The sequence below is a fragment of the Parasteatoda tepidariorum genome, chromosome 1 (assembly GCF_982258835.1).
Source record: "Parasteatoda tepidariorum strain Cologne lab strain chromosome 1, Ptep-v5.0, whole genome shotgun sequence".
Lineage (NCBI taxonomy): Eukaryota > Metazoa > Arthropoda > Arachnida > Araneae > Theridiidae > Parasteatoda > Parasteatoda tepidariorum.
Window position 1 is genome coordinate 125,796,704 of NC_141755.1, and position 237,495 is coordinate 126,034,198.

Consider the following 237,495-nt stretch of genomic DNA (forward strand, 5'->3'; position numbering starts at 1 on the left):
TTGCATTGGTGAATCAACTGTCGAGCCCACGCTCTTTTTATCGGAACCCCAGTATTTTTTAACGGTGCCCATACCGGCTATACTTTGCTCAGTATCATTTGAATTTATATAAATTATCTATGTTAAAAATGTAAGCCTAATTTCCATTCAATCTTACAAACTGGCACATTTATACTGTAATAAATTTTAAAAATCAGGTTGTATGCATATAATTTTGAAATACTTGTCAAAAATAGCTATTTATATAAGTTGAGGGATATAGAAAGATTTTGATGGCTTGAGATTGAGTTCATTGCGTTTCAACAATGAATAATTATCTATCATCTTTTTCCATGTCAAATAGGATTGCGTCCGCCGATCTTTCAGACACTTTTGGAACAGTGTTGCCAGAACTTAAGATTAAAAAGTAGCGGATTCGAACATTTTGTAGCCCAAAAATAAATCATATATATATATATATATTAACAAAATTAATATCACAGCATAAATAAAGAGTAAAGTTTGCCATGTTTTGAGTGCTCTAATTTATTTGGCTATATTTCTGTAAAACAGCGCCGTTTGCCAGAAAACACTAAAATTATAATAACATTGGATAGCTCGTTTTTTTCAAGCAGTGGATGGTTTCGAATGTGTACAAGCAGTATGTGTAAAAATCAGTCGGAACTGTCTTCGATATTTTAATGTTGGTGCGGTCTTTGAGCTGCATAAGAATACTAAGAGGTTTCGACCTCAGCTCGCTTCGTTCCCCAACCTCAAGAACCTTAATTATTCGCACGTAAAAATGTTCTCACTAGCTAATTTTTTTAAATAAAAATTATCTCGCGTTTCGAGGAAATTAAAAATAAGACCTAACTAGGACCCAAACTCCAACAAGAAATTCAGAAAAGTTCAACTTCATGGGCCTACATCTGTGTATTTTTTTAAAAAAAAGGGCAAAAAATCTTTTTTTGATAAGCAAAATAATTTATTTAATCGTTTCTGCTCTGAAGTTCGAAACAATACAAAGTACAAACATTCAGCTCGCAGATGAGAAATATGACTTTGCTTTTCTTTGTAACAGCATCAATAATTGTTTCAAACTCGATTGAGAATAGTTTTGATAGTAATTTAGTGAACAAATGAATATTTTGATTTGGGCCACGTATGAAACAATATTTTAAAGCGTCTACGAAGCAACAAATATTTTTTTCAAAACTGAGTGGATCATAAAACTTGATCAAATGAGAGTGGGTTTGAGTAACGTTGTAGAGATAGCGGTTTCAAACACAGATTAAAGGAGAGTGGTACCAATTCAAAATTAGTGGGTTTTAAACAAAAGAGAGTGGTTTATTAATGACAGTGTTATCCATCTCTCTCATTCAATTTAGAGAATAAACGTTTCTCCCTTGATTTTGAATTAAATTAATTCCGCATTCTATTTTGAAATCACCATTTAAATTGGAATCTTTATGGAAATAGAGTTTTTTATTCTTTATTTTATTTATTTAGTAAAATATGTGATGAAATTGAACAAAAGAAATTAATGTGTGTCTTTAAAGTATTAATATTAGTGCAGATTTTTTTAAATGTGTTTTCTCGCTATTATAGCACTATTGTTAAATTTTTGTTTCGTTATATGAAAATAATATTCCAGTTAATTCAAATATATTTAGGAGGTGGCATCATTAAGATGCCCAAAATTTCTACCTGTTTTCTAGTCTTTACTAAGCTTCTGGGGAATATTTTGAAGGTCAAAAACCTAAATTCGATGAAAAGTGAATGACATGTTAAATAAGTGCGTTTTTATATTCTTTCTCAAATTATAGTATGCACTAATTTTTTAGCATATTTCTATGGGTTTATAGAAAAATAAAGTAACTTACAATTTCTTCGAACTATTTTGTATAAAATATTTAACGTTTCCCTGTCGAACCATTAAAATTGTTAACGTACGTGATTATCTGATAATTAGAATTCTAATTTACTTGATGGTTTCCAACAAGCTTCGGACTTGTATGCATAAAATGACCAAGCAAAGGTTAAGCATTTTTAATTGTAATTAACTTTTAATTAAATACTTAATTTTTATAAAGTCTGCAATACAATTTCAAATAAAAGTTTTATTATCCTAAAAAAGAAGAAAAAATACGAAACTAAAACACGCACACATATATATGTATAATTCTAATAATTTGTGTGTAAAACAATAGAGAATAAAAATGTTTCAATCAGGGGCCGTATTTAAGGTTGGTGGGTCTATAAGCTACTGAAAATGATGGGGCCCTTATAACTTCAATTCTAATTCTATATACCTAAAGTAAATTGTCATTGTTTTTTATTGTAGAGTATTAACATTATATTATTAAAAAATTTGATAATATTACTTGATTGTTAAATATATTGATTGCGATGAGATTTTTATTGCCTTTATTAACCTTTCCTTTACTGCCCACATTTTTTTGAAAGAGGAAAAAAAGTTACACATTTTAATATCATCATAAGCACAGAGTACAAAATTGGTATGATGGAAGATCGATTATATATTTAACAAAATTTGATGTTCGGATTACATATTATTTGCAATTTTAAATGATTTTTTGCAATTTCTTTTTCTCAATCTTTTTTTTTTTTTTTTTACGTTTCATGTAACATTTTGCATTGCAGCTCAAAATCTATAAGACTTAGAAACATGAAATTGTTTCTAAGTCTAATACCAATTTCTAATACCAATGCTTAAATCCGTAGCCCTGTTATTTTGAGCTCAATCCACGAGACAAGGGATCAGTACCCAGAGATTGATTTGTCATGATAACTTAGAGGACTTTGTGACCACGACAGATTTAACACCAGTCACCATATTCTTCGGCCGGCAGGATTGGAAGTCCCATTCTCACGAACAGGAGTCCAACGCCCTACCAACCAGGCTATCCAGACCAAATTATTAGTTTATTTTATAACATTCATTGAACAGCAGACCCAATTTCGAGTTTACGACCACTAATGTTTAACTCCGTAGCCTTGTCATTTTGAACCCAATCCAGCAGACAAGGGAACTCCTGGATTAAGTATTGGAAGAAATTTTTACCTTCGTGGAGGACGTTTTAAGGGAAGTAACCCCCATTTGAGTTACATGGAGAGGAAAACCATGAACCCCCACGGTTAGTCTGACAGCAAGGGGACTCTAACCCGTGATCCGTCTACCACCGAAGATATTTTACTTCAGCACTGTGGTCGGTGCGAGCCGGGTGTGGAATCCGTATCGACCAGCCATCACTGGGATTCAAACCCGGTTCGCCTCATTCGGAGGCGACTGCTCTATCCCTTGAGCCCATCTTCACTGAGTTATGACTCTGAGGAAGACCAATTTTATTGATTGATACCAATTTTATTGATTTGCCTAAATTTTGTCATGTTCAAAATGTAATTGGCAATTCAATCGTAATTTTTGTAAAAAAAGAAAAATGGAAATAAATCGTTTTTCCTCTGCAATGATTAGTGAGAACGAGGGTTGGTGTGGACAAGGAGCCTTCAAATTTCTTAAATAATTGTTAAACTATTAGTTTTTTAACATTCATACTAATAAGAAAAACATTTTTCAGTATTAAGAAATAAAAATTAAAAACAGTCATCAGCTGGAATAGAACCCACGATGTCTCAGTTTTGCGTTAGATTTCATTTTCATCAGCCCAAATATACAAGCCTGCCCTGGAGTGTTTTTTTTTTTATATATATATATACTTATTTTTAATTTAATAAATTAAGAGTCATTTGGATATTTGACTTTCTTGATTTTGGTGAAAATTTCAGTATATGTTCTTTATGTAAAACAATAAATCGTGTTTTGCCCCCCCCCCTTTAATTTCGCGCTTTTTCTTAATTTGAGGGGTCAAAATAGAATCTGAAATTTTGAGAAAATCACAATACAGTATCTTCTATGAAATGAAAACCATGGTACTAACAGCACTGGGAAGCTATTCGAATATTGTAAAATTCACTGTATTTATGGGAGCGCCAAAAAACAGGGTAATTTTATCCGTAACGATTTGGTTATGACTTTTCATGAAATAAACATAGTAAAAATATAGTTTTTTACTAAGCTTTTCGGTAGTAAATGTGGTAAATTTTGGTAATTTTATCATGATACTTTAGAGAAGCAGTTCCAAACTGTGTTTTATGGAATGTTCCGGGGAGAGTTAAAGAGGTATTGCGAATTAGTACTTTTTATAACCAGGGAGTAATATTTTATAACATCTAGTTAAAACTTTTTATAATCTCTGATTATATTTAGGTCCAACCTATAAATCTTATTATTTAATCTTTCGGTTTCCTTTATTAAATTATTTGAAGTAAAATACCAATTAAATAGAAATGGCATTTTTTAAATGAAAATATATTTCTAAACACTATATGTTGAACAAATTAGGAAAAGAATAAGCATTTATTAAATATTACATTAGTATTTCATACCGCATTTTTCAAATCAAAATAAAATAAATCTACTAAAGTCTTTTATAAAGAAAATGCTTTCGAAATTACCATTTTTAACGCTTATGACAAGTTTCTTCACTTCATTTAAAAATAAACCATCATTCTCAAAAGTGAACCATAATTCGGCTTTTTTTATTCATTTTCAGCTTATGTATGTGGTGGACCGTAACTTTAATAAATGCCAACAGATGGCGTCACTAGTTCTAAGAGAAAAACATTATTTTATTTACTCATTCTATTTTTTTCACACATTCTGTTCATTCATATTCCAGCTTTATATTATTTTTTTAATACATTTTTCAAAATTTTAACGTGACAATTGTAATTTTCATTATTTTAAATTGAATAAAGTGTTCTACATATAAAAATAATTATTTTTCTTTGCTGAAGAGCGAATAATGGCTGAAAAAGGCAAAAAAGTTGTATCAAGAGGCACGCACACATCACACCTCGTAGCTCCTTATATTATAAACCTATAAATTTCAATCTTGGCCGGAAATTAGAGTTTAATATAACTAACAATTGTGCCAATGGAATTTTTTATAAACCAGTTATTGGGCTCACAATGACCCAAAATATGTTTTGTTGACTAACCGGGAGGAGGTGTTTTAAGCTAAATATTCGTGGGGCCTGCATTTGAAGCGTGGCGAAGTTGGTAGCGCTTAGGGCAACTTTGATTTGTTGTCCCGGAGACCCTGGTTCGAAACCCTGCAAGGGTCGACTTTTAATTTATTTTATATTATTTTTTTAATATATTTTTCGATATTTTAACGTGAATAAAGTGTTCGGTATATAAAAATAACTATTTTTTCTTCGAGAAATAGCAAATAATAGGTAATAAACGGATAAATTTCGGATAATATTTATTTATTTTATTTTATGTTATTTTTTTAACTTCTTTTTCAATATTTTAACTTGAATAAAGTGTTCTACATATAAAAATAATTATTTTTCTTAACTACAGAGCGAATAATGGCTGAAAAAGGCAAAAAAGTTGTATCAGGAGGCACGCACACATCACACCTCGTAGCTCCTTATATTATGAACCTATAAATTTCAATCTTGGCCGGAAATTCGAGTTTAATATAACTAACAATTGTGCCAATGGAATTTTTTATAAACCAGTTATTGGGCTCACAATGACCCAAAATATGTTTTGTTGACTAACCGGGAGGAGGTGTTTTAAGCTAAATATTCGTGGGGCCTGCATGTGAAGCGTGGCGAAGTTGGTAGCGCTTAGGGCAACTTTGATTTGTTGTCCCGGAGACCCTGGTTCGAAACCCTGCAAGGGTCGACTTTTAATTTATTTTATATTATTTTTTTAATATATTTTTCGATATTTTAACGTGAATAAAGTGTTCGGTATATAAAAATAACTATTTTTTCTTCGAGAAATAGCAAATAATAGGTAATAAACGGATAAATTACGGATAATATTTATTTATTTTATTTTATGTTATTTTTTTAACTTCTTTTTCAATATTTTAACTTGAATAAAGTGTTCTACATATAAAAATAATTATTTTTCTTAACTACAGAGCGAATAATGGCTGAAAAAGGCAAAAAAGTTGTATCAGGAGGCACGCACACATCACACCTCGTAGCTCCTTATATTATGAACCTATAAATTTCAATCTTGGCCGGAAATTCGAGTTTAATATAACTAACAATTGTGCCAATGGAATTTTTTATAAACCAGTTATTGGGCTCACAATGACCCAAAATATGTTTTGTTGACTAACCGGGAGGAGGTGTTTTAAGCTAAATATTCGTGGGGCCTGCATGTGAAGCGTGGCGAAGTTGGTAGCGCTTAGGGCAACTTTGATTTGTTGTCCCGGAGACCCTGGTTCAAAACCCTGCAAGGGTCGTCTTTCAATTTATTTTATATTATTTTTTTAATATATTTTTCGATATTTTAACGTGAATAAAGTGTTCGGTATATAAAAATAACTATTTTTTCTTCGAGAAATAGCAAATAATAGGTAATAAACGGATAAATTTCGGATAATATTTATTTACTTATTTATTTTATTTTATGTTATTTTTTTAACTTCTTTTTCAATATTTTAAATTGAATAAAGCGTTTTACATGTAGGAATTATTATTTTTCTTTGCTAACGAGCGAATAATAAATGAAAAAGGCACAAAAGTCGTCTCAGGAGGCACGCACACATCACACCCCGTAACTCCCTATAATATGAACCTATAAATTTCAGTCTCGGCCGGAAATTAGAGTTTAATATAACTAACAATTGTGAAAATGGAATTTTTTATAAACCAGTTATTGGGCTCACAATGACCCAAAATATGTTTTGTTGACTAACCGGGAGGAGGTGTTTTAAGCTAAATATTCGTGGGGCCTGCATGTGAAGCGTGGCGAAGTTGGTAGCGCTTAGGGCAACTTTGATTTGTTGTCCCGGAGACCCTGGTTCGAAACCCTGCAAGGGTCGACTTTTAATTTATTTTATATTATTTTTTTAATATATTTTTCGATATTTTAACGTGAATAAAGTGTTCGGTATATAAAAATAACTATTTTTTCTTCGAGAAATAGCAAATAATAGGTAATAAACGGATAAATTTCGGATAATATTTATTTATTTTATGTTATTTTTTTAACTTCTTTTTCAATATTTTAACTTGAATAAAGTGTTCTACATGTAAGAATAATTATTTTTCTTTGCTAACGAGCGAATAATAAATGAAAAAGGCACAAAAGTCGTCTCAGGAGGCACGCACACATCACAACCCGTAACTCCCTATAATATGAACCTATAAATTTCAATCTCGGCCGGAAATTAGAGTTTAATATAACTAACAATTGTACCGAAGGAAACTTTTATAAACCAGTTATTGGGCCCACTATGACCCAAAATATGTTTTGTTGACTAACCGGGAGGAGGTGTTTAAAGCTAAATATTCGTGGGACCAGCATGTGAAACGTGGCGAAGTTGGTAATGCTTTGGGCAACTTTGATTTGTTGTCCCGGAGACCCTGGTTCGAAACCCTGCAAGGGTCGACTTTTAATTTATTTTATATTATTTTTTTAATATATTTTTCGATATTTTAACGTGAATAAAGTGTTCGGTATATAAAAATAACTATTTTTTCTTCGAGAAATAGCAAATAATAGGTAATAAACGGATAAATTTCGGATAATATTTATTTATTTTATTTTATGTTATTTTTTTTAACTTCTTTTTCAATATTTTAACTTGAATAAAGTGTTCTACATATAAAAATAATTATTTTTCTTAACTACAGAGCGAATAATGGCTGAAAAAGGCAAAAAAGTTGTATCAGGAGGCACGCACACATCACACCTCGTAGCTCCTTATATTATGAACCTATAAATTTCAATCTTGGCCGGAAATTCGAGTTTAATATAACTAACAATTGTGCCAATGGAATTTTTTATAAACCAGTTATTGGGCTCACAATGACCCAAAATATGTTTTGTTGACTAACCGGGAGGAGGTGTTTTAAGCTAAATATTCGTGGGGCCTGCATGTGAAGCGTGGCGAAGTTGGTAGCGCTTAGGGCAACTTTGATTTGTTGTCCCGGAGACCCTGGTTCGAAACCCTGCAAGGGTCGACTTTTAATTTATTTTATATTATTTTTTTAATATATTTTTCGATATTTTAACGTGAATAAAGTGTTCGGTATATAAAAATAACTATTTTTTCTTCGAGAAATAGCAAATAATAGGTAATAAACGGATAAATTTCGGATAATATTTATTTATTTTATGTTATTTTTTTAACTTCTTTTTCAATATTTTAACTTGAATAAAGTGTTCTACATGTAAGAATAATTATTTTTCTTTGCTAACGAGCGAATAATAAATGAAAAAGGCACAAAAGTCGTCTCAGGAGGCACGCACACATCACAACCCGTAACTCCCTATAATATGAACCTATAAATTTCAATCTCGGCCGGAAATTAGAGTTTAATATAACTAACAATTGTACCGAAGGAAACTTTTATAAACCAGTTATTGGGCCCACTATGACCCAAAATATGTTTTGTTGACTAACCGGGAGGAGGTGTTTAAAGCTAAATATTCGTGGGACCAGCATGTGAAACGTGGCGAAGTTGGTAATGCTTTGGGCAACTTTGATTTGTTGTCCCGGAGACCCTGGTTCGAAACCCTGCAAGGGTCGACTTTTAATTTATTTTATATTATTTTTTTAATATATTTTTCGATATTTTAACGTGAATAAAGTGTTCGGTATATAAAAATAACTATTATTTCTTCGAGAAATAGCGAATCATAGCTAATAAGCGGATAAATTTTGGATTATGTTTATCCCCAAGCTACAGCTTATTTAGCTTGTACGTAAATCCGGCCTTGGTTTTAAATAGAGCGCCGAAAGGGGGATTGCCATAGTCCCCATTTCCTCCAGATACGTTTCTGAAAAGAACCAACTCGAAGTTTCCTCAAACTAAACTCACCATGTTTTTCCTTTTCTTTCATATTTGCAAAACTGGCACCTTCGCGATTCTTATTGGCTCGACTGATCAAGATACGGAAATATCATATGTTACAGTCCCTAAATAGCATTATTTGTTATTTAACTGGTTCTGTGTCCATCAAGCGCTTCAGAAGGACTATCGATTTAAGAATATGTTGAGGCACGTGGGGTACATCATGCCCCAAAAGAAGAAAATAGATTTCTTTAAATAAAATAATGCGAAATCACCAGCTAGCCATAATATTTAAAGATAGTTACATAATTATTAGTCAATTAGTAATAAACATCAAAATGATAGAGTACGTTACATCCACAGCGACATTCACTAAGCCACATGTATCGCAGATTGCGAGGGAAGAAGAGTTTTTCTCCCTGCATTCCAGGGTTGCCACACTCAAGTCCTCCGCCAATTGGCGGTCTCATCATAAGAGTTACTGCCCATTTCGCGGTGTCGCCACACACTCCCCCTGCAGTGTCAACGAAAGGTGACGTAACGTCGGGGGGTTTGCACTACCCAACCACAACGGGTTGTTTGTTTGTCCGTTTTAACACTGGAACTTGTCAAAACTTTAGGTGTTTCGGCCAAAAATGCTGGTTTGAGCCTATCAATCGTGATTGTCTGTCTAATGAGGCATGTGGGGTACACCGTGCCCAAAAAGAAGAAAACAGATTTTTTAAAAATGAAATAATGTGAAATCACCAGCTAGCCATAATATTTAAGTTTAATTTAATATTTAAAGATAGTTACATAATAATTAGTTAATTAGTAATAAACATCAAAATGATAGAGCACGGTACATCCACAGCGACATTCACTATCGCAGACTGCGAGGGAAGAAGAGTTTTTCTCCCTGCATTCCAGGGTTGCCATAGTCAAGTCCTCTGCCAATTGGCGATCTTATCATAAGAGTTACTGCCCATTTGGCGGTGCCACCGCAATGCATACGTTTAAGCAAGAAAAAAAAAAAAAAAAAAAAAAACGAGAACTATAATAAATATAAGTATGGGCTTCGACACAAAGATAAAATTTTGTCACTAACGTGGAAAAGTCTAATCACAAACCTGAAAATATTGCTTGGATTATTGTTTGATTTATCCAAATTTTATTGTAACACATAACGGTTTGCTAATTGTACCAAATCAATAGCCTAAATTTTTCGATGCGAATCAAACAAGCTATTTACCTTACATATCAACATTTAAATTAAATGTCTTAAAACTCAACCTTAAACTAATATCTAAAAAAAATTCACGTTTATTTATATGCACTGCAATATACAGGGACCGCAATAAGAAATTTCCGATATTATTTATAAGATTTAGATTTAAAACAAGAAAATCGATCTTTGATGCTTTAAAATTTATAAAAAATCTTTTAAAAAATACTGTAAAATCCGATTGTCCCGATTATCCTAATTTTGACTGAAATGGATGATGTTTTCAGTAGAAATGTAAACAATAACAATCTCGAGCTGTATGCCTGCTCTAGTTCCGGTTAGGAAGTTTGCAGCTGCTTACTACATATTACTCTGCGAGGCGATATTTTCAAACGGATAATTTTGTTTTCAATAAAAGAAATAAATTAGATAATTTCTGAGCTCAAAACTGCCGTATTTCATAAGATATCATAGCCCATTGTGCAGCTCTAGTGCGACGTAAATTAACAACAGCAACAACAACAATCATTGTTGTTGTTGTTAATTTACGTCGCACTAGAGCTGCACAATGGGCTATTGGCGACGGTCTGGGAAACATCCCGGAGAATGATCCGAAGACATGCCATCACAATTTTGATCCTCTGCGGAGGGGATGGCACCCCCGCTTCGGTAGCCCGACGACCTGCGAGCGAAGTTGAGCACTTTACGGTAGCACAGTTTAACGAGTCCCAATACCGCACACCCTCGGTCCCTACGCAGACTGATCAAAGTGGTCACCCACCCGCACACTGACCGTAGCCAGTGATGCTTGACTTCGGTGATCTACTGGGAACCGTGTCTTAACGATCAGTCCACTGCGGGACACAACAATCATAAGATATTAATGTTATTATGTAATTCTGGTGAGTTTGAAGTGAAAATTTGTTTTAGATATTTAGAGATATATTGTTAAAAAAGGTGACATGGTTGCTAGATTCTGAATAACTCGCTTTTTTGGCAGTCTTGATTTGGCCTCTTTCCATTTGTTCATTACTGTTTGATCGCGTTGCAAGCTGTGCACCATCTTATGTTAGTGTTAGTATATTGTCCGTTGAGCAAGATTAATTTATACATTATAATTCAGGTTTAAATTTGAACGTTGGCATATATTATTGACACGTTGTGAACCAAATGACTTTGAAATACACCGGGAACAGTAACCCGGAAGTATAAGCGGTATACACTTTTCAGCGCTCCCTAGTGGAGAAAACACCATCCTGAAAATCAGTGTACATTTTAAAACGTGCCTTTTGACATCATCAGATGGAAACTGTAATTTTCACTGTTGCATTATTATGTTTACATCTAGCTTGCTGGTTACAGTATTGTTAGCTATTTCTTGCAAGTCTTTAATTTAAACTCTTTTTTTATCCACTCAAGCATAGTAGCTGACTGAGATAAATTTAAAAGTAGCATCTTAGAAATATTTCTGTTTTCAACCATTCTATTTAAGATGGCCAATCCTAAATATGCTGATTTACCTGGCATTGTAAGCTGTTTGTCAATTTTTTTCAAATTTCACTAAATTAATTAATTTTTGGGAAGAAAGTAATCTCTAATTTTAAAAAATACATTTATTATGATTTTAAAGTTTTGCAGAATGTGGGTTGAACGGAATGAAGAATATTTGCTTTTCAGCCTATATTTTTGCAGTGAAATATCAAAGTTTTTTATTATATTAATTACATAAAACTAAAATTCTAATATTGAACTATATCCGATTAAGTAGGTTAAAAGGTAGAAGTTATTTCAATTACCAAAAGTGAGTTGTAATATATTTTAGGACATCATATAGTAATTGTATTACTGTACGAAATTATAAAAACACATTTTTGACAAAAATGTTTTATTAACTTCTTTTAAGTATTACATAACTATATTGCATGAGTTGAATGAGGTAAATATGTTTCAATAACTACTATTTTAGACCAAAAATCTCTCCAAACCTATTTGAATCCTGTTCCTATGCATTTTAAATTGCTCAAAAATAAATATTTTTTGAAGATTTATTTTCTGTAAATTTCCAGTGAAACAGTTCTGTTCTAAATAGTATATTTTGATGCGGAATAATTTCATTCATATACTGAATTTACAGATTTTATTTCTCATTATAGTTTATTTTTAAGAACATTAATTATAATCCTGTAATGTTCAAAAAGATTATTATTGTTTTGACTATTTAAAATTTTTATACTTATTTGATATCTCTTTAACACACTTCAATAAAAAGGATAATATTGTCCCATAAAAATCATTTGACAAATACTACCCTACTAATCAGGGTTGGCAAAGACAGAATGGATTAATCCATGGTTTAAACCATAGATTCTCAACCCTTTTAACGTTGCCGCCCCCTTAAGGAGCAAAAATCATTTCACAGCCCCCCCTCCTTTATGAAAATCCAGTTAAAGAAATAAGGTGTACGTTGACTTGATGCTTTTTATCCCGACAGGTAATCGCAGTCTATTTTTCATAATCAAATAAATACGGTAACGGCAATAAAAAAATACATTAAAAAATTATGCTTAAAAATAGCCCTTTATTCTTAATTAGATAATTTAAAAAACACTCAAAAGTAATTTTTTACATTAAAAAGTAGCATCAACAAAACAATCAAGTAGTATTTATTCTAACAGACCTTTACTTTTTATGAAAAATTTTTTTCTCTGTGAAACTTTTTTCTGTTTGACCTAGTCAAAAATGTTCTCATAATAAAAATAACTTTCAGTGCTTAGCACCAATGTTACCAGCAGCTAGTACTGTTAAATGAATGTTTTTATTAAAATCAAGTTGAAATTTGACTATGGGCAATGACTTTTAAGGATTTTTGAATTTGGATACAATTTTTTAGCCCAAAATTAGGAATAGCAAAATTATTTTTGAATATATGAGGAAAAATATATGGAAATTTACGAGTCATAATATGATTAATAAGTATATGTTTTTTATTTGTAGTGACAATTTTTAAAAATATTTTTTTACTTTACCATATTATTGTGTTGATTTTTAATATAATTGTTAATTTTCACAAATGATGTCTAAATTTCACAAAATAGGTACCTAAAAAAAAAAAAAAAAAACAGGAGACAGTCCCCTGAAATTGCCATGAATCAAAAAGTGTTAACTCATATATCCCCATAGCTATAAAGATCTACCTCATAGCTGAATGATTATTTATCCTATAATAGGGTAGGTAATTTAGGAATATTTTCCCATAGTGAAAAGAAATTTGCTAACCATGTTAAGAGATACTTTAATTTTGTCTTGTGGTAAAATGATTTTTAAGGTGTTTTTTATCTTTAAAAGACCCACAAATTATAATTTTTAAAAAAAATAGTTTCTTAACAAACACTGCACGTACCGTAACTGATGAAAAGACCTGTTATTTTATTGTATTGTTAAGTGTTAAAAAATGAGTAGGTAGTTTGAGAATATGTTCAAAATTTCCATTCGTATATGGCAGTGTTTTCACTTCAGCGCGAGAATGCGAGAATCTCGCATATATTTTTCTTTTCTCGCATTAAAAAATTATTACCACGAGAAATTCGCGCATTCTATAAATCAATTTCAAAATTCGCGAATTTCTCAGATTTTGGCAAAAGTTTCAAATTATGTCATTTAGAATGAAATCCGTTTCACTTTTTTTCCTGGATCTTTCATTATTTTCAACATCTCCCCCATTATCTAGCTTCCTTATTTACCAGTATTGTTCTGAACCTTTTCGAACAACAGAACAAAACCACGGAACCCCTTTCAGAACACATTTCTCTGCAACCTCTTGTTTACCGTAGGTAAGGTTTCTTCATGTAAGACGTTCAAATGTTTTATGCACTTATGTAAGATGGACAAATACCTTGTAAAGGCAAAATCTTCTATGATGATGCACCAAAAGTATTCAATGCTTTAAAAAATAGAAGACGTTAAAAATGTATTATAATTAAAGAACTGGTTTTTTTTCATGAGTTTTTGTGTTTTTTTAGAAATCTTGCTTAACTTTTTGAAATTTCACCCTGTTTTTGAGAAAGGGTGAGAAATTCTCACACATTTTTTTTCTGTGATGAAAACACTGTATGGGGATGTTTGAACCTTTTAAACTCCTCTCTTACTTATCTCCCTGCTATTAAAGCTAGGTGACAATTTTTAACTAATTAAAAAGGTTTCTTTTTTTGAAAAGCAGTTTCTTTTTACTTGGGTTGAAAGAGACCCATTTCTTCTGGAAAACTCAATGTGGAAAAATTCCTGCTCTGCTAGTTAACTATGTAAATTGTTCTAACATTTCTCACAATGTCATTTTTTTGAACCGAATTTCATCCTCCAAAACTTCACTATTACTGCGCGTCTTGCTCTATTTAAATATCCAGCATCTCTATAAAAATATTATTTTCTTTTAATCTGTACTGCATTTCTTTACCTGCATTTTTTTAGTTCTATATTCAACAAAAATTATTTCATAAAATTGCATCGACTGTTTAAATAAATAATACATTTGAAATCATTGGTGATCTTCTGGTCCAAAAAGACCAGGTTTGCCACTTCACAGGGAATTTCACCTAAAATAACAGAGAATTTTGAGTTTTTCTGGGAAAATACAGGGAATTTTGTTTCTTATTTTAGTCTTTTAAAAAATGGTGACCACTCAAAGTGCAATCTATGGGATGATATTTCAACTATATTAAACTAGTTCATTTACTATAGCATTATTTGTTTCAAGTGTGTTCCTTTTCAGCAATTATAATAGCCCAATGCAGCTCATGCACAAGCTCAGTGTTTCTTTTTGATTGATTGTTTGGTGCTTCTCCTTTGGATCCATTCAATCAATCATTCTTAGTGTATTGTGTTTAATATGTAGAGGGAAAAGAAATAATTCTAGATTGAAAGCACTCTTGAAACAGCCATTAATCAACCTCATTAGCAAAAATATGCTTTTTGTGAACTAATTTGAAATTGTTTACAAAAATATTTAATATCGAATTTCAAGTGTCTTTGGTGAACCAGTTCATAACTGTAACTATTTTAAAAATATAATTTTGAACGCTCTTTCAGATATAAAGTATTTCTTTATAATTTTTATAAACTTCACTTAGATGTAACTTAAGATCCATGATCTGTGTCTTGTTACTATCCTTTAAGGGGTGATTGTATTCCGGTTTTTTCGTATAATCCCTCCAGATCTAAAAATTAGGTGCAAGGCATGTGATTTTTTCCCAGAATCTCGAGACCATCGATTTGCGGATTTCCACGCATCAGAACTCATAACCCGACAAAATTTTCACCCCAATTTAAAATTTAGAGTAAGAATTAAGTTAAAATGATGTAAATTTCGAAACCTTCTTCGAATAGCTTTAACGAGACGTGACTCTTCTGCAATTATAATATTTGGTTTGTCTGATTTTCGTGGTTTTTAATGTTCGAAACGATGCCGGAATCCGCAATTCGTATTCGTGGCACAGATTTTCGTATTTACCTAATTTAAAAATCGTTCGTCGCTATTCATATTCGAGCAAGTTTAAAATCCAACATCACTATTCCTATTCTCTGGATCTAAAGAATCATGCACATCGCGATTCTTATTTATGCAATTCAAAAATCCAGTTATGCAATTTGTATTTTTGCATTCCAGTTAAAATCCAATATCGTGATTTATATTCGTGCGATTTTTTAATCCAATATCGCGATTCTTGTAGGAATTAAGTTTTTTCTTTAATGAGTTACTATGAAAGTGTGATATTCTTTATTGATAAGTCGTTTAATTATAGAAAAAAGTTACATTAACTATGAATGGCATATAAATTGATATCTTATCAAGTTTTGATTCATAAAATTCTCAGGGATTTTCAGTTTGTGTCTCAATCACCCCTGCCTTTTGAAAAGTGTTGACTTAAATTTTATCACTTAAAAATACAAAATTTTATCTTTATTTTTTTTTTCTAATCTTGAAAGTTGTTATTCAAACCATGTTTGTTTTTTAACAGAATGTACAAAAATGTTTTTTCTGACTTTTTATTAGGCTCATGATCAACCAGATGTTTACGAAACAACAGATTTACCGGAAGCAGAACAAGGAACGTTCTCCATTTCGGATGTCATTGTGGTAAATGATCCTTCTTTTATTCATTAAAAGATCTCATTTTACAGCTCATTTGTTGTGCACCTTACGTTCTATCAATTATTTTTTTCTCTTCAACCAATTTAAGCAATTTTTTTTTGGTCCTGCTTTTGTCATATGCTGAAAATGGAATAAAATATTGCAACCCCGTAAAATTTAAAGTTCACTTGTATTCCATTCATTTTATAACGCAAAACATGCGTTTTATAAGTAATTGCAGATCTATAACAAATGTTACAACTGTTTTTTTTTTATGCATCTGGACTCAATGCCAAACACAGAATCAAATATTGCAACCCCATGAAGTTCACTTGTATTGCAGTCAATTTGAAACAGCAAAGTTGTAGGGCAGGGATGGCGAACCAATGGCACGCGTGCCATTTATGGCACCCGACACAATATTTCGGGCACGCCACCGATCACATTTGTTATTACACAAATGGTATTACACTATGAAGCATTTGTAACAAATTAAAATTCACAAAACACACACAAAATAATTAACAATTATTAATAAAAAAAAGTAACAATTAATGCTTAAAAAAACAATTAATAACCATCAAAAACAAGCTAACAATAAATAACTTGCAAAAAAAAATTAACAGTCCTTCTTAAACTAACATCTTACTACTTAATATAAGTTATTTGTCATCTAATCTGCAACAACAGAAGTCACACTGATGTTACTTTAAGTTGAATTACGCGGATAACTGAGACAGTGCAATTTTTTTCTTCTCAATATAAATAAAGAGTTTAGAGTTGATAATATTTAGTATTAATATTTTCCCAATAATCACGAAGTCAAAATTATTTGACGGCACGTCTATGACCTCATCAAACAATTTTTTAGAAAAAATAGCACGTTGGTGCTTAAAGGTTCGCCACCCCTGTTGTAGGGTATAACAGGCAGATATAGAACCAGGCTGTGGCACTAAAAGCAAAACTCAACTATTAAAAAAAAAGAATTGTCTATTGCACAGGCAGATTGCATATTGATATAATACCAAGCTATTATTTTACAATACTAAACATGTTTTAGTATATATCTTATGGTGCGTAGCGTTTTTTAAAAAGTGCTTTAAGGTACCTATTTTCGTTTTTTGAAAGTTTTTTCATTTGGTGTTTTAAAAAAGTGGTGCTTAGTTTCCCCTTTTCGATAATGACATTACTGTGCCGATTTTTTTGCTGCGTATTATGCAGAAATGACGTTTTCACATTGTTCTATTCAACATTTTCACAATTCATTCAACCACAATCTATTTCGGCTTACCTTTGTTTCGTAACGTGCGATAGCGAAAATCGTGTTACATGTTTGACGAGATACTAGCGAGTCCGCATATGCTTTTGTGAGATTATTGCACTCTCATGTGCAACTCTGCTGCATTTTGCAAGATATTCTCAATTTCAAGCTTCGTTCTCCACCTTGTGAAATCGAAACGAAAAATCTCTCTATTGTTTTTTAATGACTAATAAAATGAAGAAAAGAGTACTATGTAAAAAATCTAGTTATTTTATCATGATCATGTGAAGTCTTTCAAAGTTATTTTGCATTTTGTTAATGTATGTAGCGCTTAAAAAGTACTTAAAAGGTGCTTATTTTTTTGTTGAAAGATTTGGCTATGCACTCTGTTAATTTGTGCTAAAATAGCTCATTTAAGTAATATTTCAATTATTACATTTTTGAGCACTAAGTTTTATGCTATTATTTTTTCTGTGTATGTAAAAGTTTCAGGACAAGATGACAAAGTTTGTGGTAATCCAGGCACTAATTTTTGTCTTTTACAATCGAAAGACATTTCAGAAAGGAAGTTTTTCATATGATTAATACGAAATGGCTTGAAGTCTTCCATGTTGAAGGCCATGTATTAATCCCAGAGAAACAGCCTGTGATTTACCCACGTATCAAAAATTCTGTTATTTGTCACAACATAATTTGTTGACTGGTAAGGAAATCCACAAAATTTACCAAACCATTTTTATGTAATATTATTGAAAAATTTTAAATTTGTCACTCAATTTGTTAAAAGAAAATTGAATTTATTTATTATTTTATAATTTTCAGAGATGAAAAAATTACTTGTATAAGGGTGTGATTTTTTGAAAATATTGTTATGCTATGCTGTGATTACAAAAACTCTGAGGCTTTTTTTATTTTCTGACTATTTTGAAGTAGATTTCAACTGTAAAAGTATTTGTTGAGGAAAAATAAATATTTTTGTGTATTTTCTGAATGATTAGGATCAGTGTGACAGTGTACAAATACTGAACATCTCTCCAAGTGATGCTCATTCAAAATTTAAAGGAAAGACACTTGATGCGGGAAATGTTGGTAAGTTTTCATTTTAATAAGTTTTTTTTTTTTAAATTTATGAGGAAGATTTCATTGAAATCTTTTTTTAAAGTTTTTAACACAAAATATTTTACTACTATAATCGTCGTCGGACAGCCGTCCCAATTTTGGGATTTTTTACTAATGACGTTTGACTTGGTGTCCATGTCATTTTGAACCCAATCCAGAAGACAGGGGAACTCCTGGATCGAGTATCAGGAGAAATGTGCCTTCGTGGAGGGCTTTTTGGTGGAACTAACTCACATTTTCTTTACATGGTGAGGAAAACCACGAGCTCCTCTCACGGTTAGCCTGATGGCAAAGGGATTCTAACTCGTGATCTGCCTACCACGGAGGCTATTTTACGTCAGCAGTGTGGTCGGTGCAAGCCGGGTGGGGAATTCGCATCAACCAGTCATCGCTGGGATTCGAACACCGTTTGCCAACATTGGAAGATGAACGCTCTATCCCCTGAGGTTCAACATAAGATATTAAAATTTCTTTTAAAAATACATGTTCTTCAACAATACTTTATGAATGTTAAAAGAGAGTTTATCAGAAGTCTCTAAGTGCAATTTTTCACATGTTTTCTATCATAATACTTGAATCTTCCACAAATTGTACAAAAGTATCTTATCCATTCTAACTGATGTGTTGTTTTGGAATTTTGAGGAATCATAATAATAATAATAAAAAAAGAAACATCCTCTAATGAAATTTTATGAGGTAGAAGAGGAAGATTACAAGAGTTGATCTCTTTGTACAGTTTATTTAAAATGATTTGGAATTTAACAGTCACAGTAAACTTGGAGTCATATGCAGGTGAGCGACCCCTTGGCCTAGGGAAGGAACTATTTTAAAAAGAGGACTTCGATGTGATAAATGAAGGTTTAATAAATAATCTTAATTAAGTTTTTATATAAGTTTTAAATAGTTTTGGTTTGTGTATAATCAAATGGAAATACATTGCATTTTCTCATTAAAATTGAAAATTGTGTAATAGTAAACTGATGGGAGCAAAATGTTCTAAAAATTCTTAATATAAAATAATGCATCACCAAATCCATTTTCTAATTACCTTTGAAATTAGTTAAATAATGTAATTATTGAACAAGTTAAAGAGTTTTTATTTTTAAATCTTGTTTAAGCCATTGTGCTTGTTCCAATCAAAAGCATAAATGGAAATGAAGCACTTGTCTACATTTTGTACTTTACTTTTCGATTTACACTACCGGTCAAAAGTTTGCGAAAATTTTTAAATCTACGAAAAAATGGTCTAAATTCAAATGTTCATAGAAATGCTAAAAATCAGTCAAATTGCATGAAAATTTGATATGTTCTAAAGTGAATCCTCTACATTTAGTTACATATGATCAAATTGCAATACTTTGTTTTTTGCGATCTGAATCCAGCTTTTCATCATGGGTTGTTTCCATGGTGAAAAAGGTTGCTAAGTTCGAACACTTGCCAAACTTACAAAAAAAATTTTTTTGTACTTTCTGTTAATGGAAAATAGTTATTTGAACCGTTTTGTGTAAGCCCTCAAAATTTCAAATCGTTTCGATTTGTTTTGACGAAGCTATAGAATTTTGAAAAACATGTGTACTTTTCTCGATTTTTGAGCATTCCACATATGCAGACTTTTGGTCTATATCTCTTCTACCAAAGAGCTTTTTAATTTTAATGTTTTCTATATTTTCAAATAATTAATATTTATTATAAAACAAATACTCTTATTCATTATTGTAACTATTATTGTTTATATTTATTGTTTATATTTATTGCTTATATGTATTAGTTTTGTTGTGATATTTTTACTTTACATTAAATTAAAATAAAAAGTTATAACAATAATTACATAAATAATTCTAAAAAAATATCAATAGTATAAAAAATTTGCATTTTTACTAAACTATTTTATTTACACCAGGTCAAATATTTAACATATTCTTATTCGTATTTTGTAATTAAATAAATTAACATTTAAATCTTAGATTCCTCGAACCATCCACCTTTTGCTTTTATTATAGCCTTACATATGCGTGGCATTCGATCTAACAAACCATTAATCACTTCAAGTGATATAGAGTTCCATTCCTGTTGTAAAATGTGCCATAACTGATTTCGATTCGAAATATCAGAGCATCGTTTGCAAGAACAAACAAATTTTCGATGAAATGTGACATTTATGAGATATTGTTTTAATTATATTCATAATAAATTCTTTGTAATTACAATAATGAATAAGAATATTTGTTTTATAATCAATATTAATTAGTTGAAAATATAGAAAACATTAAAATTAAAAGGTTCTTTGGTAGAAGATGTATAGACCAAAAGACCTCATATGTGGAATGCTCAAAAATCGAGAAAAGTACACATGCTTTTCAAAAATCTATAACTTCGTCAAAAAAAATTCAAATCGATCTGAAATTTTTAGGGCTTACATAGAACGGATGAAAAAACTATTTTCTATTAACAGAAAGTATAAAAATTTTTTTTTGCAAGTTTGGCAAGTGTTCAAACTTAACAACTTTTTTCACCATAGAAACAACCCATGATGAAAAGCTGGATTCAGTTCGCAAAAAATAAAGTATTGCAATTTGATTATATGTAACTAAATGTAGAGGGTTCACTTTAGAGCATATCAAATTTTCACGCAGTTTGAATGATTTTTCGCAGTTCTATGAAAATTTAAATTCAGACCATTTTTTCGTAGATTTCAAAATTTTTGCAAACTTTTGACCGTTAGTGTATGTTTAGAATAGTGTATGTTTAGAATGTTTTCCTTTTGTCAATTGTAGAAAAATCTGTATTGTACATATTATTTTTTCATTGTTGTATTATTTCCGAAATGCAATTTTCGTATTAAAAAACAATTCTAACGGGAAATATTTTCAGAATTGATTTACAATATTTTCATTTTATTTAATACTGCATTATGTTAATAAGCAAGTTTCAGACCTCAATGTGGGTTTAAAAAAAAAAATTATACTGCATAAATATAGCACACCATATTTACAAAGGACAAAGAGCAAATTATAAGAAGTATAATTTGGTCTTCTTTAGTGCATATTTTATTGCAAAATAATAATAAAATATACCATTTTTAATTCTAGGGTTACCTTATACTGAAAAAAAAAAGTTTCAACAGTTTATCCAATAGAATTCTATTAATGGTGTAATTAGCAACTTACTGTTGTTTTAAATAAATAATCTGTATCAATTAGTTAATATTCCTTCATACCAATATTTATTTAAAATATCCAATCTGGGTTGGAATAAAGTGGCTATCAAAAGAACATGCCTCTTTTGGTCAGTTGATTCTCAACGCCTTAGTTCCTGGAAATGCTCATAAAAACGTTTTTTAACATCTGTTTATTTTTTAAATAAATGTTTGACAAGTTGTATGAATTTCCTATATAGAATTTTTAAAAATGGGCTAAATTTTTAAACTCAATATATCAATCTGTTTAAATGAAAGGTTCTTCATTATCACCTGATCTAATAGTCTTTAATGATTTTTTACTGACAGTTTGTTTCAACATCTTTGACGAAATTTCCCAAAGAGTTTGATTTTGTTTGAAGTATGAAATGGTGATTTCATCTTAATTGCACTTTTCCCTCAATGACAATGAAGTGAAAAAGGATAGTAAATAAACCCCTAGAAATAATTAAATAAATAATCGCAAGGAAGATATTGCTTGATTAAAACCTTCAAAAATATGTTAATTGAAGTTTCAAGCTCTCAAAGACCCATTTTCAAGGCTCACATTAAAGGGCATGTGTGTAGTATATATTTAAGGGATTTAAAAAAAAAAAAAAAAATGGAAAGTCAATAGATTAAAATTCAATGATTTTTTTTAAAACTCTGGAAAGACTGAAACTTAGTAGTATATACACCTATATTGCCCGAAAGCTGACAAAATGACTGGATTGCGAAAGAATAACTAAGAAATTTGTTTAAAATTTGTTTTTTAATATTTTTTATATTATTTACAGTTATATAACAAGTTATTAGTAAATATTAACAATAAGAACAATTTATATTTTGTTCAAAATGTCACAAAATTCTAAGAAATTGTGTCATTATATTCGTCATTGTTTTTCTAATTGAAATTAAAAAGCAGTCAAAATGACTTCCTTGGGCAATCTAGTGTTAAAAATGATAATTATATTTTATAAAACTTAAATAAATTGTATTGAGTTAAATAATGATAATGAATACTGAAGTATATAATTTTTATTAGGGACAAGCAAAGGGGTGAAGAATCTCTTTAAATGTTGAATCCTTATTTTGCATGTTAAGTGGAGTAATACAAAAGCATATTCAAAGTATTCATTCCTTTTTTTCATTATTATTTTAGCATATTTAAGGAACAAAAGTGCATATTTTTGAATTTTTTATCGAACACATTAGCATTTCAAAGAAATAGTTAAATACTTTGGAATGGTTTAATTAATTTCAGTGAAGGGCTTCAAATATTATTTGACATTTTGTTTTAAAAAACACACACAAAAAAAAAATAATAATAAAATGGTTTATTGAATATCGAGTAGAATATATATAATAATGAAATACAATTGAATTAATGCATTTTTGACAACAAAAAAAAGTATAGAAATTATTAAAGTGTTATACAACAAGACATTAATATGAAAAGGGGAGAATCAACTAAAATTTGAACATTGTATTAGTCATATTATTTTTGATTCATGACATTTAAATAAATGCTTTGAGAAGAGGCTAATTATTTCCTAAATGAATTTGGTAACTGATTTAAATTTTCCTTTAATAGATTTCACTGATGGAATTGGTCACAGAAAAAAAACTGGCTATGATGTTAGATCTGGAGATTGGGAAATGGTACAAACCCCTTTTAATTTATTATTTGTTAGTCTAAATTATTTATGATATAACTATTAATTATTTGTCACTAAAATGAATACATTAAATAGTTGTTAAAATTCAAATGAATTGCTCCAAAATAGACATTTCTTCTCCGCCCTTTCAGAGTGAAATTCTTTCCTCTGTTCTGAATGAAGCCGATATTACGAACCTCTTTATAGAAGATCTGAATGCTCTAAACTCTTTTTAAAATTCTTATAAAAGACGTTTTGATATAAAATTAAAACTATCTTGCAAAAACCCTTTGTGGGTCATCAAGTAGGATAGGATTGTTGTTAAAATTGGAATGTTCTGCGAAAATAATGTAAAATTTTTCATGTTTAAGCTTCATTGTTTTCAAGATACAATTAAAAATAAATATTTAAAGGGTTTTGATGTTAATTTTCATTTTTTGTAAATCATATATCTAGAATTTAAAATTTTATTTGGTGATTACTTATATAATAAAAATTCTATTATAATTTTTACTCATTAAGTTTGAATTTATTTCAACTTTTTGAATAATACTATATAAGGTCATAAAAAATGATCCAAAACAGGCATATATATATATGGGTGATTCTCACGAAATATGACAATTCACTGTCCCTTGCTCCAAGATCAAATACTATAATACTAAAAGAACTTTTTTTTTAAAAAAAAAAAATTAATAAATTGCATTGCTGTTAGCAGTTTAAAATGACTTTGCACTAGCATTGACTGTTTTGTATAGTTAAAAAATTTAATTGAACTTCAAAATGTCATTTTCCTGGCATGTCCCAAGCAGTGTTTCTAATAATAACTAGCTTCAAACTTCCCGTAAATTTTTCAATGTCTAATTTTTTTTATTTCAACCGTTGTAAGCATTTCTAGAATATACGCAAAGGGTATTATTTCCCAAAACTTCTTTTAAAATAATTTTTTCTGTCAATAATTTGTTTGTCGCAAGAATATCTGTCATTTTCCTGGCTACTTTTATTTAGTGGTTTATAATCAAAATAGATAGTCAGCAATCAATATCTAATGTTAATAGATTAATTAGATACCCTCCTATATGTTGCATGAATAAAGAACCAATTTTCTGGATCAAAATCTATTTCAAAAAATATTTCAAGATGAGTAGGTTTTTGTGTTGTCATTTTCCTGGCTTCTTGAAATCATTAATAACATAAACTATATAGATTTATCTTAGTTATTTTAAGAAATCCTGATGTTTTCTGCAGAATGTAAACGTTTTAGGCCAAAATATTAAATTAAAGTTATATGCTATAAAATGGCGAATTTGTCATTATCCTGGCTGTCATTTTCCTGGCTTATGAATTCCAGGACATTGAAGTGTTACCAAAATTTTTTTTAAACTGCTAATACTGTAATTAGGAAAAGCAAATATTGACCTAATACCAAGTTTATGTATGATTGTAATATGGTTGGATGTAATCAAAGTTATTTATTTATTTAATGAATGATTATTATACACAATTTTATTCTGTACATATCAGCTACAACAAAAAAAAATTTGATTCCTTCTACAGTGGATAAAAAGAATTAATTTAGGCAATTTATGGTCCATCTAACATAAAGACTTAAGTTGAGTTACTTACTATTAACTTAAAATGACTGTTTTTTAATCTTCTAAGCTAATATGTCATTTTCCAGGCATTCGAGATTTGGTGAATTTCTATTTTATTTTTTCTCTCGAGTAAAAGTCAATAAACTACACTAGTGTCTGTAAGATATTAATAAATGTTACTAAAGAAGTATACAAAAAAAATTTTAGATTATTTTGAATATTTTGAAGACTTTAAATTTGAAGAAATTTTTTGGTCCAAATTGTCATGTAAAAAGAATCACCCATATATATATATCAGGGTTTGAAAAAACCCGTGGAAATTTTTTTTTTTTTTTTTTTTTTTGAAAAATCCTGGCGGAAATTGGGTTTTTTAATTTAGTGCTCATAAACTTTAAGTTTTACTGTGTAAATATTTTTATTTATTAAAAAATGTTGTATAAGCTTAAAAATAGAAATAAATCCAAAAAGTTATTTTAATTTTGTTATATGTATTTTAAATTAAGTTTAAATAACGCATTATCACTAATCCATACTTGAATCTTCTTTATTGCTAAGTATATAATGTTTCACAATTTTTAGCTCAAGCGTTATGAAATATAAATGCAGTAATATAAACGAAACTTTTTGTTTTCACATACATTTATTTACTATATTTATTAAACATATATATTTACTTATGATAAAATTATAATCAGTAAATATTTATAATCAGTAAAAACTGAAATTCATCTGACTTTTGACTTCAATAAAAAACTGAAATAAATATTTAATGGTCTTTTATGTTTTTATAATAAGATTAATAGAAAGTGAAATTAAAATTATGTATAATTATAAAGAGTATCAGTTACTTGTACCATTTTTTTTCAAATAATTAACCCTAGGAAAATGATTTTATTTTTAGATAAATAATTTTTAAAAGCTTTCTTGTAAAAGTTTTAGCTCATTTTTTTTAAAGCCGGAAAATAAAACTGTTTAAATTTGTTAATGTATCACTTAGTAAAAAAAAAATGTTTCTTTTCAATTTTTTTAGGCATATGAATTAATAATAATAACCTGTTTATTAATGTATAAAGCATGCAACTATATTTGAAAATTGATCTTTTCAGTTCAATTTCTATTTGATTTAATTTCATTAAAATATTACTTTTTGAAAAAACCCACTTAAGTTTTCAATAGTACTTAAAAACTACAGATTTGTGTTTCTTTTACTTTACAAATACTTAAAACTTAATTATTTAAATCATGCAACTCTATTTGACAAATTTATGTTGCCCAGTAAATTATATAAAAATTAAATGTGCATCAATAAGTTTTAATAAAAAAAAATTTATTTTCGCCCACCCAATTAAATCCGGGCGGGTTCTTCATCATGTTTGAAATTAATCATTTTCAATGCTTTTTTTTTCTATAAAAATTTTTTTAAAGTTTCGTTTAGTTACCTACATCCATAATTTTTTTTTATTGTAAGAGCGATTTCGTTGCTTTTAAAGGCTACATTATGCTTCGATATTTTTAAGCCGACACTGTTTCCAGACTTTGATCTAAATTTCTATCCTCTTCACTCACAAATCCATAAAATGATTTTCTTTTTCTTTCTGAAATATAGGTTTAAATTTTTAAAATTAAAATTTTTGAAGAAAAACCATTATCTTACAAATACAGATCTGCGGTTATTCATTTAAAAATAATCTCAAAGAAACACAGAAAACAAGCCTAAAACAGCCCTTGGTTTTCATAAGACTTTTTATTATGTTTTCTTTGAAATGACACGTGTGTAAAAACTTTTTTTTCCAGGTGGGTGATAATTTGAAAGAGAAAGAAACCCCCCTTCAAACTTATAACAGACTTCAGTTTGAAATTAAGAAGCTTTTTGAAGATGTTAATGCTATGAAAGTAAGTAAAGTTTGGACGCTGCCAAAACTATTTTAAAATCTTCCATTAAATTAAAAAAAATTTTTACATTCACTTAGTTTTTTTTTTCTTAACTCATCTTAGTATGTAGTTTTTCTTTTTGTGTAAAAGTATTCTTGTAGTGTAATATAAGGTTGCACACAATCTGCAAACCTTGAATGTAATGTTTTTTTTTTGTCTTCCTTCTTGCATAAATTTCATAAGTTTAACTAATGCCAGTCCAGTTGTTCCCATGCATTTCAGATAATCAAGTAATCCGCTTACCCTGTGGCAACATTTTTTTGAGCTACCTGCGACAAAACTCTGTAGCTCTAATATATTTCTGCGAGATACTTTAAATAATAACAAACATATTTGTTACTAATTTAAAATAACAAAAACACTGTGTTTACAAAAAAAAAAAATCTTAATCAAACATGTAATAATTTTTTATTCTAATATTATGAGTGATATTCTCACATTTTGTAGAGGGGGAAGCATTAGTTATTTCCTTGTTTGCATTTTGTAAATAAGCATCACAATGAAAAAAGTATTTAAAAATCATGGATTCCGTAGTAGTAATTGCGAAAAAATTATTGACGACGAATTCACTTTGATCGGATTCCTCGAAAAAGGATTACTCAAATTCTTTTCGAGCTTGAGTTGCTGTAATAAATAATATCGTATAAAAAATATCAAATTTAAAAACTATGGAGAAATCAGTAGCAATAACAGTGAAAAAATCGATAGAATCATTGCATTAAAAGTAAATACACAAATGCGTGGTGCGAATTTCCCATATTGTTTGAAATGTATCGTGATATTTTAAAACAGCGGGAAAATCAATATCAATAACTGTCAAAACTACAATCGATACATTACATCGATTTACGATACTAACGCCATAAATCATGCACGCCAATTTTACGTGCAAATTTCTTGAGAAAAGAAAATTAAAATTTTTTACTTTTCAAAAGAAAATTCTTTCTGCAAGAACTCTGTAACATTCTGCAACAATGTCACCATGTTGCTGTGATTCTGCTACGGGGCTCGCTTATACAAATAAAATTCAAATTTCTTCATTTAAATGGTTAGTTGTTTCCATTTCCAATTGCATAAATAAAAGGTACTGAAATGTAAGAATAGGTATATATATATATATTTTTAAGAAATGTTTCATCAGCTAGCATGGATTTTCCATCTCTTAATTTCAAAGATAAGAAGGCAACAGATGGTCAATTAGGACTTCCTGCTCATTTGTAGTTCTAACTAGAGGTTTAAAAATTAGTAAATAGTTTAGAAATTAATGTAATAATAGTTTAATATATTGAAGTAATCAAAGGGATTTTATCTTGACTCACTTCTGTCACATATAGTTTAGAATGTAGAAAGGTGATTTCTTTCACTCTGTATTATATCAGGGGTCTGTCCAGACATTTTGTGAAAGGTCCTGTTTTTGTAAAATTGTGAAAAAATTACTCGTAATTTGTGAATATAAAATAAATGTTAAGTCACATTCTTTCAACCAGGGTCCTGCTTTTGTGAATTTGTGCAAATAAGGTCCTATTATTGCAAAAAAACTTTTTCAAGGAGTTTTTAAATTGTAAATAGATAAAAGATTATGCTCAACACTTTAAAATTGTAATTTAAAAAAATTACATTTTCAAAAATAAACAGCAATTGCTGCTACTAAATTAGAGATGCAATATACAAATATTTGGTATTTAGCCTATACTGCTGAACGCAGAATGTTCATTTTGGACGAATAAAGGAAGAAGCGTCTGCCGAAAACAAAACTTAGTTTGTTTACATCTGAATTTCTTTTTTCTTCCCCCTGGGAAGGATTTATTCAAGTAACAAAACAATAATGAAGATAAACAAATTTGTGAAGGGTTTCCGTATAAAAGATAAATTATTTTGTGAAGGATCTGTTTTTAAGTTAAAATATTCTGTGAAGGGTCAGTTTTTATGAGAAGATATTTTGTGAAGGGTCCGTTAATTGACCCAAATTTCTTCTAAACAGACCCCTGTATATATTTACTTTATTTAATCGAAACATTTTGCTTTGCATTAAATACCATTAAAAAGTCATTAAAATTTTGTGCTTAATATTGAATAATGCACTCCCATGTTTGTTCAATAACCCGTCTAATTGAATAGAGTTGTCTGGAACCAATAGTATTCCTTTAAATGAGTTTAACTGTATTTGACAAAACTAAAATAAAAAATAAATGAACTACTCTTACTAGTTAAATTATTTTGAACGATAAATAATTTAATTTTGTAAACCAAAACTGCTAGCTGGAAAGTATTTAATTACCTACACAATTAAACAAAATGGCTGTAAAATTTTCAGGAAGCTTTTTTTGATTGTATAGAAATGTTGAGTAATGGAAAAATCCAGATGTTGAAAATACTGTCAGCTGTAAACTAAATGAGTTTTAATTTTAGGAATCATCTGATAAAGGAAGTGAATTACCTCCAATAGTCCTTTTTCAACAGATTGAGGATCTTCAGAAAGAATTGCAAGAATTTCACATGGAGAAAGTTCTGGGTTCCGAAGCTATTGCTGAAATGTCTGATCCCCTAGGATCTTTGCACAAGTATATTCTCTCACTTATTCATAAGTTGTTTGTAATGTTAGTGACTTTTAATCTATCAAGAAATGCCAAGATTCAGTCTTTGTTTATGGAAGAAATATGCTAAAGTGTTGAGGCATTGATTTAGAATTACACATTCTTTTTCAGGCGAAAGCCACAAAGAAAAACAAAACAATTTGAGAACTGAGGAATTTAGTTTAATTTAATAATAACTTACAAATTTATTCAAGGTGTAAAAAAGGCTTGACTGCTTCAAAATTTCAAATATATTTTGAGAATCATTTTTTAAAAAAAATCTAAAGCATGTGTGGAGCTATCAACAATGTCAGCCTTCATCTATGAAAAGGTGCTCTAACGTAGAATAGAGTGAACATGTCTCGGAATTGTATTTTTGTAATGGTAGTTACACTATAGTACTCCCCCACCAGAATTTTACCTGTGATTTAATGAGATACGACTAGTTAAAAGGCCGGGAGAACTGTATTAAGATCACCCGTACTTTTTGCTGATCGTGAGAGCTGTATTAAGTTCACGGTCATGGTTGCTCTTGTGTTGCCGTTAGCAGTCGAGTGTATGCAGGTCAGCGTTGTGTGTGATCAAGACTGAGTAGCAACAGCGTGAGGAGGTGGATAATGTTGCAGTCACAAGTAGCTGGTCAACTGTTCAATGTGGACCATCCATCGCAGTAGGCGTGTTTAAATCAAAGTGGGAGTTTCTGTCAAGTTAGGCATATTCAAATCTAAGTAAGAGTTTCTGTCAAGGTAGGCGTGTTTACACCACGTCCGGGTCACCAATGTGTAGAAGGTAGTTAACGACAATGTCAACCTTCATCTATGAAAAGGTACCCCCAAGTAGAGTCTAGTTAACATGTCTTATATACCAGGGAATTGGAATTGTATTTTTGTAGTGATAGACGCACTACTACGTGTTTAAAAAAAAAGTATAGTAGAAGGATTTATTTCTAAATGGAAAGTGTACATGAATACAACTTGTGTACAGTGAGGAAGGTAATAAAACAAATGCTTCTATAGAGAAGTTTGAAATCTTGCTTCTATTAATAAAGATTAAATGCATAATCGTTATTTAATTCTAAAATATTATACAATTTTTAGGATGAATTGATTATTGCACAAAGGAATAACGAAGTTATTGATCAATTAACATAAAAACTGAATTTATTTAAATTAGCCCTTTCTTCCAACATGTAAAAATCTAGTTGACTTTATAATAACTACTTATTCAGTTTTATTTTCATCTTTGTCAGCCTATTCAAATGTTACTAATGTTAAATGTTCAAAAATTATCGCACAAATATTTTAATAATTAAAAAAATGATTTCATTCTAGTTTCACTCTTAATATTTTATCCGAATAAACTAAACGTTCGGCTGCCTCCTTACTTAGCCCAAGCCAACTATCTCCACAATTGCTGTATTTTTTGTTTCTTTACAGTTTTCTCACTTTTTGTTTCTTAATTATTAAATCAAAACAGGAATTTTTGCCACAGTGGAAAAAACTGTCCCCATTTTAGAATTAAATTTCTTCCAACCCAAATCAAAGAAACACTTTTTCAAGTATTAAAACTATTTTTTAAGTAATTTAATGATTGCAATATGCTTTAAATAATATTTTCCCAAACTGTTTAATATATCAATATTAAAAATGGAAGATTAAACGGTAAATATCCGTGAACCGCATTTTTTTTTCTGAGAGAATTCTGTAACTAATTGAGAACATTATTTTCTTAGATTTTAAAAGTTAAGCAAAAGTTAATTGATATTTTTTTTTTCTATTTGTTGTAATGCTCAAGAAAATTTCACCTTTTACCTGTAAATAAGTGTTTAAAAGTATATTTGTATTTAAAGTAATTTAAGATTGATCTACAAATATTGCCTTGTTTAGTAGGTAAGTTTAGAGACACGTGAAATTATAACATAAATTTTATTGAAAGTGCTTTAATTGTTTTTAGTAGAAAAATATTGGCATTTCCTTAAAATTATACCACATACATCTATTTGCATGAATTGTTTTGAACACACATTTAACAATGTTCCGCATGTTGCCAGGCAGTTGTCCACTTGTAAAGATTTTCAAAATTAATGTTAACATTAAATCCAAATTTTATTGCATTCCATTCTGGCAAATCTGGCACTGCATTTTCAACGTTAACAGTTTATTCTTCTTTACTAATGCCTTCAACCTCTTGTTCATCATCTTCACAACTATTCTTAAAACCATTTTGGATAGTTTTTAGACACATTTCTTCAAGCAAAACAGTCATTCTGATAGCATCTAACATCTTTACATTTGGAATAGAACTTATTTCATCCATGGCATCTACAAATTTGCGTGCCAACTGTTTTCTATAATTCACTTTAAAACTCCTAATTATCCTTTGATCCATGGGTTGCAATTTTGAAGTAAAAATGAATTTCTATTCTTAGCCTTCTTATCTATGTTGAAAAGCTAACCTCTGGTGGTCACTATTCATTAACCCCTCACTTACTGCCAGAATCATTGTATTCCTTTCTAGTTAATGAAGTGCAAGGATAGTGATTGAAATTCCAAGAAACACCCCCAACCTGTTAATCCCTACTTCCTGTAGATTCACGAAATTCATCTCTTCCTGCAAGTTCTACTGATAAAGAAAGTTTTGACATATATGCTCTATTATTAGAAATTCCAGAAACGGAGGTTTTGAAGGGGGGGGGAAATTGACATGAACATGGAAAATACATAGATTTTAGGCAGGAAATGTGGGGATTTTTAGAAATTTTGAGATATAGAGGTTTTTGAGGTAAATAGGTTCGAGATAAACAGGTTCAACTGTATTCACTAAAATTTGCTTACTTGTAAAATGACCAGAGGGCGACTTAAACAAATTTAAAATTACATAAGCAAATTGAAATATAACAAATTGAAAATTGTATGTCTGTGACTGCTCGATTGCCACTTCACTTGTTGCATGTTTTATTATTATTACGTTTTTTAAAGAAATATGAAATTATAATGAATGTTCTTAAGATTCATTTCACGCATGTTTCTGAAATTTTTCCTTGTTTTAGAAATGAATATTGTAATTATTGAATTGAGTGATGCTATGTAAAAAGGCCAGATGCAAAATTTCCTTAACTTTCTTGCAGTATAGTACTTGTAGCATATAAGTGTTTTGAATTCAATTAATTACTTTAAAGTAATTTTTCTATTTTGATTTAATTTTATATTTAAAAGGCTAACAAAATAGTTAAATGGTTACAAAATTGAAAATTGAATCGCAGAACATGGCCAGAACGGTCATTGCACACCACTTTCCTGTTATGAACTTTCTTCTTGTGCGCCTGTGAACTTTTATTTATCTAAATTTTATCTTTTCTAATAATTGTCGAGAATTGCATAAAATAGCTATTTCAACTTATATGAATGCAATTCCAATAATTTTCGAAAAATCGCTTGATTAACATGAAATTAATGTAGGATACCAGCAATGGGTTGCAATTCTCATGCTTATAATTCGTATGCCTATATTCTTATGCTTATGTTCTTATAATTCTTATTCAAATTTTTAAATGCTGTACTAAATCATTTGGTTGAAATAAAATACAAAAATAACATTGCATACCTGCAATGTATAATGTAAACAATTTTATTGGAACAGAGATGATTTTTCTCCGAAAAAAATCTGGATTTTTTGCTAAACGTGATTCGGAAGCTTTCGGAAATCTGTGGTCAAGAAGTTACGAGAAAACATTGATCACATATATGTATAAAAATTCTTGTATATTTTATTAAAAAATATTAGATCTAGAATTTGTACTTGGCATCTCTTTTATTTGTAAATATTTTTTCTGGTAGAATAATAAATGTGATGAGAGATAAAAGTAAACCTTATAATTATAGTTATGTATAACTAACTATTCATTTAAATTTACGAAGACATAAATTTTTTTGAAATGCATCATCAAAGAATTTAATCAAGAAAATTTCAGGATTTTTGAGTTGGGCTCACAATTACCCCTGTTGGAATGTCAAAATTAATGTGTAACAATAAAATTTTGCTTGCAACTGGCATAGTGTAGGGATTTTCTTTTTTATTGTTATTCTATATTTTATCCTTAAAAAGTTGTATATTTTTGCAGGAAACTTGTATCACAGCTGGAGGTTTTTAAAAGTTCTCCCGCACCACCTGAGAAGTCTCCTCCCCTCAGTACGGAAGACGCTATAAAATACGAACTCTTTGTGAGACCCGATCAAGACAAATTGGAACAGTCTTCTAAGGTAATGCTTTACAAAGTTCCACTAATAAATGTCTTTTTATTGCATTTTTAATAACAATATTTAAAGGGATATATATATATATATATATATATATATATATATATATATATATATATATATATATATATATATATATATATATATATATATATATATATATATATATATATATATAAAAACTAGATATTAAAATATTTTTTCCGAAATTAAAATACTATTACCATAGCTGCCAACTCTACTGAATTTTTCCAATTTCTCCTGGTCTACTGGTTTAATTAAAATTCTACTGTTTAATGTACGGTTTTGAAAATTCGCTAAAACTGAGTAAGTTTCCTAACAAAATCTCTATTGAAATGGAATTTTTGTACAGATTATTGCTTGCTTGCTCAAATATTTATTTCTAATAGATAATGAAGTGAACCTCATTTATAGAAATCAGATCAAAACTTCTTTTTTTTAATAAAATGTTCGGTTTATTTTTATTCAGAACTCTCTTTTAAAATGAATTTAAAAAAATCTTTTAACTAACTTTGAGGAATTAAATGCCTTTTAATATTTAAAATTATGATTATACATAATACATAACATTTCAAGCATGTTTAATGTCAATCATAAATGGGAAATATTGCAATTTTTCTACTTTTCTACTATAAAAATCCCTGAAATTCTCTATGTGTAAAAAATTTAGTACATTAACATTATACAACACTATATATAATAAATTGACATTATTTTGTAAAATCTACTGGATTTTTTTCTACCCATGTTGGTAGCTATGTATTACACTCTTTTAATGTATTTTTTTGTAATTTAATGTAACTTTTTCTAAAATGAATGTAAGAAATTTATATACAATTTCTCTTTATTGTCTATGGTTAATATAGGAGGTACACAACCTTTTTGGAGTAAAGGGCACAACAGGTGAACTAACGAAATGACACGCCCCTATTTAGTCATATTGGCCGCAATAATTTAGTTCAAAAATGAAAAAACTGATGCTGTTTTTAAAAAAATTTCTCATTTTATCAGTAAAATTATCTATAGCATAATAAATAAATAAAAAAAACACGAAGAAAATTAAGAAAAACAATAAGTTTTATTTATTGCACATAAGCTGCAAGTAAATAGAATTCATAAAATAAGTTCAAAATATAGAGAAAATAAGGGAAAAATTACAGAACAATGAAAGAAGGGGAAAAAATAAAAGAAAAATAATAATAAAAATAATAAGAAACTGGAGGAAAAAAATAGATCAATCAATCCGAAAAAAAGGACAGAAATTTTAAAAAAAATCCGGAAAATAAAAGATATAATCTTTTAATCAGCTCACATGATTATATTCACAAAAAAGAGTGCTTTCTAATATTGTATCAATATAGCCAAAGCAAAATATATCAATACAATAGTGTAAGAAGCACTCAAAAAATTTTGCAAAAAAATTGCAACAAATAAAATATCACGCAAAAACAGAAAATAAAATATCACGCAAAAACAGAATAAAACATGAAACAAAAAAGCGAGCAGCGAATTCAAATGAACTTCTTACATGAACGGGAAATTTTTCAAAAATGATCTAAAATATTTTCGTAACAAGATTGCCAGATTGCAAAAATTGAAAATAAAAGCGCAAATTGAGGTAAAAGAGTAACGAGAGGATTTTTGTATTAAAGTCCGCTCTTACTGCATTACTGAAGTGCATTTGATTTGTTTACCAAGGATGGGCCCGAAATGAATGTGCGCAAGGTAATATTATACTGGATAATTTAAAGAGTTGACAATTAATAATTATAGAAAATAAATATTTATTTAAGAAAAAAAGTAGGAAAGAAAAAGAAACATGAATTGCCTGTTTTGCATATATTAGCCACAGATTTGCACATGGTAAAAATTATATAAATTAACAAAGAATTTTTTTAGTAAATAATTTAGGTCACGGATTTGCCCGAAACAGATTTGCACATGAAAAAATTATTTAAATTAACAAAGAAAATTTTCAGTAAATATATCTACAATAATATACAATTAACTTAATGACTTTATATAGAATTTTATTACTTTTGTTGGGTAGCCATTGTTTTTTTATCAAATTTTGAAAGAGTTTATCTATTTGTTTTTTGGATAAATAAGTACTACTACATATTCTTTTAATTCTATTCATTTCATTAAAAGTGATATTTAAATATATTTTCATAGAAACATTAGAATTCCAAGTAATTAGTTTATTTATATTGAAATTAAAATAATTTCTTTTATCGTATAAATCAACAAAGCAAATATTTTCTTTTTTTTATAATACCCAAATCCAAAAATTTGAAATTAATATTATCATGATTACGAAGCAAGATTAATTCCTCGAGGTAAATATTATTTAATAAAATAGAATAATCTTGGAAATTAAAGATAATTAAGTCATCAATATATCTAAAAACAAATTTAATACTAAGAGTATAATTTTTTTCATAATAATGCAAAAATAAGTTAGCTAAGAGAGATGAATAATTAGATCCCTGTGGTATTCCATTAATTTGAAGAAAAATATCCTTTCCATTGTAAAGATTATTACTAAAAAGACAAAAATTAATCAGAATTTCCCAATAATCAAAATCGCAACAGAGGATATTTTTAAAATCATAGTAATAATTCAAAAGTACATCTTTAGTTTAGAAAGGGGAATGCTATTGAAAATATCCTGGAAATCAAAAGTCGTAATAGAATTAATTTTATTATGTTTAATGAAATCTAAAATCGGTTGATTATTAGTGATAATCCAAGAGAAACCATCTTTAGTAATATTGTTAATAATCTTATTTAAGTAGTCAGAGAAAATGGTGCCAGGTTTAGTTAAATAAGTATTAGACCCACATGTGATAGTTCTAAATTTTACTGGAATTTTATGAAATTTAGGACTGATAATTAAGTAAGGAAATTGCATATTGCTAATTTTAATTTTTAATCTCTTATATAAAGCAAAAATTTTTTAATGATAATATTATTATTTAAATTACTAAGTTTAAAATTTTTACTATTTTTTAATTCTGTATTTAAAAGTTCAACATACAATTTTTTACAGAAGATTGCATGATTATTGTTAGCTTTGTCTATGGAAGTAATTACAAATTTTTTTTTGAAGTTGCTTAATTGATTGAACAATTTTAGAAAAATTTGTTGAATTGTTACTGTTATTCAAATTATCCTTATTATTGAAAACAAATAATTTAAAGTAATAATAAACACCCCACTTCCTTTCTGTTAGCATACCAAAGGGTAAAGAGAATCTATTCGATATCTTTAAACAAAAACTATTGAGATCATTAAGAAGGTATTGTTTTTTGAGTGCTCCTCACACTATTGTATTGATAGATTTTGCTTTGGCTATATTGATACAATATTAGAAAGCGCTCTTTTTTGTGGATATAATCGTGTGAGCTGATAAAAAGATTATATCTTATTTTCCGGATTTTCTTAAAATTTTTGTCCTTTTTTTCGGATTGATTTTTCTTCCTCCAGTTTCTTGTTATTTTTATTTTATTTTTCCCCTTCTTACATTGTTCTGTAATTTTTCCCTTGTTTTCTCTACATTTTGAGCTTCTGAATATTGCAAAAATCTGTAATGCGAAAATCTGAAATATTCCATTTCTAACTACTTTGTTATAATGTTTTGTTTTTTTAATATTTTTCATTGTTATTTTACAAGTAGAGGTACAAATTGATAAAAGACTGCTTTTAAACTCCGAAATTTAGAATTTGAATTATATGTAATTCCTTTATAGCTTAGTAGATGTTTTATTTTCTCCCATCCCATGGTTGGAATTTATGAATAATCTCATTCATTTTGGAATTTTTTTGTACAGATTTATGCTCTGTGTTGTTAAAAAAGATAATAAAAAAACTTTTATTTTATAGGTTGCTAGCTTAGAACAGCGATTAAAAAATTTGGAAAGTGTGATTGGTCAAGATAAGATAAAATGGGTAATATGTCATTCTATATTTATTCGACTATATAATAAGCCTGTTTCATATAAAAAAATTTGCAATTCTTTGAGCAATTTTAAACTTAAAAAATGTCTATTATTAAATGACTGTATTTTCTTGATAAGATGATCACTTAATAGTTTCATTGAGATTTCTCATACATAACACATTATAATTCATTGTTTGAATAAAAATTCATAGTGCAAAATAAAATAAGTGTGTTGCTTATACCCTCACACGTACGTTATTACTTACACTGACTAAAGTTATGAGTTTAATTATCACTAGAGAAGGTGATTACTTTTTTAGTCAGTATAATATCTTTCAAAAAGACAAAATTAAAAAGAGGAAAAATGAGTCATCAAAAATGATTAACATAAAGTCAAAGAGCCTCGTAAATTGAATTATAGTAATAATTGAGTTATCTGGAATCAATAGCAAATCGTCTGCATTCATTTCTATTATATTGATTTGTTAATTCCTGTATCTAACTCTATTTTTGTTTTCCATTTATAAACTTTTGTATTATAGTAATCATTTATTTTGAATAGTTATGTAGGAAATTGTTTGTATTTGTTTCTACAATATTGATTTGTTATTTCATGAATGTTGCAAAATTTTGTTTTTCATTTGCAAAAACTCATATAAATTTGAAAACATTTGTATTATTATCTTGACTAGATATAGATAATCCTCTGTATTTATTTCTACTCTATTGATTTGTTAATATATAAATAATAAAATTCTTTGTGTTTCATTTGTGAAACTAATCATTCAGGGCTGCCAACTTTTGTACGCTTTTTGAGAAAATGTCTTTAAAATTCTATTTTATCTAAGTTTGATTTAAAATTATTCTCCACACCCCACTACGCATAATTGTTTCGAAAATTTATATGAAATAACGTTCCAACTCTCTCTCTCTCTCTCTTTTAACCACTTCTCTAACCAATTTTTTTGAGAAAAAAAATCCACACATTTTTTTATTTCATTAATAATTACAAGGAACTAAAAAAAAACATAATACACAAGTTTGAAGTTGAAATTTGAATTATTTCTATGTGTAAAAAATATATAATTTAACCATCTGTTTACTATCCAAATGATCTCCGGCAAATAAAAAAAGTTAAATATGAGTATTTGTATGGGTTCACATCTTCATCATCTGAATAATCTGCATTACTTTCGCTCGTGAACGCCATTTTTTTTATTCTTTCTTTTATGTAAGTTGATCTACCGTCGTATATACCAGGGGTTTCCAACTGGCGGCCCGCGAAGCCTTTTTTTGTGGCCCGCGAGCTAAAATATATTAGTTGTCAATTTTTTGCGGACAATTTTCGTAAAAAATCTATGTGGGTTTAAAATATTTTTCTCGTTAATAAAAACCTAATTTCTTCGTTTCTGTGAAATTTACCATACCAAACGGTGCAAAGAAATTTATTTTTCAGGTTTTGCATCCAAGAAAATATTAATTCAAATACAAAAATAATCGTGTATGTTGCTCTTTTTTATTTCATTTTTTTTGTATTTTGTGAACATAATTTAGCATGCTCCAATCAGAAATTTTCTCAGAGATATTCTCCGATTTAACTTTTTGAAACTACTCATTTTGGATGAAAATATTTACACACACATTTGTAAATTTAAAATGTAAATACTTATTCTCTTCTGGTTGCATCAAACAAACCTCAATTTTCTCACTGAATATTTTGTGTGCTACTAAATAAGTTTTAATACCTTAATAATTAGACATCTGTTGCACCCACAGTAATTGTTTAATACATAGGTGCACATTAAAGTTATTGTAGCCCGAATTTTTATTATTTATTTAATATTTTTAAAAATATTATTAATAACAATTGAATATTTTTAAAAATCTGCTTCTTATTTTAATTTGTAATTCAATACTTTTGTTTTGAACAACTTGTTGAAACTCTGACAGTAATATTTAATGTTCCTTCAAACATAAAAGAGTCCTACAAAAAATTTTGATAAAGTTGCGGCCCGCCATTTGATTTATGTTTTTAATTGTGGCCCCCGGCCTCATGTAAGTTGGAAACCCCTGGTATATACAATTGTACTAAACACGTCTGCAGTCCCTCAAGTAGCGACAAACAAATTATTGGCAAATTTCCAATCACAGCAGATTATTTTTTGTTTTGCTTCTGGCCGAATAAGAACGTGATGAAACAAGACGCATTCTGCTATACCAGAGTTCTCTCTGGATAATAAATATTTGTAATATATAAATACCAGATTTAACTCTGGATATTTAGGGAAGCGGTTAAAATGTCATCGAATTTTATTCTATAAATAAAGAGAGAGAAAATTTGGAAAATATTAAAGATTAATGAAAAGAGAAAAAAATTAAAATAAAATGATTTTAAAAAAGTATATTTTTAAAAAAAATTTTATATATAATTTTATTTAATAATTTTTCTTCACTTTTCATTAATATTTTCCATGTTTTCTCTATATTTTTTATCTTATATTATGAGTTCTATATACTTGCAGCTTATGCGCAGTAAATAAAACGTAATTAATTTGTGTTTATTGGGTTTTATGTTTCTATCTACATGTATTTATTTTTTTTCCCCTCTAGTCTTCCCTTACTTCAAATACTGATGGTAAAAGTATTACTGTAAGTGTTTTTAAAATTTATGAAAATTTTATTCATTACTTACTTAATTTAAAATACTTAAATAGTTTTGTTTTAAAAACAAATTTTGATTTTTGTATTTGCTAATTACTTAAAGTCAATTAGTTTCATAGCAAGATTGCCACGGTTGACTAAAATGCAACTATTTTCAACCTGAGGCAACTTTTTTTTACCTGAAAAGGTTAATACTTTTTTCGGTGCTCCTAATGATGTTAAGGGGAATTAAATATCGACTATGTCAAACTTCATCTATCAAAAAGTACCTCGTGATGGATTCAAGTTAACATGTCTTATATACTAGTGATTTGGTGTTTAATATTTGTAGTGGTAGTTACGTTACAATGTTTTTTTTTTGTTTTGTTTTTTTAAGCATAAATTGGGTTGATAACCCTAAACACAATGACTTTTTTTCTTAAAAAAAAAATGTTGCAAATTTGAGGTATCACTTTTCAATGCGTTCAATTTGAACAGATTCCATTGTAAGTCTATTTTTTATCTCGATTGCCTTTTTGATGGTTATTGCTACGAAATTCGGCAGATTTTAAAAAACCCAAATTTTAATACGATTGTAGGATGTGTGATTTTCGAGTTTGAATAATCACTTTTCACATGTGTATATATATTTGCTAAATCAATTATTGATAAAAGGGAAAATTTTTTAGGAAAAGTATGTTTTTTTTTTCATGAAGTATTTTTGATGAAATTCTTGTAATTAAAATATTTAATTTTCCTTAAATATGCAAATTTTTTTATATAAAAATTTATTGCTAGAACACTAACGCTTATAGAAGAATTATCATATTTGGAACCAACTTGACTAAATGGATCATGTTATATGACAAGAAAGTCATTTAATAAAATTTTACTAATACTATTGAAAATATTTTGTTCTTATTAAGCAACTATTTGCATGCTTTAGGTTCCTAAAAGCAACTACATACAGTGAATTCGCGATAACTCGAATCTGATAGGACTGACGAAAAACTTCGACCTATCGGAAGTTCGACTTACCGTTAGTTTCGGTTTTGGGCTTTCAAAATATTGTCGGTTAGTTTAATTAATGCTTATTAATCACAAATCTTCTAAATGCTTACAATATTTAAGATCATTTTTCTGACAAGCCATTTACGATAAGGTCTGTTTGAAGCACTTTATGATACCCTGGTCAATCGACTGCAACTTTGCTGTTGTGTTTGGTGGGAGAAACTGCAAGTTTACTGTTTCAAATTAGGTAGATCACAATGCGCTGTGCATTTATCCATAAAGAGTATCACTTTTATTTTTTTAGCGAAGATTATCCGATCCAATTTTCTTACATAGTCTTCAAATAAAACTGATGTCATGCAAAACTCTTTGTTGGAATTGTAATCCAAAGGATACGTTTTTATATTCTTGAAACATCGGGGATTTCGGTATTTTCCGATATCAAGTAAGGGCAATTTCTCTGTCCCAGGCGCATTTCCTCCAACTAGGACAATCAAACGTTCCTTGCTCATTTTACCCCCTGAGCAGTTTTCATCCTCAAACATCCTAGTCTTATTTGGAAGACATATTAAAAAATAAACCCATTTCATCAATATTGAAAACATCATTTTAACTGTATCCTTGAAGTAAATTTTTGATCGTTTCATTTAACCACTGTTCACATACTTCAAGAGGGACAGCTTTAGCTTCTCCATGAAGAGAGCGAAAGACGTGTGTGTGTTGCGAAGGAAGGGGCAAGATATCAGCTCCTAGGTTTTTTTTCTTGCTTTAAAAGATCAAAAAAAAATCGAGTTAAAGGGAGTAAAATTCGAGTAATCGAGAATAATTAACATGAAATTGAAGATAAAAGGGTCGAGACCTCATAAAAAAATCGAGTTATAGCAATATTCGAGTTATCGTACTTCGAGTTATAGCGAGTTGACTGTATTTTGTTCATTTTTTTTTCTGTGGCAACCCTGAATATGAATTAAATTCTAACTTAAGTTCATAATAGTCATTTGAATTTTAAGGATATCAATCAATATTTTGTACTGATAAAAATTTAAGCAGAAGTTTGCTTCATTATTGTGCAATTCTTTATTTACTGTTTAACCCCTTCCTTCTCACTCCCGAGAAAATGACGGTTTCGCCCTCTATTTCTAGCTGATATTTCCGGGCTGGAGTTGTGAGTAGTAAAGCGCCAATAAGAATAGAACTAATTCATTTCTTTTAACCGGAAAGCATTTTATTTCTCATTTTTCGCACCAGATGGCAGTACCAGTATATTTTTAAGGTAATTGTAGATAATTAGTTTATTTTAAACTAAATATTAAAAAAAATAGGCGCTTTTATGACAGCTTTCTTGAAAATTAACCGATCATTAAGGGATTAAGGCTGTTTTTTTTCCTCCTAACAATTTTACATTAATATGCCAAATTAGTTGTCAAATATAGTACATCTCAACAATGTTTTAAAATATTTTTTTAACTATAAAAAGTGTCTCATATACATTAATGTTTTGAAATAAAGAAATGGAATTTTTTGAGCATCATTATTTGTGATTTCTATAGGTAGTTTTCAAACTTATATATTCTTCCTCCTTACATATGATATATTTAAAAATTATTTTATATCATCCAATGATTGAATAAAGATGGTAAACTTCAGGGTTAGATTTTTGAGGTAAAAACTGGTTTTCGACATGACGTGTGCCAAACTTGTCGGAAAATGTCATAAACTGTCGAAATCTGTCAAAAACTTAAGGCAAGTTTAGTTTTTGACATCAGAAACATTTTATTAGATAGCAAATCGTGCGCAATACTTGCATTATATACTACAATAATTATGAATTATTTTATTGATCGTATATAAAAAATTGGCCAAAATTATGGAAACTATTTATTGGTTTTTCTAATGGTACTCTTAATACTTTAAGACCAATATTATAACTATTCAGTTTATATTACTGGGAATAAGTTGTTATCAATCTTAATTCTTTTATGTTATAATTTAGCAGATTTTTTTTAGAGGGCCGAAATGATTACTTAAAGTCCAGTCCAATTTTCTCTTAATTTTTTTGGTATTGGAATTGACCTATTGCTACTGATATTGAATTTTAAAAAAATGAAATTTCACTTTTTGTTTTGAAAATGTGTCATTCCAAACTTTTTATTTAAAGTCTGCAATCAAGTTGCTGTCGTCGAAGTTGAATCTTCTGGAACCGATGTATTTGGATCAAGTCGAAAATCGATTGGTCGTGCTTCACCAGTGTATGCAACAGGTTGCTGAAAAAAAGCACCAAATAGAGGATGCAGATAAGAGGAATAAGGTTGCGGAACTCTACGATTTAGTGAAGAGAGTTCACGAGTTAGACGAGTGCCTTCCTCAAGTGGTAAAAAGACTTGTCGCCTTAAAAGAACTTCATGAACAGTGTAAGTATTCAAATAAAAAGAAGATTAAATGGGCAAAATGTGTACCTCAAAAACTCCAACTACTGTACGTAGTTTCAGAATTTTTTTTTTTGTTAGTAGCGAGGGTAATATATTAATAAATTAGAGTTATAAGAGTTGTGTACACCTATTAAACACAAGCAATTTAAACAGATACATATGAAATCTTATAGATGAGTGCTTAAGTTCTATTCATTTTTTTTAGATGTCTGTTTATTTCAAAAAATTTTGCTTTAGTTTGCAACCACTGAAAGAAAATAATTTGAAACTACAGAGAGAATCTCTTTCACCTATTTCGTTTTTTATTCTCTGATTTTAATCATTTTCAAATGAGCCTAATTATCAATTACAAGCAATAATAATCTATGACTACAAGTTATTAAGATTAAAACTCTGTAGCAGGCACAATCATAGCCAGGTGCAGTAGGCTCTTTTTTCTTTCTTTTTTAAAAATGGCTTTAGTAAAAAGAAGCATATAATTTTTATCACGGTTTTATGATGGAATCACTATCTGAATTGGGCACTATGACCTTAATTTTGATATTGTATTGTTACACAAATAATGCTTGGAGAGAAATGTAACTCATAGGAATGCAGCTTTGATGTCCAAATTGCTGGTTTTTTTCCCAATAATATTACTGGGAAATCAGTTGGAAAATTACTTTAAAAATCTTTCGACTTGAATTTTTATTATTTAAAAAAAAGTTTAAAAAAATTTGTAAATGGGTTGCAATTGCGCAAGAATAAGTAAGAGATGACTCTTAAGAAATATCTTCATGTTTCAGTTTTTTTTTTTTTTTTTTTTTTTTTTTTTTTTCAGATTTTATTAACGGTTTTACAAGGATTACAAAATTATACAGTTGTAAAAACGTTACAAACCATGTAACTCCTATCTTTATTTTAGTAACAGATATTCAATAAATTTAAAGTACAGTACGACCTCAAGAATCCGGAAACCTCTAAAAAGACCCATTATGAGAAAAAAGGTTTTCTAAATTAATATTGATTTTAAAAAAAATGGTTTGAAACATTTGCATAATTTTTGGATTAGCCATTTGCACATATTCTTTACAAGCCCTGATGTTATTACAGCACGCAAATTTTGAGTCATCCTTTTTGACCCACTCGTTTCGCAATGATTTTATCATAAATTCGTGTCTTTACAAACCATTTATTATCTGGTTATTCATCACTCTTTTCATCTATTTTCTAATATAGATATTTTCAATAGGATGTCAAGATGAGTTATCTCTATTATTGACAATTATTACAGCATTTAATAATGAGTATATAAATTATATTTTGCAGCTCTTCAATTCAGTAAAGCTTTAACGCAGCTGGATTCTTCGCAGCAACATATAACCAACTCATTGAAATTGAATGAAACAATGATGAAAGAGGTAAGGTTTGATTTGAAATTTAAGTTTGAATATATATGTAATTTAATTTGATAACCAAAGTACTTGATGCAAGCTTATCTTTTGTCATAAATTGTTCAAAAACATTCTCCTTCACTCTTAATTTATTGCTAGTCCCTCAAACCTTTACATTTTATTGATATGTATTAGAAATTGCATAACCTTTTAAAGTTTTGAAATAATTCTCTAAATATTTCTTGAGAGACATGAAAAAAATGAGCTTCTGTAAAAGAATTTCCATAATTTTATCTATCTATATATATGGATGGTGTTTTCAATATAAATGTAAGCAACAGCAATCTGGAGCTCTTGACCTGCTCTACTCCCAATAAGAAAGTATACAACTGCTTATTACATCTTATTCTACGAGGCAATATTTTCAAACAGATAATTTTGTTTTTAATTAAAAAATTATATAATTTCTGAACTCAAATATGCTGTATTTCATAAGATATTATATAAGTTATTTGGGTAAGTTTGAACTTAAAATTTGTTTTAGTTATTTAGAGATGTACTGTTAAAAAGTTGTTATGGTTGCTAGATTTAGGAAAAATTCGTTTTTTTTGGCAGCTCAGATTTGCCCTCTTTTTGCCTGTTTATTACTGTTTGTTCTTGGAGCAAGCCTTTCACCATCATATTACTGTTAGCAAACTCATTTTACAAGTTATTGATTAGGTTTAAATTTTGAGTTGTTATTTAGTCAACAAGCTGAGAAGTGTTTTATAAAGATTTTTCTTTTCAAATGACAGTTCTAACCTCTTGAAATAACAGGTCTTCAAATGATGATTCATCTTTTAAACACAAATAATAAATCAGGTAATGATTACACTCGTCGAAGAAATACTACTCAAGGAAGTCTCAAAACACCAATGATCACACTGTGAGCCAAATGGCTTCAAAACACACAAAAAACAGTGACCTGGAAATGTAGGCAGTCAAAAGCTTGCAGCACTCCCTAGTGTAGAAAACACCACAAAAGTGTGGGTAGAATTTCTGATTGATAGACGAGTATTATTAACATAAGAATAGTGTGTTTGTGACAGGATTGTTAAAAGGAGACACATTAGAAACGTATGTATTGAGTTTCGACTGTAGAAAAAGACACTAAACACATTAATTATAATGTTGAAAAATCTGTGCTGTTCAGTGACTTATAAATTCTTAATTCTGACAGAAGAATTCTTTTTTAAAAATGAATTTAGTATTTGTTTATTTTGAGGAAAGGTCATTTCCAAACCCTACATAAAGTGTGTTATCCATTCGTTTTTAATGTAATTTCCTAGTTTAATGTAATGTATTTTATTCTTTGTCTGACATTTATCTTTTTACATTGTTTTTAGATTATTCTAATTGTAAAAACCAGACACTGTGGAATTTATATTGTGTGATTGAGAAACATTAGTTACCTCAATTAACTTTCAGTTATTTTTTGGTGATCAAGTCTTATATTCATAAATTATAAAGTTTTTAAAACTGTATATAATTTTCTCTTAGAAATGCTTCTCATTATCGAAAAACAAAATGAACAGAAAGTGTTGGCCTTTAGAATTTTTGCAATTAGAAAAAAAAAATCAAGCCTAATCCTAATTAATAATGCTACAGAGATGCCAATTGCTCCAGATTCGACAAAATGTTTTTTTAAAAAAAATGATAGAGATGCAAACTAAAAAATTTTTGGTTCATTTTACCAACTTTTTAAAAGGCTCAACCTGGGTTAACCATTAAAAAGTGGCGTATCACACTAGGAATTATTTAGAAGTAGTAGTAAGTAAAGACCCTATAAACCGAATTTACTAAACTAAGAATCATAAGTCTCCCACTCAAAATATTTATCTGCTGTCCAGAGCAAGTTGGCATCTCTGGTGCTATTTCATATATATATATATATATATATATAATTTCAAAGCTTTTCTTCATAAGATAAGACCTGCATAGAATTTGTGTAACATTACCTGTACGTACCTTTTAATTAATATCTCTAAACAGCCATGTAGACGCATCTCATGCTTTATTAAACAAATATAGATTATGCTGCAAGCAGTGAACTTTTTGAAGGACATGTTTTTTTTAAAAAACTAATTATAAATAGCGTTTTGAAAAATCTTGCGTAAAAATGTTTTGTGAAAACATTTATCTTTCCATGAAAAAGCATTTGAGAAAGGAAATTTCTTCATAATTACCACCATTGTTTAAGAGTTTGTCATAGCGAGAAACCAAATTGCCTCGTTTATATTTAAAAAAAACAAAAAAACAAGACTGCTTTTTGTCTTATTATGACACTCTCCAATATCATCAGTTGAAGAATGCGGGAGATTTGCTTCCTACTGAATTATTGAATAAGGTTTTAAGTGATTGCCTTGATTCAGCATTATTTTGAACCGATTTCAATATACAATTGGCAATTAAACATTTTGAATGCTCACATGTCAACACAATCTCTACCTCTCACAGTATTTACTTATATTGAATCACACAACAAAACATTTTGTCTATATTTGAAAAGAATGAATCTCTAGTGATGAATGACTAAGGCCTAAGGAATGACTGCCTAAGTGCTCAAAACATTTTTAAAAAATTAGGACTCAGTTTGATTTTTAAAAAAATGTACTTTACAATTTCATTTTTTTAAAAAAAGTGGCTGACAAATCAATCACTGCTGTGGTTGAGAAACAGAAATTAAAATAAATGGTAATTGTGTTCAAATTATAGAGTAAGGATTTTAAATCATTCCCAAAACATTTTGTATTACTAATACAGGGGTCTGTCCGAGGTAAATTGATGCGTTGCAATCTATGGAAAACAGCTTTTCTGGCAACTGTCTTTTACCAAAAGGTAGCACGTGTTTTTTCGAATGGTGCAATGTGGTGAGCCTGACGGGTCGCTTGTGTTGTATCGCAGCGAGCTTTTATTTTGCTCGAGTTTTTTTTTTTAAATGAAACGATCAGCCCCCTTTAAACTTTACATGAAGTCAAAATTCAACACACAATTCTAAACATTCGAACATTATCTTACACTATTGTAAATTCATTTTAATAGACCTTTATTTTTTATGAAAAAATTTTTTCTCTGTGAAAGTTTTTTTTTTTTTTGTATGACCTAGTCGAAACTGTTCTCGAAATGAAAATAACTTTTAGTGCTAGTACTGTTAAATGCATGTTTTTATTAAATTCAAGTTGAAATTAAACTATGAACAATGATGGGGGAAAATATAGAGAAATTTTACAATCATAAGTAATTTTTATGTGTAGTGACAATTTTTGAAAATATTTTCTTACTTAAACATATTCTTGTGTTGATTTTTGTAATATAATTTTTTCAAATTAATGTCTACATTTTCACAAAATAGGTATCTCTCAAAAAAATTAGGCAGACCCCTGTAATCATTTTGACCAAGCAATACAGTATTGTCCGAAAAAATCTCATTAGGTTTTAATGTTAACAATAATATAAAAGTTTCTTTCTAGCACACTAAGCCAGACTTTATTTAACAGCCATTTATAATAGATTTAACCTGACGAAAAAGCTTTCTTGCATTTTGTCTGTCGAAGATTAAAAGTATTTTCGGTGCATTTATGGAAAACCTGAATTCTGTGGATAATTGGTTTAATTATTACAATTTAGATTTCTTTTTTTTTAGGTTCAATCAACTTTCCTGAAAAACAGTGATATGATTGAAAGAAACATTGAAAGTTTGAATGCAAGAATAACCGCCCTGAAGTAGCTTCTGCGCTGAATAATTATTATTATTGAAATATGACTTTATAAATTGTGTGTGTTTGTGGCCTCCTTTATTGACTTATTCCAATGAATTAGAATGAAAAGGTTATACTGTCTGCAAACAAATATCGCTGGTAATAAAAAATGGAATTAAACAAAAATGAAGACCGAAATTTAAAATGGAAAAGCCCTAAAAGCAGCATGTAACCAAAATTGTCTTTAGTACACAGTTTAATTAAATGGGATAGAACTTAAATATATAGAGCAAAACGAACTTTCAAAATAGAAGCACATCAGCAAAGACAGTACTGCACTGTCCTGCTAACATGCCTTACTGTAGTCAGTGGTTCAACCAAAACCTACTCTGCCACATAATTAAAGATAAAATAAGAATACTTTAGAAATTCAAGGATTAAAATCAAAAGGAAAATCCAGAAAAACATGCAGTCGAACCTCATTAATGTAAAACCGCTTAACAGGGAAATATTGCTTTACACATGATTTCTCCTGTGAATTATTGTTGTTTTACATGTTTAACATGAAATTTTCGAGCTGATTATTGCTTAAATGCACAGATAATAAGCATGTGAATAAATCCTTCATGTTGAGGAATGCTATTTTTTTCCTTCAGGGGTGATTGTATTCCCAGTTTTTCATATCATCTGTCCAGCTCTAAGAGCAGGGCATGTGAGTTTTTGAGAAATTCCGCTTATCTCAAGACTTGACTCACGGACTTCCACGAATCAAAACTTATAATCCAACGAAATTTAAATTTTGAAACCATCACTAAATTGCGTTGGCAAAACAAGTGATATTTGAGACTACTCCGGAATCCGCTAATATCGCGATTCATATTTACATGATTTTAATATCAAACATCGATTTTCGTATTTACCTGATTTAAATCATTAATTGTGAATCAACGTATTCACGGGATTTAAAAATCCAACATCGCATCTTTAACGTTTTTGACATCAATATCGCGATTCCTATTTATTCGAATTTAAAATCCAATGTCGCTGGCCCACCTAGTCGTATTCACAGTATCTGAAATTCATGGCAAATAAATAAAATAGTTAAAATTTTTAGCTTATTTTAATTTTTTTGCTTCATAATAGTATTGTTTGCATGCATTAATGTAGTACATAACAGTATCGGATAAAACAAAATTAGGTTAGCGCGGAATAATTACGATAGTCCCGTCGATTTTGCATTAACGAAGTTAGATTGTATCTAAAACCACATAAGCCAAAAGTTCTCTGGGGAAAAGAAGTCAACATATAATATCTACAAATAGAAAGTGACAGTTAAAGTAGCCCTCCCCCCCCAAAAAAAAATAATAATAATAATTGCCAAATCTTTAAAGCATCAAAGTGGAATTAAATCATCTCAGTACTGTCCTCTGTTGAATAAAAAAGAAAGTATAAGTGAATCATCACCTCGTACTTATGCGGACTTCAAGATCCACTGAATTAAGTAAACTCCTTTAAAATATTTTGAATTAATAGATTATAGTTACAAAAGTTGAAAAGAACATTATTATTATATCAATAATGTGGTCAATAATAATAAATTAATTCTTTATACCAAGTTGATAATGTGTCTGTAAACATATTAATCCATAGAGTAACTCAAAATAATTCATTCATTTGTTTTAAAAAAAAAAACTAAAACTACTAAGTTAAATAATAATTAAATATTTTTACGTTAGTACATTAAAAATTATTATGAAAAGCACTTTATTTCTTAATTAATAAAGCACTTTAATTATAGAAATATTTTTTTGTCTGATATTTCTCAGTATTTTTTTTTTTTTTTTTAATCTCATAATTTCTTAATACATACCTACATAGTCACTCGAACTTGAATCTTTTTATGGCTAGAATTTAATGTTATTTTGCCTAATTGTTTTCCTAACTCTTGACTTTTAGTTTAACTGACCTTTGCAAAGTTGTCTGTTGCCTTGAGGGTTCTAATCAAAACTCCTTGGGGTAACTGTTTTGTGGCTCCTTTACCAAATTGTCTTCATTGTATTATCTGGGGGAAATAGCCAGAGATCTTTAACATTAGAGAAAATTTCAGTTGTAGAAGATGTTCTTTCCGTCATTTATCCATTACCAGATTTAGAAGGCAGGCAGTATGTTTTTTTTATTCTTATCTTAAACAACTTTTAATGGAATTGTGTTTACAAAAACCTTTTTAGCAATTTTCTTCATTCTGCTTTATTTCTGGTGTAGGAGGTTTTGTAACATTTTATAATTCTGATGTATAACTGTAATTATGAAAATTCTGTATATATAATTTATTAAGAATTAAATTTGCTAATTTTTGTTTCAGCTTTTTGTATTTCTTCTATTGAAACAGTGTTGAATAATGTAAAGCAAAATTAAAGGGTTGAACGACTAAATATAAAAAATGGCGATTCAAAACTTATTTGCTAATCGGCCCTTCGCGCCGTCTGTGCATAGCTTTAATAATCCATACAGTAAGTATGAGAGTATTTACAGGGTATCTGCCCATGATTTTTAACCATGTTTTAAAAAAAATAATGGAAAGCCATGGATTTAGGTCTCCGAAAAATCTAATTTTTAAGATGGAGCTTCCCCCCCCCCAATTTCATGGTGTTCCAAATATTTGAATTTGTAACAAAATCCCCACTCACAGTCATATTTTATTAAAATATAAAATATTTTTATCATGTTCTTTAAAAATTATGGTGTTCTTTCAGAAAATGAAGGAAAAAACATCATTTCTAAAGTGAATCATATTTTAATCTTCTGTCATTTCAGAATTTTTATTATTATTTATTCTTTCTATTTTATCAGTTTAAAATTCTAGCTGAAGCAACCCAGTTATTTTTTTTTTAATTAAGAAATGAGAACAGAAAAATCCGAAGTATTTCTTTCCTTTCCAATGAACAAGAAAAGTATCTTTAGAATGTAATTCTGCAGAAAGAAAATTATTTGCTTTTTTATTTTTATCAGCTATTTTATTGTTTTGACTATTTTCTCGACTCTGTTTTTTAAATTTAAAATCTATAAATATGAAGATGCATTTTTGGTTATACCCATCATTTCAATTAATGTTATCATAATGCTTTTTTAAATTTATTGTTATGTTTTTGTGGGAGAAAACAGTAACTTTGTTAAGTCATGAAAAGTGCTTGGAATAAGTCATGGAAATCTAAAATGTAGTGTATGAGATCACTTATCCATGTAAATAAATATATAAAATTTTGCAACTAACTTTAAAATGCAGATCCATAAGATGCTTCATATCATTGTCAGCAGTGCCTCATATGTTTTCAGAGTCTTCATTTACTTATTAATTGTTCCAAAATTATCCTCTACAACCACCATTAAAAACTATATTACAACCAAACAAGTTCAACTATTTATATTGAAAGTACCATTCATTTTTGTTCTTGCATAATCTAAACAAATCATTTCAATGAAATAGTATTTTGATAGGAATCATTCATCAACTGAGTTCAGACATATTACATCCCAGTGCTTATTTTTACTAAAATTAATTCAATATTTTGGTTCACCAGAATCTTAAAAGGAATGAAATGTACTAATGAAAAATACATTCCCACCCCCTTAATAATATAATTTAAAATGAAAGATCACACAAAAAAAAGACGCAATTTGTTTTAAATAGTCATATCATTTTGAGTTCAAAGATGTGCAGTTCTCAAAAAAAAAAAAAAAAAGTTATCATCTTGAATAACTTTCGTTCTAATGATCGCATTTTCACGAACTAAGTGTCAATCTTAATGGTTCTTGGGGGTGACCTCAAATATGCTAATTAATTAGTGCTAACTATTAAGTTACGAAATCAGACACAAAAACGTACTTGCTCAGAATAAACATATTTTTTTTTACATATTTGGAATCCTGACCCTTAAAATAGGGTCGCAATAAAGATTTATATATTTGGCGATAGTCCAGAAAACAGCCAAGAAAAATCGCCGACGCAAATGAATATTTTAAGATAACCCATAGACCAGTGATTTTCAACCACTGTGCCGCGGTACTCTTGTGTGCCGCCAAATTGTTAAAATGTGCCACCAAATATTGGAAATGATGCAATAAAAATTATAATGCTTTTTATAATTTTTCCATACTTTCACCGCGTGAGCATCTTTGTCGGTGAGTGTCTTGTCCCAGACAATCTTAAAATAAGTTAGAATAAGAAGGAAGTGTTTAAATTGTCTTTGACAATTGTATAAAATTTTGAAATTATCGGTAGAAAATGTAATGACTATTAAAATTATTAATTAACAAAGGAAAGCAAGCTAAAAATTAACTTTCAAACGGAAATAAAAACTAATCATTAAAGTTAGCTATGCAATAAATAGTTATAAAAATAAATTAACAATAGATTACTGACAAAAAATAAGCAAACAATTAATAATTAGCAAAAATACTAGTTTACAAGAAATCACAAAAAAAGAATTAATGTATTAAAAATTAACATATAATAACTATAGAAAACAAGCTAACAATTAATAACTAGCAAAAAAATAAATAACTGTTACTAACTAACAAAAAATTAGTCGGAAGAAATAATTAATCTCTTAATAAACGTGTTTTCGTAGTACATATTATTTTATTTCTCATTCAAAATTATTATCACAAATTATTTAACACAGGTAAGTAAACAACTTTTAAACAAATTTTTTTCATTTTGTGCCGTCAAATTTCGAAATCGTTAAAAGTGTGCTAATTCAAAAGAGGAACACTTAGTTTTACTCTGTTGCTAAGCAACCAAGTGAAATAATGTTCTGTGATTGTTCGGAGAGGTTTATTTATATTATTAATAGTTAATAGAAAATACCTCGAGGTTTCTAAGCAATACACAATTTACCAACTGATTTCTAACCAAAAAGCAAAGATATTTTTCTTTTTTTAAAATTTCTTTGAAAAAGAACTATTATAAACTGTTTACCATTTTCTAAGCTTTTAGAATTTGAATACATGAATCTGACATTATTTGGGTTGTTTTTACTATATTTAAACGAGGATTTCATACTAAAATCAAAATTACAGTTATTACAAAAATTAAATTCTAGTAGGTGAGTGTTAATGACAATCTGTTTACGCAGACAACATTTCAATCAAGAAAATAACTTCTCTAAAAAAATTCTTTTTATAATTTTGATATTACTATATACATAATTTTATTGATAATCATTCTTACAGCTTTAATCGAGTCTTCTAGGCAAGAAAGTTTGAAGAAACAAAAGAAGTGCCTGAAAAATAAAATGTAGATCGTATAGTAATTCTAATGCACATTCACAAGGTTTTCTATAATTTACGATATTTCTTTTTTTTATATAACTGAAGGAATATTAAGTGACATTTTAAAAACATTGAAACATGTTATGTTTAAGAATAAGATATTGAAATAATATGCTGCATATTGTTTGATTCATTGTTTAAAAAATCGCTTCATTCTGCTAGATATTTAGCTTACATGGTTTTCTTTGGATAAAGATGATTTGCAAATAGTATACATTCTGAAACCTACGTTCGCAAATTCACCATAAAATGTCGCATAGCATGTTCTTCAATTGCGATAAGCTACATTTACCACCAAATACCATTACTATGATTTTTTTTGTTTTGTTTTCTTATATATATTTGATACGATGCTCTCTTTTTAAACAGAATTCGTAAGGTCCTTAAGAAACGGAAATATTCAAATTCATTAACTCAAAATTTTAAAGATAACTTTAATAGTTACAATATTGATGCTACGGTTCTAAGACGTTTTTAAAGACCACATGAATCCTGTTAGTCCCGCAGTGGACTGATCGTTAAGACACGGTTCCCAGCAGATCACCGAAGTTAAGCATCACTGGCTGCGGTCATTGTGCGGGTGGGTGACCACTTGGATCAGGCTGCGTAGGGACCGAGGGTGAGCGGTATTGGTCCTCGTTAAACTGTGCTACCGTAAAGTGCTCGACTTCGCGCGCAGGTCGTCGGGCTACCGAAGCGGGGGTGCCATCCCCTCCGCAGAGGATCAAAATTGTGATGGCATGTCTTCGGTTCATCCTCCGGGATGTATCCCAGACCGTCGCCAATAGCCCATTGTGCAGCTCTAGTGCGACGTAAATGAACAAATCAATCAATCATGAATCCTGTTAAAATATTAAAATGCATATGTTTACTTTTACGAGCGTAACATCGTTATCAAAATAAGGATCAAGACCCAAATGTAAAACAGTATAATTGATGATAAAAACTTCAGCTTCTAAAAATATGAAGAGGGAAATAAAAGTCGACATGTTTCGAGCGTTCAAATATAAGCGCTCATTCTCAAGACTTGTCAGGCTTGAATGACTTGAGACTTTAATTATTGCACGCTCAAAACAGGTCTATTTTTATTATCTATTATTTTTTAAATCGATGAAGTTTTTATATTTTTGATTCAGTTTCTTGGGATTATCCATTTAGTAACACGGCATATTAAATTATTTTACTCGATATTAAAGTAAGTTTTACGTAAGATATAGGCATAGATTCTTAGACTGAAAAATAATTCACTTCCTAAAATAAAAAATCAATGCAGTACAATTTTTTTTTTTTTTTGCTGCACGCCTTAGCATTTTGTAAGGACATAGAAAAGTTGTGTTTACAACTGAAATTTCATAAGTCGAATGTGAAAATGGAATTATGTCTCCTAGCACCAGGAATTGAAATTAAATAGTTACAAGGACAGCTATTTCAAACAAGCTAGCTTCTCTGTTTTATTCGAATTTGTTTGAAAAGGTATTGTTTATCTATCGATTCCAAAGTTTATTCTACATGTATTTTAGGGTATACTTTAAGAGTATTTCGATCCAGTTTATTTTTACACCCTTATTTGCTTAAAATTATTAAATAATTTGCTTAAAATAAATTATTCAACTGTATGATTTAATGCATTTATAGTATAATAGTAAACGGGGCTTCCATCGCATATCTTTAACCTTAATACCGCTATCATTAAATAAATGGAATAAGTTTAGATAAATAATAAAATTAATTTTTTTCTCGTTTTAGTTTTCAAGGAATACCATGTTTCAACCTAACAGATTTCATTCTGGAAACAGCGAAATTATTGAGTAGGTTCCTTGGAGCAATATCATTCTTATGACGAAATATAGGAAAAATTGGTTTTCACATTTTCTGTAAAAAGTATGTTAACCTTTTCGCCACGATGTTTTTTTAAAAAAATTTTTAAGCAAAATCACTTCGAAAATTGCGTATTTTTTATTGCATTTTTTTTTAAATAAGATGATTTTAAAATTGGTACGGCTTCGGAATCTTTTTACAAATTTCTATTTTTAGTATTTGCTCTTTAACAAAATAAGGCATTTTCCTAATAACGAATTATACTTTAATTATATCTTGGGAATCGTGCTAAAGTTGAAAAAAAAATTTAACAAAATTAAATTTTCTTAAAATTAACTGTGTAATACCTGTATATAAGTGTATATAAGTTTAAACGACAAAATAAAATTCCGTTTCCAATTTGTTCATTTAAAAAAACAAAGTGATTGATTGATTTGTTCATATACGTCGCACTAAAGCTGCAAAATGGGCTATTGGCGACGGTCTGGGAAACATCCCTGAGGATGATCCGAAGACATGCCATCACAATTTTGATCCTCCGCAGAGGGGATGGCACCCCCGCTTCAGTAGCCCGACGACCTGCACGCGAAGTCGAGCACTTTACGGTCGAACAGTTTAACGAGGACCAATACCGCACACCCTCGGTCCCTACGCAGACTGACCGCAGCCAGTGATGCTTGACTTCGGTGATCTGCAGGGAACCGTGTCTTAATGATCAGTCCACTGCGGGACAAAAACAAAGTAAAGAATTGTGGTTTTTTTGAATTGCTGTATTTACTTTTCACAAACCAAACAAATAAGAAACAATATCGTAAATAAATAAATAATTCTATCTTAGAGAAAAGGGTGAACACTTATGATCAGTCAGACGTTTTACACTGAGTAATTAGAAAATGTTTTTAAAATCTTATTAGCTATATTTCTGATACTTAAAAAAAAAACTTAGCAATTACTTGTAACGAGTGTTAATTTAAAGAAAACCTCTAAGTACCAATAAACAATAGTTTAGTATATTATCCGGAAAAAAATCTACATGGTATCAAAAAGAAAGAGTATGAGATATAATGAAATAATTAGTTCGATAGTTCTGTCAATCACACGTGGTCGAGATAATTAAAAATTTAATTTCACAACTAAGATGTTAGGACGACATTTAAGGTACTGAGATATTTTAAGACGCTTAAAAATTGTGGTTACGTATTCGACAGCTTTTTATGTTCGGTATCTTTTTACTTCCTCTCATTGAAGTGACTTATAAAACACTATTTTAGATATTTGAATTCTCAAGAAACAAACAAAAAAAAAATTTATATTAAAAATCGTTTGATTAGTAATTAGTCAGCTGTTTTGCATCAAATAATTCTAACAGCAGATGTTTTTTAATTTCTTGACAAGGTTTTATTTTTAGCTAGCAGACAATAATTCTAAGTTTTCTTTTTTAAAAAAAACTTGACAATAATTTAAAAAGGAACTTTACTTTAAAGAAAACCTAAATTGAAGTAGCTGAAATATTGATTAGTATATTAATAAGGTGATAAAATATAAAATTGACTAGCGAAACAAGCCCGGACATGTGATTAAAAAATTTATTTTAAGATTCAGACGATATATAAGATATTGAGAAATTTTAAGATACTTTTGAAATGTTGGCTGCGTATTCGTATTAATAATTATTAAATATATAATATTGAAAAAATTGATAAATGTATTATTCAAATCTATGCATACAAATGTATATTATTGAAAAAACAAATTAAAAAATAAATTATAATCACATTAAATAAGCACAATCTGGCTTATAACCATATTCTTTCAGAAGCAGGCTAATATAAAATTCGACATTCGTTGAATAAAATGTTTTTCATTCAATAAAATGTTTTATTCAAATTTCTTTACTAAATTACGAATAAATTTTTAGACGACTAAAAAAGAACCATTGTATTTTATAGTTAAAATATAAGAAGATTAGCAATCAGTTAATAGCAAAAAAAAAAAAAAAAATATGAATGAAATTTTAGGCTACGCGCGTAAAGTCAAGTTCTTCATAAGTTAACCACATTTTAATATTAATCGCCCCATTTAAATATTTCTCCATTGTCGCCAAATTATTTTTTTTAAAATAATTAATTTTAATTTTTCTCGGCTTCTACTAAATAAAAACGATTGAAACTTTAAGATTTTTCAATTGAAAAATATGTTGATTAATGTGATATAAAAAGATTCATACCTTATTATTCAACATTTTTTCATCCTCAATTTAATTAAATAATTATTAAAAATTATTTTTTGCATGAAATTATTTTTGGGTATATGAGTTTCATGAGTGGGTGAATTTTTTTTGTATTGCTTAATTAATTCTAAAAATATGACTAAGAACGCAAAAAGTGCAAGTAACATTAAGGGGTCCAAACTTTGAACCACTCTCCTGACCTAACTATGGGGACCACATCACATTTCCAAGATTGCGACTACCCCCTACATTTTAAAGTTTAAGAATCCAAATATCTATCTATATATATATTTATATATAATATAGAATTTCTCATGCGAGTCTTTCTATATTAACTGATAAGCTTGAAACATATGTTTCTTATCAAGTTTAAGATGTAGAAGTCGGCCTCTCACAAAGAGCCATAAAAAGTCAAGATGAACTAGATAAGGCCAGATAAAATATTATTTTCTGAAGTTAATGGGCAATAATTCGTAGCTAAGGTATGCTAAGATAGTCCCAAAAACTTCCCACCGTCAGAGTGGCGATATCCTTTTAGTGAATTAAAATCTCTAAATTTTATCAATTGAATGACGTTTCATTGAGCTGAGAAAATGCTTGTAACGCCCTCCCTTTCAGAACTTCCCTATAAAATATCGGGACCGCCAAAAATGCGTGTCTTTTTCATATTTCCATGGCTAAATAAATCTGGGCCAACTCCAAACAATCCCTGCATTGGGGAAACCATTATTGTACAGAGCTAAAGAACACTGTTTTCAATACTCAGTATAACGTAATAAAATGCCCTTTTATCAGAAACCGCCTAAGTCTCGTAAATTATCTAGCCTTTAAAGGCATAACATTATACATATATATATGTTTATTCAGAAAAAGTACGTTTTTGTGTCAGATTTCGTAACTTAATTAATAGTTAGCACTTATTATTTAGCATATTTGAGGTCACCCCCATGAACCATTAAGATTGGCACTTAGTTCGTGAAAATCCGATCATTAGAACGAAAGTTATTCAGGGTGATAATTTTTTTTTTCGGACTGTACTGCTGATCACGTAGATTAAGAATTTCAAAATGACCCCTGATTGGAGCTTCCCTGGTGTAGAGGATTCAAAAGCTCCAAGTTCGCCTAAAGAGAGCTTTTTCATCATTACGACCACAATCTAACAAATCGGACATGACGGAACAATTATATCGTTGACGGATTGTTCGCAGACGCTTTTTCATTAGTCCGATATCATTTGCTTACATCGAGAAAAACTGCTGACCGTAGTGAACTACAATTTTTTTTTTATACAAATTATTATTAAAATCTTATGCGAAGAATCTGAGGAAGAAAATAAAAAGATTTTCCTTATGAGTTTTCAAAGCATTTTATTTATATTATAACTTGGAGTAGTGCCATCTACGTTTACTGGAAAACATTTAAATACGCTCTTATCTTTTGCAACTGCTCGTTTTTATAACAATTTTGAAAAATTCAAATCACACATCTTGGATAATAAAAAAATTATATTATTAGCAATTAATTATTTTTAAAAAAAAAGACTGGATTATGAGTTTAAAAAAATACCGAGTTCATTTTTAATTGGCACTCATTTCTTAGTAAAATTTAAGACAAAAGAGTAAAAGCGAATGCAAAAGAAAAGGGTGATGGGATAAATGGGTGCTTATCCGACATTCCGTAAACGGTACGTCGGTGCCGACATAAATGCTATGGTATAGAGTGTGGAAGCTTCTGTTGAATTCCATACCAACTGAAACCATCAGTAGTGAATTTTTTAAGTTTAAGCAATATCCTTGTATTTGGTATCATTTTAAAGGAAATTTGTTGTAATTTGTGAATTTAGAAGTTATGCATGATTATAGTAAAATTTATCATAAATATAGAGCAATCATGACTTTGATTTATTCTATAAAAAAAACGGTCTATTTTAAAGAAGAATAAGTTATTAAAAATATTACGATTTTACATATAGTTTGATTAAAATAAATTGTTCTTGAGTCTAATTATGCAGTGATTTCTGTCAAAAAAAAAATTTCTCTTGTTTTTTAAGTCAATCTCAAATATTTATTTGTCTGTTACAATTTTTCTGCAAAAAACCTTCTAACTTAATAACTGATTTTTACCATAAAGTCTATTAGTAAAATCATGATATGTTATATTTTAGAGAAAAAAAAATTAAAAATGTTAAAGTTTCTCATATAATAACAGAGAGGACAAATGTCCCCCCCAGTTACACAAAATTGAGAGGTTGACCATTTAAAATTAACTCTAGGAATGTATAGACAAGTGCATCATGATTCAACTAGTTTAAACCAGTTCTTCCACTATTAGGGCACACTTTTTATACAAAGCTGTGGCATTTATAGTGTGTTTCGCTTATAGTTAAAAGTTTTTTAAGAATCAATGTGGGAAAACAGCCACAGAAAGAATGAGAGAATATAGAACTAGAATGTTCCAAAAAAAAAAAAGATCTTTGTAAGAAGATGGATAAAGAATATAAAACGAAAATTTTATGATGACAGAAGTATTTTTTTAAAAAAAAACACCTTAGCAGTGAAATAAATTGAAAAAAAAAACACACAAGGGAAAAATAAAAAGGATCTGATACAAGCAGCAGAAATTCAGGAAGGATATTCTCTTTATAATATTCTTTAGAGATTGGGGAAAGCTATAAAAAAAGCCAACCGTGCATTATTTCCAAGAAAACGTTATACTGTTCTACTGTACTCAGTAGCCTTACTACCAAAACAAAAGAAACAGCCTAGTAACAAAGTTCTTGATGAAACAAAAAAGCTTTTAATAAATTTCTACTCATCTGATAAACTTTCTTAACAGACTTCTGGTAGAGCTGAATGCATGATTGTCAAAGAAAATGGACAGAAAGTCCACACATCCAAATGTGCACCTTGAAGTTTCAAAGCAGATACATCCAAACGTAAAAATTGACAAAAAGTTTGCTGTACTAGAACCTGTCTATATTTTATTCGTAGGTAAAACACCATATAATGTGTGTATGTGCTATTCACGAAAAATGTGAATTTACTATTAAAAACATAGTTGTTTTCCTAATAATTACATAGGATTACTAAAATATACCGACTTGCGACAGTCGCTCGATTGACTTTGTTATTTTATAACTATCGTAGAACAGCTGACCCAAATTTGAGTTCATGGTTACCAATGCTCAACTCTGTAGCCTTGTAATTTTGAACCCAATCCAAAAGACAAGGGAACTCCAGGATCAGCACCCCCAGAGGTATTGATTTGTTTTGAGACCTTTGTGATCCGACATAATTAACTTGCACCAGTCACCATTTAAAACCCAGAGATTATTTTGATGTTGCAATAGATAGTTTTTCAAGTGTAAAAAGTTTAAGGAAAAAATAGGGTAGTTAATTTTGTTGCCCAAATAACTGAAATTGAGAAAGAAACAAACAATGCACATGTTTTTTTTTTTTTAACACGGTCAGGTAAAATAAAAACTTTTAAATATAACAACAAAGGTGTAGCACAGGGTCACTTGTCAGATATTATAGCAATGCTTCCAACTTTAAATAACCGAAGAGTCACTTTTGACAGTGATGTTTCCCTTTAACTTTTTGCCAAATTTGTAAGACATCCCCTCTGTTACGATGCACTATGTGGATTTAAAATAAGAAAAAAATGTGTTTGCAATTTTTAAAGTCTTATAATAATTTATTTTACTTTGAAACGTGATAATTTTAAAAAAAAATTACAGATAATGTTTAGGATGGTTCAAATGATAGAATTTAGCATAAATAACAGTGTATGTCAAAAACAGGGATTTTATTTGTCCTCTCTGTTACAAGTACTTTTAATGAACTTGCAGTTTAATTATGAGGCTCTTGTTTTATTTTATGCCAATTAATTAAACATTGCACTCTATCGTAGCATATTCTAGTAGAATTTTTGTTTTCAAAAATATTTAATACAATTTTTTAGAATAAATTACTTCCGTGATTTCCCCCGTTACGCTTGGACCCCAACGACTAACGGGCTCGTTTTGGTGCAATAAAAAAGCTTCCTAAGAGAGTGTAAGAAAGGCAAACGTATTACACAAAATGAATGCGTTTTCAGGTATTCTTAAGCTTTCCTTAAAAGTTCACAACAGTTATTTTGGATCAAGGCTGGCTTTACTCTTCCCAATATGACATTTATTGCACAAGATACCTCGTTTATTTTGTAGAATTCTGGAATTTTAAAAAAAATCATAACAGGATATCTGCGCACCTGGAAAGACATGGATTTCGATATTGAACAAAATTTGTCAGGAATTTAACTATTTTTTTTGAAAAAAAATCGTGGAAAGTCATGGATATAGGTTGTCGAAAAATCTAATATCACAGTGTTCCGAATATTTGAATTTGTAACAAAATCCCTACTCATAGTCATATTTTACTAAAATGCTTTAATCATGTTCTCTTTAAAAGTTACGGTGTTCTTTCAAAAATTGAAAGAAAGAACATCATTTCTAGAGCGAATTATCTTTTAAACTTCCTTGATTTTAGAATTTTTTTTTAATCTATTTTTTATTATTTGAACAATTTAAAATTCTAGTTTAAGCTTTTTATATTTCACTTACTTTAAAGAAGAAATAAAACAGCTTTAAATAACTACATATATCTGACTGTATCAAATTATTTGCTTTTGTAATTTTTTTTTTAAGGTATTTTATAGCTTCACCTCTCGTTACTCTGTTTTTAAGTTTAATAAATATGAAGATGCAGAGTATAACAGTTTTGGTTCTACCTATCATTTCAATGAATGTAACTTCGATAAGTCATGAAAAATTCTAAGAAATATTCATGGAAAGTCATAGATTTGAAAACCTAAAATGTAGCAGATACCCTGTAAAAATTTTTATCTAGATAAAAATGCAAAATTTTATCTTATCTTTTAATTTTTTTTTATTTATTTCCATTTGTAAGGAATTTTATCCAAGCCCTCAGCAGTCCTTGCTCAAAGTCATAAATAAAATAAAACAAGAATTCCAAAGTCATTTTGAATTTTTTTTATTCATGAGGTGATGTTTTTTCAATGTAATCTCAAAATAAATGCATTCATGATATAATCGTAGAACATTTTACAAATGAGGTGGACAGTTTTTTTTCTTCTTCACATGAGCTTTTATATACAATGGAGGTAGGTTAAGAAATGATTAGGACAAATGCAAGCTTTAGTGTTAAAAAGTTGTTTCTAGTGCAATTATGTTCAGGCACAAAACGATACATTGAATCTTAAGAATTTGAAGTATAATATGAAATAAAAAAAAATTATAATCATCAACAAACATACCGTCATCAGATTCAAGACATTTTCATTATTTATAAGTTGATATGATTTTTCAAAAGTTTTCATCTAGTGTAGTGGAACACAGAGTACGATGAATGTTCCTTTAAAGCATTTTCATAGAAGTATTTTCTAACTCCTGTTCATTTGGAGATCTCAGGAATCTTATTACCATTTTGTTTTTTAAAGGCAATTGTAATCCGAGAAACATATACATTTTAATGCTATGATGTGGACGATACCTCATAAACATTTTTTACAGTGTTGGTGAACTAAAGCAAGATGTTCAAAAAAACTTTTACCAGAACATGACCATCTGACCTTTTAATGTGTTTAAATTACTTTAATGCAGTGGTCGGATAAAATTCTAACATTATACATGACCATTGCCACCACTAGGAGAGATATTTTCTGAAACTATAGAAATCTCAAAGTAGTTAGAGGGAACAATACTATTATCTCATAAAAATAAAAAAAATTGTTTGGCGCATCTTTTCAGACTTAATGTCATTAAACCTTACATCCAATTCACACCTAAAAACAAAATTGGATAAATAATTTCAGAAATTTCGAATAAACAGAGTTGGAAAACTTGGTTTCTTGGAAAAGGCTTTTGAAAGTTTGTATTGGCTTCGGTAATTCCTCTAAAAGCTTGAATTTTGGAAACATATAAGGAAAATATAAAAAGTGAAGATCAATTATTATTGGCTAAGTTCCAAGTCCTTTTAAAATTTTCTCAAATTTCATTAGACATTTGATCAGATTTAAAAATAACTTTTAACATAGTATTTCATTTATACACAACAATTATTAAAATACAAATTTTTTTCCTACCTCCATAATATTACATTTATTTACATACTTTTTTTTAATCATCAATACAAAAAGAACTGAAGCTCAAAGAAATTAAAAACCTCTCAGTTCTAATGAAGAAATGTTGATGAAAAAAAAAAAAAAAAGAAAAACAACAAAACAAAAACAGAAATGACTTTTTCAGCAAAATGAAAATTAATTTGCTGATCAACATAATTTCTTGCTTCACAATTTAAAAAATGTAATCACATTATTTCTCAATAAAAAAAAATATTTTACCCATAATAATAGCACAGTACAAATATCTTTTACTTGAGGTACTGACAAAACAATTTATACAGGTCACTGCCTGAGAATTCATATTTTTTTTGGCCCATTCATTTATGGGTGTGTTCTAAGTTGAGTAAACACAGCAAATTTCAATTATTCTTACATTTCAGAGTTGATTAAGAAGTCAGGGCAGTTTTATAGAATAATATTGACCCCCTATTTTTGATTACAAGACATTGCAAATTTCTAAAATTAAAAAAAAGAAAGATGTTTTTTAAAGAATTCTCCACATTTTATATGGAGAATTGGTAGAAATTTGGATATGTTGTAATTGATCTGTTCAAAAATTCTGATGAGGGGCCAAAAAATTAACATTGTTAAATTCCAGGTCACATAGCTTTAAAAAGCCATTTCTAATAATTAGCCTTTCAAAGCAATTTGGTCAGTTTCTGAAACTCTGCACCTCGAAACATGTTTCTTCTCTTAAAACCTGGACAACGAGAACTTTTGATCAGAAAGATTTCAGATACTACATATCAAAATTTTAGTCAAATCGACTAGGATTCAATTCCCATGTAAAATGTGTGAGATTCATTGTAGATTTATGATATGTTTTAAAAAGTTTTCATTGTTATATTTATGAAATATTCTTTAATAAATTACTCTTAAGTTTTCTAAATAATCATAGAATGCTTAATCATTATAATAATCATTCGCCATACGATCACCAAATAGCAACCTTATTCAGGATTGTTCACATCCTTCTCCCAAAAATAGCAAAATCGTTGCATACCACGTGATGAAGGCGGAGCCAAGTGCCAACTCCTGGTGAACGAGTTATAAATTTTATATATTCACATCATTCTCATTCTTTATAATGCATAAACAAATGTCAAGTTTTATTACAGGTGTTGAGCTGCTGATTTTTGTAAAGTTTTTGGGGTTGAAAAGTCTAATTATACACTGGGATATATGGTTGCTACCATTAAGAACATAGCTTTTAAATATTTTTGGCACATAAGCTGTTATAATTAATGAATGTATAGGGTGCAAAAAAATGGACCACCCTAAATAACTTTTGATCTAATGATCATATATTTACAGTCTAAGACTCATTCTCAATGGTTCAAGGGGGTGACTTCAAATATGCTAATTAATTAGTGCAGACAATATTTTAGGTTACGAAATCAGACACAAAAATTGCACTTTCTCTGAATAAACATACCTTTTTTCGACGGTTTCGGGTATTGGGGGTGGTCACAATCTGGGAACTATGGTCCCAATAGTTTGGTGAGGAGAGCGCTCCAAAGTTTGGAGCCCTTAATGTTAATTTTACTTTTAGCCTATTTCGCCATATCTCGAGAGCTGTTTAAGCAAATTCAAACATTTTTGCACCCACTTATAAAATTTGTTCATTCAAAGATAATTCTATGCAAATAATAAATTTTAGTATATTTATTATTTTATTTAGTATATTTATATTCGAAATAATTTTGAATTGTAAGGTATAAAATTTTTTACATAATTTTGGAGTGCAAAATAGAAAATTTGGGCAAAATTGGTTGAATAGTTCTTGAGAAATTGAATTTTAAAATATAAGGCTTTTTTAAAGTACTATATCTCGGGAACTCTTCAACTTATTCCACTAAAGTTTTGTATTCAGCCATGTAAAATGACATACTTTAAAATGATGTAAAAAATTATATAGCTTACTTACAATTAAAATTTTTTCTGACTATTATTAAATAAAACAATAAATAAAAATAAATTTTTTCTAAAATTTATTTTTTGCATATCTTTGAATAAATAAATTTTGTAAGTGTGTGCAAAAATTTTTCAATTCGCTTCATAAATAACCCTTACGATCGAGTTCTAGGACGTGAAGATCATTAGATCAAAAGTTATTCAAGATAGTTCATTTTTTATTTTGCGCAGCGTACAAGCTGTTTCGTAAGTATCAGGCTTAATACATAAATTTAGATTCCATATTGAAAATGAAAGCCAACAAAGAAGGGGGGTTTAAAATGGCAAAAACGCTACTAAAATATGTAGAAACGCTAGTGAATGTTTCAAATAATCATCTTTCAACCTTTCAGAAACATTTCACGTTTAAATATTTTATTAAAGTCTTCAATCATTATGGAACACTTCTGGTCGGTCTTTCCCGTGAACACATAAAATTTCATAAGACAGAATTCATTCAACACAATTTTTGATGCGATTTTGTCCAGCAAACTGCACCATTGGATCTCTTCTTTATACAAGATTGTCCCCCATTTTATGGCACAAACAACTACCGGAGCCGGTCCTTGTCAATTTTTTGATCTTCTAAATAAATAGGCGTCACTCTTGGGGGCTTGAATGACCTTCAAAATTGAAATATAATTAATTATTGAATATATTGTGATTCAAAGTTTCTTCTAGGATACTAGAAGAAACTAAATACAAGTATTAAAAGAATAGCTTAAATTTCATATAAGAATTTCACAAATTTCATACTATATAAGAATCAGTTTAAGGATTTTTTTCTTCCAAATGTTGCTTTTCATTTATTTAAAATAATATAAAATTTAAAATTTTTATTTTGCAATTACAAACTGTTTCAATATCTTTTGAAAGAGAGTTTCTTCCTCTTGGGTTGGAAGAAACTTTCTATCCCTGTTTAAAAGAGATTAAAATATATACAGGAATAAAAGAGGCCATTTCTTTTATTAAGCCATTTAACTAGAGACTCACACATAACGATTCTTACACAAAAGTGAGAGACTCAATAAGTCAGAGAGAGGAAAACTCTGACAGTTAATCAAGTGTTCATTTACAGACTTTCTTAGGTATGTTTATTCAATGATTTTTGTTTAATTTTTATTCCTTATGTATTGCATACATTGGTTAGCAAAAGGGGCAGCGTTGAAAAATAAATAAAAAAGAATTAAAAACTTCTATTATCACTCCGGATTTTAATTAAAAAAAATAATAAGAAGACAAAAAGCATTTTTAGAGCAAACATTACAAAATAGGTTCGTAATTTTGGAAAATTTTCTGTAAATATCTGCTTTTGAATAAATTCACTGTGATCGCAAAATTATTCACATAACACAGAAAAATGAATCCTTTGTATAGGCCGCACAGTGCGACAATGAAACACAGAGAGGCCGCAGCTTATCTATCAGAAACTACTCTAATAGAAAGATTAAGGGTCGAGATAGTCTGGCTGGTAGAGCACTGGGCCCATGTACAAGAGTTTGTGGGTTCGATCCCCGCCGGCCGAAGACTCCCCGTGTAGTAAGTGGTGACTGATGCACGTTAAATCTGTCGAGTCGCAAAGTCCTCCAAGTTCCAAATAACAAAACAATACTTCTAGGGGTACTGATCCACGAGTTTCCTTGTCTTCTGGATCGGTTCAAAATGACAAGATTAAGGAGTTGAACGTTAGCAGTCGTGAACCCGAGATTGGGTCGGCTGTTCGACGACGGATATAAAAAATAAATAGAAAGATTAATTTAGCTAAATCAAAACCTTTTAAAAGGTCTCACAATGAAATTTTATCGCTCACTTGTGCGCAAGTTTTACTTTTGGAATTGAAAATTTTAGGGCACTTTTCAACTCGGATAAGAAGCTTAAACATCAGTTATGATTATCTATTGATTAATTGATGAAACAAAAACTATTTTAAATTAAAATGTTTCATGGAAAAACTATAGTTATATGTTCTACTAAAAGTATTTAAAAAAGTGAGAGGACAGAAAATCCTATGCATTAAATATGAATCATTTACATTTTGGTATCTATAACAGGAATTCTGCTGAAAGTTTTTAACATGATTATTATAAAAAGTGCAAGTTGGGGGAAATATCAGCATTGGTGCATAGAAGAGCAACGGATGAAAGTATTTAACAATTGAACTGAGTTTTAGCAAGTCTTGTTTTCCCAAATTTTGCATTTAGATGAGTGGATTTCTGTGAGATATCACAGGAATATTTACAACACAATGATTCACAGAAATATATTTTAATTCCAAAATGCACTGTAGTCAATAAGGTTAAGTCTTGAGGTTCTATACTCTATTCTATAACCGTCGTCGAACAGTCGGCCCAATTTTTGGGGTTTACGACTACTCGTGTTCAACTCCGCACCCTTGTCATTTTGAACCCAATCCAGAAGATAAGGGAACTCTTGGATCAAGTATTGAGAGAAATTTTGCCTTCATAAAAGACATTTTGTTGGAACTAACTCGCATTTGAATTACATGGAGAGGAAAACCTCCCAGAGCTAGCCTGATAGTAAGGGGACTCTAACCTATGATTCGTCTACCACTGAAGATAATTCACATCAACACTGTGGTCACTGCAAGCCAGATGCAGAATTCGTATCATTGGAATTCGAATGCTCCCTTGAGCCATCACGCCTCAAATCTTGAGGTTGGGGAATTCTATATAGCAGGGTTATAAATAAATAAAATAAAAAAAACTCTTTATTTTGCAAATAGGTAATAACTTTTAAAAGAATGCTATACCACTTAAAACTCTTTACAGCAATTTCCATTTTACTTCCATGAGTTTTAAAACTTAAAAGTTTAGAGAAAATAAAGTTCAGGTAATCCTAGAGTAAATCATGACACTTCAAATATTGAAATATTTGTTTTAAAATACAAGCAGCATAATTTCCTAAGTTTTCTTTTCATAACTCGTTCGCATTTTGACATTTTGAAAAAATTTTTCAGCATTTGGTTTACTCTAGGTTGACCTGAACTCATTTTTTCGATACCTTAAATTATGTATGTAGGTGACAGAGAATATGCCATTAAGAATTTTTCTCGCTGTATAACATCCTCTAAAGACTTCTTTTTATTTATGGTTAAGAGTTTTAAGAAATCAACTTACGAGTATGATGAATTTGGCACACCAACAACCAGCAGATGATTTCCTTTCATGAATAAACGCCACATACTCTGAAAATGATAAGATTATACTATATAGACCAAAAGAAAAAAATGTTAATAAAATACAGAAATGAATATAGTTTTGAGAATAAGTGTTTGTCCCATCCCAAATAGAATGTCCATTTCTGTATTCATTCTTTAGACAAAAAACAAGAGTGGACTACATAAAATACATATTACAATGTGAGTAAATTTTTAAAGGAAATTAAAGAATATTAATAAACCATAAAACAAATACATGATCATTTCAAAGTATAATTGTAATGAAAATAGATTCCCGAAAAGAGAAAAAAAAGAACTTTTCCAGGCCCGTTCCTTTCGAGAGCGTGTGATAGTGCAATTTACCCAAATAAGTTAAATTTCATGTAAAATCATTACTAAAATTGCAAACACTTACAGTTTATTATCATTTATTTTACCTGAATGTACTGTAATGAAATGCTTGCGATATTTAAAAATCACAAAACTAACCATAACTATAAATGACAAATCTACACTTACATAAACCAATAAAAATTTTATCCTTTTCCCACTTTGTCAAAATATAAACAAAAATCCAAAGTATAGTAGTTCACATATGAAATTTATGGAATTTTAAGAGAAGAACAAGCAGGTTTCCGCAGTGGAAATGGAACAATGCAGCAAATCTTCACACTTAGAAATATCATTGAGCAAAGCTTAGAATTTAACACCTCTTTATATTTAAACTTTATAGATTTCAGTAAAGCCTTTGACTCAGTTAAGAGAGAGAAATTATGGGAAATTTTATCACTTTATAATATACCAGATAAATATATTAACATAATCATATGCATGATAACAGCAAAGCATGTATAGAAGTAAATGGAGAATTAACTGAATTCTTTTTAGTAAAAACTGGCGTGAGACAGGGATGTGTTTTATCAGGATTTTTATTTATACTGGTGATAGACTGGATTATGCGAAACTGCTTGAAAGATGAAAAAAGAGGAATAAGGTGGAATTTCACAACTACTTTAAAAGACCTTGATTTTGCTGATGACATCGTACCTATTTCATCCAAATGTACAGACCTTCAGCTTAAAACAGACAAATTCAACAAATATTCAAATAGTGCAGGTTTATTCATGAACAAGAAGAAAACTAAAGTAATGAGAATAAATCAAAAGAAAAATGACAAAATTAAAATAGAAAATCACGAAATAGATGACAGAGTCATTTAGCTATTTAGGTTCTATTGTAGATAAAAAAGGTGGAAGTAGTGAAGATATTAGACAGAGAATAATCAAAGCAAGAACATGTTTTAAGGGATTACATAAATTTTGGAGAGAGTCGAATATTGAAATAAAGACAAAAATAGTTGTTTACAAAGCTATTGTTAGAGCAGTACTATTATATGGCGCAGAAACCTGGAAACAGACTAAGATCGAAATACAAAAATTAGAAACCTTTCAAAACAAATGTTTAAGATTTATTTTTAAAATTTTCTGGCCTTACAAAGTATCAAATCAAAATCTATTAAAGAAAGCTCAAATAAAAACAATCAAAGATGAAATTAAAAAACGAAGATGGAGCTGGCTTGGACATATCCTTAGAATGCCCAAAGAAAAAATTTCTTCTGTTGAGCTTATATGGGCCCCTGATGGTAAAAGAACAAGAGGAGGACCCAGACTTACCATCCAGCGCATGTTTTTGGGCGAATTAAAAGAATGTGGAATATCTGGCTGGGAGGAAGCAAGATCTATTGCTAAAGACAGGAGGCGTTGGAGGATATGCTAGAGGCCTTAAGTGCCCAAGGCACGTAGAGGATAAGTAAGTAAGTAATAGTAGTTCACATGCTCAATCCTCTCAAATGAGATAAACTTGTGAAAATGTTTAAATGTTCTGGATCAAATGTTTTTATTTTTTAAAAAAAGAGCACATACAAGATTAATGGCTTTGAGACATTATTTGAAAATATCATGAACATCATTTATTGTCTAAAAGAGTTGACACTCTAATTTGAAAAGAACGTTATAAAGAGGAAAGAATTACTGTCCTCCTGTATTGAGCTAGTTTTAATTGCTGAAAAAAAAGCTGAACATACTTAAAACAAGCAATGCTGTCACAAATTAAATAGCTTATAACTATTTTAATAAAATAGTAACTGAAATATCTAAAAAAAAAAAACTAAACTCAGTGGCGCGACAGCCCATAGAGGATCTACTGTGCCCATCTCAGTTTTCTTGACCTTGGGCTCTGGGGTGCAGGAGCAGATGTTCAGGTCAGGTGGTCAGCCAAACGCAGAACACCCCAGTGTTTAGTTCCCAAGCATGCTCGGTATTCATTTATCAACCCACTAAAGGGATGAAAGGTTGAGTCAACCTTGCCCGACTCCGAGGATTAAACCCCTGTGGCAGGGGAGACTCTGACTAACTGAAATATCATCCTTAAATATTCCATAGATTGCACTTTGAGAGGTCACCATTTTTAAAAAAGACGAAAATAAGAAATAAAATTCATTGTATTTTCCCAGTTTGCAAGAAAAAATTCCCTGTTATTTTAGATGATTTTTAAATTCCCTGTCATTTCCTGTGGAGTGTATAATAATTAAAATAAAGCTGAAATGTGATGATGGGCTTCTCTTTCATAGAATTCCGTGAAATGACATTATCAAGTATAAGTGATCCTGAATGATACTGTACTCGTATAGCAAATTCCTTCACAGAAATTTCCCAAGATAAATTGCATGAAGAAAAGGCTGTTGTAAATTCTAATTCTACATGCAATAGATTAATAAAAAATAAAAAAACTGAAATAGGTTAAAATATTGTAGAGAAAGAAAAAATAACAAAAACTATTTTAAGACAAATACTAACTTTATGATATCCTCTTGCATCTAAATCCCAGATCTTGAAACACTGCAAATAAATATATTAAATCTCCTGATTATTTGAATCACAACAAACATAACGCGGATACGTTTATTAAAATAGCTAAAATGATAGTAAATTATACTATAATTTTAACAGCAAAAATTATAGTATAGTTTGTCTAAAGTAAGAACTCCCCTAGCTATTTATCTGGTCCCATGGCAGTGACTATGGTAACGAGGTATAACTTTTTCAAATAGGGTGTGGGGTCACTGCTTAGGACTTGTTTCGGCTAATGTCGGCGTCAGAAAGAGAGCCTTTTTTCCCGGTCTATTGCGTTAGACTTAGAGTGAAGAGAAGCTACCTTCCCTGAAATGCACTGTTTTTAGTTTCCATAGCAGCAGACGGCTTCAGAATTTGTGGCGGGGAGAGTTCTTACTATAGACCAACTATACTGTAATAAAGGAAAATAATTATGAATTGTATACTTTATGAAGGATCAAGGACACAAAAATCAGAATATAGTTTTGTTTAATGCAACTTACCTTTGCTATTTGGAGCCAAGTGGTGAAATCTCTGGGTCCATTCATTTTTATGAACATGACATAAACTTCACCCTAATTATAACAACAAAAAAGATTTTTTTTTAATATACACATTAGTTTTTCAATTTTATTAAACAATCGTATGATATGGAATAAATTATTTACTTTAGTTTCTGGAATAAAATTTTCTTCACAAGGAGATTTACTGTGATCTAGAACTACTGCTTTTCTGTAAAATAAAATACATAGTTCATATGATGAATAACGTGTAAAAAAAAGCGGATATGAATACTTTTTTAAACATAAAATGGGACCATAGGTAACTAAAATGGGAGTTCATTTAACCCTTTAACAGAGAATGGAAAAAAGTTGTATTGACGATGACATAAGTAGGATCAAACAGGTATTGTTTTTTTTAGATCTAAACCAATGATTCTTTATTTTTAAGGTTAAATAAAAAACTACGAATTTTAGCTTAAATGCATTTTTCTACAAGTTGTTATGAATGTCTAATCTTTTTTAAATTTTCTGTTTTTCTACGATTGATAACTATTTTATTTTAAAAACACCACATATTTCAGAATAAAAGCGAAGAGCGCTTTATTTTTAAAAAAAAAATTTAAGCAAAATTTAAAATCTATCTATGAGTTGATATTAAAAAAAAGGAATGCTACTTTTGTGGGTAGCTTTCATTCCTTTTGGACTACCCAACCATCTCAGTTTATTTGTTTACTTTCGGTCACAAACAATCCCACCGATTCTTTCCTTCCTTCTTTTGTTATCCCACTCTTTTCTTATTAAACCTTTTCAATTTACTAACCTGTATACGTCATTAGCAGTTCAACTTGACAAGAATTCAAAATAAATCACTTCTGTCTGAATTCTGGAGCTAGAACATTCAATTTCCCCCCCCCCCTTTATCTGCTGTTTTCTGCAGAAAAAATGAGTGGCAAAAGCAAATTTTGCAAATTTTTTATTTACCTTCCAACTGTTATTATCTGTACTTATTCATTACGTACTACAATTGATAGTCATACAAAAAATTTTGTTTTTATACACAATCAATCAAGAATGCTCGAGCCGAGATGGCACAGGGGATAGAGCGTTCACCTTGCAATCGAAGCGGGTTTAAATCCCTACAATGAAAAGATTCCAAAGCTCTACTATTTTTAGAATCATCATCTCAAAAATTTCTAACTTTTTTTAATTTTTTTTTTTTACTAAAATAGGATATATTAAGAGATTTTTGGATTACAAGTTATTTTATAGTTGTAATAGATATCTTAAGTTAATAGTGTTTAACCCTTGCATCGCATATCTTTCAATTTCCACACGCAAGGTAAAAGTAGAAAAATTTGTGCAACCTGCAATTTCGATCTTGAGATTACTAAGATTCACACTCAGTACCAGAAAATCAAATCATTAGAATGAAAGTTTAAGTTATTTAGGTTGATATCATTTTAATTTTGCACACTTTTCATAATACTCTGTGTCCACTAAAATAAAATATTGTAATAAACTATAAATAATATCTGATAAATAAAATGTAAATACCTTAGTAGATCATGAATAACTTCTTCATAATTATCTTTTTTCACGCTATAGGAGAAATATATGAAATCAATATTAAAAACATTAAAAAAAAATTATGTAAGTAATAATTTTAATTTTTTCTTGATTCCGCGCTCTGCATGGTGCATCAATAATTTTTGCTAAGAAAATTGCTCATAATAAAGTTGATACAAACTATGATGAAATTTTATTAAAATATTTAGTAGCAAAGATTTTACCTTAACTACATTGAAGTAAGATAACTAATGTATGAAGTTCTCGACTTTTAATAGCATATGTAACTATAATATAGAGGTGTTAATTGTGATTATGAAGCAACTGATAATAAATAAAATTAGTTGAAAACATAGAAAAAAAATGGAAAATATTAAAGATTAATGAAAAGAGAAGAAGAAAAATTATTAAAATAAAATAATTAAAAAAATATATAAATTAAAAAGAAAGAAAACAAAAAAATGTGTGTGAAAAGATATCATCTCTTTATCAGCTCACACGATTAAAAAAATTTTTACACAATGTTTTCAACTTAGTTTCATTTTTTTAGTGCTCCTCACTATTGTATTGATATATTTTATTTTGGCAATATTGACACTATATTAGAAAGCACTACTTTTTGCGGACATAATCGTGTGAGCTGATGAAGAGATTATATCTTTTCAATTTTTTCTTTGTTTTCCAGCTTTTTAATTTATACGTATATATTTTTCAATTATTTCATTTGGTTTTAATAATTTTTCTTCTTTTCTTTTCATTATTCTTTAATATTTACCATATTTTCTCTGTTTTTTAAACTGATTTCATGAGTTCTATATACTTGAAGCTTATGCAGAGTAAATAACTTATTAAATGTTCTCTTTTTATCCTTATTGCTTTTATTGCACTATATATAAATATATATATATATTATAAAGAAACAATAATTTCCCTTAATGCTATCATACAATAAATGCAAAGCATCTTGAATCCATTTTAATTTAAGGAAAAGTGACCTCCTAAATTATCATAAGAATTAGGTGATCATAATTGAGGGTCATTTATAATCTGGGTAACTTTCTTTTCAAAGGATAGAATAAATTTATCAATCATTATTTTACTTTAATATTTTTGCTTAAAGAAAAGAATTTTTAAAATTGGTCAAGAATTGTTCAATAATGAGTTAATATTTATGGTATTTTTTTAACACCTACGACAATATAACCAACAGCATAAAGAAGAATTTATGATGCAAGGAAAAGAGAATCGATCTTTGAAAGGTGAGCAAAAAGGATTTGATTTGAGGAAAGGCATGTACATAATTTTTTATTTTATTGATATGTGCGGCATTTGAATGATAAAGATATTAATGTTGGAATATATGAAGAAATTAAATAATTTTGAAAAAAAAAAAAAAAAAAAAAAAATATATATATATATATATACATACATACATACATACATACACACAATTAAAAATTATCTTTAACGCCACTTTTGGTATTTTAATCTTCAGAACGACAGGAAAGTAGAACAAAAATTATTAAAAAAACAAAGTAATAGTAACATTCTATTAACAATATTACATTTATTTTAAATTTAGTACTCCTAAATCACACATTTAAATAAAGATTCATAAAAGGATTAACCTGTCTAAGTCCTTGAGTTCAATATTTGGCTGAGTATTGAAGGCATGTTTCTTGAAGTAAATGTCTTGAAAAAAGGAGTTCATATTCAGTCCAGATGAACCGAAATGATATGTTCTCGAGACATCTGGGACGACGCATTCACGCCCCTTTCTCACATCTGGCAACCTCATCCACATGTCCCAGTCCCACAGCTACATAGAAAATTCATAAAATATGGAAAATTTTCAACAAAAAATGCATACAAATAATAGGGAGCCGTCTACAGAGCCTGGCTTAATTATTAAACGTATTATAAGATTCTGCCGCATCTTTTCTTTCACGCTCAATTCGTCCCGACTCAATTTTCATCTTTATGAGTCGTATGCAGGGCCGGATTAACCTATAGGCACACTAGGCACGTGCCTAGGGCCTACGAAAAACTTGGGAGAAAAAATTTTTTTGACAAAAATAATTTAGCTGTAAAAACAACAAGTGTATTTTGCACAAAATTATGAAGATACAAATAAAAATATAATATTTTTCGGTAATAAATTATTTTGCAGAATCTTATGGTCTAATATATTACTTTTTTGCGATTTTTGGATTCAACGAAATCTTGTATTATGCTGTCGAATTCCAAACTACGCAAAATGTCGTATTCAATAGACACAAGTGCGAGCGATTCCAAACGATCTTGATTCATTGTTGAAGGCAAATAATTTTTTTATCAATTTTTATCTGGAGAAAGATCTTTCTCCTTCTGCATTTGATCAACAAATATATTCTTACTGCAATGTGAACGTTAGGAAAAGTATTCACAAGTTTATCTTTAATTTGAGCCTTCAACATTTCTTATGCAGATTTATGTTCATACAAATTTGAAAATAGTAAAAATTCATCTACAAAGTTTTCCTCTAAATCGGATGAGTCAATTTTCACCAAATTTTGCGCTTTTAGTTTAATCTCAGATTCTGACAAATTTTTGCGAACAAGAAAATTGAAATTATCATACAAAAAAAATATATTCTGAAAAAAGGGGAGGAGTGGGGGAAGGAGGGGAGGGTCCAAAAATGGCTACGTCTAGGGCCTACGAAAGGTATAATCCGTCTCTGGTCGTATGCTAGCTTCAGAAACCTTCAAACGTGATATTTCACGGTTTGAAAATATCACTTCAGCTTTTTTACACGGCGAAAGATCACCTTTTTTACCCATGATGAAAATGTTCCAATTGATCATTTATACACTGCACACAAAATAAACAAATAACAACATAGTATAAAACTGCGAAAAAAATAAACACAGTGCATAAAGGTACAGAAACACGCTCGCAAGTGACGCACACGAGCAATTGAAACCAGTTTGGACTTGTTTACATTTGTGCATCAATGGGTTAACATTGTAAGGCAATATGTTAAAAATAAATACAAATAGGAAGAATATAAAAAATCTCCTGAATAAAAACCCATGACATGTATGTTTAAATATAAAAGTTATTGCACAGAAAGCTCATGCAGAACATGTCATTATTAAGAAACTACAGTGCGTCTAATAATTTGCCCAGGGACTATAAACTTAAATAGTCATTAAAATACAATTAAAAATGATATTTTATTAATAATTTTGCAGATTTAAAGTAGTTTGTCAAACAAATAAAGTTGCATATAAAAAGTGAGAACTGGTGATTTTATTTTTAAAAGCTCTCACCACATCATTGAGTTAATTCACAGATATTTAAAAATTGGATAAACTACAAGTCATTTTTTAGACAGATAATATAAGTTAGTTTAATAATCACAATAATATATTTTGATTAAAATAACTTATATTTTTTAAATTTTAATAGTTATTTTTTCAGAAAGTTTTCCACTCATAGAAAAAGAAAATCCAAATTAATTTAAAGATGGAAGTTTTCAGAAAGATTAAAAATGGGTTACCTTCTCAGGAGTTGGCCATCGTGGTTCTAATTCTTCTTTATAAAGACTTCTTTTTAAAATCCATCCTAAACCTGGCATCGTTTCAACCCTGTACAACAGTCCAGAGTCTTCACTGGTATGCTCATAGCCCTAAAATCAAACACAACAGGCATTATAGAGACTGCAGGACGATTCTCTTTTTATGATTTGTGCAGAGAGATCTTCACTCAAATAGTAACTGAAACTATGTTAGTTCTCTTCAATTTAGCTTTCTACTACTGGGTAAGTCAAAATGAATGTACAAAATTAAGTAGGGGCAATTTGCAGTATGTGTGGTGCACAGAGCCTTTTTGAGTGTTTGCAGAACAGGTTGATTGAACAACTCAAATATTTAGACCTTTTGACTGAAACTTTTTTCTCCTCAGCTTCTTTAATAATCAAAAAACAAATGGCCAAAGGTGTACATTTTTTCCTGATTTTCATACCGATGCTAAAAGAAGCTGAATTATTAAAAATTTGCTACATTTTCTTAAGATGATTCATTTCAATGAACGCTAAAAAAAACAACAACAACTGGATAGTCACAAACCCTTTAATTTTAATCGTTTGGTGTTTATAAAATTAAAAATTTTCATGGCTCCCCAAGTTGTATGACTAAAGCTACAATTTACTAATTTACATTATTAAGAAATTTTGCTTAGAGAAAAAGTTAGAATAGAAAAACGTATAAGACTTAAAACCTTTACTCCTTACTTTACATTTAGAGTTTATGAGCAAGTTTTGAATATATTCCTGACAAATGTTTGTTATGCGGGATAGACATCAAGTTTCATGCTGATTCGTCATGTTATTAAAAACAGAGGAAGACACAGGTGCAAAACCTAAAACAATAGCATAAGGTGAGATTTGGAGATTGTGGTGGCTATGCATAGTTTGTGGTAGATACTGTAAAGTAAAGCAGAGATGACGTTCTTCATAAACCCTCATAGATTATTTCCTAACCTCGCTACCTTTTTGCACTCAGAAACCTGATACTGTTAACCTGAAACATTACTTCAATGAAAAACAAGTCTACGTATTTCCACCTTAAACAGCATTTAAAAATTTGCACTTTCTTCAGTTTTTTGCACAAAGATTTCAATTTTGGTTACTGAGATATTAATGTTTAAAACTGATTAATTTTAGTGTTTTTCCTCAGCATTGATTGATAATCAATAATCTATTTTGGTTTCATATAGGGAAGAGGTTGAGAGGGCCAGGTATGAGGCTCTAATTTCTCTATGCGTAAAGCAATTAAGTGAATGATAAATGTTGTAAAAGAGGAAATAATCTTTCGAAATTTTTATAAACTATTGTTACCACTAATTGAAGCTAAGCTCAAAATTTTACAAAAAAAAAACTTTTTTTTTGTTATTAGTTTTAAAATTACATACTTAAAAAATGCAAAACAAAAAAACTCTTTATATGTCAATTTTAAATATTCTTGTTCTTAGATTTCACATCAGTACTGATTACGTCACGCTAATACTGACTGTCGAATAAATAAATCTAAATAAATAATTTTTAGAACTTAAATTAAGCAATGATGTATGTAATGAAAATTTTTTGACTATCAAATAACTTAAAATTGCAATATATCGAGGAATAATTTATTTTAGAATATTTTAAATGATATATTTTTTACCTAAAAAGTATTTCATCTTAAGAATAACAAATTAAATCTTTAATTCTAAGTTGTTATTCGAAGGATTGTTGTACATTATGACTATTTCTAACATTTGAAGTTATAAAACGTGGTAATAGAAAATATTGGAGACAAAAAATAATTTTTTTAAAAATAAAAATGCAAAATTAATTGCATTTTATATCAAAGCAAAATTAATATTTACAGTGTTCAATGAAATTTAAAGTGCTGTTTCATTAACATTTTAAACAATCCTTTCATTACTTTTCATGTCTGTCATAATCACACCAATTGGAAAACATGTACACAGATACATTTATTATAACATACGAATTAGTGATAATATTTAAACGTAACTTTAATGTCAAGTTAAAATATCTTACTTGGTCATTCCAAGCAGAGATGCAATAAATTGAATCATCTTCTTCCAAAAGTCTAAGGGTTTGGCTAAAGTAACTGAAATTAAGTTATAAATGTAAAGTTTAAAAAATTGAGTATACAAATGAAATAAAATTAAGCTAACAAAACCTGTTGATATAAGAAAAAAGGTTGAAAATGATAGGTATAAAAAGATGCAAATTCTACTCTATGAATATCCATTATTCTTCCAGTAACACAATATTAAAACGAATTTTTTAAAAGTCGAGGATAAAAATATACTAGAATGAAAAATGCTGTTTTAAAGTAAATCTCCATGAAGCATATTATTTTCGAGAAATAAAGACATTGACTTAAAAGAAATAGAATATTATCAAAGGTAAAAAAAGAAGAAATTATATTAATAAATTGAATTTTATATTTACAGACACAGCAGCACTAAATTTAAATCAGAAATAAAACAACATTATAAACTAAGCCAGGTACAAAACTAAAAAACTGAGTTCATTAAATTTATTATTTCCCCGAAAAGAATATAATTATTTCAGGCATGTAATTATTGATGTGCAACTTTTACAATTTCAGAAAATGCTCAAAGTTCGTGTTCTTTTTAATTTATATCATATTATGTAAAATTTGTCTAGAGATTATATAGTTTTTTTAAGAATGGTGCTTAGTTGATGTAGTTTACTATAATCTTTACATGTGAATACAATGCATATTTTTTTTTAAAGTTTAAATTACCATAACTTTTTAAGCAATAATGTAAATTTATAGAAAAAAAAATTCTATAGTTACATATCAACTTTTAATTGAAGCTACAAAGTTTCGCTTTCTAACAAAAACTGGGTTTTATCAGACAAATAAAAAGTAATAATTATATTACAAGAATCTTATTAATATCTACTGAAATCAAGTCTTTATGCTAAACCTAATCTTCACATGAAACTGAAATCAAATCTTTATATTTCATGAGATTAAAAAGCCAAAAAACTATATGATTAACATGAAATGCACAAACCTAAAAAAATCAGGAGAAACATCTAAATCTTCTTCAATTATTATTGCATACTTTGCTTCCTGCAATAAAAAAAAGTCACTCTGATAAGAATACGTTTATTAAGTGGTTATTGTAAATAATTTATTGTCAACAACACTTACGGAAAATAAATTAAAAGTTGCTGTTAGACTAGCCTTATAATGCTGAGATATTCTTGCATTTTTGGCACCAATTGGAGTATGCTATCAAACAAAATTAAATAAATTTTAGTTTCATTTTTATAATCAATATACAGGTTGGTTATAAGTGAAATCCAGGTTGAATATAATTAGGAGTCCTAGAATTAGCATATGTTTAAAGGGACCTTTATAAAAATAAAAATAGAGAATTTTTATTTATTTATTTATTTATTTTTTTAAAATCTGAAAACATCATAATGCGATGTGAAGAGAATTTGTGTATAATGCATAAAAATTCGTTCAAATCCCAGTTCACTGTCTTGAGTATGGTTCACGGGGCTGACCTTGAATATGGTAATCAGTTGGTGCAGATGATATTTTTATTTACAAAATCAGACACAAAAACATACTGTCACGGAGTAAACATATCCTTTTTTAAATCCTCAAAACACAATGGGTAGCTTCAACCTGGAAATTAGGGTCACAACCATTTGGTAAGAAGAGCATTACAAAGTTTGGACCCATTAACGTTAATTTCACTTCCTGAGTATTTTGGCATATTTCCAGAACTTTTTAAGCCAATTGGAAAATTTTTGCATGCAATAATAAAATTCCTTTAAAATAAATTGCATGAAAAAAAAACAATTATTAACAATTTGCTTCTATAATTTTGTTTAATAACAGTCGAAAAATTTTGAATTGTAAGATATACCAATTTTTTTTATATATAATTTTAAAGAATGTAATTATACAGCAAAAAAGTTTTTTGAATAAAATCAGCTTGAATTTAAAAAAAATAATTTTATAAAGTAATATTATAATTGATTAAAAAAATCTAACAAATTAAAGTATCTGTAGTATGTCTCTGGTTATCGCTTCATTCTGTCACACTTATTTTATTTATTCATAAAATTTCATTTCATTAAATAACTCCATAAGTTACTATTCTTACTTTATGAAATTTCTAATAGAAAATAACTTCACACAGTGCAGTAACTCTCACCTTTTTCCTGACGTTTATTCGAATCCTAACTAGAACGCAATCTTTGCTGCCATTCTTAATATACAAACTTTACAAAATAAAGAATCCATACAATAACATGTGATGTCTGATGTATAATATTCCACAGAATGGTTAAAATTTCTTTGTAAACAAGAGAATGATACCTTTTTCAGTCAACTTTTTAACATTTGCACAATTCTCTCTCGTCGGTGGAGCATTAAACTTCCATTGTATTCTTTAAGTGGAACAAATTATTTGATTCCAATTGAACGCTTTCATAAAGGTTTGAAGCACGACAAAATTTCTGTCATTGTTACTGCTTTAGATTGACCACGGCGAGCTACGGCAGGGTAGCTACTCAAATAAAAGTCTCAGACTTTTCCAGAAATATTTTTAAAAAATTCCAGTCCAATATGGCACTACATACTGACAGTACCATGGTTAAAATATACAGTGAACTACATAAAAATTAATATTTGTAATTTATACAGTATATTTCATATCCATTAAAAAAATAACACCATAATACAGAGAAAATATAGTATTAAAGACAATAGTTTGTGATAATTTTATTTATTTAGTTAATATAATTTAATGAATAGTATAAAAATTTGTTTTAATTTTGTAATTTGGGAGTCAATAGCAGAAACTTCTGTTAAAATATTCCTGTTTTAATTTTTGTTTAATTTTGTAACTGTTTTATTTTGAATTCATGTTTAATTCAGTTTTATACATTGCTCTTGCATGATGGGAAACATGCAAAAATGAACAAGGGTGACATTTAAAGGAGGAAAAATCGCAATTCTTCATGTCAATAAAATGCTACTTTTCTACATACATTTATAAATACTTAAAAGATAAAATTATGAAAAATAATCTCACTTTAGAAATGAATCCTTAATTCGTCATTATTAATAAACTTGCAAATAATAGTAATGCAAATTAAACAAAATAAATTATCTGAGTTTAATAATAATTAATAACATATTTGATAATAATAAATGCTATAATAATTTAGTAGTATCTCTGTTTATTAGTATTACAGATACTAGTTCATAAAAAAAATCTTTTTAAGACAACTAAAACATCTTAATCCCCTAGACATTTTGAATTCAACAGTAATTAAAAACTTATTTAATCAAATAAATAAATAATATTTTTAAAATTGAAATATTCAAACTATGACAGGTGGGTAGGATTGTCCTCTTAGTGATAAATAATATTTTTTCCTATTTTATATTAATAAAAACTACTATCTACATTTTTATATTAATTAAAAAAGTAAATCAAATTTGTTAAAAAAGTAGGGGAAAAAAAAGATCCAACCATTCATTATGAAGAAAAAAATCAAAATGAGGAGTTGCATGTGAGAGTGTAAATGTCCATCTCAGCACATGTAGACCCGAAAGGATTTCATAAACACGTATGGAACATTGTGACGAGATATAGATGTGAATCAATAGATTTAAAACAATAATTCACGGTCAAAAAGTTCACACATCAAAATACATGTACCTGTATGCCACGTAAACCAAACAATTTTGTCACTTCCAAAGGCTCCTAAATAAACAAAACAAAAAATTAGACTTCCATCAAAAGTAAAACAGTGATAAGAAGGAAATATGAAATGCACTTACCTCAAAATACCCATCTATAAAAACAGTGATCATTTCAGGATTACAGCCGTGAGCCGATAATAAGGAACGTAACATTCTAAAAGCAAAACAAAATAGAAGCTTTTGCTGCAGTAATTTAAAGAAATTTTGTATAATAAATCAGTTTGTTTTTAGAAAATAAATACAGTCGAACTCGTTTTTAACGAGCTCGGATTTAACGAGAACTCGGATTTACCGAGGGAAACGAGAATATTTGGTTTGATCAATGTTAAGTCTATGGAACAGAAGTCGCTTATAACGAGCAATATTTTTCTGTCTTGCAATATTTTTTCTCATCTTTTTTTCAAAATGATAGTAACGAAAGTAAGCTGACAAACAAATGAAAGTAAGATTCAAATGAAAGTAAGCTGACAAACTATTTTAAATATGTAGATTAATGAAAAAAATAAATGTTTTGGTAAGTATCTTTTCCTTTATTTTTCTTTCCGTTTATATTTCCTTTCCTTTAAGACTGTAGCGCAACTAGAAATTTTTTGCTGGCTTGGGGGAGGGGGGGTTAGTTGTCACTAAATTAAGATAAGTATTTAACTAAATTAATTAATGTAATTAAAGTAAGTATTAATTAAATTTTAAGTCAACTCAATAACTTGACCTCCCAAGCCCCCCCTCTCTCTTCTGGTTGCACGTCTGCCTTAAGGACCCGTTTATTACGAGCACTCGGATTTAACGAGTACATGTTACGCTCCCTATGTGCTCGTTATAAACGAGTTCGACTGTACAATCAAACCTCTTTCTAAACAAAGGCAACTTTTGAGGAATCTTCTATACAATTAAAGAGCATCTTCCATATTATTTACATCATGGGAAACCTCTGAACTCATTGCCTACATGAATTTTGTTTCAAGGTGTATCTTAGTTAATTTAATTCCCTTTTTTTCCCTTCATCTTTAGCTTGCAAGGATTTTAAGTGATCGAATACGAATACCGGCCATCTTTTAACACAAAGCCTCAGAAGTTTCATTGCATATTACAATATAAAGCCAAACAGGAAATTGAATCAAATATCACTGATGATAAAAAATTAAAAAGAATTTAATGTTTTTTAACTAATGAAGAGAAAGACTGACCTGTATAAATAGTGAGGTCTATTGCTGGCAATGATAGCCACAGGAACATCTTTAACACGATTATTTTGAATCTAAAGAAAACAATATTTTTATAAATGCAGTAAACCAAAATAAAAAGTCAGAAAATGAAGATTTTGTCGCTTACTGCAATACTTAAATATGAATATAAAAGAACATATTAACAATAATGTATTAAGAGAAAGATGTAACAAATCTAATTATAATTAACAGAAAATCGATTTATTGTCATAGAAAATCATGAAAGACACACAAGAAAAAAAATTAAATAAATAACGAATGTAGTTTAGAAAATTAACTTTTCCTAATGTACACAAAGACTATTACTACAGATAAGATGTAATGCCTAACACTAGAAAGATTGAAAATTAGTATATACACCTATATTGCACAAAAGCAGTAAAAATGACTGGATTGTGAATGCGTAAATAAATTTGTTAAAAATTAATTTTTAACATTTTTTAAATCATTTACCGTTATATAACAAGTTATTAGTAAATATTAACAATAAAAAAATTACATGCTGTACAAAAAGTCACAAAATTCCAAGAAATTGTGTCATTATATATATTATTGCTTTTCTAATTTGCTTTAAGAAAATAGACATTAATCAGAAGTTAAAATATAAAAAAATAAAAAAAGGTATTAATATCATAATTTAAAAATATAACAGTATTAATAATGCACAATATTATAAATAAAACTTTTTTCTTAATACCTTCCCTTAGCATTTATTAAGAATTCAAAGATAAGTAGAAATCCACATTTTAAAACATACCAAATATTGGTTCAGAATGGCAGCGGCCCTTTGATTTTCTTTTAGGATCAAAATTATTTTAAATATAGTTTATTAACAATCATAATATAGCCTTACATTTCTAATTTTCCATGAAATAAAAATTTTTTGCAAACAGAAATCTAAAATCTTATAAAATGAAAATTATTAGCTTAATTACTAACCAACTCCATTAATAATTTTTGCTAAAATTATCTATGGCATTAAAATATATATAGATACCTTTGTGACTGATATAGATATGTAATATAATATTAAAAAAACAATATTAGCATTAACTTTTTGTTGCTACATTGCATTGCTTATGTCACAAACCATTTTCCCTCATCTGGTAGTTTGCAAAACCCCCAGCACGTTTGTGAGGGGTTAAAAGGGCTCACAAAAATGAAATTGTAATGGCAGAATTTTCAATGACTAATCTAAAGAAATATCTATAGGTAATTACATGTATATCCCTGAGCAAGTGATCGGATAAAGTATATTCAAACGCACCCTCTTAGAACAATTATTCTTATTTTATAGCAAAATATTTGTTTCTTAAATAATGAATATTTTCAAATTTCTTTTTAAATGAAACTTTTGATAATAGTTTTGAATTCATTTCAGAAAACAAGAAAATTCTGTAAAACCAAAATCAAATAAAATTAAAGTTGATATGCCCCATAATTAAACCTTTTTATAGTTCTACTACTTAATAATTGCAGGTCTCAGCAATAACCAAATTTTAAGTAAAATTAAAAGCATATTTATGACAATGCAAAATATGGCACACAAAAAAAAGTTTCCTTAGAGAACAAAATTTGATAAACTAGTAAAGAAAGTTTTTCAGAATTTATAAAACAAAAATTCAATTGATCAAGTCGTCCAAATGAGCTGTCGGTGAAGTGATTGTCATCGCTGCCTAAGAAAAGTGTACAATAATTACTGTTGATTAAATCTAAATTTCACATTGAACATAAAATTTAAGATATAATTTAAATTTCTTGAATAAATTAAATACGAAAAAAACAAAAACATTAACACATAAAAACCACATAAATAATTTTATATTATTATATTTTATGATTAAACTAATGTTAGGTTAACTTTATGTAACATTTAAAGTCTGACACAGTTCATCTTTACCTAAACATTTTACTACTATGATTTACTATATTAGATTTTCTTTATTTTTATTACCACTCATTTCTAAGTTACTCAACGCAAGTGGATAATTTATACAAACTTGCACAGTTTTATATCAAGTGTTCCTCGCATCGGGCAAAACCCCGTGATACATAAAATTCAAAGTTGCTTTATAGAATTTAGGGATGAAGGGTTCCATATCTACTTTTGTTGGACACAATCACATGTTGGCATGCGCGGGAATGACCTTGCTGACATTGCGGCTAAAACCACTCAAATAACAAGCAATAACTTTGTAACACCTCCGGATTTTAAACTAAATATGTAAATGTACAACAGGCTTGGAAAGAACATTGGAATAAACAAATTAATAACAAACTGTGGGAAATTTATCCTAATCTTGACAACTTCAGAACAATACATATTGATCGCAAAACCCAGGTTATAATCAATAGATTGTGCATTGGTCATTCTCGCTTTGCATGTACTAAAATTTGAACCTGCACCTAGTTCTTCCCTATGACGTGTTGACATTACTATTAAACACACTTTAACTGACTGCGAACGATTCAAACATTTATATGAGGAGCAAACTTTTTGGCAGCTTTTATCCTAACATTCAATCTTTGCTTGGTGACCCTATACATCACAACCTTTTAAAGTTTATCAAAACTATAGGACTTTTATTCTTTACTTTATGAAAAAATACATCAGTTTGACCTAGATTAAAACCTAGTGACTGGCACAGTATAGCCATTTCTGGCTCTTGTGCCAATAAACTCCAACAAACCAATTAACGCTAAACCTAGCATCATTAAGGCCATTATAATGCGATCTCTTGAATTGGTATTACAGATTGCATTAAGTAGTAAAATTTATTATCGTCATATAATGTTTAAACTTTGTGAATTTTTGAAAATTGAGACCAGTATGTCAAGTAGTCTTTTACTTCACTACTGAATTTAAGTTCCATTACGGGTAATTTCAATGTCCCCCCCCCCCACTATAACCGCAAGCATAGGAATCTTAGTTAACACTTTTTCAGTTCAAGAGTTCTAAGAATCCATCTTCACAGGTTTCTGCAGTCTTGAAATAGTCTCCTTATTTGACTGCAACGGTGCCTTGGTGATGTTTATCTAGTCCTCTATCAAACAGGACAATTTGTCTTTCAGTTGCATTACTAAAACTGAGGCGACTTTTATATCTTGCATCTCCTTATTCAATTTATTGCCTAATTTGTTTGCACAAGGAAGTTTGAAAATTCTTTTGATGAACTTTTAATGGCGATAATTCCATTATTTTTATTAATTAACTGGCTTCATGTTGGGCACCACAGATCGTATAGCTAAATTAGCGATTTTTAAATTTTTTTTAGACAATTTTCTAAATATTTATGTAATTTGTCCGTTTTAAGGTGCATATAATTCTTTACAGCAAAATGGTACATAAATAAATTAAAGATATAGTTTTGAACTTAATAAAAATCACTGCTTTTATAAATTTACTTTATATATAGGTACATATTTTTGCACCTTAATTGTGGCCTTCTTATTTTACTTGGCAACAAAGACTTGAAAACACTGTTAGCAGAGAAAACTCACTTCTTTTGGGGTGAATGCAAGGGGCGCAGGATCAAGGCAACTACAGACGCTGCCGTACCCTTCAATGTGGTTACAGAAACCTCTTCTTCTATTGTTTTCTTCATTATCTGCCCAATCACATTCACTCTCTAAAAAGAAAATACAAATATTTAGAAAACAGATTCAGGAGAAAGACTTATTTTTCCTTTAAAAAAATAAATGAATAAAGGATAGGGACTTATTCCCATGTTGGCAGTTCTGGAATTAGCAATTCCTTTCAAATCCCCAGAACCAGGATTTTGATGACCAAAAATCCCTGTAAATACCTTTAAAAATGTAAAAATAAAGTCTTTAAAATATAAAAAAGCTTTATTATTTTAATTTTTTTTTAGCTAATACAATGTAACACATGCTAAAATAACCACACAAAAAAGAGAATTTACTGACTTCTAAACATAATAAAAAAGAGAAAAAACGAATATTGAAAAAAACTAAATTATTTTTTATGTTGAAAAAAACCTCCCATAAAAAGTGGAAAAATGTCCAAAAATGCAAGTATCATCAAAATGTGGGCCTTACAGATCACATTGCTATACCCATTTGGCTTCGTCATAAATGTTTGCTCATTCAAAAAGTAATTTTAAAAAATTTAAAATCATAACAGACAAATTTAGTAACCAAACATCTTAAATGAATTCAAAAGACAAGTATTTAAAAGCTTGAATTATTAAACAAGACATTTTTATTTTGTGATTGCTTATAAAAATTATTAAAACATACAATTTGGATAGAAGTAAGAATCTTATCTCTTGCATAAATGCTGCATTCTTGGAAAAATCAAGCCATAAAAAATTAAATTCATTACAATTTCAACAAAAACCAACCTTTTAATACACTGTAGCGTAAATAAGTAACAAAATCTTTCAATTAGCATTATTTTTTTTAATAAAAAGTTTGAACAGAGTTTTTGCAGTTCCATTCAGCTGATATTTTCATTTCAAATTGCTTTAAAGAACAATTGTTTACCTTTAAATTAAAAAATAGAACCATGTGTCTTTGTATAAAACAAAATATATTTCTAACAAAATTTTCAAACTATTTTTAAAAAAGAAAGTCAAAATACCTGGTAAAAGAGTGAATTTATGATTCATTATTAAACTTTAATCTAAAATATCATAGAAATAAATTTTTACAATCTTATCGGCAATTTCTTTTAACTAACTAAAATTTTTGTTCTGAACAATTTTTCTTTTTGATTGCAATATATTTATTTTCAAGATAGACCCAGAAATATTCCAAAAATGCTTGTATCTTATCAAGACAACACAAATAAATTTTTTAAAAATTCCTACTACATTACCCGGCCAAAAATATCCGTACATCAATTGGTACGAACATCAGAGCGTCCAGAAGCACATATTGAAATGATGTTGGTCACCCCCTTTAGCCACGATGACAGCCTTCTGTGGAAGACTTTTCACTAATTTTAGGATTTCCATTACAGCTGTGCTCGCAGTGAGGATGGCTACGTCATGGGGCTCTGAGAAGGCCTTTTTGAACACATATTTCGTCAAACCACGTATGTGCAAGCCTCGATGCGTGAATGTAAGAGAAATGGGCCTTCATAGAGTTGGGAATGCAGTATTGTCCGCAGACATCTCAGAGTTCCAACCGCAAGAACTGACAGGCCAAACCATGAGAAACACCATCCCCCACACACACATCATTATACTTCCACCCTCATAACAACCGAATACTTTTACACAAATGTATATTCTATACCAGTTCCACTAATTTTTATTTAAAAAAATAATAATTAGTTTAGCTTATACTTTTTCCTTCTTCAATGATGAACTTTCATTATGCAAGACATTTTAAGTCAAATACTGTGGAATGCTTCTCAAATCTAATTAAATATGAATTTTAAATCGACAAAGGATTACGAGTCACTGTGGTTATTAGTATCAAGTATACTTTTCTTTGCAGCTCTTTCAAAAATATAGAGAAATAAACTAGAATACATGTTATAAACTAATTCTAGAAAAAGCCAGTTTGACTATTCTGAGAAGAATGGAGGTCAATCAGTAAGACTGTTGAACAATAAAAACAAGGTCTTTTTCTTTTTAGGAGCAAGCAATATTTAAGTATCCAATTGGCATTATCTTGTCTTACACACTAAAGACATGTTAAAACAGGAAAAAGATACATAAAATTGCGAAACCCTTGCAATATATTAAATATAAGCTACTTTATAAAAAAAAACTCAATTACAAAAGATAAAATTAATTACGTTATTCTACGTAAAATATTCGTATAGTTTAAATAAATTTTAATTAAACTATTTATATTATAATTTTATTAGTATTACATTTATCAAACTATTAATCAATTGATAATAAAATATTTATCAAGTTATTTAAAAGATAAAATAAATGTTAAAATATCTATTTAGTTTGACTAATAAAATTCTATTTAAACAGACAAGTGATTGCTTAAAGAAGAAATTATTTGAAATTCTATTTTCAATTTTTTTAAGTGCTTCATTTTCTATATTTTTGTTCATAGAAAATAAATAAAAGACTGGAATTTTTATCCACAAAATTATTTATAAAATTGAGAAAAAAATTTTTGTCAAAATTTTTTTTTTCTCATCAACACTTATAAGAACATATTTAAAAAAAATACATATTCTTCATTTTTCGCGTTTTATTCATCGTTATCGCAGCAAAGAAAATAAATTTCAATTGTGAAAGCCATGAAAACAACTGAAAAAAGATTGATGGTAATACCAAGTGCATACACAATGAAATTCAATGAGTCGAAAGGGGGTTAATTAAATGTACTTTTCGAGATTCACAAGTTACAAAGAATAATATTGCATTAAAAACATCAATATTTTAAGAATATACGAAAATCATTAGTGATAACTAAGGAAAAATTTATTGAAAAAATAATAGAGTTAATGCATCAAAAAGTGAATGCTCAAGCTCACGTTTTGAATTCCTCGTATCATAATATTATCTTGATTTTTAACAATCATTTGAAATCCACAGCAATAACAGCCAAGAAAGCCCAATCATTACGTCACATGGATTTTGCTGAAAACGAGCATGTGAAAAAATAGTCATTCAAACTTCTCGTTTCTTAATAATATTGTAGAAAAATACAGGGATTTAAAAAATACATGCGCATATCAGTAGCAAATACTTGTGAAAAAGTAAATTAAAAAAACGAGGTATCATAACGTCAAAAAGTGACTAATGAATGCAAGAACTGAATTTTAATAATATTTTGAATAATACTGAACTGAATTTAAATAATAATATATAAACAAAACTGAAATTAAAAAAAGAATAAAACATTGAGAAAATTTGCAGCAATAATAGCCGATAAAACTATCGAAACACCACGTTTATTTACGATGGTATCGACCACATCAAAAAGTGATGACTTAAATGCGTGATTCAAATTTTGAGAGGCGTAACAATACCAGAATTTTAATAACCATAAGAAAATCAATTGAATTAACTGTAAAAGAAAAGTTCAAAGATTCGAAGCACGGATTTAATGATGATATCGAGTGTGTTGAAAAGTGATAACTGAAAAGCATGATTTGAAATCGTAATATCCCATTAAAAATTAATTAGATCTACTAGTAGCCAAATAAAAAAAGAAGGCAAATATTGTCACATTGATTAATTAATTCTTTTCTTACAAATCTGAATTTGAGGCAAAATTGCTAGCGATTAAAATATAAGTTTAAACACAAATGAAAAAAAAAAAGAGATTTTTTTTCCAGCGAACAATCTTTAAATATTAGCCATTTCAGAATTATTTTTAGATTATCAGTTTTATACTTTTGTGTTTGCCTCAAGAATTCATTCATTTCAGATGAAGTTATGGATTATATATTTCTTTGGTCTTGTGTTCTTGAAGTTTACCAGAAGTTGTGACTTTCTCAAACAAATCTGCGTTAAAAAAGTTAGGATCACACCTGAATGAGAACTTAAGAAAAAAGGGGGGTGCTAGTAAGGGTGGAATAAAAGTCTTGTTAACAAGATTTTGCACAAGTAACCAAATTTAAGTTTTAGATTAGCGAAACTCTGAGGAAAGTTTGTCAGAATATAAATTAGAAAAAACGATCTTGAGAGCAATGGAATTCCACTAATTAGCAGAAAAATCAGGTGCCAGACTAAATTACTTATTCTATAGTTTAATTGAAGGAACATTAATTGAACTATTTATATTACAGATTGAATAATAAAATATTTATCAAACTATCAGAAATAAATTAAGTGAAATATTATGCTGTTCACTATGAATTGAACTATTTATTAAATACTCAACAATTCAATAACTAAATTTTTCTGTATAAAAATGTTACTTTTGTAAAGGAACCTACCTTCGACTGGGACTAAAGGAACTTCAACTCTCAACAATACAGGTGCACCCCAGCTGTTGAATTCAGGACTTTTACTGTAATTTTCCCCATATAATTTACCTGCACATAATTATAAATTTAATAATTAAAATTTGGTTTATTTAAAAAAAATACAAAACATTTATACAAACAAACAATCTATAGCTTTTAAGCAAAAATATAACATTTTTAGAATTATGATTAAAGCTGGAACAATAATGTACCATTACTGTACATTGATTTGATAAAAATGTAAATTTCATTATAATTATTTACAATTAACATTTCGTAAATTTCATTATAATTATTTACAATTAACATTTCAATTACACAATATTATTAAATTTGAAATTCTACCTTTTATTAATTACAAATTTTGAATTATCCAATTTATAGAATTACCTTGCGCAAATCCATTTTTTTAGACCAATCCAAATTAATGGGCAAATCCTAAGTTTCAGTACGAGTGTGTTAAAAAATATTATCCACTTCTTTGCAGTCTACATTGTAATTTCAAGTTTTGTAATCTGGCAAATTATTTTTGAATATTTTGCAGTCATTTCTGTAAGGCTCGGGAGATAGAACACTCGCCTGTCCACGAGGTGATCAGGCTTTGAATCCCAAAGATGACTGGTCCAGATAAATTCTATACCCGGCTCGCACCAGCCACAGTGCCAATGTAAAATATCCTCAGTGGTAGATGGATCATGGGTCCCCTTACCATTGGGCTAACAGGGGGAGGTTTTCCACCTCCATGTAACTGTATAACCATCGAAATGTCCTCCAAGAAGGCAAAATTTCTCCCAATACTTGATCCAAGAGTTCCCTTGTCTTCTGGATCGGGTTGAAAATTATAAGACTACGGAATTGAACATTTGTAGTCGTTAACTCAAAAACTGAGACAGATGTTCGACAACGGATGTAAAATAAAATCCAATTTAAAAGACAATAGAACTGAGTAAAGTATCAGAAAAAACCTTTTCCATCAATGAAAAGAAAAATCGAGAAATGTGTTATATGAAAAAGAAAGCATTTTATTTAAAACAATGGATAACAATTATTAATTGTCATGCAGAAATATGCATAACATATTTCCTAACATTTAAAAACTATATTATCATCTTATTTGATTTTCTCAACAAATAAAAATCATTCCTTTTGTACCACAACCTTGAATTGAGTGCTGAATAAAACCTATTTTTAGAGATTCCCTTTACAGAGTGCATAGCCAAATTATTCAACAAAAAATAAGCACCTTTTAAGCAGTCAAAAAATATTTTTAAGCACTTTAAAAAAGTATCATAATTAGGCAGGGTTGGAAAGGTTTTGACAATAGACGGTTTTATCCTGTTTTAACCGTCATGTCAAAAAGGAAAAAAAAAAAACTTTTGTCATTATTTTTGACAATTGTCAAAAATCATAAAATATTGAATCGAATGGCGTTTTTATACGCTATGGACTGACAATACGTCAAAATAGATTTTTGCATAAATCGAATTTAAAATCAACATAGTGAAGGAAAAATCTCATTTTGAAAAAGGGAAAATGAAGCACTTTTTAAAAACACTCAATGAAAAGAGCACTTTTTAAAAACGCTATGGACCCTGCTTTACATCACCCTCTGACACATTTGCGTAGAATTTGAAATCTGTTGTATGGTTTTCAAAATGTTTTATTAAAATTTGTTGCTTCTCACACTTTCTTTTTCCGGCAACACATTAAAATGTGTATGAAAATGTGTATGTGCCTTCATAATAAATTAAAGCAAACTAATAGACATGGATTCCGTAACTTGTCTTGGCCTCCAAAGTTATACATGTCATTTTTGATTTCTTGACGGACGGAGGTGTCCTGTTGGCCTTGCAGCCACATTCTTTGGGTCATTTTCAAAGTTCACTATTTTATTAATTCATACGGACAGTACACCAAAAAAATAATTAATTACCCTGCATAATTTTTGATCTAATGATTGTATCTTCACGTTTAGGATTCCATCTTAGTAATTCGAGGGGGTGACCTCAAATATGCGAAGAAATCATACCAAAAATGTACTTCCTCTGAATAAACATACCTTTTTTCAACAGATTCAGATTTCATGCCCCCGAATATAGGGAATCGGACCCCCAAAACAGAGAGAGTAGTCGCAATTTGAGAAATATAGCTCACATAATTTTATCAAGAGAGCGCTCCAAAATTTGGACCCTTTAATGTTAGCTTTACTTTTCACGTATTTCACCATATCCAGGGAACTTTTTAAACGAATTGAAAAAATTTTGCACAAAATTACAAAATTCTTTTGTCTAACTAATAATTATATGCAAAAAATAAATTTTAGTAAATATTTGTTATTATTTTATTTAATAATGTTTAAAAAAAATTTAGAATTGTAAGGTATACAGTCATTATTTCAAAGTATGTAATTTTACATGGCAAAATACAAAATTGGTTGAAAAGTTCCTGAGATATTGCATTTTAGAAAAGTCGTATATCTAAAATCAATTTCTCAGTTCAACATATTTCATTTAAATTAATTTATATTTTACCAAGTAAAATTGCATCCTCAAAAGTGATATCAAAAATTTTATACTTTACAAGTCAAAATTTTTTAGTCCAACAAAGTAAAAATATTTACCAAAAGTTATATTTTGCATTTAATTATTTTTGGACAAACAAATTTTATTATGTGTGCAAAGATTTTTTTTAATTTGCATTCTAAAGATATGACAAAATACATGAAAAGTAAAATTAAGGGGTCGAAACTTTGATTTGCTGACCTCACCATGGAGTCCACATTTCCCAGATTAGGGCTCCCCTCCTACATTTCAAAGATCAGAAATCCGAATCGGTTGGGAAAAAAAGGGTGTTTATTCAGAGAAAGTACATTTTTGTGTCTGATTTTGAAACTTAAAATATAGCCTGCACTTATTAATTAGCCTATTTGAGGGCACCCCCTGGAATCATTAAGATTGATTCCTAGAATGTGAAGATCCGATCATTAGATCAAAGGCTAATCATGGAGGTACGCTTTACTTGGCACACTGTAAAATTAAAAATTAAGAATAATTTTTATTTTGCGGGACCTCCAGGTTTACAAAATTAAAAGATTTTTATTGTTCATCAAATTTGTTTTCTTCATTTATGGAATTTATGATTTTTAATAAATAATTGCTCATCTTTATCACTCAGCAGAATAGAATAATTGGACAAATGGATAATTTCCTTTAATAATTCTTCAAGCACTGTTTCCCCACAAACAATTACTATTTCTTCAACTAATCAGCATCAACAAAACAATTATTTCATCATACATAATTTTAAATCTATAGTCTACTTCAATGGCAAAATTAAGAAAGACAGACCTTCAGAAATAGTTATTTAGGAATCCAAATTAGCTTAGTGTACATTTCTAAATATACACATAATAAGGCAAAACAATGATTTCAACAAACAATGGAGCAGAGCTTAAATGCTTTAAAAACAAAGTAAAAAGTCAAATTAGTGCAAAAAAAACTAGACAATGCTTGCATTCCCTAAATAACCATAATTACTTATTGAGGTGTAAAATTTTATAATATTATATAGTTGTACTCCTTTATATTATAGTTAGTTTATATAATAGTTTATATATATAATAGATAGTTTATATTATATAGTTGTACCTCCTTTCTGTGTGGCCATAGTCCACATGTCTCTCCAACCAATGACCTGAGCTTTTTTGCTGCCTAACCGCTTCAATAATTCCCTAGCAGGTTGCTTCATCTGGAATGTTCCCTCATCCTGTACACAAACACAATCACAGTTAAATACATTAAATTTAGAAATTTCTTTTACAATATTCAGAACACTATATGCGATTAACATGGGCTATAGGTGGCAACACTTTGAGCGCTTTTACCATTAGCGTGTGAATAGTCATAGGAGATGAAAGTACGTTAGTTTCTGTCTGGATTTTCTAATAGATTAAAAACTGTAAAATTAAAAACAAACTGAAAACATCAAATAGGGTGGTGTATATACATGTACGTATGTGTGTATACCTTTAATATTTCATATATGCGTGTAGTTAAAATAATAAAGGTATATTTAACTACTAAAGATTTAATAAAAAATAAAGAATATAATACTTTTTTTCATCTATAAATACAATAAAGCTAAAACCATATAAATATGCTTATAATGCAACATAAAATAAATAATTGAATGGATTTAATTTTAAATGAATTTTAAATAATTTTTAATTATGCTCTTTTATCAATTTTGAAAACATACTCAATAAAAACAATATAGATTTGTTCAGGCAGACAACAGAAAAAAAAACTAATTTCCACTTATGCTTTTGATTGTAGCAAGCATAGTGTATATGTAAGCTGTTAAGTGTAAATAAAAGCATAATTAACAATATTTAAAAAACTATCTGAATATGAAAATGATAGTTTATAAAATTTTTAGGGACATTATAGCTTGACTTTAAATTTACTCACATTTATTATTTTATATTTTTATTTCATAAATATATTCATTTAAAGTAACACAGATTCACATTAGCACAATTAAACTCAAAAGATTGAGGTAAATTTTATTATTTTTCATTCGGTTAAATTTCAATTATATGCACTTACATAAATAACAAACTTCCCCCCCCCCAAAAAAAAAGTCCAATCTAACATCAAGAATCATATATTCTAATGGACTTGCTAAAAACAGCAAAACAGCAGTTCGTATGGAGCATTGTTGAATACATAATATAGGGTATTCTCACGAACACACTGGATGAAGCCTATTTGAGTCTTTAGATTGTGAGTCTTGCTACAGTCATATTCTCGCCAAAAGGAATGATAAGGAAATCTAATTAGTCTATTATACAGGATAGCTGCATTCCTTTTAATTAAATTAGTCAACGGTTGTTGATCACAAAGTAATTGCATAGCAAGTATGGGGGTAGTTTAAACTCCTCCTGAAATCATACTCAATACCTGGTTTTGGAAGGTATCAAGGAGTTTTAAGACTCCATCCGAAGCCGAGATCAACACTTCATTGCAATAATTCAAAATCAGTTGAATATAGATCTTGTAAGTTGAGTTTAAAGTATCTTTTCCGCACCCCCATTTAACTCCTGCTAGTCTCTTAAGGATTAAGAGTCTCTTCTTTGCCATTGTTATGACATGCTCAACATGTCTGTTCCATTTTAGTCTGCAATCAAAGATGCAGCCCCGATAAGTTGAAACATCATTATGTTGCAAAGTAGTACCCTTAAAAACAAGGCGGGGAGAGAAAGGTTGTCTATTTAAAGTAAAAAAATTGACTTCTTTAAGGTTTACAGTCATATTGTTATCCATACACCAACAATCGAGTCTTTTAAGAGTCTAATTTAGGGTGATATTTAATCCGGATTGGTCCTTTTCCTTCTCTAATGTTAATTTCATTTTTTGTGTATTTTGTCATATTTTGAGAACTTTTAATACGAATGAAAAACTTTTGCACAAAATTATAAAATTGATTTATACAACGAGAATCCCATACTAAAAATAAAATATTTTATTAAAATTTATTTAATAATAGTTGAAAAATGTTGAATCGTAAGGTATACAATGTTTCACATTATTTTAAAGTATCTAAGTTTACATGGAAAAATACAAAATGCGAGCGACATCGGTTGAACAATTCCTGAGAAATTGAATTTTAAAAATACGATTTTTTAAAATTCGATTTCTCAGAAACTATTCAACCAATCTCTCTCAAATTTCGTATTTTGGTATAATTCTTATATTTGTAAAATTAGATACTTTAAAAGGATGAAAAAAATTGTATTCCTTAGAATTCAAAATTTTTTTGACTATTATTAGATAAAATATTTAAAAAATAAATATTTACCAAAATTTATTTTTTGCTTGAAATTATCTTTGGATAAATGAATCTTATAATTGTGTGAAAAATTTTCAATTTGCTTAAGAAGTTCTCGAGATATGGCAAAATATGCAAAATGTAAAATTAACATTAAGGGGTGCAAACTTTGGACCGCTCACCTGACGATATTATTGGGTCCATATTTTGGGGGCCAGAAACCCAGATCTGAAAAAAAAGGTATGTTTATTCAGAGAAAGTACGTTTTTGTGTCTGATTTTGTAGTTTAAATTATATAAACTAGCATATTTGAGGGATCTCCTCCTCGAATCACTAAGATTGTGTAGTAGAACGTGAAGATCCGATCATTAGATCAAAAGTTATTCTGTTTTTTGGGTGCACTGTACATGTATATAATATATATGAACATCGGATGTATATATGTACAATATAAGCGTGTCAAATGTATGTATGCACATACGTAAAATATATGCATATACAATGCGAAAAATAAAGAACGGATTACCTCCAATAACTTTTGATCTAATGATTTTCAAGTTCTCGAACTCATTCTTAATGGTTCGAGGGAGTGACTCATGCTAATTAATTAGTGCAACGACTTTTTTAATTTAAGAAATCAGTACCAAAAACTTATTTTCTCTGAATAAATATATCTTTCTTATAACCGATTCGGATTTCTGACCAACAAAATATAGGGGATCGGTGCCATCTGGAAAGCATGGTCCCAATAGATCAGTCAGAAGTGTGGGCCAAATTTCGGACACCTTAATATTAATTTAACCCCTTCGCGACGGGAAAAGCGCGAAAACGCACTTAACGCTGAGGCCGGCAGTCTCTCCAGGACGGAAGGGTTTTTTGCTGTTAAGCCTAATTCCATTAAGTTACCAAAATATCAACGCGTTGTTTAATATTGTTCTGTAGAGTATTTAAATGACATATGCTTTATATATATTTCTAGGGATACTTTATTTACTTAAATTATTTCTTGCCCAAATATATATTATTTTACTCATTTTATTTTCATTATGTACTTATCATTTAATAGCATTTAACATTACATATCATTAACATGCAAAAAAGTATGTTTCTTCAGAGAAAATACCTCTTTGTGCATGATTAACTTAAAATATCATCTGCACCTTATTTCTGGTATCAAATAGGAAACATCACAAATCAGGCAAGTAGGAAAAGGAATACATTTTAAGGTTTTGAATATAAAAATGATGGAATTGAATCACTTTTATATATTGCCTTCAATTAATCACATTGAAAATTGCTAACAAGGTGGTATCTTTAAAATCTGTGTAAATGATGTATGTTTACTTTTATGGTAAAAATGAGTATTCTTCCATCTGAGACCATGTTGAGGAACAAAGACATTGCCTCATCTTCATGCGGTGAGTATGTGTCAAACATGCGTTGAGCCATCACGCTCCCCTGAAAACATATTCATAGACATGAGTGAAAATAACTAAAATTAATAATTTTAAGGTTGAATTCAAAACATTACCGTTGCTTGATTTAGGACTAGTACATGGATTCCCCTCCCTTTGTTGTCTTCAGCATCTTCCAAAATCTGTAATAGTTCATTCACACAGTTTGCATTTATGAAATTCTAATTAGAGAAAGGTATTAATCTCTATGTAGGCATAGAAGAAAATTATGGACGAATTTAATATTGAAAAAGTAACACTTAGATAAATTAAAAATTATACAACACTGAAATTTTATACTTAATATAAAATAATAAAATTAAATCCAAGTTCTAGTTTTAGTTCTAATTTATGCTCTTTTGCTTTTCTATAAGGAGAGACGATTAAGTTCTAAAACAAATAGTTTGAAAGATTAGATTTCTTTATTTTTTTATTTCTTGCTTCTTTCAAATTGTTTTTCTTTTCTAGTTATTATTCTTAGAATTGTTTAAGGAACAGAAATTTTTTTTAAATAATTATTATAAAAAATTAAAAATTTATAATAAAAATCATAAAATCTCTAGATAAAAGCTATAGTATATTAGCATTAAAAGGTAAATTATCAGCAAGAAACGTGCAGCTTTTTATAAAGGTTAAAAAACTTTATCGAAGCTGTAGTTTTTACACAGGTGTTACACAGCTTTCATAAATTTTTTTTTTTTTTTTGCCTCAATAAAAGCTTGTGCCAATTCTCTTTTTTTTTAAGGTTGCACACAGGATTTTTGACTTGGATAAAACAGCAGTTTCATAAGATTACAGGGTGCTTGCAACAAAAAATAAGCATCTCTTAATAAGTACTTTTTAAGCACTCAAAACATATTTTTAAGCACTATATACATTAACAAAATGCAAAATAATTTTCAAAGACAATTACATAATCATGATAAAATAATTAGTTTTTGATTAACTCTTCTTTTTTATTATATTAGCCATTAAAAAATGATCTAAGAGATTTCAGACAGTGGAGAATGAAGCTTGAAATTGAGAATATCTTGCAAAATGCAGAAGAGTTGCACATGAGAGTGCAATAATCTCACAGAGCCCAGCTCAGTAGACGCACAAGCGGACTCGTAAGTATTTCATAAAACCCGTAAAATGATTAGCACTTTCATATGCTGTGGACTGACAGTACGCTGAAATAAATTGTGAAAGTGTTGAATAGAACAATGTGAAAAGCACCGTTTTGCATAATATGTGGGAAAAATTGACATGGCGAAGAAAAAAATCTCATTTTCAAAAAGGGAAAATTAAACACTTGTTAAAAACACCCAATGAAAAAAGCACCTTGAAGGGCTTTTAAAAAAGGAAGATCGAAAATAAGCACTTTTTAAAAACACTAAGCACCATGGATTAAGCCTTTTGCAAGCATTAACTTGCATAAAATTTGTACTATTTTTAAAATCATTTTAAAGAAGAAAGCAGTTATTTTTGACACAATCTGTAACTGCAATACTCGACATCAGCAGCTGATTTTAAACAAAATTCAATTAAAGGTTCAGCCTACTACGAATTCAAATCCACATCAATCATTAAAATTTAAACAAAATTTTTAGACATTTTTTTAACACTACAAGGCTTAAAAACAAAAAACGTGGAAATGTTACAAAACGTGGAAAATACTGACGAGTTCCATAAGCTCCTCCATGTAATCAAATAGTTGTTTCATGATAAACAAATTTTTAATCGTTTTAGTTTTTTGAAGTGATTATTTCCCAACTTAAAAAAATCTTTTAATGAGAGAAAACAAAAAATTTAATTTTAAAAAAAAAGAAAGAAAGCAACTCAGTCATCTATACAATAAATTTAGTAAATAAGAATGAAATATCAATTCATAGCAAATAGGAATGCAATGACATATAACAATGAAAGATGAGTTCTTACAGTTGTGCCATCAACTGAGACTGATACTTTTGATTGACTGGAAAGTACTTCTACAGTTAATGTTTTAGGCAAACTCTCCTGCAGCCTGAAGCTGTTATGGCGATTTTCTCCTCCATCTAGTCCATCTGAATCGCCTTCAAAAACATACATCATCATCATTATTAAATATGTACAGTAATGTAAACAATTTTAAGCAACATTTTTAATATATTCAGTAGTTTAGATCAGCAAATGTTAAATGTTGTAAATAGTTTATGCTAATAATTTTTCTCACTCTCGAATTAGAAGATTTCCTCTTTTATTGAACTATGGAATTATACAAATATTCCACTTTTAGGACTCCCTTAATATTTTATTGAAAAATGTTTAAGTACTGGTTGCCAATTTTAAAAAAAAAGCTTTCTGAAAAATATTTACTGAGTAAAACTATTGTGAATCACGTCATTTTTGTGTTAAAAAATGCCTATTTATGAGCTGACTAAACAGATAGTGAATTTAATGCATTCCTATGTCTCTGGACAATGGAGTCTATATTTTCGATTAATTTAAATGGTACTACAGTTAATTGTGGAAAATGAAGTGATTCAAATACAGACGTTATTAGAGCATAACAATCCAAAATTGTACTCCTCTATCAAAAACCAATCTAGCAGGGGAAAAAAAACTAGTGAACTGGAAACATTAAAAAAAATTCTTTTCTTTAGTCTCCCCCACCCCCATAAAAAATGGTAAATGATATTTTGAGCACTGAACAAACATTTAAATGTCAGATTTAACAAAACTTTGGATTTCAAGGCAAAATGAAAGAAACAGTTTTTTTTTTTAAATGAAATTATTGGAATTATTTGTAGGACTGATCAGAATTTCCATGCTTTAAATAATCAGGCAAACCATTCCTTTTTCAATCATTCATAATCGAAACATAAAAGTATTACAGGGTATCTGCTAAATTTTAGATTTTCAAATCCATGACTTTCTATGACTAATTCCAAGAATACATAACTATTTTCTCCGACAAAAATACAACACTAAATTTAAAAAGGCATTATAATAACATTAATTGAAATTATAGGTATTACGGAAACTGTTATACTCTGCACCTTCATATTTATTTTAAATTTAAAAACAGAGTAAAGAAAGAGTTGAAGCAATAAAATAGCTGAAAAAAATACAAAAGGAAATAATTTTTTTCTTCTTTTTTTTTCTGCAGAATTATATTCTAAAGATACTTTTCTTGTTCATCTGAAAGCAAAGAAATACTCCTGATTTTTCTGTTCCCTTCGGAATAAAAAAAAAAAAATTCGACAATGACTGGCTTGCTTCAGATAGAATTTTAAAACAATAAAAAAAAATCTGGAATCACCGAAATTAAAAGATAATTTGCTCTAGAAATGATGTTTTTTTTTTCTTTCCATTTCTTAAGAACACCACAATTTTTAAAAAACATGATAAAAACATTTTATATTTTAATAAAATATGATAGTGTGAGGGGGGGGGGATTTTGTTAAGAATTCAGATATTCTGAACACCATGAAATTAGGGGGGGGGGTGAATTCCATTTTAAAAATTAGATTTTTTGGCAACCTAAATCTATGATTTTGTTCAATAGCAAAATTTATAAATTTCCATGACTTTCCAGGTGCACAGATACCCTAAGTATTATATATATATATATATTAGCAGAATAGTATTAAAATAATTCCTATTTAAAATTCATAAAACTTTTAATAATTCAAGAAATAGAAATAATACCTGAAGTACAATATCAAATAAATATTGCATCTTACTTTGTACTATGGTTTTGTTATAATTTTTGTTTATACCCTATAAGTTTTCCTCTATTAAAATATTTATTTTGACTTCCTATTACTCATTAAAATATGTTTTTATTTATTTTCTTTATACTTTCATTCTGTGAGCATGAGTGCTTTTTTCCCCCTTTCTTTTGTGTAACGTAAGGAATAGTGATTTGAAAGAATAGCCTAATACTGAATAATAGGACCAAAAAAAAAAAAAAAAAGATCGACCGAATACCGAATATTGGGCTGCCGAATAGTTAAATTTTTAAAAAAATTTAAAATCATTAATAAATATTTTTTACATATAAATAAATTTAATCATTATTGATAATCAATTAAAACTTTGCTATATTGTTTGTAAAGGGTAAAAAATTAGAGTTATTCATAAAAACATCTTAGATAAATAAAAATAAAAAACTGACTAACAATTATTTAAAAAAAAAAATAAAAAAAAAATTTAAAAAAAAACTGAAGTTGTTAAGTTAATAAATAGAAAACGAGAAATGGAAAAAAAAACCCTCTTAATTTTAACACAAAACTTTAATGCTAAAAATATTTTCCGGAAAAAAGTAACCATAAAACGTTAAAAGAAAGTTAGCCTATGAGAAACGCTTTCAAAAATGCAGAGCTATCATACACAACGCCCATAAAAACAAAAGATAATATACAAAAGCGAAAAATAAAAAAATACAAAACAATCTTAATTCTCGAAAGAAAATTTTAAAACTGAACATCTGTTTTCTGATAACGGTGTTTTCAAGAAATAGTAAAACGAAAAAAAAGAAAGAAAAAAACTCTTAATAGAAAACTTTTAGTGGCCACGTTATAATAAAAACGTTGATGAAAGCATAGGTTTTTGATAAAAGAAAAAATTTAATAGAAACTAAAAGAAAAATAGTGTTTAAATTTAAGACGAAAATTTTAGTTCTAAAAATCTCAATTCAACTGTCATATAACCATCATTGAACAGCCTATCCAATTCACGACTTCTAATGTTCAACTCCATGTAATTTTGAACCCACTCCAGAATTGGTGATAATTATTATGAATCCACTCCAAGGAACTCCTGGGTCAAATATTGGGAAAAATTTGCCTTCGTGGCGGACTTTTTGATGGAACTAACCCGCATTTGCTCTACATGGAGAGGAACACCACGAAAACAGGGTGCGTAGCCAAATCTTTGAATCAAAAATAAGCACTTTTTAAAAACTTTTCAAGCACTTTAAAAAAATTTTCAAGCACCCAAAAAATTCATATTCAATCAATGATATTACTGAAAAAGAAAAACTTTTTATAAACAGTTTTAGCTTTAAAAAAAACCCAAAAAGAAACGGGCGTAAATCGAAACAATCAGTACTTTCCCACATCACCGAGTGAATTCAACTTGGCCCTGAACTCAGAACAAAAGTACCCTTACCCCCTACGTCAAAAAAAAGTGTTAGAAGTAAAATAAAATAAACAAGAACAAAATTAAAATAGATTAAAAAGAAAAACATTTCATAAGGATCACCATGGAAAAACATTTCATAAGGATTCTCTATCCGAATTGGAGCACTAGGGTTTCGGTTTAAAGTGTGCGCGCATGCACAAGTCATAACGTGGGTACGACATGAAGTCCGCATGAATGATTACGTAGCAAACTCCCCATTTTTCGTGAAATGCATGGGATCCACCAGATATCACTGAAGGGAAGAAAACAATTTCGGAAAAAAGCACTTTTTAAAAACACCAGCTGAAAAAAGCACCTTTAAAAGCTTTTAAAAACGAAATCCCCCAAAAAGCACCTTTAAGTACTTTTTACAAACGCTACGCACCCTGGAAAACCTCCAAGTTTAGTTGAGGGCTAGGGGACTTCAACCCATCATCCGTCTACCACTGACGATATTTTAAATCAGCACTGTGATCGATACGAGCCTAGTGCAGAATTCGTATCGACCAGCCATCGCTGGGATTCGAACCCGGTTCACCTCATTGGAAAGCGAACGCTGTATCCCCAGAGCCACCACGGCTCTAACTGTTTCACACTGTCGTATTTTTAGAAGAAGGGAAAAAAAAGTGTCGATAAAAGAATAACGTTTAATAAGATACGCAATAACGTTAATAACAACAATATAACACTCGTATATATTTTTCTAAAACTAAATAACCAGCAACAAATAAATAAAACTTCTTCTGAAATAATATGCTTACCTAGAGATGGGATATCTTCTTGTAATTTTCGACTTGTATCCAAAATGAAGAGGACATTTATGACTACAGTAATAATTAAAACAACAAGTAACAAGAGCTGTAACGCAAAATGACCATTTTATAATTATAAACCAAGTAAGATCAACACATAGATTTCAACTCATTACTTTAAACCAGCAGTTTTCAACTTTTTTCGGCTACGGAACTTTAAATGATTGATTTTTTCTGAATTAATAAAAAAAAGTTCATTAGCAACTGTGGATAAAAAATTTTAAAAAAAAGATAACTCTATATTTTGAAAATATTCAACAAGACTAATAGAATATATTAATTTGTTCTTAGTTTACGCTGATGCCGAAAATGAATGAAATTAGTTGAATTATAGTTTTCAAAAGAAAACAGAATTGTTATAAGAATTCTTTATTCTTGAATGGGATTATTTTATTTTGAACTGAAAAGCTCGATGAGAAATATTTGTTGAATTTTTTATAAAAGCACATTTTTTTCAATATATTCCTAATGAAATTTTTTTTTCAAATGTAGTTACTTCATTTTTTAAATGTTTTTATTTAAATATTTGCATGTTTCACGTCCGAACTCTTGGAACCTCTGTGATCTCTCTACTTTAGAATTCCATTGTAGACCTTTTGGGAGCTTTATGCTGCTGTGTATTCATAAAAAATAGTAAAAATAAAATAGACATTAATGCAAGCTTCGTAGTGGGCAAAAAAAAAATCAATACATTTTTTTTTGAAGCAGTATTCATACACCAGCCAATTTCTACAAAAGCAAACAGCAAGCTAAAAAAGTATAATAACCTTTGTTTAAGTGTCTTTATATTACTATATGTATAAATTAGAATCAATAATTCGTATGAAATATACGAATCACTCTCCATCCTACAAGTTACTGCTTAAATAACCAACTTCTGGATTTTAACAGAATGGCTGAAAAGGTTTCAACAATAGTGATATGCCTGAACCCTGCATACTTAATGAGTAGCCATAGAGTTTTGCGATTTCTAATAGTATTATTAATTAAAATAAAAAAGATGTTGGATTAAAAGTTCAAATTTTTCGATTCTTTAAATCTATGCACTCTTAGAAAATGGGATGCTATGAAGATGCACTAAAATCAGAAGTATAAGGACAAGAAGCTAAAACACGGACAAAATATTTCTGTAGCAGGAATATTAGGACAACAACAAACCCTGATCAATGTAATAAAAACTGTTCATTAATTACTATTTTTAGCGATAGTTTTTTATTTCTAATGTCAGATGATGAGCAGTTACAGCAGAAAACAATAAAAAGAAAGATCACAGAGTTCAATAGTCTCCAGCCTCCCAATAACGCTCGACGAGAAAAGACTTGTCCAGAGCAGGACAGTGGAGTATTCATGACCTCTCCAGATCTGCACATCGGGGAAGGAACAATTTTCAGTCTATAAAGATGGTCTCTTAGGCCGTCGTGTGAGGTAGCTAGGCGGAATTCAGCCATTACACAAATTTGGAATAGCATTCTTTTGAGAAACACGATTCCTGTGCACGGGCTTTAATAAGATCTTTAATAATATGGAAGGGCAGAGGACGAGAAATGAAAACACCCTTTTTAAGTCGACTTTCTCGCTGCCTGGAAGTTTTCTCAAGAGATGCCCCCAGGTTCTTAAGATGATAAAGGCAATCCCCTGTGTTGTGGGATTATTGTCAGAAACGATAGAGCACCTCTAGAATGGATCTGGTGGATTTTTCTCAGTGGCATTGCAGTACGGATCGCAGCAACGTCAAACGAAGTACCCTGTCCCACAGGGATGTAGAAAGAAAAAAAGTCGGAGAAAACTTCGGCACCTGCGTTAGGGCTATCAGAGAGGAGGGATCCATCGGTAAAGACCCGGAGTCACTCTGGTTTAGGGTCAAAAATATTGAATACTTCGAGAGCTATCAAAATAGAAGGGTCCGTATTACTTTTAGTTATCTTTTGACCCAAATCAAGATGAATCCAGAAAGACTTCAAATGTAATGGATTTTGTGGTGGGATGAGCAATTCTGGTTCATAGTTTAAACCAAGTGAATTTTTTACCTGAAGAACTCCCTGTAGAGAGCCCTTCTGGGTCTTAAAATTTCTTGTCAGGTCTAGATTGACTTCATTCCAGAGTGAAAACACTCAGGTACTTTAATCAGGGGTCTGTTTAGAAGAAATTTGGGTCCGTTAACGGACCTTTCACAAAATATTTTTTCATAAAAACGGACCCTTCACAAAATATTTTAACTTAAAGACGGATGTAAACGAACTAAGTTTTGCCTTCGGCAGACGCTTCTTCCATTATTCGTCCGAAATAAATATTCTTTGTTGCGCAGAATAGGCAAAATACCAAATATTTGTATGTTGCCTGTCTAATTTAGTAGCAGCAGTTGCTGTTTAATTTTGAAAAATTAAATTTTTTTTTATTATAATTTTACAGTGTTGAACATAATCTTGTATCTGTTTACAATTTGAAAACTACTTTAAAAAGTTTTTTGCAATAGCCGGACCTTATTCGCACAAATTTACAAAAGCGGACCCTGGTTGAAAGAATGTGACTTAAAGCTTTTTTTATGTTCACAAGTTACGAGTAATTTTTTCACAATTTTACAAAAACAGGATCTTTCACAAAATGCCTGGACAGACCCCTGCTAATGATCCTTTCCCAGAGTATTAAAGCCTTCTCTCAGGGATGAGATTGGCCAAAAGGCAAAAAAGCTGAATTTCCAAGCAAGTAAATTTTACGTACGCGCAATCGGTTAACAATAAATTCCAGACAGTTTAAGATAATAAATAACCATGTGTTGACATAAAATTGTGTATTAATTTATTACTATTATATAAATGATTACATCAATACTTAACATTTAGTAAAAAGAAAAATTACCAATTGAAAAAATAAAGCTAGAAATTATATATTTTTCTTCAGTTCACATAAGAGACAATTATTACTTGAGAAACTGTCTGGTTTAGCAAATTAAACATACATTAACATTCCATTTCTGTTAATAAATACTGTTACATGATTTAAGGCAAATATATCAGTAACATGACTTTTTAAATTATTTTGAAAAGAAAATCAACTTTTACAATCACTTATGTTTAAATTATAATCTGATCTAACTAGAGCCCTGTGAAACATATCAATAACTGTGAAATAGAAATATATAGTAACTCCTTAACATACAAAAATTGCTATTTTAGTTTGAAAAATTACATGATAATCGACAACTGTTTAGATAATTATTTTTCATTTGATAAGAACTTTGCATTTTATAGCATAAATAACAGCAACATTATTTTTTAAATTTTGCATTTTGATACTGAGGTGATTAACTCTTTTTCCAAAAAAAAAAATTATCTTTTTTTAAGTGCTATATCTTTTATGTTTGCTATATTTAGTCGTTAGCCCATCTTCAAACATCTTGTGACAAATCCTACTTTTTCTTCTTTGCAAGCCCAGAGTAAAAGTTTTAAATATATTCTATTCCAGTTTCGCTGATGTTGTAACACCTACATATACTAATAATTGTCGATAGAAAAACAGTCACCTTTAGAGTAACTAAATCAAGAAAAAATTTACTTCTTACAAGAATCGCAATAGTTGAGCTTAAAATTGCGTGAATGCAAATTGCAATCCTGGATTTTAAAATAGCGTGAATATGAATCACGATTATGGATTTTGAAATCACGTGAGTATGAAACTAGATATACGATTTTAAAAATGACAAAATACAAACTGCGATATAAAATTTTTAAATCGCGTAAATACAAATCACGATTCATAATTTTTAGATCGCGTAAATACGAATCATGATGCGTAAATTTTAAATTGCATAAATAAGAATTATGAGGCATAATTTTGAATGCAAATCCCAATGCCTTATTTTTAAAGCACGTATAAGACGAAAATCGATGTTTGATATTATAACCGCATGAGCGAATCACGACATTGGATTTTAAACTCTTGTGAATACGAATCGCTACATAGGTTTTTAAAAAGCGTAAATACAAATCACGATATCGGATTTTAAATCTCGTAAATAAGAATCGCAACATGCAACTTTTAAATCACGTAAATACGAAAAGCTATGCTTGATATTAAAATCGCGTGAATAAGAATCGAGATATTAGCAGATTCCAGGCTTGCGACTTCTAAAAGACTTGTCTGAAGCAGCGTCGTTTGAATTACGAAAATACGAGCTGTCTGTCTGCCGGGTAAAAATGCGGAAAATCTTATCATCTGTGCGTAAAAGCGGAGAAAATAGCTAAAATAAGTAAAAATGCGGAAAGGGTTGGTAGCTTTGTAGTTTGAATTTTCTGTTTACCTTTGAAAATCGGAAATAAAAATAATTATCATATTTCAGCGACTGAATTTTCAGAAAAAGCGGAATATTTATTTTAAAAAAAGCGAAATTTTAAGAGAATCGGAGTTTTTGATAAGAAAGGCAGAAATTCGAGAGACAAAAATGAAAAAAAGCGGAAATCCGCTAAAAAGCGGAAAAATCTCATCCCTGTTCTCTTGACTAACAGTTCTTAAGGGCTTATCACCAGTCAGCATAAGCATGGCGTCTATCGAGATGGTCTTGACCGCTCCAGCAACACTACATAAGGACTGATTTTGAATTTCTTCCAGGGTAAGAAGAACATTTTCCCCATCAACAATAAGTGACTCACAGTAGGGGGAGAATGCACGTGGGATAGGTTTGTCCAGTGAAACTCCATCTTGGCGTTTGAGGGCACCGAGCCTCTTCATGGCACGGTGAGAAATGTCTTATGCATGGTGTTTCCATGTTTGTTTGCGGTCAAACGTCATTCCCAGATATTTAAAATCATCGTGCAAAGGGATTTGGATAATTATTACAACCATTGACACTTAAACTAACCATTCATAGTCCAATACAAAATGTTGCTTGATAAACAATTATTGAAAAATACTTTGAAGTTAATCAATCATTACTTACTAATAACAGTTTGGAGCACGTTGATCAGAAAAATTTGACGTACGATGGTATGGTTGTTTTTTTTTCTTCGGAATAACTCTAAGAAATTAGTGTTCCAAAATTTCTTTAAAACGAAAAATAAATGCTTTCCATCAAGGTCACGTGGCTGTGTAAAGGAAACAATAGCAAGAATCCACTTCAAAGGCTGAGTTGACTGAAAGAGCGGATGATGAAATCTCTTATAGAGGGTAACAACTAATTGGCTGCTGAGTATGGAAACACAACATAATTGAGACTCCCAAGGTTAGGTAACTACACTATCTAGACACCCGGTTGTAATGGTGGTGGAAGTTTAATGGTGTGGGAGTGTTCCTCGTAGTTTTGCCCGGGTCCGTTAGTTCCTGGTGTCGGAACTGTGAGATGTATGCGGACAATGTTCTCTTCCATTCCCACATCCAGGCATGCAGAGACGTCGTTTGAAGAAATGCGGGTTTCAAAAAGGCCTTCTCATAGCCCCGATCCCTTAAAACACTTTTGGGACAAATTAAGAGCCGAATACTCACTTCAGCTGTGATCAGGGCCCATTTCTCTTCCAGCGGGATAACTGCTCCATCGAGGTTTGCACAAACGTGGTTGGACGAAATGGGTGTTCAAAAACTGGCCTTCTAAGATCCTCACTTCGGTATTATGACGTAGTAGCAAAATGAATAATGGTAAAAATGACAGAAGTGAAACCTGATGTCACAAACTTATTATTTATCAAAGTTTTTTAAGAAATCTAAAATTAGAACACACACACACATACCTGGAATAACTTGGAAAGCAACCTTCGAGGAGGCACTTGTTTCAGATAGGGGGCTCTTTTCAGTGCAAGTGGCTGGGATTTCCAGCCATCCATCGCTGCCATAGCAGAGCATGTGGCTGCAATTTCAGACTTAGATCTCCTGAAACAAAACAACCTCCTATTAAACTGGTTTCATCTAGGTGAGGGGTGCACAACCCGAAGCCCGAATAAGCTTCAGAACACAATGAAAAAAAAATTTTTTTTTTTTTTTGAAAAATAAAAAAATAAGTCGAATATTTTGAATTGAGCATTTGAGCCACCAATTTTTGATGTGGTTCAATTAGTACAGATTCTATTGTAAATCCATGTTGTTTCTCGATCGCTTTTTTCCGCGGACGTTGCTTTGAAATTCTGCGTGATTTATTGTTTTTTTTTTTCCTTTCTTTTTTTAAAACAATATTTTTAATATAATATTTGCCAACTTCGAATTTGAGCCATCATTTTAAGACTAGCTTTATTTTTGCCGATTTCGTCATAAATCGATTTTTGATCATTTTTTTTTAATAGTTTTTTTTGGCAATTATAACTTAATATCCCGGTAAATTAATACGATATTACGACTCGTGACATCGTTTTCATTTCAAAAAGTCAACAAGAGATGGGGCTATTCTAGGATTATACCAGTAAAAGATACTAGTTTAATTATGTTCAGCATTTTTTTTTTATTGCATGAAATGCCTACTCCTTCGCCATTCCCATGACTTTATACTTAAAGTTGGGTAGGTATCGTTAGCAAAATTCACACAATATGCATGACACACTTTAAAGCTAAATAATTGTGTGGTTTAAAATTTGTACAGCTAGTTCTTCAAATGTACTCGGAACAATGCTGGATAATCGACACGCTCTCAATAAACTAAATTTTATCAATCATTATCTGGTAAAACAAAACTTTTTTTTGCATTAGTGCTATTTAATCAATGATGAACAAATGCAGAGCTTTCCCTAGGAACAAAAAAAAAAAGAGTTTTGAAAGGGCACTCACTTAATCACCGTTAAAATTTATCAAAAATGAGTAATATTATGTGATAAATGAATTTGATCCTTAATTTTTAAATTATCTTAATTGTGTGTATACTTCACAAAGTAATTCAGTATCAAAATAACAGAAAAATTTGAAGCTTCTGATGAATAATTAAAGGCAAACTAAAAGACAATCTCTGTGTATAAATTTTCTTCAAAAAAAACTTTTAAAAAATAATAATAATTAATAAACACCTTTGAAATTTTTTTTTAATATTTTAAACTGAAAATTATGAGAAAATAAACATTTACAGGTACATTTTTAAATAAAAGGTATTTATAAAAAAAAGGCAAAATTTTAAATCGCTAAAAAAAAACTTTATATGTAAAGAAAATAAGAGAAATCAATTGCATATATAAAAAAATAGTCTTTAAAAAGGGAAAATTAATACTGAGTTATTCATGTCTAATACATCGATAATTTACGGTCAACAAATGTCCCGACTTTATTACCGGTGTCGAACCCCTGATCTTGTACACTGGGTATTTTACGCAATGCTCCAACAGAGAAGGGAAGGATTTACCACAAATCCTTCTTTAGATAAGCATTCTATGCTTAAATAAAAATGTGATTTCTTTAGTGACAAGAAATGATACAACTTTCGTTATCAATTTTCACAAAAATATTACAGAAATAAACGACTTTTACGATGAATTAAAAAAATACAAAATTGCTAAAAGAAGATGGGATTTTAATTACCTCCTTAGCTCTTTACAGAAATGAAATTCATTTTAATTTATCATAATAATAAAATTTGATAGAGAAATTCTCATATAAGCAGAAGGGAAGAGTTCGTGATTTGCTTTTTTTATGTGTCAAGTCTTCTACTAGTACAATGCAATTTTTTTTTTTTTTTTTTTGTGATAAGTGCCCAAAATCACAAAAATTTGAACTATTCTTTTCAAAGGGAAAGTTTTACAAAACATCAGGTCATGTATATTTTTTTTAATAAAAATATAGTTTTCCAACCCTTTTGGTTGACTGCCCACTAAGCTAATTCAAATAATTTTTTTCTTCTTCTTTAATTTCGATACGGCACACTTTTAAATCCACCGTTAATTTATTGAGAACTCCTACTAAATTATGTTGTTTTGTACCGAACTTTCCTTTTAGGAACGAAGCCCTAACGAAAAATAGAATTATTCGTTGCGAAGTTTTAAGTAGTGCATTTGAAATAAATTATTTTAAAAAGTCTCGAACTATTGCGTTCATGATTACTGTAAAAATATCAAACCCATGAGTCAAAAGTTCCAATTATCTGAATTTTGAGAAGCGAAAAAAAAAAAAAAATCTCAAACTTATTTGTGCAAAATAATATTTGTATTGCAAAAATTTTAATTTTTTGCATTTATTATAAAATCGGTTAATTTCAATTTGCTGTATGAATAACTGCTTTAATAATTATACAGTTAAATATGTATTGGTTTTTTATTACGAAATAAAATTATTAATTTTAAAGTATACACCCTATTTAAAAAAAATGTCTTCCCCGAGTTGTATACATCCTTTAGAACGTTAAGAACTTATGATTAAATGATTGTTCAAGATGACTGCAAACGGGAAAAATTTTTAAAAAAAAATTAAAGATTAAAGGAAAAACTTCTTATGTAGCAAAATATATTTGAAAGAAGATATATCTAGGCATTGAAACTTATTCCTGAAATTAAACTAGTCAACATTTCCACCATTCACCTCAGGACACATTTTCCACCACTTTTTAAATTTTCCCTGTTCATTATGATTTGCTAATTCTTGAAGATATCATCTTCCATTCGTATTTTTTTTTCTTCGAAAAAAAACATTCAAGAAATTTTGTTGTGCTTATCTTTTGACGTGAAATTGTGAATAGGCTATCTTTTGACTTTTCTATTCCATTCATTTACAGAACTTCTTTGGATTCCCATTACTTTAATAGAGAGTATATCTCATTTATCTTCGTCATCACAAAATTTGCTTGAACAACCTTTCTTCTTAGAATGTCATTTTACTATTTTCAAATGTTTACGAATTATTTCCTGTGACAAACTGCCTCCAGAAGATTTCCTATACTTTATTAAGATGGACGGATCATTCCCAAAGAATGGTTGCGTAGAAACAAAATTATGAATGATTTTGAGTCGACTTGGCGTCTCACTTTTTCGATATACTTCCCGTTCCTTCATCAAATAGGACTTCTTTGGATCATAATTAATTTTACTCTCTCTCGTACTTGTGCATGGAACACTTTCCAAAAATGAGATGTTTTCTAAAAACATTTTCGGGATTTTTCATTAAAATGGTTCAGGTGGTATTTTAACTACTTTTGCGAGCTACTTTTTAGCCGTTACACATTTTTCTTTTAAAAAAATTGCACTTTTTCTCTATACTTTCAACTGCATAAAATTGTTTTAAATATTCACTAGTCTCGCATAATCTTTAGTGGCAGCAAAATGATTTTGTTCCCGCGTGTAAACGATGATTATTTATGCTCGCGTAAAGAAGAGGAGGAAAAAAAAAAAAAAAGAATTCTACTTTTACGAAATGTATCACAAGATAGAACGGAATTTTCTGTTAAGAATAAGAGAAAATATATTATTCTTTAGTAGGCAATCAATTTTCTGATCTAAACATAATAGGAGGTAGTTATAACCAAACCTTGTCAGCGATTATATAGCATATGAGGCTTCTTTCTTTAGTGGGCCCACTTGGCGAACCCTGCAATGTGGTAAACTTATCAGAAACTTGACAAAGCCAGCTTACCATAAATTCCATTCATCAGTTATTTTGATTCGATAATTTTCTTTTTTTAATTATAAAAATCGATGTTTCGTTTCAAGTAGTCTGATAATTTACACTTAATTTAGCAAAGCGAATGAACTTGAATAAAATATTCTATTTAACGAATGTCAAGTTTTATAAAAACATGTTTCTGATTAAATGTGGTTGTGCATCAGCTTTTTTTTAATACTTTAGTTGATTTATTCAATACCTGATACAATTCGAATATATATATATACATATTAGAGGCCGCTCCCAACGCAAATCAATAACTCTTGGCAGAAAACAGTTTTTTTTACTCAAATTAAAATTATTCACTCAACATATATGTACTAAAAGGAATTCTGTTGAATTGCGTTTAAATATCTATTAGTACTATAAATATTTAGATCTATTGGTGAACAGAAGTAATCATTTTTTTTAAAATAACATTATATTTTTTTCAAACCAATTTGGCGAGTTCATAACCGTAATTTAATATTTTTGTTCTCTAACAGATTTGTAACAGTTTGTTAATGATTTCAATTCTAATAAATACTTGTACATAAGTTTTACTTTTCTATTTCATAAAATAAATCATAATTTAACCAAGATCAATAAACAAAATTTCGCTCATTCATTTCCTTCCTTATGACTTCATTCTACATTGGAAAGAGAAAAAAAAACTCCTTTACAAAAAGTTAGCTCTAAAACTCAAATATATAATATATATATATATGTGTGTGTGGAAATAGGGTCAAAGGTGTTACAAAAAGAAAGTTCGAAATGGAGAAGCATGGTTGATTATCAGTCACTCATCACGGTCAATGGAAATCACCTTGAAAAAGAGTTTCTTTTTATTTATTTATTTATTCCAAAATACCTTCCGGGCGTACGCCGCATAACTTCACGCGTACAGATTAATTGGAGAAATGGGTCATCTTTCTTCTCTTCGTACCTCATAATCCAAATAAACCTGTCGAATTCCAACTTTTTTATTTATTTATTTTTTAAAAAAAAAAAAGCATGTATCATTTATTTAGTTACTTTAACAGTAAATTGGAAGAACAGGATTGAATACATATCAATTTTGTTTTCTCCCAAAAAAGAGAATGTAGCAGGAACTTTTATGGAATTGAAATTTTTTAATAATAAAAGGACTCACCGAGCGTTAAAAAGATTGTTAATGAGAAAATAGTTGCCATGGAACATTTCATTTTGTAATATCATTAGGAAAGCTTTTAAAAATATTCATACATTTTGAAAGACATAAAAAAATAAAAATAAAAAAACCATGAACTATAATCAAAAGATAAAAATAGATTGAAAAATTTTTTTTTAAATAGAATAATTTTAAAAATACCATTGAGAGCTTTAAACGATTACAATAACAAGAGCAAAACCACGAAATCTGGTCTCTACTGTTTTCGATTAAAAAAAATGTCTCTAATTGAAGTGAACATTTCTGAGTGACAAATGAGTGATGGGCACAAATGGTTAAAATTCTTCAAAATAGTTCCCTTGTGCACTTGAGGAGACGATTCTGCCACGTCTGGAAGTCCTCGACAGGAATGCCTCTCAGGAACATGAGATTGGATGTTCTCCACCCAGTCCTTTCCCTTCAGTTCTCTTTTCAGTCGGGGGAGCAATAAAAAGTCACACGGTGCCAAGTCAGGGCTATAGGGAGGCTGGGGCATCAACTCATCAATTCCAGCAATTCTTCACTGCGCAAAACTCGAACACCTTTCTGCTCCTCCGTCAACACCTTCGGCACAGACCTTTAGCATTTGCAAATCCTTCGTCACAATCCCATGTACCACACATTTTGACAAGTTTAGGGTGTTAGCGATTACCTGAATGCTTAACCGACTGTCTTACTTCAAAACTTCACGCACATGCTGGACATTTTCCTCGGGTCGGGCTGTTGGGCGTCCAGAACAAGGCTCGTCGGTGACCTTCCCCCGACCCTCCTTGGAGGCCTTGTGCCACCTTCCACACTGAGATCTCGAAATGCATTCCTCCTTAAAGTCGTCTTGAAGCATGTGATGAGTTTCCGTCACATTCTTCCCAAGTCGCACACAAAACTTAATCGCATACCGCTGTTCCAGCGAACGAACACTCCATCACGCCGTGGCTCGATAGAAAAAAGACTTTGCGCGAAGACACGTCCCACCGCTCCTACTGCTCGGAGCGACCTGAGACCAGGCTTGTTTGGAAGGATAAATTCCCCACTACCTTTTTTGACCAATCTGAGTGCGCTGCGATCAATTGTCGCGTCACAATAAAATCATGCGCATTACTTTCAGAACGCACCCTATATATATATATATATATATATATATATATATATATATATATATATATATATATATATATATATATATATATATATATATATATATATATATATATATATATATATATATATATATATATATATATATATATATATATATTAGCTGACCCGGCAAACGTTGTTTTGCCCCATGAATTATTTCCAGAGTATGAAAATATGTCTCATTTATTGTAAGAGTGTGCGTATGTGGTATATGAGTGGAAGAGGCATAGAGCGCTGTGAACGATGACGGAATGTGAAAATAACAGCACACTAAATAATAGTTTTTTTAATTTATTGTAAATTTTTTTATAAATTATATATACAACTAATTCTGAAATTCCATCTTTAGCTGACAGAAATAAACTGGATGATTTGCCCACTCGAGAGCATGCCACGTATAATTGTCCGTGTGAAAAATATGGTGTGCTCAAATCTAAGACACAAACAGACATTGTTTGGTCTTGTAATTGCAAATCTAAAATAATGACTTCGATAACATTGTTCATAAATTTTTTTAACGACTAATCGCGTGCCGTTGCATAGCCGTGGTGGGTTCAAAATACGAAGCAAAATAACCGGAGATCCAACTGAGTACTAAATTATGCAGTGGTATGCCTGGTAAATCCAATGAGTTTAAAAACTCTGTTGGAAAATTTGCAGCTTCAATGGTATCGCAAACTGCATCAACGGATTTATATGTCACCAAATTATCTGGCAATAACTGTTTTATCTTCAGATTCAATTCGTTGACGTCCACATATTTTGCTGCTAAAATCGTCCTTTCTGCCAGCCACTCATGATGAATGTATTGTGTGTGTACATCGGGAAATATTAGGTTAATGAGAGTATCTTGTGAATCAATGATTGTGCAGAAATCGTCCAGTAATTTTATGCATCCAGTTTCATCCTTAGTAACTTTTCCATCGCCGATATCTAACAATTGTTTGGAGAATGTTTCAGCAGATGGATCTTGAAGCATTTGGACGAGCATATTTACTTTTCGTTGAACTTTTTCAACATTACGCCACAGTGGAGATGATTTCAAGCAAGCGTTGATCTCATCAGCGTACGCTGAACGCGGAATGACGGGAAGTGTTTGTCTGAAATCACCTGAAAGGAGTAGCAGAGTGCCGCCAAATAATTTGTCATTGTTTTTTTATATCTTTCAATGTCCTGTTCAACGCCTCAAGCGAATGTTTGTGTGCCATAGTGCATTCATCCCAGATGATAATTTTACAGTGTTTCAACACTGTGGGCATAGACGATTGCTTTTTGATGTTGCACACTGCATCTGGGTTGTTTTGAATCTTTAGTGGCAGCTTAAATACTGAATGATCTGCTCTGCTCCATCCAATAAAGTTGTCGCGATGCCAGATGATGCAACGGCCAACGCGATGTCATTATTTGATCGTATTTCAGCGAGAATTAGCGAAATAATAAATGTTTTGCCTGTTCCACCTGGTGCATCCAAAAAAAATCCACCTTGTCCTGTCGAAACTGCGAGAATAATGCAGTCATAAATGTTCCTTTGTTCCTCATTCATTAGTGGAACACTGCGAGTAACAATTGCTGCCATTTCTATCGTATTGTATTGAAGTTCACGATTCATGTCAATTAATAAATCAGATGCACTTCGATTTGGCGAAGGCATGAAGCGTAATGAATGGTTTGAAGAATAAACACTTTAAATAATTAATATTTACATTTATTTACAATTTATACATAATTCGTTTAGTTTAAATGCGGCATCAAATATTTAAGATGCGAATAATAAAAGATATAATAATAGAACAACATTAAAAAGCAATTCTAAAAAGTAGGAATTAAAGTTGTAGTTAAAACAAACTTAAAGTTATTAAATAATTATAAAAACAATTAATGCAGAATATGATGTGTGATGTCACGTCGCTTCAGGCATACCGAAGTGACTGACAAGGGAAACTAGGGAAGTGTGACTCGTCAATTTTGAAATAAACTAGTAGGATGTATGCCTTACGAAGAATAATTTTAGGGGGCAACATTCGTTTCGGCCCATAGAGGGTCCTGTGAGAGATAAAAAATAATTAAGTATGTAGAAAAATCGGTATTTCATTACTTCAATGCAGACTGTTAGTTATTGTAATTATCTCATACTCCAATTAATTTTATGGTACTTTCACGTGCTATATAATGCATATTTATTGTCAAAATTGATTTCTAAAGTTTTATATATCTGTAGTTTTTCAGAAAAAAAATTTTAAAAAAATTGGCACTTTTTAAAAAAAAAAAATTTGGCATCAAATTTTTTAAATTTTTTTTTTTTAAATTTTTCCAATATTAAAACAGTAATAGATTTCATTTATATGAGAGTCGAAATATAATACGCATTTTCCCAAACTGATGGAATTTTTTGTGAGTATAGCTTATGTAACATCCAAAAATGTGATTTACAAAAAAAAAATTTTTTTTTTCATATTGCTAGATCTTGCAAAAAAATCTGAAATAATTTATGTGATTGCATAAAATTAAATTGCACTTATAAAAATGTTTTCAAATTTGTTTGGTGGGAAATTTGAACTTAAAAAATGTTTTATATTTCAATTCGATTTTTTTCATAAAAGATCAACTGTACTGTATACACAAAATTTGAAGTGATATGTCACTTTAAGTGGAAAATCCGTTGATATTTATATCCTGTGAATTGTTCAATATTTTGTCAAAACATTGCTATTTTTATATCTGATATCCTAGCTAATTTTTGAAATATTTAACTTTAAAAGTTGGCATTAGCTAGGATATCAGGTATAAAGATAATTGTATGAATAATATTTAAAAAATGGCAATGTTTTGACAAAATATTGAACAATTAATTCACAGGACAATTTTTTTTAATAATATGTTAATTTTTTGGCAAAAAATAAAATTTTTTTTGAAACTTATTATTTTTTTTCTTTCATTTTTTTACCAGTTGTGCAATAAAAAAAATTAAGAAAAAAAATGTGTCTATTAAAGCAACTAATACTTACAAATTTTGTTTATATAGTACGGTTGACCTTTCAAGAAAAAAAGAAAATCATTGAAAACTGAAATATTTTTTTAAGTTCAAATTTCCCGCCAAACAAATTTGAAAACATTTTTATAAATGCAATTTAATTTTATGCAATCACATAAATTATTTCAGATTTTTTTGCAAGATCTAAAAATATGAAATTTTTTTTATTTTTATAAATCACATTTTTGAATACACATTAAATATGAAAAAATTCCATCAGTTTGGGAAAATGCGTATTATATTTCGACTCTCATATATATGAAATTTATTACTGTTTACTAGTTTTAATATTGGAAAATTTTTTGAAAAAAGAAAAAAATTTAAAAAATTTGATGCCAAATTTTTTTTTTTTAAAAATGCCAATTTTTTTAATTTTTTTTTCTGAAAAACTACAGATATATAAAATTTTCGAAATCAATTTTGACAATAAATATGCATCATATAGCACGTGAAAGTACCATAAAATTAATTGGAGTATAAGATAATTACAATAATTAATAGTCTGCATTGAAGTAATGAAATAACGATTTTTCTACATACTTAATTATTTTTTATCTCTCACAGGACCTTCTATGGGCCGAAACGAATGTTGCCCCCTAAAATTATTCCTCATAAGGCATACATCCTACTAGTTTATTTCAAAATTGGCGAGTCACACTTCCCTAGTTTCCCTTGTGAGTGGCAAGTTGCCAACAATAATACAAAGATCCTCAATAGCAATCAGTGCTTCATTGTACATTGCATCGCTGAATGCTATCGTTAGATCGTTGCAACGAGTGCGATGTTGATACCGAATATCATCAGTCATCGAATCATTGTGATTATCCCAAAACGTTTCTACACGGGCCGGGAAACATGTAGTTAATACTATAGCAAATAGTAGACGAAGCAGTTCAAGGCGGCTTCAGCAAGCATACATTCCCACTGGTTGTCGTCTTCCAGCAAGCCGAGTGCAAGGCACGCATCCTTATACGTTGGATGCTGATGTCCATCGACTTTACGTATATCTTGAAATGACAATGAGCCGGTGACATTAACCAACAACAGTCGAAAATAAAAGCACTCAGTCTGCCTTGGATTGACTGTAAATACTCTCCCCAAGGCGTTTGATTTGAATAAACCGGGACATGCATCAACCGGTGCACCTTGCTTGCGGGGTGTCCATTTTTTTTTTTGTTTGAGCCCATGCATGGGTGCAAGTTGGAAAAAAGGCCAAGACTGAAAATTTTTTGACTGAAATACCTAACATACACAATACCCCCTCGACATATGCAAACTATCTAAGAAAGCTTTACCATAATACATCAAGTTTAAATACTGTACAAAAAATACTTATTCATCTGTTTTTTGATAAAATAACAACAGGACATAAGAAAGTAGACCAATAACGTAGACCTAAAAAATATTTTTAAGGACAGAAGAAAAAAAAAAATTCCGATTTCCGTCTTCGAGTCTGTCTTGTTTCCGTCTTACTTCCGTCCGCGGACATTTTCGAAAGACGGAAATCCGTCCTGGGGAAGGAAGACTTGCACCCATGAGCCCATGTGAAATAGTGTGGTACTTCTGAGTAGAGTAATGTCCGTGCAAAGGCACCAAATGCATTCAAAAAAATTCTGTGAGAGTTTTTGATGGATTTATAACTCGGTCAATCGCTGTCTCGTTGGTGAAAAATATGCGCTGACCGTTTTCAAGATGGGCGGCTAAATGACTAACGGTTGGATCCCGTTCATGAATTGAATCCACCAAAGATACGCCAAACAGCTTTATTGGAGCTGATGTACCGGCCAATTTGGTACAGCGTTTATTCCGGCGATGTTATTCACTGGAAGAGCAGTCACATTGGTATTTTCAACTCGAAATACTGCCATATCACTGCCGTTATTCACATACTTGCAAATATATTTGATGCTCTTCTTTTAAGGGCGAGCATAAGTATTAGAGTTTAATATAACTTGTTGCAACGTGCGTGAATATTATTCTTGATTTATCATGTTTCTATGTCCAGTTTGGATCCGAATACTATTAAATAAAGATAAATTTAATAAATTTGTCCAAAAAATGAAGAAAAAAAACTAGTTATAAACCTATTCTCAGACCTACTGAATAAACATATAAAATTTCATCAAAATCGGTCAAGCCGTTTTAGAGGAGTTTAAACACTAAAACTGTGACAAGAGATTTATATATATATATATATATATAGATGAGTGAACGTGTGTTTCTAATCATAAATTTTATTTTCAATGAATACCTAGAAATGATAAAAATATTATCACATCGGAAAAGTCTGCAAAAAAATAATTTTTAATGTTGAGGGGAAGCAAACAAGTGTTAATTAACATATTTGTGAAAAAATTGAATTTGGATGAGTGGTTAAAAAATTTTCGTAAATATGGTTAAGGAAAAAAATGCCACTAAAATGTTTTTCAAATTGTTGTTATTTTGCTTTAGTAATGGTTTAACTACATAAATCATTCGAAACTATTTTAAGGTTTAAACTCCATTTCCGGACTGGAATTTTATTAGGGAATACATTTTGAATGAAACGAAACGAGGACAGTTTTCCAAACGCATTTGAGAACGCAATATGTAACCGCTATGAATCAGTTTTATAATTGTTACAGAAGATAAAAGATTTCATATTTATGAATTTGATTTTAAATCGATTCTGTGATCTAAAGATTCCTTTTAAAGCATCGAGTGAGGATTGAATTGTAACAACATAAGCCAAAAGAGATTTCAATGAATCGTTGGAGAAGTGGGGGATGGGACTAATTTTTATGCCCAGCTAACAAAACTCTGAGATGCATTGAAATATATAGGCTTGACCCGAAAGCAAATTCTGAATAAAAACTTTCCTTTTCACAGTTCCCCCCCCCCCTCTGCCGAAAGTCACTTAAGACCCTTATCAAAAGTAATGCAGGACTGCTCTGAAACTTCTTTTTCAAAAAGTTTTTTTTTTTCTTTTTTCCATCCCTTTTTTATTTACGGTTGATGAGCAGTTTCCTATTGAAAAACTCAACAATTCTTCCTATTTTGAGTATAATTTCTGAAAGTTCTCTTTCAGATTAAATTCATATTTGTTAGGAAGTTCGAAGAGTTTGTGGAATAGTATAAGCAATGTGAGTTTGTGAACCATCACTTCATCTTAGTTTACACTTAACATTCAAATCTGAGTTGGGCAGAGATTCGAAGCTTCCAATTAATTATCGTTTCGAAACATTTATTTGAATCACTGATCTTTATCTGAACGAATTCAAATCGCAATACATTCTAATTGTTTCGATTCAGAATTTATTTTTATTTCAAATCAATGCTACGCAGTATAAAATTAAAAAGCATTCTAAAATAGCTACAAACAGTCAGTAAAAATGCTTGTTTTCTTTCTTCTTTATTATGCATAATACAAGGAAAACAAATGGCGTTATACAGTAGGTTTGGAACAAAAAACGTGAAAAACAAACGGAGGTAAGATACCAGGGTACATCCGGGTCGTTAGCTAAAAAGGGCGACTCTTTGAGAAGGCAAAATGGCAGTTCAAACTTTTAGAAATAGAATTTCATAAGTAGTGACTAGTCATCCCAATTTGTATTGGGTAAAATGATTTCAAACACTAGAACAGATTTTATTTAAAAAAAAAAATCATTTGTTAAAATATTTGAAGGGACTTAACCACTGATGTTGGATTCTTTTCAATTTTTGGAAAAGACGTGCAGGTGATAATTAATGATAGTTTGCATTACAATAGAGAACTCCTAAACAATATGGATAGTTAGAGGTGCATTTAACTGCATCGAAGAACATTTATTCTTGAAAATTTTATCGATGGAACACATTTCGTGATTTTTGAAGAAGTGTCGATGCATGGCACTAAAATAATGAACATTCATAATAATGTGGGGTTAATGAATGAGAAAGGGGCGGTCCCTTTTGCGTAAAAGGGGGGAACAGCGACAGGAACCTTTCCGGACCATCTGTCTCTGGAGTGGTCACAGTGATGGGGACAAGTGGCCACTTCAAAATGGGACGAGGTTTCCCCGCTCGACTTGAAGCATTCGCTGTACCTGAAAGGTGACAATTATATTCCATCTTTGGCGAAAAGGTACTTCTAAAAATACAATTTTCTTTGAAAAGAAGGAGGGAAAATAAAAAGTCTGACGTATAATAAAATAGAGGAGGTGGAAATGATTATACGGAATAAATAATGCGAAAAAGAAATGAATATTTAAAAGGACTTGAATGAGTAAAAGTCGACAATTAATTAAACACAGTAATTAATTTATAACGCGCTCTTTGTGGGTAAATTTCTTTCTAACGTTGGCGACAAAGTTCGGTTTAGTAAATTTTGATTCGAAGTGATTTTACGGTGAAGAAATATGGGACTTCTTCCTTTCACTTGGCGAACTAAAATGATTGAATGAAACTTTTTAACCCTTCTTTTATTTTCTCGTTTGGAATATACAAGCTTCGAAATTCAAAAAGAAAGGGACGAAAAATGACCTTATTTTAGAAAGAAGGAACAAGAAAAATGTGAAGATGATCTTTCCCAGTGGTAGCAAAATAACAGTGTATAATTATCTTTTATATAGAGTGGCAATCATTTTAAATTTAATTTCGAAATTCACAGAAAGCATGTATTCTAGTACCAATTTAAATGTTTTTGAACAAAATGGAAAATAAATTTCACTGCTGTTGTTCATTTACGTCGCACTATAGCTGCACAATGGGCTATTGGCGACGGTCTGGGAAACATCCCTGAGGATGATCCGAAGACATGCCATCACAATTTTGATCCTCTGCAGAGGAGATGGCACCCCCGCTTCGGTAGCCCGACGACCTGCACGCGAAAAAAGAAGTTTCGCAACTAGGCTTATAATAATATCGACTATAAGCCGACCAGACTGTGGAGTGGTCCGGGAGCTGGCCTCACACCAAAAAGGGGTTTGAATTTCGCATAGATGTTCTTTCATTCTCTGTCCCTACTGTGGGCCCACCTGAAAGACTAATCTGCCTTACTCATACTAGAATGTCAAACGGGTCGGAATTGGAGGGGGGGGGGAAATATATCTACTATATAAATACACCTAAAATAAATGTAATGTATGGATACTGACTTGCAACTACTATAGTTCGTTCACCAGGAGTTGGCACCACCTCCTCGGACGCAGAGTTCATTTCAGCGCGGGAGTAAGAAGAGAAACATCTACGCGCTTGAAATTGAGACAACCCTTAATGAGCGCCAAACAGAAACTGGGACTTCTTTTTCAGTCACTTACTTCGCTTTATCCTCTACTATTATACCTTTTGTTGCTCTAGCTAATTAAATATATTTTAATTTCAAAAACTGCTGTTTTCCCAGTAAAATCTCTCAAAAAAAGGACAAACTATTCACTCAGAAGAGAGAAATATCATCCAATTTATGAAATACTTAATGTTAAAAAAAATGCAGGCCATACGATCGCCAAAAGTTAAACTTTTCATCATCATCAATAGCTTGATAGCCCAGGGTGGGCCTTGGCCTCCTCAAGAAGTTTTTTTCCAGGCTAACCTTTTCCCTGTCAGTGTTTTCCAGTTTTTAATACCAAAAGGTCTTTTTCTAGGCCATCTATCCATCACAAATTTGGCCTGCCTCTTTTTCATGTGACAACTGGTCTGGCATTGAAATCTCTTTTTGTGGTATGGTCTTTGTCTACTCTGATAACGTGGTCTGCACATTTTATCCTTTGTCGTTTAATAAAGTTAATGTCATTATATGAGTGAGAAAGCTCTAGATAGTTAAAGTTTTACTATTATTAAAATAAAATAAAAATGACTTATTGTATGAAGTCATTTTATAAGAGTGACCACTCATAAAACTAGCTGAGCAGTCAGATTGAAATCGGTAATAACTCAAAATCCTTGTGTCAATTTTTAGTTGAGAATGAGAAACTTTTCTTGACTGATTAACAAAAAGAATGTGTGCGAAAGGAACTTCACAGCATCCCCTTCTGTTAATTAAATATCTAAGTATAAATGTTTCCCTCTACAATTATTACTTCTTACTCAAAGTAATCATCACATAGCCCAAAAAATTCCACATGTGACAATGTAGTCATTCAAAATAATCTCGTCACGCAGTTTTTAAAAAAGAGTACTAATTGTTCTTTGTATTTAGAAGTGACGTACGGCAAATAATATTTCACAATGAAAGAATCACTATTCAACTCTAATTAAAGCGCGAGAAAATTTCCCTTAACTCAATTAGAATGCCCATTTTGATTAGACCCCTCTAAAAAAGAAAAATACAACATTTCGAGAATAACGCAGATTTTACTGGCGGCATTTTTCAGGCCACGGGTAAAGTTTAGATACATTATGCAGAATCATGGAAGTCAAAAAGAGAAATTCAAATAATAGAAGCACTTACATTGAGTGTTCTTAATCTAAAGGAGATTTTTTAAAACCATTATTTATAATGACTTAAACTATTATAACGCTCAACATCAGTACTGACAATAGTTGAGGAATAAGAGAAGTATTTTTGCCATCAGATATTTTATAGTCAAAAGTAATATTATTATTCTTTTAATTTCAACAAATCCGTAGAAATTTGAGAACATACAAGTAAACAGGAGACAGTCTTCGTTAAAAAAAGAAGAGTTGGCAAAAAATATGTTTTATCTGCCGTCATAAATTTATTTTGTAAAAATACTTTAATGATGGATCTGTAAATAATAGTTGTAGAGTAAAAGTGAAATAATGTAGGGTGGCAAGACTTGTCCAACCAACGAACGACATCTTGACTAGAGATCACGAGAAGGCACTTAAAAGCAAAATGAATGGTCGCTCAGAGGACAAATGCTTCATTAATCTTGGTTTTATCATGATGATGTTGTGCAGTTTTATTGTAAAAGATAGTTATAGGTGTTCGAAAGGAGTGCAATCAAGAGATAGTTTCGAGCAATTTTAACGAGTGCTGCTTAATATAATAACGTAAAGTTCGGAGAAACCGGAAAAAAACAGCAAATGACTATTGGAATTATTTTAACTTGGTGGTTTCATTATAAGTCTTTCGTAGTGTTGATCAGTACTGATTGATTTACTTTTTTTTTTTTTTCTTCTCCCAAACCGGTATTCAGCAAGTAATGAATACTTTAAATCAAGAATTAACTGAAGTTTTCTGGGGTGGAGTGCTTTATTTTCACATAGATTGAATTTAACACATCATTTAGTTCACCACTTATTGTGTAGAAATTATATTTTTTTCTAATTTCACAAACAAAGCAGTAAAATATTCTCAGGCTATACTTAAAAATACCTATTTTTCATAATAGTCAAGATAAACACGAAAGTCACATTAGAAATAATATTAAATGCAATATAGCAAAAAAACAAAAAAAAACGTTCAATAGCTAAAGAAAATACAAAAAAATAAAATATGAATAAAATATAATAATTAATTTTATTTTATTCATATTTTATTGCGACTATAAATCTAATAAATAGAACTAGTAACATATAAATAACTAGTACATATATAATTAAATGTAGGCAGGTACTTTTTTCACGTCGCACAAGAGCTGCCGCCTGGGAAACATTCCTGAGGATGATCCTCTGCAGAGGGGATGGCTCCCCTGCTTTGGTTGAGCGCAATAAATTTAATTTAATTTAAAAAAAAAACATTTCCAATTTTAAACAAAACAAAAAATATTTACTTAATAATTTTTAACCCGAAACCAGCATTGCCAAAAATTCGAAAAAAAATGTTTTAAATCTTTCACGTTTACATACTGAAGAGAATAAATTATTTATGTAATAAATCGCGATGTCAAATTTTTAAATCACGCAAATACAAACCGCGATGTTTCAGATTTAAATCATGCGAATATAAATCACGTCCCGAGATTTTTAAATAGTGTGAATAAATATATCGAACGTGATTTTTAAATCGTACGAATATTCGAATTACGTTGTGTGATTTCTTACGTCGCACGAATATGGATCGCACTGTGTGTTTTTCTTTTCAAGTAGCTAAATTACATAGACATAGGGTCAATTACATAGAGGTCGCAATTCGTGATTTTTAAATCGCTTTAGTAAGGATTACGATGTGTAATTTTAAAATCTTAGGAATGCTATGCGCGAGTAGCAATTTTTTTAATTGCTCAAATATGGATCACGTTGTGGGATTTTTTTTAAATCCCACGAATGCGGATCACGATCTGTGATTTATAAATCATGTCAATACAAATTGCGATGCTAGATTTTAAATCGCAGGAATACGGATTACGATGTGTGATTTTTTAAACTGCATGAATGCGAATCATGATGTGAAATTTTTGAATCACAAGAGTAGGAATCGCGATGAGTGATTTTCTTTAAAAAAAAATCACAAATGCGGATCATGAAGCGTGAATTTTTAAATCATTTAAATACATATTGCGATGTGTTGTCTTTAAATTGCACGAATACGAATCATGAATGTGTGATTCCATTCAATCTCACGAATATGGATCGCAACGTGCAACTTTTAAATCCCATGAATACAAATCGTGATGCGAGACTTTCAAATCACGAGACAGGATTAAGGGCTCACATACCCTAAATACGTGATAAACTGGGAGTTTCTACTGTTTTTTTAACGTTTATCACTGAAAATCATGACTTTCAAAGATAAATTTTTATGCGTGATTGCAAATATTATTTTGACGGGATGGTAACATAGGAGTTACCGGGAATTAAAAAGATTGGAATTGTTTCAGCATATCTATCATTTTTTTTTTTCTTCGCGTCACATCGTAGTGTTAATTATTCATTGATAATTCCTTTCACTCCTTTTAAGGGTTGGTCAATAATTGCGACAAAAAAACTTCTAATGGACAGATCTCATTCAGTTGACGTCACCCAATAATTATCATCATAAATAACGAAAAATAAAAATCCGAAAACTCTTCTTTTGATGATGAACAAATAGTTATGGTCGGTTAGTGGCACAAAATTAAAAATCGAGACTATGGTGACACGTATTTGTTTTTTGAAAGTCGCTTTATGACACCCCTATTAGAAGTGACTTGGCAATTCATGCTATGAAAAAAATAGGTGTATAACTAAAAAAAAGAAGGGGAAAGTAGTTGCCACCCCTGAAAAGGAAGAGAAATGGTGTGGGGTATCATAAAAGTTGCAGAAGCCTCAGGGTTTATGGAAGGCATCTTGGAAGCAATTTCCTGCCTATAATCTAGGAATGGAAAAGGGGATGATGCTCTTGGATAGAATGTTTTACGACGTTTGCATCCCTCTTATACAGTTATAGGATGTCCTCTAGCATTTTATTAAAGTAACGCCCATCTTCGGTATGTATTCAAATATCACTGTTTTTATTCATTCAAACCGATCTTACTGAGAGAGTCCAACATATTGAGTAGTGCCGATATTACATAGGGGATTCTCCCGACAGAAATATTTAAGTGGTGACAAACAACTCAGCAAAACGAGTTTTTTTTCTTTTTCTTTCTTTTTTCAAATTTTGCAAACACTTCAGGGTGCGTAACCAAATCTTTCAACAAAAATAAGCACATTTCAAGTTTTTTTTTTAAGCACTATATGCATTAAGAAAATGCAAAATAATTTTCAAAGACTTTACACGATCGTGATAAAACAACTAGTTTCTGACAAAGAACTCTTTTCTTGATTATATAAGCCACCCTAAAAAAAAAAATTGAGAGATTTTTCGGTTCGATTTCAGAGGATGGAAAATGAAGCCTGAAATGGAGAATATCTTGCAGCACATGAGATTGCTAGAATCTCACCGTTCAGTAGACGCAGATGCGGACTCGCAAGTATTTCATCAAACATGATGGGCGCTTTCATAAGCTATGGTAGGTCGAAATGGATTGTGGTTGAATGAAGAAATGTGAAAACGTTGAATAGAACAATGTGAAAAGCATGCTTTTACATAATTCGCGGCGAAAATCGACAAAGAAAAAAATTTCATTTTCGAAAAGGGAAAATTAAGCACTTTTTAAAAACACCCCATGAAAAAAGCACCCTTAAGAGTTTTTAAAAACGCTGTGTTACATAGAATTTCAGTGAATATAGGACCCCATATTAAACATTGGGGAAAGCATCAAAATATTTCAGAATATTGGCTGACACCTCATTTTAAGGCAGCTGTTAAAATTATTCACGGTCTTCATTTCTCAACGGCATACCCTGCAAGTGTGAGTTGTTGAAACGTGGCATTTGTTTACGCCACCAACTGTTCTTTCCATTCCATTTCGAGTAAACCCAGACCGTCAAGTACGGTCACAAAGATTTCAATTCTTTCACTCTATATTTACACAAAGACATGTTTGAACATAAACAATGCATCTAAGTTGAGCAAACAAAAATATATTAAGGTTGTAATAAAAAAATACCTGAAAGAAAGAATTATATTCGATGAGCGATACACGGTTCTGTAATTAATTAACATTCTAGCGTTCATTAACATTCCAAGTTATTTAGAAAAACTTAATTTTAATATGCCATTTTGCTGATCAAGATTAGCTGGTCACATGTGTGGATGGTCCTCTTGGAGTGCAATGAAGCAGTTCAGTATCAAAATCGGATTTATTTTTTCTTCAGAGCTTTCATAGATTTTCTTCTTCTACGAATAAGTAAACTAAAATCAATTTTTTTTATTTATCACAAACTGCCAAAAATAATTTCTAACATGAAATTGACTAAGATGATCCCTTTGGTCTTGCATTTTCAATATTAAGATTTGTATCACCCTATTCGCATTATATTAAGAGACTATCTGAGCTTATGGTCATTTTCCAAGGTCACTCTTGAGTTCACCTTTTGTCTTACTTGTTGGATGATTTCCCATGACCTGTAAATCTCTACAGAAGAGATCTTCCCTGTTCCATTTAATGACACTGCTTACAATTCTTTCCATCTCCAATTAAAGCTTATACTTGGAGAACTTTTAACCATAAAAAAAGTTAACCTAAGAATATATGATTAATAAAAATATAAATACATTTTCAAAGCAAACGATACTTTAAAAAAGGAGGAAATAAATCATTTACAGAACATGATTTGTTCGGCGCCTCCCTTAACTGGCGCTCCGGTACAATTTGAAGCATTTATATCAATTATTCTAAAATAAACACTTCATGTTTTTTATTTATTGTATCTGTACAAACTTTAATATAAATATGGGTGAGATGTTCAAATCTAAATACTTTTTTTTTCGCTTTAAAATATTTAAATTTCATAGAATGATGAAAAGACTGCATAAACATATAAAATTGTGTTTAAATACTAACGGTTCGAAAAATAAAAGAATTCATTACTTTAACATGATGGAGCTTTCAATTGAACACTATTCTTATTGACGTATTGCAGAATTAAATAAATAAGAAAAAATACTTTGAAAATATATTTCAAGATGTTTTTTAACAGTTTTTTGTTTAATATAATACGAAAAACATAATTTCAAAATTAAAACAATCACACAACAAATTTATTTACTCTGGTAAATGATTCTAAAATTAAACTGAAAACATTAAATTTAGAAATGCACCCCATTTCGACAGAAGCAACATAATGTATTTTAACAAGCTTACAACTATTACATTAAATAAAAACTACAAGGGTCGTTTCCTGCATGTTTTTAGAGACAATATTTTTTTTAAAAAGTCATTGATATTTTAGTGAAATTTGAAACATTTTCACAAAAAATTCTAAACTACGCAATTTAGTTTTTATATTCATGAATTATTTTTCAAACTATAAGCCAAACACTACTTAACCTTTAGATACAAGACAATTAAAAAAGAGGTTGTTTAAAGATTATCAAATATGAATTCAATTTATAAAGATTTTGTACATTGCTTTCAGTTCTATGTAAAATATTGATTATTAACATTATTTAATTCTAATAGACTAATTATTTTAATAAAATTTACAATTTTAAGCCTTAGCTAAATGTTTCTTTAAATTAAAATATCATATGGTTTGTAATAGAGCAACACCTTGATAAGGATAATATTAAAAATTTCATGAGTTTTTAAAGATTGAAGTTTTTTTCTTAATCTATCAAGTTTTATTTCAAAGTTATACCAGTTAGGAATAAAAGATATTTGCAAATAAAATTTCGTTTAGATAAATTATATTTTTGTTATCAATCTCACTTGCTATATCTTAATCAGACTTAAAATCATATCATTTAATTTATTAAAAAAATTTTTTTAACAAATCAGTCTTACGTATTTAAATAACAAAAAATCTAACTACTTTTTTTTATTCATTAAAGTTTAATTAAATTTCAGTTTTCTAAAACATTAGGTATAGTAAAACTTAATATATATTTCATTTATTTATTCATTCATGTAATAAATGTAGTAAAATTATCGTATTAAATGTATTGTATTATTATATTAAAGCGCCATAAATGTATGCACATCTTTGCAGAGTTATTCAATAAGTTAAACATTTCATTTTAAAAAAAATAGTAGTTCCTCCCAGAACAGTCTTTTTATTAAGTGTAACATGCAAATACATTGAAACATATGTTTACCTCTTTAAAAATCTAATGAATATTGTTTTTTAATCGATTACTAATAACTAGAGCCCGGATTTTGATGACCTAAAAAATCTCAACTAATGCCCTTAAAAAGTGCAAAAAATGCCCTTAAAAAGGGCAAAAAATGCCCTTAAAAAGGGCAAAAAATGCCCTTAAAAATCTAAAAATTGCGCAAAAAATGCCTTAAATAAAGTAAAAATATTGAATTAAAAAAATGTTTTGCCCTTTAAAATTATTATGAGTCATTTAAAAAATATAAAGCAATGCAAAACTTGTTCTACGTTCATTAAAGTTTGAAAAATTAGTTTTATATCCTAAAATACAAAAAAAAGGAAAACATATTGACACCAAAATATTTTTATTTTGTATAAAAACTTTAATGGATATAACAACTTCCATCTCATAATATTACTAAATATCAGAATTACATTGGATTATTAAATCATTTTTGATAATTTGAAATGTAAACGAGCGTCTCTTGTCTGAAAGTAAATTTTCATTCCTGCAGAAGCTTCTTTCAACGTCTACTGATGTTATAGGTGCGTACTTGAAAAAGACGGTCTCACTTAATGACAATTCTTCTTCAATTTGAAAAGATTTAGCTTTACCTGTTAATATTCTATAGATTTTCTTCATTGTTTGGAAGCCAGTGTAATAATGAAAATTAAAAAAAAATAATAAAAATTGGAAAAAATTATCAAAAAACTTTAAAAAATGCAAACTACGCCCCAAAATTTAAAGAAAAATGCCCTATAAATCTAAAAAAAATGTTCTAAAAGACAAAAAATGTCCAAAAATGCAAATGTCATCAAAATCCGGGCCTTACTAATAACTATATAAAAACTCAAAATTTTGCAGACCTTTGAAATGAACACCTTAAGCATTATTGTTCATCACAGCCAGGGCTGGATTAACCATTAGGCCATCGCCTGGGGCCCCCAATGATTAGGGGCCCCTTAGAATGGATTTTTTAAAAATAAATTTTAAAAAATTAAGAAAAACAATGATTTTTCAAAATGTTATGATTATGTTTTAGTTCTAATTTAATAAAATAAAGTAAAATTTCATTTATTATTATTTATTTTTATTTTAAATATGCTTTCTTAAATGAAAAGATATATAAATACTTTTATATTTGAATTAATAAAAAATATACGAGAAAAAAATTTAATCCAAAAATTTGAATGGACCAGGGCCCCGCGTCCGGCCCTGATCACAACTAAATATGGATCCGAGAATTTATATTTCATTCATACACAGCAACAAAAGTTTTGTTGTGATGAATTTTCTAGAATAAATTACTTAAATTCTGAAGAAAAAATATATTGCAATATAAAAATATATTTTCGGCATCACTTTCTTTGTTGACAAGTTAGTTTTAGAATCCTACAAAAACACTATAGTTTGTCTAAAATAAGAACTCTCCCAGACTGGACCTATGGCGATGACTATGGTAAGGAGGTAGGACTATTTCAAGTAGGGGTGCAGGGTCATTGCTTTGTAGTGGTTTCGGCTAGGGTCGACGAGAGAAAGGAACTCTCTTTCTTTGGTCTATTGTGTTGTTAGTCCCAAAGTGAAGCTACCCTCCCCAAAGGGTGCTATTCTTGTTTCCATAGCACCAGACGGCCTCAGACTTTGTGGCGGGAGGAGTTGTTAGCGCAGACAAACTATATCTGACCAAAATTATCTGGACGCCCAGTTGTACGTACTAAGAGCGTCCTGAGGGCACATATTAATGAGATCTTCGCTTGGCATGGATGACAGCCTTCTGAGAAGACCAGGTTTTGAATAGGACTTCCATCACAGCTGTGCTCGCAGCGTCATCTGCTATTCGCCCAAAAGGTGTTCTGTGCGGCTCTGAGATGACCAGTTTTTGAATAGGACTTCCATCACAGCTGTGCTTGCAGCGTCATCTGCATTCGCCCCAAAGGTGTTCTGTGGGGCTCTGAGAAGACCAGGTTTTGAATAGGACTTTCATCACAGCTGCGCTTGCAGCGTCATCTGCTATTCGCCCAAAAGGTGTTCTGTGGGGCTCTGAGAAGACCAATTTTTGAATAGGACTTCCATCACAGCTGTGCTTGCAGCGTCATCTGCATTCGCCCCAAAGGTGTTCTGTGGGGCTCTGAGAAGACCAGTTTTTGAACACCCGTTTTCTCAAACTGTGCAAGCATCGATGATGAGAATGCTGGAAGAAAGAGTTGTCCACATACATCTTCAACCACAGGAACTAACAAACCCACACCATTATGCTTCTGCCACCCTAACAACAATTGGACACTAAGTGTCCGGACAATTTTGGACAGATAGTGTATTGGGAATTATTAATCGAAATGTGAACTTCAGGATTATAATACCACAGCCATAAAAACTAAATTATAATGATTCCAACGATTTACATGTTCAACTGAAGAAATTTTTCTTCTTAGTAAATACGTATTTTTTATTGTAAGCAAAACTTATAGGTGCCTTAAATGTATATAATCCTGTAAAAACCAAATAGCTTCATTGAATTTTCAACAAGATTCATAAATAACTGGGTATTTATCCCAAGTTACAATAGCCTGGGTATTTTACATCTATACCATAAATCAACCCAATGAAACTGTCATGGGCAGTGGTTATATGCCTCCCCCTCAATAATTACAATTCCCTATAAGTCCCCCCGCAGAAAAAAAGGAAAATTTTATCAAACATTATCGAATTAAATTCGTTAAAATTAAAACCAAGAGAAATTTTTTTTTTCACTGAATACTAGTTTGATTGTGTGTTTGAACTCCGTCCCCCTCCAAAAATGAGGCACTTGCAACACCCATCTAAAGGTACTAAGGACTAATATAACTATTGTGTTTATGAAATAGATAGGTACCACTTTGTCGTATTATTACAGATGTTTAAACATTATACTAAATCAATAAAAGTGCTTCTCTCAACTAATAAGTATTAAATGAACACAACTAACTTATTGGCTACTAACCGAATCATAATCTACATAACAGATTCATTAAACACCACTTTTCTAAGATACTAACATGATTTCATAGTCATCTTAAACTGGTGAACCCTGAAGCTGTTAACTGTGACAAACACTGCAGAACAATTAATATTCCTAAATATTTATGCCCTAAATACTTTTAATTATTTAAATTTATTTAAACCTAAAAAAAGGAATATTCTTTTAATTTTTTTTCTTCCATTTTTCACAATAATTAACTTATCAAATATATATATATATATAAATAATGGATATAAATTTTAACCAAAAAGAAGCTTACAGAATGAAAGTGTAAAAAATTTACGCATTTTATAGAGTACTATAAATTTAAATTAAATATTTTAATCAAAGAAAATTTGTAATGAATATAATATAATATAATGTTTATAATATATATAATATAATGTTTATAATGCATATAATATAATGTTTAAATGAAAACTAAATGAAAAGAATTTTTTTTTACTGCTTTCTGATATTTCCTCGGACATCAACAGTCAGTGGGCTGTATGTGTCCTGCGGGCCATAGGTTGTGCACTCCTACCCTACAGAATAATTTATGTTACATTACATTTTATTATTTTTGATTGGTTTTATTGGCATTTCTACATAACTTCATAGTAACTCCACACAATGACTGCGGAACTATATCAAGAATAGGCCCCCCATATATATATATATATATATATATATATATATATATATATATATATATATATATATATATATATATATATATATATATATATATATATATATATATATAGAGAGAGAGAGAGAGAGAGAGAGAGAGAGAGAGAGATTTCTCATTTTACGATATTTATTTTTATTATTCAGTTCACTGTGACATATGAAACAGAGAATTTTCCCATCGGTCAGAATTAGAGGGGCGTATATTTCCTCTGAGGGGGGAGAATGAGTAAGGAATTATTTGGTAGCAGCTTTCACCAAAGAAATGTTCACTTCAATTAGAGACATATTTTTTACATTCAGGCACACAAAAAATAAGTTTTTTTTTTTTTCAATTGTAAATTAAATGACACAAACATTGAGTGAAAAATTGTGATTGTGCGAAGGGGTATTCTTTGAGAAAAAGTGAGAGGGGCCCGACCCTCCGGGTCCTGCGGTTCCTGGTTTCACAAGTTTCTTTCATTTGCAAAATAAAATGAGCTGTCATTAAAAAAAAAAAAAAATCTAAATAGTAAGAGTTTTTTTATTTCTAATGATCCCTACTAGAGAATATTTGTAAAAGGAATTCTCTTTTAACTATAGATACTCACTTATGTTACATTACAATATTAAAATAAAATTTTCAAGAATCATTTTTTAACTGAAGGGCAATAAAAATGAATTACGATATCATTGCCTGATGAAAAGCTTCAATAATACATAAAAGTAAATAACGGTCAACGAGTACACATAAAAATACCCCCATATTCAAGACTTGCCAGACGTGAAAGAAAAGTGAGGATAAAATAAAAGTGACGTTGTTAACGATAAAATAAATATGTGAAACAAAAACAGAAAAACCACAGCAGCAAAAGGAGAAAAAAGATGAAAAACAGAAGAATAAAAATTTTAAAAAACTACAGTGACCGAGAGTGGCAAATCAGAGCAAAATGCATTTCCAGAAGCCATGGAGAGGAGAAGCTATGGAACTAATGTCATTCACAAGGGAATCAACATTCACATAAATAAAACAAGATTCCAGGGCATCAAGATGAGCTGATGTGACAGGGGAGGAAATAATTTTGGCATTGTTAAAATTGAACTTATGACCAAGATTCCAACAATGTGCAGCAATGGATGATTTCTTGTATAACAGACATATCGATTGTAATTCTTATTAAACACAATGCCATTGGTGAAAAAAGGGATCATTAGCATAGTATGTTTATTGGCATGGACCTCTGTTTGTTTGCACAGATTTAATGGGTACAAAATTCATTTTACGTTACAAATGAATTTCAGAATGAAATGTCCCTAAATTTATTTCGTTGCCATTTCCCATATTTAACTTTACACTGTTCCGAAACTTTCTTTTGCTTGAAAATCTGCACATGAATGTTTTGTTATTTTATTTAGCAGTTGTCATAAATAATTTTCTAACATTTTTGTGGAATTTCTTACATTTGAAAAGAAAATTAAAATGAATGAATATTTATCCTTGCTTCTTTCGGAATGAATACTTAAAGAATTGCACTATTTTATTGTGTACTCAAGAAGAACAAGAAACAATAGTTAGTAGAATATGTATGTATAAATTGATCCATTGGTTCAGTCATAGAACATTCTTTTTTTTTTTTTTTAAATAAAAATGCTTAAATTTTATAAAAATAGTTTGAAACAGAAATCTAAATTTATATGGTAAGCTTTTTATGACCTTTAAATTCTATTTGATGTTAGTTCAGTTTTTTTTTTCTATCTTGTTATAAAATAATTTTAAAGTATATTTTTTTAAGCATAATTTCTTCCTTGTTTACGTCCTTATCTGCAATTCAAATCCGTGTGTTGTTTATTTTATATCAGAATGTAAGAGGAAGGAAAACACTGGGCTCACTTAGCCTTAAGCAACATCCATGAAAGGGATATTACTATCAATATAAGAACAGAGCCGTAATGGCTCATGGGATAGAGCCTTCCAATGAGGTGAACCAGACTCGAATCCCAGCGATGGCTGGTCGATACCCATTCTGCATCCATTTTGCACCGACCACTGTGCTAACGTAAAATATCCTCAGTGTGTGGACGGATAATGTGTTAAGAGTGCCCTTGTTGTCAGGCTGACTGTGGGAGGTTTTTGTGGTTTTCCTCTCCATGTAACACAAATGAGGGTTAGTTTCATCAAAGAGTTGGCCACAAAGGCACATTTCTTCCAATACTTGGTCCAGAAGTTCTCTTGCCTTTTGAATTGGGTTCCAAACGATGAAGCTACGGAGTCAAACGTCGGTCATTGAAAACCCAAAATTCAGGTCGGCTGTTCGACGACGGTTATATGATAAAATAAATGTAATAAAAAAATTTATTATAAATTAGCGATTAAAAAAAATAATAATTTTTTCACTAAAAAACGAAAGAAAATATGAAATATTAAAATTTAAAGTGTTGTAGGGGCATGAGGCGTACATCTGTCCTCAACAGAGAGTTGCGCCAAATTCATGAAAAATAATTATAAATGTATTCCAAAGTAAAATGCTTTCCACTTTTAAATATCTCCATTTTTATTTGCAAATTGCGGGGCTCTTCATTTCCAGAACTTTATATTCATTTCATATAAAAAATTTAACTTGATGTCAAATCGTATTATAGAATATAGTTTTTAAAAATTATTTTAAACAAATGAGAAACATATTGAAAGAAAAATGTCTTTAGAAAAAATACTTATCATTGAATCCAAAACCTTTAAGTGGAACTTTACTGGTAACTTGCACAGATAAAACTTAAACTGAATAGAGTGAAGTTATCGAGTTACGTTGTCTTAAAAAACAATGTTTAAAGTTGAAAAAATACATTCAATGTAAAAAATTTTTAAAAAATCAACTTCACACACGGATTTAATTCTTTGCATTATCTAAAGCTCTTCCTACAACCTTGTTGCTCAAAAATGGGTTGCTGTAAAAGTGGCACAAATGCATTTAGTTTTATTTCGCACTGCTATTGAATGCACTTTGTAACAGCTTAAAACTGTTTAAGCCTAACACGCTCAAAACTAAGGGAAATATGGCCAGAATATAAAGAGAGTCTAAGGTAGAAGCCTGGCTGCTTGGGGCGTTGAGTAAAGAGTGTGGTAAAGCTACATTAAAAGAATAAAGCTTTTTATGATCTAATTATTCCCCTCTAAAAGCTTTTTTATTCCTCTTGCTAGTTTGTTGAAAATCACAGCAAAAACTCACTTATTTTCGTAAAATAAAATGTTGAAATATATCTAATATTTTGGCAACCCAATAACCCTATAAACTGAAGCATTCCTTGTTTTATCAGCCTTGCGATAATTAACGATCTGCAAACATAGAGGACGGCTGACTATTGAGTTTCCTTTAACGTTTCTTCAAGAAAGCCCTTTTTGATGAGTAAGAAACAGGACGTGCCTTTCATAATTTCTCCTCCCACTATGTTCTAAAGAAAAATTTGTGACGTTAAGGTTGGCGCTCTTTTAAGGTAGGTAAAATAGGGAAGTTGCAAACCTGGGTGCAACATTGGCCGATTCATAAAATTCATTGATACAAAATTAAAATCAGTTGTTATAAAAAGTCTGAAAAAAACTATGAATTGGGGTTCTCCAATCCACCACCCTATTTGCCCCCAATCAGATTTCTATAATTTCTGACCGCTACATATTCAGCGTGACACAAAATTTGAAAATATAGATGACATTCAAAATGCTTTTTTCAGTATTTTACTCAAGAAACGATCGGTTTCAATGAAAAAAAAAAGGCTTCTGATGAAAGCTTCAGTTTTTCAAAATTATTTAACACACAAAAATAATTAATGAAATTAATTTTTCTTAATTTCTATTAAATTCGTTGTCTATTAAATTCGTTCATTTCTATTAAATTCGTAAATACATAACACACACACTTCTATCAATCTTAGCTCTCCCCCCCCCACTCTCAAAATTAAGTATACTGAATGAATCTTGCTCTAAAGAGAAATGTATTCATTTCATGTACAGAGCACACAAAAAAATAATAAATAAATAAACGGACCACAATGCATAACTTTTGATCTAATGATTGGATCTTCGAGTTCTAGGACTCAATCTTAATGGATCTAGGGGGTGACCTCAAATATGTTAATCAGTGCAGACGATATCTCAAGTTATGAAATCAACCACAAAAATGTACTTTTTTTAATAAACATACCTTTTTTCGGTGGATTTGGATTTCTGAACCCCAAAATATAGAGGGTAACTACAATCTGATAAATATGGTTCCCATTATTTCATCAGGAAAGCTATCCAATGCTTGGACCCCTAAATTTTTCACCATATCTCAAGAATTTTTAAAAAGTATTGAAAAACTTTTGCACATAATTGTAAAATTCATTTATGTAAAGATTGCAAAAATAAATTATAATAAATAATCATTTCAGATCGTTTCATTTAATAATAGTCGAAAAACTTTTGAATTGCAAGGTATGATTTCTTTTACGTCATTTTAAGGAATGAAATTTTAAATGGCAAAATACAAAAACTGAGCGTAATGGATCGAGTCATTCCTGAGGAAATCGAATTTTGAAACAGTCATATTTGACTTTGCAGGAATTATTTGACTGATTTTTTTAATGTAATTAATATAAAATAATAAATATTTTCTTAAAGTCATATCTTGCAAGGAATATATTTTTGTATAAACAAATAATATAGTTGTGTACAAAAGTTTTAAAATTCGATTTGAAGTTATCGAGACAGGGCGGAATATGCCACACCAAAAAGTAAAATTAACATTAAGGGGTCCAAACATTGGATCCCTTTCCTGAACAAACTATTGGAACCCTATTTCATTGAAAAAAAGGTTATGTTTATTTGTGACTGATTTCGTAACTTAGAATATCTTAAACATTTATCAATTAGCCTATTTGCGATCACCCCCTCAAATTGTAATATTGAGTTCAGATCCGATCATCCCGCATTCTGTAAGTATTTATATCTTAGTAATTATTACAGAACTTAATCATTTCTTTATTTCCCTCTGTAGAATGAAGTAAATTATATAATTAGTTTGTACCTCATTTTGATGAATATATAAAAACTGTAGATATTAACTTATTTTCAAAATTTTAAATAACAATTATTTTACTCCCTTCATATTCATTAACCTTCATGGTGGGGGGTGGCAATAAATATTTTTGTTTACACTTAAACATGACGGGCCTTGCATAAAGAGCAAAAAGTTGTTCTTCTCGCATCATTTGTATTCATTTAGTTGTATTTGCAATACTTTGTTTTGATAATGTAAAGACATTTAGCGAGGAAAAGACAGTATTTAGTTTACATGTTCCAAGTTTTTGCTGTATCACTATCGATATTCACATTTGTTTAACTTTATATGACTCACTTGTTTTATAACTATTCCATATAAAAAGAATCACTCGCTTACGAGTTACAATGAAATAGGCATCACTATTTATATGCCATATTAAATTGAATAGCTTGAAGAAAGTTATCTCACAAAGTAAGGATGGCAGGCATACCGAATATATACACAGGAAATAAAGCGTAACAGCTTTAAAATTACAAAATAATAAAATAATTCGGATGATTTAAACTTACTTTTTCAAGTGCTGGCCATTCAATTTGCGTTAGAATAACAGCAGACTTTCCGAAAATCTTCGGCACAAGCAAATTACAAAACAACTTTGTTTTTGTTTTTGAGTTGGCGACTCATATTCAACCAACACCCTCTGCCGCTCTCTCTCTCTTTCTGTAGGCGCCAAGCAGTGACACCACTGCTTACGCGAAAAGGAGTGACATCATCACTGTGACGTTCATTGGATCATTCGATTTGAACAGTGGGAGGGAACAATGAATCTTCTCTTCATTTTATTATGGTAGCAATTTCTTTGCCTCCTAAAGAGGAACATCATATTTGATTTAGAAACATTTTATCGAACTATAGTTATACATTTTAAATTAATTTCAGTGAAGGAGGAGGGGGCACTGACGTCAAAAAGAACCTCGCGGCGTGAGGGAGGGGGAGGGGGGAAGGTCCAGGAAAATAATAATAGACCTTGACTAAACTTTTAATATAATCACTCACTCATTATTAAGATAAATTTAATTTTAATAGGTAAGTGCTCAGTACCATTTCTAAATTCCACCTTTTCGTCGACATGACGATTTTTTAAAATCTTAAATCAAAATAAATGAATGATTATAAATGTCCGAATAAGCGTCTTTGTTTATTATTAGAATTTTTTGTGGATCTTCAAAGCCAAACGTTTGGAAGTTGTAAAGATCTTGCGGGGAGCAGTGCACCTAAATCTATGTAAGACATTGATGGGAGTTGAAAATAAAATACGCGCCTTTTACGGGATATGATAATTAAATGACGATTTCTCTCGAATTAGAACTCATAGTAGACAACATTGACTTCAATGATCTGCTGGGAACCGTGTCTTAACCACTGCGGGACTAGATTTATGCAAAAACGTGCACAAAGAAGGGTGTACGGAGAAAGAGGGTAGCGGGAGAAACGTCTAAGGATACTAAAATCATTAATTATTTATTGTTATGAAATTAAATTTTGAATGAATAAGCAAAACAGTTTAAGAAGATCGATACAGTCAATAATAACGATTCTAATAATGAAAAGGAGAAGATTCTTTACTTTTAAAAATCAAGATTGTTATCATTTTGAAAATACAGTCGAACCTCAGTTTAACGAAGTTGCTAAATTCCGATAATAAGTTCGTTATATGGAAAGTTCGTTGGACAGAAAATCGCCTTTTAAAATGCTTAGACACAAAACAGGTTTTAAACTCATAAACACTAGACATAACAGAAAAAAAAGCATTGGATACACCTTTATCTTGTAAACTAGTATCTACTATTCTTTTTTATAAATCTTAACACTAAAAGAAATGTGCATGGAAAACAAGAATAGAGCAAAACATTATCCAGAGTTGCACTATCACGCTACATACATTTTCAACTATAAAAACAGCTAAATTTATGCATAAAATTTTGACTGTATTTATTTTCTGTATACTAACTGTAAAGTAATTTTATATAGGAAAAGTGGAAGTTAAATATCGCCATAAATTTCGTTCAATAGAAAATTCACTTCGCTATTTGAAAGTTATTTTACGAAGAACTTTCCAAAATGTTCTTGGTTCCTAAAAAAATTCGCAAGATAGAAAAATTTGCAAAATGGAAGTTCGTTAAGTAGAAGTCCGACTGTAATAGTATTTTTAAGAATAATTTTGGTTCACATTACAATGACAAAAAAAAAAAAAAAGAATTAAAACAGAGATTGAGATTTTTAATTGCATTGACTTCGCCCCTCCTACAGTCATTATATATTCAGGGGCATCTCACATAACCTGGACCCAAGTAAAAGTTTTGATGGGGGGTCCTTATGCCGCTGCCAAAGCTTAGATGACAGTGTAAATTCAAAAGAATATCTCCTTGTAGTTGAAAATCCCACTTGGAGGATGTTGAAAATCGAACCACTGAATGCAAGCGATCCAATAGTTTCTGACATTTTTTAAGTTTTCATATATCCAGGTAGAAAAAAGACACTTGAAATTGTCTGCCCAATTTTAAACATTCCATCAAAAAACTGTTTCAGAGACATTTTAATTTATATAAATAATCACGGTGTATTTTTCTCATGGACCATTCAGTGCTGCCAAGTGTTTGTCTTCTGCGGGGTGCGTAGCTTTTTTAAAAAGTGCTTATTTTCAATTTTCGTTTTTTAAAAGCCCTTGAAGGTGCGTTTTTCATTGAGTGTTTTTAAAAAGTGCTTCATTTTCCCTTTTACAAAATGAGATTTTTCCTTTACTATGTTGATTTTCGCTTCGAATTATGCAAAAAGACACATTATTCTACACAATTTAATCCCAATCTATTTTGGCGTATTGTCAGTGCGTAGCGTATGAAAACGACATTCGTAATATATGATTCAAAATTTCATGATTTTTGACAGTGGTCAAAAAGAATGCAAAAAGTTTTTTTTTTTCTCTCTTTTGGTATGACGGTTAAAACAAGATAAATCCGTCAATTGTCTGTTAAATATTACTTTACTAATTATTTTCTATAATGAACTAATTTTAAGTGTGAAATGATTTGATTTACCTTGAGCCGGTTCTTTCGAAAAATATTTTTATTAATAACATAGACGGCAGGAAACACATAAGAAACAGGGAAGAATATGTAGGGACAAGAATTCAGTCGTCTGATGACATTCATCGGCTCCACCAGCGGAATATTTCGTATTTATCATTACATTACAACATTGTCAAAGACTTTCCAGCCCTACCGAATTATGATAATTTTGTAAAGTGCTTAAAAATATTTTTTGAGTGCTTGAAAACTGCATAAAAGGTGCTCATTTTTTGTTGAATAATTTGGCTACGCACCCTATTCTGGGACTCTTGATACTTCTTTTTGTAGATTTGGAAGTTTCTGTTATTTCAGTAGTGTTGAATGATACCAGTTTTGAAATGGAGTTTGAAGATGATACCGGAGTGTCAGACTCTGTCGAAAGGTCTTGAAATATCAAGCAAGAATTATTATTGGCTGCGCATTCTCTGCTGGGCCCCCTTTTTGCATCGATGACAGCCTTCTGTGGAAGACCAGTTTTTGAATAGGACTTGTATCACAGCTGTGCCTGCAATGAGTATTCGGCTGGTCGCGTAATCCGAGCTTTAATTCGTCCCTAAAGTGTTCTATGGAATTTCGATCCGGGCTATGAGAAGGGCAGTCCAGTTTTTGGGAACACTCATCATTTCGTGAAGCAAGCTTGGATGTGTGTGAATGGAGGGAATTTTGTCGTCATAAGGGTCGAAGCATGGTCAACATACATCTCAGAGTTGTTTCCAACCACAACCCCCCAAACATCACCCCATTATGCTTCCAACACTGTCCAGATCTTAAGAAGCTTGTTTGAACCGATTCGAGAGGGGGGGGGTGTTGAAGTTTATTTTGCCGACTATCATGTACATATATACGTGTATATATATATATATATATATATATATATATATATATATATATATATATATATATATATATACAATTTGTATATGGCTAAAGCTTGATAATTAAAGGTAAAACAAATCAAATAAAAGAGTTCAAATGCGCCACAAAACTTGAGCTTCCAAAGTTTATTTTGAAATCATTTCGACTAGTTATAAACATAATGCTATTCATCGAAATAATTTTTACAGCACTTAAAAATGCAACCGCCATGGGTGAAAAATGTAGTATTATTGATAACTAAATAGTACCAGCAATTATTCAAAATAATGCAAAGAAAATATACTTTTTACATTTCTATTAATTTTAATTATTAAAATGGTAACAAAATATTAAAGAAAAAAAACTACTTTTAAATAAACTGAAACTTATTCAATTAAAATAAGTTTTCAGTAACATTAAGCAATAATTATTTGTGGAAATAATTTTAAAAAATAAAGTTGTAAATTTAAATGTTTTTCAACGCAACTTTGAAATACTTTTTACTTTATATTTAAATATTTTTTTGAAAAATCACTTGGCAATTAAAATATATCTTTCGTTTCATTTAAACGTTGTTACCATAAGCTAATTACAGCAACTGTTTGACGATGAGAAAGTAAGTCATAATCAGCAAATACAGACTTCTATAAGATATTGATTCAAAACAAAATTTATTCAAAAGTAAATTGACCTTTCATTTTTAAAAAATAAGAAAAAAAAAATGTAGAAAAACATTGAAAATATTTGCCATTTAAATTATAAATGAAGAAATTCACGTAAAAACGATAAAAAATTAAGATATTAGTAAAATTACGTTATATTATATTAGCTACATAAATTTACTTCGATGTTGTTTTAAAAGCAAAAAATATTCGGCCAACTTATCATGCTTAATATTGTCAACAATATCTTCTTCTGCTTTGAGTAAAAGCAGTGAATTTAGGCGTTTAGTGGTCATTGTTGTTCGAAGATAGGATAGTTTTTAATCAATTTCATCTTGCTGAAAATTCTTTCATTTGTCGCAACTGTCATTGGTGCAGTTAACGCTAATAGATTTAACAATAAAAACTTATGAAAGCATTTATGCTAAAATGTATGATTCTGCATTTTTAATACAAACTGTGAATTGAATTTTTACATAATTACAAAATTATAAAGTTTTTTTTTACTAATAATTAACTTAAATGAAAAACTGTTAACTTTAGTCAAAAAGATAATATAGAAACATTAAATAATTAAATACATAAGAAATACGTCAACCCCGCTCAAAGGAATACCATCGGTTCCAGCCAAATCTATGCAATTAAGCTGGTTATTCGATCAAAAGGGGAGTGCAATATTCAATCCAAAATTCTGAATTTTTACGAAATTTTACTTTTTAATGGTATTTAATGCATAGTATAGCATTTTGATTAAATAAGCTCAGTTTTATGATCAATAAACAATTATAATTAAAACTGTATGCGTTAGTATCATAAAATATAAATGTCATTTAAAATTACATAAAAATAAATCAATATTAGTAAAAACTATAATGTAGGTACTAAAATATTAATTGATACCTTCCGAAAAAATCTATAATTGAAAACAACAAATAACTGTTTAAACGGGGAAGTTTTACATTAGTTTCTTCTAAAATGATTTGGTTCCATTAAATTTTATTCGTATAAGCGGGTAATTCGATTATGCGATTAAGTGGGGACGACAGTACAAAATAACTAAAAAGAATTATTTATAAAAAAAAAAACTCAATTTTCTATTTTTAAACACGTTACATTTTCAATAAAATTAACATTAGTACATTTTTCTTCATAAAGGATTGCAGTTTGGACTTATAAAAACAAAGCCTACGAAGAAATATAGAATTTGAAATTTCAATTAAATAAGATATATGAAAAATAATTTCAGCTGAAAAAATCTAAAAAAGAAAAAAATAATACTATTTCAAGCACAAAATAAAAGCTTAGTAAAAAGTAAAAAACCGAAAAAGTATCCAATTTTCAGAATTCAGATGTGATTTATCTTTTTCTATCCCTAGCTCCTACTAATGAATATAAATAACATAGCATTTTTAATTGCTCTTTTTTCTTTCTTTTAATTATTTTACTGCACAAAAAAGATTAAAAAAATAATTTTATCTGCTTCATAAAAATCTATTTTTACCCGAAATAATTTAATTGGAAAGTAATAACACATTTAATGCAATTTAATTAAACTTAATATTTAAACAATAAGACTGCAAATAATAAATATGTATTCATAAAAAAATTATACTTACATTCAAAATTTAGACTGCGGTAGATAGGATGATCGTTGGCATGTGAGCAGATTTTCTATTTTATTCAATAATAATATGAATTTATAAAATACGCTTAGTAACTAAGTATCCGTACATGACAGTTAAAGACAGGTCAATGAAGTAATAGGTACCACAGCTGCCTGTGCTTTGAGCCCCTTCCTTCCCCTTCTTAACCACATGGACAAAGATATTGTCTTTATTCTCAGAAAGAGTAAGAGAAAACATGAGAAAATATAGCTTAGGGCATTTCTAGCTAACCACTTTTAAAAGACCCTCGATTTTTCAAGTTGACAGAAATATCCGGGGTTTTGTCTGCTGCTTCACAAGATCGAGTCGCAGCTCCATCCTTTTTTGCGCCTTTTCATAGTGCCCGTAAGCGGCTTGATCAAACAGAATTGCCACTTCTCCGTGAATATTCGGAATTCTCTATTTTCACCATATTTTTATTGAAATAATTAATGAATCCGAAATTACAACATTTAACACTTTGAACTCGGTAACCATTCTCAAATTGTGTGAAATGATCGAAGTGTTGATTCGACTGAGTGTAACTCAATTTAATGTTTCAGAATTCTTAGGATTCTTGAAAGAAAAAAAATATTAAAAGCAAAAAACAATATTTTCAAAACGGAAACTTTTATAAAGGTGGATTGAGGATCACATATATGTTAATTACTTTCCAGTGAGAATATCAAATTTTGTTGTCATGATTAATTGTTCTAAAGATATGAATTAGTCCCTGAACACTTTATTTTAGGTTAAAAAATTTTGAACTCAAGTAATAATTCAATCATCATAGAATTTTAAAAGTTATGAACTGAATGGTAGTGAACAAATTAAATGTTTTTCTTTTCTTTTTTGGAGTTAGGAGTCCTTTGGAGTTAGTAAAATTCTTCATAATAGATAAATATCGTTTACTAATTGAAAATATAAATTATTTAATAATTTGTGTTATTTAAACAGAATTTAACAATTTAAATAAGATATTTTGAATAATGAAGTATCCTATTTAATAGGTTCTCTTATTTGTAATTTTTTCCCTATATTTTGAAAGAAAAAAAATTGGTTGCATCACCGGCACGATTATTTCATATAAAATTTATAATTCTTTTTAAAAAAAATCATGTAAGTTCATCAGTTCCTTTAAAAAAATTACTTAAACCTCTAATAAAGATTTAATATAATTCAGATAAATAATATCTGAATTTTATGATACATTATAAGCTAACTAAAAATTAAGGTCACTACAAAATTTTTTTAAATTTAAGAATGTGTCGTTTAAATAATAATACAAGAGAAACAGTTTTCGAGATTTTGGCATGTAATGTCGGTCATCTCGCTTTGAATTATCATAAATGGTTACTCTTGGAGGAGAAAAGAAAAAAACTAAATTTAAAAACACATTTCACAACAAGATTTGCCGAGTCGGGTCTAGGATCCCGAAACGAAATTCAGATAACATTGAAATTCGTTTAAATCTCATCACCGATGAAATATCCGATAAGGAAAGATTTTCTGCAAAGTCGGGATTTTGGCCTGAATTATCGATCATCTTGCTTTGAATTATCTTAAATGGTTACTCTTGGAGGAGAAAAACAAAAAACTAAATTTAGAAACACATTTCGCAACAAGATTTGCCGAGTCGGGTCTGGGATCCCGAAACGAAATTCAGATAACATTGAAATTCGTTTAAATCTCATCACCGATGAAATATCCGATAAGGAAAGATTTTCGGCAAAGTCGGGATTTTGGCCTGAATTATCGATCATCTTGCTTTGAATTATCATTAATGGTTACTCTTGGAGGAAAAAAAAGCTAAATTTAAAAACACATTTCGCAACAAGATTTGCCGAGTCGGGTCTGGGATCCCGAAACGAAATTCAGATAACATTGAAATCCGTTTAAATCTCATCACCGATGAAATATCCGACAATGAAAGAATTTCGGCAAAGTCGGGATTTTGGCCTGAATTATCGATCATCTTGCTTTGAATTATCATAAATGGTTACTCTTGGAGGAGAAAAGAAAAAAACTAAATTTAAAAACACATTTCACAACAAGATTTGCCGAGTCGGGTCTGGGATCCCGAAACGAAATTCAGATAACATTGAAATCCGTTTAAATCTCATCACCGATGAAATATCCGACAATGAAAGAATTTCGGCAAAGTCGGGATTTTGGAATGTAAAAAAAAAAAAAAAAAAAAAAAATGCCGACTCAACCTGAATTTGCCGACTGGATGATATCGCTGGGGGGGTGAGACACCCCTCTCACCCCCCCCGTTAGGGACGGGCCTGCCCCCAAACATCACCCCATTATGCTTCCAACACTGTCCAGATCTTAAGAAGCTTGTTTGGGTTTTAACTACCCAGATAGCAAAATGAGGTTTATTATTCAGCAAAAACCTTTCAATGTAAACCTAAAAAGGTTTGTTATGCGGTTTATGTGTAAACCTTCTAACCTTAAAACGAGATATTTGACAATCTGGCCTCATCCAAAACCTTGGAAAACAACTTTCTATATTAAAACCTTAAATCGAGATTGACTTAGGATTTCCAAGCGAGATAAAATCCTTTCATAAAGCTAGTCTCAAAGGGAAAATAATCTTAACCCTTTGTAACTCAACAACTCTGATTTAAGAAATATTTACGCCGGTGTTAGAATGCATCCTATTAAGCGTGTAAAAAATAATGAAAAAATTAAGATCTTAAAATTAAAAATTTATTGATAAAAAGTATTTGTTGAACATCTCCAATATCGTGAAAAATATCACAAAAATTCAAATATATTTAAAACTTCATGTGAAAAATTTTGAAATGGTTGTTTTTATGGTAACAAAGTCTCACACCACATTTTTCAATCCCTCCTTATATAATCCTTATATAATCAAGGGGATTCTTGTAAAAAAAACTAGTTACAGACATTGTTTACAGCTCAGGATTAAATTAACGGAGTTCCTGATATGATGTCGATACTGATTAATTTGTATACCATAACAGTTCCATGCGAATATTCAGGCATAAAATAATAAAGTACAGTTTTGAAAGCACTGATCACTAAGTATGTAAATTGCAAAAACTTCATGAATCAATTAAAAATTTACTTCGATAACTTTGTTCAAATGGAAACTCCCCTAAAAACGGTAATTTTTGCACTTAGCCTATTCGAAGAACTCAATCGATACCAGGTCTGGTAAAGCACCCTTCATTAACCTGCAGTTATATTTTCCTTACAAAATAACACGAATTTATTAAATGACGTTTCTAAGATCTTTTAGGAACCACGATATTGTTTTGTATAATTAATGTGTTATAACAATTAAAGTGTTTAATTTTGCCGTCACTTAGAAATGCACGAGTCATTTGTTTATGAAATCGTTTTTAAAACTTTATTGTATGAAAAAGGATAATTTTAATATCACTTTCCAGAAAAAAAACTCTCGAATTGAAATTCATGTATTTATTATTCTTTAACGTTAATTATAATAAAGAATTCTTAATATATTATTTTTTCAAGGCTGTGTATTTTTGACTAAAATTAACTTCTGTTAAAATAAGTCGATTAGTTAGCGTTTTTCGGCAAATTTGTAAATATATATATATATATATATATATATATATATATATATATATATATATATATATATATATATATATATATATATATAAAAGTTCAAAATGAAGATAAAACAAAGGAAAATTATAGGCATATGGAAAAAAAAGGGGGGGGGTAATAATAATGAAAAAAAATGACAAACAACTAATCAAAAAAAAAAAAAAAGGATGAAATTTTTTTTAAAGAGAACCGGAAAATAAAAGATATAATCTTTTCATCAGCCCACACGATTATATCCGCAAAAAAGAGTGCTTTCTGATATTGCATCAATATAGCCAAAGCAAAATATATTAATACAATAGTGTGAGGTGCACTCAAAAAAATTTTTTACAAAAATTACAACAAATAAAATAGAACACAGTAAGTAAAAATAACGCGTAGAAACAGTAAATAAAATAAAATAAAACAAAATAAGAAGAAAAAACAGTATAAAACAAGATCTCTAAAGCGAGTAGCGAAATCAGATGTACTTACATGAACAGGAAATTTTTCAAGAATGATTTAAAAATATTTTCGCAACAAGATTGCCAGATTACAAAATATGAAAACAAAAGCGCAAATTGAGTGTAACTAGAGGAATTTAAAGTGTCGTTATTACTGCATTGCTGAAGTGATTTGTTATGCTGTGCATTGATTTGTTAGTTACCAAGGATGGGCCCGAAATGGATGTGCGCAAGGTAATATTATACCGGATAATTTAAAAAGTTGACCATAAATAATTTAAGAAAATAAATAAATATTTATTTAAGAATTTTTCTTAACTTTCTTCGTGTTTTCTTGTATTTATTTATTTTGTTGTATATATATTTATTTTTTTCAGTTTGAAAAAAAAGGAATACATTTACTTAAATGTAAAAAACATACTTTTATAAACGTAAGAAAATAATAGTTTTAAGAAACTGAATCAGTTTCCATGATAGATAAGAAAGTAATAAGAGTTACTTTTTAAGATTTTTCTGTGATATGCTTATTTGATAATGTTCCTTCATTGGCCGTTAGACTATTCCGGACTGCTTTGTGATCTTTTTAATATTTAAAAACATTATTGACAAACCAAGCCCAAAAATTTCAATTATCATTGGGCGATTTTGAGAAAATGGCATAATTCAACCCAACAAGCACACAACTTTTGGGCTAGTGAAGGGACAATGCCGGCTCACCTAAAGTGCCATTACGGCGGGCTTTTCATTGCCGTATCGGTTCCGTTAATAAAGTGAAATCTGGGCCAGAATGAGGGCCAGTGCATGGCATTTCAGGCAAACTTCTGGCAATCGTTGAAGGACCGGGACTATTTTGTTGCCTCTGGATTGCTTTGCCATTTTTGCCTGTTAAATACCGGGGAAAATTTTTTTTTTCACAGAATAAAGAGAAAATTGCCGTAAAGGCTTTTATTGAACCTTTATGATGTCTTTTTTGCCTTTTTATCAAAAGCTGAATACGTTCACTGGCATACGTCGTTGCCTCGCTTGCCGTTAAGGCACCTTAACTGTAGGCTGATTAGAAAACGTCTATGCCGTTTTCGCCTATATCGCACCTTTATTTCAGGTGTTTAGGCGAACTTCTTTGCCTTATTTACCAATGCACCACCCTTAACTCACCTCAAACTCGGTTCAATAGAAAGTTTTAATGGCGTCCTTGCCGGTATCACACCTTTATTTTAGGTGTCTCGGCATTTTTTTTATTTTTTATTATTAGAACTTAGCTTTTAATTTCAAAGGCTTCTTGCTGCATTTTGTTACAATTCTTATTTAGGGAACATAAATTGTCACGAGTGTTTGTTCTACTCGGCTGATATCAGTGATAGTAATTTATTGATTCTTAGCTTTTTATATTGTAATATAACAACAACTGTCATTACATGCATACTGTTTTATGACAATATAAAAAACAAAATGGTGTAAAACAATTATTTAATTTATAACCAAATGTCCAATGAATCTTCGTACAATAAAATAGACTTTTTTTTATTTCATTTTAAACAATTATAAGCGCTATCATTTAAAGTAGAAGCATATAAAAAAAAATCTTTTTGAATTGAGTATTTAAATTTTTTAAGCATTTTGAGATAGAGGAAATTAAGTACAAATTTTTATTCTAAAATAAAACACAATGCAACTCAATAAATAAGTTATTTAAGTTTTTAAAATAATGCTTATATATTTAAAACCTACATCTAGCTTTTATTGATAGAAACTTACACACAAAAGTTTATTTATCCTATAATTTTGTGTATATTCATCAAGTCATTAATTTTATTAAATATTAGATAAACAGTATATATCATAAATAGTTTTTTCAAAAAAAAAAATATTTTGTACTAGTAAATAATACACCATTTTAGTAATTTTAAATATATAAAAGCAGGAATTTTAACAACAATAAAGCTTAAAATAAACCATGAAGGAGTTTTATTTCCTTGTAACAAATCAATACATCTGTATACACTATTTACATATGGACAAATATATTTTCTTTATCCCATTCCAGAAGCTTTATTTCAATGAGCCTTTTTCCTGCAAAAAATAAAGCAATTTATTTTACTATAGATATATTAAATGTTCACAGAAAAAAAAATATTGATTTAAATCAACTGATTTATTAAAAGCCATGGATTAAGACAAGCTGATTATTTTTACAAAAAATTATTAATTTAATTATAAAAATATGATATTGAATTTAGTTAATAAATATGCATTCTTTAGGTTGCATTTAAAAAAAACAACTAAGATCTGATTTCAGAGATAATGATAGTATTTCACTAAGAAATAATAAAAGAGATATGTATGTAAATTATTATAGTCATACATCCCTTTAATGATTATACTTAAGAAAAGTATTGATTTAAAGAAATAGATTTGAAAAAAATCAATTACTTAAATAAACTTATCATTTAACTATTATAATTATAAATACTTTTTATACTATGTAACTAATAAAAACATTATTTATAGTATGTTTAATTCAAGTCTTCTTTTTTTTCCATTAATAAGGTTATTTACTAAGAAATGGTGAAAGGGATATGCAAGCAAATTATTATTTTTTAAAATAGATCAACTGCCAAACATATTAAAATTATTCACATTTCATTTTTTAATTATTTAAATGCAGTTCATATATATGTAGCTCATAGATATCAAGACTTATTCTACCCAAAGTAATTTAAAAAAGTTTTTTCAGCAATGCAATCTGATCTAAACTAATTTAATCTGCTTTAGATATCTAATTGAAAAATAGTATCACAAACTTTAACATTCATTAGCAAATTGAGAATGAAAAACATAATTATAATTCTATTTATTCAATTAGTTTTGTAATAATTAAATAATTTTAACCATCTTAGTTAGAAATGTTAACTATTGTAGCTATAATAATATTTTAAAGTAATGTTAAGTGTTATGAAAACAATTCATTCAATGTTTTGAATGGTAAACGTAGAAAAAAAATTTTTTTTTAAATGATTTTCTTAAACCCAACAATTTATTAACAATATTCATGTTATATTTAATTTTATTTAATGCGACATTATATTAATAACCAAATTGCTGGTACATTATACATTTATCAGTTAACTGTAAAAAAAAATTAACAAAAAAGTATAATTTGCTCTAAATATAAATTTTTTAATTCCAGAAACAAAGCTTGAATAATTTTTTTAATTCTATTAATGAGCGATTCGTAACAGTTTGAGATTGATAATTAGGAAATGTTAATAGTACTTCTGTAACCAGTATCAATTATTTAATATTATTTCATACCAATATTTATTTAAAATCTGCAATTAAATTCGTGACATCCTTAATAAATTACTTTTAAGTGGAGTTTCAATTATTTTGAAAGGAAGGCAAAGTAAATATATGTGTCTTGGCATTTATATATATATATATATATATGTATATGTATATATATATATATTACATCAGAAATACAAATCTTTTGATTATTCAAACTGATAGTTTTAGGAACTGCATTAGTATTTGTAGAATATGTGATAACAAAAACAACAAAATCGAACACAGACATTGTCAGAAATCAGAGCAAAAAGCTAAAAAAACATGAGAATAAAGTTTTTTTTTCTTTATCAGGAATTCAGAAATTTCAGGACTATGAACTCGGATATTATTTAACTTATTAAATAAACTATTATGCTAAAATAAATGGAGAGAAAATTTATACTTTATTATTAAACTATTAGTATAAAAACTTACTTTTATTATATCTTTCCTTATCAATTTTGTATCTTTTTTATCAAATAATTATAATGCACCATATAAGAAAACACTTTTTAATTATCATTCATATAAAATATATATGATATATTGCCTTAAATATATAAAAATTTATATTATGTTAATGGATTAAAAAATAATTATGTTCCATGAAATTTAATTACATACTAATATCATAAATTATACACATCTAAATAATAACATTAATTAAACAATATTGAAATATAGCATTTCTATATTACGGGCAAGCAAGGTAGAAAATCATTCTTTATGGTATCACTAAAATCAAATTTAAATGCTGAATGTTTATTTTGCTTGCTAAATAAAGCTGCATACTTAAATATTTAGTTCTTTCCTTTTTTTATTAGATATTTTGTTAATATATTTAAAGAAAAGAGTGGATATTTTTAGTTGTTTATTGAAAATATTAATTAATAGTTAAAGGAATAGTTAAATGCTATGAAAGACCTTGAATTGGCTCGGTTAATTTCAATTGGCTTAAAATAATGTTCCACAAATTGTTTTAAAAAAACACAAAACCCCCAGTTTAAACAAAAAAAACTGGTTTCTTTTCAACCATATGGTAACCTAAGGTAAAATATAAATTTATTTCTTACCATCCTTTTTGTTGATTTTTAAATTTTGAGTTTTATCTTCATTGTTGATCTTCCATCCTGACTCCCTATGAAAGAAAAAAAAAACTATAATTAGAATATGATAGTTGTAAAATTAGTTAAAACAAAAACAACAAAATCGAAACATTAAAAAAAAAAACTGTTTCTAAAATCATGTATGAAGATTAATGTAAATATTTTTATTTCAGTTATGGAATATGACAATAAGTTCATTGTTTATCATTTATCTTGTTTATACTCTAAGCATGTGGTGTGTTAGAGGAACTAAATGTGAATTGATAAATTCAATAAAACTTAGCACGAGCTTGTAGGGGAATACTTTTAGCCTTTCAGCCCAAATTTAATGTGGACAAAGTTTTTAATTTTTTTCATGTATTTTTTTAAGTAAAAAATATTTGCTAAAATAATTGCTTTAATACGAATATTATATGCTGGTGAAACTTATGGAAAAATGAAATGTTATATAATATTATCATTTCAAATAAAATAACGAAAAATATTTCGTTATTCATTCATAACTTTACGTAGTTATTTTAACAGTAAAAATAATTTCTTTTAAAATTTTGTTTTCTAACTAATTAAAAAAATAGAATGATAAAAAAATGTTATAACAGGCATGAAAACAGAGAAAACAAATACTAAAATATCGTAATGATATAAAATTGTCAGCACATCTTTTCACCTAATTTATACATTTATAAAGTGCATTTTTCATTTATTACGAAACCTTATTAAGAAATTATTAAATAAGAATATTGCAAAAATATAAATATAAAAGCTTATATGAGTAATAAAAACACTTGTTATTAATAAAGACTGTGTTAGAGAAATACATAAAGTGAACTTAATTTTGATAAGCACAATAATTATTAATTAAAAAAATCAAAATTCTTTTGCAAATCAAAAATATGTGATTTAATTGAAAAAAATATTAATATTTAATGTTTCACTATGTTCTTACCTTATTTAGCTGTTGATGGCTGTTGATCGCTGGATTAGCATTTCTTGGATCTTTCGCCCTGTCTTTCCATAAAAGAAAAGGAATAAATTAGAGTATGATCGTCATAAAAACAGTTAAAAATCAACAAAATCAAAACTGTTTCTAACTAATTATATTTTATAATTTTTGTTAAAAACAATTTTTTGATTTAAATGAAATTAATTTTGATTTAAAGGAAAGAGAAGGATCATATATTAAAATTACGGCGAATATTTATATTTTTGGTAACTGACGATAAGTTGAATGTTTACCAAATTTTACCTTACCAAATTTTCTCTTAAAATTTTTTTGATTCTAATTTAGAAAAAGAACTAGTCTTTTAGCCAATTAGAATTAAAATAAATAGATAAATTAGAATTAAAATAAATAGACAAATTCTAAATAAAGCTTTTGTTAGTTAGGGCTCCCTCTCAATTTTAAAAATATAATTTCCTGAATTTTTGAGGAATAGTTTCCAACAATTTTTAGATTATATATTTCCACTACACAGTTATCATCATAAATTTTAATTAAACAATTAATAAAAATTCTTTTTTGTAGAAAATGTATACACTTTCTTAAACACAAAATTGTCAAAGGTGAAGGCTGAACAGGTATATTTTAGAATTAACAACCATTTAAAAACTCAAAATAGTAAATTAAGAAGAAGATAAATTACATGAGATAAATTATAGATTTTGCACAATAACTGGAAAAAAAGAATTAGTAATCGTCTTTATAGCATTGAGGATCAACAATATTTAATACAAAAAGCTTTATTTCATGAAAAAAATTATTATACAGAAAATATTATTATACTTATGAATAAATTTTAAAAATAATAACCATGAAATAATATTCTAATTTCTATTCAAAAAAATTGAACGTAATTTTAAATTAAATTTGCTTTATAAAAAATTCAGTTTTACAACATAATAATTTTATAACGAATTAATTCATTTTAAAACAAATTTAATCGTAAAATTAAACTTAATATAAAGATTTGAAATGTTCTTATACCTCTACAGCAATTCATTAAATGCAAAAGAAGTATAAAAACAACAAAATAAAAATTAGAAATACTGTCCTTCTATTTAATATGTCATTTTGTTATTTATTTATTTAGAACAAAGAATATATTATATTGAGTATCAAAACAAATATTTAAATTGTTTAAAAATATATTCTGAAAATACTCAAAAAAACTTTAAAAGTGGAAGTGTTTAGTGGAACAATTTTTACATGTTTACCAACGTTATTATTATTTTTTTTAATTTAAAAAAGTCAAAGCAGAAAAATATCAAAATTAAAGTATAATTTAAATATAAAGTAACTAATTAGAGATGAGAAAATTTAAACTCTTACTATTTATTTATTTATTTTATGGTGGTTCAAAAAAATATTTCTTCTTATATCTAATCAAAATTATTATTTGAAACAATAAGTGACACCCGCGGTTTAGATAATTCAAATAATGTTTTTTAACAATCCTTCAGAGAAAAAATATGGCTACCGAAATGAAGTAAATTATTAAATTAATCAATGCTTCCGAAAAATGAAAGAAGCATTTTTAATTAAAGCATAAGAAATCATAAATTTTTCTTTTATTAGATAGAGTTAATTGAACTTTTATTTATTAAAAAAATCGTCTAATTCATTTTAAAACTAAACTAGCAGCTTAAACTAAACAACAGGAAAGCATAAGATAAAATAGCCAACTGAAGTATTATAGTTATAAAACATAATTTCTAAAAACATAGCAAATAAAATCAAAGCGAATTAAACTAATTTTAAAAAGCTATTTAATAAATAAGTTAAAAAATTTTTTAAATTACATGAACTAAAGAGAAAAAACTTGTTACTTACTTGTTACTTAGTGCCACCATTTCTATTTTTCGAAGAAAGAAGAAAACTAGGGGCTACGTTTATCTCCTTCTTTTTACACCCTTTTCGCCAAATGAATCTTTTAGCTTGTTCTATACATAGAAGTAATCAACGACCTCCTACTGAGCAGCTCTTCCGTACTTGAAAGGAATGTTTCTTAGAATTGGGGGTAGGGGACAAAATGTGCTTCCCCACATTCTTTTTAGTTCAAGGACTTCAAACATACTTATCTGGTGATTTCAAACCGTAATGAATATCTATTTTGAATTCTTAAAGACAATTTCTGGTCCTCATAATAAAAAATTAATCTGCACTAAAATATTTTATTAACTATTAGCAATAAGCAAGCTTACTAAATTAAAAAATTATTGAAGTCAAAATTCATTTGAGTACTTTTCGTAAGAAAAATTTTTAATACATATAAACTGGGAAATAATGCTTACATATATATTTTGATTTGCGAAGTAGTAAATTAGAATATCGTTTCTTTATAATGAACAGTAAAGATTCCATAATTAAGGACGTTTAAGTAAATAAACCATTTTTTAGGTTTCATCAGCTTTTTAACAATTTTAGTACATAAAAACACGTTCTACTTTTATGAATTATTTTTTATAAATAATTAAATAACTTTAATTGGGCAAATTTATTTACATTAGCAAACTGGTTTAGTAAAATATAATATTAGCACTACAAAATTATAAATTTTTAAAAAAATATATATATATTTTCGTCTAAAAGTCTTTATAAATCACTCCCCGAGTTAAGAATTTTTTTGTTTTTGTTTATGAATGAATGCATGACGACTGGTTTTTTTTATATCATTCAATTACATTACTAAAAAATAATTATATTTTTGGTTGAAAGCTAATGATCAGAAAGATTTAAAATCCTAAATAACCAACTGCAACAAATTCATTACCTTGGATACTTAAAGCAAAAATTTGAGGTTACTTTATTTTTCTACTAAATACTTACTTCTTTTAACTATCTTTATAAGGATAATGATGTTCTTTTAACTTTCTTACAGACGATATTCATACGATGAAATTCTATTTAGCTATGCATATTTATACTTTCTATGGCATTAAAATTCAGGATTTTTAAATTCTTTAACATAAAAATCGTAACTTTAACTTTAAAACTTTATTTTATTTACGTTTAAGCAACAACATTGATTTTAGAAATCCATTATTAGTTTTCAAACAGTTTTATTTAGTTTATATTTTAAATTTATACTTTGAAACACACTTATATACACGCAGTTTATATTTCAAAACATGCATCGAAATTTTTTGAAGTAACATCAGTTTTTATTTTGCTATTATTTGCATAGCTATAACACATGAAAAACGTTATTTTTTATTTTATCATTTGAAACTTTATTTCATTAAATGCATAGTTAAAAATTACCTGTCTATTTTTTGTTTAAAAATCATTCCATTTATACAAAAATAAAAAATAGCAGGCTTTACCCTTTTCTTACTCCGCTCACTCCCGTAATTGCTTATCGTTCATTCATCATTGATTTTTTTTCTTTATATATACTTCCTTAAGCTGCAATATTTTTCACTTTTCGCAAAACACATAACATTTTATTTTCAAAATATACAAGTATTGCAGCTTTATGTAAGAACATTTTGCTAAGCATAATGAAATAGAGGATTTAATAAATTTGAAAAATAATTATCTGTACTTGAAAGAAAAAAAAACTTAAGGAATTTAGATTGTGTAACTCAACTGGAAAAAAAAAGAGAAGTAATATTACTCGTTAACAAGACTTATTGAAGTTTAAACAGGGAACGGTTTTAGCGTTATTTATTAAGTTTATTGTTTTTAAAAATGTCAATATAATTATTAAGAGTGATATTAGGCAACAAACAAATCTCTCTCTCTCTCTCTGGCTGTCTTTCGCTACTTTTTATTGACAACAACTTGAGCGCATGTTTATAAAATGAATTTTTTATGACAATGGATAAATAGTCAATGGTCAATATTTAAAGCAAAAAAACTTAAAGAAAGATATAACGAATGAGTATTTAAATTTTCAATTGCTTTCAAACATATTGGAATTTCAAAACAAAATTCTTGTTAAGTTTACACATAAACCCGCCCTTTCAGCAAATTAAATTTTAACCAAGTTACCTTTCAGCCAACTACGCGAAGAAAAAGTTTTTCTTAAATTACCGCATTCTATGATAATAACATTTTTTCAAAACAAAACCATAGCTCTGTTAATAAAACCAAGTATTTAAACCATTTATTTGGTAATTTTTTTGTTAAAATGATAGCAGTTAACCGGATACTCTAGCTTTCAAAATTATAGCTCTTTTAACCTCACATTTAGTAAAAAATATAAAACTGAATAGTAAATTTTTCTGAACAAATGGTTTTTATACAGTGCTCTAAACTATCATGGTAAAATTATAAAATTTTACCACGTTTTTCGCATTTCAACTCATATTATAAATTCTAAATTTTTTATTACTTTACCGAAAACATTACTAAACCACTTCGTTAAAAAATACTGAGCTTTTTGGTTTTTCCCTATAGCCGGAAATAAAGTAAGTTTTACAATATTTTGGTAGTTTTGATTAAATTTTCTTTTCTAGCAAACATATCAACCAATCGCAGTATTTTTTTATTAACAATTAGTGATTTTTAAGTTAACAATCGAAATCGAAATTTTCTCTACAACTCATCATAAGAACAATCACGTGAAAAGAAAAAGAAGAAGAAAAAAGGTGCGTAAAAGGCAATAATAAAATTGCAATTAATTTTCGAACATATTTGAATACCGGTATTAATTTCAAGATCAAAATTAGCCTTTACAGAGCGCAAAATTTCTAATTAGTATTTGCATTTCTGTGTTCTACAAAGCAGCCAGTACAGTATTTTTTTACACCAGATTTTGCAGATAACAATTTCCAAACTAATTATAGAATAGTCATTTTCATCGCACTCTCTGTCCATTTTTCTGTAATCCTTTGTAATTTTATTTTATAATTGTTGTTGAACAGCCAACCCGAATTTGATCTCATGGTTACCAGTGTTCAACTTTATATCCTTGTAATTTTGAATCTAAACCAAGAAATAATAGAACTCCTGTACAAAAGTATCGGGAACGAATTGCCTTCGTGGAGAACTTTTTCATGGTGAGATAAACCACGAAAACCTCCCGTGATTAGCAAGACGAAGATGGGACTCTAATAATCCACGATGCGTCTATCACTTGGAATATTTTATGTCAGCCGGGTACGAAATTCCTATCAACCAGCAATTCTTAAGATTCAAATCCTCAAAACTCATTAGTTGGCTAGCGTTCCTTCCCCTGAGCCTCCACCGCTTATCCTTCGTAATTTGAAACTTCTAAATCTTATACTTTTTGTACAGCAAAGCAAAATGTAAAGTTAAAATAAACACCCAAAAATAGCGAAGGGGACTTCGCTCCTTAGGACTTTTTTATTCAGAGGGAAACGTATTATAGTAAATATTTCTTTCAGGATTCGGCTCAATAATTTAGTAGTTTTCCTGCCACTGTTTATGAATTTTTTCATATAAAAATTAAATAAAAATACAATATATTGATAATTTTTTGCAGAATATTTTTCTAATTAAAAAGATGAAATCCAGTTTAGAAGTATCTGAGTTAACTCCTCAAAGTAAATATACTAAAAAATAGACATTTAAATGCATGAATTATAAAAGATCCAACATTTTGCGCATTTGTGTCTAGTTGAATAGTACTAATTTTTGAAGTTGCGAAATAAGAAGACTTAACAATTTTATTACCATTAATTTTCTTCCTTTTTTTAATAATTTATTAACAGTGTCTAACTTGTGCTTGAAAAAAAATATTAAACATTTCTTTAATTAGTAAAACAAATTCTAACAAGAAATTTTAAAATAATCCTACTTAAAAGTTATTACTATAATGGTGAAAAAAATACTATGATGCTTCTTCAGAGTTTCATAACAGTTAAACTTCTGTTTGCGCATTTGTTTAAGAAATATAATGTGCTTACGTTGTAAAAAAATCAAGATATTCAAGAAATATCGCAGTGATGCATGAACACGAAGCTTATTACAAATTTATCAGATAAATTACTCAAATTTTTGAGGGTTCAAAGAATCTAATTTCTTGTTTTTTAATGTTCTTTTTTTACCTGCACAAAAATATATATGTGTTTATATTTGAAGCATTTAAAGAAACTTGATTAATTTGTATCATGGCGTACTATATTATCTCAATAGTTGTAAAAGACTCAAATAGTCGTTCACCATGATTTAAATAATTTACAAACTTTCGACTGCTTAGATAAAGAGATGAAAGATAAAGAAAAGAACGAAAAATGATGTTGTGTAGTCTGAACATTTTAGCCAATTTAATAAATGAAATACGGTTAGAAGTTCCCACCTTAACTCATAAAAATTAGGACATTAAAAAATTAAAATGTATGAATTACAAAAGATCTAACTTTTATTGCATTTGTGTCCAGATGAGAGAAAAATTGGATTTTACTAATTTATGAAGATGCGAAATAAGAAGATTTAACAATTTCGTTACCGTTAATTTTTCGTGCACTTTGTTTTTACGAAAATAATTCAAAATAATATTTTCATTTAATATCTGTCATAGTAGCGTAAAGATTAAAGTGTTAAAATTCTGAGTAGGAAACTAAACTCCTTTAATTTTCTATTAAGATATGTATACTGAACTGCTCTAAATTGATTTTATGGGGATATTTATTTGAGCTAAGTCAAATAAAGAATAAATAATTTAATGCGGCAAAAGAATTACGCAGCGTAAATTACTCAACGTTATGTTGAATTACAAGTTCTTCAAAATAAATATTCTACAAAAAATATGCATATCAAATAAATTTATTTTTTTTTACAAAATAAAGAGTAAAAATTTAACTTAACTATGTCGTATTTGTTAAACTTCTTTATTCTTACTATAATTGCGAAATTTATTATATTTAACTGTAAATAAACTAAGAATAAGTTACTAGATATCAGATATTATTTATATAAAATTTTATTGAAAGATTGGTTTGAACTGTTTTCTAAAAACAGAATCAATTCAAAAAAAGATTATTAAAATAAAAAATTAAAAAAAAAGTATGTGTTATTAAGAGAAAGAAATATACTATACAATTACAATTTTATTCGTTAATAAAATGATTAATGAAAGTTACAGAATACTATTTGTTTAATAACATGAGAGAATTGTAATTGCACTATTCCAATCACTGGATACCCATTAATCATTTTTTTTTTTCTTGGATAGATTTTTTTTAAGGTCGTCATTAATTACAGAAGGTGTCTAAATTAATTTTTGTCCTTTTGTCAGTCAATGGGCTAAATTGATTTTTAATTTCAGCCAATATACGTTTCGTAGAAAATTCTTTTCTTTCTTCAGTATTAATATTTATATAATAATTGCTGCCAAAAAGAAGAACAATAGTTGTGTATAAGTTAATTATAAAACGAATATAAAATTGCTTTAAAGTAATTTAATGTAACACTATTAAAATTACCCTCTGGTGAAAGTAAAAAGAAAAAGGTCAGTCTGTAAAACAATGAATTCCAAGAATTTCAAAAATTATCTTCTTTATTTTTAATTATATCATTTCGAGATGCTTTTTGATTTTCGAGATGCTATCATGATTTTTTTCATGACTCTTAGAATTCTTTACTTAAGATAATAGTGTTGAAGTTAATCTAATCGATTAAATTGGTCTAATCGAAAAGTGCGAACGCATGAGAACCTAGAATAATAGCATTAACACTGACCATTCCTGAAAATTCTTTTTATATGAAGTTGGAAAAATAAACTGCATTGTTAAATTAACGTGAAACGAGCAGATATTAATAAATTTCCTTCTCTGTCAGAAAACTGAATAAATTTCCTTCTCTGTCAGAAAACTGAAAAGGTCACTGTTATGGGGTTTTCAACTTAACGTTACATTTTATCAAACACTGTTTGATTTAGAAACTTCAAATTACGTTAATATGTAGGATGTACAATGGAATTAAAAAATAATTCTAAAATTAAGTCAAGATTATTTTTACTCTTATACTTGTTAGAAAAATAACATGCGGGCCGCTCTGTGACCACAAGAATTCAGCTGCGGAAGTTAAATTTGGTATGCTGAAAGAGCCAAATTTGTTTTTAACCGTAACATAGAGTCTTTATTTCCTTTTAGAAACTCTTATTTGTTTGAAAGTTATTACAATTTAAAAGTTTTTTTTTTCATTTTTTCTTTAACTAATAATTATTTATTGATTGTTGTGGAAAAAGTTTTCATTTACGCGATTTTCATAATATCCCTCTTGACTTAATATTAAAAATAATGAAAATAAAGAAAAAAATATTATATAGAAAAAGGCTAGGTGTTGCCAAATATAAAACTTCGACATTTTATACCGACATTTGAAAATATGTGTAGAATAAAGAGAAATAAGAATTGTTTCTTATATGATCGGTTAACAAGAAAAAATTACTTCTAATTTATAAATTCTTTTCATTGTGTCGCACACTCTGCCTTTCTAAAATGTAATTTTTTAAGCGCAGTTATTTATCATTCAAATCCAGCTATCCTTTTTATTTTGTCAAAATTAACAAGTTAATATAATGAACTTAAATAAAAGTATAATAATTTTACATTAAGCAAATAATTTTTAATCGACTTTTCAGGAAAAAAAAAACTTTTAAGAACATTGTTAAGAACAGTTTGTGCCAAATGCCTCTAGTTCTGAGAGAATAAAAAAACGAATTTGCGCGCGGGCATAAACTGCTTTTTCCATAGAACATCTTCAATGCGTAATAACTCTCGGCGAGACCGTTTTTCCTTCTTCTTCATTTGTCAAAACTTAGGAATCCTTAAAATGCAACTGCTGGCAATCCAATCGTAATTTTTACTTAAAAAAGTGGAAGAAAACAATTTGTACTTGATCTTCAATTATTTCAAACTTGATGAATGAGATTCAACTACAGGGATTATCGAGCGTAGCGAACAGGTGACGGTGCCTCCATGTAGAAAACAAGGATACATAAAAATAAATTGTGTCGAACAACTATTATCAGTAAGCGTATGATTAATATTTAAAATTGTCTCTAAAAAAGGACTGTAGAAGCTGATCAATTGATAAAAATTTATCTGCTGCAGTCAAGGTATAAATTATCATCACTATCTGAAAAACATTTAATATATTTAAATATTAGCATGTTTACGAATTATGACCTGTTTTTGAATTTTTTTTAAATTAACGTCAAACTTTAACCGGATTTCAATAAATTAGTTCAAAAAGAACTGCATTCTTTAAAAAGGAGGTATGAAAATGATTCATTGGATTCGTTTTGTACTATGAAAATTGCCAAGTCGATTCGGCAGCATGAAATACTATTTCATTTTTCACCAGTTTATGGTTAAAAGAGCTCCACTTAGTTCTAATTACATAATCATTCAATTTCGTCTAAATAGTTATGCCTTTTCTGAAATATTGATTTGCAAATTTACCGTAAATTTAAAACTATACCTACAGTTTAATGGGACAAACAGATAAAATTTCGGTTCTCTTACCGTTATTTTAATATTTCAGCCATATTTCTGTTATTAGTTCCTAAGATTTAAAACATAGCACAATTTTAAAATTTGTTAACCCAAAACCCCTTGTGAGAAAAAAACAATGTTTTTAATTCATGTATAGGAAACATTTTGCAAATGACATTTGAAAATGATTAAATGTATGTTTATTATTTTGTATTGTTATGTTTCTTTCATTTTTCTACAACTAGGGAACATTACTGGAAAATGAGTAATTTTTCACACAATGCATTTTTATTTAAATCTTATATCGACTTCGTAGAAGAAAAAATCGGTGACTTTTTTTCAATCCTGCTGTAACTTTTGTATTTTTTCCAGCTTTAAATACTATGCTATTTTTATTAACACTTGAATTGAAGTATGTGACGAATGTAGTGTAAAGAAAGATTGAAACAGAGAAATTTAATGTTTAATTTTGTCTAATTTGCTATTTAAAGAATTTAGTTTCAAAATAAAACTCAATAACGCAATTATGGTTTTAAATAACTACTCCGCTATTTAATTGGTTAAGGCAATTTGCAGTAGAACATTTTTTTATTTATGTCACATTTTATGCTAGAATAAATAGTGCAGACCCTTGCCACACATGAATGATAAATTTGCTTGACTATAGTAAGCAGAAGGGAGAGGGGGGGGGGGATATTGTCGCCGCAGTCTCCTCAATTGGTTATGCCTGGACAAAAGCCGTACCGACTGTGATTCTGTGTAAATTGGCGAAATTCTATCAAAGTTAAAAGAAAGGCAACCCTACAAGACCCTACACTTTATATTTTCTGCCATCTATCCGCAGGACTCAGAAACACGTCTAGAGTAAAAAATAAAAAACAGCGCCATCTATGTATTGCATTCAAAACAGTTTTTTTTCCTTAATGTATATAAACTATTTTAAAAATAAATTAATGCTGCATGAAAAAATATTTTTGTAATGCAAATAAAAAATAAATATAATTAACGTTTTGAAAGTATAATTTTAATTTTTATTTATATTCTGTATTATAAGTTTTTAAAAAAAATTATTTGCTTAATATTTTGAAGTTTAATTAATAAAAATATCCAAATGTATTTTTATTACTTAAAAACGTATATTTAAGAATAAAATTTCCTAAACAATTATTATTTTCAAGTATTGCTTAAAAGTTTAGGGGAAAAAAAGTTATTTACTTTATTAGACTAGACATTTGCTATAAACAGTCAGAAAATTTAAACACGATTTTTTTAAAATTCAAAATTCTTAAGACCATTTAAACTATTTTGAATCCAGTTTTTAAGAAGTAAGTGATTAAACTAAGATATTAAATTTGAAATGAACATTAAAATAAAAATAAAATAAAAAACAATTTATATAAATAAAACGTTTACTATTATAAATGGTATACATTCATTATTACAAAACACTTAAATTGTAATAAAAGTTAGTAAATTAATGTAATAAAAAAGCCCATCTCATTAAAAATCCTTGCTCTAAATTCAAGATATTTATAATTTCTAGGAGGATTTAAGCAATTTACAATATTTTTTTATTCATTTATTTTCTATAAAATGGATTTTTTTATTTACATGAATTTTAAACTTACCTATTCATTTTTGTTTTAGAGAAGGTTTAAAAAAGGAGTCATAGTCTGGAAAAAATTTATGTTAATTTCATTTGGGGCTTACAGTAATAATTTTCAAGCGACCAAAACATAAACAATGGGAAAAGTTTTCATATCGCTTCTTCCTAAAATGACAAAAAATAGACAATGACGGACCTTTAGCCTTTTACTGCTATCATATAAATTATACTAGATTTTTTTTTTTTTACCATGAATTACAAAAATGATGGATTTTTTATTGAATCCTTTAACGTTAAAAATAAATGTATCGCTTATTCAATAAAAAAATAATAATAAGTCTTCAATAAGAAAAAGTCTTCAATAAGTATTCAATTCAATAAGTCTTTCTTAAGTACATGTTTGATACAATAAATTTAACAAAATTTTATAATAAACAATCGAAAAAATAAAAACTTTTTCTCAATGAACAAAGGAATTGTTCTAGTTAAAAGTATTAATATTTATTCTTATTTTTAAGGGAATATGTATTAAATTTTTCTAGAAAGAAAGAATATATTATATTTCGAGTTAAAAATTATACTTCAGAAAATGATTTCAAAAAGAAAAAATAAATAATTATATATATTTATTTAAAAATTTTAATAAAATTTAAAATGATTATTTTTTAATAAAATTATTTTTTTAAAAAATATAATAGGTAATACCACATAAAGTATATTTAGATTATAGTAAAATAATAAAATTGAAGTTTTTAATATTCTATGTAAAAAATTAGCAGTTTTCAAAGAATAATAAAAGTTGTTTTTTTCCTCTCAAAAATACGGTTAACGTTTTATGGATTTTTTCCATTCTTTCCTGATTTTTTTCAAATTTTTGAGTTAAAAGCACATTTTTTACCAACTCTGCATCTATTCATTATTAATCTATTGTAACATTACACTTAATTAACGGTATACAATAAAGGTCCTGTAACTAATTAAGTGTAAGAGGCCAAACAACGGTATACAATAAAGGTCCAGTAACTAATTAAGTGTAAGAGGCCAAACAACGGTTTTATTTTTCGGGCCTGTATAGGTGAAGAGTTATTCCGCCTCTTCCTGAAATGCCTCAAAACAAACGATAAAGGACCCTATTGTACTTGCCTTTTGCCGTTACCCTACCTAGAATGCCAGCTTACGGCCTTACGTTTGCCGTGAGGTGTGTGCTTACTGGGAAAAGTTTAACTACTTTGACTAGATTTAGTAAAATTTACATTTCAAAGTTTATTTTTTCGAAAATTTCAAGTATTTTAACATATTTTAAAAACATTATTTTTATATACAAATCAGGAAACTTTTTCGAATTGCGAATTTGTTATTTTTCCGAAGATGTTCATCTTTATGTCACTTTTGTTTTATTTTTTGATGCGAAAGAGGAAAAACCTTTAACATTTAAAATTACGAAAGAGTGTAGATACGAAAGGGGGTTGATAATTAGTTCAAGAACTTTTTAATTTCACTGAAATGAATATATTCATCACTTCTGGTAATGATTTTCCATTATTGTAGAAACATTTATCTATGTTGCTTTCATTTTATTTTATAAACGTAGCTTGATGTCGATGGGAAGAAGAAATATAATGAAACAAATGCTAATAAAAGTGGACATATAAAAGACACAAGAGACACGTTTACAATTTGAATTTTTATTTAATATAAAGTTGTTCTCTATACCTTTAGCTTACGGCTGGTACAACATGTGGACCACATGTAATGGTACGAATGGTACACCGTAAACAAAGTGTAAATACATTATTTTTAGTTCATTTCATTACGATATTAACAAATTGTTTCTGCATAAAATTACAATAATTGTAAATTATATTAAAACCTGATTTTTTTAATCATTATTTTTTTAAATATTGACTTTTAAGAAAAAAATACAATAACGAATGAAAAGTAACCACGTTGTAGACAAGCAGAACTTCCTAGTTTATTTATTTATTAATTTAAAAAAAAAAAGATTATTTAAAAAAACCTTAATGTGCACATTGCTTAAGTGAACTGCATTTCAACAGATTTAATTATCTAGATTATTGTTCACTTTAACGGCCTACATCGTATGTGCGAGAAAATGGATGAAACAGAAAGTAAGAGGTGAGAACTATAAGTTAATACTTAACCGTTGTATACGTGGAATGATTGACTGACAAAATATGAATGTATACAAAATTTTAGATCATTTATTCATGTTTTTACAAACTGATTTAGTCTACAGAATGCAACAAAAAAGTTTGAAAACTCCCAAATATCTCGAGAAATGTACTATATCGGATCAAAAAAGTGAAAGAAAAAAAATGCAGTCAATATTTTAACATTTTTTGAAAACTTTTAAATGATATCAAACTGGATCTTCAACGCCCACTCCCTTGAGGCAACTTTGAAATGTTAAATCCTACCTTTTTTTTAATTGCAAATTCGGATTCTCTAGAAGAATTGATGTGTATTTTTGGTGCAAGAGCCATGTTTTAGTTATAGCGCAACTCTAGACGAAAGTAACTCTATTTGACATACAGGGGTGATTGTGAGCCCAACTCAAAAATCCTGAAAATTTCCCGAGTAAAATGACGCATTTCAAACTATTAATGTCTTCATATATTTAAATCATTGATATTTTCAAAACTTGAAATTCTAAACTATGCAGCGTCATTTAAATGAAAAATTATGTACAAGATGCATAAATTATAGTGTTCTAATATTTCTAAATAAAATATACAAGAATTTTTAAACATGACTTCTATTTGAAATTTCTAGACCTTAGATTTCCGGATCACGGTTAGCGAAAAATCCGGTAATCCGGATTTTTTCCGGAGCACAATCTACTCTGCCTATAGGTTTAGTTAGAGATGGATGCTTCACAAATGGTGCTGCTACCGAGACATTTGAAATAGAATACAAATAGCTGAAAATGGTGTTATCTACACATTGAAAAACAAATAAATAATACGATATTTTTTTTTTTTTTTTTTACATATCGATACAAAATTTTGTAACATATGTCTATTTATATGTTCTTAATCTTAAAAAGCTTTATGACATCTGTAAATCTTTGAAGCAAAATGTCTGTTCACATTTAAGATGTCACCCCATCTCGGAAGATCCGTGAAGCTTTCAAAAAAATATCCTTTTTTGATCCGATATATGTATACTTTTCACCCTCTGTAACTATCAGTTACTTTTATGTATGCTGTCTGTGCGGCGGTGATAATATTTATAAGATATAAATAGTAAAGAATATACTGTAAAAATTCTCCTTCAACCACGGCTTGCATGAAAATAACCCCCGTTTAACTATGGTTCAAAACAGAGGTGAAAATGGATAGGAATGGAGGGCATTTCAATTTATGATTCAGTGTTTATATTCAGTGTTTCCCAACCTTTTTTGTACCATGCCCCACCTAAGCCTTTCTAAAATTCTTATGCCCCCCCCTATGTAACATATACATAATTTTTAATATTAAAAAAATCGAATTGTTCACTTAAGAAACTTAGGAAATTGTTAGCGAAACAAAGTAAGTAAATTTTCAGAACATATAATGAAGAACTTAAATTCAAATTCGAAATAATTTTAATAAATATTTTTCTATATATTTAATATTTTAATTAAGTGAGATTCTTGCCCTTGATGCTTGCTGCACGTAGATTTTATCTTAGGTTCCAATTTGGTTAGCCTCAGTCTCAAGTCTCCCCGTTGTGTGTTATATCTAGACGATTTTTTTTTACCAATAAAATAATTTACAGCACTAAATCCACATTCAGCTAAATATGAAGATGGAATCGGTAACAATAGTTTTCTTGCACATTTGATTGAATTTGGGTATTTGTTTTCTGTTTCCTCACGAAGCCATGCCATCACTCCTTTCATATTAAATAAGGTTTTAACTGGCTCATCATTTTGCATTTCTGCAAGTTCTTCTTCATATATTTGATATATCAGACAAATCCATTCCAATTTATGAAAAATAATAATACAAAATATTCCAACATCCATGTTGGAAAATAAATTTGTTTTAAATCAGAATATCTTTCTTTTAAATCAGCCGATAGAATTTTCAGATGATAGACAATAACAAAGAAAGCGGTATTATTTACTTCACATTTTTGGAGCCAATGAAACTGTTCAAAGTTTTTGTTGTTAATATATTTCTGACATAACTCAATAAGGGTAATGAAGCCACATATCTTCGCTTTTGCATCAACAAGGTTTTATTTGTTCCTTGAAGTTTCTTATTTAATATATTCAGTTTTTCAAAGATATTGACTAAATAACTCACAAATGCTTTACCATCGACTGATTTTACGCTGACAATACTGTCTGTCTGCTATCCGGAATAGCCTGGTGGGCCCATGTCCAAGAGTTCGTGGGTTCGATCGAAGACTCCCCGATTAGTAAATGTTGACTGATGCACGTTAAATCTGTCGAGTCACAAAGTCCTCCATGTCCCCATAACAAATCAGTTCCTCTGGGGATTCAGGAGTATCTTCTGAATTGGGTTCAAGGAGTGGGTAGTCTCAGATTTGGGTGTCGGCTGCTCAACGACGATTATTATATACTGTCTGTCTAATGAACTGAGTCTCGATACTATCATTAGATCGTGTTTGTAACCACTGAAGGTGAAGTATTTGTTTAAGCCTTACATCAAATCATTTCCAAGTTTGTAGACGTTTTTGTGACACTACTGTATTGCCCTAAGAAAGATATTTTTTTCAAAAAAAAGTTTTATTCCTGTGCCCATTTAACGTTTAAATAGGCGCACATTAAAGTGCGCAGGAAAAAAGTATAACTTAGTGATTTCATTGGAATGGATGTAAATGTCTCCAAACAATAGATGGAAGGCCCCCCCCCCTATAATGCTCAATTATTATGCATTTCCACTCTAAGGACATCGGAGTCATGATTCTCTTTTATGCTGATTTATTTACCTTTTTTTTTCACTCGCTATTTCTCTCCCCGATAAAAATGATAATAATAAAACGTTTATAAAGTGCACTATCCATAGGTGTAAAACTTCATAATAATAATTATGAATTTGTATTAACTACATAATAATAATGATTCATTTGCGTTTTAAGAAATGTCACAATAATTCAACGGTATAGAGTGACTATGCATTTGTGCAAACATTATCAATAATAATTTTCTGTCCTGAAAGGGTTTTTCTGTAGGATGGCGATAAAATCTCTTCGTTAAGATGGAACATTGTCACATTCACTTGTTCTCATGTTTCGATCCGCCAATTGAATTTACGGAAACACCGTCAATGGAATTTGCCCTGATAAGATAGAATGCTCTCTCGACAATGCTTTTAAAAAGTTACCGACATCTACGGTTCCATATTTTAAACACCTTGGATACAATTTCACTCTAATATTCCAAAATAAGGAGACCGTTGTATTTATTCTGTCTTAAACTAGATGAATTCGGTATCCATAAATACCGAAAAATCACACACAAAACTGAAAACCAAATCCATTCATAATTTTTCAATATTATCTTTTTTTTATAATTATTAATTATTTTCCTTCCCGGAAACTTTATATTATTATACTAAGCGAGATGTTCAGTACGTAAAAAATAATAATAATAAAATCAAAATTATGTGTATTCATTGAAACGATTACGATGCTGAAAATCATGCTATGGGTCAAATGGTCATCAAGAAAATAAAGCATTTGTTTTTTTCATTAGCAGTTATTGTTGTTTATTGAATTTCTTTTCCGATACATTATTTAGGTCTGATTATTTAGGTGTATCGAACTGCGTCAATAGACAAAAGTTATCTGATGCTTCCTAGAATACCCGAAAATGACATGAAGTAAACGATCATTTTATTTTATAAATAAAAAACACATTCTAAAATGTATAGTTTGACTAAAGTAAGAACTCCCCTAGTTATTCTTCTGGACTCGTGGCGGTGACTATGGTAACGAGTTCTAACTATTTCAAGTAAGGGTGTGGGTTTATTTGGCTTGGGTCGGCGAGAGAAAGTGTATTGCGTTATGAAGAGAAGCTACCCTTCCTGAAATGCGCTGTTTCCATAGCAGACTTTGTGGCGGGGAGAGTTCTTACGGTAGACAAACTATATGCTACTCATTTCAATGATCATCGAAACAGGATTTTTTTAAATGAAGATCAAGGACCGAAAAGTGCCGCAATGACGTTCCGGTACTTATGTACTTAGTCGGAACACCGCTCCAAGACAAGGACACGTTTTTATTTTATTCCTAAATCTTTATAAATAAAAAGAAAGTCTCCTCAAAGAAAGTCGGCTTAAGTAATATTTTCTTCTCTTAAATAGTTTAAATGCATCCATTCAACTTGAAAGAAAAAAATGTTTGTTTTCTGTTGCAAGAAATTTTAAGAAATGGTAGATATTTTCGTATTTCTGATTGGGTCACCGAGATACAGTTTTTTTAATGACACTGAAATGTACAAATTTAAGAACGCCATATATAAGAGCAGCCTGGAAATGCTTTTTCATGAATACATACATTCACTGTGCTCTAAAATACAAATATACGTTGAATACATACGCACATTATATAGGTACACATATGCACTGGGTGATATCGGTATTTAAATATAATCTCCCTATAAAATGTGCTAGATTTTATTTATTTGCTATTTGAGTATATCTAAGTTGTATGTTAGATTTTAATTTATTTGTTACTTGAGTATATGTAAGCTGTAAGTTAGAGTTTGTATCATGGGTTGCTACGTTGATATTATAGAACAATTTTTTTGTGTCAAAATAAAGTGTTTCTTGTTTTATTTTTACTGCAATACTTATTTTTAAGTAGAGAACGACAGAATATTGCACTTTCTGGTAGAGTCTCTTCCTGATGGGTTGTTGAAACGTAACATTTGTTCACGTTTGCAACAGTTTTTTCGCTGCTGTTTCGAGTAAGCTAAGCCCATCTAATATCAATTCTCTTTAGTAACACATTCCAAATTCTTTAGCAAAGAATTCAATTCCTTCATTATATATTTACACAGAGACTTAACACCTAAACAGCACAAAGCCATGAGGAAAATAAATAAACTAATAAGGCATCGAAGTTTGCCGGGTACACAAAACAAAACTATATCACAATAAAATACACAAACAAATAATAAATCTAAGTTAAGTAAAAGAAGTAGACTAGGAAGAATTAAATTTCAACGAATTCGATGTGCGACACGGCTTTGTGTAAAATACGACACGGCTTAGTGTTAAAAAAAAGCTCCACGTGCAGTTTGTGAAACGTTCATTAACATTATAACTTATGCAAGGAAACTTAGCGGACACCATTTTGTTGATAAAGATTAGTTGACGTCATAGGTCACGTATGTCTTGAAATGCCCAATTGGGTATACTATAGCCTACGTCACAAGTCGTGTTATTCCTACTAAGGCTCCTATAATTCCTACTAAATTTAACTAGTAAACAGCATTTTCTGCGAACCTGATTTCTAGCAACAAGTAAACATTAAATGAAGTGTGTTGTTATAAGTCGCTACTCGGCAGGTTGGAATTGTGTTAGTCTAGCTCCTTTTGAAATAATTTATTTTGTTGTTTTATCTAAGTTTATGAATTTAGTAAACATATTTAAAACTCAGCTTATTAATTAAACAAAAAGGTAAATGTTATTCCTAGTAAGTGGAAGTAGTTGTGTTTTTTTCATATTATACCCAATTATGCGTCTCTACTAGCTTAGTTATAAGTCATGCAAAGCATTGAGAGACAAGCATGCTGGATAGGATTCAAGTCCAGTTGGACACTCCATGCGCTGAAGATCCTGTAACACTCATTGCAAGAGAGTGCACATCAAAGTACCACGCATAGATTTAGGTATTCCCCGAATGATCGCTTTGGAGGCTAAACCTGTGTGAAGCTCTCTCGTCCATTCAAACGCTCCCGGCGTGACGAGAGTAGCATGCACATGGTTGGTTGTCTTGCGAAAAAACCACGTTCGTGCGCAAAAAAGAAACGGACCACTCTGAATAACTTTTGATCTAATGATTAGATCTTCACGTTTTAGGACTCAATCTTAATGGCTGAAGGGGGGTGACCTCAAATAGGGTATAATTAACAAATGCAGACCCTATTTTATGTGATGAAAAAAAAGAGACAAAAATTTACTTTCTCTGAATAAATCCTACGGATTCGGATTTCTGAAACCCAAAAAATAAGGGGTAACCGCAATCAGGGAAATAGGGTCCCAATCGTCTGTAAGGAGAGCGTTCCGAAGTTTGGACTCCTAAGTGTCAATTTGACTTTTTTGAGTGTTTCGCTACAGAGGCGTATCTATGGAAGGAAGCGCCTATGGCAAATCTCCCACTGGCGCCCTTCCTAAAATATTTATAATCTCTTTTTTTATGCGATGCGAAATAAAAGCGTTGTTTGAAGTATTTAAGCCTTTTGGCAATATTGCAAAAAGAGCCGCGGTGGCTCAGGGGATAGAGCATTCACCTTCCAACGAGGTGAGCCGGGTTCGATTCCCAGCGATGACTGCTCGACACGATTTCCGTATCCGGCTTGCACCTACCACGGTGCTGACGTAAAATATCCTCTTTGACGGATCATTGGTTACCCTTGCCGTCAGACTAACCGCGGGAGGCTTTCGTGATCCTCCTCTCCATGTAACGCAAATGCGGATTAGTTCAATCAAAAAAGTGGTCCGCGAAAGCAAATTTCTCCAAAATGCTCGATACAGGCGTTCTCTTGTCTTCTGAATCGGGTTCAAAATTACAAGGCTACGAAGTTGGACATCAGCAGTCGCAAACTCAAACAATTGGATCGGCTGTTCAACAACGTTTATAAAATTTTCCAAAAAGATTGCAACGCAATTTTTTTTAATAGATTAATAAATAAATAAAAATTAACTACAACAATAAAATTATCTCTTTTTAATTATAATGCATTCAAGTGTGTTCGAAATCAGCATTAGTTAGAAATAAAAAAAAAAGTCTGCTTTATCATATTTAAAGAAGATTCTCTTGCGTTTCTTCAACTGTCAATAACAATTCTAACAATTTGTTAAATTAAGCAACAAATACAATTAGGTAACAAAAATACGCACGCACAACAAATGTCTCTGAATTAAAGAAGAACTATAACATAACCAGACGATTACCCATTATTTTCAAAATTTAAACTGAATAAAATTAATTGTTTTTAGAAATAATCATGCTTTGCTAATACCAAAACAATAAAATCATCGAGATATAACAAATTCATTAAAGATCACAGTGTAAATAATTACGATTTGTTATGACAATTACAAATAAAATAGCTACAATCAAATTTTATAACTTCGTTAGCTTTTTATTTACAAAAAACCGATGGTCTTAATATAATTAAGTTTCACAAACATTATATAATAACCGATAATAAGAAAAAATATACATATAGTAATTAATACAGAACTCTAGACAAAATAGCGACAATAATACATTCTTTAATGAGAAATAAATTAGAGGAAGTTGACGTCTTAGTTTAAGAATATCTAGAAATAATTGATTTCTTAACAGTGAAAAAAAAAAAGGCAAAAAGTTAAGAAATAGACCAAAAAAAAAATCAAATTATGAAAAATTTTCTTCGCATCAGAATGGAACAAATTAGAGAGAAAGCAGAAAAAAATTAAACAGATTTGAATCACAAGTTTGTAGACGTTCGGTGCGCAAAAAAATAAATAAATAAACGGACTACCCTGATAACTTTTGATATAATAATCAGATCTTCACGTTCTTCTCATGTCAATGGTTCAAGGAGGTGACTTAAAATATGCTAATTAATAAGTGCAGGGACAATATTTCAAGTTACGAAATCAGACACTAAAACGTACTTTCTCTGAATAAACATGCCATTTTTTTGACTGATTTGGATTTCTGTACCCCTAAGTATTGGGGGTAGTCACAATATGAGAAGTAACTCGAGAGCTTTTCAATCGAATTTCAAAAAAATTTTCCCATAACTATAAAGGTCCTTTGTTAAAAAATATCTTTTCGTAAATATTTATTATTTTATTTATAACTAGGAGGCTTCGCCCCCTGCTCGCTGGCGCTCACCAACCCCCGGAACTGCTTTCACAATTCATTTCGGATTGCTTCGCAATCCAATGCTCGCTTTGCTCGCTCATTGGATACGTTCTTAACGTCTAGTTTTTGTATACTTTTTTGAATACTGAAGTTCCGAAAACTTTTCACTGTAGAAAATTCTAAACTTGTACATTTCAATACTAATTTGAAATTGCAAACAGTTCACTTATTTTTCTTAATCACACTATTCTAAATTTCAGTTGTGGAGAAAAGTAACTGTTGTAAGTTTTGTTTTAAAGTCTTTCCCACCAGAGGGCTAAAGCCATGTGTTGTAAAACAATATGAAATAGTAGTCTGCCACTGAACACCGGATGTAAAGCATCGGCTTTGATGAAGATAATTTTGTATTTTTAATTCCCTGAAGGGCGCCACTCTAATAATCTGGAATTTGTAAAATAAATGTATATATTTTTGATTGTTGATGGAGCCCATCATTTTGTGTTTTCATCAGTATTCAGAAGAAGAACAACTAAAAGTTTTTTATTTTATCACAAAAAAATAAAATGTATAAAAAACAAAGAGTAAGAAAATGAGTATAGTCATAGAAAAAGTTAAAATTATAATATAGTATTTGCCAGTTAAAATAAAACTTTTTGTTTAAGTCATTGCTAACAATTCAAATTTCTCCGAGGCAATTCTAAGGTAGTATAGTTAAGTTGAAACACAATATTTTTAGTTTTGATGTCAACAATACAATTCAATTTTTCACAAAAACGATTGTTTCCATTATTAAGTTCAATGTCAACAATTCAAATTTTTCTAAGGCAACTCTAAACCTCTAAATATTATTTTTTTATGTACACATTTCTAAATGTCAGTAATCAAACCCAAAGAACTTAAAATCCTCAAATTTAGCATGAAGTTGTAAAATGTAATGAAAGAGGGTCATAGCAATAATGAAAGTAGAAGTAAAGTTAGTACTGTAAAATTAAAACAATATTTTTAATCTATGAGCCAAGTTCTTCAAGAAGCAGTTGTAGAAGTAGGTTGTTTATTTAAAACTTTTAATAGAATTTCTTTAAGAACACAATTGTTAATTTGGGCATTTGGCGATACAACACTTTTAGAATTGAAGGATTTGTTACGTCAAGCGCTCAGGTATCATAATTTTGATCTAGTTGCGCTTCTATGTCATTTTGATTTATGTTGCTAAGTTAACTTTCAAAAAATTCAATGGCTGGCAACAGCATTTTTATTTTCTAAGTTGTTTATTATTATTTCTTTTAGAATTCGTTATTTTTTTAGCGAAATGTTTTTTAACCTAACAGAATTCTTTGCCGACTGTTTTCTCTATGAATGAAGAAAGTAAAGTAAATATTTAACTGTTGAAAAAGAATCTTATTTAGTTGTACGAAGTACTTCAGCCAAAATTTGGGAGCCACGTAAGAGAATTATATATATTAGATCAGAAACACATCATTAAAACGCAGAATGCTTTGGTGTTTTCAAAACAAAGCAAACGTTTCCACCGGCGGAAAAGAAATACAGCCAAAATTTGGGAGCCACGTAAGAGAATTATATATAATAGATAGTCGTAAAAAAATTCAATTGTTAGATGTACATTTTTTACATTGTTTTAAAAAATACTACATTTTAGCGAAATTGATCAAATAGTCAAATTTATAGTCAAATTTATAGTCAATAGTCAAAATAGAAATCAAATTTTAAATATCCGACTTTTTTTTAATTCTATTTCTCAGGAATCCTAACTCCATATTCAAACAACATGAATTTAGACCAACCTGTATAACAGGGAAAAAAACTTTTTTTAAAAAAATAATCCAAATTAATTAGCTTTAAAATTTGCTTTTTAGGAAGAAGAGAAATATAAGTGATTGGAATATTTGAGGAAAAGAGGGCTTTTTTTGTATCTTTATGAAAATACATTATAAGAATGCGTATACTTCATTATTTAACAAGGTCTAATTTTTCAATATTTAAAATGCTTATTGTTTTTTTTATATTCTTAAAATAAGGATAATTATTTAATGAAAAATAATTATTGTGATTGTTACTTTATTGATTTTTTTTCAAGTAACATAATATGTAGTGATATAAACATAATGTAAGTGATATGTATTGTAAAAGACTTATAAAATTAAAAAAAAAAGTAATTATTTAATCTAATTTTTCTTTTCTTTTTTTTTTGAAAAGGGAAGAAAATTGTAATCTGAAATAAAATAAAAGATATAGGGGAAAGAAAGATGACAAAATTTTGCACCCGAGATGCTATGGAAGCGTGTTCCATAACTCGAAGAAAGGTTGATAAATATTAAATAAATGTAATTTAAAAGTACAAAACAAACGTCTTTATGAATTAAAAAAAATCAATTTGTAAGTAAAAGGATTATTGAAACTTACACTTAAAGCATTGTTCCTTAATATAACCCTTCAAAGAAAAGAAGGAAAAAAAACAAGTGGTTAAACTCAAAATCTATCTATTTATGAATAGAAAGAGAAACATTTATCGGTTGTTGGAAACTATTTGCTGAACGTAATGAATGTTACGTAATAAACGCAAAATTATTTACTTATCGCAATTATTTTTCAGGAAAATTAAGAAAATATATTCCCACTAACATTAGAAATTTTAACATTCGTTGCTTTTTTTATTACATATTATTTATAATTATAATGCATTAACGAGTATTTAATTATACAATATATAATTATTAATACAAAAAATCTATGTGCATATTAAATGTACTGTCATAAAACAGTAACAATAAAAACTAAAAAATATTATAAATTCTAATTTATAGCATTAAAAGGAGCAAATGTCCCACTCGATCTACACATACAGAGATGCTAACTTGCAACTTAATGGGGAACTTCTTTCTAGTGGTAGCAAAATTTATGTTTTGATGTTTTATTCTTGGTTTATGTAAATCTGATTTAAAATTATATTTTCCGCCACTACGTATGTATAATTCGAAATTTTCCATGAAATACAATTTTACTCCAGTTACCTTGTGGTAAGAATTTCAAATTTTACCAATATCATCTAAAATTTTGCAAGGTTTAGTTTTTAACTCTCTACCACTTAATAAAATATTTCGGAGAAATCTTACATCCCTGCATATCGACATCATTTCTAGAAAATATAACGAACTCATATAACGGTATTAATAATTTAAGTATAATGCATTAATTTAAATATTTAGGAAATGATTACTTACAATCAAAGAAAATCCTTGTAGTACACGTTGTTTTCTTAAATCTATGAACCAACTATAAAAGTCCAGAAGCTGCATCAAAATAGATTATAAAAATCTAAAGACTTTAAATATTTGATTTTCTTGGCTTAAATCTTGAAACATTAACTAAAACGAGCAGAATTTTTTGTATGAGCACCTAACTACTTATAACGCCTGCCCTTTATTTTTCAAAATAGTGGAAAGTATTCATTATTAAATCGTTCCATTGGTTTAAATTAGTATTTGTAGAGCGAGTCATCAGAGGAACCTCCTATTTTTAGTATTTAACACTTTAGTGGCGGTGATTCCCACCATGGGTGGTAAAAATCTCCTGTTGAGGAAGAATTTACGCTAATTTATAGAAGGGGCTCTACTTGAAATCTATTCAGCAAATTCCGAAAACGTTTTTCAAAGAGATTTTAACCCCTGATAAAATTTAAGATTTACAAGCATTTCACTACAGAGTAATTAGTCTAAGCAAGACTGGGACACCCCATGGTTTTCACATCTCTCTGTCCTCTGGTCATCACCATCTGGCCATCTGGTTTTTCTGCCTGAAGGGGTTCCATTCATTTCCTCCCCCGAAAATCGTTCTTTTAACTGGAGGTCTCACTTTCCTTAAGATAAGGGGAGAAAAATTTCTTTACGTTTGTCACCAACTTTTGAACTTCCAAAGTTTCTTTCGTTCGCCTTTCATTTTTTTAGTCTGTTGTACTACTAATTTTTTCATATAGATAAATATTTTAAATTTAAAGATTCAGCTTATATTATTATAATTTATATTTAACGTATAGCATTTTCAATTATACATAAATAATATCAAATAATCTAAGTAGAAAAGCATTTTTTCCAAATAAATTATTTTAAATTTAATTGACTGTCTAAGTAAACTATTTTAGATAAACGAAATCAATAAATATTATTTTTAGGATTTGTTTTCTGTTTTTATCATCTTATTATAAAAAAGGACACGATTTTAAACAAATACGCTATGTATTGCCGAGGAAAAAGGCATTGACTTATATCTATATATTTGCTACTCAAGAGCTATAACATCATACATAGTACTACAATACACATTCAATACAATTCTACAATATACATTCTTAATGCTAGTACATATTCCATACTTTTGTAATCTAAATTATGTTATTAAGTTAATTATTTTACTTTTATATGTAACCATGATTTTTTGTGGCTATTTTAGTGATTTTTTTCCCCTTGTGCAATATTATAGTTTGACTCTGAGTTACAGTTTCAATAAAGTCTTATAAATAATGTCTTGCTTGTTTATAATATTGGGAACTTCAATATTTATAACTCTTACTCGTGAATAACCCTTCTGAATGAACATTATTAAACTGTTTATTTTATCATCGTTTATACCTGGAAAAAAAAATTTTTTTTTTTCGTTTTCCTCAAAAAATTTCACGTTAAGTTTGAGCTTTATTTTTCGTTTTTAGTAGAAAAAATGAAATTAATAATGCACTAAAAAAATAAAATAAATAAAATTAACTGTAATTTTCTATAATAAATAATGAGCTTACATTTTGTCTTTTCATTTTATCAGCGATAACTTAAATTCTTTCTATTACAGCTTTGACGTATCGTGAAGCAATAAGAAGCTACATTTTAGAAAAAAATAAGTTTAAATTCCTTTTAATTTAAATATGGGAGCCGCGATGGCTCAGGGGATAGAGCGTTCGCCTTGCAATGAGGCGAACCGAGTTCGAATCCCAGTTGATACGAATTCCGCACCCGGCTTGCACCGACCACAGTGCTGACGTGAAATATCATGGAAATATCCTCAGTTGTAGACGGATCATGGGTTAGAGTTCCCTTCCCGTCAGGCTAACCGTGGGAGATTCTCGTGGTCTTCCTCTCCATGTAACGCAAATGCGGGTTAGCTCCACGAAGGCAAATTTCTCCCATTTCTCGATATAGGAGTTCCCTTGTCTTCTGGATTGAGTTCAAAATTACAAGGCTACGGAATTAGGTCGGCTGTTCAACGACGGTTATAAAATTAAATATGGGGCTAAAAGTCTTTTTGTCAAAGGATTTTGATCGACATTAAATGTTAAATATTTAGGAAATTCTCTGAAATTAAAAATATTTTTATTGGGAAGTATCAAAAAGTTAGTAAAGAGAGTTATAATTATAATTATTAAAAACTCTGCATTATTCTTTAAATTACGATATTATAATTAAAATTTGGTTTTTGCCGAAATCATCGTAAATATAATAGTAGAAAAGAAAAAGCTACTTTTAATTACTGATTTATTTTAGTATTTATCTTGAATGTATTCATGAATATAAAGTTTTTTTTATTTATTTCGAATCCTCTGTTGCTCAACTTGAAAGTATAATGAAAGAAAAAGTGTCTAGTGAATGAATGCAGAAACGTGTATGAATTGTTATTACACAGACGTCAAGTTGTTTAAAAAGAGGGGGTATGTGGAATGTTTTTTTTCTTTCAAAATGTTTTCAAAATGGGGGAAATAAGTTTCCCCCATTTTTTTTTAATGTTGAATCCAATATAACAACTTAGATTTCCCGCGCTCTTCGAGTTATGTAAAAGCGCTGGAAACCTTGGCCCTCCTATTATCCCTAACTGAGGTGGTCTATGAGTTTTCAAACGAAGTTATTAAAAAAATGAAAAACAGTGGGAGGTTAAAATTGTTTAACGCTCGTCACCTACTTTGTTTTTATTATTAGCGGTTCCCTTTCATATTTCACTCCCCCAGTTATAAAAAGAGTTCCTCGAAAGACCTCGATGTCTTCTTTTCGAGCCCTCGAGGAAAGGTTAAATGTTGGATGCTTTTTTTTAATTCTGCCATAACTTGAAAAAAAATTAGTAAAATTTTTAATTAAAAAAATAATCGTTGATGTTGATCGATTTTGCGCCTTTTTGAAATAATGCGCCCATGGCATTCGCCATACTTGCCATACCCTAGATACGCCACTGTTTCGCTATATCTCGAGAAAACTTCAAGCGAATTTAAAAATTCTTGCACACAATTATAAAATTTATTTATCTAAAGACCACGCAAAGAAATAATTTCCACCGGCACTATGAGAATGCGGTCCTATACTTTCGCACGCACATAGCCACCCAGATATGCTGAGATCATTTCTATCTGATTTTGTTGTCCTTTGGTTGAAGGAGAACATTGAAGATTACCCTCATATTGCAGCTTTACTTACTTATTTGACATTCAAAATGATTATTTTTTGGAAGAGTCATTTTTATGATGGCATTCAAGAATGTTATCACTTTTAACAATTATTTCTGTTGATGAGTGACATGTCTAAAAAGTAACTTAACAGGATTTTTTTCCTTTCTGGAAACTACAAATAAAAATTATTTTCCTCGTCATGCAGAGGGTAGAAAAGGGAAGGAACTGAAGAAGGAAACAAATAGCGTTACACTTATTGAACCCAAAGATGCATTCCTATTGTTTTGTTACTTTTATCGGTTACTAGGCAAGATAAAAGAATCGTTCAGTGTGAGATTTCTTTGTGTAGCGGTGGCAACAGCAAATCGCCTTCTTAAAATCGGAGGAACAAAGCAATTGTTTTTATGAGAGAATTATTATGTAAAGCTCACTTTCTTACTTATAGGATAAAGATCAAATTTGGGAGCATCCTTTACACTAAATATTGATGATTAGTGCATGCGTACACAAGAATAATCTTTAAAGTAGAACTCTTCATAGATTTCTTTTCTTCGACGAAAGAAATAATTAAGGTTTTCTCTAAACGCACCGCCAAGTCTTCTTTTAATATTTGCCCAATTAAAGTAATGAATCGAATCGTTTCGCATATATATACAACGCATACACTTTTCCACTAATTTACTTAATTGTTATTTAATCCATTTGTATTAACAATTTCAAATGCAATTTTTAGGGTCAGTAAAATGATTTAAATTGTGAGATCGAAATAAATCGACTGTATATTTTTTTTTAATATTGAAAGAAAAAGATTCCAATTTGTTCGAGAGCTATCGATATTTTAAGTGCTTCTTTTGTAATAGTTTTCACTTATTCTGTTTTAAATAACAATCATCCATTTTTTAAAAAAAAAATTTTTTTTCCATCTAATGATTTTTCTAAAATTTATTGTTAAAATCATTTTAAAAGCTCAAGCTTGAATGTCAAGTAACAACAACTGTAACAAAAGCAACGAGAAAATAAATAAATATAGTTAAAACAATAAGAAATACGACCTTATAGCGTGATTTAAAAAAAAAAATTGAAGGGAGATAAAATGCGTTTGAATTGTTTTATCAAGTTATATATAACATATTTTATTTATATATTTTCTTAACGAAAATTATAATTTTTTATCGAATTTTAGGGAAAATGAAATGAATGAAAAGCAACCAGGCGGAGGGGAGGAAAATTGGAGTGACTCAAAAATTGATAGATGTCTTTTAGGATAATTAAAAGTTTGCAATAACTAAATTATTAATTATTTTATTAAATTTCGAAAAAAAACCATTCGTTCATTAACTTTTAAAACTATTTACGAAATTTTAACATGAAATCAAATCAGAGTTAGTTATTTTATTTGTAGATAAATTTCAAAGAAAGGTATTATGATGAAGGAATTTACAAATCCAAGCACCTAGATCCTTTATGGGTTCCTTTCTGGGAAATCATACAATAAAAAAAGAAGAATAGAATGTCTTTTAATTATTTGTAAATGAAAACAAAAATTCTTATCACGAAACTAAAATTCAAGTAAAAACTATTATTGATTTAAACCAAATCTTCAAGAAATAAAATAAAGAAACAGTTGATAACGAAAATAAAAATTCAATTGGTGACTTCGGAAAATGTAGGCCTCAAATGCTCTCCTAGAAACTAAATAATAATAATAATCAAAATTAATGATTCGTAATTAGTATTAAAAAATTAAATCCTTTCTTAAAGTTTGAAACAAACTTTAAAAACAATTATGCGGGTACTGAGACACCCAGAGTTTTCATAGGAATAGAATTTTTTTTTACATTTTTCTTTGCTATTTTTATACACTTTTTTGTTTTAATTTACTAACTACGGTTAACATAAAATAAATATCCTCTTTAGACTCCTAAACTGACCGATGGAATTTGGCATGCTTGATAGTTCGAAGTAAGTCATTCTAACAAAGAATATTATACTTTCTATTAAAAAATATATATATTCTTCGTTTCTACTTCGAACCGTTCGACCGAAATGCACCTGCCCATTTTAATTATAGCATACGAATTTTTTTTTAAAATCTAAATAAACAAATCATATAAAATTATCTGAAATATTATAATTTTTTTTTGTTGATAAATTTTGACTATCAGGAATTGTCCGCGGGGAATAGCATCATGCTGAATGCAGGTTACCTCTATACTTATGTTACGCTTTGAAAGCATAAACATTGTAAGTTCGTAGTGTGGCCGGTGCTTCTTGAAAAAGATACAGGAAAATTCAGGAATCATATAATTTTATTAAAGTTAGGGACAGAAGCCCACAAATGAGAACATTGCATGTTGGTGGATAGATAGAGAAGAGCACATTTGACCTTGAAACGAGGGTTTTTATATCTTTCTGAACAATATATTTAAACATTAATAGGTCTTAGTAACGTGGGACTGATCAATTTCCCAAGCTACTAAAGACACATCATCACATTTTCTGAGTTAATTAGATCAATATTATTACTTTCTTTGTGGGAAAGGTTTTAAATGATCACATGTTAGATAAATGCTCTATTTATGGGTTATATTTAATATATAATATTTTTAACATTATACGATATATATATATATATATATATATATATATATATATATATATATATATATATATATATATATATATATATATATATATATATATATATATATATAAGAAATGCATTTTGAAAACATATATATATATATATATATACTATAAGAAATGCATTTTGAAAACATATATATATATATATATATATATATATATATATATATATACTATAAGAGATGCATTTTGAAAACATTACAATAATGAATAAAATATTTTTGCGATACAAATTTGTTCAATTGTATTTGTAAGATGACTCTTTGCCTTTAGGAGGTATGTTAACAGAACGTAAATGGGCTGTTTGTACTATTGCTTTAAAAACTTTATTTTTAATGATAAGAAAAATTTAAATAACAGTAACAATTCAACAAATTTTTCTAAAACTGATCAAGAAGTTAAGCAACTTCAAAAGAATTTTGGAGATTTTGAATTTTAAACTTAATAATTTAAATAATAATATTATCATTAAAAAATTAGCCTTCTGTTAGAGGTTAAAAATTAAAATGTACAGTTTTCTTTCTTAATTTTCAGTCATAAAAATCCTATTAAAATTAGAGCAAATACTTATGGGTTTAATACATACTTATTTAAACTTGGCCTCATTTTTTCTAACCCTTGAAGTAAAATTATTAACAATTATTTAAAAATGTTTTTCATGGTTTATCACTAATAATCAACCTATTTCATAATTTATTAAACAAATAAAAAACTTTATTCACTTGCGATATTTGAATTCCAGGGTAACATTCCCTTTTTTAAACTAAAAGATGTTCTTCTCAGTTATTACTGTGATTATAAAAATACCCTTCACTGCAATTTTGATTATTGGGGAATTCTAATTAATATATGTTTCTTTAATAATTATAGATAACATTTCTTTATTCAAATAGATAGATTATACGAATTGAGTGTTAAAAAAATATTGTGTGTTATTTCAAGTCGATAACGAATCGTGTTTTTCCACGTCTGATTGCCTCTTCAGTCGAACCTGTATATAAGGAAGTCGCTAAATCTCGCTAAAAAGTTCGTTCTATGGAAAATTCGTTCAACAGAAACAACACTAAACAAGTTTTAAATTGATAATCACTCGACATAATTGGAAAAGCAATTGATACATCTTGTCAATTATTTTGTTTCAACATTTCATCCTATGAAGAAGGCTTGGTGATTTCTGTCACAGTTTATTACTGTATTGTTTTCACACTGTGTAAAATATCAGATTCAGTTAATGTGTCTGCGGTTGCAGCTTCAGAAACAATAAAATCGTCACTAATTTCGTGGTTTTCTCTCAGCTGTACCCACACTTTTATAAAGAAATAGCATCCTCCGCACTTTCCCCGGCCCTAAGAATACAGCGTTAGCAAAACTGTTGTGAATAGTAAGATCTGTAGCATCATAGTTCCATGCTTTGGAAATTTCTGCTATGCTTTCGCTTAAATTGATGTTTGGCATGTATTCCTGTATGAAATGCAAACAAAAAGGAATTTTACCGCTTTCTCTAAAAGTTAAGTAGCTGCGAAAATCAATTCAAGGTCATTTCCTCCATAAAATGCGTTAACAAGCTTCAAAAATATTTTGTGAAATAGGGATAGTAAAGAAAGGTTCATTCAATAGACAATTATTTATAGAAATATCATATTAATAATAGAAAGAAATTCATTATAAGAAAGAAATTCATTAATAGAAAGTTATTTTACGAAGAAATTTCCAAAATGTTCTTGGTTTCTCGAGAGAGAGAAATGAGAGTTCGTTAAATAGACTGTAGTTTGCAAAGATTATTAATGCAGAGTTCTACAAATGATTGTAAGAATAAAGAAATTTATTGAAAATTGGATTTGGCTCATCTTCATAGCGTTTGTTTTAACACATTATCTGCAGAGACAAAAAGTATATTTTATTAGTTCATGCATTTTAAAGAGATCACCTAGAATGTCAAAGAGTTTTTTCATTTCAGTTTTTGTGAGATACAGGTATATTCAGAATAAAGTGATACATTTAATTTAGATTGAATCGAATGTTCAGAAAGGAAAGATTTGTTATTAGGATAACTCGATTACTTCCGGTGTTCCCAACTTCGTTGATTATTTAACATTTCCTTTAATTAACAAAATGTTTTACCTAAACTTATATGAATAACATTATGTGTGTAGAATATGGAAAGAAGAGTCTCTCCATAAAATGGCTATTTACCGATGACTTTCTGTCATACTTTCTAAAATAAAATAATGTTAGCATCCGAGCAACATTTTATAAAATAACATACCGAATACTGTAAATCATGAGTGCTTTAAAATTTTAATGCCGAGTATTTATAACACTAAAGGCCTACGTCATGTGTGATGAATGTATCAATTTGCACGCTTTTAGTAAGCATCCTTTCTTGAGCAATCAAAAAGAAAAAAAAAACTGTCGTGAAATCAAGTTATTGTTAGCGTATAAATAAAAAAGAAACTCTTTTAATACCCATTCATTGCAAGTAAATGATGACCGACACTTTTTATTACGTGTACCCTTATTGCCGGTGGATTTGCGTTATTAGATGAAGAAAAACATGTTTCGTGGTAAAGATAGGCTGTTCATGAATTAGCCACAGAGATGCGTAAATAAATGTATTACCACCTTTTAAAGCAGCACCCTAAATGACAGTACCAAAATATATAAAGCATCAGTAAGGCGATTTTTTTACGCTTCTTCTAAACTCATTATAATAACTTATTTTTCCATTATTAATGGATAAGCAGCCGGGATGGCTCAGGGGATAGAGCTTTACAATGAGGTGAACTGGGTCGATACGCTTCGAAAAGACCACAGTGCTGACGCAAAATATCCTCAGTGGTAGACGGTTAGAATCCCCTCGATGTCTGGCTAACCGTGGGAGGTTTTCGTGGTTTTCCTCTCCATGTAACGCAAATGAAGGTTAGTTCCGTCTAATTTCTCCCAATACTTGATATAGGAGTTCCCTTGTCTTCTGGATCAAATTTAAAATGACAAGGAGTTAAACATGAGTTGTCGTCCACCCAAAATGGCTGTTCAACGAAGATTGTAAAATGAAATGAAATATTAATTGATGTGTTAGTTTTATAGAAACACCTTTTTGTAGCACAACTCTAAATACAGGCAATTTTTGTCTCTTGATGTCGTTTCAAACATGTTTTAACATAATTATTATAATAGCTGATATAATAAACATTCTGTATTTATATCATCTAATTTATCCAATCGTCGAATTTATGTGATATAGTGTCTTATTTAATCAATTGATACACTAACGTAAACAAGTGCAAACCGGTTTCAGTCGCGTAAAAACAATAAAGCTATCACCTGATAATTACACAGAATCTTACTAATTTGGCCAGGGACTGTAGATATCTTAAAATGATTAATTTTTTATACTTGAATTTTTTGTAGTTCGATTTAAACAGCATGCTGGGACATTGAGACGGTCCTCCATTACATTCTCAGCTGTTTATCAACTACTCATTGTTCGCTAATTATAAAATGAAGCGAGTTAATTTTTTCTAATTTATTTAATAATTCCACTCGATAATTGCACATACATACAATTGTTGGATCGAATTATAAATTTGGAAAAGCTTACTTTTTTCATTCTCAAAAGCTGATGTTCATAACTTTTCTTTTAAACCTTTTTCCTTGTATTTCATACCAAATAAAAGAATATGAAAAAAAATTATTTTAAAAACATACAATAGTGAGTCGATACTAAAAAAAAAAAAAAAAAAAAACACACTAAGTATTAAAACCTCTCGTTATGGAATATGCTTAGTTTTTAAATGAATTATCGAATATGCTATATTTTTATGAATAAAAAAATGAAAAATTAAAGCCTAATTAATTCGAAGCTTCATTACATTTTAAAACTTCAGAATCGGAGAAAGAATTCTTAACTTTAATAAACTTCAATAATTTCATCCATATTTGTTTCAATCGTTACCTGAAACAATTTTAAAAACCAAAAATCGTATTTTTTCTTTTCTATGAAAAAGAACTAGTTCATGAATCTATTTGAGCTTACCAACGCATTTCACGTTTTGTTTATTTATTTATTTTTTCACTTTCTTTATTAAAATGTATAATATCATTTTAAAATAATTGATTTTTCAATAAATCAGACCATAGAGAAGTGTTCGAAATAGATTGGTATAAATAAATAAAACAGTCGGGTGAAAAGAACCGTCGGTTTCTGCGCACCGTTTCCCAAGCGGTAAAAGGTGAGAATCAGCGGCATTCGCCGTCCAACTTGGGCGGAGGTTTTTGTCGGTTATCCAGGACGCAACTCGAAAAAAGGGTCTGTCAAGGAAAGAAAGGGTTAAAAAAAATAAATAAATAGAAGAAGAAGAAACGTCTTTTTCAATATTCAACTCAAATAGGAATTTTGTAATTTAATTTCTTTTTCGAATACTAAGCATGTTCGGTGAAGTTCTTACGTCGATCACTCTCAAAAATTTATAAAAAGACTCATTAACAGGAACGTTTAAATAAAGAACAATTCTTATAAGATGTTAAAAAGCTTTTTGAGTTCTCACCGAAAATCTGTTTTGAATGATGAAAAGAAAGAAAATCATTTATAAGGAATTGCAAAACTGATCTCAGCCACAACACAAAACTATTCCACGGCTGTGTGTTACCTTCGCGTATAAAAAAGTGAGGATCACAGAGTCCATTTTTCGCCCGTTGGTTTTTGCAGTCTTAAAGGCCTTGAAAACAAGATTTCTTCCGTGAATTCATTTGAAGAACATTTAAATATACTTTTATTTATAGCAATACATTGAATTATGTTTCTTTTTGCGGTGATTTACTGGGGAAGCAATGTGTATATGAGAGCCATTTTTAAAATACTTCCCAAATGCTCATAATATTTCCCTTCATTAAAAGTTTCAGAATTCAAAGCAGATAAAATCAAGGAGCAAAAGGACCATGATTATAATTCTGGTTCATTATAAATAATTATAGTTATTTTTTTTTTAAAAAGCAATAAATTATTATGATAATTTAAGGTGAAGATAAGCACTTTTGATGATTTATTTAAATTGAATATGAATAATTATGGCGATAATTTAAGTTGATGATATAATGACTATTTCAAATGGCATTAAATAATTATGATGATGATTTAAATCAAGCTGTAGGGAAATGCTTTTTCTAGATAACTTTTTACATTTTCAGTTTTGACAGAAATACTTCAAAGAAAATTTTCCACGATTTGCTGAAAACTTATAAGTTAAATATTTCGAAATAAAATAAATCAAATTTGGTATAGTATTTGTTATAGTATATTATTTCTTTAAATTGTAGTTTTTTAATATATATTGCTCTTCTTCATCTAATTTATGTAGTAAGAGTAACTCTGTACACTATTTATATAAAGAAAACGCTATTAAAAGTCTCAAAAATTCTTTAAGAATCGAGTAAGGAACATAATTACTTGAATGTATTCAATAATTTTAGCTTCAAACTGTTTTGAAATGATTTGTGTACATTAGAGTAAAATTATTTTCTATGACTTTTGTTGATTTGTGCATAGTTAAATAATAAGTAGATTTTACGAAAAGCTTGCGGAGGATGCTACATCTAAATTAATTAGAAAAAGCAATTATTTGAGACATCCATTATATTAACACTGATAATAGTAATAAATTATGTACGTGGTTTTATTTTGTGAAATATAAAATGAGCATTTCTTTCAGTTCAAATAAAATTAGAAAAAACCTAATAAGTGAATAAATGTCAAAGATCGATCGATTTTAACATTGGCCCAAGTCAATCCAAAAATACCAAAGTCAATACTAATAAATATATTATTGTAAACAAATATACATATATCTTGTCTCAGATTTTAAGTGTCTAAAAATATATTTACTTCAAATTTAGGAAGAAGAAAAAATGATTGAATATTTTTTAATGATATTTCTTTACTTAAAATTAAATTCAATAAAAATATAAATTTATATTAAAAAATAAATAAATAAAGTTTTTAAAGAAGAAATAGTTTTTATTTTTTATCAAAGGGTCATCGAAATTCTTAGTTTACAATGTTCTATACTAAATGAAAAATGGACCCTGCAAACAAGTTTCCTCGGAGCTAAAATATTATCGAAAAGTTTTACCTCTTTCCCGCCAGAAGCTCTCCTTTTCTCCGGTGTGAGCCAAATTAATTTTCCATTTCGGAAAAGAAAAAAGAATTCCTCTCTGAGCACCTTTGAACTGCTGGGAAACAAACTTGCACCTCACTTTAGCCACGGGAGAAAATAAAATTTAAAAAGAAAACGAAACTTCCCCGATCGGAAATGCTGGCAGACGATATCAGTGTTCCAAGCTCAGGTGGCATATCAGCGCCCCCTCGCGGCCTAAAGAGTAATGACGCGAGATATCTAACCGCCATATTGTGTGTGTCACTCAGCGAAGCGGAACGCGCAGCGCACCTGCGGCCGAACTTTATTTTTCAATAAAAAGTTTTTAGTAGAAAAAAGAAATGATTCATTTTTATGTTTTATATAGTAGCACATGAAGTCATTCATAAGTTTGAAAAGCGGTTTTTCCTTCTGAATAATTAGTTATGTAGCGTTGACGTTTTTGAAAATCTTGTTGAAAGGACATTTTGGAATGATAAAGGAAGTTTAATGGAACGGAACTAAACTCCTGTGCTGGGGATTTAGGGGTTCTCCATCAAGAATGATAAGAAGGCAAATGATATAAACTGCGAATGGTAGAAAAGGGAAAAATCGATTAAAATGGAATTAAATAGTTGTTATCGATTAATGTCCAATATATGGTTATTAAAACTATCAAAGAAATCAATATTTAAGCCTCGTGATAAAGACATCGTGAATACCCTACGATTATGATATATATATATATATATATATATATATATATATATATATATATATATATATATATATATATATATATATATATATATATATATATATATATATATACGGTAATCGTCGACAGCGTTAGCATTGCAATCATTATTGTATCATAATATATGTTAAAGTTGTACAATTGCGAACAGTATCGATTACGATAATTATTGAATAGGATGGTGTGCTTATTATCATCAATGATAAATATGGAAAACAATAATATTACACGCATTATCAATAAACACATACATTGGTAGCTGATAAATTTAAATGACATAAGGAAAATACTGATTAGTGCAATTAAAAAAATATGCGTAGCAAATTTGATATAAAAAAAAAACTCCATTCATCAAGAAGTATGAATATTTTTCCACAAAAACTGCCATCTTGTCCTACATTAATCTTATTATTTGAAATTCTAAGTAGAAATAGTGTTTCATCGGGGCAAATACAATTTGATGGGAGGGGCAACCCAAAGTTTAAGAGTCGATAAAAATGAATAAATAATAATTTATTACAGTGGTCTACAAAAGTTAGTTTAAATTATAAACCTCCTCTAAGTCCAAAAAGTTAAGAGGTTCTGAAAAAAATCTCGTTCGAGGTAAAATCCAGACATTTAATGTGTGTATAAAGAGTTAAATAATAAATGCACATTAAAAAAATTATTAATGTTTTCTCCCTTCCAAGCAAAAATTTCATTCAATATTATAAAAAATACAGTAAAAAAATCAACTGAATAAAAAATATTTGTAGCAATAATAATTTATTAAAAAGGAATTTAATAGACCATTTATAGAATAACTTCCCAATTTAATTTATTGAATACCTGATTAATAATATATATATATATATATATATATATATATATATATATATATATATATATATATATATATAGTTATTCTTAGTATTGCCCTCATTAATCTCAAGTGTTTAAAAATAATAATAAAAAAGCGAAAAATTAAGCAAAAAAAAATTTTTTATTTTAAATTAATTATATAAATGTAAAAAGAAAATAATCTGCAAGTTTTTAATGAGTACATCTTCGATGAGCTACAACAGAAGTAATGTAATAATAATTCTTATCTTCCTTATCAACTCATTTTTTGATCATGAGAGTATAATTTTCCTTTATTTCTATTCCTTATTAATTCATATGGGACAGTTTTTATTTTATTGTTATTACCCACATATTATATGCTCCAAAAGTATGGAATATCCCGTAAACACCTTATTCGATGTTTAAAAGTATAGATATAATAAAAGATAAAACTAAAAGTATAACAATGAAAAAAAAAGGAAAAACATTTTTAAAAAAAAATTTGTATGAAAAAATAATTAACATTTTTAAAATTAAAAACAAAAAGTCAGAACACAAAACAATGAAACTATATAATCTTATCGTCAACTCAGCTCACACGATTACGTCTGCAAAAGAGTGCTTTCGAATATTGTATTAATATAGTCAAAGCAAAATATATCAATACAATAGTGTGAGGAGCACCAAAAAATAGATACGAAAATTAAATATTTTAAGACAAAAATACAATAAGATTCAACAAAATTACGAAATAAAACACAGAATAGGAATAGTACTATATAAAACGAGGAGCGTCCACGTGCTTACTGGCGGATTAAAAATATTTTGATAATTAAATTGCCAGATTACAAAAGATGAAACTAAAGCATAAATAGATAGGTATATCTTTTTGAATGCACGTTCTTGCTGAAATACAGAATCGCATTTGATATGACCTTGGATGGAACTGGATTTGCGCCAGCTCTTATATACTTTACAAAATTTATTATTCAATGTTTGTAATGAATAAAAGGTCGAATTTTAAAAATTTAATTTCGATTACATTTAGAAAATTACATACTATTTATTGAAGAAAACTGAATTAAATATTTGAACATTTTTAATCCACGGATATGCCCGAATCGGATTTGCATACGGAAAATCAATTTAGATTACATTTTTATTATATGCGATTACTTATAATTATAATGATAAAATTAATTTTAACTTTTTGGATTGTATTGAAAAGACGTATTAAAAAAAGAAGTATTAAAAATTTAAAAAAAATATTAAAAAAAGAAGAAAATATTTAACATTGCTTATATAAACGATATATATATTAACTTTAAGCTTAATATAAATTACAAATATTTCTTCATGTTTCTTAAAAACATTTATTTAAATGCTAGTGTTATTCAAATAAATAATTAAAAGAATTTGCAGTAGTCCGAAAACAAATAGACAAACTCTTTTAAAATTTGATTGCAAACAATGCATATCCAACTAATGTGATTAAATTTTTATACAAAATCATTAGGTTTATATGGTACGTTAAAATTATTAATGAATTTATTTACATAAATGTTCTGTTGTCTGGTATTTTAACCACGTGCAACAAATCCAATTTTAATTGTTTGTTTCCAGGGATTTTACCAAGTTGGATTTGCTTATGGTAATAATCAAATTTGATAGCTTTAAAATCAAGATAACTTAATTTTTTTTATGCACTAGATTTAATATTCATTTTATTTAAAAAAAATTTGTAGAATTTAGTCACGTTTGATGGATAAATCTTATTAATTTCACTATACGTAGTATTTATATAAATATTTCAGAAACATTCAAATAAGTTTATTTTAAATCATTCTTTTTTTCGTACCTCTTTTCTTAATATTTAAATAAATAAATAAATAAATAAAATTAATTTTATAGCCATGATTATACGAAGCAAGACTTGTTCCTTGGAGAAGGTATTATTTATAAAAATTATATAATTTCGAAGATTAGAAATAATCAAATCCTCAATAAGTGCAAAAATGTATGTATTTGTATACAACATATCACATTAACTAAGTATTAAACTAAATAGGGAACACAAAGACTTCATACTTCGCTTAATTATGAGAACACTTTTTTTTTCAACGCATACAAAGAGTATTTTTATACAGAAAACAAAACCATTTGCACAAAAAAGCATTTTATCTGAGTAGAAAAAATGCTGAGAGTCATGCGGAAAAAAAAAAAGTGGGGGAGTTAATTATTGTTTAAGGAGTTGACGGCTTGTATTTATTCCCGCTAACTCAGAAGTATTAACTCTCGTTAAATGTCTCTGTGTTTTCAGAAAACCGTAGCAATTTTGCTACTCAACTTGTTGCCACTCATGCTTCCTTAATAATGAACGTGTTTGTGCGACCGAAATCGTTTTCAGAATGTTTCTTTTACCTTTTTTTTTTCTGTCTGGCGATATTTTTTTGAAGGCACATATCTTTAGAGTCGGTAGTTTTCTGCGTTTGTTGCAGAAAGGAAAAAAAAAATAAAAAAAAAATAAAACCATTGAAGTCTTCTACCTTACAAAGCGCTAAGCGTAATGTTAAAAAAAGAAGGAAAAAAATAGTAACTAATTGGCTCAATTTAAACTGAGTTTAGTCTAACAAAGAATTTTGGAGGAACGTTTGAAAAAATTCAATAACTTAAAGAGTGTTCGGAGCTTATTTTCTTGATTTAAATGTCGGGACAAAAATCGATAACCTTTTTATGTTGAAGCCTTTTCTTCGTATTTTAAATATTTGTCTATAAAACAAACAAATAAATAAAAAAAAACACGATTTCATTACTGGAACATTATTGGATGTAAACATGGTGACAACGGTCATTAAGTTATTTTGACAGCGAATTTAGTTAATGCAATTAAAATTCATGAACCATGCCGATCCGTAAAGGCTTCGAAGCACAACTCTGGGTGGTATCTATCCAATACTCTGCAACAAATTGCATCGCTTTTCATCAGTGCCCCGCAAAATTTACACAGTATTTCCATATTATTCCGTATTCCATGTATTTCCATATTATACAAATTTATGAAAATTTTTGAATAATGATTGATGAATAAATTCATTAGTCATGACTAATTTTTCTGATTAAAATTTAGAATAACTAGCGAAAAATGCAAGTATTATGTTGTTTTCAATGCAAGTTGTGCGTCGATTACAGTAATCGATTATAAATGTAATTAATTATAGATAATGATTGCTTAGTAATTAATTATTTGCAATGATCATGATTACAAGTAATCACAGTAACAAATAATTATTTCTCATTACTAGCGGTCTCATTACAAAAAGTGGTTACAGATAATCAGAATTATAAATAATCAAGCCCTGGGATACCAAACCATCGTGACTACTTGTAATCATTAAGTAAGATTACAAGAAATCATAACTACAAGTTATCATAATCGAAAAATTACAGGTAATATCAAGTAATTGTGATATACAGGTGATTATCAAAATAATGGAAACACTTGTGGATAAAAGGGACATTTAAGAATTCTCTTCATAAGCATTAAAAAATAATCTTATCTACCAGTTTTTTTAATATGAAAAGTACATATATTAGGTGGTATGAGAGAGCTTTAACAGAGTTGTCTACGTTTTGATTTTTTGTCAGAAGCGTAAAATGTGTGACCTCACAGATTTTCAGAGAGGCCAAATTGTAGGAGCCCGACTAGTTGGAGCAACAGTTACCGAAACATCCCAGCTTTTAGGCGTTTCTAGAGGTACGGTGTCTAAAGTCATGACAGCATACACTTAGCGCGGAAAGACAAGCTCAGCAAAGCAAAATAGTGGAAGGAAGGAGAAGCTGAGTGAAAGAGACTGACGGGTATTGAAGCGGATAGTAATATCTAAAAAGAAAAAAAAACTGCAACCAAAGTGACCGCAGAGCTCAATCAGCATTTGGATTCTCCAGTGTCAACAATTACAGTTAGGAGATGCCTGCATAAAGAGAACATTTACGGAAAAACAGCAATTCCCAAGCCTTCAAAATCTAGGGTGTTTCCATTATTTTGATAACCACCTGTATATACAGCATAATAAATAAATACAAAAAAGAAACACACACACGAAGAAAATTAAGGCTAAATTACGTTAGGCTAACGTGGCTAAAATTATGTGCAAAGCAGGCAATTCATGCTTCTTTCTCTTTTCTATTTTATATTTTTTTTTCTTAAATAAATATTTATTTTCTGAAATTATTTATAGTCAACTTCTTTAAATTATCCAGCATAATATTACCTTGCGCCAAGGGCGCCGGCAGAATAATATAAAGGGGGGTGCAACCCTCTAACATACTACCCTCCCCCGAAAAAAATTTTAAATATTCTGCTATTACATTTTGTTTTGTTATTACATATACTTTCATCTGTTCATTTTTTCAAGATACATTTCTTCATTGTTAGCAAGATATTTAAAAAAATGTACGAATTTCTTGTACTTGCAAATTTCGCACACAGGCGAACACGCTGGCATAGCTTGACTTTGAAACACAAATAACTACAAACAGTAGTTTCGTATACTAACGTGTTTGTGCACGCCTAACATTGGTATTTATTGTGTTGATGAAGTTTTACAGTTGTGAGAAGTCAGTTTGTGTTATACACCTTTGTTAAACTGAATAACTAATAGAAAATATAATATTATTTACATTTTATTAAATGAAATTTAAAAATATAGCTTAGATATCTGCCAAGTTTGTGAATGCTCAGTGTACATAAGAAAAGAATCAAAGATGACTCAGAATTCATTGAAAAAGTTATAAACAGATTTGGATAGCAAACGAGACGATTACAATTCTTGTTTGATTAAATAATTTTTTAATTGTTATGTATCAATAATTACTTAATTATTTGCTTTTCCACAAAAATAAGTTTAATAAAAAAAATTTATAACAAAATTTTTCTGTATCTCTTTAATTGTTTTAAAAAAAAAGCCAGGGGGGTGCAAGTGCACCCTCTTGCACCCCGCTGCCGGCGCCCTTGCCTTGCGCACATCCATTTTGTTGCACAACCATCCTTGGTAACTAGCAAATCAAACACACTTCAGTTATGCAGTAAGAATGCACTTTAAAACAAAACTCTTCAAGTTACGCTTTTATCACCCCGCAGTGGACTGATCGTTAAGACACGGTTCCCAGCGGATCACCGAAGTCAAGCATCACTGGCTACGGTCAGTGTGTGGGTGGGTGACCGCTTGGATCAGCCTGCGTAGTGACCGAGGGTGTGCGGTATTGGTCCTCGTTAAACTATTCTACCGTAAAGTGCTCGACTTCGCCTGCAGGTCGTCGAGCTACCGAAGCGGGGGTGCCAACCCCTCTGCAGAGGATCAAAATTGTGATGGCATGTCTTCGGATCATCCTCAGGGATGTTTCCCAGACCGTCGCCAATAGCCCATTATGCAGCTCTAGTGAGACGTAATGAACAACAACAACAACAACAATACGCCTTCATCTCACTTTGGGCTTTTGTTTTCATATTTTGCAATCTGGCAATCTTGTTACGAAAATATTTTAAATCATTCTTGAAAAATTTCCCGTTCATGTAAGTTCATTTGATTTCGCTACTCGCTTTATAGATTATTCTGTTTTTTCTTTATATTTTATTTTCTGTTTTTAAACGTTATTTTTACTTACTGTGTTCTATTTTATTTGTTGTAATTTTCCTTTGTTCTATCTTCATTTGAATATATATATATATATATATATATATATACACAACACGATTAGATGTAATCACAATTTCAAGTGGGCTTGATTGCATTGCAATAGGGATTGAAGGTAATTGAATACTTTTAAAATAATGCATAAATTGTATATATAAATTCAGTTTGTATGTATATATTATGTATGTATGTTTGTATGTGTTAACATATTTTTTCGTACGTAGAATGAACGTACGTATATAAATACAATTTATTAATGTACGAGCAATGCATGTAAGTTGCATTATATGTATGTATATACAATGTATTGATGTAAGTTATTGCATATAATGTATAAATGCGCACAAGAAATATATGTATTTACAATGTATGTATATACATTGTGTGTATGAAAGTTCAACTCTTTACCCATCAAGGCTATGTCTTTTCACGGCAAAACATCGTTTGCTCTTAAACGTCTTATATAAAAAATTTAACCATAAAACAAAGACAAGTATAAATATTTATTTTTATGTTATTTTAACTTAGTCCAGCGTAACATTATTGTCTTATAAGTTCTTATACTTAGTTGCGATAAAAAGTAGCAAAAGTATAACAGTTTAAGTATTTAAATTCATTTTAAAGTTTTGTTCTAATATCTATAAAACTCAATTTTTTATCGTTTTTGAAAGCAAACGATAATCTTATTTTAAATTCCTAAATATAATTTTAACTAAAAAAAAAACTAAGCGCTTTTTTTGCCGTATAAATATTTCTCTGAACTATGCATTATGTAATATAAAAGTAAATTTCGTCAAAAATTTTATAAAAATATTACTTGAACCGGATTTTTGATTCAAAGATTTTTAAAATGATATAGATTAATTAAAGCTGACAATTTATTTTAAATATCGTTTGATTTAGTCACTTAAATTTCTTGGGTTGTTATAAGTGGTCGTTATAATTAACGTTTTGAAATTCAGATAACTTACATAAATTGTACATACTGTATTGTAATCATATTTAGATATACATACATTTTACATATACATGCATTTTACATGTTCATTGGATAAAACTCTATGCACTTATGTACAAAGCATGTATGTTTAATATATGTATGCACATAATTACAATAAATACATGTTGAATGTATTTAGGTACATGTGTACAATGTATGCATGTCGAATGTATGTACAATGTATATATATATATACCGACTGTATGTATAATTGTATAAACATATATTGTGCTTACGTGAATACATAGTTTATAACCATGAACATTTTATTTGTAGTTGTCACAATCGTATTCAGAGTATTCCGTGTTCATTTGTGTTGAGTAGTGAAATTATTCAGTTATTCTTGACTAATGAATAACGAATAATGATTTGAAATATTGAATGATTTATTCTTGAATCAAAATATTTCTGACTACTGAATAAATCTTTATTCAGGAAGATTCATCATTCACTATTCTGAATGCCAAATCTCTACCTTAGTACAGGGTTACTCCAAATGAATACAGCGATTACAAAGTAACTATTTAATGAATGTATCGATAAAACTTACACGGAATGTGGAAGGAAATTCAAAATTTTGTATAGATGTGACTTCCCTCGATCACATGTACAAGGCGGCAGTCCATTGAAGCATTTGTGCTGACTTTCAATTGTTTTGATTGTAACATGGATGAAATCGTATCTGCACTGAGATAACAGAACGACAATTGTTATAGTCTAACAAGAATGCTTCTCTGCTCGGGCCATTTTCACTAATGAAATCGCACATGCTCCTTATGCGCAAAGAAAGTTTCATCTACACTCTACGTTAATCATATGAATAAATTATTTTTCATTAAAAAGTTAATAGCTCTTTGTAATAGCTCTATTCATTTTGAATGACCCCCTGTATTTATTCCATATTTTTATATCTGATTAGGACGGATTCGTCAGTGTGGTGAATGATGGCACTGTGCACGGAATACCGGGCAAAGTGTAATGATCAAATATAAAAAAGTAAATCAAGCGTGTATTTTGCACATTTACTAAAGCGATTGTCGAGAAAAAGAAATTTCTATTCAGTGACATAGGCCACAACTGTAAGAAAAAGGTCCACACCACTAAAAAGGTCGCTGGTCTGGAAGACCGAATTTTGAGGTAATTTTAAAAACTTTTAAAACTATAAGGACAATAAATTCATCTATCCCCCAAAAGAAAAAGAGAAACATATTTCAAATATGCCCATTTTTGTCGAATGCTTTAATATAAAGCGCATTTGTCTCAGTTGAGTGAACGCCCAATAACTATGCAGCAGCAACGAATAGATTTAAAACGCAAGAGCAAACGTATCCGGGATACAGGAGGGAATCGAATGCAGAGGGAGGGATAGTAATGAAATTGTTGGCAACAATTAAAAGATGGACACCGTTTAAAACGAAACTATTTGTAGAGATTTCTAAATAAAATAGTTTATTTAATAAAATGTTCCTGGAGAAATATAAATGCAAATATATTTTGAATAAAAGTATTATTTATTGTTTAGAAAATACTTTAATAAACGAGAAGAAAAAGAAGATTTTACTCCTCGTCATTCCCCTCTAAAAATTATTGAAGATCAAAAACATATTTGTGGAAAGAGTTAAACACATAAAGTGAAAATAATTAAAATAAGTATACAAAGCGTAAAAGAAATTTTAAAATAAAAACGTAACATCCTGATTAATTTTTGACCCAATGATGATTTTTGATCCATTTTCATTTTCAAATAGTCTTCAAATAGTTCCTGAGAAATTGAATTTCATGTACACGACTTTTTAAAAATTCTATTTCCCCGATTTATTCAAAATTTAAATTTCGCCAAGTAAAGAAAAATGCTATGAAATGATGTAAAAATGGACATGTCTTACAATGCTAAGTTTTTTCGGCTATTATTAAATAAGATAATAAAAAATTAGTTTTTGCCTGGAATTCTATGTTGATAAACAAATTATGTGAAAAATATTTTAATTCCCATTCTCGAGATAAGGGGGGCAAAAAAAATGTTCCTATTCTGAGGAATTATTTAGTACGAGTCTTAAAATAGCGTCTGCAATAATGAAGGGAAAGGAATAATTGAGTCTTGAATATATATATATTCTAAATGTTTAAATTATGAAAAGAATGTACAAAGAAAATTTTATAAGTCTACATCTTACTTACTTATTTAAATTATGAATTTCGTGATAAATTAGCTCATTAATCAAGAAATTTATAATTTCGGAGGGGGTCTTTGTCCCCCAAACCCTCCCCAAAACTACGCCCCAAATGACTGATTAGAATTTTATTTACTGAAAAAAACTATCGGACACCATTTTAAAAACTGTTCATTAAATAAACATTTTACTATAGCTCCAGAAAGTTTAAATGAATACATAATATTTAAATGAATAAAGGAAATAAAATAAAAATCAAACATAGAGTAGTCGGTCAATGTTCTATCATATTTCCTACTTTCCTTTTCGTGAATGTTTGAAAACTTTGACTTAAACAATCGAATCTTACTTAAAATAAAAACGAAAGTGCTTCTCTCTCACACGATAGTGTCAGAGGTTTTTCGCTCTCCACATTTCCCAGACATAACTTTTCTCTCTCTCTCTCTTGTAGAAGAGGTCAAAGTGATGGAACAATGGATAAATGATCATTGTTTTGGGGGAGAAGAGGATGCGTGTGAAAGTAATAGTATTTCTAACTTGAAATACGAATATTTTAAATAATGATGCAATTTAATAGTTTACATTGAAAAACGAGTTTATTTGTGTGAGCTGTTGAACTTTGGCGAAAAGAAAAAAGGCAATTTTTACTTCAAATAAGGATTTATTTGCGTTTTTCCTGCTTAGACAAGTTTTTATTTATTATCGCTATGGTGAACTGCTTGCAAAAGCAACGACCCTAAATAAAAGTTTACTTTTTGAAAAACTATTTTTTAGCATATTGCAGTAAAAGTGTTGGAAATAGTGACTTCAATACTACAGAATTTGTTTCATAATTAGGTACTCTCACTTCAGGAAGAAGATCACAATACCCAGAGCCAGCTGATCGCTTCTAAGCAAAATGGCGTGTTGAAGTTGAGCTCCATGTAAGTTAGAGTGTTAAATTAATTAAATATCGAGCCGTATCGAACATGGAATTTGTTAAAATATAATTATTTTTCATGTATGTCTTTTGCTTAATTTAGATTTATGTATTTTATTGTAATCTTATATTATTATTGTTTTCTTTTTGCTCTGTGTACTTCGATTATATTCTACATGGCTTCCTGCCTGTCTTTGTGTTAAGTAAAGAATATAGAGGGAAAGAATCTTTGTGAAAGAATATAGAATGAGTCATTTAAGAGAATTGACAGGTTTAGCTTGCTCGAAGTATAATGGAAAGAGCAGTTACTAATGTAAACTTTCAACAACCAATCAGGATACCCACACTACGCGTCACTTGCAGGCATCCCATCCTTGATAAACTAAAGTTTCTCTACACAGAAGTTAACAACAAATGTCCCTTTTTTTTTAACTTCCCAAGACGGAAATTTTAATCGAAACATTAATAAATATTCCCTAAGAAGCGAAGTGATCCTTTCCTTAATATGGATTTTTTCGAAGCTTATCTTTTCAATATTTGACATAGTTGGAATTTTTTAAATGTTTGTCTTTTTTTTCAAATACCGAAGTCAAATATCACTGGTTGCTGTCAGTATGCGGGCGTGTGAGCACTTCAATCAACCTGCGTAGGGACCGAGGATACGCGGTGTCGATCCTCGTTAAACTGTTCTATACCGTAAAGTGCTCAACTTCTCGCGCAGGTCGTCAGGCCACCCAATCAGGGGAGCCATTTCCTCTGCAGAAGATCGAAATTGCGATGGCATGGATCATCCTCCGGGATGTTTCCCAGACCGTCGCCAATAGCCCATTGTGCAGCTCTAAACGTAAGCAGACGTAAATAAAGTACCTACCTTGATGGTCACTCTATCTCTTCCATAGAAATTTTGCAATCCAACACAATAAAATTTTAATAATATAAATAAAAATCTCATTTAGCCATCCTATTCCTTAAATAAATCAATTTTATAAATTATCAAAGTAAGATATTATATTAATCAACCATATGCCCTTATCTTTCCCCCCCTTTTCTTTGGATGATAAATATTTTTTTTTTCCTTTGGCAGTATGATTTGTATTTCTTTCTCGAAGTTCTGGTCCATGGATTTAGTCATTGAATATTTTGAATATAACATTCGTTTGCAATTTGTTTCCCCTGCAAGACTCGTTTTATCATTGATTTTTCTTGTGTTTTTATTTTATGAGATAATCAACTAAAAATTTTCTTACTAATCTAAGAAATATGATGAAAGCTTTCAAATGCGCTTTTTCTCAATTTTATCATACTTCATAAATTTGTTGGCATTTTCTTTTTTCCTTTTTTTTTTTTTAGAATTTTCGGCGACTTGGAATGGGATGTGTGGGTATCTCGATCCTGATTGGTTGTTGAAAAATGTTAGTTCTTTCCGTTCTATTTCGAGTCACTTAACCCGTCAAGTATAAATTCTCTTAAGTGACACATTCTAGATTCTGTCACAAAGATGTCTTTCACTCTATATTTATACAGAGACTTTTCACACAGAGGCAGGCAATAACCAAAATGCTATGCATCAAAGTTGCACAAAACAAAACTATATCACAGTTACAATAAAATACATAATCAAATAAGTAAAGGAAGTAGAACTCATTAGAAACAGTTCTGTTAAGTCACTCTCTTTCATTAACTTATCGTTATTCTAACTTATGTAGAGAAGCTGCCATGTTGCTGATAAAGAATAGCTGACGTCATGGGGAGGTCTTCTTTGAAGTCTATTTCGACTTCTTTTTTACCTTTTTTTCTGTACTTCTTCCAAACATGATGTTCTTCAGTTACATGAGTTATCGGGCTTCTAGATTTCCGATTTATTATTTTCAAAATCTTTTTATTCGCCTTCTTTTTATTCATTTGCAATACTGAGTTTTGGTGGTTCAAGAAGCCTCCATTATTGAAGAAATTTGATGGAATCGGTGCATCCGATTCATTTTTAAATTCATGAAATTTGATTTTATGTTTCTGCGGTAAAATTTATACCTATCTATAAACTTAACAAAAGAATTGCCTGAAAGGGAACATTCTTTCATTTAAAAAAAAAAAATTTTGGATGAGTACCAAATATGTTAAAATAGCGTATAAACGAAATTAAAGAACTGATTTAAATGATCTGCGTAATCCAGTCTGGAGGATAACAAATGTAAGATTCCGTTAATATCGAACCAAGTGCTTTTCATGTTTTTGAAAAAAGAATTACCCTATACATTTTTCTTGACTTATATGAGATTGATAAATCAGCCATGAAACAAGTTTCCTAGTTAAAATAAGTTCCTCCATTTTGATTTTTGAAAGAAGACAAATAATTGCTTTAGCAGCAATAGATGTGTTTACCTCTTCCTCAAATCGAATGGCTTTCCCTAGTCGCTTGTCTCTTTCGATTTAAACTACCACAATGAATTTCTCACTCATTATTCAAACTCATTTGCAACAAAGCACTCGCCCCCCCCCCTTTTTTTTTGTTCTGTCTCTTTTCGTAAGATTACCGCTGCCGGGGAAATTATTAATTTTAAAACAGTTTTAATGCTGGCTTTTGTTTCGGTTGCGCTATTCTCTAAAGTCAGATTAAGTTTTAATCTCAGCTAACCGAACTTTTCCAGAAATAAATGTTCTTTTACAGTTGTGTGATAGGGGAACGATTTAAAACAAATAATACGACATTAAGCCTGCTTGTGTTGTTTTTTTTTAAGGTATTTATTGGTTTTATGGAATAGCGAGAGAATATATATAAAGTTCAAAATGTAAAGAAAACGTGGAAAAATGACAGAACAATGAAAAAATAGAAATAAATAATAATAAAAATACAAAGAAAAAAATTTCCGAAAAAAAGAAAAAAAATTATAAAAATAGGGAAAATAAAAGATATAACAGCTCACACGATTATATCCGCAAAAAGAAGTGCTTTCTAATATTGTATTAGTATAGCCAAAGGAAAAGCAATAGTGTGAAGAGCAGTCAAAAGAAGTAATTTGTTTTAGTAGAGATTATAAACTAAATACATCCTTAAATGCAAATTTTTACAGGGGATCTCCAGATTGTATTTTCGAATTTTCGCTAAAAACATTAAATTTAGCTAACTATAGAGTAGTGTGGATACACTGATATTTCCATGCGCGGTGAAGTAAAATATAACACTATAGTTGTTATACATTGTTGTTTTCATACTGTTAAAATAGTTGTTGAGACAAAAATATTCTGAATGTTTATTATACATTGTTGTTTCTGTTGCGGCTTAAATATCTTCATAAATATTGGTATTATTAGAAAAATGATTTTTTTCTCCATATGGCATGAATGGTATTATAAACATGGGTTGAATGAATGCACCAAAATAATTATAATATATTTTTAGGGTAAGCACTTTGAATGTAAAATGCCCTTCGGTCATTTCAAGGAACGATACTTTCACATTTAAATAAAAGGCCAAACAGAGAAATAAAAACTTAAAAGTCTACCTCTTTCCCAAATACTTCCTCCGATTGGAACTTGATTGGTTGTAATGGAAAGTGAACAAAAGGAATAATGGATCTTCGAACAGAAAGAAGCCGGAAATAGCTGCGGAATCGAGGAGTGCATCTTTTCTTCATACTTATGAATCCATTCAATCTCGTCACAAAAGAGGCCAAAATACTTTCGTTCTTTTTTTGAATTCCTGACAGTTGAAATACTTTTTGACAGTAAAAATACTTTTTCTACAGCAATTTTTGAAAACAATTCATTCCTCACTTATATAGCAGAAAGTCTTACAAAATAAAATTATTGTAGTAATATTTAAGTTGCATGTTTATAATGTTGAATTGTCATTTATAGACAGTGCTCGTCCGTGTATACGCATAAGCATACAGCGTAGTGAAGTGCTCATGTATTCGCGCAGTCATTATTTTTACAATTATTCGCTATTGCTGGTAAAAATGACTGCTTGTCATCCAATTGATTGCTTAAACAGTCGCCTCTTGTTGTGATTAAAAAGGTGATCACTTTTTATCTGAAATCGTTACTTAAAAAAAATAATGACGAGTAGTTTATAACCATGAACGTTTTATTTGTAGTTGTCACAATTAGAATGCCTATTTTTGTTGAGCAGTGAAATTATTCAGTTATTCTTGACTAATGAATGATTAATTCAAAATATTTGATTCATTATTCAGGAAGAATAATTATTCATCCTCGTAAAATATGCTTTTTGTAAGAAGCTTTTGATGATCCATAAATATAATATCCACTTAGAAAGATGCTTCTAGAAATACTAAAAAGCAACATAAGAAACGGATTTTCACTTTCTAAAACTCAATATGGCTCGAGATCTCAAATAGGCTAATCAATAAATATTTATTATTTAATGATGTTCGAAAAAGTTTTGAATAGCCTATACAATTTTTAACATAATTTTAAGTATTGTAATTTTAAATGGCAAAATACAAAATTGTACGAAATCGATTGAAAAGTTCCTGAGAAATTTAAATTTAAAAAAATCAGATACTTAAAAATTCGATTTCTCAGGAGCTATTAGACCGATTTTGTATTTTGCCTTATGAAATTATATTCTTTAAAATAATGCGAAAATAAGTACACCTTACAATTCAAAATTTTTTTCGGCTATATTTTGGGAAAGTACGTTTTTGTGCCTGATTTCATCATTTAAAATAACTTCTGCACTAATTAATTAGCATATTTGAGATCCCCCCCCCTCGAATCATTGAGAATGAGTATTAGAAGGTGAAGATCTGATCATTAGATCAAAAGTTATTCAGGATGGCCCCATTTTTTTATTTTGCCCACTGTGCATTCTACGTTTTCATTTTAGTGTCTTTGTTCCATTGTTGCAGATTTCTTAATGATTCCATCAAGAATGATTCTCTGAGTGTGAATAGTTAAGTTTTCTTTTTTGCTTCATTCTCATAAAAATTATCGAATGAAGTAAATTTGTGTTGGTACTTGTGTTCTTTGGAAACATGACAATTCGGACCAAAAAATTTCTTCAAATTTAAAGCCCTCAAATTAAAATAAATTTTTTTTTGTATACTTCTTTAGTTACATTTATTAATATCTTACTGTCAGCAGTGTAGTTTATTGATATTTGCTGGAGCAAAAAATTAAATAGAAATTCACCAAATACCAGGAAAATGACGTAATTAGCTTAGAAACAGTCATTTTAAGTTAATAGTAAGTAACTCAACCTTGCGTTAGATGGACCATAAATTGCTTAAATTAATTCTTTTTAACCACTGTAGAAAGAATCAAACAATTTTTTGTCGCTGATATGTACAGAATAAAATTGTGTATGATAATCAATCATTAAATTTAAAAAAATACATTCAAGAATATTACAATCATACATAAACTTGGTATTAGGATAATATTTGCTTTCCTCCTTACAGTATTAGCAGTTATAAAAATTTCTGGTAAATTCTCATAAATTCTCATAATTTCTTCATAATTTCCTCATAAATTCTCATAATTTCTTCATAAGCCAGGAAAATGACAGCCAGGATAATGGCAAATTCGCCATTTTATAGCATATAACTTTACTTTAATTTAATATTTTGACCTAAGACGTTTACATTCTGCAGAAAATAACAGGATTTCTTGAAATAACTCAGATAAATATCTGTAGTTTATGTTATTAATGATTTCAAGAAGGCAGGAAAATGGCAACATACAAACCTACTCACATTGAAAAATTGTTTGAAATAGATTTTGAATCAGACAGTTGGCACTTTATTCATGCAACAAGACATATTCATATAGGAGGGTATCTAATCAATCTATTAACATAAGATATTGATTGCTGACAGCCTGGAAAATAACATATTTTCATGCGATAAACAAATTATTGACAGAAAAAATTACTTTAAACAAAGTTTTTGTAAATAATACCCTCTGCGTATGTTCTAGAAATGTTTACAACGGTTGAGATTTAAAAAAATTAGGTATTGAAAAATTTATGTAAAGTTTTGAAGCTGGTTATTATTGGAAATATTGCTTGTGGCATACCAGAATCATGACATTTTGAAATTCAATTAAGTTTTTTAACTATACAAAACAGTCAAGTTTAGTAGTATAGTATTAGATCTTGGAGCAAGGGACGGTGAATTGTCATATTTCGTGAGAATCACCCCTATACCATAATTATTTCCTATTGTATATAAAATGTTCTAATCAATTTCAAATCTTTTTTATTTTAGTTCTACGAGGGTTGCTATTTATATTTCTGGCCTAATAATGAAAAAACAAATATGTAGATCGAAATTGGTTTAATTGTTTTTCAAAATATTCTCCATGATGATCAATACACTTTGCATGCGTTTGAACCAATTTTCAAAGCACTTTTTCCAGTCCGATTGATGTAACTCCAAAACATGCGTTTTGAATGCATCAACCGCTTCTTCGGGGGTCGAAAATCGTTGTCCACGTAAATTTATTTTTGATGTGTGGGAATAAGAAGAAGTCATTGGGTGCCAAATCAGGGCTGTACGGCGGATGATCCATCAGTTCGATCTTTCGCTCCGTCAGAAATGCCTCTGTTTGAGTCGATGTGTGAGAGCTCGCATTGTCTTGATGAAGAATGATTCGCCTGTTCTTCTGCTTTTTTCGAATTTCTCCGATGACTTCAGGCAAACAAATGGTCGTGTACCATTCAGAATTGACCGTCCTGCGTTGCTCTAACGCCACTGTTGCCACATGACCGTTAATGCCGAAGAAACAGGCAATCATTTGTTTCGATGTGCTTCTTCCTCGAACAACTTTTGTTGGTTTTGCCTCGTCTTGGAAGACCCATACAGTTGATTGCTGTTTTGTTTCCGGCTCATATGCATAGGTTCATGATTCGTCACTTGTGTAGATGTTGTACACAACCTTTGATGTACCTTGAACGTATTTTTCCAACATTTCCTTGCACCAATCGACACGAGCCTTTTTTTGAGCGTTTGTCAGATTATGCGGGATCCAACGCGAAGAAATTTTTTTTACGCTCAAATGTTCATGCAATATTTTATTGATGCTAGTCATACTAATGTCCAAAGACGCTTCTATCTCACGGTATGTCACATGACGATCTTGCTTTATCAGTTCACGCACAGCATCGATCTTTTCTGGCACAACAACGGATTTTGGACGGTCTGCACGGGATTCGTCCTAGATCGAACATCGACCACGATTAAATTCGTTATACCAATTTTTTACAGTGCTGTAGGATGGCGCTTTATCGCTGAATAAAGAATTAAGTTCATCGAAGCACTCTTGTCTTGACAATCCACGTCGAAAGTTATGAAAAATAATGGCACGAAAATGTTCACGATTCAATTCCATTTTTTGAAAGAGAAGAACTTTTCAATTTACTGTCAACAACACAAGTGAAACTATAATGGTAAATCGTCTGCTGAATTTATGTTTAAAAATATCAAACTTTCGATTAAAATCGTCTGCGGTCGCCTAGCAACACTTACTGTTGCCAAGGCCAGAAATATAAATAGCAACCCTCGTATTATCTATAGGAAAATTCATATTTTCATTCTGCCATATAATAAATCCTTCTATAAACAGAGAAACATTACTTTTCGGAATTCATTCTTTAGTTTAAATGATTTGTCATTCAGTTAAATATGTATGTAATTAAACATGGAAATAGATTTAAATGAAATGGTGAGAAATTAAAAAAATAAAATCGAAATTTACTCTTCAAAATGAACGTCTTCTTCAAAGAATGAATACTTCATAGAATTGCCCTTCAAGAAGAAGACACATTAATTAAATACAGTGCCACATCCTTTCTTGAAATAAGTAATTCTTTCTCGTCTTTTACTTTAGCTTATATTTATTGTAACCACGATTAATTTTTGTGTACTGTGCATAATTAGTTTGTTTATGGTGCCTGTCAAGTGCGCTGAATCTTTGTGAAAGAATATAAAATGAGTCACTTGGCTTACTCGAATTAGAATGGAAAGAACAGTTGCTAATGTAAACAAACTTTCAACTACCAATCAGGATCCCCACACTACGTCACTTGCAGGTATCCCCGTGGGCAACAAAATAAGAAACGAATCGTCCATCCATGTTATTTAAATAAGATTTTATTGGAAATTAAAATAAAACAAAAATAAACGATGACGGAGAATTTCATAAAAATAATTAATAATAATTAAAAAATCGATAAACTCATCCATCTAACTATTAGCTAATCTTTGTTCGGCGCTAAAAACACTATGGCACGAGGCACGCATTGTCAGAAGACGTGTCTTACGCTGTAGCATTCAAGTGGATACTCTTTATGTATAAGTGATGAAATCGATCCGCTGAGTAACTACTGAAAATGTACATAACTTCCATAAAGCAAATTCTGAACAGCGGGGCATTTTTGTAAACAATTTCACTCTAAAATAATGCTGGAATAAAAGTTTTATGCATTATTGTGTCTGTTTCATACAACAATCGATGATTCACGAAATGTTATAAAATTTGACACATTTTATTTTGTTCCATTCTCCCGAGATTTCCTACTTGTTAGGATTCCAGATGTATTTTATTGAGATAACTTTTATCGTTTGAAGATTTTAATACTCCTACTATGCAACAGATTCGACTGTTCTTTTATACCGGGAGGAAGAGTCGTTAAGAAAAAAGGAAAATAGTTCTTAGTGAATCTTTAAGTGTGAAAGAGGCTACAAGAGAACTCCGTTTTACGAATCCAATATCCTTCAAGATGATTTTCAGTTTTTATGACTTTCTTTCTCGTGTTCGGTACTTCGATTAAATATCCCGATTAATTTCTTTTGTCCAAAAATACCCCGTCTCTTTCTCGGAAAATATCTTCATTTAAAATTGTTTTCTTCAAACTTATTCTTTTGTTTTTATATTCTAAAACTAAAGAAAGAATGATGAAAAATAATTATATTTCTCAAAATCTTTTGACTTTGAAGCAATATTGTTACAAAAGTGAATATATATATATATATATATATATATATATATATATATATATATATATATATATATATATATATATATATATATATATATATATATATATATATATATATATATATATAAAAGAGTGGGGATATTTTTATAATCAATTATAGTTTACTATCTGTCAAAATACTTAAGGGTAGGAATTTTTTTAAATTTAAAATTCAAACTAATATGTTCGTACGAACAAAACCATGCACGTTTTTTGCTTTTTTGCATTGATATGAAAACTTAGCATCAGAGTTTTGAATCTTAAGGGGAAACAGGAGTAGGTACCCCCACTTTCCCTAAGTTTTAGCATTGTTTAATAACATAATCGAATTGTATTTTCTGAATGTTTTTCACAACTTAAACTTCAAAGTAACGTGTTACTTTTGAAACAGATAAAAAAAAATATCCGTTACGCGATACTATGGGAGACGTATTCGTCACCCATATTTTGTTCCATTAAGATGTTCAAGTCGTAGTATTTGTGATCCTTAAAACAGGTAGAACAAGTCCATATCGGATTTAAAAATCCGGATTCATCACTTTGAAGGTTGTAGGTGAAATAAAACTCGGTCCTTTCGGCACGAGTAACCCCAATTCAGGAAGAACCTCACAATTATTTACTTTTTATTTAAAAACCTACATTTATATAGATAAATGAGATCGAAAGAAAGCTTTTGTTTCAAACTGTGTTTTTGAATATAGCAAAAAATAGACCCCTAGGGGGAAAAAAAAAGAAAAAGAAAATAAGTAATACTACCGAATAATAGAATAGACTTTTTTTGCCGTTAATTGTTTTTGTAGGATAGAAAAATTTGCCTGGAAAATCATATATATGTATGATGGACGAGAACTATTAACAACTACAAAGTGTCGGGAATGTTATGTCCTACTAGATATGAATTTAATAATTGAATATTTAAATATTTATTCCATATTTAAATATCCGATAAAAGAATAGGTTGGAAAAAACAAACGAAAAACCGGGCAAAATCTATGCCAGGCAGTGACACTCAACATACTGTAAAGTTAATTTATTATTGTATATAAAATTGCATTACAAAAATGTACATATTTACATTCTATATAAAATAAATAAATTAAATATGTTTGTTTCACGGATGAAAAAAAGTTTATTTCTTCTCAGGATTGGAAATCAAGATTTTAAAGAACATTCTGTTTCTTTAAAAATGCTCTCATTTGGCTTTAAATACACACATCAAATGCATATGTTATTGGGTGAAGAATTCCACTACAAATACTTGCATTCTACAAAAATGATCTACACTATATATATATATATGGATGAAAAAAAAAACATTTGTGGATGTTTGGTTAGATTAATATTATTTGGTGGAAAGTATGCTTTCCCAACTAATAAGTGGGTTTTAAAATGTCTTCCTCACAAAATTTTCGTTTTTCAGTGTTTTTTTTTTTTTGAGTACATAAACTATTTTTTTCACTGACTACCAGTGGTCGTAAAGGAATCCTGGCCAATAGTCCATCTCTAGTGTGACGTAAATAATAAACAAATAAAAAATAGATTTCTACAAGTTTTAAGGGAAACTATTTTACGAAATTCTAACACATTTCACAATTTTTTTTTTCTTGTGACGAAATTGTTTCTAAATTTAGATAATTTGGAGATTTTCCCTCAATTCAATTGAAACAGAGTAACGACGCTATAATCTTAAACACGATACTTCTTTAAATCCTAGGAGAGCAAGCATTTAAATACTGTTTACGGGAATTCGAAATAAATTGCTTAAACAAAAAAAATTCATTCCAACATTTTTGATTCTAAACATTATAATTTATACTCTGAATAAACAAAACGCATCGACAATGGAACGCATAAAGAGTTTAGAATACTTTCTAAGCTAGTTATTAGACTTTCCATAGATAAACAATTTGAGTTATGAAAAAAAATAATTGAAATGTAATGTCGTTTATCAAAAATGGTTTTTAATTTAAAAAAAGAAAAAAAAAAAGGTGTTTATTGGAGCAGCGAAGAACATTGCGGGAGAAACGAAATCATAACTCTATTGAGAAGCAAGTTATGACCCTCAGACAAAGTGAATGCGGTTAACAGGAACTTTTAACTATTAATAATACAATTTTGTTATGATACCGATTTATTAGACTGGCATTGATAAAAAGCATTGTTTCGTGTATATTTTGGTGATAAATTTAATCATCTAAGAATGAAACGAATCAGCGGAACGAATAGTTTCGAAGCTACAAGGTTTTTATGCGTAGACGGATATACATTAAAAATTATCATTTTCAGACGTAAGACCCTCATTTATTTTAAACTGCTTCTTCTATCATCTAAAACTCATTGGTTTTAACGTAAAAAAGTACGTAAGAGAAAATACCTCCTATGTCAGTACAAAATAATACTTGATGTACATAAAACTTTAATAACGTCGACTAGTTATTGTTTCTATTCAATCCCGCGGTACGTGCATCGACTCCATTTAAAATTCAAATTTAATTTTACTAACATTTGATACTGCTCATAAACTTACTTTTAATAAACGGCTTTATTTATTTCATAATAAAGAGTTTATCTGAGAAATAATGCGATGGAAGATTGGGGAAATAAAATACTTTCCAATAAGCTTAGAAAAGTAGGTACCAAAACTATGGAAGAATTATAGAAAGAAAAACTCATTTAATATCTTTGTTGGACAGAGTGTAAGAAAGAGGTCATCTCATTTGACCATCACTCGTCATTTTGGACGTCTCTATATTGAACCATCCCTTATCTATGTAGGTCCATCCTTTCACTGAAAATGAAGATTCATTTCTCGAGGAATGATCAAACCGTGGGCGATCGACTTCCAAATACACACAGTATCTTTCTCAAAAATAGGAATGGTGTTAACTTTTTGTCGAATTCTTTTCTTTAAAAAATTTTTTTTTTAATAATCTAGTTGGGAGCCGTGGCGGCCTTCCAATTAGGGTTCGAGTCCCGGCGATGACGGGTCGATACGAATTTCGCATCCGACCACAGTGCTGACGCAAAATATCGGTGTTTGACGGATCCTCTTGTCGTCGGACATGTGACACAAATGAGTTCCATCAAAAAAGTAATCCGGAGGCAAAATTCTTCCCATACTTGGATCCTTGTCTTCTGAATTGAGTTCAAAATGACAAGTCTACGGAGTAGTCGTAAGAAATGGAGTCGACTGTTCGGTTATAAAATCTATCGATCTAAATAATCGAAGAATTCTTCACTAACAATTCATAATAGTTATGAGCCCCTCTTATTTCATTTTGAACTCATATCTAGAATGCTTTTTGATAAGCAATGGATTCTTAGAGAGTTGGTGCTCAGTCAAATAAGTTACGGAGAGAAGTGTTTAGAAGAGCAGGCTCAAATTTTGACCTATGTCTTCTTGAAGAAAAAAAATCGACGATGTTTACTCTCGATAATGTGTGCACAGCCCCAAAGTCTACACTATTTTTACATCATCATAGTTGGCCCGTAAGCCCAATGCCTTCCTCTGAAGATTCCGATTTACCTTTGATCTCCAATTCTTCTTCATGAATTGCAAGAAAATCAGACTCTATCTAACCGCTGCCTTTCCCGCTTTCCTATTCCAATGGGTCGAAAAAGCAATATTTTTTTTTATTGTATTGGCATCACTCATTCGAATCGCGTGGGCCATCCAATTCATTCTATTTATTTCTTGTGTTTAAAAAATATCAGGTTGTTTATAAATCTTGATCAGTTCAAAGTTATAACTCCAGTTATTGTTTCCAAGTATACCACGCAAAATCTTTCTCTCAAATATTGTTATACAATTTTCATCCAGTTTTGTCATTGTCCAAGCTTCAGAAGAATGTCAATAAGACCAGCCTGACAACAGTTTTGTATAACTTTCTTTTCTAGAAAGAAATCTAGATATAATGAAAAATCTAAATATTTTTACATTTGAAAAATCATTCTCAATCTTGATCAGTTTCCGAAATCGGTTCAGCTAAAAAAAAGTGTTCCAGTTAAGAGGAGTTAACATTTCATACGATATTCTTCTCTCTTTCTTAAATGAATGCTGTTTTGAATGACACAGAATCATAATGTTGAGTCATCTGAAAATATAAGCTTACAAATAGATAATATTTTCCTAATTTTTAATTATTGATTTGTCGTGGTAGATTGAAATTTTTTTTTAAACTTCACAATTGAAGATTTAATATGTCAAACTGCTATAATGTTGCAATTAATAAGAATTTTTTTTTTTTTATCAGCGGCAGTACAAGTTTGCAGCTATATATATATATTTAAATTTTTATGTTTACATCTTACTTACCGAATAGCTCATTAGTCAACGAATGAATAATTTCGGAGGGGTTTTGTCCCCGAACCCTTCTCAAAACTACGCCACTGGTCGCTTGTGTACAACGATTTTAAAACTAAATTTAAAAAAAAAATGGCTTCATGAACATTATTTTCCTTGCTGCTGCATATCAGATCTTCTCATCATTTTTGCTCATGCATATAAACATTGTCAGCGGATAAACTTAAAAATAAATAAAAAAAAATGGTTGGGGAAACGTTTTCGTGTTTCCTAATACATTCACATTATTAAATTGTAAAAAAGTATTATTGAAAAATTGTGATTCTTGTGTTTGAAGAATGTTTGCAAAATGTTTACTTTTATTCTCTGTCTATTAAAACAATCTTTTATTTTAAGGAAGAAATGCCTTTGCACACATTAACCTGAATCTGGTCTTTAATGTGTGAAAAAGATGGCTGCTCTACTTATCACTCAGACTTTTGTTTTATTTTTTAATCTAAGCATTGTTGAATGTGTCACTATTTATTTCTCTCAATTTAAACATTTGCACCAACGCTCATAAAATGAGTTCGCTGCTCAAATAAATAATTGCACTTTAAAACTATTTTTCGAAGCCTTCTCGTCAGGCCGGGTAAAAACACACAAAAACTTGCTTTAAAGTTCGAAGTAAACGGTTTACTCAATGATTAAACTCTAAACTGAATATTTAAATAAAGCAATATTAAAATCTTACTAAATAAAAGAAAATGTTCCACTCAGATGAAAATCAATTAAATTTATTTTCTTAAAACATAAGTCGAAGTCATTTTGGAGGCGTAGAAATCGCTTTGAAAAATGCAACGGCAATCGTTTTTCATTTATACAAAACTCTGGTTTTACATTGAAATTTTGCGCCATTTTCTGAATTGAAATAGAATAATCCCTGTATAACGATAACATAACACTCATTAAGGATACATAACAAATAATGGGATACCTGCAAGTGACGTAGTGTGGGTATCTCGATTCTGATTGGTTGTTGAAACGTGGTAACTGCTCTTTCCATTCTATTTATATAATATAAACCAAGTACCTATTCTCATTAGTAACACAGGCTATATTCTTTCACGAAGATTCCACCACTCTATATTTACACAAAGACTTAACATAAAGACAGGTAAGAAGATATGCAGAACATAAACAAACTTATTAAGCTTCGAAGTTTCCAGGTACACAAGACAAAAATTATATCACGGTTACATCACTGGCTAAGACAAAAACTACATCAAGCATCACTGGCTGCGGTCAGTGTGCGGGTAGGTGACCACTTGGATCAGTCTGCCTAGGGACCGAGGGTATTAGTCCTCGTTAAACTGTTCTACCGTAAAGTGCTCGACTTCGCGTGCAGGTCGTTGGGCTACATGGCGAGCCAAGCCTCCGATTTTCTCCAGTGACGTCACTGTGGCGCGAAGCTTGCGCTTTTACTTCAAGAACGGAGCTCTCGGTCTAACTAGTTAATATTGGAGCATTCCTTTTTGTGACATATTCCAAGACATTTGTTGTTTTATAAAATGATTTTCCTCAGTTTATTGCAGTGAATTTACAAAAAATTTAAAACTATTAATGAAATGTCAGTTTGCAAAAATTCTGATAAAAATACAAAAGGAAAAAGTATAATTTTCCACGTGTTCCCTAAAGTAAATGAGCAACTATGTAAAGAATGGATTCAACGAATTGCAAACGAAATGACACAGTTAATATAAAACAGCAATGCGTTTATTCTATCGTTAAGAACTTTTATAAAATTCACCATCTAAATAGAAACCGCCTCGTTACTTCAAAAAGAAAGGCATGTGAGAAAAAAAATTAAAAAATGGATAAAGTCAAAGAAAATTAAAATTTAAATGAAGATTATAAATAATCAGTAGCTAAAATTCTCCTGATTTTCTAACGTATTTTTTAATGTAGTTATTCTAAATATTTATGATTTTTTAATTATATTCTCTTAAAATTAAATATCTATAAATTATATTATTTTAAATTTAAATATCTATAAGCAATTGTAAAATTTCAAATATCATTATGAACCTAAATTAATATTTTGTTTCAGTAATTAGCGTTTAAGGTTGATGTTTCCTAATGATTAAGTATGAACAAATTGTTATTAACGGCATATTTTAAAATCAGGATTCTAAATTTAACCCAACTTATAGTTATCAAAGATTATGTAGATAAAAAAAGTGTCGGTATATGCTTTTCTTAATAATTAACTTTTTAAAATAAAGTATTTATAGTGTCGCCAACTAGTAAAATATTTTTATAAGTTTAAAATGGTATTTTTTTTAATATAATGGCCAAGAAAGTTTTTTTGAACTATGTTTATGAACAGAAATAATGTGCCAATTATGTAAAGTTTGAAATCTAACAACGAAAAAAAGTCTAACTTATTTTTACAGAGAGGAAGATGCTAAGTTATCATAATATCTTTGCTAGCGATCTCGGAGATACAGTGACGTCATGAGGAGAGAAATCGGAATGAACTTCTCTTTAGCCAATAGATGTTTCCTATGACTCCTAATTCCCAGACCGTCGCCAATAGCCTATTGAACAGCTCTAGGGCGACGTAAATGAACTACAACAATATCACGGTTACACTGATATAAATAATAAATCTAAGTTAAGAGATATTTAAACTAATTCAATGTATTCAATTAACTTAAAGTTATGTAGAGAAACGTAGCTTCATACTCCATATTGCTGATGCTGACGTCACATGCGTGGGTATTGGATTGCCCAATTGTTACAAAATCACGACAGTTTTTTTTAATCCGGCATAGCACAAATAAGCTTTATTTCAGGCGAGCCTAAAATAGTAGAAACTTCAATATATCATCCCGAATAGGAATGAAGTGATTCAAACATATTAAATAAGGATTAGCTGAGACAGGCACAAATTAGTACTCAATAAACATTATTTTTTTTAAGACGTATTTCAGTTTTTGATGATCAGCCGAAATAGGTTTCCGAGATGGCTCAGGGGAGAGAGCCTTACAATGAGGTGAACCGGGTTCGAATCCCAGCAATGGCTGTTCGATACGAATTCCACATCCGGCTTGCACCGACTACAATGCTGGCATGAAGTATTCGCCGGATCATGGATTAGAGTCCCCTAGCCATCAGGCTAACCATGGGTGGTTTTCGTGGTCTTCCTCTCCATGTAACACAAATGCGGGTTAGTTCTATCAAAAAAGTTCTCAACGAGACCAAAATTTCTCTCAATACTTGATCCTCCTTGTCTTCTGGATTGGGTTCCAAATGACGGAGTTGAAAATTCGTAGTCGTAAATCCAAAAAATTGGGTCGGCTCGTTAGAAAAAATAAATAAATAAATAAAACAGGTTCCCGATAGTTTACTTCAAGAGAGCGGTTGAAAGTTTCATATTAATTTAACTTTTTGCGTATTCCTCATTAACTTGGAAATTTTTTAAGCGATTCAAAACATTTTTGCACATAATCATAATTTTTTGAAAGATAATGAAGTAAAAATATAACTTTTAATATTTATTTATTTCTATTATTTTATTTAATATGAGTCGAAAACTTTTTAGAAAGTAAAGTACACACATTTTGAATACATTTTAAACTATGTCATTTTAAGTGACAAAATGCAAAATTTGAACTGATGAATTGTTCTTGTCGTATGGAATTTCAAAAATATAGCTTTTTTGAAGAAAAAAAAATTGTAACTCAGAAACTCTTTAACCGATTTCATTCGAATTTTATATTTTTTCTGTTTAAAATGATACTACATAGTTCAAAATGATGTGAACATTTGTATACCTTGCTATTCAAAATTCCCTGACTCTTAATAGATCAAATAATAATAAAAAAAATATTAAAAATTGTTTTTCGCATCGAATTATCTCTAGCTGAAGACATTTTACAGTAATGTGAAAGAACTTAAAATATGTTTTGGAGATTCCTGGATTATAGAAAGGTCGAAATTAGGATTGGATTATTTAGAGAACCTTTATGGAGAGGAAATCTGCTCTTCGCTGAGTAGAATGCGTAAAATAGTGGACCTCTATTTAACGAAGTCGTTAAATCCCGATAAAAAAGTTCATTACATGGAAAATTCGTTCAATAGAAAATCCGCCGTTTGAAATACTGATACAACACTTAATAGGATTCATAAATACTAGACATAATTAAAATAGCAAATCTTGTAAATTATTATCTACTATCGAATTGTTTCAAATGATTTTAACATATGAAGGTTTTTTCATCATTTCCGTCTTCCTCACAATTTAATGCTGTATTATTTTTATTTTTCAATTCATGTTTCTGTGGTTCAGAAACAATAAAAAGAAAATCAGTACATCATCGAAAATTTCGTGGTTCTCTCTTAGCTATACTCACATATACAAGTTCTTTTAAAGAAATATCAAATACGAGTCCAGCTTTAGCAAAACTATTACGAATAGTACGATCTGTAACATCATAGTGCCATGTTTTAGAAATTTCTGTTATGCTTTCTCGACGTTTGGCATGGTTTCCTGTATGAAACGCAAACAAGAAGAGAAGCTATTTTACCGCTTTCTCTAAATTTAAGTGCTTGCGAAAATCAATTCAAGGTCATTTCCCCCATAAAATGTGGTGACAAGTATGAAATGTTCCGAAATATTTTGAGAAATTGGGAAAGTGGATTTCAAAGAAAAGTGTTCGCTAAATAGAAGTCCGACTATATATATATATACAGCCTATATGCGTAGTTAATAATAATAATTATATATATATATATATATATATATATATATATATATATATATATATATATATATATATATATATATATATATATATATATATATATATGTAGAGAGAGAGAGAGAGCACAATAAAAACAAAAAATGAAAAGTGAGAAAAGCGAAGAAAATTATAAAAATTAACAAGTTTAATTAACTGCGTATATAAGCAAGTATATAGAACTCATAAAACATGAAAAATAATTAATTATGTTTGATAAATATATATATTAAAAAAATAGGAACGTAAACGTTTCAAATTTTTCATTCTATTTCACGCATTCTGCTTGAAACGATGTCAAATACCAAACTCCATTTCTTAAAAATTTATTCTATTTCATTATCATTATTAATTAATTTTTGCAAATAAGTATTTAGATAGCTCGGTGGAAATACGAAAACTGATCCTATTAAAATGATTGTTGTTTTTATTTTACTTCTAAAAACTCTTTCTATTTTTTTTTAAAAAAAAAGGAAAGAAGGCATTACTTTCAATCCAGAGAGGATATTTTAAGCTATAAATAAAATCTAGATAAATATGGAAAGTATCTTTTTTGCAGTCATGGTACATTTGAATTTTCTTACATTGACGTATTTTACCATTTTTTTATCATTAATTATGTAGTTAAAATGTTTCTTTTGGATTCTGAATGTTTTTATGTGGTTTGCCACACTCAGACAGAAAGTGGTTCATGAATTTTTTTCTCCTCTAAATTTGTTAAGCAAATGCTAATTGAGTGGGAAAATCATATTATGAGAAAGTTTTCCCTGCCTGGAGGAAAAACTTTCACCCCAACTTGGTGACACCTGAGACTTTTGTTTTCACGAACATCTGCGACTCTGAATAAACAGTCGAAAGACTTTTCTTTCTCTAGCAGACGATGTAAGAAAGAGTGAAAATACGATTTTTTACTGGGAAAGTTCACGGAATTTAAATGGAGCAATGATCAATAAAAACAAAAGAATTTAAACTCTGTGCAATTCCAATGCAACAGTTAATTATTTTTTTAAAAAAATGGTTTCTCAAAAATAAATATTCAATTATGACTACATTAGTAGGTGCCTCATAAACTAGTACATAAAATATTTTAATGACGCTTTTGGCAAATAAATTAAAGAAGTTAATTCAGCTATATGATAAATATCGATAGTAATAGAAATGGAGTCTAATAGGATACCCACAAGTGACGGCTATCTCGATGCTGATGGGTCGTTGAAAAGTGGTATTTGTTTACGATAGCAACTGTTCTTTCCATTTTATTTCGAGTAAGTCAAGCCCGTCCCTTTTCTCAAGTAACACAGCCTACATTCTTTCACAAAGATTTAAATTCTTTCACTCTATGTTTACACAAAGATGTCACACTAGCGATAGTATCAATTTGCATTGTCCATTAAAATTTCACGACAAGGTGGATTTTAGCTGAGTGTACAAGACTTTGCGAGAAAAGAAACCTTATAATGACCTAGACTTTTAAGATTATTTCCCCCTTGAGACTAGCTTTATTCAAGGATTTTTTCACGTCAAGACAACCTGGTTTTTATAGAGAAGGTAGTTTTCCAAAGTTTTGGATGAGGGGTAATGTGCGGGAGCAGATTGTGACGTTTTAAGATGAGAAGGTTTACACGCACAAAAAACCTTTTTAGGTTTACATGAAAGAGTTTTTGTTGAGTGAAAATAAATCTTATTTTGCTATCTGGGACCTATTTCCAGTGGGTTCCATTTAGTTCTACACTGATTGACAATTTCTAAGGAAAAAATAAGTTTTTCGGAATAATGTTTGATCTTGACTCTCCCCTTCGATAACTCAAAGGATTATTACAACCTCTTCATTTCATGTTCCTTAGTGATTGTCTGACAGTGTGTCTAAAAAAGTAAACACATTATCGCGCAATTGTAAAATCAGAACTGAGATTTTTTTTAAATTTATTTTTGACATTCTTTTATAATAAACTAAATATAAAAAAAGAATTTTTTTTCACGAACAAGTTTTTTATATCACTATTCTGAAACTCTATTTTAGCGTTGATAGCTTTACAAGAAATAGTAGTCAAGCTTTTTTTAGAAATCTTCAGTTAAAAAATTAAAACAATACACAGAAATTTCGATTCTCATAAACAGTCTGAATCTGATGACATTGTTTGATTCAGCTTTCTTCTTAAAATTATTAGTTAAAAAAGGTGTTCTCTCTTTTATGGATCCAAATGAAAGGGCATTTTTTTAAAAAGTAATCCTATGATGTTACTCAATACATATAAATCGGTGCCATTTTACAAATTATTATATAAGAAAGGTTCTATTATACGATTTGCGTAAAGCGATGTCCAGACAATTAAAATTTTAAATACATTAGGAGACTTTTCGCTCGAAGAATTCCAAAAAAGAAAAATTTGTACCCAGAAATTATGACTGTATTTTTTCTTGGGTGAAAAACATTTAACATGCTTTTAATTTTTTTATTTATTTACCGAAACCTTAACAGATTTTTTTTTAAAAATATATAGCAAAAGTTGCAATGGTTTAAATGTTATCCTCATCAGAATCAGAAACTAAATCTGTCTGAAAAGCATTTTTGAATCTTTCAGTTTTTTTATTTAATTTTATTATTTATTTATTTAGAATTAAGAGTTTGTTAATCGTCAAGAAGCAAAAATTGATTGAAGCATTCGTGAGGGTTGGTGAGCCCTCCTCGAAATAAGAAAATATTATACATTATAATTTGTTGACATTCGCAAAAAAAGTTTATAGCAACGGCGAAAACTACTGAAATTTATTTTTCACTGTAGAACCGCAAAACTGATAAGATAAATTGCCACCGTTGCTCATAAAATTACCTGTCCTTCGGTGTAATTAACTATTTGCAAACTATGTCAACTTATTATCGTCAGCGTCATAATATTGAAAGCGATAAATTTTAAAGTTTTAGTTTCATCTTTTAAATGGCGGATGTTTCGTAACCATCCGGGCAACAATTAGAATAACTTAAAGACGATGTGATGTGAGGAGAGTTATTTATTAATGGAACTCGGAAACTGATAATTAGCAGACCTCAAGTTCTATAACATTTTATAATAATGGAGTCGAGGTGATCGAAATTATCGCTTGCTGCTTTCGGAAAAGTTAGTGCCGAGTTAAAACATTTCAAAACTAAATTTAGCATGATTTCAAAGGATTTGAGGCACATTTTTAGATTTTTTTTTATGAGATGAACATACAATGATGTTTTAAACATGAATATTTTTTCTTCATAATGTTGGTTTATCATAATAAAAAAAAATTTGAGATTTTTATGAGATATTTTTAACTTGGCTATTACTAATAGAGAGAATTTACGTTAGCTTCCGTAATTGCGCACTCTCAGTTCTGGTGCTTGTGCGAAATAAGAACTGCTGCAAGACAAACATTTAAAATATGATCTATTCAAAGCATACTGTCGTGATTCAAGGTGAGCAGGGGGGTTACTAACTTACATGAGGCAGGCAATTAAAAGTCAAATGGCGGGCCCTAACTTTATCAAAATTTTATGTAGGACTCTTTTATGTTTGAGGGAAATACTACTGTCAGATTTTTATCAAGTCGTACAAAACAAAAGTATTGAATTACAAATAAGAAGTAGATTTTAAAAATATTTAATTGCATATTAAAATATTCTGACTACAATAACTTTAATGTACACCTATGTATTAAACAATTAATGTGCAACAGAATTGTACAAGTATTGTGCAAGTATTTGAAACCCATACAGATTTCTTACGAAAATTGTCCACAAAAAATGACAACTAATATATTTTAGTTCGCGGGCCACAAAAAAAGGCTTCTCGGGCCGCCACTTTTTAACCACTGGTTATAGATTTTGATAAAGAATGCAGCTTATTATTTTTAATTTGCAGCTGAAGATTTAAGAAATTTAACTTCTGCACGAGGTCTGCAATTTATCATAACTAACAGTATTTGGCAATAAACTACAGGTATAGTTCGATCACCAAGAGTTGGCACTTGGCTCCGCCTTCATCACGTGGCATCCGACGATACTATTTCGCTACTTTTGGGATGTGAACAATTCTGAATAAGGTTGCTATTTGGCGATCGTACGACAAATAGATTTAATCATCCCTTCAGTGGGTCGATAAATGAGTACCAATCCTGCTTAGAAACTGAGCACTTGGGGGTTCCGTGTTCGGCTGACCACCTAACCGGAACATCTGCATCCTGCATCCCAAAACCCAAGGTCAAGAAAACTGAGATGGGCACAGTAGGCCCCTATGGGCTGTCATGCCACTGAGTTTAGTTTTAGATAAATAATATTTCCTATGTTAAAAGAAATATCTCATTTCATAAATTGGTTTTGTTCCGATATAACCCAGAACCATAGAGACAACATTATTTTTGTCCATTCTAGTATCCGATACCTAAAAGGCTTGTGCTAAAGAGTCTAAAGCGAACAAATCAAGTGCAGAAAGGGTTCTCTAGACCTTCCTCAGGGTCCTTAGAAAAGTGATTCTACCAATCAGGACAGAGGAGCAAGTTTGAACAAAATAATAAAAAGAAGGGCATCAAAATATAGACCCAGAAATCGGTAGATGAGGCGTTGAATGATTTGAGCAGAAGAAAACCTGTGATTAGCGATGGAAGACACATATTTCATGTTCTTTAGGTCGAATCGGTACATTTAGTTTGCTCGATATACGATCTCAGCGATAGCTGGTCTTTACGGATTCTGCATCTGGCTCGCACTAACCACAATGCCGACGTAAAATATCCTCAGTCCTAGATGGATCATGGGTTCCTTTGCCGTTAGGCTAACTGTGGGAGGTTTTCTTCCCCATGTAAGTTTGTTAAAATCTTTTATTACTGCTGTTCATCTATCGAGCTTGATTTCTGGGAACCACTCCATATTTTCCTAATAATTTATCTAATGATCTTTCTAGCATCTCACCCTTTCCGGATGTATGGAAACCTATTCTAATCTAAATATTTGTCTCCTGGAAATGTCGCCTTATTTCCTTCTAATAGAATTTGAAAACATTTCTATAACTAAAATTAAATATTTGTCCCGCTTATTTTTTTTTCTTTCTTCTTAAATTTTCATAGCAAAATCAATTTTTTTTTAAATTTAATAAATGCAGATTTATTAATATATACACATAGAATGTCGTCTCAGAGATCAATAAAATAAAACAAATGAAATAAGTACATGCGATGAGAGGGGCTCCATGACAAACGCGCAGTAAATGGGTTTAAATAACGATTCAATGAATTTCAATCCATTCATTCAAATAATTTCGTATCATGAATCCAATGAGGTGAACCGGGTTCTTGTCGACTCCAGCTTAGACCGACCACAGTTCTGACGTTAAATATCCTCAGCGGATGAGAGTCCCCTTGTCGTCCTATGAACCGCGGGAGGTTTTCTTCTCCGTGTAACGCAAATATGTGGGTTAGTTCCATCAGAAGAGTCTTCCAGGAGGGCAAAATGTATCCCACTACTTAACTCAGGAGTTCCCTTTGTCTTCTGAACTGGGTTCAAAATGACCAGGCTATGGAGTCGTAAACCCAAAAAATTGGCTCGCTGTTCGACGACTGTTATAAAATAAAATAATTTCGCATGACAATCCCTGGCCAAATTATTAGACGCGCTGTAAGATTCCTTTTAAAATCTCAAGTATTATTAGGTGACAGCTTTGTTGCTTTTTACGTGACCGGTTTGCAACGGGTGAAATGAGAGGATACATAATATAAATAAATTTGATGATTATATATATATATTATATTTAGACCAATTTATTAGACCCACTTAATAATGATATGTTTTTTATTAAGTTTGTATGCATTACTTTTATATTGAAACATAACGTGTAATGGGGAATTTTATACACTTCTCTTATTTGTATTTATTTTGAACGCATAACAGTTGTTAACCCATTGATACACAAACAAGTGCAAGAGGCGGTTTCAGTCGCGTGAAAACAGTGAAGCTGTTATGGTATATCACCAGACAATCGAGGTTTTACATAGAATCAGTGCGTCCAATAACGCGGACTGTACAAACAGTTTCGGCAAAAACACTCTCCTCAATCACTGACACACCTTATTTTGGGATCTCTTTAAACGACATTCATTTGATTCAAAAATAAAAACAAGTCACTGATCTAAGTAGAGATGTCATTCAATCCATACATAAAATGAAATCTTAAAAAAAGAGGTCACGGCACCTCCAGGGTATCATTTTAGAGCAAGTCAAGGTTTATTTCCTACCTCAGGGTTAGGGTGTTTTGCATAGCTGTCACACTTTTGTCTTCCACCTTTATAGGGTCAGTGGACGATCTTTCTTTATATCTCTTTCAATGTGACCATTTTTACTGTAGGGATTCTTAGGAGAATTTGGAAAAACTTTTTTTTTATTTTTTATTTTATGGGTAAGCATTACAGGCAAACGTGTGCGGCTTATAAGCCTAAGAAGAAAACACTTCATTGTCGGAGCGATACAGCTCGACCTTTGATGAAACTAGTACGGAAGTGACCTAAAATAAAATAATGAAGTCTAATGATTGACGATTTTAATCTTTCGAAGATGCTCATTCACTTTTACACACGATATTTTAAATGACGAAATCTGAATAAATGTGGTTTTTCTTCTTCCACGATATTATAGAGCTAAGAGAGTGAAATGAATGGGAAAACATTATGTTTTAAAAGTATGGCCATCATCTCAAGCCATCCTTCAGAAATTACCCCATATATATATATATATATATATATATATATATATATATATATATATATACACATTTTTTTTCAGTGCGGCGCACGCAGTTAAAACTAGTGAATACTGGGTGTAATAGACCCAAGATTTCGACTCTTTTTTCATTGTGCATACTAAATGTGGGTTAGGAGCCGCTGCTCCAAAATATCATCACACATCCGGTTTGAGGAAGTTTGTTAGTGTCGGTTAAAATTTATATGTAAATAAAAAAAAAAAATATTGGAATGAGATAAAAAAGAGGGATGAAAACACCAAAATAAAGGATATTAAACAGTCATTGATATCAAATGAAATAATAGAATAGATAAGTAAATAATGAAGAAGCAACAAAGTGTAACGTCTCAATGTTCAAACTACGTGAGATTCACAGGGGTACCACTAAAATTTAGAATTCGGTGGAACACTGAATGACTGTCTATATTTAAATAGACAGAAAACTATAAGATGTTTAAAAAAGAAAAAACTATAGAGCAGACAACAGTCATTGAAGAAAAGGGCAATGTCATGAGGAAGCATAAACTTAAAAAATAAATCGTTGACATTTTAGGACAAGCCTCCAGACAAGCGATAACCAATTAAAATTTAAGAAAAAACTGAGATTAGCATAAAATTCCCAAAATAAATAAAGGGATGGGAATGGATGAAAACTGGGTATTCTTAAAATAGGCTTTTCTTAACCAGTAGATATCAAAGACGTCCTTTTCCAAAAGAAAATAATATTCATTATTACCCATTGGCAAAATGTTCTGGAGTAATAGTAAACAGTGCGCATGCGTCATCATTGCATGCGTTGCTATGGCGACCGCTGATGTTTTTCTTTTCACTAGCAGGCATTTATATAATAATAATTTAAAATATATTTATAATCTTTTTATTACTAATGTATAATGACTGGCTTGACGGTGATTTCAATATAAATATGTGAATACTGAAGAAGGTATTTTGTGACGTCTTGAGACACGTACATAAGGCAGGATATGAAAACGACAAACATCAATGGAGACCCATGATTTGAAATGTTGAACGGAAAGTCCATCCAGAAAGCATTTGACCCATGGGGGTAACCAGTGATCCGAAAAAGGCGATTTTTTGTTGATTTGTTTTTATTTGCATTCCCATGAACAAGAAAAATCATTTGAAATGAAGAGTTTAAAATAATTAGATGAAAAGAGTTAAATGAAAAAGAGTAGGACTTTTTAGAATAATTACTTTAATAAAAAACATTTACCGTTTTACTGACATCAATTAAAAGTTTCAGTAGATATTTGGCAGTTACTGTATGATATTTACGAGCGTTACTGTACCCAGGGCTAAAGAAAATAGAAGGGCTGGTTCACTCCTTTGAAGTATCTTTCGCCGCGCCGATCCTCCGACGTCACTCTAGTGACGTCACTTTGGCGCAAAGCTCGCACTTTTACTTCAAGAACGGAGCGTTTGGCCTTACTAGCTCTAACTAATATTGGATCATTTCTTTTTGCGAGATATTCTAAGACATTTGTTATTTTCTATAATGACTTTCCTCAGTTTTTGCAGTGAATTTACAAGAATTTAAAACTATTATCGAAATGCCAGTTTGCGGGACTGCAACTTGCAAAAATTCTGATATAAAAACAAAAGGAAAAAGTATAATTTTTCGCGTGTTCCCTAAAGTAAATGAACAACTATGTAAAGAATGGATTCCGAAATGACACAGTTAATATAAAACAGCAATACGTTTATTCTGTCATAAAGAACTTTTATAAGAATTCATTATCTAAATAGAAACCGCCTCGTTACTTCATAAAGAAAGGCAGGTGAAAAGAATTAAAAAATAGATAAAGTCAAAGAAAATTAAAATGTAAGTAAAAAGTATAAATAAAATACATAGTATATAGTTGAAATTCTCCTAATTTCATAACATATTTTTTAATGCAGTTATTCTAAATATTTATGATTTTTTTTTAAAAATTATATTCTCTTCAATTTAAATTTCTATAAATTATATCATCGTAAATTTAATGTCTATAAACAATTGTAAAATTTCTAATGTCATTATGAACCTAAATTATTATTTCAGTAATTAGCGTTTAAGGTTGATGTTTCCTAATGATTAAGTATGAACAAATTTCTATTACCGACATTTTTAAAATCAGGGGTTCTAAATTTAACTTAACTTATCTTTATAAAAGAATATGTAGATAAAAAAAGTGTCGATATATGCCTTCATTTTTCTTAATAGTTAAAGTTAAAACTGAACTTTTTAAAATAAAGTATTTATCGTGTCATTTTCACCAACTAGCAAAACATTTTTGTAAGTTTAAAATGGTATTTTTTTAATATAATAACCAAGAAAGTATTTTTTTAACTACGTTTATGAACGGAAATATTGTGTTAATTACGTAAAGTTTGAAGGCTAATAACCAGAAAAAGTCTAACTTATTTTTACAAAGAGAAAGATGCAAAGTTATCATATCTTTGCTTGCGATCTCCGAGATCTGTGGACACAGTGACGTCATGAGGAGGGAAATCGTAGCTTCAGCTCTAAGAGCGGAGTGAACTAGCCCTTGTATTCTCTTTAGCCCTGTACTGTACCGCATTTACGATAAAGCAGTTACTATATGATATTTACGAGAAGAAAAAAATTTGTTTTCTTAGCTTTTTGAAACACTTTATAAGTTACAAAACTCGCCATAAAATAAAACTGCCTAAGTGTTTTGCTTAGGGCAATAGTTTTAAAAAGATCTTGAAGGGGTGGAACGACTTGATTGTGAAGATAAATTAAATTTTGTTTGATTTAATTGATATTTTTTTAACTATAACCTCATTCATTATAAATTTATAAAGCTTACCTACTTTAGAGTAAATAATAAGTGTTAAATAAATTTGGCTCATTTATTCTAACTAATGCAAAAAAAAAAAAAAAAAAAAAAACATTAAATGCATGTAAAGCTTTATTTGATTAGTATCGTTCTCGCTCTAACAAATACGTGTTGCCAAACTGTGAAAAGCTATTTCCGCAAAAATTCACGCACTTTATCGAAGATCTATACGCTTCAGAAAATGTCTCGTCTCATTTGTTGTTTCCATTAAAAGTAAAAAAATTCACAAAATAACTACATTTTAGGTGAATGATTTATTAATGTTGTTACTATTATTGTTGCAGATGATTTTTTCTAACTACAAAGAAATCTAATTGAAATATGTGTTTACTCATGGGTTATAGAATGTTTCTTTTTGTAGTACGAATTTTAAAAAGACATTCGTAATAAACTAAAGACGATTAGAAAGAACAAAAATAGAAAAATGAAATTTTTGATTGCCTTGTATCATTGTAATTCACATGTAACATTTACAATTGTATTGTTTATTGTGTTAAAATATGCAGAAGTTGTTTTTATAGAATAATGATATAAATTTGTATGCAAGCTTCTCTTTCCCCCACTATTTCATTGCATAGTTAAGAGTTACTGAATATTTTGCACACAAGTACAACGTCTTTTTAAAATTTATTCAAAAATCCACGAGATAAAATTTTTGAACTCTGAAATTGAGTAATTTTTATTTGCTATGAGTGAAATATTTGAAAAGTCGTTTTACAATTCATTTACCAAACTTTACATAAATATTCAAATCGATTAAAATTTCAATTTTTTTTTTTAAAGTAATCTATTTTTTTAACGTGAATTACAATTATTAAGTACGTACAGTCAAACCTTGTTATAATGAACCTTCTAGGGACCGAAATTTCGGTTCCCTATAACTGGGATTTCACTATATTTTAACGAACTTTTCCGTACTGTTCCCTTTTATTAAACATTATTTAAATATATGACCCATAAAAAGAAATAAAAAAATGATTAAACAATGTGTAGTAACAAAAAAATGTGTTAAATTTTATTTTTTATGACTCTTGCGAACAAAAAATTGAGGGATGGCCTTTATTTAATTATGGGAAACTGAGATAGAAGAAAAAAAAATTCTTATGGCCACATTCCACTCATTAGATGGTTTTAAAAAACGGTATATGCGTTTAACAGGTTTCCCACTCAATTTTTTAAAAAAAATTCAAGGACTTTTCAATGACTTTCAAGGGCCTAAAATCAAATTCTTCAAGGACCTATTCAGTATTATTATTATATGCTAAAGTACATGTCAACCAGATTTTACATTTACGTAGAAGCAGAAATTTTATATTTTTAAATCACAATGCTTATTTGACAACAAGAATTTTTTTAAATTTAATTTATCAGCTAATAATACAAATGGTTGATAGTGACATTGCTGTTTCAAATGACTTAGAAAAATTCCAATTGACAAAAAAAAAGAAGAAAAAAACTCCAATTGACATAGAGCCAACATTTGAAATCTAGCGTCAGTGAAACCTTTCATGAAAAATTTAATGAAGTGAATTAGAATTAATGAAACTGAATGAATGTATAATGCATATTATACATTCAACAAACAAGCATACTGATTAATTGATAAAGTTTGTGCAATTGCACAATTATTAAAATATAAATTATTTTTTTCAATAAGTTAAACCAAATTGTAGGTTACAGGAAATGTATAGAATTAGATAAATTATCAATTTAACATATTTGTTTCAATTTTAATATCAAATTTTCTATTTTGTTACTTTAGAATATCAGTAATGTATTTTGAACATAATAAAATCTATTGTAGAACAATATTTTACAGATAACTAACGAAGACTTACCAAGCCTTATTTTCTTTAAAATATATCCATAAAATGTGAAGCGTGATTTTTAAAATTTTGTGAATATGCATAATTTTCACTAAGCGTAATTTTTAAATCGCATTTATACGAATCTAGATAAACTATACGTAAATCAAAATTCCATAAGGGTGAAGTAAAGTAAGTCTCCAAGATTGCGTAAATCGCGTAACACAATGTGTGATTTGTAAATTGAAATTGAATAGCGGTGTAAGTTTCTTAAATCGGAATATTATGAATAGCAAATGATACAAAACTCACAAGATATAAACCACAATATGAGATACATAAATCACTTTAATGTGATATCTGTTGCATGATTAGCTAATAGTTTTCATGTGAATAGTGATCATTATGATGAAATTTGTGATTCGAAAGGTGCTTAATATAGAACAGCTATGTGTGATTCTTAAATAATTTTGATGAGGATTGTGGGTGGTAATTCTTAAATCTCTCTTTTGTGAATCGTAATGCGTGATTTGTAAACTACTACAATGAGAATTGTGATTCTGAAATTACTTAAATACGTTATATGATTCAGAAATAACTTTAATTGAAATCATGATTGATAAATCACTTAATGTGAATCATGATGTGTGATTTATAAAATACCTTAATATGAATTCTGATGAGTAATTTGCAAATCACTTTAAAGTAATATTCAATGTGTGATTCATTAATCACTTTCAGTTAAACCGCAACTCGTAGAACATTTTATATGAATTTCGATCCGTAAATCAAGAATCAGTTTAATGTGAATCGCAATGTTTATTTATAACCAATGAAACCTGTAGAACTAAATTTTATTTATTAGCAGTAAAAACTAGATGTTGTAAAAATTTGATTATGAATGAAAGAAAAATTCATTATTCTTCGTGCATACATTAAAAGAACAAATAGAATATTAACCTGTCGTAATAATGGAGTTAACAACATATTTCTAAATCAATAAAACATCATTCGAAAACTATGACTGAAATTTGCTAGAAATTTTAGCTTTCAAAACATCAGAGTCTGAAAAATCTAGGAGAGAAAAGTTTTGCACCTTCTTTACCACCTTTTCACTTCAAGCATTAAAAATTGCATCAATCAGAATTTCTATAATTTTCCTTTGAATTTATTTATTGTTTTTCTACTACTTTATTGCAAAAAAAATTAGTAGTATTTTTATTCCTAAAAAATTTAGGGCCCCATATATATATATATATATATATATATATATATATATATATATATATATATATATATATATATATATATATATTCCTTTTTTTCCTTTCTTTTATTCTATGTATTTTGTCTTTGTTTTGAAATCTTGAGTTCATAAATTGTTATATCGTTGAACAAATACAGATTGAATAAACAACAGTTCTTTGTCTAGAGCGAAACTCAAAGTGATGTAAAATTTAACATTCAATGAACCTAAAATATTTGTGTTAAGGAAAGTTTAATCGAAATCAAAACTACAAGGCATTTTTGAATTTTCAAAGGTATTGAAAAGCCAAATGTGTTCTGTAGAACTAAACAGAATAATAAAAACTTACCCCACTCATTCAGCCTAGAGAGAGAGAGAGAGAGGTCTAGAGAGAGAGAGGATGAACTGTTGAAGTAGGGCACTGAACCGGTATTCTTTCTGCTTTGTTTACATCACGTGCTTCTCTTCTTTATTTCTCTCATAAGGTGATTGTTTTAATAATTTATAAGGATGGAATTTTCTGAACTGATTTGCATGCAGCTATTATTTTTTTTTAATTTATATTACTATAAGATTCTATGTAAAATCTTAATTATGAGTTGATACTATAACAGCTTTATTGTTTTTACTAGGATGAAATCGATTTGCACTTGTTTGTTGTTGTTGAAGTTTTCATTTTCTACAAACAGGCTATTTTCAGGTAGTGACAACAAAGAAAAAAAAATGCGTCGGAAATTTGTAACATTTTGTCATAAGGTACGAAGAAAGAAAAAAAAACATAACAGTCACGCTTAATATTTAAAAAAAAAAAAAAAATTACTAAAATTGCTATAAATTTTGATGAAAATATGGGAAGATGTGATTCATAATAAACATAATGCGAATCTATGCCAGT

The 237,495-nt window shown here is 29.4% G+C and overlaps 2 protein-coding genes and 1 long non-coding RNA gene across 6 annotated transcripts; 1 reads left to right on the top strand and 2 right to left on the bottom strand.

Moving 5' to 3' along the window:
• Positions 1–11,352: 11,352 nt before the first annotated feature.
• On the top strand, positions 11,353–51,307 carry DCTN2-p50 (dynactin subunit 2). Its single transcript, XM_087152563.1, has 12 exons — positions 11,353–11,627; positions 16,146–16,229; positions 18,483–18,573; positions 23,373–23,440; positions 26,826–26,924; positions 29,373–29,524; positions 33,657–33,795; positions 37,699–37,764; positions 40,367–40,405; positions 43,566–43,818; positions 45,145–45,236; positions 48,892–51,307. The coding sequence occupies exons 1-12, from the start codon at positions 11,592–11,594 to the stop codon at positions 48,973–48,975; spliced, it is 1,203 nt and encodes a 400-aa protein (XP_087008689.1). The 5' UTR covers positions 11,353–11,591; the 3' UTR covers positions 48,976–51,307.
• A 15,191-nt stretch (positions 51,308–66,498) lies between these two features.
• LOC107445532 (protein O-linked-mannose beta-1,2-N-acetylglucosaminyltransferase 1) lies at positions 66,499–194,684 on the bottom strand. Of its 4 annotated transcripts, none has more exons than XM_043050135.3 (24): positions 194,479–194,684; positions 142,999–143,295; positions 112,018–112,156; positions 106,250–106,346; positions 102,261–102,394; positions 100,418–100,483; positions 100,231–100,344; positions 96,705–96,822; positions 93,028–93,126; positions 88,647–88,774; positions 85,107–85,177; positions 84,001–84,076; positions 83,879–83,923; positions 81,343–81,423; positions 81,203–81,261; positions 80,187–80,259; positions 78,141–78,269; positions 76,228–76,418; positions 74,588–74,632; positions 73,199–73,262; positions 73,034–73,105; positions 72,495–72,536; positions 69,599–69,666; positions 66,499–67,084 (listed from the first exon to the last, which is right to left on the bottom strand). In XM_043050135.3, exons 3-24 carry the CDS (start codon positions 112,117–112,119, stop codon positions 67,012–67,014), a joined length of 1,947 nt encoding a protein of 648 aa, XP_042906069.1. In that variant the 5' UTR covers positions 112,120–112,156; positions 142,999–143,295; positions 194,479–194,684; the 3' UTR covers positions 66,499–67,011. The 4 variants fall into 4 exon arrangements, with proteins under 4 accessions (XP_042906069.1, XP_087008692.1, XP_087008691.1 ...); XM_087152566.1 differs by lacking the exon at positions 194,479–194,684 and adding an exon at positions 137,194–137,272 and having other exon boundaries at positions 142,999–143,153; XM_087152565.1 differs by lacking the exon at positions 194,479–194,684 and adding an exon at positions 137,194–137,272 and having other exon boundaries at positions 100,418–100,522; positions 142,999–143,136.
• Positions 154,715–160,206, bottom strand: LOC147816901 (uncharacterized). Its single transcript, XR_015429485.1, has 4 exons — positions 160,030–160,206; positions 158,146–158,207; positions 157,167–157,231; positions 154,715–154,836 (listed from the first exon to the last, which is right to left on the bottom strand). It is a non-coding gene; the product is annotated as an uncharacterized LOC147816901 (long non-coding RNA).
• Positions 194,685–237,495: the final 42,811 nt, after the last annotated feature.

Bases quoted from the DNA above. Each gene is read 5' to 3' on its own strand.
- DCTN2-p50 (XM_087152563.1), top strand. From the start codon at position 11,592: ATGGCCAATCCTAAATATGCTGATTTACCTGGCATT. The intron at 11,628-16,145 runs GTAAGCTGTTTG...ACTTTTTATTAG, and splicing joins ATGCTGATTTACCTGGCATT to GCTCATGATCAACCAGATGT. The intron at 16,230-18,482 runs GTAAATGATCCT...CTGAATGATTAG, and splicing joins CCATTTCGGATGTCATTGTG to GATCAGTGTGACAGTGTACA.
- LOC107445532 (XM_087152564.1), bottom strand. From the start codon at position 112,119: ATGGCAGCGATGGATGGCTGGAAATCCCAGCCACTTGCACTGAAAAGA. The intron at 81,424-83,878 runs GTACATGTATTT...TTTGTTTGATAG, and splicing joins TTGGTTTACGTGGCATACAG to CATACTCCAATTGGTGCCAA. The intron at 73,106-73,198 runs GTAAATAATTTA...TGTTATAATTAG, and splicing joins ATTTTATTCCAGAAACTAAA to GGTGAAGTTTATGTCATGTT.